The 288,358-nt window shown below is 46.1% G+C and overlaps 2 protein-coding genes across 6 annotated transcripts; one reads left to right on the top strand and one right to left on the bottom strand.

Moving 5' to 3' along the window:
* The first annotated feature begins 1,572 nt into the window (after positions 1-1,572).
* LOC144792894 (uncharacterized) lies at positions 1,573-21,019 on the top strand. 2 transcript variants are annotated; one of them, XM_078668099.1, is made up of 2 exons: positions 1,573-1,619; positions 18,573-21,019. In XM_078668099.1, the coding sequence occupies exon 2, from the start codon at positions 18,588-18,590 to the stop codon at positions 19,788-19,790; it is 1,203 nt and encodes a 400-aa protein (XP_078524225.1). In that variant the 5' UTR covers positions 1,573-1,619; positions 18,573-18,587; the 3' UTR covers positions 19,791-21,019. The 2 variants fall into 2 exon arrangements, with proteins under 2 accessions (XP_078524225.1, XP_078524224.1); XM_078668098.1 differs by lacking the exon at positions 1,573-1,619 and adding an exon at positions 1,644-1,925.
* A 57,771-nt stretch (positions 21,020-78,790) lies between these two features.
* Positions 78,791-188,640, bottom strand: LOC144791843 (uncharacterized). 4 transcript variants are annotated; one of them, XM_078666626.1, is made up of 5 exons: positions 187,438-188,640; positions 186,506-186,540; positions 136,187-136,279; positions 108,765-110,025; positions 78,791-83,088 (listed from the first exon to the last, which is right to left on the bottom strand). In XM_078666626.1, the coding sequence occupies exons 1-5, from the start codon at positions 187,475-187,477 to the stop codon at positions 82,862-82,864; spliced, it is 1,656 nt and encodes a 551-aa protein (XP_078522752.1). In that variant the 5' UTR covers positions 187,478-188,640; the 3' UTR covers positions 78,791-82,861. The 4 variants fall into 4 exon arrangements, with proteins under 4 accessions (XP_078522752.1, XP_078522751.1, XP_078522755.1 ...); XM_078666625.1 differs by lacking the exons at positions 186,506-186,540; positions 187,438-188,640 and adding an exon at positions 185,773-186,245; XM_078666629.1 differs by lacking the exons at positions 186,506-186,540; positions 187,438-188,640 and adding an exon at positions 183,729-183,870.
* Positions 188,641-288,358: the final 99,718 nt, after the last annotated feature.

Raw genomic sequence — 288,358 nt, 5'->3', positions numbered from 1 at the left:
GGTAATGGAAGGCTGAAGTTGTTGAAATGGGAGGCGGCGAGTCCCGGTTCGGCAGAGGCAGATGTAGGACACAACCTGCTGTCCTCCTACATAAAGCAGATTACTAGATCCAAAGACATGTTGCCTACTTTATACTGATCTCAATACTCTTCAGCACCCTCTTTTAACTCTTTCCTGAATAAAGTTCCTTGCATCTCATTCACTTCACCACCTCCAAACACACAACACACCCACGTACCTGTAAGCAATGCATTTCTGTCTTATCAATATTTTGACAACTATGTAACTTTATGGAGTGTTTTAAAACTTATGTTGTGATGTTTGGAACCGAGTTACTCATGCTAGTGTCTTAGTAATGCACTGATATTTAGCTGTGTGCAACATGTTATTGTTTATCTTGCGGTCTGCGAGTTCCATCCAACGTTTCTTTGAATAGCTGAAGCTGGAAATCACAGCAGGACGACTTTTAGGACATGGGCTTTTGCGCTTGGAGAATAAACTACCTCTTACACGTCTCATCTATGGTGTATTGTCTCCTTACAACACCTGTCACACGTCTGCACAGAATCACATTGTAACTGGAATACATGGTGTGGTAATCCTCTCGTCTTTACACATGGCCATTGCTCTGTACACTCTGCAGAGAGGCCAAGGGCTGGATGGCCATGCATTCTGAACATCTTTTGACCCACTGATAGGCACAGTAAGAAACTCTCACGTTCCTTAGCCTCAACTCCCAAGCTCTCAACTGAGGAGCGTTATACAGGCCTGGATGCGACTCTGTTCAAAGTATGCAAAATACCAGAGTAATATGCTACACTGAAATAAAAAACCAAAAAAAAACGCATTTTAGAAAAAGCTAATAGTCTTAGAGAATGCAAGATTAAGTAAAACATGTGAAACGCCAACAAGAACTAAATCGCAACAATTATTAACCTAACATTTTAAACATTCGTTGTTCAAAAAAAATCGATTCCCGTTTGTTATAATGCGAGTTGTATTTGTTTTGTTTCTAATGGAATGTTTACTGCTTGTTTTCAAGTTGTGCTTTACCTGCACGCGCCTTGCATTCTAGGTTATGTTCCATATTCCTTTCTGGAGTGTTATACTTACAATGCATAGGCAGCTGGGCTCTGGCCACCGTTCTGGCCGGTCACCGCCTCCGCTGCTGGGGACATGTACGAAGATTAAAGTTCCTTTAATACTTACCTCGTCTCCTCGTCATCACCACAGCGTTTTTCTCTCACAAAAGGTGAGGTTCAAGTACCACAACACTCGGAGCTCGGCTCGAGCCGTTAAACCGCCGCCTTAGAACCTTGCTGAGCACAACGTTCTAAGACATACCAATGTGCAGGAACAAAACAAGGGGAAAGGGGATGCAGGAAACAGGTATAAACAATACAAAAAGTAAAATTAATAAATGTGACAGCCCCCCCTACTCTCCTATGTCGGGATTTTCCTCTTCCCTCTGGTCTATTGTACGTTGGTCTCCCAGCCCCGCTCCCCCTGTTATCTCGGTGGAGTGTTCCGCCCCTTTTACGCGCACGCGCAGAGGGGGAGCAAAGAGCTCAGAGGCTGAAGCTCGGGCCCGCGGAGTCAGGAAAGGAGGAAGAGGCAGGGTAGGCGGGGAGGGAGCGGGGCCGAGAGGTGTCACGGGGCTGAGGGAGGAGACTCTGACTAGGCGCGGGGCGGAGCCCGAGGGAGGACCAGGGAGCGCAGACATGTCCCAGTCATGTTAGGGAAGTGAAACTTAGGGAGGGGAACTCCAGCATAAAGAGGAGGGAAACTCTCTGGGGCTCCAGACAGCTGCAGAGGGTCACAGAAGCAGGACAGCAGCCGCAGGGCAGAGGGAGTCCAGAGACAGGACACAGGAGGCTATCCTTAGGAGGCAGAGAGGGTGCACTGAGGCAGGAGGCCAGCAACAGGTAAGGAATAGCATGGGTCTGCAGGGGGAGGGTCTCACACCCAGGGATGCGAGTGTGCCGAAGTTCCTAACTTTTATATTTATTTTATGCGTTTTTATATAGATAGGTGTCAGAACGCTTCACAATAGGAACAGTAATGATACATAAGGAGAAAATTACAAGTGAACAAATTACAAAAGCAAACGTTACGTTACATGAGGCATTAGTGACAATTGTGCATGTATCAAGAGCAAACAAAATACATTAGGTAGCAAACGATACGTTACATGCCTTAGCAAGAGCTGGGAAGTTCGTCAATATCATTTTAACTGCACTGCATAAACGCCTAGCATTAAGAACCTGATCATGTTTTTATATATTTTAATATAACACGCATTGCTCGGTTTGTACATTACGGTTTTTATTAACTGTATAATAAAGATAAGAGATAAGATACGTTACATGATGGGGGAAAAAAGTGACGTGTGTGCATGTTACAAAGGTGTACAAAGTACAAGTAGACGTATAAAACTGCAATAAATGGCAGATACTCAAAACACAGGAACAAACGTTACGTTACCTGAGGCAATGGTGGCAATTGTGCATGTATCAGAGGCAAACAAAATATAAGAGGTAGCAAACGATGCGGTGCCCTGTGAACCCAGCAGCCTTCCTGCTTATTGCCCTCGATGTCCAGCATCATAGAACTTCTCTATGCTTAGTTTCATTTTTGCATAACGCCTTTTAGCTGTCTCCCGCCTACATTTGCCTCTGTATCACTCTTAGTCAAGAAGGAAAATTAATTACATAGATTTTTTTTTGTACCTCTCTGTCCTCCTGGTTCGGAATTATGTCATCTATGGTTGGCCTTTATCTATTGCTTCTCCCTATGTACCACTCCTGCTTAGTTTAACGTGTCTGCAAAAGCCAATGCAGTCTATAAATGATATATCCGGTATGCCTAGGGGACTTTCTGCTCGTGCACAACCTGTGATCATATTGTTTTGTATTGTAATTGCATTTATATAGCGCTTACTACCCCCAACGAGGCGTCAAAGTGCATTTTCGGAGAGTAGCACGCTACTCTGGGACCAATAAAGGATTAGTGTTGAATTAGTATAGTGAAATATGAAATTAATTTAAAGTGGTGGATATCACCATCTTTTCACGAGCACCATCCTCTGTAACCAGCATGGTCTTTACATACCTGACCTATTGAGCCAGGATACTTTCTCCATGACGCATAGTTTGCTCAGAGCGCAACTTATTTTCGTGGCATCTCGTTTGTCCGCCATCCTTTTGGGTAACCAATGAGTTTTTTTGAAGGAACGGATGGTGCCGAGTCAGCTTAAGACCCCCAGCCAGTCCAAAAAGTAGCAGGTGTATTACATTATTTGCCATAATGACCCAGGGCTCCTGGAAACCAACGTTGTGTGTTGCCAGGTTCATTTTCAACCGCAAAGCAATAAAGAAACAAGTATTCATTAAATATACAAGGATTATTTAATTTAATTCACAAACAAATATAAAGAAATCTACATTTTAATAGGAAGGTTGAAGCTTTTCTAAATTTAATTGAGGCCACTCATCATTCTCATGATCTGTTTCATGCACTTGTACTCCAATGAAACAATCTGAAAATGCTGTCTTAATTTGTAGCCTATAATTTCAAATTCCTTCACATTTATAGAATGTTTTAAAATGTTCAATTGTATATTTTGCTTCATTAATTATATACACCCTGTTAATCTATTAGTTTTATTTAATTTTGAGAAGCAGTCACGGACCTCCTAAGAAGGTTTTGCAGATTCCCAGGGGCCCTTGGACCACAGGTTAAGAACCACTGGTGTAGTGGATTTGCACTACACATTTCTTAAAGTGAATCATTCAGTGCAAAAGTGGTCTGGGGTACTTAGCCCCTTTAAGATGCTGCTATTAGTTTGAAATAAAGCATTGATACGTCCAAAGTAAGTTTGCCTAAAACACACACCATCTTCGGTTGGGCCACCAAGGGCAGTGAGGACCACATTTCTGTGGTGCATATATGCCCACAAAGAAGTTATCAGTTTGTTTTATCTACTCAGACGCACCCTCTCCTAAATATTGCTGTTCACCCCCCTCATTATACGGCTCTCTGGTAATAGGGTGTGGTTAAATCATTAGAGGATTATGACAACACTTTGCATTTTCGAATTGTGACCACAGAGACATCTGCTGTGCTTGGTGTGGGGCATGCCTGATCTTGGTTCCTTGTTTTATAATGTAATACTTCCCAGTGTATGTGGTCTGTACAGTGGCTGTAGGTCAGATCTCTCAAATTTTCTAAATCCATGCATGCGTAACTCACCCAGGACAGGTTTTTGCTTTGCATTTTGGGATTCATAGTTCTGATTTTAAACTGGGAGAAACGGGGCTACACAGACCCAAAATACAAATCAAAACAACTGGTATGGCCAACTTACTCAAGAATGAAACTAGGACACTTGCTACCAAAGGTTCTAAATGCCAAGGCACCCTAACCACTGTTGTAGAATTTTGCATCAGATTTCTTTAGGTTTGAGGTCGGTTAGGAAATCTTAAAGCTTCTCTGTGCCTCTTTTTTTGGGTGAGGGTGAAAAGACATCCTGGATATCCGAGTACAGTCCCCTTTTCAGAGAGCTGACTGGGTGTCCCAAAGCTTTTCTTTGTTTACAATCTATGTCCCGGTTTTTAGAACAAAGGTCAAGTCACCCTGCAAAAGCAGACTTGAAAGGTGTGCTCATGTTTCCAAAGGCGCCTCTAACCTCTGAAATAATTTGTGTTTCTTACAGGAAGCGCATGAGGAGGTTGGCCGTTTGCCCCCCAACAGAGGGGAGACCGAGCACACGCACACACCCACCTACCGACCTAATGGAGGTAGTCCTTTTTAGGTCTCGGCTAGCATAGGCTGCGCACATGCGCAGTCTCGCTAGCGAGATTTTATGTTTCTTAGTAGCGAGGGTAAACCTCTCTTCTTCATCGGCTGGCTTCCTAAACTGCAACCAGCCATTGGAGAAGAGGTTTTAGTGACATTATTTTTTCCAGCTAAGCCCTGTCTTTTTCGGATTGAGGGACATGTTTTTTAACGTTCTTTCTCATTCTTCTCCATTGGTTGGAATGTAAAAACAACAGTCAAAAACACGCCCGTTGTTTACTTTCCAGCCAATGAGAAGAGGGGAGAAAGAAAAACATGCCCCCCAGTCTGTAAAGGACGGCGCTTAGTGAGAAAGGGCGAGCGTGTGGAGCGTTTTTTTTTTTGTCCTCATGAAAATACGCACAAGCGAGCTCTTTATGCTTTGTACAGCAGCGCCATGCGAGGGAGACTCCCGAGGCCGTGCGTGTGCCCGCCTATGCAGCGTGTTATTCCCCACCTGAAAATACAATGGATCCTCTGGTATTCTTCTCCCTCTCGGGTGGGGGGGAGCAGTAGGCCTCGGCCGTATAGCTGGGCTCACGGGGGGGAGGCTGGGACACGTGCCCCTCGCTCCGCCCGCTCTGTCTGAGCTCTCCCGGGCAGCGTTGGCTCTCGGAATGCCGCAAGTGGTCCTCGGAGTCCAGGGCCCCCACAGCCCCTTCCTGCGCGCTGCGGGTTTGGGGAGAGAAGCCTCGCTGCCTCCGCGCCGGACCGGTCTCTCCAACAAGACATTTCTGTGACAACGTGACACGTGACAACGGGTTCATGACACGCTGGTCATTTGCCCCACTGCTGCAGCTAGGAAACAGTGGGAGGTGAGCGGCACGCTATTCGCCAACTGCACATCCCTCCCACAGCAGTGGGGCATGCGGACTACGCTCCTGGTTGGACTGGGTACTTGCTTGCTTAGACGATACGTGTGAATATCACGCGACCTCGCTGCCCCCCACCAATTCGCCAACTGCACATCCCTCCCACTGCCGTGGGGCATGCGGACTGCGCTCCTGGTTGGACGGGGTACTTGCTTGCTTGGACGATACGTGTGAATATCATGCGACCTCGCTGCCCCCCACCAAGCGACCACCTAGGCTGCAGTAATTGTCGAGGAGTGACCTACTGACGCTCGCTTGCCCCCCTCCTCCTCCTGAAAACAGTCCCACGTGCCTGAGTCCCTGCCGATGCAAGCGGCACTGGAAACCCCGCAGGCAGTGAAAGGAGCACAATGACTGACTTTCGGCCATCCCCCAATGCTAATAACCCCATCGAGCAGCTGCGGGGTCTGTGACTCGCCGCCCCCCCACACTCCACAACACACCCGGTGACTCTGGCTCCGCTATATCGGGGGTCGCCTGCAAATTCACCATTGCGCTGAGGGGGCTCGCCTGCTCGCAGCTAATAGCTGGGTCGTCAGGGCAATGCAACTACTACCTCTCTTCTCCCCCCCCCCCCCCCACACACAACGCGTCGGGTGTCCCACAGGCCCGGCTCCGATAAAAAATACCCTGACTCTAGGCGCTGATGCCGGAGTCGGATGCAGTCTCCCCCATACCCACGGGGCGTGGAGGGGGGGCTCCCATGCGCCTTCAATCACGCCTGACGCTACTGGGTGCCTTGTAGCCACGACCCACTACCTCGCTGGTAAGGTGATCGTGCTGGGGAAAATATTAACCCCACATCTGAGGCCGCACTTACAGCGGACGCCTTGCAGGCCTGCCCAGCTGCCGCCTCCTAGGCCAAACACCCCTTTCACCCACAAAACCCCCATCCCACTCCCTGGCCCCCGACACACTGGTGCCGGCGTTTCGGACCTTGATGGAGCCAGGGCATCTGTACGTGGGACATGGTCCGGCCCAGGCCTGGCACCGCGTGGTGGGGCTCGGGGTTGGGGTGATGGACTAACCTTGTGCTCCTTAGGTAGGCCTCTGCCGCGGACACGTCAGCAATGGCGTCGGGATAGTGGGCAAAGATGCATGGGTGGATGAGTGCACTGGTATGAACATTGATTGGTGGATGAGTGGGTATGGGTGGATGGATGAGAGGGTATGGATGGATGGATCCAAGTGGGTATGGGTGGGTGGATGGATGAGTGAATGGATTGGTGGCTGGCATTCTATTAAGTGCTTAGAGGGACGGGTGCTGGAGGCCTGAGCGAAGGTGGGTCGGGGCCCGGTGGATCCAAACGGGTGTGTGCCGAGTCCGTTTACATTCAGGATGCAGGAGGCCTTGCACACACTCTGTGATCGAGCTGCTCTTCATGTCAGAAGTGAGGGGCCCTTCGCGTCCTCCTTCCAGGGGAGGCGGATTGGCCGCCAAGGCCGCACATACATACTGCGCACTTATGTTATTTATGGTCAGTAAAACTACACGTATAACCTAAAATTGGCTGTCTCTCTGACGGTACACATTTACATTTATTTTAACCAATAAACCGTAGACAACTGTGTGTACGTAGACACGTAAGCACACATGCAAACACAGGGAGCACACAGAGACGCAACACACACAAACTGGGGAGCACATGCATACAAAGACACACACTGACGCCACACGTGCACACTTGAAAAAAATACAGACACATCCAGAAAGAAACGCAAAGAATGCATACTCAGAAATCTACCGACTGAATACACAGAAGGTACACGTACAAACACTGGCACCCACAGACATGCACGGAGAGTCACAGAAAACGACCTTTCAGACATTGTACTAAGAGCAGCCTTGGTTTTACAAGTCACAAGTAACTATGATAACAGGAGGGCTGAGAAACGAGTGTGTGTGGCTCTGTGTGTGTGTGTGTGTGTGTGTGTGTGTGTGGCTCTGTGTGTGTGTGTGGCTCTGTGTGTGTGTGTGTGTGGCTCTCTGTGTGTGTGTGTGACTGTGTGTGTGTGTGTGGCTCTGTGTGTGTGTGTGTGCAAATGCAATATTTCTCGCATTTGCGAGAGATTAAACTATTGGCATTGTAAATGGCAATGCCATTTATTGATCTGTTTCCAAAATCCATACATAAGTAAAAAGTAGGACATTTACAATGCCAATAGCTCTAACTTTTGCGAAGGCGAGACCGTTGCATTGTAAATGCTTGTTGTATGTTTAGCCTGTCTTGGGTTTTTCTTCTCAATATCTGGTTACCCTGGGGCTGATAAGGCGCAAGCAAACCAAATGGGGCATGCAGGGCTGAGGCTGGTCTGGTAGCCGCCACCCATTGAAACCAAAGTTCATTATCTACCTCTCCCCGTGACTTATCTGGGTTTAGACTCCTCCTTGTAGCATACCCATTCCAGGCCCCCAAAATCAGTTTGAGGTTTCCTAATAATGTTGATATACTACTGATCTGTCAGGATGCCTTTCACAATACACAGTAGCCTTACCAAAAATGCTGATCTCCATGTATCTGTTAGTTTTGATTTGTGGCACTCCACCAGATCCCATTATTCCTGCTTGCAGGCTCTTTTGCCTGTGGTCTTTTAATGCAGTAATGTGTACACACCAATAGGCTCTCCTTTCTAAATCCTTACCCTAGTAGTTCCCTCAAAGGCATGGCTACCCTCATGTAAGGCAACTTGTTTCTATGCTATCCATGTTCTTTAAGTGCCTTTTTGTCACTGTCTCCTGTGTTAATACTACTCTGTCTTTCTTGATGTCCCATTGTGCTGTGTCCCATTTACTACTCCCTTTATCCTCATCCCCTTTACCTGCTTCCCTTTCTAATCATTCTCCTGCATTCCCATCTTCTCCTTTTATCATCAGTGTCTTCAATTTGCCTTCATTTTCTCCCTTATCTCTGACCACACCATGTCCCACTGCCACAGATTTTACACTGCACCACTCCCTTGCCCTGGGGATGTCTCTCCCATACATTCCACCAATCCGCCATGCCTTTTCTGTAATGCACAGTTTATTCCCATGCTCTTGCTCTGCTCTCCACCTCCTCGAGCACATACGTCCTCCACTCCACCAACATCTGCCACTGCCTTTGCTGCATTAACTTGCAAAACACAAACGCTTTGTCTCAGGTTAGCGTTACCCATTATCCTACATAAGCCACTATCTTTCCCTTTCTTGTAGAGCTTGTGCACTCTCTTCCAACCATGCTGGTATTTCCCTGCCCTCCTCCTCCTCATAGTCTAAATCAGCCTGCCCACCCCACCTCAACACCTCTGCCACCCTATCACTACTCGTCCTGAGCTGTGCCCCATATCCTCCTTCTCCGTCATACTCGTCTCCGCACACTCTGGCAGACGGGCCACCATCCAGGCACCTTGTCACCCCTACCTTATTTTCCCTGCAGGCTAGCCTTTACCTCTATATTAGCAGCTGCACGGGGCTTTAAGTGGGATGAAAAAACTGGGAGGGAGGGAGTCCTCAAAATGGTGTGGTCCATGTAATTAAGGGCGTGGCTTACAAAATCTGTGCTTAGCATTGTGTGCTGCCAGACTGGTATTTTGCTGTTTCTGCCATTGTATCCATATATATAATGCAAAAAGTAACATTATACCTACAACAAGCCAGGGCTATTGTTTTTGTCAATGGTTGTTAGTTGCAATAAGCAACAACAATGGTTTCGTTGTATATATTATTGAAAATGCTTCAGTTCTGAAATGATGAGACTGTGAACAAACTATAACTAGTCTCTTTCCCAGCGCCTAGAGACCCTTAAGGGTGATTGTGCGCTTTACAAATGTGGACTTTTTTTTTTACTTTCTTTGAAGTTACATCAATGGCAGTGAAGAGTGGTACTGCTGCAGAGATTTATTTTTCATTCTGAGGGCGAGGGCTAAAATGGAGAGTCTGATAGGGACCCTTCTCAGCACCTGCTTTTAAGAACTGTCCATGCTGAGCACCGGCAGGACCCGGCCCACTTAAAGACCTGCACCTGCCGCCCTCTTTTCTCCCTATGTGTTACCTGGAGACTTCTTATCCTTGACCCATACCTAAGTCTGCTTTCTTTTTCCCACCCCAATCTCTGCCCTACTCCAAATGTACGCACCTTACAGCCACATTGGTGCCCTTGGGCAAAGGTCCGAATGCCTAACTAGCCCTAACTGTCTCCGTGTGGGCTTCTCCAACCCTCCCGAATACCCAGGGAGCGAGGTCATTTATTCCATCCCCTCTCCCTGGAGGCACATTGACGCTGAATGCTATCCACAAGCCCTGACCTTGGGTTTAAAGCTTTTATTTTGTGTACATATTTTTATTTTTTAATCGAACTCGCCCCGCAGGCGTTGGAGCGCTTCATATAAGCACTAGTTACATTAAACAAGGTCACATTTTTTGGATGGGGGAAGGTAGAGTGATGTTTCCCAAAATCACAGGCTCCCTGCTTAGAAAGTCGGTGGCTCCGACCCCAGCGCCACACCCCCTCCCAGTAGCAGATATGGGGTGGCCTAGGGTCTAGGGATTTATTTTGTGCCGCGAGGATTTATGTTTTAATCCCGGCGTCATCATTAATACATCGTGTAATCTGTCTGTTACGAATGGTGATTGAATGTGATATAAAATATATCAATGCTGTCTAGTGCTGCTCCCTGCTCGTTCCTCGTCATATCCTGGTCTCGGAAATACTTTACATACAATTAGAATAGACGAGGTCTCCGAGGAACAAGGCGGTGGATATATGGTGTCAGGCTCGCCTAGAGGCGAGCTGACGCAGGGGGGATGCCAGCCGGTCCCATGAGACCACTGACGCATGCCCACATGCAGCGTTGCTTCAGACAAGCCGGGGGCGCAGGGTGGCATGCCCGGGCTTGTGTCTCCGACGCCCCTCCCTCCTCAATGGGCAAGAGCACAATTAAACAAGCCTTTGCCGATTTCACTGACGCGCTTTGCTTAGCTCACAGGTCCATATTTCCCCTTTCCTAAAAGTGCAGACTTGACAACACTCAGCTGGGAAGGCTGCTCAGCAGGTTAATGCACATACTGCAAAGACGTGTCTGTAACGCTGGGATGCAGTTTGAGGAAGAGGAGCCGTTGAGAGAGAAATAATACTAGCTATCAAGCATCTAGAGACAATTCCGGATGCTGTGTTCGCCACATATGCATTAAGAAGCAGGTGAATTATCTTTATTTCCTGTGTTTAGGCATGTCGTTTATGTTGACGGTGCATCCTCTATTCTGCCAAGATAATTTTTACCGGATGATCTGTGTTTTCTTGATTTAAAAACTTTTTATTAAAATATAAAACGTTTTCTACAGGAGTTATCAGCTATGCCTTCAGGTAACACATGAGTGCATTCTGGAAGTTGTAGTCTTCCTTCAGGTGAATTCAATTAATTGGACCAGCACGCCTGAAAAAATAATCTGTAAAAGGAAAATCCCAGTACTGGAAAGGGGTGTCATTGTGAAATGAAGTCCTCTGTGCACCCTTATTTCTGGCAAATAGTTTTCCTATGTGATTGTTTTAGAGATGTGTATTGCATTAATAGTTTCCTCGTGGTGTACAATTGGTTTCCTACAAGTGTTATTGATTTCCCATGTGCTTGATTTCCTGTTCTGTTTCCTCGGTGTATGATGATTGGTTTGCTTGGTGTCTGGTTGACTGATCAGTTTCCCTTGGGTGGCTTTGATTGGGTTTCCAGGTGTGTGTATTGGATCGATTGTTTTCCTTGGTATGCCATTGGTTCTCTAGGATTACTGTTCATTGAGACCTTCATCAGATTAATTGATTTTCCCGGTATTTTAGTGATCAATTTGGTTTTCCCACATCTTCCATCAGATTGGTTGCTTGCATGGTGCTTATTGAACCAGCGGGCCAATGCAGACATTGCTGGGATATAGTACAGAGGTAGAGAGGGATTGTCGCGAGAAAGATGACAACAAGTGAAGGGGGGATGAGGGAGAGATAAGGGAACCCAGCGGTAAGTCATTGGCTGGAGCCTGGTGATTGATTGGTTTGGATGGCAATCAGTTGGTCAAAATCTCTGGTCATTTGACCCAGAATCCATCTGAAATCTACTAATTATGGCCGGAGGAACTGCTTGCCAAATGCAGACCCCTAGTGTCAGAACAGCTCCTCTGGTCCAGTCCAAGTCCTGTTTTGGCCTGTGTAGTGGAGCAGACCCAATCATTTGTTCCTACTAAGATTATGTATGATTGATTGGCTTCTCAAATGGTTGATGAATTTGTGTCTCTGGTTTGTTATTGATCCATTCCTTTTAAGGCATATGATTAGTTTCACAGGTGCCTAATGATTTTTTTTCTAGGTGTACAATATTTGAATTGGTTTCTAGGAATGTGATTGATTGGGGAAACGTCCTTTACAACGCAACTTTTACCACGCAGTGCTTTTACATCGCAACTTTTACAACGCAAACCATTACAACGCATTGCGCTGGGGGGCGCTCTAGGATAGGGAATAGATTTAATTTACTATCCAACACCTTCCCTACTATCCACGGGGACTGGATTGGAATAGTAAATTAAACTATTCACTATCCAGCACCCCAAAGCGCTATGCGTTGTAATGGCATGCGCTGTAATGTCATACATCCGATTGATTGCTTTGGTTTCAAGGTATTTGATTGATTGCTTACTTTTCCAGGTGTAGGGTGGATTTTCCGGGTTTTGTTGAAGGATTGGTTAATTTTTCTAGGCGTTTGACTGATTCCTTTGTTTCCCAGGCACATGACAGATTTGTCAATGCTTTCGCTTCATTGGCTGATTTCCCCAGTTATGTGATTGATTTGTGGGCAGTAATTTCTTTTCTAAGCCCAAGTTTAGTAATTTGTTTTCAAGGTGTTTTACCGGTTGATTCCTCAGGTTTGAGATCAGTGATGGGGGCTTCCATGGCTACAACAGTTTTTTGGCTTGCTGAGGTTTCTGATTATTTGGTATTCCAGGTGTGTGATTAATTGGATGGTTTTAGAAGTATGTGAACAGTGATTGAATTTCTACTTGCGCGACCAATAATTGATTTCACCGTTTGTAAACAATTCATTGTACCCGGGAAACACATATCTAGTGGTTCCCATATGTGTGACTGAGTAGTTTATGTTTCTATGTGAGAAAAATGTTTGTTTTTCTAAGCATGTAATAAATAGTCTGGTTTTCCCATGTATGTGGCTGTTTTGTTAGTGTTCGATTAATGTTTTGCTTTCCATATGTATGACAATCGTTTTTGAGGTGAGTGACGAATTGTTTTTTCAGGGGTACAATAGCTTGTGTGATTCACCTGGTATCTGGTCCTTTTATGGGTTCCAGCATGTTTGATTGATTGGTTTCCTGTGTTTTTCTAGGCAATTGTTGTAGAACCAATTGCTTAGTTTTTCATACGTGGGGTTGATTGATTATTTGGAGAGGAAAAATTAAGTATGAAAAATACCCAGCTAAACCGGTTGCTAAACCTAGTCAGTGCAGCCACATTCCTGCCTGAGAATACAGTATAAAAGTGGGACCCAAACTTCCCCACGCTGTCCAGATCGAACTGTTTCACTACAAAGAAGAGTTACTGTGTTCCAGGACTAATATCGTTACTAGCCATATCACAAAGGCGAGGGGATATCTCCTGCTTTCTGTAAATTTCACTAGAGGAAGCTGTGGGTCTGCCAGTGACCCTGGGAGCTGCCTGCTTAGAGGCGATTTCTTTGCACTTCAGGGATTACACCAGTTCCATAAACCAAAGGAGGAAGGTCCTTCCACTGTGACTTCTGGAGCAGTCCTCGTGGAGCTGCTTCCGGGCAAGCCAGCTGACATTGAAGTGAAGGAGCTGGGGTTTGCTAGAACGGGCACGTTGCCATACACAAAAGTCTTTCTTGTACCTGAATGAAGTCAGACTGTACAAGAATTAGGCTCGCATGTAGGCTGAGGCAATCTGCTGAGCGTGCTGGCCAACTGAACAGGTGACACATGAAAATTGAGATTGTTTTATTTGTACTTTATTAAATATTTTATAAGTATTAAAAAAAAAATTCTGAATATTCAGTACGCTTCCATATATATAATTCATAGTGACAGAGTTATCACTACATGCTCTGAAATGCAATCTTTAAAGGGAATTCCATTATTTTATGTTTTTTGAGCATTTTACAGAGATAATGGTGTTTAAAAAGCACACTAACAATATGCTGATACAGTTTTCTGCTCCGGAAATAGTTATGCATCTTAGTTCAGTTAACTAACAAAGTAATATTTCCCTAGCCTTAAATGCTGGTCCAATAAGGCCAGTGGCCATGAATGAGGTTATGGGAAATTTGACGGCTTTTCTTGGACCTGTATGTAATAATCCACTGTGCCTTGGTCTGCTTGGACCATAGCTTGCTTCCATTCATAGGGAACCTCTCCCGATTGGAAGGAGCGGGAGATACGTTCTGATATGAAAGGTACAATACATTTTGCTCCTTGTAATAATATTTTGGGACGGGCTGGGTCCCTATGGGAACCTGATTTGATTCTGTTAGCTAGTTTCCTTATTACATCTGGCTCTGGCATTATACATTTCTCTAGGGTTGCAACTTTGACTACTGTGCATGTAGTGTCTTTGGAGCTAGTGGCCTGGCGTGCTTCTCCAGGGAAAGTATCATAAATCTTTGTCACTTTCTCTGCAAAGAAGTCTGCAATTCTATTGCAGGATTCCTCCGATGTGGAGGGGGGGATCTGTTAGTCTATCTGCTGACTGTAGGGATTTTAATATGGCAAAATCTCTTTTGAGGAGTTTTTGGCCATTTCAATTTTCCTAGTGTAGAACTCACAACGAGTTTTCTTTATCAGAGCGTAGTATGTGTTTTGTTGTTGTTTATATTCTCCTTTAATGTTTGTAGTTCTTATTCCACCTGCGTTCCAACTGTTTGCACCTTTGTTATTGAACCATGGAGCTGAAATGCTCCCCTTCTTGTATTTTTGGTAGTCCAGTAGGCCTCACCGATGGGACCAATGTAAGGTAACATTTTTTACCACTTCTGTCCGGGGCTACACGCGCCAACCAACATGAGCGGGGATCGTTGTCTCCCAGGGTGGGTGTCCAAGTCGGCAGGTACCCATCGGTGAGGCCTACTGGACACAATCATTCATGTCTCTAATGGTGGTCAACTCTATTACCCAGCTTATTGCTTTTTAACCCTGCAGCTTGATAGCTAAATAAAGTTTGCTATCAGCTAGCCCCGCAGGCAGTTTTAAACTCACTATCACTTACATTTGAACACTGCATATTCTTTATGATTCTTTTATACACCACGCTCACATAGGGTTTTAGTGCAACCCAGTTGCCCAAACTGAAAACATCCCTGAGCTCCTCCCTCGCAGAGAGGCAGTTGTAACCTCCGTTAAGACTAGGTCCTGACGGGAGGAGGCACCCCTATGATGAAGCATGACACCTATGGTGTGTGAGGGGAACCATCCTAAAAAGGGATATCACCCGCGTTGCGTTAGACATTTCAGTCCACTTTCCTCTCAGTCATACAACTTGGACCCATGGGCTCGTTGTGTGATGTTAATAATCAATCAATCAAGGCATTTGTAGAGCGCACTACTCACCTGTGAGGGTATCAAGGGGCTAAGGGCTGGGGCAGCTATTGGTCGGACAACCAGGTCTTGAGACGTCTCCTGAAGGTCAGCAGATCCTGGGTCTGCCGTAGATGGGAGGGGAGGGTCTTCCATGTCTTTGCGGCGAGGTGGGAGAAGGATCTGCCACCGGTGGTCGTTCAGCGAATGCGTAGGACGGTGGCGAGGGCGAGGTTGGCGGAGCGGAGCTGGCGGTTCGGGGTGTAGAAGGACAGTTGTTCGTTGAGGTGTGCTGGTCCAGCGTTGTGGAGTGCTTTGTGAGCATGGTGAGGAGTTTGAAGGTGATCCTCTTGTCGATCGGGAGCCAGTGCAGATCTCTTAGGTGGGTGGTAAGGTGGCTGTGGCGGGGGGAGTCTGAGGATGAGGCATTCAGAGGCATTCTGTATGCGTTGGAGTCTTTTCTGGAGTGTGGTAGTGGTTCCTGTGTAGAGGGCGTTGCCGTAGTTCAGCCTGCTGCTGACGAGTGCTTGGGTGACTGTTCTCCTGGTTTCTGTGGGGATCCATCTGTAGACTTTGCGGAGCATTCAGAGGGTGTTGAAGCAGGAGGAGGAGATGGCGTTGACTTGCTGGGTCATAATGAGCATTGAGTCTAGGATGGTACGTAGTTAGTGGGTGTCGGGGCAGCACCCAGCAAGGTAGGCCACCAGGAGTCGTCCCATGCGGAGGGGTTGGATCCGAGGAGGAGGACCTCCGTCTTGTTTGAGTTCAGTTTTAGTCGACCGGTCTTCATCCAGTCTGCGACGGCCTTCATTCCCACGTGGAGGTAAACAGCCATCACAATGCGGTCAAAACACCGCGGTGCTATTGCGACGCATCTTTTACAACGCAAGTCGTTACCACGACTTGCGCTGGAGGGCGCTCTAGACTAAGGAATAGTAGATTTACTATTCCAACACCTTCCCTACTGTACGTAGGCTGGAGTTGGAATAGTAAATCTTACTATTCCTAAGTCCAGCACCCTACAGCGCAAATCGTGGTAACGACTTGCGTTGTAAAAGATGCGTTGTGATGTACCGCGATCATTTTGATCGCGTTGTAACATCATACAACCCTCGTGGAGGTTGGATTTGGCGACGGGCGGGTCATTGGTGAGGGAGAGGATCAGCTGTGTGTCGTCGGCGTATGAGATGATGTTGAGGTGGTGCGCTCTGACGAGGTTTGCGAGCGGTGCCATGTAGATGTTGAAAAGGGTCGGGCTGAGGGAGGAACCTTTGGGTACGCCGCAGGTGATCATGGTGGCTTCGGATCGGAAGGGGGGGAAGCGTACTCTCTGGGTTCTGCCGGTGAGGAAGGAGGTGATCTAGTTCAGAGTTTTTCCACTGATCCCTGCGTCGTGGAGGCGTGTGCGCAGGGTGTGATGGCAGATGGTATCGAAGGCAGCCAAGAGGTCTAGAAGGATGAGTGCCGCGGTTTCGCCCTTGTCCAGTATTTTCCTGATCTCGTCAGTGGCGGCTATGAGGGCAGTCTCGGTGCTGTAGTTGCTGCGGAAGCCGGATTGGAAGGAGCCCAGGACGTTGTTCTCCTCCAGGAAGAGGGTCAGTTGTCTGTTGGCGGTCTTCTCGATGACTTTGGCCGGAAATGGGAGCAGGGAGATGTGTCGGAAGTTCTTGAGGTCCTTTGGGTCCGCCTTGGGTTTCATAAGGAGGGCGTTGATCTCGGCGTGTTTCCAGCTCTCTGGGAAGGTGGCGGTCTCGAAGGAGCTGTTGATGATCTTTCGGAGTTGGGGTGCGATGATGGAGCTTGCCTTGTTGAAGATGTGGTGGGACAGGAGTCGGTAGGTGAGCCAGTGTGGATGGTGTTCATGATTTTGATGGTGTCTTCGTCGTTGACGTTGTTCCAGGAGGAGCATAAGGTTGGGGAGTTTCGTGGGAGTAGAGTCGGGGTGTCGTCTGTCGTCTGCTCCTGAGTGTCGAAGCTGTTGTGGATGTCTGTGACCTTGCGGTGGAAGAAGGTAGCCAGAGAGTCGCAGTGTTCTTGTGACGATGGGACGTCATTGGAGCTGGAGCTGGGGGTGGCGAGTTCGTTCACGATGTTGAAGAGCTCTTTGCTGTTGTGTGCGTTGTTGTCGATGCATTCCTTGAAGGAGTTTCTTTTGGCGGATCGGGTGAGTTGGTGGTGTTTGCGTCTGGCGTTCGTGAGGGCTGCGTGGTTGTCCAGTGTCTGGTCCTTGCGCCATTGCTTCTCAAGTGTTCTGCAGGTGTGTTTGGAGTTCTGGAAGTCGGCGTTTAACCAGGTGGCTCTCAAGTCGGTGCACCTGTTAGAGGGTTTCTTGATCGGGGCGAGGGTGTTGGCGCAGTCCTTGATCCATTGTCTGAAGTTGTGGGCTGCTGCGTCAGTCTCTGTGGGTTCAGGCAGAGGGGCTCTGGGGAGAGTGGCGATGAGCTGGTCTTCGTGACTTTCTTCCAGTTGCAGTGTGGGATGCGTTGCGGTTGGTTGTGTGCGGTGGGTTACTCTAAGGTGAAGTGGATGCAGTGGTGGTCCGTCCAGTGGAGTTCGGTGGTGTGGCTGAAGGTGACGTGGTTGCTGGCAGAAAAGGTGGGCTCGAGCGTGTGTCCAGCGGAGTGGGTGGGTGTCGTGACGAGTTGTTTGAGTCCGAGGTTGGCAATCAGTGGGGTGGAGTTATTGTCGTTCTCGTGGTGGAAATTCAGGTCTCCGAGGAGGATGTAGTCTGTGGAGGCGATGGCATGTGTGCTGATGAGGTCGGCGATGGATTCGCTGAACTGTGGTCGGGGTCCCGGGGGTCTGTAGACGAGGGTTCCTCTGAGGGCCATGCCAGGATGTCTCTTCGGTGCTTGTTGAGATTCAGATGGTGTTCCTGTGAATGATGGCGATTCCTCCTCCACGCAGGTCCCTAAACCTCCTCTAGGCCCTCTTTGTGTGTGTACTGGGTAGTATAGCCTAAGTATTTTTCTTGGGTTTCTGCTTTTAGGTGCTAAGCAAGTATCTCTTGTACATTTCTTTAACATGCAGGGCACCCTTTATATTGAATCAATAAGGCGTGAACGTGAGAGCTTCCGTTTGTATCTGTAAATTATATACTTAAATTTCAAACCTGTATCTGGGGAAAAACATGTTATCCATTCTAGAAAGATGGATTGAAGTGCTTTGGCTGGGGATGTCGGTGTGAGTCTTTAATGTTCCATGGGTGCATCCATTTTCAAAAGCTGTACCCTCATGCCTTTTAATGGCTATTTTTGTATTCATTTTACTTCTTATCAACATTTACTGTTCTGTCTTTTTTTTAGGATTGAACTTCAAGAATGGGCAGACCAAGAAAAGATGCCACAACTGGGGGACACTCCATCCCTGTGGGGGGTGCAAGTACCCCAGCATCCAAACCAGCAACTTCCAGATCAGCCCCGTCGTCGACCAGGGCTAAGACAACGACCACACCTCGTAGTGCCCCCTCTGCCAGGGCTGAAACTGTCTGTGCTAAGGAGACAGTCAGATCAATGAGTGACCAAGGTTCCAGGAAGACTACCCCACATTCATATGCAGCAACCACCAACTTCATCCACAGTGACGTGAACAACAATCAGGGGGCAGGCATTAGATTATCGGCAAGCGATGGAGGGAAAAGTAGAGCCAGAGTAGCAAATGCCTCCAAGTCTACACCGCCCTGCACTTCTGCCAGCAGTGGCCACTCTGATACAAAGATACATTCGACCCGAACAACGTCTGTGAAGTTGCCAGCAAAACAGGGTGGACCAGGAGAACCACTCTTTACTTGGCACAAGAGCTTAGAGATGGCAATTAACGACATCGAGAAGGAAACACGAGGTCAGCGGGACAACCCTAAATGGCATGAATGGCGCGAAAACCGCATCACAGCCTCTGTGGCGCACAAGATCGCCAACAGCAAGTTTGTAAATGGCAAGAGTTCCGAGGTCCCACAGTCTTACCTCAAGGGAGTGGTGAATCCGAGCTCTGACATACAAACCCCAGCAATGTCATGGGGGATTAGAAACGAAAAGAGAGCAGTCCAGGAGTATGAGCACCTGAAGTCTAGGAACCACAGTGGGGGCGTCAAAGTGGAAGACTGTGGCCTCTTCGTCCATCCAGAGAAGAACTGGTTGGCTGCCAGCCCGGATGGCATTGTCAAGGACCATTCAACTGGAAAACCCGTTGGCCTCCTGGAGGTTAAGTGCCCATACAAACACAAAGACCACACAATAAGGGATGCCTGCAAAGATGACAAATTCTGCTTGACCCCAAATGGTGATTCTTATGCCCTCAAGAAGGACCACCCCTACTACACACAGGTGCAGACTCAGATGGCAACCACTGGCTTAAAGAAGACAGACTTTGTGGTGTACACCAAGAAGGAGACAGCCATTGCCCCAGTAGAGTTTGATGCCAAGTTCTGGGAGGCAACTGAACCAAAGCTGGAAAAGTTCTACAATGAGGCTGTGGTGCCACACATGGAGAAGAGAAATGCCTTGGCATGGGCAACAGAGGAGTAATAAACTGGAAGACGCATAGGACTCGGCCGTTGTCAGGTTATGAAGTCCATAAGCCCACCCAGCTCATTTGTTGTGTGGTGTAACAGTGCAGAAGGTCCTGAAGTCTGCATCGATTGTATGTTATAGTGGACCTTCTGTTCAGAAAATGTTACTTCTTATTTTAGACTGCATTTCTTTTTGAAAGTATGTTAGAAAGCTTGAGCTTGTTTGTGTGTTTATACTCCTACTACATTTGTTTCCTGCACTCCAAAAACAGGTGTTAAAATTAGAAGATAACTGAAGATTAAAAACAGACTATATGCATTCCTTTCAGAACAAATGGGATGCCGACCATCATTTATTACTCAAAGGTAGAAATATAAACCACAAAAATATTTACTATTGTGTTCTGAGTTTTCTGGTGGTTGAGTTATACTTAAAAAAAAAAAGCACCAATGTATAGGGGTCATGCTGGGTGAAGTAGATTGGCCTAGATCACCAGGGAAGTGCTGTCAGATGTAGCGAGGCTCTGGTGGTCAAGGACATATATTTTTTATTTTTATTTTACAAACAATATAGGCCGAAATGGGGCCATAACGGTAAATGTTACATCAGGGTGAGAAGGACCTATATAAAAATGTTCTTATCAGTATAGCTGCCGTTTCTGCAGAAGGCGGAATTAGAATCAAGTTTACAGAATCACCGATATCTTTGGAAAGGCTTTAAGGGGCGAGAGCCTATGCAGAGTTCTCCTTATGGATCACGAATATGAAGCTTCCTTTATTATGATCAACTCACCTTGAAGACAGGGCCTAAATGTCATTTTACGGCCTCGGTACGAGTGCGCTGGAATTTCCAATGAGGAAACAGAATTAACCCCCTCGTAATGAGGCCCTTTCAGACTGATCCACCAAGCCTGATAGCTCCTCTCCTGAATCTAATATGGCAGGCCTGAATCCAGGGCAACCTGTAAACCCCCTGTCCAAGTGAGTTTGTTCCATCTGAGGGTAGACAACATGAGGTAATGTTCGCTGCTCTGTAGAATTGACTTAACCGAATGGTCTGTCAAATGAACATGGTCTCGACCTGCATTCCGTCCATCAGCAGATCACAAGATTCCTCTTCACCGCTTGCTGGATTTAATGTCATTAATTTCAGACGCAACTAAAGCGTAGTGGTCTTTGTTAGAAGCTGTTAACATTTGGAATATTATTATACTGTGTTGACATTAAACATCTTGCTTGATGCAACGGAGTTGTATTTTTTTGCTTGTATGAGCCGAATGTCCATAATGAAAAACCAAACGTGATGCATTATCTTTTTTTACCATACCAGCAGTTGTAATCTGAAGACCCCATAAGCTTCCAGAGGAGATCACTATTGCCAAGCACAGGTTTCCTGGAAAGCAATAACCACCACCATCCGTGATAACTGTAGACATTCCACAATTTCTATCACAGTATTCGTGTTGATACTGTCAGTGATACAGGGATGTACGTTGTTACAACGCATGCTTTTAGCACGCATGCTGTAACAACGCAGTTTTTATAACGCATTCTTTTACAACGCATAACAGAAAGGGGTGTTGGATAGTGAATATTTTAATTTACTATTCCAACACCAGTCCCCGTTGACACTAGGGAAGGTGTTGGATAGTAAATTAAAAGTATTCCCTATCCTTGAGCGCCCCCCAGAGTCATGCGTTGTAATAGAATGCGATTTAAAAACCATGTTGTAATAGCACTGCGTGCTAAAAGTTGCGTCGTAAACTACGTTCCCCGTGATACAGTGCTCCTGAAGGTAGTCTGGGCTCTCAACTCCCTTGACCAGAGGCCACCATGGAGCAACATGTGAATAGAGTGCGGTACATACACAGGCGAAAGAGCGCCTGGTTGTTAACAGGAGGGTTGCACCTTTGAGTATTGATAGTATTTACACTCCAAACGAATATGATTCAATTTGAGCATGGAGGCGTTGAGTGCAAGAGTGAGACACAAAAGAAAGGAGGCATCTAAAGAAGTATTATCAGAGGCACAGATAGAGAATATCTAAAGTTGTGAAAGAATTTGTCCAACTAAGTTAGTTGTGCTATGAGGCCCTGAAAGGTGATTTGTTCATATCATGGTGACCAACATGCCAAGGCCCCGCTTTACAAAAATTTAATGCAATGCAGATTAGCAATCAAATGTATTACACTGCATTAAGCAAAGGGGGAAAACAGCCCAGAGAAATAGCTACGAAGGTTGGGCTGCTGCTATTGGCACCTCTGTGCTTGCACATAAACAGGCTAAAGTGAACAATGCACAGCATTGCAACATGGAGGGGGGGGGGCAAGTCTGTACTGTCTGGTATAAAATGTGTACTCCAATCATACCCCTCTACAAATTCCTGTGCTCAGAAAAAGGCAGAAAGTTTGCTGTGCATGGCAGTACGCATGCAGTTTGTCTGTTTCTGGGAGATACCCCCACCCCCTTGTTTGCGCCTGCTTTCGTGGGGTTAGTTTTTGACACCAGGCCCATTCTGGCCTTTTTAGTAGATTGGGCTTTGTATCAAAACCTATTGGTGATGGCACTGATCGGCTCAATTGTGCTGGCACAATTATCTGCCTGTGGGTGCTGGCCAGGGAGAGTGGCTCACAAAGATTAAAGGGGTTCTTAAAAAAAAAATCCTGGTGTTACTGAATGAGTGAGAGCAGCAAAAGCGTTTAAGTGGGGAGCATGTGCTTGAGTGAAGGAAGGCGATAGATGACGCCTCGTTGCCTCAAAGTGCGCAAAGTAGATATTCCGTTGTGGAAAGGGCACCTTTCTGTCAAAAAAACACCTTTTGCACTGGAAAATTAATCACTGCTGCCGATTTACTTTGCCTTACCGCCAGTGCAAAGACTTAGGAAATATGGGCCTTAGGGGCAGTTTCACAATGCTACTTGTGCATGCAAGTTCAACTTGAGGGCAAAATGACTTTTGCAATTCACGTCATTTTCACACTTGTGAAAGTGTCACAGGTTTACTTGTGAGTACATATCCTCCTACGGTCCTTAAAGGGGAATTCATTGGTGTTAATGCCCTGTCAGTCGGTGAACACCTAAAAACGTACACTTTACACAGACATCAAAACTCCTTTCCAAGAGGAGTTTGTGACTACTGTGCTTTTTGTAAGAGCATGTGGATTTCTACTCGCTCTTTTTTTCAGTTGAAAAAATATGCATTTTTAGGTCTCGCCTACGACGAACGCGCTGAAAGCGCGTTCTCGCAAGCGAGAACTATAGTCGTCGTCTCAGCAGTTTGAGACCGACGAAGGGAGACAAGACCTGGCCGCGCGCAGCGTTTCCCCATAGGATAACAATGTGCGCGCGGCCAGGTCTTCTCTCCACGGCATGCCAATGCAGACCGGATCGCGTCGCGCGCCTCTCTGGAATGCAGGGGAGTCTGGAGAGAGGCGCGCAGCGCTGATAAAAGCTTCCATGAGCGGCCCCCTCCTTCCTGTTGCGTTACCCGCACGCCGCATCTGTTTTCAATTATTGTGGCCACATACGGGCGGGATAATGGAAAAAAGATCGCTCGCTGTGGCGAGCGCACAAATAAAAATCTGCATGTTCTTTTATTGCTACATTAAAACAGAGATCTCATTTTTCGTCTAGAAAATATCCCATTAGATACTACTCATCTTCCAAGTCCTTCTTTCGATCTGCGCCTATTTAGTTTCTTTTTTTTGGTTTATTGTTTTTCTGTTTCTGCCTGTCTCCTCGGTCTCCATAGCTCCATAGCTCCTGTCTCTCACACCTTTATTCTACCCAGGAACTACATATGTACCCTAACTCCACTCTGGCCTCCCAGCTCGTTTTCCTCCCATGTTCTGCCCATTTTCTCTCTATTTTTTCTTTCACTGAATCTCTCATAGTTTCCCGCTTTTCTGTTGCAACTGCTTTGTGCCTGACCTCGCTCTGTTGCTTTCTCTTTTGACCGTTTTCCTATTTGTCACTCATGCTTTTACTATGCTCATTTTATCCACTTAACTTTTAACATCTTACGGTTTTCCGGTGGCTTTTGCGCTTCATTTTTCTTCAATGTCGAACTGTACATATTTATGTATTTTAATGTATACAGTGCAAACGTAGCTAGAAAGCAACGCTGCACCATACAAGAGGGAATAGGCTAATTCTGTATCATGCACATAAAGGATTTCAGTAGGGACAAATACATGCCGATCAATGGGACGTTTCTTTAAATGAGGCGAATGGGCCTCAGAAGCGCCTCACTGCTGATGTTGGGTGAGTTGCTCCTAGGACAGGTGGTTGCTGTTTTCCAGGCGCTAGATAATCAGCAGCATCCGGTCTCCAACCTCTAGGTCTAGGAATAGATCATGGGCTCAGCGAGGGAACAGCGTCCGAAGTGTGTTTAGACTAGCATTTGCAATACAATAGGTCTCACATTTGCGAGAGTTTAAGCTATTAGGATTGTAAATGGCAATGCCTTTTATTTACGTTTTAAAACTCAAAACATAAATAAAAGGCATTGTCATTTACAATGCCAATAGCTCAAACTCATGTGAATGCGAGACCTATTGCATTGCAAATGCTTGTTATTTTAGCTATAAGAAAGGAAATTTTGAAAGCTACTCTGGGATTATGCCGGGAGAGTTGAATCTGGTGTTGATCACTAGACCTAACCCGGAACTGTCCTTAGAATTTCAAAAAGTTGTAAATCTTTAGGCATGCTAGGTAGGAAACGCACACATGCAGGTTGTTAGATCTGGGGGTCTCTAGTTGGCAGAGGTAGGTACCACTGTCCAAATAGGGACCCTTGCTTCTAGTCAGGGTAAGAAGGATACACTCTTTGGATAACCCCTGCTCACCCCCTTGGTAGCTTGGCACGAGCAGTCGGGCTTATCAAAGGCAATGTGTAAAGTATTTGTACCAACACTCACAGTAACACAGTGAAAACACCACAAACTGACTCCACAACAGTTGAGATAAAATAAAGGTATTTAATCTAAACTACACAAGACCAAATCGACAAAAGTCCAACATAAACCATTCAAGAATATGGTTTCAAAAGAGTTCTTACGGTTGCGTTAAAATAATCCACAGTTGCGTCACGTTTTAGCCAACAGTACCTTTTAGATGCGACAAAAGTTCCAAGTGAAAGCTGCAGTGTTGAAAAGCAAGCGATGCGTCACTCCTGTGACCCAGGGGAGGCGATGCGACAACCACGCTGGACGTAGCGGGTGTGTTGCGGTGACTCTGGTCTGTATGGGGAGGGATGCGATACCTTGCGGGGATTCCGGTGCGCAGGTTTCGGTGGAAGCGTCTCGCAAAAGGTACGATGCGACGATCTTCGGGGCGGCGACGATCTCCGGTGTGGCGACGATGCGCGGCTCAGCGTCTTCTTCTCTCACAGCCCCTGGATGCAATGGCTCTGCGACGACTCTCGCAGCGACGTGATGCGGTCCACAAGCAAGCAGTGCGACGATCTCACCCAGCGATGACGGGCTCTGCGACGATACTCACAGCGATGGTAATCTTCCTGCACCAGAGTGGTGCGTTCCGCAAGCGAAGGATGCGACGACTCTGGCAGCAGCAACAGGCGCTGCGACAATCTCAGCCTTCGCGGCGGCGTAAATTTCCTCGCACTGTCGGGGATGTGCTCCGCAAGCGAGCAATGCGTGAGACTTTGCAGAAAGTCTTTAGTATCTTGATTTCCAGCCTTCCCAACAACAGGTATAACTTCCAGAGGCACCACACATGGGCCAAGCACTCTAGGAAGGACAGAACTCTCTCAGTAGAGTTCAGGGAAGCTGAGAGTGAAGTCCTTTTGTTCCTGGGACTTCTTAACAGGGAGCCAGCTCTTCTCAGGCCCTTGGAGATTCCTTCAAGAAAGGGGACACAACACAAAGCAAAGTCCTTCACCTCTCCTTGGCAGCAAAGCTACTGCAGGTCAGTCCACAAGCACACAGCAGGACAGTCTTCCTTCTTCAGTCTTCCAGCTTTCTCCTTGGGAGAGGTTCCTTCTTGATTCCAGGATGATCTAATTTTCTGTAGTCAGGGGTCCTGTACTTATACCCCTAAAAGTCTTTGTTCCCTTTGTGCAGGAGGGCTCTGAGCCCGGTCTGAACCAGTTCTGGGTGTTCCTTGAGCACTTTGTTTTCCTGGCCTCTCCTTTCCTTTCAGAGGGGGCAGGGTCGTCAGCCGCCCAGCAGGAGGTGGAGCCAGCATTGTGGAAGGCAGGCACAGCCCTATTCAGGCCCAGGTGCTATCCCCTCCCACCACTCAAGATGCAGATGCAACCATTCAGCCTAGGGCTGACTCATCCAGCCTCCTGGGGGCTCCCCAGCCCCTGTCACTCTCAAACCAGACAGTCAATTCACAAACAGGCCAAGGCACACAGAAAGGTCAGACAAGAGAACAGTCACTTTCTAAAAGTGTTGTTCTCAAACACAGGATTTAAAAACCACCTTTCCTAAAAGATGTGTTATTAAATTCTGAGTTCATGATACAAGGCTTGTATGTCCTATCTTGCTCCTATGGGAAGATATGCCCTTAGCCACTGTAGCCAGCATTTCCCATGATAGCCTATGGGCAAGATAGCCTTACAATAGTGAAAAACAAAAATGGCTGTAATTCACTACCAGAGCATGTCACCTGCACTAGTACATGCTCTACCTTTCACATACACTGCACCCTGCCCACGGGGGTACCTTTGGCCTTCCATTGGGGTGACCAATGTGTACAGAAAGGGAAGGGTTAGGCCTGGTCAGTGGGGACACTGACCAGGAGGACACAGCAGTTCACAGACTGCACACAGGCACTGCTGTGGCAGGCCTGAGGCACCATTTTAGGGCTACTCATGTGGGTGGCACAATCAGTGCTGCATGCCCAATAGTAGCATTTGTATCACCAGCCCTGGCACACTAAGTGCACTTTACTAGAGACTTCTTGGTGATACAAATATGCCAATCATGGATAACCAATTACAATAACAATTTATACAGAGATCATATGCACTTTAGTACTGATCAGCAGTAGTAAAGAGCCTACGGTTCTATTGCCAACAACCACAGGTCAGGAAAAATAAGGAAGGAGCAACAAGTTTGGGGATAACCCTGCAAAAAGGGGCCATTTCCAACACAACCCCCTTCCAGCCTAAAGCCAGGGTAGACCAAACGATACCTCAATGGGATTTCCTGCTTAAGGCGATAGAACACAGAAACTGGCCCAAACAGCAGGGCACTACTCCTGTTCTACGCCTTCCTGAACCCAGTTGGATCACTCTATCCATACTCTCAGGGTCCATCACGCTAATCCATGTGGAACCCTTCTCCTCACCTGTGGGCACCACCCGTGCAGCACCTCACAGGTGTGTCCCAACAGACAGACAGCAAGCCACAGTGGCCACTAACAGTGGTCAGGTATGAGAACCAGTTTTTATGCCTCTCAGGGCTTTCAAACCCCTGTGGCGTCAGAGGGTGGGGGCAGTAGCCCCAGGTGCTTGGCACCCTTTGTCCACTCTCCCTCCTGTCAGGTCAGGCATCCAGGCACTGACCCACCAGTCCCGGACCTGTATCCGGCAGCCGGACAGGAGGCTGGGGTGGGCTTCCCCAAACCCGGTCCTCCTCCTCCTCCTCTGGGTTCTGTACCCTCCCACCTGGAGCGGTACCCCCTTCTAGAGTAGCCAGGGCACCTGTGGCAAGTGTCCTGCACCATTCACCCACCAGTTCAGGGGTTCTATCCTGCAACTGGTATTCCAGGTCAGGGGGGACACCCCGGACCTGGGCGTTCAACCTAGGCTCCAAAGCCTCCAGGTCGGACAACACCTGAACCTGGCTTTCCCTGCGGTGGAACACTTGCCCGGCGCACCAGGACTTCACTCACAGATGTGCCCACACTGGTAGATAGTACCCACCTGGCCAACACAACGCTGTGGCCCACTCCACCCCCAGGGTGAGACTCCTGCCTTCCTTCCAGGGGCAACCCTGTCCACCAGGACAACCAGCCATAGGGGCCACTGACAGCTGTTAATGATGCGAGCCAGGCCGCCTGCCTGTCAGGCCTCTCTAACGTCTGTGGCGTCAGAGAGTGGGGGGCAGTAGCCCCAGGTGCCTGGCTCCTTTCCTCCACTCTCCCTCTTGCCAAGTCAGGTAGGGCATCCTGACACTGGCCCGCCATCCCAGGGCCTGTACCCTCAGACTGACCAGAGGTCACAGGCGAGGCTCTCCTCGTTCTGGGGTCCTGCCCTCTCCTCCCAGGAGAGTCACCCACAGAACACAAATCTCCCACCAGTTCAGGACCTCTCTCCAGCAACTGGGCTCCCAACCTAGGGCCTAAACCCTCAGGTTGCACCGGGGTTGGAGGCGAGGACTCCCTCTCTCTGCACCCCCTTCCAGAGCGCTGCACACTCCCTACTGGAGGGGTACCCCTGGAAGCCAAATTGGTCAAGACACTAGTTACAGATGTCCATCCTTCCAGGTCAAAACGATTCATAAAGGGGGTGGTGATGGACAGAGTATCTGAATTAAGCAGAACACTCCTACCCAGTCAAAAGATCAGGGCTTGATCCACCACCGTTTTTTAGCTCACTGCACCATCCCAGCTCAGAACCTGGCTACATGCAAATTAGTCTGACCCTGGCCCAGTGCATCATGGGAACAGGGCAGACCAAACTACCAAGCCAATTCTTTACTGGAAAGGAAACAAGCTTCCGGGGACCGGTTTCTGGCATTACAGCCGTCTTCGGCCCGGCTTGCTTGAATCCTGATGGTGCAGTGAGCAAGGGACTCACATCTGAGTATACCCTTCCACACTTGTGGTGGCCAAAACGATTCATAAAGGGGGTGGTGATGGACAGAGTATCTGAATTAAGCAGAACACTCCTACCCAGTCAAAAGATCAGGGCTTGATCCATCACCGTTTTTTAGCTCACTGCACCATCCCAGCTCAGAACCTGGCTACATGCAAATTAGTCTGACCCTGGCCCAGTGCATCATGGGAACAGGGCAGACCAAACTACCAAGCCAATTCTTTACTGGAAAGGAAACAAGCTTCCGGCTTGCTTGAATCCTGATGGTGCAGTGAGCGGTGATGGATCAAGCCCTGATCTTTTGACTGGGTAGGAGTGTTCTGCTTAATTCAGATGCTCTGTCCATCACCAACCCCTTTTCTGAATCGTTTTGGCCACTATAGGAGTGGAAGGGTATGCTCAGACATGAGTCCCTTGCTCACTGCACCATCAGGATTCAAGCAAGCCGGGCCGAAGACGGCTGTAATGCCAGAAACCGGTCCCCGGAAGCTTGTTTCCTTTCCAGTAAAGAATTGGCTTGGTAGTTTGGTCTGCCCTGTTCCCATGATGCACTGGGCCAGGGACAGACTAATTTGCATGTAGCCAGGTACTGAACTGGGATGGTGCAGTGAGCTAAAAAAACGGTGATGGATCAATCCCTGATCTTTTGACTGGGTAGGAGTGTTCTGCTTAATTCAGATGCTCTGTCCATCACCACCCCCTTTTCTGAATCGTTTTGGCCACTATAGGAGTGGAAGGGTATGCTCAGACATGAGTCCCTTGCTCACTGCACCATCAGGATTCAAGCAAGCCGGGCCGAAGACGGCTGTAATGCCAGAAACCGGTCCCCGGAAGCTTGTTTCCTTTCCAGTAAAGAATTGGCTTGGTAGTTTGGTCTGCCCTGTTCCCATGATGCACTGGGCCAGGGACAGACTAATTTGCATGTAGCCAGGTTCTGAACTGGGATGGTGCAGTGAGCTAAAAAACGTGATGGATCAAGCCCTGATCTTTTGACTGGGTAGGAGTGTTCTGCTTAATTCAGATGCTCTGTCCATCACCACCCCCTTTTCTGAATCGTTTTGGCCACTATAGGAGTGGAAGGGTATGCTCAGACATGAGTCCCTTGCTCACTGCACCATCAGGATTCAAGCAAGCCGGGCCGAAGACGGCTGTAATGCCAGAAACCGGTCCCCGGAAGCTTGTTTCCTTTCCAGTAAAGAATTGGCTTGGTAGTTTGGTCTGCCCTGTTCCCATGATGCACTGGGCCAGGGACAGACTAATTTGCATGTAGCCAGGTTTGAACTGGGATGGTGCAGTGAGCTAAAAAACGGTGATGGATCAAGCCCTGATCTTTTGACTGGGTAGGAGTGTTCTGCTTAATTCAGATGCTCTGTCCATCACCACCCCCTTTTCTGAATCGTTTTGGCCACTATAGGAGTGGAAGGGTATGCTCAGACATGAGTCCCTTGCTCACTGCACCATCAGGATTCAAGCAAGCCGGGCCGAAGACGGCTGTAATGCCAGAAACCGGTCCCCGGAAGCTTGTTTCCTTTCCAGTAAAGAATTGGCTTGGTAGTTTGGTCTGCCCTGTTCCCATGATGCACTGGGCCAGGGACAGACTAATTTGCATGTAGCCAGGTTCTGAACTGGGATGGTGCAGTGAGCTAAAAAACGTGATGGATCAAGCCCTGATCTTTTGACTGGGTAGGAGTGTTCTGCTTAATTCAGATGCTCTGTCCATCACCACCCCCTTTTCTGAATCGTTTTGGCCACTATAGGAGTGAAAGGGTATGCTCAGACATGAGTCCCTTGCTCACTGCACCATCAGGATTCAAGCAAGCCGGGCCGAAGACGGCTGTAATGCCAGAAACCGGTCCCCGGAAGCTTGTTTCCTTTCCAGTAAAGAATTGGCTTGGTAGTTTGGTCTGCCCTGTTCCCATGATGCACTGGGCCAGGGACAGACTAATTTGCATGTAGCCAGGTTTGAACTGGGATGGTGCAGTGAGCTAAAAAACGGTGATGGATCAAGCCCTGATCTTTTGACTGGGTAGGAGAGTTCTGCTTAATTCAGATGCTCTGTCCATCACCACCCCCTTTTCTGAATCGTTTTGGCCACTATAGGAGTGGAAGGGTATGCTCAGACATGAGTCCCTTGCTCACTGCACCATCAGGATTCAAGCAAGCCGGGCCGAAGACGGCTGTAATGCCAGAAACCGGTCCCCGGAAGCTTGTTTCCTTTCCAGTAAAGAATTGGCTTGGTAGTTTGGTCTGCCCTGTTCCCATGATGCACTGGGCCAGGGACAGACTAATTTGCATGTAGCCAGGTTCTGAGCTGGGATGGTGCAGTGAGCTAAAAAACGGTGATGGATCAAGCCCTGATCTTTTGACTGGGTAGGAGTGTTCTGCTTAATTCAGATGCTCTGTCCATCACCACCCCCTTTTCTGAATCATCCTTCCAGGTCCGGCAGATCCTGAACCTGGTCTCCCTACCCAGGGACCAATACCTGCGGTTGTGCACTTGCTTGACACGGCAGGACTTCTGGGGACTCACACAGTACCCCCCTGAGGGTGACAAATGACTCTTGTGTCCTGTGACAGTCTGCCTAGCGCAGATCTCCCGACCCCTTTCCACCTGACAGGGTGGTAAGATCCCCAGGACAGAAGTGGTGTCACCATGCTCACTCCAGGGAGACTCAGCCCTTCTGGCTGGCCCCTGACCCACTGGTTCTCCCACTGGGGACTCCTCCCCCCTCTCACCCCTCAGTCTGGACTTCTGCACCCTTCCAACTGGAATGGCACTGCCATACTCCCGAACTGATGGAGGCCTGGTTACAGGCACTCCCCGTTCACCAGACACTAGGAGATCCTCCTCAAATGGCCTACTAGCACCTTCTAGGCCCCCAACCTGGTGTTCCCTTGAGGAACCCTCCAGGCCCTGAGACTGGGTTTCGGGCACCGTGAGACACACTGTCCCACAATCACTCCTTCTCCACTGAGACCGGAAATGAGCCCCTACACCCCTCCCACTACACTGGGACCTAACTGGGCTACACTGAACCTCTTCCACCTCACAGAAGATATCTGTGCCACTCCTTTTGGGATCACTCCCTAATGCCTCTTCAGACTCTCTGGAATCCACCAAGAGGTCTGCCTCCCATACAAGCTCTCTGGGATCAGAGAACTCGCACTCCACCGGGAGTTGGAACAGCTCTGGAAAACAGGGACTTAAAATATGCTCTCTGTTGTATAACTTGGCCAGATGCTCCCATCCTCGTCGCCAAAATGTTGTATAACGAAAGAAGACTCCAAATCCGGTAAGATTGCAGGTAAGCAGTTTAATACAGCAGACAGAAAAGTAACAGGACCGTAACCTCATCTGGCCAGGTAGTAACTGCCACAGAATGGAATGGCAGACAGTGACACAGAGAGAACTATGCAAGCAGTCTAGAAGGTTGGAGCCAGAGCATGCAGGGAGAGGACAGATAGGGAAAAGCTATGTACAACACTCTCCAACAAATGAATCACACAGCCCCTCACAGTTGTTAACCAAGCTACCCTTTGCCTCACCCTCCAGTGCCTCACACAAGTAACCCACACCACTCTCCTGAGATTGGCAAGACAGTGTACTACTGTCTGTCTCACACAACCCACACTCTCACACACCGAGGTTTCTACCAGGGGGGGAACCCCTCTCCCTGCACCTCATCTAGAGTCAGTAGAGTGTCCCTCCCACCTCTCGGAATATGGTCCTCCGTGCCAGTCCCCCAATCTACTTCAGGGACACTGCACTCCACTGGAACTACATCATAAACCTGAACCCCCTGGTGTATGTCAACCCCCTCCCTCAAGTCAGGTGCCCCATCTCTGGGTGTTTGTACCTTTCTCTCAGCACTGGAAACTATAATCTTGCTGCCACCATCTGAACTGTACTCCACCTCCAAATCAGCAAAGCTCACCTCTTGAGCTACCCACGTTTCTTCTTCAGCTGAGACACTCATGGCCTCAAGCCTCTCGAGCTCCAAATCAAGCTCCCTCATTCTCAACTCATGGGCCAAGGTCAATTTCAATTCTTCCAGGGCACGGGCATTTTTGCTCTCCTCTGCTGCCCTCTCTACTTCCAATTGCTTCATCTTCATTCCCATGACTTCCAAGTCATAGTCTCTTACTCTCTGATTCTCTTCTAACTCTTCTGGGGTAGGACCTCGGCTGGAGTGGTGACTGCCAGCCCTTGAGTCTGGATTGCCCACCAGCAATTCATGGGGTTGAAACCCATTCCTCCCACTTGCATCATTTCCTTCTTGGGCCTCCCACCAGGCCTTCAAGATTCTCTGCAACTCATCCTTCCTGTAGTTGCTCTGTATGGGGCACTTAAACTTGTGGCAGAATTGCTGAAGCTCTGCAACTTTGTAGGAATACAAATCCTCAATGACAAACTCCAAGCTCAAACAACATTGTAAAAGATTAGAGAGGAAACGGAGACAAACCTATGCAGTCTCTAGCAAATCCGAATATAGGGAGGCAATAAAAATCTATAAAAATGAAATTAAACTCGCCCAAGCCGCCTTCTACAAAGAAAAAATCAAGGCAGCTTCAAACTCCCCCAAGGAGATTTTCCATATTGCTAAAACCCTCTCAAATCTATCTCAGAAGCAACCAACCTCTGACGACGCTCTATCCCGGTGTAACGACCTGGTGGAGTTCTTCCACCAGAAAGTGCAAAACATATACTCTACACTTACCACTATCCTGGCCGAACCCACTAACTGTTCAGGACCGGGAATCCAAGCCACACTGGAACTACCCCCCCCCCCTTCCTGGACCTCGCAACCTTAGATTCCATCATGCACCGGGTAAAGTCGGGCTCTGCCTTCGACCCAGCGCCCCCACATGCCCTGCTACCAGTCAAAGGAAACATCCTACCAACAGTTCTCGACTTGTTGAACGCCTCCATCTCCGCTGGGTGGTCCCCCCGGCATGGAAGTGTGCCATGGTAAAGGCCCTTTTAAAAAATCCAAATCTTGATCAAAACAACCTGAGTAACTATCGCCTGATCTCTCTACTCCCTTGGCTGAGTAAGATCCTGGAAAAACACATCAACTCAGTGTTGGTAGGGTTTCTAGAAACCAACAACCTACTCCATCCTTCCCAGACAGGGTTCTGTCCCCAACACGGGACCGAAACTGCCCTCCTTGCCGTAACGAAGGAGGCAAGAAAGATATTGGATCAAGGAGGCTCTGCTGCAATCATTCTGCTCGATCTCAGTGCCGCTTTCGACACTGTAAACCACAACACCCTGATCCGGAGACTTAGGGATCTGGGTGTATCTGGCAATGCCATCGCCTGGTTACAATCTTTCCTAGGCTAACGATCCTTCCAAGTCTTTGAAGGCGATGTTGGCTCTAAAGGATACCCCTCAGTTGTCGTGTGCCCCAGGGCTCTTCCCTAAGCCCCACACTACTTAATATTTACATGAGGCCCTTAGCAGAGATTGTCCTTCCATTTGGCATAAAAATCATCACCTACGCTGATGACACTGAGCTTGGGGTTGCATTAAACCACCCTGAAAAAACGCCTAGTTATCTTGGAGGTGGCCAAATGGATGGAACTCTCTTGCCTAAAACTCAATGGGAACAAAACCGAGCTTATGCTTCTCGGAAACTCCCCCTCTCTCAGCTCGAAGCAACTTTTGCTGACATGCCTTGGCCCCACCCCAGTACCCAAAGACCAGATCAAAAGCCTTGGCATATGGCTGGACCGCTCCCTCAGCTTTAACCACCAAGCTACGAAACTCTCTGCCACCTGCTACGGACTACGGAGGATGCTACGTAAGACCCCCCCCCTTCCAAGCAAAGAAAATCATGGTGCAGGCTCTTATCCTCTCCCGTTTGGATTATGGGAATGCCCTGTATCTAGGTGCCCCGCAAACCACCATAGGCAAACTTCAAATCATCCCAAACTGTGCAGCCCGTACGCTCCTCCAGATCCCCCACCAACAGCTCCTCCAGATCCCCCACCGACAGTCCCCAGCCCCAGGGCTAAGGAGCCTTCACTGGCTTCCAGTCAAGGAGAGAATCCAATTTAAGGCCATGTGCATTGCGCACAAGGCTTTTTGGAAGACCGTCTCTCTAATCAGCCAGCCCTTGATAATCCCCTACCAGCCAACAGGCTCCTCTGTTCAGCATCCTCTTCCCTTGCCCGAATGCCCAGAATAAAGAGAGCCAGATGGGGTGGTTGTTGTTTTTCCTACAACTCTGCCAAGCTTTGGAATACTCTCCCCCTCCGCTTGCGAACGTAGCCCAATCTCCTACCCTTCCGCAAACTTCTAAAAACATCACTTTTTAACTAATACCTAGAAACGCTGATCCCTCCTGTCTGCGTCCGTCTACAGCGCTGGGATGCCTCAGGGTAGCTATTGCGCTATATAAATGCTTTTTCATTTCAAGACGTCATTGTCTTTTATGAGAAGGTGGACTTTCTTGTGAGTTCGCTGAGGGGGGAGTCCTTGCCTCTGGACCGTGTCTTTGGTGGTTAGGGTATCTCTGACTTTGCTGTTTGGGCTGTCATGCCCCTCGAGGGAACTGAACCCTCCTGACATTGGTGGTAACAACGATCGTTTGTCTGAATTGAGGTGTAAAGAAATGCCTTATCACATGAAACCTAAAGCTCTTAAGGTGCCTGATTGATTTTTTTTAATGCGCTCCATCTCCTCTTCTAGACATTGTCAAAAGACTACAGGAAAAGAAAATGCAAGGTTCAGAATATTCAACGGGGCAACTGGTTGTAGAGTGGTGAGAAGTAGCCGCATGCCCTCCTGAGTAAATCTATGTCAATAGTCCAACACTGCTAGTTTAGCAGAATAACGGGTAGACGTTATGACCAGATTTGATATAAGAATACCTTCCTGCAAAACCTTGCAGAAATCTTGCTTGCCATCCTTAGGCAAATTATCTGTGACAGCTTTAGGTTCTCATATAATGGCCAATCATAGCTTCACCAAAAGGTCTGTTCTACTAGACAATACTATTAGAGCTGCGGCTACTGTGTCACACATTTCTTGCCAGTGACATCTATCCTCTGATTCTCCCTGTCAAGTTGAGTAGATTACTCGGAAGTGGATGCATGTCATTTACGAACAGCCAAGGCTATTACTGAACTGCCAATAGAATTGATGTAAGAAAAGATGTATCCTGCTCTGGAGGACCACATTTTTAAGCTTGCGTGGGGTGGCTTCTTTGGTCGTCGCCTTTGAGGGGAATTGCTCCTCTGCAGTCTCCAATAAGCATGGAACTAGGTGGTAACAGAGGTCTAGAGGATGCCATAGGCTGAAGAGTCTTCTTGATTACTGAAAGTATAGTATGCGGGGTTTGCATCAGCATGTTGAGGTTGCAATCCTCCATACTGGCACATCCTGGAAAGAGGCAGATGTTCAGTGGCCTCACCTGTGTCCTCCTATCTTCTCTGGAAGATGGAATTATTTTCAGAAGGTTGTTCTGGCCAAAGGAGGCAGAGGCGGGGTCAGTATGTGGCAGTCTTTTCATCAGAATTAGACATGCAGGCATAGTGGAATATCAAGAAAATGTAGGTATTTTCCTATTAGTGACATGGACATCTTTCTGGACAATAGTACAGGTTTTAACGTAGGTAGAGTGTGCAGTTGAAGTGGTTTTTAACATAACCTAAACTGGGTCATCTGAAGGAGCAGAAAACACTTGAAGCAAAGCACGCTTAACCACTTCCATGCTAATGACAAGGCTAGCTCGTCATACAGTACACTGGAGCTGTGCTTATGACAAGCTGACCTTGTCATGAACAATGGGACTTCAAGATGTTCAGCACCCAGCGGGAATTGCCTTAGCATCCAAGGTGTTAAGAGAGAATTTCTTCCTCAGCATCATGAGATCTTGAAATGCATAGCAATAGGTCAATGTAGAGTAACTTGTGAATTTGTGCTACGCTGAGTGATGTGGCATCGAGTTTAAAGACTTTGAGTGTCTCTGTGTCAAGAATTTCCTGCATATGTTGATATTTTGATATCTAGGTGGAACTGTTCTTTGACCATACCTTTTGCCAACGTGATGCATGTTACTGAATGCAAGTGCTGATGTCAGGAGTTTAGGGACTGTCCATGTCTGCTTTACACTTCCTTTCTTCTCTGATCTCTGTGTACAGAAGTCCGTTGGGACAGAGGGTGGAGTTGCAGTGGAAAATGTATCTTACCTGCCTGGCGGCCCTGTTGCTTTGCTTTCTGGCAAACAATGTCCTGAGGTCATCCAGCTTTCCCGTCAGTCGGATAACCTCTCTTTCTCGGATGGACCTCTTTGAACTTATTTACATAGAATCAAACTTTTTTGGAGCGATAAGCTGCAAGACAGACAACCCACACTTAGTGAGGGTCTAAAGCGGCTGTTTTTCTCCATGAGAAGTGAGGTCTTGGTGACAAAACCTGCAGTAAAGTCAAAGAAGAAAACGTTCAGAAAGAAGAGTCTCTGAAAAAGAAGTTTAAAATACCCACTAGTGTTTCGAGATTCCCAGTGCTATATAAAACTTTTCAGATAAAATTAATAAAATAAAATTCCACTCTCATGAGTGGGGAAAAAGAAACAGACTCAAAGAGACCTGTCATTGAAAGGCATCCTGGGATATGGAATTTTTCAGGAATCTTAACCCCTTCGATGCTGGCCCGTTTCCGCCGCTGTGCGGTAAACAAACGAACAGGGCGGGGCCGTGACGAACCCCAGTCGTCATCCGCACACGAGCACCCCCGCGGAGCGTGACGGCTGGGGTTCGTCACCAGCATGCAAGGGGTTAAAGGAGCGGTGTGCATATATAACTCTTCTAATAATAATGCTTATGAGGTTGCATTTCACTCTTTTATGCATGTTTCCTCTTTGTTGTTGTTACGCAGCAAGTTAAGGTTTGGATCATTTACAGGAGGCTAATCCTGTACGTATGGCCTCATATTATAGAAGTAGTTTGGATTTTGTGATGTCCTCAGTTGTTCCTAAGTAAAAATGTTTCACCCTTCTTGCAACTACCATGTGGAAGGATCTTTAGGACAGTTAGGTTTTGAAACAATGTTGGTAAAATAATGGTGTGCTTAATGTATAAATCTAGAACCACATTTGGACAGAATGTCATTCAAATCCTTATGAGCACCCTACCCTTATAAAAGAGTGTGGGACCACCCAACACGTTTCTCACTAACTCGGTGGGCAAGGAAAGATGCAGCCCTTGAAAGATGCTGTGGAAAATCCTTAAATAGTGGCTTAAAGGGAAGATTCGTCAATTTTGTAAGGATGATCCCAGAGAAAAGAGGGTCTTAGCAGAGTGAAATCTTTTTTACCGCCTTCTAAGAAATTCTTAGTTATTGGAGCTACAATAAAAATGACAGATAAGGACTGCTGTAAGAACAGTCATTTGTACCTTGATGGAATTCAAGTGCACATTGGATGAGTCCAGATGAAGGGGAGACAATAATCTTGGAATGTGGTGAATGTAATGTTCTTTTGTGAATACCAGATGCAGAACCATTTCCATTTGAACGCATGTGACTGGAGGATGGACACTCCACAGCGCAGATGCCCCTACTGAATGAATTCAGAAAGTGAGGTGGCCAAGATCAAAGACAGTAGTCTGGGATGGTAAACTTTACTCAGGACTATTGGGCAGAAACCCTGCTAGCACAGCAATATTATTTATGGAATCTCTGATTTGTAGCGTGAGATGAAGGAACTGCCCCTATGACTGCTGTTCTGGAGCTATCCGTATCAACATGGGTATGATACGATGGGGAGTAGGAAGGGAGATTGCACCCCTGACCAGTTAGTCAAAAAGGCTTTGCTCTTTGTTCCAAGTTTATGGCACTTGGATGCTAAGTCTGGGCATCTGTAGTTGTCTGTGGATGCAAAAACATCAATTTGTAGATATCTCCATTCATGAAAGCCTGTGCAGAATATTTTAGTTGAGAATTCACTTGTTCTCCTGAATATCTGTTCAGTGCACCATCATCAAATGGTCTACACTCGAAAGGCAGAGTGCATTAACTCTGAGTTTCATACTAACAGCCAGTAACATAGTTGCTGTGTAATCCATTTGGGTCAAGATGGAGCCCCCCATGACTAATGCATTACAGGACTTCATGGACAGATGCATCCCTCTGAGCTCCAACACTCTGTTGAGGAACAATGCTGTTTTGGGGGAGATATTTGCCAGTCTCTTAAAGCTGGTCAAAGTGAGCGCCACAACTTGCCAGCAAAACATCTGTCTCGATGGTCTGCCAGAGCAGCACCTGGTAAAGTGATTTTTCATGAGATTATTCTGTTGGTAGCACCACAGAAATAACTGCAGCATTGCTGGGGGGAAAAAAAGTCAATCTACCTCTCTGCAAACAGACTCCAGTGGTCTTCCAGAAAATACTGCAGTGGTCTTATCATAAAAGTGTTGGGAACAATGAACATGCTAGATGTCATAAAGCTCAATTTTGATTAAATCTGGTGCACTGTTGAAAGTTGCATGGCCTGAGCTGTTTTAGGCTTAATTTAAGCGCCGTGATATCACCCGGATGAATGTTACACTATATAAATAAATAAATAAAATAAATAATTTCGAGTATGGGGTTAAATTCCGATGCCTGTGCCAACCCATGCTTGCACAGGGGAAGGAATTACGAGTTGTGTGATAATATCATAATAACTAAGTCTCCCTGTTGTCCCTTTTTCCTGATTTTTACAGATAAATACAGACCGAAAACATTTATTTTCTTGTCTGTATTTATTTTTAAATGTGGCTAAAAATGTAAATTGGGTTGCTTTTTGAGTAATTCTAAATACTGTCTGCCATGACTGCTAGGACAATAGCTGTGTAGATTGGTAGGTAAGGGGCTAAAAAGAAAGGAATTTTAGTAAAGAGGCTTTAACAGCAGTAGGTATGCACAAGGTTGATACTGAAATATGCATTTTTTTTTATAAGTGCATTGATTTATCTTCTGTGGGGGTTACAACAGTGAAACCTAGTAGGCATTCAAGCATGAGTGCATATTTACTGGTTAAATAAATGTGGAAATATACAAATGTCAGCTTCATTATTCCACAAAACCTCAAATAAATATGGATAAATAGAGAAACAATTAGCAAACTTAGCAAAAATTAAATATGGATGAATACAGATGAAAATGTAAAATAAATGTATATATACCATAAAACCGGGAGCTATAATCATAACCTAGTAGTGTTACCCTGATAAATTTTCACGGGTCAAATCTGCTGCAATCTATTGGGGGGGGGGGGGAATTGCCCAGTATTGACCAGCACCTGCGGATTTTGGTGTAGTAAGTGTCAACATCTGTATGTTATTCTCCGAAAACCTGTAATCAAGCGATATTTATCACACACAATAAATTCCGACTTTGCGGAGTCTGATTTTTTTTCTGGTACAGTAATTATCACACTGTTAACCGGCCACTCGTAATGAGAGCCTAAGAGTTTTTTCTTTTGAAGAAAATATGTTTTCAATCTGGGTGTCCAGAAAGATTTTTAGAGAGGATAGGTTGCACTGGAACCAGGGTAGATTTCAGATAGTTGATATGGAAACCCAGATCATGCTGAGAAGTTGTGTGAAAATCATGATCTTTTCAAAATTAGAATGCTTTTATTATTCATATATCAATGTATGGCTAGAAAAATACTCTCTTTTCAAACAGGCGTTGCTGCCATCACGATGCATTTGAAGAAGGTGTCAGCCAAGTACAGCCAAAGGGAAGACTTTTCAATGACTGTTTCTAAAGTTTTTGTAATAAATCACAAGAATGATCCTTTTAGGCACAGGGGTGCCCAAGTGCCGCAGGCAATATAGCTGCTAAAACTGTTCCTTAGGTGCACAACACCGTCCTACAAAATCCTGATCTTACAGTATATAATCATTGTGATTTATAACTATGACTGGGTATTTGTTCTGGAGAATTGGAACCTATCCCTCAAGTTCACTGCCCACTGTTGATCCTGGTGCTGAGGGACCGAGCTGGGTTGCGGCCCGCCAAGCTGGGACTAGGTCCAGTGTCAGAGCAGTTTGAAGCTCCTCCACACTCTCACTCTGACAGAGTAGTGACAGTGAATCACTGAAGATACCTGCATCACAACTATGGAATCACCTTGATGTGTGGAGCTGCAGTGCTGCACCTGTTGTAGGGAGTGGCGTGTCTGGTGGTCCTAGGTGTCCTGCTTCATTTATTATTTATTTATTTATTTTTGAGTTTTATAGAGCTCTAACTTTACCCGTTAGGGTATCAGAGCGCTTTACAGAAATCAAGCAGTAGTATGTAAAAGACGGGTGGGGGGTGGGGGGGGCTGGATATAAAGGGATAAAAGGGACAAAATACAATTTACATTTAACGAGAAACAAAGGTCCCCAGGTCCTTGTAGGGATGCCCGGAGGTGCCGGGAGGATAGTGTCTGTGTACTCCAGGGGATGCATTAGAAAGGAAATAGAGCAAGGTCTTTGTGTGAAATAGAGGCAAAATTTAGACGAGGAGGTGACTGTGCGCCGTCCTTGCAGACCTTGCTTTGAACTGCCTGGGCTCAGTGCCAGTGCTGACATAAGCCAAGCAGAGGTGGTGCTACCATCGAAGACTTGCCGTGCCCCGGTTGCCTGCAGATCAGTGGGGCACCTGGGGGTGGATTAAGCACAGCAGCATCTTTCCCTGAGTTTTTTCAGGTGTGTGGTGCTGGCAACAAAGGGACACAGGAGGGGTCAGTTAAGATTATTGGGACCAGGTCTCTTGGGGCTAGTTAGGTCAGGGCAAAAAAGGTTCTAGCACTTTCCCACAGAGATTTAGGCATTAAGATGTTGGATGACCATCTCCGCAAACTCAATGAAAAGTTTTACAAAGTCCTTGACCAAAAGGGAAACCCACTGATCAAAAAACTTGCTGACAGTTCTGCAAACTCTTTTGACCGCTATCAACAGGGTTTGTTCACAGCGCTGATTCATGACAATGTAGCCATGTGTGACAGATCAACAAGAAAACAAAATTGTGACTTGAAAATAATTCAAAGTGACAATGGAGTAATGACTCTCAAGCCTCCCAAAAACACCACTGTCAGATCGAATCTGAAAGCCAGAGAAGAGCCGACCTGGTTCTGGCACCTTCTTCCAGTTACCTTTAGTATGGTGCAGCATGTTGGATGGGAGGTTAAAAAAAGTGTCTGTATTGTTGGATGGGATTTTTTTCCTGGCTGTGTGTTAAAGATTAATAATTGTCTGATAGAGGGATATTTTTTTCATTAGGAAGATCAACAGGTTTATTTTGAATTCTGTTGTTGGGAGGCAACCATGCAGTCAGATGGGAGGTTAATTTCTTTTGAAAGGTCAGAGTGGCTTAGGTGGAGTTTGCATAGTGTGGCAAAGGTGAACAAACCTCCTTGTGATCTAAAAAGGCAGGGCTGATGGGTGTTGGCCTCCAGCATGTAACTGGAGTGACAGTACCAAGAGAGTAAAAAATGTTGCCGGGAAAGGGGTTGGGTGCGGGGGGGGGGGGGTGTTAGACTCTGAGGCTGCCACATTGTTTGCAATGGCTTGTCAATCATAGACGCCAATTCACCAAAATGCAAGGGGTAGCGGAAGTGACTTCACATTCACTTTCACTCACACATACACATGCTTACTCATAAACATGCATTCACACACATTCACGCTCTCTTACATAAACACTCGAAACTGCAAGCACGCACACAACATACATATATTTAAAAGCATTAATAGAGGAGGGCCAGGGCCCCCCGCACTGCGGGGGCTGCAGGGGCCTGTGTTACGCCCCTGGTAGAGTAGAGAGATGCTGGGGCAACAGATGGTACCCAGCTTGTCTGTAATGACGCTGAAAGGAGGAAGAGGAAAGGAGGTGAAAAGTGAAAGTAAAAAGCAGGTTCCTAGGGTAGCATCCTTCGGAGGGTCCACCCCTGGGCTATCTCAGGCGAGTGGCACAGTCCGGGCCCTTTGTGGCACTAAACTGGCCAGTTTAATGTCAGGGGTGAGGCTTCAGTGAGAGTTAGGGATACAGAGGGCAGTTGGGCACAGTTCCAGAGCGCTGTGGGGTTGTTAGTTAGTGTGGGGTTGTTAGGTAGTTCAGGCTGTGAGTGCTTTGGCTTGGGTGGGATAAGGTAAAACATTTCAGGTTTTGCTGGGAAAAGTTGTCAGTACTTTTATCGAAGTTAATGTTGGATGACGAGGCAGCAGTGAGGTCAGCCTTGAGATTGTTGCACGTGGCAGACTGGGCTGATTTAATTCAGACAGGGTGTAGTATATGGTGATCACGATCAGACGTTTTCAGGCGGTTAGATTGAAGTAAGTTTATTCAGTAAAAGTAGATACAGCAGAGAACCACAGCCAACCAATGCCTGCCTGAATGAGAAGCCAGCTAAGGACTGGCTCTCACCTAGCAACCAAAGGCGAACATTCTAAATGACATGGAATGACCACATCATAGTGTTCCAATGTGATGATGTAGTCAAAGGAACCAAAACAGGACACTACATAAAGGTAGAAGACATATCATAAAAACATTAAACAGCAGCACACTACATAGAGGGTTTGCCACAGGCTTGTATTGGCGAGCGAGTGGGGTGGTGGCCACAGTCCTGGCTGGCTCACCACCCACAAGCCTAAAGTGAAAATAAAATGGTGGGCATGCCTAATAGTGCTAGCATTGTGACGGCACAAATGCGAAGCATGCAGAACGACGCCATGCCATTACCAGCTTTGGCAGTGAGAGAAGAAAGGGAAAACAGCAAGTTTTTGCCTTGGGGAAGGTTGAGCCAGGCAATTAGTGGACAGCGATCTAAAGAACAGGCTGGGAGATGGTTCTTAGTTCCTGCGACAGGTAGGCCAAGATTTGAAGACTGCGGGGATAAAAGTAGGAAACAGGACCACAGATCCCTCAGGTTGTGACCAACCAGGTGCAAGGTGATATCAGCTGCCACTGGTCAGGTGAGGGGTGACCTGTCTGCACTGGGCCGAAAAGAGGGTGAGGTTTGGTACAACCATCCTGACATTGAGGGATGAGAAGGAGAGCAAGCATAGCACCAAACCACAAAAGTTTGAATGATGAATTTTCGTTGGAGGTCATAAATGGTGGGATTCCTAGTGTGATCATGAAAGGTGGTGGTACGGAGCGACATAAAGAGGTGTTGAGTCGGATTATGAGGACGGCGAGGAAGAGTTGGAAGAAGAGGAGATTCCTCATTGGCATGAAGCGAATAAACAGGGGAAGGATAGAAGGTTGGCAGTGGCGGTAACTTATGTGTCAGAAAACAGCCATCCATGGAGAAATTGAATATCTATTTATTTGTTCTATTTTAGTGTTTTATAGAGCGCGAACTTGACCCGTTAGGGTATCAGAGCGCTTTACAGAGTCACAAAGTAAACAATAGGAAGGATAACACAAGAATACTGTAAATTAGGGGGGAAAGGGGTGCTGGGTACAAGAGGGAAAACACTATACAAGGATAGTCAATATTACAATTGTTAAGGACGGACTCCGGTTTCTTGGTGGGGCGAGGTCGCAGGATGGAGGCAGAAGTCTATGGGGTGGTTTTGGAACGGGAGGTGCAAAAGAGGTGGAGACGGCCAAGAGCAGACACAGAAGCATACAGGACAAGACCTCCAGTCATCCAACAGATGCAGGTGAGAAAGGGTGGTGGCATTATTGGGAGGTCGAGGAAAACAATAAAGCTGAAAAAGGGGTTGTTGACAGATTTAGTGGACAAAGGGTTGATACTGAGGGTGAGCTGGGGAATAATAGATTGGGGTAAGGTAAAAATGCTGAACGAAAGAAAAGTGGAGACGCTGGTAAGTCAGATAATGCAAAAAGTGCTAAGGAGGGTGAGGATCAGAAAAAAGGAGAATGAAAAAGCAGGTCTGAGGAGCGGAAAAAATTGCTTTACATGGGGTGTCCATGTGCCTGGGTGCCTATCTCTCTACAGCCACAAAAGAAAAAATATGGAAAGTCGAATTTAAAACACAAGGAGGTGAAAGTAAAATAAGGGTCTGAAGTGGAAGTTTGGGAATTTGCGAGAAGACCTATGGTTCCTACCACAATTGATACATTATATCAGCTTTCCTGTTTTATGCGAATGCCTACTGTAAAAAATTCCCAGACAGATCGGTGTCGATTTTGAAATACATAGACATGATCAGAAAAGCAAATGTGGATTTTGGTGGGTTTGCATGGCTACACTATGACGAAGAATTTTGGGCCAAATTTGGGGGGGGGGGGGAGGACTAGATAAACCCTAGAGGTAGGTGAACAGTGAGCTTTTGCTTCAATGAATGTACCCAACATGCTCACTTTGTATACGACAAGCACGTTGATGGTACAGTATCAGCCGCTTCTGGATTTAACCCAGGAGCATGTTCGACTTTTCACAGTCCTAAAGATCATAGGTACAAGCACAACTGTCCAAAATGTGGAGGGAAGCATCCAGTACTGAAATGTTTCAGGGAACAGATAAATCTTTTGCAGAGTCGTCCAAGGAGGGAACAAAGACGGCAGCTATAACCCGGTCACAAGTGTTTTTACGCCAGTTACAGTTGACAGCTTGATTTCCTGGCTATCTTTTTATACAATCACAAAATAACCAAAAGAGGGAGTTTAGAGGTTATCAGATAGAATCTACCTCCAAAAATAAGTCTAAGCAAACAATATGATTCTACCTGATTATTAGTTTTTATATTTAATGTATAGTGATCTTTAGTAAAGGTGAGTCTTGCCTGTCCTGGTGTTGACCAAGGAAAGCACTATGTGTTTTTAAAATACCCCTCACACACTAAGAATCCCATAGTGTCATGCTTCATCATAGGGGTCTTCCCGTCCCTCTACGGGGCTGGGTGTGCTTCGACCTACAAAATACGTGGGAGCACTTTTTTCGTGAAGTAAAGGCTATGTGTAGTGTTAGAGGTTGTGAGTGGTAGGGAGTGTGGAAAATATGTGAAAAATAGAGGTACTCAAGAAGGGTTTCGGATGTGTTACCAAGGGCCTATGCAAAGGAGGTTTGCGAATAATCTGAAGTCCACAAGAGAAAAGCCACAAGTGAGAGAAAAACTGTGCAAGGATGTAGAAGAAAGAAGGATGTCAAGCCTGTTTGATTACTGGCCCTTGAAGGACCACATGATATCTGCTTTAGAAGTGTTTCCCAAAAAATGGTAGGAGAATTCCAGATATACCATTTATCATGGCCAGAGGGTTGGTCTATTTATGACTTAGTTCTAAAGAGGATACTGCAGTGCAGTTTGCTTCAGTAGATGTAGCAATAAAGCTGGTATGGAAATGTGGTACAGGTACCGGGATGGCTCAGTGTGATATAAAGTCTGCCTTCCAGTTCCAGTCTTGGCATTTCATCATTGGGCATACAATTTGATTGATTAATTTATTTGAATAAAGCGTTGCCCGTAGGTTGTGCTATATCTTGTAAGCTGTTTGAGATCTTCATTACTTTGCTGCAGTGATGCCTCCTGTTTAGGTCTGGTCATGAAATGGTAAATAATTATTTGGATGATTTTTGTTGTTCCTTGGGACAAGATGTACTGGGGAGTGTGGTAGAGCACTGTGAGGATTTCAGCGGGTAGCCAAAGACTTGGGGGTGCCAACGGCATGGGAAAAGAGAGCAGGCCAGAGTACAATTTTGTTTTTTTGAATATCAAACTGGACTGAGTGAACAAAAAATTCAGAGTACCACAAAGTAACATAGGAGAACTGGTGCACCCTTTGGAAGAAGCTATTGCAGTGTCAAAGCTGCAGATGAGGAAGGTGCAGAGCGGAGGAAGTTTGCAAGTAAAGTTGTGAGAACAGGCAGGGCTTTTTGTCAAAGATTAAGTTTTGCAATGTCTGTTGCAAAATTGCTTCACCCCAGGATAAGGATAAGCTGCAGTGCGGGCTGAACATGAGGTCTGGTCTGCTTTCTTCATGGATTCAACAGAGTAACTATGTGGTCTCTGGATGTGTAGTTAACATGGATGATTGAGATTTTCTCTGATGTGGTTGTTTCGGATGCTTTTGGCTTGTTCCAGGAAGGGAGATGGTGCTCTGAAAGAAATGGAGCGAGGAGGGGAAGAGCGTTGCCTTTTTTGTTTGGAGTCTTTTTGTTAATGGTTGCCTTGTGGGGTAAAGATTTAGCCAATAAGACAGTGACTGACTTTTCATGTGTAAAACGAAACTGTGGTGGCCTTGGTGAATGGCCAGAAAGCAAGACAAGAAATTTCTGAAATGGTTATAGAGCTTCATGCTCGGTGTTTGATGTTCAACATTGTGTTTAGAGCCAAACACGTGGCAAGTGTGGACAATAACATGGCAGACACCTCGTCTCATTCACTGTGGCAGAGATTCCATGGTTAGGCACCTGGAGCGGATTTGCAGAAGACCAAGGTACCGAAGAAGGTTTGACAATTTGGAGCTTGTAGCGAATTCAGTCGCAGACAGTAGCAAGGCGGATGGGAAGAGTTTTTGATGGTAGCGTGAGTAGAAGAGGAAAGGATGAGAGGCGGTTAGACAGTAGGATGTGGTGCACTTTATTATGAACAACACTGACAGAGGTATTTCAGCAACAAAGATTGCAGGAAAACGGTCAGAGATTAATTCCTATGGTAAGTTTTTCTGGTGCTATGAACCTACGGCGGTGGAAATGGGGAGGAGACTGTTGCAAGGGTGGGCGGAGGAGAAAGCACATACATACAGCCAACGAGAACTAGTGACGATGAGGAGTTTGATGAAAGGTGTACAGATTGTATGTTCATCTTTCGAAGCATTACTATTTAAATTGCACACGTTATGGTTGTTCTTTGGAGCTTTTAGAGTTTTGAGCTGGTGAGCAGGGGCATAGACCGACATTTAGGGTGGAAGATGCGGAATTGAAGGATGGTAAGCTATGTTCACATTTGCGTAAGTCAAAAACTGATCAGAAAGGGAAAGGAGCTAGAGTAAACTTGAATGGTAGATTAGGGCTTGATTATGTGCCCAGTTGGGGCTTGGCAACAGTTTAGAGCAGTAGGCAGGGCAAGATCTGGTTGGTCATTTTTTCATCTGGACGGGAAGAGGTTGTTGGCATCACAGGTGTTAGATGTTATGAGAAAATTGGTGGCTGGTGTGGGTGGGAAGCAAAAGATTTTGGTACACATTCTTTTAGGACTGGTGTGGAGTCCGAGGCCAACAGGCTGGAGTTTTCACTGAGGGTGGTCATGCGGCTGGGAAGGTGGTTGTCTGAATATTGTTTGCTTTCCTTTAGACACATTGAGGATATGTACTGATTTAGGCATAACATGGTCTCCTTTCGCTTCCTGGCTAATTATCAGGGCCCAGTGTGGCAATATTTTTCATCTAGATTATCGGTCATTCTTTCATTAGTTGGGAAGCGAAGCAAGCTAATGTTGACCTTTTGGGAATAATTTGAGTTTCCAATCAGATTAATTTAAAATTGAATGGTGCGGTAGATGGTGCGTGTAGTGGGACACTTGTTACCATGGCTATCTAATCTGGTGAGTGTGAGACCTTGATTGGATGCGTTAGTTATACACTTAGGAGAGAAGAATTTGTTGCAAATGTCTGGTTTGAGGTTGCTAAAAGCGATGCAAAAGGACTTGTACATGATTGGACAGTGTGGTCAGGGACACATATCTTTTGGACAGCACTAATAGCGAGAAATGTTTGGGGAGGGGCAGTTAAATATAATGCAGTGGAAACGATGGAGTGGAAGAACGAGATGGTGAATGAACAAGCATAATTTGGCTGGTATGGAAGGGCTTGGATTTAGGGCTAACCGTGGGAGTAGTCTCTTTGTTTTGCAGGACATGACAAAGAAAAGTGGGGAAAAAAGATCTTTGATAACGGGACAGAGATAAAAAAAATTTAAAAAAATGGACTAAGACATGGATGCGAGTTGGAAGGAAGTTACACCAAGGCATGAAGAAGTGTGAGGTGAATGAGAAGTGGGTGGCCATATTCAAAAAGGGGTGCACAGGTTCAAATCGGTGGGGGTGGGTGACGCAGGAGTCAGGTTTAGAGGAAATACAATAAGGGGGAAGGTTGGAGAATACTGTGGCTAAAGAGAAGGTAAAATAATCGGGGACACGGAGGCTGATCTCTACTCAAGGAGCAAATCAGTGGAAGGTAGTGCTAAGGAAGCTGACAAGAAGGGGAAGGCAGGAGGCGATGACCAAGACAATAGTGTAGAGAGGAAAGGGCGTGATGACAAGAAGAAGTTACTTTATATGGAACAGACGAAACCACTGTGGGATCAGTTGTCAAGTGCAACTAAGAAAAATATATGAAAATGGGAATATTTGGGTGCGTACAAGTTGCTTTCTGGAGAAATACAGGCTGAAGGCTCTAAAGAAGAGGAGCAGGAGCTAGGAAGATAACAGAGGGTACCCCTAATATTGTGACTTGGACATCAGCTTTTTTAATATACGCCAGTGTCTATTATGAGAAGCAGATACACAAAATTTGAGTATATCGAAAAAAAACGAACCTATGGGGAACTAGGATTCGACGAAAGTTTGTTGTAATCACCTTACTTGAAAAAAATACTCTTTTTCTAGAGACCCCTCACCCACCAGGGTTTCCCCTAGGTGGCATGCTTCATCATTGGGGTTCCTCTCAACCCTCTACGTATTGAGGCGTGCTGTAACTTACAAACTATGTAGGAGCACTTAGTTATGGACTATGTGAGGTGCAGTGATGTGGAGTGGAAGAACACAGACGCAATACTAGGGGAATCAAACTCATTAAGGTCAGGTTTCTCCCTGGTATTAACTCCTGATTTTAACGATACCAGCTAGGGGCGGGAATACAATATCTCAGTAGTTAGGTATTTTTAAGATTTATTTTCCTTCCACTCCACATCATTGCACCTCACATAGTCCATAACTAAGTACTCCTTGGTAGTTCGTAAGTTGCAGCATGCCTCAATCCGTAGAGGATTAAAGGCTTCTAAGATGGTCTAGTTCCTGGCGAGCCTTGAACACAGCTCGTAACAACCCAGGAAGGCAGAGCTCATTTTATTAGGCCTCTTACGTTATACATAATCTCACTACTCAATTTTTTTTGTCGAGTGGTGAGAGCAGAGAGCATCTTCAAATGCTACCATGAAACCCAGTGTTCGACCTGGCATCATTGGCGTTAGGGCCGGTTCTAGGATTTGCGTGGCCCTGGGCTAAAATGGAATGTGCGAGGCCCCTCTAATGTAGATAAGTGGCCCCTTGCAAGGAGACCATTCACAGACACTGTGGGAGGCCCATTGTCCAGCAATTTGGCGCCCCCCCCCCCCCCCCACAGTTTTACTTTTCAGCCCACAAGCATTTCTCACACCTTCAGTTGAAAGGTGTGAGAATTGCTTGTGGGCTAAAAGTTAAAACTGTGGGGGCGCAAAAAATGCTGGATAATGGGCCTCCCACGTGTCTGTGAATGGGTCTCCTTGCAATTGAAGGGAGCTTCTCCCTCCACTATGCCTCCAGACACCATCCATGAGAGTCCCGGGGAGAGGGGCCCCTCCGAAGGACCTTAATTGCAAGGCGACACCTCACCAGTGCGTGACCGCATGCTGGTGGGCTGAGTGCAAGGCCCTGGGCAGCTGCCCATGCTGCCCATGCCTAGCGCCGGCCCTGATTGGCGTAGGTCTCCCTTCCCCTCTACTCTTGCTGTCTTGTGTGTTGGCTGAATGTAGACATTTTGGGCGCCGTGCCACTGCTAATCAGTGCCACAGCCCGAATGCTCCCTGTATATAAAATGACTGTGTGAATAAGGATAACCCTAATACCTACCTTTGTGTAGCCTGTTCGGTAAGGATTACTTTCTATCACCCTATCTGGCCCTAGGAACCTCGAGTTTGATATGCTTATGCTCAGGACAGCTCCCGCGGGGAGATTATTTATTGCATGCCACATTGGTGGGGGGACTGCAGCGCCACTGGAAGATGGGGCTGCAGGAGCCGCCGACTTCGCCGGGTTGTCAGTATGTTACCATGGCGGCGGGCACCTTTAAGGCTGTTACGTGCCTCTATCGACGCCTCTCGAATGTACAGCTTCCTCCCCTAGATACCCTGAAAGGCAAGTGGGAGGCGGACATCGGCAGACCCATTCGAGACAACGTGGCCTCAACTGCTGCGACACGCCTGGAGGGGTACGCGCAATGCCCGGTTCCAGTTGGTGCAGTTTTTTACGCTGCATAGGGCATACTTGACCCCGGCCAAGGTCTCGCAGTATTTTGGTGTTTCACACTCAATGTGCCCGCTGTGCGCCACGTACGGAGCTGATTTTATGCACATGTTCTGGTCCTGTACTGGGTTGGGATCCTACTGGGGGGAGGTGGTGACGTCCCTGAATCAAGCGACGGGGCGGACATTAGAGGTGGAGATGGCGACTTGCCTACTGCTCTGGTTCCCGCACACTCCTGCAACTAAGATCACTAGTAAGTTCTGCGACCTGGGGCTGATCTTGGCAAAAAGGGAACTCACCATGCACTGGAAGTCCAAATCAGGGCCTAGCTATCGGATGTGGCGGACAAGCCTTTTGACCTGGGCGGGCAGTGAAGGGACGCTCCGCCTGCAGCTCGCTAGGCGCTCCGCTAATGAAAAAGCGCTGGACGCGGCTAGAGCATGGGAAGCATTGGTGGTCGAGCTCCACGCCCCATCTGCAGAGTCTGAGGAGGAGGAAGGGGAGGAACACATAGAGCCTAATCAGGGGGACCAAGCGCCTGCGCCAGATGGCTAGAGGATGTATGTTGCACTGCAGTGCTGTACGGGTGAGTGGATGGAGCATTCCGGCACGGATCAGGGCTGCTGCTGTTAGTAGATAGCACCGTGAATTGGTGGTCTTCTTTGTTCTCACAGGGCACTCCGATTTGTTTCTTCACCTGTATATTCTGTGTAAAGCGGGGCGAGCGACTGGATAGTCGACTGCCCTTACAGTGATCAACCAATGTGGGGCACACTGGCAGGGGGTGGAGGGTGGGGGGAGGGATTGTTAGGTAGTAGGGAGGAAAGACCATTCCTTTGATCCTAGTTTCCATCCTTTGACAGCATGAGCCATCTGCGTAATGGCGGTCCTGGGACAGCTACCTCAATTGATTTAACTATGCAGAAAACTAATAAAACGTTGTTAAAAAAAAAATGCTTATGCTCAGGACATTGAGGGCCACCTTTTAATAGGGACCGTTTAGATATCACATGTTTTGAAATGCCTTTCCTGAAAACGCAGTAGTTTCTTGCCTAAGGCTTTATTGCCGGCTGTTGCGAGTGTGCGTATTGGTCGTCTGGTTTTGGAGCAGCAGGGCCAGATGGGTCAGACCTGGCTGGAGAGAGAGATCGGTATTTAGAGCGTGTGGAGGGGTGACCCTTTGATCTGAGTAGGGCAGTGCCTGGCAAGGTGAATGATGGCTCCACCTTCCACTGGGTGTCTGATAGCAGGCCCCCTCATTCCGAAAGGGCAGGATGTCGCTTCGTAAACCAAGTGCTCCCCGACCCCACCGAACTGGACTGACTGGAGTCAGTGATTTGCGACCTTAGAGAACAAATACTTTTTGGGTATAAAATGCTGCGCTGGAACTGTGGCCAAGGATGTTCCTTCTGGATGTCAAGACGAAACTCTGTCCGAGTGAACAGAGGAAAGGACTTTGAAACTTTCACCATGCTTGCCGAAGAAACTACCCGAGGGACTAAATTGAGAGCACCTCCTGCAGAAGTCTCAGGGTCACTAGACTTCAGCTGTCGAAATTCCTGTGCGAGGAACTCCACTTGCAGGTGAGGCCTCCGTCGAGTAATCCAGAGCCTCTAGTCCTACTGTGAGGACTTTGGACTGAGAACCTTTGAATTTTTTTGCTAAACATGTGCGGGCCGCTGCAACTAAGAAAGTTGTGCCGCTGAGAGCATGCCTAACTCTGAAACTTTGAATCCTTTTGCTAAACCTGTGTGGGACGCTGCAGCTAAGAGTTGCTGCCGCTGAGCGCCCGCCTAACTCAGAATCTCTGAACCTTTTGCTAAACCTGTGTGGGCTGCTGCAGCCAGGAGAGTGCTGCCGCCACTGAGAGCCCGCTGGAATCTGCACCTTCGAGTCCTTCGCTGAACCTGGGTGGACGGCTGCAACTAAGAGAGAGCTGTAGCCGCTGAGCGTCCAGCATTGTGCCAGCCGGGATGAGACCATACTCTGCCCCGTGGGCTGCCGCAGCCAAGACAGAGCTGTAGCCGCTGAGTGCCCGCAACCTTGGCTACTTTGCCTCGTGGGCCCCACAGCCAAGAGAGCTGTAGCCGCCGAGTGCCCACACCCTTTGCTACTTTACATCATCGTGATTTGCCCCGGGGCCGCCGCAGCCAGAAGAGAGCTGTAGCCGCTGAGTGCCCGCACCCTTTGCTACTTTGCATCATAGCGATTTGCCCCATGGGCCGCCGCAGCCAAGAGAGAGCTGTAGCTGCTGAGTGCCCACACCTTTGCTACTGTGCATCGTGATTTGCCCTGTTGGCCGCCGCAGTCAAGAGCGAGCTGTAGCCGCTGAGTGCCCGCACCCTTGCTATTTTACATCATCGTGACTTGTCCCGTGGGCCGCCGCAGCCAAGAGAGCTGTAGCCATTGAGCGCCCGCACCCTTTGCTACTTTGCCTCATCGTGATTTGTCCAGTGGGCCGCCGCAGTTAAGAGAGAGCTGTGGCGCTGAGCACCCGCATATGTGGCAACTTTGCATCCTTGGGATTTGTCCAGTGGGCCGCCGCAGCTGAAGGAGAGCTGCTGCCGCGGTGAGCACGCACTTTGTCACCCTTGTTGAGGATTGTCACTACCGTTCTGTGGGCCGCCGCAGATAAGAGAGCTACTGCCGCTGTGAGCCCACCACGGAGCTGCACGATGAGTCATTGCCACCACCAACCCGGCCGCCGCAGCCGCGTGCTGCTGCCACTAGGCGCCCACATGTCTCAGTGTGCCCGAGTCATTGTGGGTGCACGCGGCGGACCTCAGTCTCTAAGACTTGTGGTCGCTGGAAGTCCGCCTGTCACCGTCTCCGCTTCTTCGAGAAGCTGCGTGATGTGTCCCCTCTCCACAACAGGTATCTGGTGTGCCCCAGGTCGCGTAGGCCCCGGCCCTGAACTTAGTCAGTGTCACGCTTTAGTGAATACGCTATTGTCTTTTTGAGTCTCTATGGGTTGACGTGAATTGTAGTTGTTGAAACGCTTTGAGAGTTTTGAGTTAAACTGTTAGATAAAGATATAATTTTTCCATATCTACCAGAGTTGTGTCCTTTTGTGGCGTCATTACTGCCTTATTGTTCGTGGTCATAAACACTTCACACACTGCCTCTGAGATAGGCCTAACTGCTCGTGCTACGTTACCACAGGGTTGAGCAGGGGTTGTCAAAGGGGGTGGCCCACTTGCCCTGACTTAGGAAGAAGGGTCCCTAGTTGATAGTGGCGCCAGCCATGTCCAACTAGGGACCCCCATTTCTTTACCCACCTATTGAAACATGGCCATGTTATATTCAGGAAGCAATGACAGACGTTTTCAACCTTTAAGCTAGGCAAGTTATCACAATGATGCATTTTAGGAGCAAGACCTGTAAACTCCTGGTCAGGGAAACTGCTCTCACCTCCCGCAGTCCATCTTTGCGCTGCTGCCCCCCCCCCCCCTCTCTGCTTGCAGGTAGGTGTTCAAGGCCCTCCTACACCCGCATGCTCCTGGCTACGCATCATCCCTGGTGGTCCAGTGGGAGAGCCCTGCTGTTCTGCTGAGCACCTCTGCCAACCTTCCTGGTTGGCTTCCCTGCTTTTGTCTGTACGTGCCCTGTCTGTCTGTCTTTTGCCAATTGGCTGTTGTGCAGTGTATCCCTCTTTGTCTCTTGTGCGTTCCTCTCACTCTGTGCCTCGTTGTCTTTTTTTGTGCCTCTTTTGCCTTTTTTTAAATAATTTTTCTGCCTCTTTTGCCCTTTTTTTCTGCTCCCTCTTTTGCCCCTATCCCGCCGCTGCTGTCCCCACGGCCCCTACCCCCCACCTGTTCCCGAAGGCACACCAAAGGCAAGCCAGTCTGTGACCCGCCCATCGCCAGGGACCCTGGTCCTCTGACCACCCACCGCTATGACTCAGCTGCCCTCCATGCACTCAACCCCGGAAGAAGCAATAACTGCAAGTGGTCAACGCAGAACACCACCCATGGCAGGTTCTCCTTCCGACATTGCAACCGCACCTTCACCCACCTCCGGAAGCCCACTGCTACCTCCAACCCACTGTACACCAGCGAGCCCAAACACCTGAGCTACATCCTTCCTCAGAATTCGCTCCCTACATAGACAAGCAGTAGAGATCTGGGACCTCCTAGACACTCTCTCGCCCGACGTCACCTTCCTTACAGAGACCTGGACCAATGTCAGCTCTGCACCCAACATTGCAACCGCCACCCTGACGGATACAAGATCCAGAGAAAGGACCGCCTCATCCCCCCTAGAGGGGGACTCGCCATTTCCAGACCAACCCCAAAATGACTATGCGGCACCCCTGCCTACAGAAATCCCAGACTGCGCACCATGTTCACCACCACCATCACAGACCTCATAGCCCCCCACGCCTTCGCCTCCATGGACTACGTACTGCTTGTTGATCTGAATTTCCACCACAACAACCTCAGCGACCCAAACAACCTCAGCGACTTCCTGGTCAACCTCACCAACATCGGACTGAAACAGCTCGTCACCACCCCCGCCCACAAGACAGGACACATCCTTGACCCCATCTTCACAGAAGAAAACAACATCTGCTTCAGCCACACCACACAACCCCTCTGGATGGACCACCACTGCGTCCACTTCTTTTCGAAACCTACCGCACACAAGCCTACACCACGCCCATCCGTGCAGGAACTGGAGTAAAGTCACCGAAGAGCACCTCAACTCTGCCCTCATCCGCGCCCCTCCACCCACCACAACCGATGCCAACTCGGCAGCATTCGAACTCCACAGATGGATCACCGAATACGCAAACACGCTCACCCCCCCTCCGGAACACCAACAGACAACACCCCACAAAAGCCACTTGGTTCACCACCGACCTCCGAGAATCTAGACGCACGTGCCAACGGCTGAAAAAAGCATGCAGGAACAGCAAAACCTCAGAAGCATGCACCGCCTACAAGAACGACATGACAGAACACTATCAACGCATGAGATCCATGAAGATAAACTTCATCCAGGACAGAATCCTCTCCAACTCCCGCATCTCTAATGAACTCTTCAGCATCATACAGCAACAAACTCGGCGCCTACTTCCATCACAAGATCAAGACTCTCTACTACAACTTCAATGAACAGAACCAAGGCACCGACACTACTCCCACCACCAGCAATGCCACCCAGCCTACCATCACTATCTGGACCCCTTTCACCACAGAAAACACCACTACGACCATGAGGAGCATACACTCAGGAGCCCTGCCGCACATCTTCCACAGAGCCGCCGCCATAGCACCCGAACTATGACGTATTATCAACTTCACCTTCGAAACCGGCACATTTCCTGACGACTGGAAATGCGCAGAATTCAAGCCCCTCCTCAAGAAGCCCTCCGCTGACCCAACGGACCTCAAGAACTACAGACCCATCTCTCTCCTCCCTTTCGCAGCCAAAGTCACCAAGAAGATAGTCAACATCCAGCTCACGAACTTCATAGAATCCAATTCGAACCTAGACACCTCCCAAGCTGGATTCTGCAGCAACCACAGCTCTGAGACCTCCCTTCTAGCTGCCACAGACGACATCCGCACTGTCCTCGACCAGGGCCACGCGTCAGCCCTCATCCTACTAGACCTCTCAGCAACCTTCAGCACAGTCTCCCACTGTATCCTCACTGACGCAGACATACAGGTGACTGCCCTGGACTGGATCCGCTTCTTCCTCACCAGCCGACCCCAAAGAATCAGACTTCCCCCTTTCCTTTCCCAACCTACAGAGTCAGCTGCCGTGTACCCCAAGGATCCTCGTTCAGACCCACGCTCTTCAATATCTACATGGCTCTCCTCGCTACCATTGCCAGAAAGCACGGACTCAGCATAGTATCCTACACCGACAACACCGATCTCATCCTATCACCAAGGAACCTGACATCACCAGACACAGCTTCCACGAAGGAATGAAAGATGTCACATCCTGGATGAGCAGCAGGCTGCCTGAAGCTCAACTCGGAGAAAACGGAAGTCCTTGTCGTTGGATACACACCCTCCGAATGGGACAACACCTGGAGGCCTACCGCCCTCGACAACCCTCCCACACCTACAACCACACTCGCAACCTCGGCATCATACTCAACTCCTCCCTCACCATGAATCGTTAGATCAATGCTGTTTCTTCCACATGCGTCAATACTCTCCACATCCTCTACAAGTCCTTTAAATGGATACCCCCCGAATCCAGAAAGGTCGTCGCCCAAGCACTCATAACCAGCAGATAGGACTACGGGAACACCTGCTACGCCGGCATCAACAAATCTCTACTCCTCAAACTCCAGACCATCCAGAACAAGACAGTCAGACTTGTCCTCGGCATCCCATGACAAGACCACATCACCCAGCATCTCCATTGGCTCCGCGTCGACAAAAGAGTGACCTTCAAATTGCTCACTCATGCCTACAAATCTCTCCACAACACTGAACCCCAATACATCAACGAATGAATCGCCTTCTACACACCCAAGAGAAACCTCCGCTCCGCCCACCTCACCCTAGCCGAAATCCCACACATCTGCAGAGCCAGAATGGGAGGAAGATCCTTCTCCTACTTCGTGACCAAAACCTGGAACAAACTCCCCCGCAGCATCAGAGGGATCCCCACTCTGCAAGCATTCAGGAAGAGCCTCAAAACCTGGCTCTTGGTTGAGAATGAGCTGCACAAACCGATCCCCCATCACCCCACGTCTGCCTTAAGACCCTCATGGGTGAATAGTGTGCTTCACAAATCCCTGATTGATTGATAGGTTGCATTTTCACCTCACAGAAACAATTACAGACCCTGATGGATGATATACTATGGTACACAGAATCTCAGAAAGCAGCACCCTGATTAACATGTATTCCCCTAACAGTGACCTCCCTAATATTCACAAACATGTAATAATTGCTCTGAGCAGGGACTTTTTAGCTACATTGTGGATATGTGTAAGCAACTTTAATGCCTCGTTGGATTCTTGCCTAGACAGGTCCACATTAATCATACTGCTTCTGAATGCTCCATGACAATTAAGGAGTGAAGACCGGTCAGCTTTGTTGCTGTGCCTGTAGATGAAGGAGAGTGACTCCTTCATTCAGAGGGAGATTACTTTGGAAGTCCTTCATGCCCACAGGCCTTCTGGAGAACTTAGATGAAGAACAGATGACGCAGAAGACTTGAAGAACAGTGAGACTAGGAGCAGCAGGAGTCTTCCTTGATGCAATCTCGGTTCCAGTCGAAGTCCAAGAGTCCAGACGGTCGAAGAGTATCTTGGTTTCAAAGGGGAGTCTTGTTTCAAGATGAATCTAAGGACCCACCCACAGGTTTCCCTTATGTTTCCTAGGGAAAAGTTTGGGACGACTCCAGGGTCCCTCCCAGAGGAGGGACTGGACAGAGGGGAGAATACTCCCTTGTCCTTTGTCCAGTTTCGCGCCAGAACGGGAACCAAGAGTTCCTGAAATGGCTTAAACCGGAGTATGCAAGGAGGGCACCAAATGTGCCCTTCAAAGCAGTTTTGTGTTGCTGGCAAGCGCCCCCACCACTAAGTCCTGTCTGGGAGGAGGTCACATCTTCCTGTGACAGGAAACTTATTGTTCTACCTTTTCCTGCCCAAGCTCAGCTCAGCAGCAGGAGGAGGAGGAGAACAGAATTGTGTCTGTGGTCAGCAGCACCACTAGCTTGCTGGCGGACCCTGAGAGGCTGGTACCGGAAGTACGGAGGGCCTTAAGGTATGGGATCATACTTCCAGCACCGAAATAGGTGTTGGGGTATGATTCCAGCATGTTTGTTAACAAACATGACCAAACTCGGTGCACCCATTATATAGTTAGACACCTCATAATGACTGATGTCCACTATATACCTTAAAATGACTGACCACACTTACAAAGCCTGGAGCATCAACTCCGGGGTTTGTAGGGGTGTCCTGCTCATGCAGGGGCACCCTCACACTTGTAAATGTAAATGTAAATGTAAATGTTTTGGACTTGTAAAGCGCACAGCTGCCCGTGAGCGTCCCGGCGCTTGCTTAGGGAACCCGTCCTGGTATTCCCCTGTGAGAAACCCCGGCAGGCTGTCCACAAGGTGAAAGCCAGGCATCCCGCCGCGAGGGGCCGTAGTGGAGATTAAGCAAGCTATTGCCCAGAGTCGCAGAGTGTGACCCCGTGAGTTGAGTAGGCACGAGAATTGTCGAGTCCGTGGAATTTTGAGCCCGAGACCCGCCGAGGCGGGGAATCGAACCCTAGTCCACGGTCGATCTCAGCTTCCGGGTCTGCCGCCTCTAACCACTGAGCCACGCTTCTCCACGCTTGTAACCCTGCCCTCAGGACTGAAGAGCCTGCCATATGGGTAACTTATAGGTTTTAAGTGCAGTGACCTCAGATATAAGGAAACATATCTGTTGTGAGAGGTGCAAGCACCAGCTCACAGAGGCTGCAATGGCAGGGCTGTAGTCACAGTTTAGGTGGACTCCCATGGGAGGCACAATATATGCTGATGCCCATGTTGACCCCTGGTGTACCTATGTCCTGGGTACTTCAGTGCCATATACTAGGGACTTTAACTAGGGACGTATAAGTGTACACCAGTAGCCAATGGTGGAGGTACCAAAGTACTTACCAGAGCCAATTTAGAGGAGAGAGCACAGACGCTGGGGTCCTGATTAGCAGGAACTCAGCAGACTAAATCAAAACATTGACACCTGGCAAAAAGTGGGGGTAACCGCAAAAGCACAACCTACTTTCCTAAATGCTAAGTCCAGAATGGGTCTGTAGCCTCTGTTGGGACCTTTTTTCCTTACCAGGAAATAGAGAATAGACTCCCACTGAGAAAGAGGAACCACCTCTATGGACTCTTTGGGTTTTGGAGTGTGGTGCATACCCATTCTCTACAATATTTAGCACCCATTTGTTACTAGTGATGTTTTGCCACTCTTTAAATGTTTGCTGATACTCACGAGTTTGAGCCCCGCGTCGAGATCTAGACATTGTTCTTTAGCGACTATTGCGTTGAGGAGTGGTTTCTCTAGGGGGCCTAGATCTTGTTGGCGACCTAGGAGAGCTGGCCTCTGCCAGGCGGGCAGAGGAGTCTTGGTTCGTGGAGCTGATTAAGGAGATGGTCTCCTTGGGGAAACTGTGACCGTGAATATGTTCTTGAGTACTGAGAGTCAGGGCTTTGAGGAACAGGCCAGTTGAATACACTCTCCAGTTACAGTGGAGAGAGGTTAATAGGAGCCTCTGACTGATGCAGGGATCTTTGTCCCCATGCAGAGGAGTAAGAGGAGGCACCTGAAGAGGTAGCAGACGCTCGTCCCGAAACCTTTGTTTAGGTGACGGATGATGCTGCGCAGCCTTATACGCTGCAGAATGCTACCTTGGCGTCGACCGATGAGGTGATGTTGAAGGCTATGAAAGAGGCCCTGACATTGAAAGGCCTCTTCTTGCAGTCTGTGGAGCCTGTATGAGTGGTGTCTGTCTCAACATCAATTAGCGCCTTGTCGCCATGGACGGAGATGCTCTGTGCCTCAAAGCCGGCGGAAATATCTCCCTCAACATTGAGCAGCGCGGGGTTGTTGCCGATGGAGATGTCTCTCTCAACGCTGGATGGCGACTGGTTGTCATTTGACAGAGATGTGTGGCTGAACATCAGTTGGCGTCCTGCTGCCGACAACGAAGAAGTCTGCCTTGATGTCAACCGGCACCTGGTTGCCGCCGATTGGGGCTGTGTCGGCGAAGTGTGCTTCGACGTCAAGCGTTGGAAAGAACCAGTCGACACAGTCTTTGTCACAAGATGCTTCAACATCAAACCGGAGTGATTGGCAGTGTGTGTACTTGCCTCGATGACGTGTGTTGTCAACAGAGACTTGTCTTTAGTTGAGGACGATTGGACTCTTGATGACGTGGACTTGGACTGCTTCTTTGCAGTCGATGTAGGTCTTATCTGAGTCGAGTCGCTGTCTGTCGTCATTTTGTCATCGGTTGCACTGTAGATAACGAGTGCCTCGAAATCGGGGGCACTCTCGACATCGATCCAGAAGGAGAACAAATTGGTATTTTTCTACCTCTAGAAGCTGATCTTGTTCTCCTTTTTTTATGCCCGCTTGGTGTTCTGCCTCTGGAATGAGCCTTTTGCAGAGAGGGAGCCTTGGAAGCAGCTGAAGGATGTCCTCCTGAAGAATTCTTCCTCTCTTGAAGACCATTAAGTCGGATTCTCTCTCCATCGTTAAGAGTTCTTTTGGAAAGTTTACAGTGGTCTCAAGACTCCGGCTGATGAGTATCAGGAAGGCATAGTATACAGACTGAATGCGTGTCAGTCTGTGCCTTCTTTTTGCCGCAGGCAAGGCAATTGGCAAAAAAAGGGCATTTCAGACAGGAAAAAACAAAAATTCCTGTCAGAAAAGTATTGTTCCTCACTCTATGTGTAATAAAAACATCGAGTGAAGTATAAAAAGATTAATTCCTGGCAAAAAGTCAAAAACTTAGTGAGCTCAGTGCTCCAGAATCCTCACTGAAGGAGCTGGAAAAAAGAACTGACCTGGCACATAGGCAGAAATATTCTAATGCTTACGACCATTGAGGAGAATCCCCTGGAAGAGAATCTACAGCACTACATGTCACAAACAGATGCTTACAGGGGAAGTAATCCGTTTGATGGCATGGGTGGCTGTAAATACACATGCTAGCATAGACTGTAAAGCAGTGCCTGTTGAGAGGTGGATAACCTGTGGGTGTTGCAGTTGTTTGTAAAGGGGTACGTAGCACTTCCTATCCTACATTTGCTTGTTGGCGTGCTAGTACACCCACACAGTAATGTTTAGTGAAAGTGTGTGGGGTTGACCATGTAGCTGCTTTACAAATCTTAGCTACTGGCATATTGCACAGGAAAGCCATAGATGCTCCTATTTTATGGGTAGAGTGTGCTCTAGGAGATGTGGGCAAAGTTCTCTTAGCTTTGACGTAAGATGTCTGAATGCATTTAATTATTCATCTAGAAGTACCTGATTTTGATATGGGTTTTCTTATGTGAGGGGGTGAAAAAGTCACAAGGAGTCGCTTGGTTTTATGAAACCCTTTAGTTCTGTCAATATAGTAAGTAAATTAAAGCTATTTTAACATCTAGTGTACCAGTACCTCTCAAGACACATCAACCCACACACTTGTCTTCTGCTCGCCTGTTATGTTATAGCCTTTGCTCTAACAAACCAGACATTGTGTTGATCTCTCCATCAGCTGGGGATGTACTATGTCATGTAAGGCTTTCAATTATGATTTTTGCTGGATTTGTTTTTGCTTTCTGAATACCTGTAAAGCGCTTTGATACCCGCAAGGGTCATGTTTGGGATATATAAAACTTTCAAATTAAATAGTGTATGAAGGGCTCTTTCTGCAACTGAAAGAATATGGGTAATTCAACCGACTGATTTAGGTGAAAAGAAGAAACTACCTTTGGAAGGAATTTTGGGTTAGTTTGAAGGACTAACCTATCTCTATGTTTTTGGATGTAAGGTTCTTCCAAGGTTAGTGCCTGGAGCTCACTGACACATCTAAGAGAAGTGATACTACTAAAAAGGCTACCTTCCAAGATAGGAATTGGAGGGCAGTTATGCAAGGGTTCAAATGGTGGGCCCATACGTCTGGTGAGTACAATGTTGACATGCCAAGCAGGTGCAGGGGGAACCCTGGGTGGAATTACTCTTAAGGCCTTCCATTAATGCCTTAATGACAGGTATTGTGAACAGTGATAAATATTTTGCAGGTAGGAAGCTACTGCAGCTAAATATACGCGTATTGAAGAGTACACTAGTCCAGAAGTTTGCAAATGTAGTAGATAGCAGACAATGTTTTGCCCATTTGCATCAAACAGGTCGATGTGTTTACCATGGCAGTAGAAAACAAATCTTTTCGTCTTTGCAGCGCAAACACGCCCTCGTTGTGAGCTTACGGGCCACTTTGAGAATGGTCTTACATTCTGGTGGGAGATTTAGGTAACCCGATTTTATGACCTCATGAGGCAAATCGTTAGGCTGAGTTCCTTTGTATTTGGTTGCCTGACTTCTCCATGATTCAGAGTGAGAAGATCTGGGTTGAAGGGAATCTTCTCGTAAGGCACTACTGAAAGCTCAAGTAGTGTGGTGAACCATGGTTGTTGAGCCCAAGTGGGTGCTACCAGAATGAGGGTGAGAGACGTTTGCCTGAGCTTCTGAACCACAAACAGAAGGAGGAGGAGTGGTGGAAAAGCGTAGGCCAATATCCCTGACCAGTTCATCCATAGCGCATTGCCCTTGGATAGTGGGTGTGGGAGACTAGAGGTGAAGTTTGGGCATAGTCTGTTGTTGCAAAGATGTCTTTCTGTGGAAACCTCCACCTGTAGGAGAACGGGAGGACTCTGGGGTGGAATACCCACTTGTGGACTTGATGCCGCATCCCACTGAGGAGGTTGGCTAAGTCGTTATCCATCCCTGGGAAATGTTCCGCCACCAGGTGAATGTTGTGACGTATTGCCCAACGACAAATCATCTGGGATAGGTGTGGGAACTGCATAGTGTGCCCCCCCCTCACAACATTTGGTAAACAGAACGTGGCTCTTGTTTTGTCCGTTCAGACCAAGACAACTTTGCCTTTGAGGTGGAATAGAAATGCTTTCAATGCTAGGTGAACTGCTTGAAGCTCTAGGTAGTTGATGTGGAGTCTCTCGTGTTGGTGTCCCACAGACCCTGAACTGTGAGAACCTGTAGGTGTGCACCCCATCTTGTAAGGGATGCGTCTGCTGAGAGAATGATTTGGGGAACAGGGTTGAGGAGCAGCCGCCCTTTTGATGTTCTGTGTATTCCACCACTGCAGAGAGTGATGTGTGCGGCTATCTATCAGCACTAGTTCTTGTAATTGACCCTGCGACTGAGACAATTGACTCGCCAGACATGTCTGCAGCGGATGTATATGTAGTCTCGCATGTGGCAATATTGTAATGCAAGATACCATCATGCCTAGAAGTCGTTGAACTATTCGGACTGTTATGTGTAGATTGGGGTGAAAATGAAGTAAAAGTGCAGTGATGTTGTGAATCCTGACTGCATTTGGGTAGGCTAATACTGTGTGTTTATAACTGCCCCCAAGATAAGGCTTAATATGTGAAGGCTGAAGGTGTTATTTTTGTACATTGAATGTAAACCCTAACTGATAAAATTGGAGAGTGGTCTGAGTGTGTTTTATGACTTTGAAGAGACAATTGTCCAGATATGGGAAGACACGAATACTCTGTCAGAGAAGATGTGCTGCAACTACTGCTAGACATTTGGTGAACACCCAGGGTGCAGTAGTGACTCCGCATGGAAGCACTACAAATTGATAATGTGTTCCTGCTATGACAACCAATGTATTTTAGGAGAGCTGGATGATTGGGATGTGAAAGTAAGCGACCTTTAAGTTTAGTGCAGACAAAAAGTTGCCCTGTTGTAATCGAGGAATCACAACCTGAAGAGTTACCATGTGGAAGTGCTCCGAGAGAATGTAGTGATTTAACGGTCAAGGTCTAATATGGGTAGAAGTGAACGGTCTTTTTTGGGAATGGGGAAGTATAGAGTATACTCCTGAACCTTATGCTAGCGGAACAGGCTCTATGGCTTATTTTGGCAACAGAGCCTGTACTTTTAGTTTGAGCAAGGTTTGTTGCCGTTTGGAAAGTATGTGCCTGAGAGGTGGGATATTTGGAGGATTTTTCATGAGCTCCAGACAATAACCATCTTGAATAGTATATAATACCCACTGGTCTGTTATGGTTTTCCAGTCGAGGAAGAAAAGTTGTAGTAATCCCCCGACAGGTGTTAAATGGTAGGGGAGAATGAAAAACGAGTCACCATTTGGAAGTGGAGTTGTGGTGCGAGGGGAGGCACTTCTTCCACACCCTTTGGAATGATTCCCTCTATATTGGCCTTTGTAATATAACCCTTGATGGGTAGGTGTGATGCTGTTGTCTATAGGAAGAGATAGAGGCATGTGATGGTGTTGTTTTATTACCGTTAGTATGTGGGGCACCAAAAGAAACCACAAGGAGTGGAAGTCTGAAGTGCCCCCATTGATTTGGCAACTTCTGTGTCCTTCTTAATTTTTCCCAATGTTTGTTCCGCTTGGGGACCGAACAGATGATGTTAATCGAAAGGGACATTAAGGAGTGTCTGCTGTACCTCTGGCTTAAAGCCAGATATGTGCAGCCAAGTGTGTCTACACAGCAGTATACTTGTATTTATGCCCCTGGCAGCTGTGTCTGCTGAGTCAAGGGCACATCTGATCGAGTTGTTTGAAATGAAATTACCATCCTCGACAATTAGTTAGGTGGCCTCTTTTTTTGTTGTCCTCGGGGAGATGTTGGAGGAGTTCCTCTATCTCGTCACAATGGGCCATGTCGTAGCTTGCCAACAACCCCAGAGTGGCTGCCTGTGCTGCCACCCTTTTAGACTCCCAGGTTTAGACTCTTTGTTGGGTGGAGGGGCATCTGCTGATGTCGGAGAGTTACCCTCTTGCGGGCATTAGATACCACCAGCGAGTCTGGGGGAAGTTGGCCATTGATGTGAGGTGGATCGGAGCGTGTAACTTTGTACTTTTTATCTACTCTTGGTGTAATACGTGACTGTACTGGATCTTTAAATATTTCATCTGAGTGATGGAGCAATCTCATTAGCACGGGCAGATATTGGCATGCCCTAGTAGTAGAGGAGTGTGTTTCAATGAGTAATTCATTCTCTATGGGATTCTTTGTGCAAGAGGACCTGGTGATATGCAGCTGCCTTAGCTCTACGTTCCAGGAAGGATGTTGCATCATCTGGGGATGATGGCTTATCTGGGTAAAGGTCTGGGTCCTTATCCCCGGAAGGGTGGGTTGGGGGTGTCAATGTCGTAGCTGTCCCATGGATCTGTTGGCTGCTGATCATGGTCATCTCCTCCCCCATTATCCCCGGTATCAGACTGCAGGGAAGCCTGTAGAGTAATGCCTCCTGTATCACTAAGAGTGATGTGATAAAGGAGGTGGTGGTGAGGGAGGTGGAGGAGAAGCGGGCAAAGGTGGTTGTAAAGGACTGGTTGCAATGTCCATTTTCTGTTTCTTAGGAGGTACAGGTAGATTGATAGCCTCCTCAAAAGAAAATTGATGTTTCGATGAAGCAGGCGCTGATTGTACTGTATTTGCCAAAATACGACTAGTAGAAGGGCAAATATATATCTTCTGCTTCGGATCAAGCGTCTTTCATAGTATCGAGGGTTGATTCTGGTGCTGAAATGGATGGTTTCTGCACCGAGTTGGTCAGACCCGAAGCAGTGGAGGACTGGGTACTCGGAGCAGAGGTGTGGGATGGACTGCTCAGCACTGAGATTAGTTGGCTTGATGCAGAAAGTTTCGGCTTGGCTTTCGGTGTTGGACACGGGGGCGGGCATCCATAACAGATATTCGGTGCCTACCATGGCCCATGAGCTGTAATTTGGGTCAAAAAAGAATGTCTTAGTGAGTGAATTGGACAAGGACATTGGTACTTGTTGCATGCTTTCCCGCAGGCATGTACTGCATCTATAGGGCAAACTACATTTCAGGTTGAATGCGGAGTCCGATATGGAAAGGACCTCTTCCTCTGCTGTCGAAGCCTTGTGCAATTCCTCTTCCATCTGTTCGACATCGTGTTGGCCAAAGATATCAGGTGTCTCTTCCAGATCTGGGCGCTGCAGCTCTTTCTGACGTGCCCAATGGTCTGCGTTCTAAAAGATCGACAGGCCTCAGAGGTTTCCTTGGTATGGTCAGGAGACAGACACAGGTTGCAAACCTGATGGAGGTCTGTATGCAGGTATATTGCATGGCAGTTGGGACAGAATCAAAATGGAGCTCGGTCCATCGGAAGTGCATCTTTGGTTGAAGCCTAGAAAACAAGAAACAATGCCTGATAGAAGGAGGCCGAAGGTCGCTACTGGAGAACGTCGAATTGATGATCGAAGGATTGCTTCTGTTTTAGAAAGGCAATGGCGTAACACAAATAAAAACAATACTGATGGATATAGAGGTAAACTATGAACCGAAGTGAACCTGAAAGAAGTCTCGAACCAGAGCATCCAAACCTGATGGCGGGAAGAAAATAAACAATGGAGTCGATGCCCATGCACAATAGCACAGAGAAGAGGAGTCACTTAACCTCAGGCCTGAAGAGACTTCATCAAAGAAAAACAACCTGCACACATACGGACCCAACAATAGATGGCAGGAGTATGCAGAGCATGTGTATCTACAGCCACACATGCCATAGAACATATATTTTTCTAAACAAATACCTCAAAAATAGATGGATTTCTGGAATCTATTCATCACAAGCCAGAAATAAGAACTGAGCCTCTGAGGCAAACTGCTGGTAAAGGGCATGCTGGGTAGTGAAAGATGCTGTAGCTCTTAAAGCTACAGTGTACATTGTGTGCAGCTGATGTACTTTCAACCAGACAGGCAACTTTTTCTTCATTTTAGTTTCAACACAAACGTTATTACATTTTTGTAAAAATAGAGAAACAGATGGAATGCTTGACAAACCACGGCAGTTCAACACAGTGCATCAAATTGAAGTAGTGTTGTTAGGTGTCTTACAACATAGCATCATATCCAACAACACTGCGTTAATTCAGCGGAGTCGTGGATTCATCAAGGTGCAATCAAAAATACAAATGAAAACTAGTTTAATCTAATAAACATCCCCCACCCCCATAAACTAGATATCATCCCTGACAACAGGAATGTGTCCATACTGTCAGCCTAATTGTGGTGATGCGGTGAGATATCATATAATCAACAGATACCAGCCATAGGTCTGGTGCCGGTCACAGCATTAGGTGAGGAGCCCAGTGCAGTCCTAGTGGTACAATGCTCGTGGGTGCTCTGCACGTATTGCTGTAATCTTGGTGCAAGGTAGGTGATAGAGGACTTCTGCTGAGGTGTGCATGGTATGAAATCTAGTTCACTATCGGATCCAAGGCTTTGAAGGATTCCAACAGTGCATCCTATTCTAATGTTATGGGCTTTTTTCGTAAACTGCGCTACTACTCTACGCGCAGTGCCACACTCTCTGCCAGTCTCCATTTCTCTACTTCTGCCCGCCACTGGGAAACCAAGGGTGCTGTGGGGTATTTCTAGCTTCTTGTTATTAGGTGTTAGTAAGAGGCAGTCCCAAAACATGTGGAGTAGTCTGGCATCAGGGTCATGACACTGTGGACAGGTAGACAGGCAGTAGGGAACATGGTGTGTGGTCGATGTGGCGTGCTGCAAGCCCAATGTAATATGAAATTAAAATTAACTTAAATCGGGAATTGCGTGAGACGTTCTTGGGATATTCTAGAAGGAGAGCCCATTTCCCATCTGAGAGGCTACAGGACAGATCCCCCTCCCATTGAGTCCATAATGTGGACAGATCCACCAGCAGGTGTGTGTAAAGGCCCTGATGAATCCAGCGAACCAAGTGTCTTATATGTCACATTGTGTGTAGTGCCTGAACTAGTTCATAAGTGGGGGTGGTGGGGGTTCAGAGCTGCCGGGGACCCACTGAAGTTGCACACAACAGGTGATGCTAGCATGGGTCAGGAAAAGTGTGCTCGGTAGGCCTATGGTGTGAGTAAAATCGGTATGGTTCAGAAGGATAAGTTACTTACCTGTAATCCTAGTTCTCTGCCAGGGGTATACTCATCAAAGTCATAAGCAGTGAATTATCCCCACTCATGTGCGGGACCCTGGAGCCCATACCAATTTATATATACATATACCAATAAATGTAACTATGCAGCCCTATAAAGTCTAGACTAAAAAAGGGACAAACAGCCAGAAAATCACTCAGCAATACTTGTATAGTAACCTCAAACACTTAAGAAAACCTGTAATAGAGACCATACACCCAAATGGCTTCATACAAGAATTTCTTTATTTTCCAGAACAAGGAAAAACACAAGTATTTGAAGGCAGTTTGGCCCATAGGCTGCATAGGAATTACTGCCCTGAGACAGAAAAGATAACTGGCACCTCGCCTTTAAGGCTTACAAGAATCTAGGTACTTTGCCTTTAAGATCCCCAGAGAGCCCTATGCTCCCAGCATGCATCACAGGTGACAGTTAGGTCAGTTCTTTTTGTAAAGTCATATAAAAAAAACCACTTCAAAACCGTACTAAACCTTGCTAGACCGGGGAGGAGGGCGGGGTGCTTATGACTTTGATGACTATACCCCTGGAAGAGAACTAGGATTACAGGTAAGTAAATTATCCTTCTCTTCCAGGGGATACTCATCAATAGTCATAAGCAGTGAAAAGAATAGCAAGCCCATACCCCACACTTCGGACTAGCAATGTAGCACTAGTGAAAAAAGCAATCTTAAAGTACCAGGTACCAACCATCAACCAAACAGATTCCTCAGAGATGCTTGACCTACTCGAGCATCTGCTTGAGTATCTGAATCTAAGCAGTAGTGGCGAGAAAAGGTATGAACAGACCACCACGTGGCTGCTTTGCAAATTTCGGCTATGGGAACATTTCTGAGGAGAGCCATGGTCGAGGCTTTTCCTCTGGTTGAATGTGCAATAAGCCTACCTTGAAGAACTTTATTAGCTAACTGGTAGGCCAAGGAAATACAGGAAACAATCCACCTTGTGATGGACCTCTTAGAGGCTGCTAACCCAGTATTAATGGGACCATAATTGACAAATAACCGGTCCGATTTTCTGATATCTTTAGTTTTATCTAAATAAAACTTCAACACTCTCTTAAGGACTTAAGAATGTAAGGCCCTTTCAGGAGGCGTAGAAGGATTGGGAAAGAAAGTGGGCAAAGTAATCCCCTGATTGATATGGGACTCTGACACCACCTTTGGCAGAAAAGTAGGATGAGTCCTAAGAACCATCCTATTTCCATGAAAAACTGTGTAGGGTTCCTTACAGCACAGAGCTTGCAATTCACTTAGTCTACGAACAGAAGTAATTGCGAGCAAGAAGGTCACCTTCCAAGATAAGTGCTGCAAAGAAGACTTGTGTATTCGTTCAAAAGGTTTCCTAGCAGCTTAGTTAGTACCACATTGAGCTCCCACGACGGAGAAGGCGCTCAAACTGGTGGATACACCTTTTTTAACCCTTCCAAAAAATCCTTTCCCACTGGCATCTTAAAGAAAGAACCCTGTGTAGGAGATTTTCTGTACGCTGTAATGGCTGCTAAGTGAACCTTGATGGAGGAAAATTGCAGCCCCGACTTATCCAGATACTACAAATATGGCAGAATGACCTGTTCCTGCCCCGTTTCTGGGTCATGTCTGTTGTTCAAACATCAGATGTAGAATCGCTTCCATTTGAAAGCATAGGAAGCTCTAGTGGAAAGTCTTTTAGCTTCCTTGAGGATGGTTATACAGTCATCTGGTAAGTCTAAGTGTCCATACTGCAAGACTTCAGGAGCCATGCTGTCAGCCGCAGTGAAGGAAGGCTGGGATGGAACACTCTCCCTTGGCTCTTGGACAGCAGGTCGTGTCGGCAAGGCAACCTCTGGGGTGGAACTTCTGAGAGCTGTAGAAGGTCTGGATACCACCACTGGCGCCGCCACTCCGGAGCTATCAGTATCATCCTGGATGAGGTCTTGTAAAATTTGGTTATCACCACTGGAACGAGAGGCAAAGGGGGAAAGGCATAGAGCAAGTTCTGGGTCCAGTTTATTAGCAGAGCATTCCCGCTTGAACCTGGTTGGGGTAACCTGGATGCGTAGACAGGGCATTTGGCGTTTGCTGAGTCTGCGAACAAGTCTATGTCCGGAAAACCCCAACATCGAAAAATGCCTTGAGCAACGTCGTCGTTGGGCACCCAGTCGTGAACGTCTACGAACTACCTGATGAGGAAGTCCGCCTGAACATTCAGGACCCCCGGCACATGGACTGCTTTGATGGTCAAGATGTCTTGCCAGTAACCACTTCCAAATTGCTTGCGCCTCCTGGGACAGAATTCTGGACCTGGTGCCTCCCTGCTTGTTCAGGTAAAACATTGTTGTGGTGTTATCTGTCTGTACTAAGAGGGAGTTGGATCTCGGAGACAGAAAGAAGGATTTGAGAGCTAGCTGGACTGCCCTCAGTTCCAGGAAATTGATATGATAGCCCTTCTCTGTGTCCGACCACCGACCTACTTGGAGGTGATCCATATGGGCACTCCAGCCCTGCAATGAGGCGTCTGTTACAATAGTTTGTGTTGGAGTCTCTTGGTGAAAGGGAACACCCTGCAGTAGATTTGATCTCTTTGTCCACCACCTGATGGAGTCTTTGGCCGACTGGGGAAGAGCTATCCGGTCCTCCCACTTTCCTGACGCCTGTGCCCACTGGTCCTCCATAGCCTGCTGAAGAGGACGCATGTTCAATCGAGCATTGGGGACAATGAAGATGCAGGAGGCCATGGACCGCAGGAGAGATGACACTTGCCTGACCGTAGGGAAGAGAGTCTGAAGAAGCTCCTGCGACTTCTTCCTGATAGATGTGAACCTCTCCTCCGAAAGACGTACGCTTCCTTCCATGGTGTCCAGAGACGATCCTAGGTAGTGAATGTTCTGAGTGGGGTTGAGAATCGATTTCTTGAAATGGACTCGTAGGCCCAGTTCGTTCAGAATGTGAAGACTGTAAGATAGGTTCGACTGAAGGAGAGATGGAGTGGAACTCTTCAGAAGCCAGTCGTCGCGATATGGGTAAATGGAAATTCCTTGTTTGCGCAGAAAAGCCGCCACCACTGCCATGCACTTTGAGAACGTTCTCGGGGCTGATTTGAGTCCAAAAGGCAGGACTCGAAACTGATAATGACGTCAAGCTATTTGGAAACGAAGACATTTTCGATGCTTCCTGGACACTGGAATGTGGAAATAAGCGTCTTGCAAATCTATGGAGCACATCCAGTCTCCCTGATGTAAATTGGGGAAGATCTGGTGTAGAGCCAGCATCCGAAACTTTTCTTTTCGTATGTATCCGTTTAAGATGCGAAGATCCAGAATAGGCCTGCACTCCACAGAAGGACCCTTTTTCTCGACCAGGAAATAACAAGAGTATATCCCCTGATCTTTTTGATGACCTGGGACACGCTCTATGGCTTCTTTTGACAGAAGACTGCATACCTACTTTTGAAGGATGGGGTGACACAAACCGAGTTTCCTCGGAGGGATTGAAGGAGGTGGAGATTTGAAACGTAGTAGATATCCATTTGACAATATTTAGCACCCATCTGTCGCTTGTTACATTGCGCCACTCCTCCAGAAAACCAGCAATACTTCCTCCTACCAGAGTGGACGACACATTTAATTCCTCATTCTCTTGCTGGCTGTTTTGTGTTAGACGCCTGTTTGTTGTTGTTGCCTCTTCCTCTCCCTGGTCTTCTTTGTTGAAAATGAGACCTTTGCTGTTGCTGCTGCCCTTGCGATGCCCATTGGCTCGATTGACCTTTTTGTTGAAACTGGCGTTTTTCATTGGAGCGAAAACGCTTACGAAAGTCTTTCTCTCAAGACCTACCGCTTTGACTGTGTCCAAATCCGCTTTAATCTTTGCCATGTCTTCGTCAGCATGCGGACCGAAGAGAGAAGATGCATTAAACGGTAAATTAGCAATCTTTCGCTGCACTTCCAGTTTAAGGCCAGTCAAACGAAGCCAAGCACAACGCCTCGAACAGCTGAGGCGCTAATAAGTTTGTTAGTGACAAGAACTCCCTTTTGTAAGATTTCTCTGAAATCTTGCTGGTCTTCTTTAGGAAGCTTTTGTACAAAACGATCCAGAGAATCCCATAAGGATCTGTCATACCTTCCTAATAGCGCAGAGGCACTAGAAACCTTCATGAAAGAGGCTGATGTGCTGTACATTTTTCTGCCCATAGAATCCATCATTTTGCTGTCTCTATCTGGAGGAGCTGAGGATGAAGACATCAAATGACTGAGTTTTCCTAGCCGCCGCCACTATGATAGAGTCCGGAGGTGGATCTGAGCGGAGAAATAATGGATCCTGGTCAGGGGCCTTATACTTCTTCGCTATTCGTGAGGGCACAGAACTCACTGTTGCAGGAGTCAGTAAAGTTTGAGTGGCAAGGTCAAGAATGCCAGGTACCAGTGGAAGCAATGGTCTGGCTGAGGAACTCTGATGTAGTGGTTCAAATATTACTGAGGTAGACACAGTAGGCCCTGACATAGTAATATTTAATTTACTAGCTCCTCTACATAACACCTCATTGAAGGTAGAGAGATCGTCCACAGGAGAAACTCGTGATGGAGGTGTTGAGGTACAAGTAGGAGAATAGTCTCTCAAAGAAGACTTGTTAGACGTGGTAGACAAAGTGCGAGGTCTTCGTGGACTTCTCCTCGGTGAAGAGCGAAAGGATCTAGATCTGTGCCTTGAATGCCTATGACGGGATCTTGGAGAGCGTGATCTTGTCGGAGTTCTTCTTTTTGAAGAAACCACAGTGGGCGACCTGGATCTGCGTGGAGATTGTCGAGGAGGTGGAATTGGAGACCTCGACAGGTGGGAAGGAGAGTAAGTACGAGCCAGGACTGCTGATAGACCTAGCTCTCTTCCTCCTAGGTTGTTCACCAACTTCTGGAGATTTCCCCGGTGATACCTGTACAATATGCAGACCAGGTGAAGATCTTGAAGGAGAGTGAGATGCGCCAGCAACCTCCTCCGAAGCCCCAGCAAGTTCTTTGTCTCTCGACGTCGATGGCCTTGAAGTCGACAACTGCTTGTCCCTGTAGGCCTCAAGGGCTGTACAGACTTCGACGTCTTCAGAGGGGACCTCGACCTGGAATGACGTCGTGGAGACTTCGATCTCGAATGATGTCGACGTCGTGGTGACTGACGTCGAACGACGTTGACGTCGTGATGGTGATCGACGTCGAATGGTGTCGAACCGGTCTTCAGGTCTCTTAGATGTCGCAAGCTTCTCGATCTGCGGTGAGGCGACGGAGAGTGTCTCGACGTCGATGGGGGGTCTAGACGACGATACAATACATGTTTCGACGTCGATAGCCCCACATCTTGGCCATACCTCGGTTCCAAAGCAGGACACTTTGACGTCGGGGCCCTTCTCGACGACGGAGACTCACGCCGTCTCGACGTCGGAGACTTGTCAGGCCTTTTCTTCGACGGTGGTTGTGACGCAGACAGTGAGCAGTCTGGAACCCGGTGAACAGTCTGGAACCTGCCTTTTTCTCGACGTTGTAGATGCAGATTGTAGACGGCTTCGATGTTTCCAATGAGAGGAGGGCTCCTGATCCACAGGGCCACTTTCTGGATGTGACTTTCCACTCTCCTTCACCGCCTGAAGCAGAATACTCCCTCTGTCGCGAAGTGTTCTTGAAGAAAATCTTCTGCAGTGATAACAGTCATCTACCTTATGAGAAGAAGGCAGACTGGCGATACACACAGAGTGTGGATCTGACACAGCCATCTTTTTTCCACAAGATGGACATTTTCTGAAAAGAGCTGGCATTTTGACAGAAAAAGATGACAAGTTTCTGTCAGAAAAAGAAGGAAAAGCTTCTTCCAGCACAAGAGTAGTGCTAAACAGCAAGAAAAATAACAATTTCTGACCTGTCACCTGTGGTGCACGCTGGGAGCATAGGGCTTCTTAAAGGCAAAGTACCTAGATTCTTGTAAGCCTTAAAGGCGAGGTGCCAGTATCTTTTCTGTCTCAGGACAGTAATTCCTATGCAGCCTATGGGCCAAACTTCCTTCAAATACTTGTGTTTTTCCTTGTTCTGGAAAATAAAGAAATTCTTGTATAAAGCCATTTGGGTGTATGGTCTCTATTACAAGTTTTCGTAAGTGTTTGCTGTTACTATACAAGTATTGCTGAGTGATTTTCTGGCTGTTTGTCCCTTTTTTAGTCTAGACTTTATAGGGCTGCATAGTTACATTTATTGGTATATGTATATATATTGGTATGGGCTCCGGGGTCCCGCACATGGGCGGGGATAATTCACTGCTTATGACTTTGATGAGTATCCCCTGGAAGAGGAGGCCTTCCACAAAAAGGTTGCCAATAGTAGTAACCCCACCTTCATCCAACCATAATCTAGTCAGGGTCCCAGATACAGTGGGGAGGTCGAGGAGGGATATGTTTGAGGCATAGGGTACCCAAGGAGTGAGCTTGCGGAGCACCATCTTCCAATATGCAAAGGCAATCCGCAGCAGCAGAGGGTCATCAGTCAGTGAGAGGGAGTCCGGGCAGAATATACTATGGAGTTGTCCCCGCTTTAGCATGGCATTGGTATAGCGGATCTCTGATAGATTACGGCCGGCCCGTCAGTATGAAAGCCACTGCAGTTGCCCCGCTATACTGTATGATTTAAAGTCTGAGGCATCCCCCCCACCCCCCGCTCTGTCAGCAGATCGTTGAGGTTTGATTAAACTAACCCTGCAGTGGCCTTTGCCCCATATTACATGTTAACAGGGGCATTAAGCAGTTTGAAAGTGCAGGCTGGAATTACAGCCAGTATGATTAAAAAAATGGTAAAGCAGGTGCTGTAACATCACAATTTTAGCAAAGGCTAGTCGCCCCGCTACCGAGAGTGGTAGAGTATTTAAGAAACTGATTTGGGACTTAAGAACCATGATGGTTTTTTGAAGATTGCCCTTCAGAGCATCTGCCATGTCGCAATATACCTGTATTCCGAGGTAGAAGAATAAATGGGGCATTAGTTCTAAATTCATGTCACTGAAGGGGAAGGACAGCCTATTGTAGGCAGCGTTAAATGAGAACACGTAGGACTTGTCGGTGTTGATACATAGACCCGAGAGCGCAAATGTATCAAAACACTCCTGCAGATTCTGTCAAATCCATAGGCAGATTCTTCACATAAAGAATCATGTCATCGCGGTACAATGTTATGGCACGGGTCGACAGCCCTATTGTGATTCCCCAAATATGAGCGTCCTGCTATAATCATTGAGCTTAGGGTTCTAAGGCTAACGCAAAGAGGAGTGGCGATAGCAGGCGATAGAAGGCAACCTTGTTTGGTACCACAGTGGATCAAGTAAGCATTAGAGAGGTGTTAACTGGTTCGCGCCCATGAGGTGGGAGCCGTGTATAGTAGTCTAACCCATTGACTATAGGTGGATGTAGATTAAAACTTCGAAGTGCAGCGAGCATGAAGTCCCATCTGATAGTTTCAAAGGCTTATTTGAGGTCCAGGTAAAAGGACATTCGGCCCATGGAAGGCGCCCTTTGACGGTGTCCTTGACGTGATGTAAATGCCATATGTTGAGTGAGGTATTGTGGTTGGGGACAAAGCTGCATTGATCTACGTGGAGGAGTTTCAGGAGCTTAGGAAGCAGTCTGCGGACCAACACCTTACTAAGAAACTTATACTCTGTATTGAGTAATGAAAGGGGCCTGTAAGGCCTCAAAGACACAGGATTCAGGAGCACAGATAGCATAAATGTGCTGACCTAAGAACGAGACGTGGAACATAGAAATGTGTTGCTTGCTAATGTTTTACTTATCACAAATGCAATAGATGTTAACTGAGGTGTGGTTGGGAGGGATCCATGGTTGTTGGATTGAGACTGATCGCAGTATGTACCACCTGTTAAAATTATTAAATATGATTAACAAATGTAGCATTAAAATATAGGCACTGTAGCCAGGAGATGGCGACTATGTAGCAATATGATAACTGTAATAACTGCATAACGATAACTGCACATGTATGCTTATGTATCGGAACAGGTGCTAATCGTACAAATATGTCCACTTGAAAAACCCAATAAAGTTTGCTTATAAAAATAAAAAAATTAAAGAGGCCTGTAAGAGGACATATCAGTTGGAGGCTTGTTAGGTTTTAATAAAAAGGTGAGCAGGGCTTGCGCTGTTGTTGGGGGTAATTGGACTTCGGATATAGAGTGCTTATAGAGGTGTTCCAGTTGCGGCACCAAGCGTGTGGCAACAATTCTACATGTAGGCCATCAGTGCCAGGGGTTTTGTTTCCGGCTAATTCACTAATAGCCTTTTAATCTCACTAGCTGTAATGGGAGTGGCTAAGAGGTCTTGGTCCGCGTCAGTTACCAGAGGGAGAGTCCGTTGTCCCAGGAAGGACTGTATGGTCTCGGGAAGAATGGTGTATTGATTTCCAATTGTGTGGTGACCGAAGTGGTCTGTGGTGTAGTTATCGTGAGAATGGGAGAAGGCCAAGGTGTTGGTCGATAAGTCTAGCAGGTAATGCCCCTGATTTATCAGCTTCAGTGTGGGTCCGTATATATGCTCTAAGATCAATTATACATAAGCGTTCAAGTAGTTCAGCATACTTGACCCTGGCCTCCTGCAGGTTGGGAGCATGAACTGCATCATTGGCTGCAGCTTTTTCCAGGGGACCTAGGCTTTCTTCTACTCAAGTAAGGTCTCGGAGGGCAGTTCTGCGGGCACCCACAACCGCTCTCATTAACATTACCCGTATTACCACTTTAACCCCTTCCCCGCTCATGACGAGCTCAGCTCGTCAAGAGTTACGACGCTCGCACGCTCGTGACGACCTGAGCTCGTCATGTAACTCTGCTTTTTTTTAAGACACCGCGCACAGCGGGAAAACCGCTAGCGGCGATGCGGTTAAGCGCTTCTCATTCTATTTGCGGGGATGAGGTGTTGTCAGTGTGCTCAGCAAAATAATTATCATGGTGGCTAGAGCATCCCTAAATACCCCATCTTCCAACAAAAGCGGTTGTAACCGCCATGTGGGGACAGGGGTCGGAACCGTACCCCTAGGAAATGTAATTTCCAATGGGTTATGATCCTATAACGTTTTCCCCAAATACATTGCGTGGGTAATGGCGGTTTGGAGCGAAGCTGTGCATAGGATCCTGTCTATGCACGTGTGCAACAACTGTGGAGGCGAATGAAAGGAATTCTCGTGCATGCCTACATTGTGATTGCACAAAATATCGAATATAGACCATCCCTCTACCCATTGTTTTAGAGCTTTAGCGTGCATTACTGAACTGGCATTTGATACATGAGGTGTGACCTATCTAAGTCAATATCAAGGACAGCACTCAAATCCCCTTTTAGGCATCTTTCTCTTCATTTAGCTCTGTAGTTACAGTAGGTCTTTGCCTAGTCTTATTATGGGGTACATTTCTACACTAAATGCTGCAATGTGGTTTGGTTATTAATTTATTTTGCTATAGTTTTCTGCAGATTAAAAATTCAGTTAAAGCTGGCCTGTCAGACTTATGGCGATGTCACCAGACCATTTATCACCAAAGTGGCTCCCTCCAACGTCAGAGAGTCACAAATTATATATATATATATATATTTATATTACACACACACATATATATATATACACACACACATATTCATATATTCTCATGGATAGTCACAAACGTATAATAATCATGCCCACGTGCGGTGACCCTGAAACACACACGTATACAATATATATATATATATATATATGTATGTTTCCGGGTCTCAGCACGTAGGCGTTGCTATTATACTTTCAGGACTATCCGTGAGAATCCTAAATGCAGAACCAGTGTGGTACCACCCAGTTGCCAGAGCAGCGTGCCCGCACATTAGTGCCCGGACCGATGGCAGAAGAAAACAATCTGTGGTGGAGCCAGTTTGCTGGTGCACTGTGGAGTCACAACAATTCTTTTGACTCAGACTTCTTTGGAAAAATCAAGTTACCAACTCCTGCACTCAAAAATAGAAGGGCGGGAATATGCGAAACATGTGTATCACAAGTTGGGTTGCTTTTATTGCAAAAAAATGCAGCTCATTTCACAGGTCCTAGTGAAATAACGTGTTTCTCTTCATAAAAGCCCAAAACCACTCAGCACTGCTTTACGTTGTACATTCTTTAATCAACATTCACTTCATAAACGTTTAACAAAACCTGTGCTTTTTAATTGAGGGGTTGTATAATGGCGAATACAATACACTAATTTGTAATGTCTGCTTTGTATCCACAGCTTTGCCCCCCCACATCCCTTTTTGATAAGCACCATAAAGAAAATAACATTTTGAGGCTTAATTGGTTCTGAAAGTACTGCAAAAGGCACATACAGCTTGAGAAAACAGATTTTATTTAATTATCTGAACATTTATCAATAGCAAACGTATTCAAGAAATTTTTAGAAGTGCACAGAACCACTCAGTCCCTCCATTTGGGAGGCGGCATACCATCAGGCTTTCAAAATTATAGCAAAAGTTATGCTTGGTCGTTACATAGATATGGTGCCTAAAGTGCTATTATAACCCTTTTCTTCAAAGCACTTTCATGTACATCAGAAAAAACCCAAAACACTTTAAAGTTTTAAAAAGCTTTATTTACTCTAAATGAAAACAATGTTTTTAAAAATACTTACAGCTTCTCTACATTATATGTACATAAACTCCCAGCACCCCTTGAAATCTCAATCCACTTGCACTGCAGAATCCTTGTCCATCAAGAGTGTCAATGCAGACATGTGAGTGTAGAGACATTTAGATCTGACAGCCGAGCTCACTGATTTCTTTTAACAAAACAACCTGCTAAAGTAATACCCCTGCAGTCAACTGTCCACTTAATATAAGCATGCATTATGTCCAGAGAGTAGTGGTCCGTGAGCTATTTCAAAAGTGGATGAGCAAGGGGTATGTGTTATAATGGGATGGGGTGTAAATTATTGTGTCAATTTTGCCCAGCAGGAAGAAATGTGCAGTATGCAAGCTACATATGGGGACAGAGGTGTATGCGTTCTATAACAAGGGGAGACTCATAACACATGATCGGGACCAGGAATGGTACGAAAAGGAAGGCTTTAGTAGGATGGGTCTCAGAACGGGACATGTGTTTATATGAACATGAGAGTAGTCTGAGAAGGGCTGTCTGTTACAGTCAGAGGAGGACAAGGTAAGATCTGGATATTGAGAAAGGATCGGTGTATCCTACATAATGAAGGAAGAGAGCGGTACCGTCATTCATGAGAAGCATGTACAATATGCAGAATAGGTCTCAATGCACAGATGTAGAAACTCACTACACAAAATGCCTGTAGGTATGTTAAAGCAGATTGTGGGAAAAGTGAACACATTCTCACATCTCTGAACGATTCAGGCTTCTTTAACTATGACTCACATTCATGCTCCCAAGGAGCAGAGGGTAGTACCCGAGAGTTACATATATTAACACACACATGAAAGATGAGACGTGTCTCAACATTGTCTCATAATATTGCATACATAAAATGAGAGCCTCTCATTTAAAAAAAAAAAGAAAAGAAAAGTTGTGTTCCTACACAAACATACAACTACCATTTTGACTTGCGCATATCACTCACTCTGCAATTTACATCACACAATATTCTCTGATCTACAACAGCCAAGTAGTCCTTACCCAGAACACTTCTAGGATCTCTGCAACACATATTCCTAATCATGAATTCAAACAGCCACCAGATCTATATATTGCTACCAATGTTCACCAGAAAAATATAATATATAAATTAGATACACTGATGGTCCGCTCAATAGACCATGCACCCCCAAAACCTCAGAGCAAAAAGAAGCACTCGCACATCATCCACTCATCAAGCAAACCTGCATGTTCCCATCCTTTTTTAACAAATGGTCCTGCAACATTTAGCTCATAGCTGCCTTCAAAACCAGAAGAAAAAAAATGAAACCCCAAAAAATAATTTAACCAACCAAGATTAGGTTCTAGATGTTTTAGCAATTACAAAACAAAAAGATGCAGATTTGCTAAGCTGGACTGTTTTCTGTGAAAATGACTATGGTGCAGTAACCCTTTTATAAAAAAGCAGGCATTTATAAATGCAGGCGGACACAAACTGAAGAGGCTGTTGATATTCAAAACCAAGCTCAAGATTTCTGCTGGTCTGTGTGAGATATGAACTAAGAGGATTGTTCATTAAATTGGGAAACATGTTATCGCGTAGCAGGCAATCAACCACTAGGCCCCTTTTGAAACAACAAGATGATATTAAGCGGATCCCTCCGGAACAATCAACCTTAATGTAACTCCTAGAAACGTCAACTGTCCCAGTAAAAAAAGGATCCGAAGATGTATCCTAGAGGGCGATAACCAATAGCCTATGTACCATAAGCGTTGCATTTCTGGTTAGTGGTGCACTGCAAGACCATTATCCTGAATTTAAAATGCAGAACTTTTGATTCCAGTATGCAGTGAAAAAGAAAGGCTGTTCATGATAAATGATAGAAAACGCAACAGTTCTTTTCCACAGGTTTTTATCCCAACAAAATAGAGCTAAGGGAGAAATGAGTGGAAATTTTTAATGACAATCCCCAAAGCATATTTATTAGACATACTTTCTCCCTTTATGTTTACTTGCCAGTCCTTTGAAGTCTAGAATTACTGACCGACCCTTGTGCATAAATGACAGTCGTTTTATGAAACCAAGTGTAGAAGGCACAGTATTTCAGTAGCAAATGTAATAGACTTTCATAACCCAATTACTCTCATTTCCTGGAACTGAACACAACAGCGTCCTACAAATATTGTCAAAGCACTAACTCTCGAAGGCACTAAGCATCGTATCAAAAGATTTGTGCAAGAAATCTTACACCAGTCGTAAAATGGCCTAATACCAATGGCAGATTGTGCACTACTTTAAATCTAGTAGTTACTTACCAAACAGCTGGCCACCAGTTGAGATAGTCAATATTCTCAATTTACTCAAACTAAAGACAACTCTAAAGGCTTTGTCAATTCAGCTATGCAAAAGGACATATTTTTGATGAATCAGTGCGTGGTCATGAGAGTTTTACCTGAAGAAAAAAAATTCTAGCAAGAGTTAGTGAGCAAAAGCATGTGGGATGTTTACTCCATGAATTTCTTATCTTTTGGTGAGGGCTACCCCAAAATCCTAAGAAAAGCTCCAGGTGAAAGAAAAGTACTCTGCTTTCTTAATGAAACATAACCACAAGAGTCCAATTTTCTTTTTTATAAAAGCCTTTCACTCCAAGAGGCTTTTATAAACAACTAAATCTTAAACCACTCCTATCTAATAACAATAAAAAGTCTTCATGAGACTTCACGATATATAGATGTGTACACACTATTTGGACTACGCAAAAACGCGTAGTGATCTTCTACAGCAAATATTTACTGATATTATTTACAGTTCAATGCTCAAAAGGGAAAAATACACAGTGACCGCTTAACTATAAAACCAACAATATTGTGCCGACTAATAAATTAAACATACATATTTCACAGTCAGCATTGAGAAGTCATACTTTTATGGCTACATAACCTTGAGTGCGCAATATGTACATACATTTTTCAGTCTGCTCCGATTTTTTCCTTTGCACATTCAACAGATTGCTTGAGAATTTTACATTAAGTCATCAGAGAAGAGCAGCTTGTGCATTCAAAGGGCAAAACGTGTATTTTGGGGATAATAAGGAATACCATACTCCAGCACATCATAAAGCATTCATGTAAGATTGTACCAAGATTGGAACAATACAGTAGTCATAAATATTGATTATGGAATAAAATTGAGGGCATATATGTAGAGGCAAAAGACAAATGTCAGATAAGGGAGAATTGGAGCTTGTAGTTACAGGTAAAGAATTAACTTGAGTACTGTTGTTAGAACAGACAAGTGAAGTCATTTATGGGTTCTTGGTAGAAGCTCCCTCTCTACCAGTCCCCTTTCTAGTCAGTTTCAGACCCCTATTTAAAAGGAAGAGGTGTCGGCCAATGCCTTACTCAAACTTTTCTGCAGCGGATTATGAATTTGGAGATAATGAACAGCAAGTGTATAGTACACACTATATGATGTGCTGGTGGTGAAGGCTGAGGCTGCTAAGAGTAACAGAGAACATTGCGTAAAAAGGATTCTACCATTGCAAGTGGATTACGGCATGCACCGCAACCAAGAAGGTTAACTGGATACACACTTTCACGCAACACCCAGACACAAATGGGCTATGCCATGGTACGCTCTAAAGTCAATGAAGTGGAACCAGCCAACTCCTTTGTTACTTCTTATAGGAAACCAGATATTGTGAAAACCCCTCGTTCAGGCTTTGTGTCAACCGGTGACACACAAGTGCACAAATCTAAACTTCTTTCAATGGCTTCTTTCCCTTCAGATACCAAGAGATATCATTCACTGAAGCGCTTGTGTTGTCCCCTGCGAGCACGGCTAGAGCGGCGAATCTCCTGCCGTGAATCCCTGCACCTCTGGCAGACAAAGACCTCGGGAACATTGGATCTGCGAATCTTGGCACAGGAGAGATGGATCCATGTGGCACACTCATTGCACTCAATCATCGGCCTTCCTGCAAAGGGTTTCATGCAGAAACAAGTGATAAGGTCCCACGAGTCGTCTTCTGTGGAGAAAGCAGAAAATGAGTGAGGCCTTGGGGAACGTGCAGCTCTCATACAAACAAGCTAATTACTGTCACAAACGTTCTTTTGTATGGATATGCAGGTTTCTTAAGTTAACTAGAACATTTTAGTAGAAATGACATCTCACTGGCACCTGATAGTACTCTGTGGCTATGGGCGTGGATTCATGAGACTCACTTTTCTGCACTTCAAAGGCGAATGACAGAATATGGTGAGTCAATGAAAACATGACTGCTATGAAAAAAATTAATTAGCACAAATAGGCAAAGAAATAGGTTGACTAGCATGGAAATCTGAAACAACTTTAGGCAGCAAAGAAGGATTCACTACACTACTGGAATGAAAAACCATGTCTGTGTATGGTTCTTGTAACTCAGAACTCGGATATCACCAATTCTAAAAGCACAAGTAAAATTGCTACTAGGAAAATAGTCTTCAAGGACGGATGCTGAAACATGGATTTATGAATAGTTTTAAATGTAAGAGACATTAATTTTGTCAAAAACACATTGAGCTAAAGGTTAGAAGGCCTCGGCACAGATGGACAAACCTTATGTCCTTGAAGAAATCTTTAATCATTTGAACATTAAAAAAGAAGACTGATCATGTCAGCTGTGATAAAAGCATGATCTACCTAGATGAAAGAAATGTACATAGCTGACTTCTTTGCAGGCGATTCAGTTGATTTTTTCCCCCAACAGCATTTGCAGAATTTCCTAAATCTGAGGACCTATGGTGCTTGGTTGCATGTTAGACGATTGATACACATATTGTGTCCTACATATTGTCTACAAAAATATCATCTGACTAAGTGTAGATTTTCAATGCTCAACTCCAATAGGGCAATATTTTAAATGATACTTAGTCCACAATATTCTGATAAAATACCAAGCCACATTGATTAAGAGTCTTTTACATTCTTTTAAAATGAGCATACACTAACCTGGAAGACGTCCCATTTTGGGTCTCCAGGGCCATGCCACGCTCAATGTTTGGAAGATGGGATAGATTTTCCCCTGCATCCCATATGGGAGGAGTACTTTGCATGGGAATTCCAGTGTGGGCTCTTCGATTATGCAGTTAAACAGTGCACCACAATTGCTTCTGCCATTTTGAAGCTACTGTTATCATCCTTCCTTAAGCAGACATTTATTTGATCAGAGGCAACAGAATTAACGGACTCGTTACTAAAGACCAAATAACTTTTCCTAACCACTTTATTAAAAGAGCATTGTCCAATGACCCTGGTTCTTGGAATCTGGATGCAAACATTGGGTATTTTGTGCATTTGTATTAAGAGGTATTTGTGGAAAACTCGATTTTTAGAAGCCTATCGTCCAGAACTCCATTTTTATTATTATTGGGAGAATATTTCAAAAGCTATTTATTATAATGTAAAAATCAAGTCTGAAAGCAAATAGCCATTTGAAAGATAAAAAGACAAAAAGCACTTGCGAGAAAATTAATGAAAATCAGTTTTGCTCCATAAACAGGATTGTACATTACATTTGTGGCTAGACAAGCTTGTATTTAGAAAGGCCTGTGAGCAATTGACAAAGGATTGTAGAGTAAGCAGAATTTAGTTTATGTTGATAAGTTTACATCACCCAAAACCCATTTATGGTTCTCTAGGAACTGTCTTGACCAGAGAATGCACTCGAACATGCTCAACTCCCAAAGGGTGTACAGCCTTTACGGTTTAGAATTCGGATTATACAGGGCACTTTCTCTGTGTGGCCACAATGAGGAGACCCTTTAGCCTACCCAGAACTGGCCCTCACAATCGCTGCGGTCATCGCCAACAGTAGGACAGGTCGGGCTGCTCATGCTGACAACTGTTGGTTGTGCATGTTGGTGTGGACCGACAGAAGAGAGCAGGTCTGTACCACGTCTCTGTCCCTGCAGCAGCTGTAGGCCATCACCTCGGTTGTGCCCTTGGGTGGACTATGGTCCGGCGCCTGGAATTTTATTGGAGAAGTTTTGCTTTGCTACTTTGCCACCCACCAGTAACTTACATTCCTGCAGATAGTACCTTGCAGGCCTAAACGGCGGCAGCTAGTGTTCCCTCCCTTGGAGATTTTCCCGTACGGCTGTGGCTGGTCTTACCCTCTGGTAGAAGTTGGCACTGGACAACAGACCTGCACAATAAAACTGAACACCAGTAGACACATCAATTTCCTTGCAGCTCTCGTATTAGACTCCTATGCAGGTCTTGGTAAACTGGGTTGAGCTGCCCTAATGGGGTGTCACTGCACACTCAAAGGGATCCACTCTGCTACTGCAGACAGACAGCACTCAAAAGCGGCTTCCCCCTTGGTGGTCTTCAATTCCCAATATCCAGCCTAGCCTCGCCGATATGCCAAACAAGCTGCACATCACCGTGGAAGCTACAGAGAAGTGCAGGTCTTGTCTCGAAAGCAAAATAGATGCCTTGGTACTATGTTGGCCTGCTGTCAGATGATCACAAGAAACTCATTGCGGAACCTTCAGAGTCAAATATCGGAATTCCAGAAGCAACGCCTTGATCTGACAGACACAGTGCGTTTTTAAGAAGGTGGAGCAGAAGATACAGAGGGCTGAGCTTAGTGAATCAACATCCAATTTGTTGACCCTCCTGAAGAGTTAGAGGGTGAAGACACTGTGGTCTATTTGGAATCATGATTTAAAAGCTTTGTACGTGCTCTCAAGAGGTCTTTGTTCTTCTCCATCGAGCAATCACACTGAGCCTCTGCCCGGAGACGCCCTTCTGGCTCTGGGCCCAAACCCATCAGTGCCAAGCTGCTGCATTTGAAAGATCGAGATGAAATCCTGCGTGCTGACAACAAACTACTCATCTCCTTGTATTCCCATACTACAGGCAATAGAACATCAGTGTGCTTTCTTTGGGTGAGTAAAACACAAACAAACTGAGATGACGCAGAGTATTTTTTGCTGTTGCCCGCAAATTCCGAGTGATATCTCAGCACAAATCCTTTTTCTTCCTTGATCCTGCTGAAGCCTGGGACTGGGCAGAACCCCTAGGAAGAAATGCCCAGGTAAACTTCCCCAGAAAATGGAGCCAGCAACCTAAAAGGTGGGTGTGTCTGCTTCTGCATTGTCCTTTCCTGGCGGGTGTATTGCTATGATGTTTATGTTCCTTTGAATTGCCCACATCCAAAGTTGCTGAGCTAGAGTCGAGAGTGCTAAAGACTGTGTTCCTCCTTGCTAGTTTATCTAAAACATGGTGGTTGTGTTGTATGTTTGTATTAACACTGTCTTTCTGTAGAGCTCTTTCTGAAAGGCCTTTAAGGTTAGGAACACTGATTTTAACTGGAAGATATTGATGTGCTTTACAGCATCCTGCTGTGTTCACAGGCCCCTTACATTGAGGTTGTTTATGTGCGCTCCCCATCCTATGTGGGACGCATCTGTCGCTATGATCACTGTTGGAGTTGGTTGTGTGAAAAGTCTGCCTTGTGCTAGGTTCGTCTTGTTCCACCATGCTATTTCCTGATGAACTGTCTGCGTGACAACCACTAGATCTTCCCAACTTCCTTTTGCTTGTGACCATTACGTTTTAAGCCATTCCTGGAATGGCCTTATGTGTAAGCGAATGTTGGGAATCAAATGAATGCATGAAACCCTCATTCCTAGCAGCTTCACCACTGTTCTCACTGTCAGAGCCCCCTCTGGTATAGATGTGTCTCCTTTAGCAGGGCTAATATTCTCTTCTTGATCGGGAACACCTTCCCCAATATTGTATCTAATTCTGCTCCTAAGAAAAAAAATTCTTATTCTAGCTCTGGGGAAGATTTGTCCCAGTGTACTGAAAATGCAAGTTGAACTAGTGTCTGTATCACTTGTTGTGTGCAGATACTGTATGAGCTTGCTCTTACTAGCCAGTCGTCTACGTACGGGTATACATGGATTCCTTGCCTTCTTCGATGAGTGGTTACTGCAGCTAGGCACTTTATGAACACTCTTGGTGCAGATTTTAGTCCGAATGCAAGCACTGAATTGGTAGTGTGTTTTGTTGACCACAAATCTTAATAGTTCCTTGTGTCTTTTGTTCATGGGAATGGGCAAGCAGGCATCTTTTAGGTCTATGGTTGCCATGTAGTCTCCTTTTTGCAACGGAGGGATCACCTCTTGCAGAGTTGTCATTTTGAACCTTTGAGTTTTTATGAATTTGTTGAGAAATCTTAGGTCCAATATTGGACGCAGTGTTCCTAATTCCAGGGTGCCTGTTCTATTGCATCTTTGGCTTGTAGTTCTTGGAGTAACAGATAATTCTCTCTTTGAATAGATCTTCTTGTTTGGAGGTTGTTTGCTTAGTTCTATGCTGTAACCGTACTGTATTATGTTTAAGAGCCATTTGTCTGAAGTGATCTCTCTCCACTTTTGGAGGAAGTACTTTAATCTGCTTCCTATTGGTGCAGTATGCTGAGGGAACTGTTTGTTTATAGGATGTTGTTTTTATATTGATTGTCTTTTTGGAGAGCACAGTCCCTGATGTTCTTGGAGTGTGTGCATGCCTTAAAATGAAGTCACTTTGTTATAGTTGGAGCTCCCCCTCTTTACGGAAGGCCTCTTCCCCAGGGGCGTCCTCGAAAGGATGGTCTTCTTTGCTGGTATTGCCAATTTTGTTGTTGCCCTTGTTGTCCCTGGCTTACTCCTTGGTAAGTTTGTTGATATGTTTGATGCGAGGTTGTAGGTTGATGGTGACCTCTTCCCGCTGGTCTCCTTGAAGGTGTGCCTCTACGCATGCCTCTGAATTGTAGGGCAACTATGGATGTTACTGTTTCATTGTCCTTTTTCAATTTGTACAGCTTGTTATCCACTATGCTTCCAAACAATTGTTCTCCATTGAACTGTGAGTTCAGTATACTGTTCTGCACTTCTGGTTTGAAACCTGAGATTTGTAACCATGCATGCCTTCTTTCAGTGATGCCGATCATCACTTATCTGCTAGATGTTTCTGCAGCACCTGGGGCTGATTTTAAGCATGTGTAAGCTATGTTCTTTCCTTCTTCCACTATTTATTTATTTATTTTATTTTCAAGGTCTTATATAGCGCGAGCATGACCCTTGCGGGTATCAGAGTGCTTTACAAGAGTCGAGTGTAGGGAACAAAAGGAACATATTAAAACATAGGTAAGAATTGAACTATGTGGCTTGCTCTTTTTTGGAATTGATCTGGTAGGTGCTTTAGTAGCTCTCCTACCTCCTCCCAGTTTTGGTATGCATGCCTGTTGTGTAATATATTCAAATTTGCTGTGCACCATTGATTTGCTGCACTTCTCGTGACCTTTCGCCCCATAAGGTCCATCCTCTTGCTTTCTTTGTCTGGTTGTGGACCCATGGTGGTTGGAACATTAGCCCTTTTCCTAGCAGTGGATGTTATAATGGAGTCCAATGCCACTGACCCCTTGATGTAAATCGGGTCTTTTGAGGAATGTTTGTATTTTGGCTCCCTTCTTGGAGTGACTGCCTTACATGAGGCAGGCTCTTTAAAGGCTTCTTTACCTTGATCTAATACACCTGGCAGAATAGGGAGGAATTGGCTCCTTGATTGCGAAGGCATCAAAGTCTCTAGTAGAAAACATGATTGGGGGTTTTCTTCCTCCAGTTGTACTCCATAAGATCTGCTGCCTTTTTGATGACTTGGTTATACATACAAGTGTCATCTGGTGGCGAAGGCCTCGAAGGATATGTATCCACCGCCTCTTCTGGGGAGTCGGAGTAGAGATCTTGCCATTGTAGGTCTTGAACCTCTGAGGTTGCTGAGCCCACACAAGTTTGTTCCTCATCTTCTTCTTCTGAGAAGAACTCTTCTTCTTGCTCCTCAAGTGGTTTGGGTGTCGTTGGAGGATGTAATGCCTCAACGCTCTTTTCCACATCCGTGGAAGTTTTCGGTGGCATCTTGAATTGCTTCAAGCTTTCGTCAAACAATTTTTTCTGTTGGAAAATACTTGCCATTCTGCCTCTAGCCTCTTTTCTTGTTCTCCATCTTGGACGCGTGATTTTCGGCGTCGAGACCTTCTACCTTCCTTTTCGTGCTTGATGATGCAAACACAGCAGTCGAAGGTTATTTTGAATTCTCTTGCTTTGACGCCGAAGCGTCTTTTTCTCAAACGTCTTTCGATATCTTTGATTTTTTTAGGGTAAGTCCTTGTCTAAGGATCCGACCAAGTGTTTGTCTTTGGACGCATCTCCGGATGTTGAGTGCTTTGACACAGAGGCTTCCTTTCTAGGCCCTTGAGTCAGTTTTTCGTGACTCGTCTAACTTTTTTGAGGTCGACCGTTCTCTTACCTCCTTTAAAGCCTTCTTTTCGACAACTACAACTGGTACGTCTCTGTCCTTGTCGACTTCTGGCCCTTCTGCGATATTGTCCTCTAGCGATGGTGGTACGCCTTGCCCCTGCATGTTGTCTCTTTTCTGTCTGTCTCGTACCCTCAAAGTCTTTGGAGTGAAAGTCGAGCACACATTGCAATCGTCACTTCGGTGATCCAGGGGCAAGCAACGGTTGCAGACTGGATGCTGGTCCTTTTCTGCATACTTGTGATGACAATTCTTGCAGACTTTGAAAGGTGTCTTGTCCATTACCGCTCACAGGGATCCCCCTGTATGCGCATTTTCAGTTTGTCGTCGAAGGCTGTTTTCACCTTTCGGCGCACTCCGGTCCCACGATTCGAAGTCCGGTATGTCGAATCCTTGTCTTTTAGAAGTTTTTTATTTTCGACTATTCTTTTCTCCAACTATCAGGAGCTCCTTCCGTATCGATCCAGACCCAACGGCGAAAATAAAGATTCTAAAGATGGCGACCAAAGGTGGGAGCTTCCAGAGGAAGCATGCCAACTTCGTGAGAGGACACCAAATGGTAGTATATCAACGCCCACCCAAAAAAAGGACAAATACAACAATTCTGACCCAATCATTAGAGGGAGGAATAATGCACAGAATGTGAATCCAGAAAAGATTCATACTGCAAAACCCAGTATTCCTTTTCAACTCCACACTGTATTATTCATCAAAGAGGGTAGATATGCAACTATATTGGGCAGCATCCACGGTCCCATCTCTGAATAATCCCCTTTCGTAGATCAGCCATCAGGCCAGCTAATGCATTGGCCAAAACACCTTGGATATTGGTAGGAGATTTAAACTGTGTGTTGGAAGTATCCCATGATAGATCATATCCCCCCTATCCGTCATGCACCCACATCACTATGTGACATTTTGAGCCACACAATGTGAGAGAATCAATGATTACCTTAACTTTAATCAAAACACCACATCTTCCCCTTCGGTCAACAGGGAAGCATTTAAACTGTGCAGTGCTACTCTTAATTTGCACAAGAAACACACATCCCTTGATGTTGAACAACTTTGGCGCATTAACTACGCATGCCATATGGTTGAGGGCGACATAGCGATCACCCTACTGGTGGGGCTCATTACACAAGAACAGACCCACGCTCCTTCATTTGTACATTGACAGATACCTTTGTATATAACCATACTGAAATTTATGGGGAATTCCATAACTGATGAAACTTTAAATTCTGTCCAGCACCAAAGTTTACTTAGCAATGTGGAGGAGTTTCTAAACAACATATTGCTTACCCAGATTCGGCAAACCTGCAGAAGGAACTAAATGCCTCCATATCTGCTCAAGAAATAAGCCGGCCATATGAGCCTTGGCGACATGTAAAATGCCCACACCTAATGGACTCCCTGGAGAGTTCTATCAGGCCTATTCGGACTTACTGAGCCCAAAATTGTTGCACCTGTATGGGACTGCTGTTGCAGAGTGCGGAATTCCTCCTTATCTACAAGAGGCCTCACTTGTATCGATATCTAAATTAGGTACGGACTCATCCCCACTTTCATCCTATAGACGGTTAGAGATCCTCAATGTTGAGGAAAGATTCTGAATAAAATTATCACTAACCACATAATGCTTGTTCTCCCTGATCTCACTCACCCGGATCAGAACTGTTTCATTCTAGGAAGGAATACTTCCCTAAACATCCTTAGTCTCTACACAGTAATGGAATTTGTGCCTAAACTGGATCCATGTCTGCTTGGTCCTCAAATTGGAAAAAGCATTTGACACATTAGACTGGAACTACCTCTTTGTGGTGTTTATTAAGTTCGGATAGGACAGGCACAACATTTGGTTAATTAATCTGCTTTAAACGAACCCAGTTATAAGAGTCAGTACTGGTAGACACATTTCTACCCCATTTGCAATTCTCTGGAGAACATAGCAGGAGGGTGCCCACGATCCCCATTGCTCTTTGTGATTGCCTTGGAACCCATGACAGCTAACATGCATAAGGAAAGAGCCAGTCGGGGTATCACTTTAGCAAACCAAACTCACTCAGTATCATTATGTCAAGCTATATCATTATATGCAGATGATCTGCTCCTATATACTGAAGATATTTCGCTGTTCACGAGAATATTGCATGCGTCCTCCAGACTTTTGGCAGAGCACCAGGACTGGGAATAAGTCCTGCTTCTTTTCTTTCAGTCCTACCACCCCAGAGGTACCATTTGATACAGGTGGAAGCCCCTTAAATGGGAAGGGAGATCTATCAGACACCTGGGTATTAGAATTTACCACTCTGATCATGGCATATTAAAGGGCAATCTTACAAGGGCGGTCCCAGTATTAAAAAAGAAATCAAATTATATTTTGGAAATCCCTACAGTGGACAGTCATAGGTTGCATCACTTAATACAAAATGATAATGCACCCTAATGTTTTATATTATTGTGCAAACATACCATTAAGTCTCCCCCAAAATATTTTCATAACCACGACCGGAGGCGGCTGGTATGGGGCGAGGGACGTCAGAGGAGAGTGAATAAGAAAAAAAAAAAAACACAGCTGCGTCTCTCCTCTGCTGTCTCTCGTCCATCGCCTTTCCCCCCAGAAACTGGAAGCACACTGGCTCACCTAAGCCAATGGCAATACAGCTGTCACCAGCATGACAGCAGCGTTGTGATTGGTCGGAGCGGTCTGGTCCCGCGCTCAGACAGGGACTGTGAGCCTGTGTATGCTCGCCACCCAGGCTGTTGAGAACATGCTAAGTTCACTGCCTTAGCGGAGGAGCCGCCACTGACCAGAACCCTTTGCTTGGGTACCTAATTTGGCAGAGTAATCACCGCAGGGAGCTGTTCCTAAACTGCAGTGTACATCGGTCAGGGGTGACTTAAAAGCTACTTCGCAGCACAGCGACGGAGGGTGTGTCGCTGGCTTTCTGGTTGTTGCCTAGACACCACTGGTACAGCAGGCCCCTTACGTCCTGTCAGCCTGTTGCAATTCCTGCTTCCTTCTCCTAAAATTAAGACCTCTTCACCACGATTACTGTGGGTGGCACAATGCTGTTTTTGTAGAAACCTTAGTCTTACCAAAACGGTAATCTCTTACGCACCTGCCATTCCCTTATTTGGTCTGCTGAGGCACGAAAGTATTCTATCTCACGCAGACTTTTATTCCCCCAGTGCTGATGCCTGTTGCCCTCACTGCAGATCTCCTTAAGCGGACTTGTTACATGTGCTATGAATCTGCCCACCCCTCTCAGAGGAATCTGGTCATCTGTTATTGCTGAACTCTCTCAACTTGCAGGAAATCTCAATCTGCAATGCTTGGAGGTCTACAAACTATATCTATTAAAACGTACCCCAAAAAAACAAAAACTGAGTGCTTGCTTACTTAACCTCACCTCACCCCACAACATCAGAGAGGAAGGCAAACGCACCCCAGCAGTGCTAATATGGCGTCAACCAATTATGAAATTTGCTGAGGATAAAAATAAAGACATGACAAGGTAGGAAATCATAGGTCTAGAGAAACGCGCAGTGCTCAATAATTGGTAAGACATACTACATAGTTTTGAAAACAACACAAAAGAGGATGCCTCACCACCATGATTATGTTCCTAATCTATCCTTTGCCCCTACATGCCTCCATAACAAAGGTCACTCATTACCTTCACATTAGTTGTGCATGGAACACAATTAATTGTAGTGTGTCTCCTGCAGCAAAGATGAACCCATTGAGGACTTATTCTATAGCCTTATAGCTCGCCGTAGAGGGCTATACCGGCTATTAAAGACCATCTCCAGCGTTAAAGGCCCCGAGCCGAAGGCGAGGGCCTTTAACAAGGGAGAGGGACTTTAATAGCCGGTATAGCCCAGCTACGAAGGGCTATTAGAACATTCTGCCACTAGAGGACAGAATGTTCTAACAAAAAACAGAACAAAGCCTTATGGGAGCGCGAGGGGATTGGAATCCCTTCAGGCTCCCTGAAGCCTTTGTTTACAGCCAGAGCTGTGAACAAAGACACATTGGAATGTTGGAGCTCCAGGCTTATACCAGCCATTATCAGCCCGGAGCACTCCATTGTTTTCAATAGAGCTCCCAACATTCCAATGTTCTAATTTATTTTAAATCTGTCACTTAATCACAGATCACACTCCCTGCTCTCAAACACATGCTATGTACTACTTACATCACTTGTCTGCACTAAGGATCATCTTCCGTTTTCTCATAACTCCGTTTCTAGTTTTCCAAATATTTAAGTGATCTGTTCTCTAAACTTACATTGTTCGTATTCACTCCTTAACTGAAGAATAGTTTGGCCCATTTCTTTTTAAAGCACGTGCAACTGCCATTTGCCAAATCTGGACTTGGTCACATCTATGGTCTTGTCAAACATAGCAGCTTCCTCTATTGTCTTCGGGGAAGAAAATTAAGGTATGAGGTCATGTCTGCCCACATTTTTTGGTCACAGCGCCAGCAAATTAGCAGTTCTAATAGAAGCTGCAGCCACAGCAGAGACTCTCTTGCTAAAGTTGTCCATCTTCCAACACACGGTATCTGGTGGAGCTATAGATGGGAAAGATGGGCTTCGCGAGCCACTGTGCGGTTTGCATTACCACAGTATCAGCGTTTGGGTGACAAGTTAGGTTTAAAGGTGTGTTTTCACAAGGGGCTCGGTACTTTTTATAAAGCTGATGTACCAAGGCTGAGACAGAGTTTGGCGTTTAAAGAATTTTGACATTTTTTTTGCAAGTTGTGGTTGATTATGACTTTACCTGACTTTCTGGGGGCCTCCTTAACGTTGTACAGAAAATAGTCTGATTGCATGATTTATACTAGCAAATGAAACCCCTTTGAAGCTCTTTCCACCAATGCATAAAAATGGGTGACATTTTCTGGTGAAGAGTCTGAATGAGGTGGTATGGCTGAACCCAATACATATGCTATATATGTGTCCCCATTCATCTGCAGGTTGCACATCCACCCCCGGCCCCCCCACCCCGCCAGGGAGATCCACCACCTCTTCTACGAAATTGTCATCGGATTAGTCTGTCACCACATCAGGGCAGAGGTGGCAGAGGCACAAGATCCTGTCGAAACTGTGGCTGTGGGGCATAAGGCAGAAGTGGCTTTGTGCCACGTGTAAACGGCATCGGACACATGGTGCACTCCTGGTCACGCACTGGACCTTACGTACACCATTTACACTTTGTGTACTCATCAGATTGCTGGTCGCAAACTGGAATCTAACATTTGAGACGTTGGCTAAGGAATATGCTACTTACCAGTATGCATCTGTTCTTGGCATGTAGGGCTGCTGACATTCATATCTGTGCATAGATCGCCGCCTAGTGTTGGGTCCGGATGATTGCACTTTGTTGTCCTGGAAGAGTCTTCGAAGTATCACGAGGTAGGTGACTCCTCCCCTGGACTACAGTGCGCATGGGCATCCTCTCCATCCTCAGATTGTTTTTCGCCATTGTGGCAGAGGTGGAGATAGGAAAGTAAGAGATGTCCATGCTAGAGATAATGCTGCAGCTGCGACAGGCGCCGGGGAGGAGGGCGGGCGATATGAATGTCAGCAGCCCTACATGCTAAGAACAGATGCATACTGGTAAGTAGCATATTCCGTTCGAGGCATGTGGGTTGCTGAATTCATATCTGTGCATAGACTGAATAGCAGTATCTCCTCTAGCGGTGGCCACCTGTGCCAGCTGCAGCAGTTTGGAAAAGAGTTTTGAGGACAGCCTGGCCTACAGCAGCTTGCTGTTTTGCTTGCACGTCTACACAGTAGTGTTTAGTGAAAGTGTGTATGGTGGACCATGTGGCTGCCTTACAGATGTCTTCGAGGGGAATATTTCCTAGGAAAGCCATGGATGCCCCCATTTTCCGTGTAGAGTGTGCTCTAGGGGGGGACTGTTAAAGTGCGTTTAGCTTTTAGATAACATATTTGAATGCATTTAACTATCCATCTGGCTATTCCTGACTTTGAAATAGGATTTCCCTTGTGTTGTGGTGCAAAAGCAACAAACAGTTGTTTTGTTTTCCTAAAGGATTTAGTTCTGTCCACATAGTATAGTAGAGCTCTCCGAACGTCTAGCGTGTGCAGGGCTCTTTCAGCTACTGATTGTGGATTCTGAAAGAATACTGGCAGTTCAATTGCTTGATTAATATGGAAGTTGGATACGACTTTAGGCATGAATTTAGGGTTTGTTCGGGGAACTACCCTGTTAGCATGTACCTGCATGAAGGGTTCTTGAATTGTCAGTGCTTGCAATTCGCTCACTCTTCTGAGTGAGGTGATGGTAACTAAGAATGCGACTTTCCACGTTAGGAATTGCAATTCGCATGAGTGTAAAGGTTCGAAAGGAGGTCCCATGAGTCTGGTAAGCACTATATTTAGATTCCAGACTGGGGAAGGAGGGTGTCTTGGAGGGATCACTCTTTTCAAGCCCTCCATAAATGCTTTCATTGCTGCTACCCTGAAGAGTGAAAGGTGTTGCCTGTTCTGAAGGTATGCTGCTATAGCAGCGAGGTGTAGTCGTATGGAAGAGTATGCGAAGTTACATCTTTGTAAATGCAGCAGGTAGCATATAATGTTTTGTATGGAAGCGTCTAATGGGTTGATTTGGTTATTGTTGCAGTAAATAACAATTCTCTGCCAACACGTGTTTTGTCGCTCAGACTTATCGCTCCAGGCCTTCATCGGGGCTTATTTGCTCTGAATAAAGGGTGGAATCTCATTCAAGTATGTCAAACCAGTATGCACTCCAATGCCCAATCCAAACTACGTAAATATTATGTTCGAGGCATGTGGGCTGTTGAATTCATATCTGTGCATAGATCGCCGCCTAGTGTTTGGTCCGGATGATTGCACTTTGTTGTCCTGGAAGAGTCTTCGAAGTATCACGAGGTAGGTGACTCCTCCCCTGGACTACAGTGCGCATGGGCATCCTTTCCATGCTCAGATTGTTTTTTTCCGCCATTGGGTTCGGATGCAAACTCCTATACTGCAACTTGGAATCGAAACAAAACTTTTCTAAAGGCCAAAAGGCCTTCGACTTCGTCGGTATTGTTCTCGTTCAGTACCTCTCTACTCCATACAACCTTCCATCTCGAATCGGTCGTCAACGCGGGCCGTTGGGCCTTTGACGCCACGTGAGCCGACAGTCGATGGAAAGAAGCCCTTTCAAAAGGTGCCCATAATGCAACTCAAAGTTCCTCCATACTGATAAACACTCAGTATGCAACAAGTGCCTTTTCCCAGACCATAGGGAAGAAACCTGCCCGGCCTGCGCCCAGTTCCGATCGAAAAAAACAATACGGATCCGAAGGGCCGCTAGGCAAGAGATGCAGCGACAGGCACCGGAACCCGACAACATCTTCGATGATGATCAGGACCTACCGGACGCTCAAAACTCGGACCTAGAGATTGTCACGGTCGAGGATTACTTCGACTCTGACGACGAACTCCCGTCGGGCAAAATCGTGAGTACACTGCTCCGACACCAATTGACCCCTCGCCAAAGGCTCCGGTCGAGGCACCGCCAACAGGCTTTAGCCAAGATCATAAAAGACTTTCGACAGCCCCGCCTTCTGGCTCGGCTACGAAAACGAAACCGAAACCTTCAGAAACCCCAGGGCCCAGTACCATCGCCCGAAGAAGGTTCCAGAGCCAAAAAAGGTTACCGACCCAAAGGGCGTCGATCCAAAAAAGGCCGCACAGCCTAAGACCGTCGAGCCAAAAAAGACTGTCGACCCCGCAAAGGCCGCTCAGCCAAAAGCCGTCGACCCCCCCAAATAAATAAATACATAAATAAATAAATAAATAAATAAATAAATAAATCGGTCGACCCGAACAAGGGCACGCAACAGAGGGGCGTCGAACCGAAGCCTGCGGTTCCAAAAACCGTCGACCCGGCATCTGGTGCCGTACCGAAGCCATCGAAGCCGGACAAACCTGTCGACCCAAAAGTAACAGCTCCGAAGACACCGGTCGATCCAAAAAAGACCATCGATCCGGTTAAAGACACTCACCCAAAGAAGCCTACGGAGCACAAACAACGTGTCGACCCGAAAGTTCCCGTCGACCCGAAACCACGAGTCGAGCCCAAATCAGGGCCCGAGCCGAAAAAACCCAGCAAAACACCAAAGGTCGTCGACAAACCTGCCTTCGTCGACCCTAAAAGGTCCAAGCCTAAGCCCAGTACTGTAGAGGAAGAACTATTCCACCCAGATCCATCCGAGGACCAAGCAAAAATTTACATTAACCCAGACACTGGTAAAGTTACCATCTTGCATAGGAAAAAAAGGCCTTTGGACTTTGCACCGGATTCACCTATCCCACTCAAGAAAAAGGACTTTGGCACTTCTCCCACGAGACCCTCACTCCCTTTTCAACCTATTATGCCCTCCACACCACTTGCACCTACCTCACCTTCTAATCAAGATGACGATGAGGGAAACACAGGGTATGAACCACAGCCTCTATATGACTTTCCTCAAGATCCAGATCAAGAGGAACCTTGGGAGGAGCCAACAGACCCTTATGATACACATCCTATCCCTGATGTGCCCACTTATCCTACTAAACCATCGCCCACTGATGACACAGTAGTATTTAACCAACTCCCATACAGGGCAGCGCAATTCCACAACGTGGACATGCACAGTGACCCTGTAGAAGAGGACTTCTCTTTGACACTTTCACTACTGCAGAGAAAAGTGTCAAAACACTTCCAATGCTGAAGGGAGTTCTAAAACATGCACCGGACATTCAAGGACACAGCCAGGGCACGGGTAATCCATCCCAGAATAGAAAAAAAGTATAGACCAGCTCCTACAGACCCCACCTATATCAAGGGCCGGCTGCCACTAGACTCCCTAGTGGTTGCTAACGCGCGAAAAAGAGTCAACTCTCAGACTACAGGGGAAGCACCTCCCCCTGATAAGGAGTCCAAAATCCTAGAGGCATCGGGCAAAAGGGTAGCGGCACAATTATCCAATTCTTGGAGAATTGCTAACACACGGGCACTACTGGCTCTTTACGATAGAGCACATTACGATCAGCTCGAAAGCCTTAGGCAACATTTGCCCGAGCCGTTTAAAGCACAAGCAAATGATCTCATTCAGGAGGGAAAGTTCATCTCCAACGCCTCCATTAAATGTGCACTGGACACTGCAGACACCGCAGCTAGATCCATTAATACTAGTGTCCTCCTCCGCAGACATGCATGGCTGAGGGTTTCCGGCTTTAAGATTGAGGTGCAGTCCACCATTCTAATGCAACCAGTTAAAAAGTCTGGGTTATTTGGTCCTGCGGTAGACACCATCTTGGACAAAATGAAAAAGGACACAGAAACCGCAAAATCCATGGGTGCACTGCAATTTCTGCAACATAGGGGCTCCTTCCGGCGCTCCTCATACAGAGCAAATACACGAGGAAATGCCTTACAAACATCTACCTCCTACAAAGGTAACACACAAGGTTCCTTCACAAAGAACACCAACAGAGGTGGTTACAGAGGTAACAATCCTAAGGGAAGGGGGCGGGGAGGCAATAACACCAGAGCCTCCGCCTCCACAAAACAGTGACTTCATTACACTGCCTCCGGAACACTTAACACCAGTCGGAGGCAGACTACAACAGTTCCTACCTGTCTGGCACGCTATCACCACAGACAGGTGGGTGAGAGAAATTGTCCAGTCTGGTTATTGCCTAGAACTGACTTCTACGCCACCAAACATACCACCCAGACATCGTCCTATGTCCATAGAACACATCACCCTACTTCAACAAGGAGGTGAAAAGCATGCTGGAAAAGGGGGCCATAGAGCCAGTCCCTTTCCACCAGCAAGGGACAGGAGTATACTCCCTATACTTCCTTATTCCCAAGAAGGACGGTTTCCTCAGACCAATACTGGACCACAGACCCCTAAATCAATACATACTGTCGGAGCACTTCCATATGATCACACTACAACAAGTGCTCCCGTTGCTACAACAAGTGCTCCCGTTGCTACAAGGAGACTTCCTAGCAACACTGGACCTCAAGGATGCGTACTTCCACATACCCATCCATCCAGCCCACAGAAAATACCTCAGGTTCACGATAGAAGGGCAACACTACCAATTCAAGGTTTTGCCCTTCGGGGTTACCACGGCTCCAAGAGTCTTTACAAAATGCTTAGCGACAGTAGCAGCTCATCTCAGGAGGCAACACGTCCATGTGTACCCTTATCTGGACGATTGGCTAATACAAGCAAAATCGTACCAAGAGTGTGCAACACACACGTCCCAAACTATCCAGTTGCTACACAGCCTAGGCTTTTCAGTCAACTACACAAAATCGCATCTGCAACCTTCCCACATACAGCAATACTTAGGAGCCACTATAAACACCTCAGTGGCAAAGGCGTACCCCAACACAGCGAGGATAGCCAGCATGCAGATACTCATTCGCAGATTCCTGCCACAGCACTTCCTGCCAGCCCAAGTTTTCATGCAGTTCATAGGCATGATGGCCTCCTGCATATTCATTGTCCCCCATGCCAGACTTCAAATGCGCCCGTTACAGGAATGCCTAGCACGGCAATGGAACCAGGCTCGTGGACACCTAAAAGACCTAGTGTTGGTGGACAGTCGCACACACAAATCTCTGCAGTGGTGGAACCCACAAAATCTTTCACAGGGGCGACTGTTCCAAGAGCCGATTCCACAACTAGTACTAACAGCGGACGCATCCCTGACAGGCTGGGGAGCCCATCTCCTTCAGTACACAGTACAAGGGCTCTGGACAAAAACAAAGAAGGCTGCATATCAATCAACTAGAGTTGCTAGCCATCTTCCTAGCCCTAAAAGCCTTTCAAAAATATGTGTACAACAAGACGGTGTTGATCCGGACGGACAACATGACCGCAATGTACTATATCCAGAAACCGGGAGGAACCCACTCTCCACAGCTGTCCCATCTGGCGCAGAGCATATGGAAGTGGGCAATTCAGAAAAACATCTTTCTCCTAGCAGAACACCTTCCAGGGAAGGACAATCAGATTGCCGACCTGCTCAGCAGGCACAGCCAACAAAGACACGAATGGGAGATTCACCCCCAAGTTCTCCAACCATTCTTCGAGGAATGGGGTCACCCAGAGGTAGACCTCTTTGCCACAAAAGAAAACTCCAAATGCCAGTACTTTGCCGCCAGATTCCCACATCCGTTGTCACTGGGCAATGCGATATGGATGAACTGGTCAGGCAGATTTGCGTACTCTTTTCCCCCAGCACCATTGATCCCGCTGGTGGCACGCAAACTGCGGCAACACTCACGCTAATCCTAGTTGCTCCCACATGGGCGAGACAACCGTGGTACACAACGTTCCTAGAACTTTCAGTAGTTCCTCATCAAAGACTGTGACTTGCACCCCATCTTCTAACTCAGAACCATGGAGAAATAAGACACCCAGATCCCAATCAGTTGAACCTAGCGATCTGGCTCCTGAGGTCCTAGAGTTCGGATACCTTAACTTGCCCCCAGACTGCATGAACATCATTAGGGAGGCAAGGAAACCAACCACACGAGCGTGCTATGCAGCCAAATGGAAAAGATGCAATCAAGTTTGAAAGAGTAACTACCCTTCAGACTTGTGGGATGATTCTCAGTGGACTCATTGTGCCATGTGCACTCAAGGACTATTGTTAGAATAGGATTTTAGGTCTGGAAGACCAAGACCCACCCATCCTCTCTATTTCATTTTAGGTTCCGGAGGTTCACTGTATTACTTTTACCCACCCAGATCAAGGACCTTAGGAGCCTGTCCAACAGTTTAAAGGTTGATATAGTGATTGGACAAATCAAATTCTGTAATGTGTATAGGCATCTACGGAGGAGGACCATGTTGGCTTTGCCACTCTACCAACTGTAGATGCTTGGAGAGTACTCCAAAATTAAACTGATGCCCTAATGGCCTGAATCTCTCTACCCATTATGTATGTGTATTGTTTGTCTGCAGTGGATCCCAAACCATAAAAACGTATTTTGTCACAAAGTGATAGTTTTCTCAGTAACAGAGCTTGCTCTTGGTAGTCTGTGTAAAATGGAGGTTTGTTTTCCTTTTAACCCTGATGAAGTCTTGGGGCGATACGGCTGAGTGATGGCAAAGTGCAGAGAAACAATAAAGATTGGAAGCGTGACTACGGAACTTCAGATTTGTGGAATAATTCTCAGTAGACTCTTTGTGCCATGTGTGCTCAAAGACTGTTGTTGTTGTGCTAAAACATTTAAGTGGATTAAGGGTGTGCGGTGATCACCCTTTCTTCGAGCACCAGGACTGTATTATAAAGTAAGTAATGTTTAATTGATTCAGGAATGTAGTCTAGTTAATATTTGTGAATGTATTTAATATTTGTGAATGTATTGTACAAATACAGTAAATGAAATGCTGCACTAGAGAATGAACATTTGTACAAAGTCTGAGTCAAATGTATATTTGGTGAAAAGAGAAGGGTAAACGTGTAAATTACCAATCATGTGAAACTTGGTGGCAAGGAGAGCTATGAACATTTTCTTAATGGAGAAGGAAAAGAAAGGACATCATAAGTTAGAATTAGTCCTAACTATCCACATTGGTTGAAATAGACAGATGGAAATGTGACATGCTGCAAATTCAAGCAGTTTCAGGGAAATAGTAAAGCACATAGTGGGAAAACCATTTTAGCAGTAAAGGAATATGTAAAACTTGAGAAGATCTGGCGTCTCCGGGATATTGACGGGTCTACACTGGAGGACAGCTGGAGGATTGCAGAGGGGATAAATGACGAATCTGCTAGTCTGAACACTGCGAAGACACCGGTCTTTTCTTCCGGTGGTCAGGGTTGAAAGATGTGGCCTTATTTATTTTAGAAGTCTGTTCTTCTAAATCAAATCTGTTTAGTCTTAGTTTACTCTTTAAAATACAGCGCATCCTCTTTGTTTTGTGTTTCCCAGATGGCCTTAGTGTCTTCTTTGCAAATTCATTCATTGCGTTACTCATGCATGATTTAATTGTGTCTACAGTCATATGATGAGTATGCTATGAATTTCAGATGACACTTGGTCGGAGAGATATTGTTGACCTGTGCAATGTTGCACAAATCAAGTCTCTCTTCAAAGTTCTCATGCATCTGAGTCCAAAAATAGGTGGGGAACATACATCTCAATACCCAATTTGGAAATCCGGTGTCAAGAGTCCAAGAAATACTGTTGTGGTTGGAGGTCTCTGCTAAAGTGAAGTTATGCACACTAGTTATGCTCACTAGTCAACCATTCACCGATGGCTCTCACCACCAACGCCATCTCCAATCCTCCCCTTGACCTGACCTTATCTACCCTCCAACAAGTCAGAGGATCTCCTACAAGTCAAAAAAGATGTCCACGATATCAAAGACCTTCTCCTCTCACAGCCCAGTCTACCTCCCACCATCCCACTACCCTACAAACGACGCACCCTCCCTACATACCCTCGCCTCAAACGATCCCCGAGATGGCCGACTATCCCCGTTCGCAATAACTCCCACCGCCCCCGCCGTGTCCTCAACTCACTGTCTGACCGCGACCTATGCTCTCTCCTACGCTCTTATGGCACAGGTCCGGTAAAACACATATCCAACACACACATCCCCATACCCACAACTCTCTCAAATCCTCTGAGGCTCCCAACCCATAGCAACAGAGGTTCCATCCCTAGCAACCTCAGAAAAGTCCCCCTCTCTCTAGAAGGCTCGACCACCCGTCTCACTCCCAAACTCAAATGCATCCTACTCAACTGCAGATCAGCCCAGAGGCACTCCTCCGACATCGCTGATCTCGTCTCAGCAATGGAACTGGACCTAGCCATTCTGACTGAAACGTGGCTTACTGAAGCCTCTACCCCGATAATGGACATATTAGTCCCCCCCAATTATCACATCATTAGACTGGACAGGCCTGTCAAGACGGGCGGGGGAATTGCATGCATTTTTAGGAGCAACCTCTCCGTTACTAAAGCCGCCTCCCCCTCCCTTACCTCCTGTGAACTCCTCTGCCTCGATATCACCAGCGAGGGCAAACAAGTTTCTGCTCTACATCTCATCTATCACCCGCCTGGTGACAACCTCATATTCACCCAACAACTCATGGACACGATCACTTCCAATGCCGGTCGGCAGATCACCCAAGTCTACCTGGGTGACTTTAACCTCCACTGGAATGATCAGAAAGACACAGAGGTGAATAGTCTCAAAACTTTCCTTAATGCGCTTGACCTCACCCAAATATGCGATAGACCAACACACGACAAAGGCTCGATACTCGATCATATCATCGCCAAAGAGGACTCTACCCAACTGGAGGCGATCCAACCCTGCGACTGGTCAGATCACCACATTATCACCTTCTTTATTAACAAAAAAGTTAAACCTAACCCGGTCCAACCCACCAAATCCAAAATCTGGAAAAGGGACATGAAGAATCTTAACCCCACTACCCTGCCTCCCCACATCGGCAGTCTCCTCCTTCCCCCTTCAGGTGTCTCGGATGCTCAATCACTGACCGACCACTACCTTGACTCTATGAAATTAATAGTCAATGAAGTCGCTCCATTGCAACTGAAGAGAGTCTCCAACAAAATTTCTAACCCCTGGTATGATGGCAGACTCAATGACGACAAGCGCACTATGCGAATGGCAGAGCGTACCTGGAGATCTGACCCCTCATCAATGCATCTAAAAACGCTTAAAAAGAAGAGAAATGCCTACTTTAGGAAAATAAAGCGCACAAAGTCGGACTTCTTTAGCCGTCAGCTGGACCAAGCTAGAAACAGGCCAAGAAAACTGTTCGAACTAATCAAGACTCAAACAAAGACACAACACTTACAATCAAACAACGCAACAAGTGACACCCCACACTGTGAAGCCTTCTCTGCTTTCTTTAAGCAAAAGACCGACAACATAAGAAATGACCTTGTCATGGATTTAAGCCGATTCCCCAATCACACCAGAATGTCTAACATGTCTAACATTCAACCCAAAAACAAGGCATCATGGCTGCACTTCGACATCTACTCGGAAGAAGCTATACACAAACTACTCTGCACCTTGAAGCCCTCTAATCACCTCACAGACCCCCTACCTGCTAATGCAGTAAAAGACTTCATCCCCTTGCTCCTCCCTCTTTGGACCAAAATCATCAACTGCTCCCTTCAACAAGGTCTCATCCCAGACTCCCTCAAGGTGGGGCAAGTCACACCTATACTCAAGAAACTCACAGCTGACCCGTCTGACCTGAACAATTACCGGCCTATCACCAATATCCCCACCCTGGCCAAACTGCTGGAGAAATGTGTCCAACTCCAACTAACAAAACACATTGACCAATTTGACCTCCTCAACCCTCACCAATCAGGCTTCCGAGCGAAACATAGCACGGAAACAGCTATGACACACATAATCGATGACGCCCTCCAAATCCTTGACCGCAATGAGTCCTGCCTCCTCATCCTTCTTGACCTATCGTCAGCTTTTGACACGGTCAAGCATGAGAACTTATTGGAGCTGCTAAGCACTAGAATGGGTCTTTCGGGAACTGTTCTCAAATGGTTTTCTTCCTTCCTTCATAACCGGTCGCAGAAGTTCAAGATCGACAATGTGCTATCTAAACCGGTGCCTGCAGATCTAGGTGTTCCACAAGGATCTTCCCTCTCCCCCACACTGTTCAACCTCGTCATGGAACCGCTCGCCACCTTGCTCCAAGCATCCAATGTTCAATTCCATATGTACGCCGATGACACACAACTTTACCTAAAGATACAATCCCCGGAAGATATCAAACTACTGAATTCCACACTTAGCAACACTCAATCCTGGTTGGCCGATAATCACCTCAAACTAAATGCGCTGAAAACTGAGTTCCTACTCATCTCACCCCCGGCGAAGACTTCCACCACCCAAACGTGGCTCAATAACCTAACAGCACTCAATGTCCAACCTACCATCGTGGACTCAGCGAAATCCCTAGGCATCACAGTCGACGCCAAGCTCAACATGCAACAGCACGTTAGCAAAGCCACAAAAGGGGCTAATTTCCAAATCAACACACTGAGGAAACTCAAACCCTTCCTCCCTGCCAAAGACTTCCAAACTGCTGTACAAGCTTTAGTCATCCCTCGCATAGACTACGGAATTGTGGCCCTCAGCGGACTACCGCTATCCACAACAGCACCCCTAAGAGCCTCCCTGAACGCTGCCGCGAGACTCATTACTGGCTCAAGAAAACATTCGCATATTTCCCCAGACTTAAAATCTCTAAAATGGCTGCCTTTTGAAGCCAGAATACAGCTAAAAATTGCAGTAATGACACACTCGGCCGTGCACCACAAGGCACCCAACTACCTCGCGCAAAAGTGGTCTATATCAGGAGGGTCGAGATCCAATCGTAGTACAAAAAATCTACTCCTGAAACCTAGTAGATTCCGGAAAGAAAAAACATACAAGCGCTCCTTCTCAGGAATGGCACCCAGGATCTGGAATGCGCTCCCTCCGGAAACCAGGCTTATCTCCTCCACTGCACTCTTCAAGAAAGAGGTGAAAACAATCCTTCTGGCCAAGATCTCCTGAACTTTACAGATACTGGATCTGAGACTGCATCGCTCTGTATCACTGATCACCTTACTCTCTGGCACTATACTCCTACCTTATGGGGTCACTACTACGCTACTCTCTTACTACCGACCAATATATGTTACTCTTTGGTGTATTTATATTACTTGTTTACCTGATTGTATCTTGATATGTTTCTGTACATTTTGTTATCCTACTATGTTAGTAATTACTATGCTGCTCCCATTATCTTGTTCATTCCTGTGGTCCCTACCCCTGTCTCTGTGAAGCGCTCTGATATCTGTAAGGATCTTGTTCGCGCTATATAAAACTTTGAATAAATAAATAAATAAATGTGTGCAAGCCTTAATTTTGTGGGATATTATAAGTAAGGCTCCCGGTTTTCATTTTGTATGGATTTTTACTGATTAATTCAAGCAGAAAACAATGGGTTTTCTGTCTGCATTTATTTTTAAAAGTGGATAAATACAGAAAATTGTGCTTCTTTTAAGTGACTCTCCATGCTTTCTTTCATGAATTATAAGCCAGCAGCTGAGCTGATCGACAGCCAGCATGGGAAATTAAAAAACAGGATGGGATTTCTTTAAATAATGGAATATGTTAACATACATTTATGGTATATTGCTATTATTTTCTAGTTAATGTATTATGTAATGTTTGGCAGCTTAAATAGCTAAAACACGACAAACAGCAAAGTATGAGTGCATGTCTATCAGTAAAGTAGATATGGGAATGCGAGGTTTTACAACTTCATTTATACGCAAAACAAATATGAATAAATACAGATAAAATGGCCACAAAAAAATATACAGATAAATACGGAAATGGCCAAGAAATAAATACCATAAAACCGGGAGCCCTAATTATAAGTGGGCGCCAGAGTTCTCCAGTCACCCTTTACTATGTTTCATTAAACTTGTCCCAAAGGTCACACATAAGAGTAGGCAGGCTAGCACTCAATTTAGCCTCCATGGAAGTCAAACAACTGTGGTAATATGTATATGGTTGTATCCCTATCCACGGACCATAGAGTGCCCAAGCTAAATTAATCAAAAAGAGATAAGAGGGGAAAACCAGTACATTCAAGAGAAAGGGATAGAAGGCCTAACTGTTCAGCGGTACAGAATCAAGAAACTGTAATGAAGCACATTTTTCCAGCCCACACCATTAAAAATTTTAAAAAACGTAAAGAGAGCGCATATGAGCAGGGAAAGGTTGTTCACATACATATATGCACAGTACCAGCTTCACAAAACTAAGAGTTTTTAACTATAGATGCAATTCCAAGTCTCTTCAATAGGTGGCACAGTACATACAAGTTGAAAATGAAATCAAGGATGTAAAAGCAGCTGGGGTGCTTGTTTTAGGGCTCGTCTAGCTATCGCGTAAGTGATGCTATTCGAGATATTAGGTAAGGGTCTTCTGAAAGTGCTCCAAAAGACTGCAGGCGGATCGGGTACAGTGCATGTGCGACGGGCGCGCGCACCATGTCAGCCTGCATGATCACTTTCACGGCCGCTTTGATGTTCTCAGTGAGCCACGCGGCCACTGAGAACATCAAAGCGGCTCTCTATACAGAAAAGACTCCTGGCACTAAACTCACCTCGCACCAAACACCGCTCCCAAAGCCTTTGTGTGATGTACATTAATTCCGCCCCTCATTTAGCAGAATTCCTAGGAACGAGGCCTGCTTCCGTGTGAGACCCTGGCTGACATGCTTCAGGTTCTAAACAGTAACCACTCTGTACGCTGGGTGGGGGCAGGTGGGATGGTTGGTCGGAAGCGTTCGCAGTATCGACATTACTCTAGCAGCCTGCCGCATTCCCCAGACAGTCTATTGAACGTCACAGCAGGACAGACAGCTTCTGCCTCGAATTTCTCTGAAACATTGCGTAGTTGTGTTTATTATTTCGCTGCAAGCTCGCCGTCTTGGCTGTACAGCCTGCGCCAGCTGAGGATTCGTTCATGAGCCTTTTGTGACGGTGCCCGGGCCAGTGCTTGTTTGTCGAAGAGCTCGGAGATGCTCCCCCCCCACCCCTCGTGCACCACACGACTCTAACCTTCTTCTAACTCTCTTCTACCCCTTTAATACCACACTACTATTCTAGTTCTATACTCTTATACCACCCTTCTACCAAACCCTCTACTACACCCTTCTACCCATCTACACCTCTTCTACCTGCCCCTCTACAGCTTTTCTACGCCAAATTAACCATTTTTTACACCCTGACCCCTCCACTACCTTTCTACCCTGCTACCCCTCTTCAGTCCACTATACCCCTCTTCTAACACTTTTCTACACATATACTAACCCTCACCACCTCTTCTACCACTATAACACTCTTCTACACCTATATCCCTCTTCTATCATTATTCTACCCCAATACTACTCTTGAACTACTCTACCACTCTTCTACAGCTCAAATCTTCTACCACCTTTCCACACCTCTACCACCCCCTAACACTATTACACCTCTACTACCCCTCTTCTACACCTCTACTCCCCTTCTACCCCTGCACCTAATCTCTCCGTACCTAACAAAACCAAACATTTATGCACATTTAATCAATTGACATCATCAATACCAATGCCTTTTATTTATGTTTTAAAAACAAAATCAAAAATAAAATAAATTTCATCTGCAATGCCAATAGCTCAAACTTAGTAATTGTGGGACCTATTGCATTGCAAACGCTTGTTTGTACTTACTGTTTAGCCGTCGTGAGCTGGACTCCCTTCTCTGGGACCGGATTTCTGGAAAGCTCCACTCAACATCCTTCTCATTCTCCATTTCTCTTCTAGTCTTTTCCTGTGGCGTCTCCTCAGGTTCCTCTATCCTCCACTTCTCATCAAAAGAGTCAAGGTTCACCATCATTTCTGCCACATTCTTCGGCGAATCCCAAGGATCCACCATGTCTTTGATATTTGTGGAGTCTACTATTGTTGTTTTAGAGTCTTTGGATTTCGAGACCTCCTTGGGTTCCTCAGATTCTTGTGTGTCATTAGAAACCTCGGATTCAATTATTTCTTTGGGGTCCTTCAATTCTGTCATAGTCGGCTCAGGATCTTTGGATTGCACCATCCCCTGGGATTCTTCGGGCTTTAATGCCACGGCCTCCGGGTCTTTGCATTCTACAATAATTTCCACAAGTTTGTTGGATTCTACTAACTTCAGAGAGTCATTGGAGTTTTCTGAAAAGGTTTTTGGCAATTTGGAATCTACAACAATTCTCTCAGGACATTTGTAAGGAACAATTTCCTCGGTCGCTTTGGATTCTGTTGCAGTTATGTCTCGGATTTTGGGTTCGGCTATACTTTTTTCAGGATCTTTGGACTGAAATATTTGCTGAAGATCTTTGGATTTTACTGTCAATGTGTCAAATGTCCACTCCGCTGCTTCAGGAATTCGCACCCTTTCCTCCTCTCCATAACAGTGTGCTGTCACATCCTGCTCTTTAATAAAATCCTGTAGGAGACACTTGGGCTTGAAGACTTCAATGGGGCTAGCTGGCGTTTTAAACCCACCATCTTTTGTTTCCAGTGCTCTTGGTGCAGATATACCCTCGATACTTGACAGGTCAGAAGCTTGAGGCTCAAGCCATTCAGGCATTTTTAAAGGAGAACCCCCCTTCTGCAGCTTGATATCCCCTCCATTTTTATGGAAAGAAATCTTTTTCAGTTTCTTATCAGTCTCATCGTCCATGTCAGAAAACTTCCTTTTACAAGATTTCTCCAGCTTCACCTCTTCAGGACCAATAGCCAACAGTGATGCTGGGAAAGTTGGGCATTCAAGGAGCAAGTTTTCCGTACCGCCTCGAGTCGCACCCATCTTCTGCTTGACAATTTTGTTCTTTTTTCCTGGGTTGAGGGGATGCGAGTCAGAGGAGTGGGAGGATGCCCAACTGTCACTGTCCAAAGTGCTACCTGTGCTGTTACGGGGGCTGCGACTGGTTCGAGTCCATGGCTCATGCTGAAAGAGATAAAAGGTGTTTTAGCATCTCAAAGACACCATGGTATAAGAGTTGCAGCAAAAACAATGTTTTTCAACATTTCACATGGGATGACAGAAGATGGATGATTAGAGAGTAGTCGAAAGTGTGCAAGCCCACATTTCTTGGGCCCTTAAAATATGCAGCAAGAGGCCCAGGCAACATGCATCAACTAACAATAATCACCTAACAATGGTATGTGTTCAGCTCATTCAACAACCTTTATATGCAGACATGTGGCAATTTCCAGCATTACAACTGGGTGAATCCACATCACAAAAATGCATTAACTGAAAAATCTCTAGTAAGAGGCTCATATCAATTCTAATGGATAACCAAGCAGAAGAATGGACCTCAGACTGTTACTTTATAAAATAGAAATTGTGATGCAAACAGCAATTGTCCAGAAGATCTAGAATCCACAACCACTTCATATAATAAGAACATGGTTCAGGTATCCCATGCGTGGCGCCCTTGTTACTCCGATTCAAATGTGAAGGATATCCCGTCCACCCTATTACAAGTACACTAGAAAATAATGCAAATGGGACTAGCAGAATACTCGTCACATTTGTGACTGAGTAACCGGTTTGCCAAACTCCAAATCAGAAGGGATACAATCCAACAGCAATAGGAGTGTACTGGAAGCGACTATTCTTCAGGGGCCATATAAAGGGGCCAAGGAAGATGAGTGTGAATGGTATGATAGTGAGTAGGGATGGTGTGAAAATTTGGCAGTTACAGGCATTCGGCAGATTGGCTGAAAGAGGAACCCTGTAACAAATGTTTTGTGGCCTGCAGAGAATTAGATTCACAAGCTGTACCCTTTTTCAGCCTTTTAATGTTAGGCCAGGAACATTAACGTTTTTTTTCTTTACATTTGTTTCATCTTTGAGTGTGAATAGAATGACTCGTGATCACGTCCACAAAAGCCACAATGCCGCAGGACACGTGCCCTAGATTTTATTATTTTTCCTCCTCGCTTGCATGGTATTCAGTGTATGTGCGCCAATTAGAAATTTACATAAAACCATTCAAGAAGTATTTTTTTCGAAGACCATCCAACTACTGTCCTACACAAGGGGAGGTCCCATTTTACTCTACTCTACAACAGTTCACTCTATGTCACTTTACTCTGCACCACTGCACTCTACAACAATCCACTCTAATTTGCACCACTGCACTCTACAATACTCTACTCGGCAGCACTGCACTCTCTAACTCTACTCTGTGCCACTCTATTCTATACCACTGCTCTCTACTCTGCACCATTCTACCCCACTGCACTCTACACCACTCCAGTCTAGGCCACTCCTGTTTTCAATACTGCCACCCACACCACTACTCTGTACTACTCCACTCCACTCTACCCTGCCCCAATCCTCTCTACTCCTCTTTATGCCACTTCACTCTACTCTTGAAACAATCTACTCTACACCACTGCACTTTACCCCAATTCAATGTACACCACTTTACTCAAAACCAATGCACCCTGTGCCACTATACCTACTCCAACTAATTTGCACCACTGCGCTTTTCGCAACTATACTCTACAACAATCTACACTATGCCACTGTACGCTACTTCACTTTACACCATTGCACTCTACATCTATGCCATTCTTTTCTAATCTGCACCACTGTACTCTACCGAACTGCTCTCTGTCCATCTCTATGCCACTGCACTCTGCATGACAGCACTCTACGCCACTGCACCATTCTACTCTGTGCCAATGCACTCTACAGCACTCTACATCACTTCACTCTGCAACACTGCGCTCTCTGCCGCTGAAGTCTACATAACTATATTCTGCATTACTCCACTCTATAACACTATACTCTATGCTAAATCCACCCTAATCTACTGTGAACCACTACACTATACAACACTCTACACCACTGCACTCTACGCCACTTCACTCTACTCTGAAAAAATCTACTCATGCCACTGTAGTCTATTCCACTCTGCGATAGCATGAATTTGGGACCCCTGGTCATAAATTAACTATAGAGGGGGTCCCAAATTCATGCTAATTTATGACCAGGGAAAAGAGAGGATTGGTCTATTGAATTTTAATGTTGAAATGATCATAACCATTGTCGATGAATATATATGGAAAACAGTAAAAATAGAAGAAAAACAGTCTTTTGATATACTACAAAAAAGGAAAAAATGAATAAAATACTAAAAATTAGATAACAAAATTTGTGTACCTGTGTTAATCTGAAGGCTTACTGACTAACCATATGAGCTATGCCTTATAAGAAAGCATGATTAGGCCACAGTGGAACTTTATTATGTCTATTCCACTCTGCACCACTGCACTCTACGCCACTCTATTATAAAATGCTGCACTGGTATGCCACTGCACTTGACAACAATGCTTTCTAGACCACTTCACTCAACCTCAATGCACTTTATGCCACTGCACTCTATGGCAATCTACTCTGCTCCACTGCACTGTATGCCACTATACTCTACGCCACTGCACTCTGCACCACTCTACACCAAAGCACTATCTACCACTCATTCTACACAATGCCATTCTATTCTGCGCCACTCTACTGCACTCTAATCTACTGTGCACCACTGCACTCTATGACACTACACTTTACGCCTCTACTCTGCACCACTCTACTCTATGCCAGTGCACCTTACCCCACTCTACTATGCACTACTAGACTCTTCCCCACTACACTCTACACCACTAAAGTCTAGGCCCACTCCACACCACTCTACTCTACCCTGAACCACTGCACTCTTAAACAATCTACTCTACACCACTGCAATCGACGGTGATACACTCTATTCTACCCCACTCTCCTCTATGCCATTGCGCTCTATCCTGCACCAGTATACTCTACACGACTCCACTCTACTCTGAAACAACATACTCTATGCCACTGCAATCCACCCCACTGCAGTACAGGCTATACCATTGTTCTCTAAACCACTGCACTCTACGTAAATGTACTCTACACCACTTTACTCAAAGCCAATGCACCCTACTCGAACTACTGTGCACCACAGCAGTTTATGCTACTCCACTCTACAACAGTCTTCTCTATGCTACTGCACTCTACATCAATGCATACATCACTCTGTGTCACTGCACTCCGCGTCATTCTATTTTACTCTGCATCATTTCTACAAGTACATCACTCTATGTCACTACTCCCTGTACCACTCTATGACCCTGGACTCTGAGACTCTACTCTCCATGATTGCACTCTACAACCCTGCCCAATGACACTCTACTCTTCTGCACTCTACACCACTTCATTCTAAGCCACTCTACTCTGCCTAGCTCTACTCTATGTCACTGCACTCTATGCCAATGCACTCTACACCACTTTACTCAAAACCACTGCATTCTAAGCCACTGCACTCTACGCCAATCCACTCTGCACCACTGTACTTTAAGCCACTTCACTCCAGGCCACTCTACTACACTCTATGACACTCCACTTCACGATACTCTACTCTATGATACTCTACTCCTGTAAAGTCTGCTCAACTGACATTCTACTCCACCATATACCACTCCACAGTGCTCTATAGCACTCTACGCCATTCTATGACACTACTCTACGACGCTCTATGCAATTCCCTCTAAGCAACTCCGTGACACTTTACTTCACTCTATTCTATGGCACACTACTCTGGTCTACGGCACTCTACAACTCTACTCCACGCAACACCCTCTACGTCACTTCACTGTACACCGCTCAACACTGTACTCCCTTCACAACAGTCAACAGCACTGTATGATACTCAATGACGCTCCACTACTCTCCATGCCAATCAACTCTACTGTGCGTCACTCCAAACCATTCCACTCAACTCCACTAACATTTAGCAATGCTAAATAGCAGCAACTCTAGTGTACAACAGTGCTAAAACATTTTGTCAAAGAAATAGCTCTTACTTAGGCGCGATATAGTGGCTTTGATCCTGCCTATTTTGAGGATCAATCAATCATTCATACTGTATTTGTAAAGCATGACATCACCACCATGAGGGTATCCAGGCACTGGGCTGCGGTTTTCAGTTGAAGTCTAGTAAAGTGGAGACAACTTTTGCAAGCCAGCAACCACGTTATTGTTTGCAAAAGCTCTTCCTTTCACACACTTTAACTTGCCACTACAACCGTTCTGGAATTGCAATGGTTCCAAGTGGGACTTCTCACATTTACAGTAAACACTAATGCGCGGAGCAGTTTGATCATTTGTACAAAGAAGTCTTGACGTTTCAGTTGAGCTATCCTCTTCCCCACACAATTGTCTAAATATGGGTAAACATGAATCTTTCCTTGGCATAAATACTTTGTGAACACTTTCAGCTCAATTTTATGCTTCACTAGTAATGTTTGACACCCATCATAAACAGGAAATATTTGCAGTGAATCTTTAAGATCCAAACCTCCCAGGTTGTGTCCCTGCTCTAGTAGTGGTACAACTTCTTGGAGCTTCTCATTCTGCGACGAATTCTGGTCATGTGTTTGTTGCGAAGACGCAACCCCAGAATCAGTCTGCCTTCCTGGGGGATGAGGAAGTACAGGAGATTACACTTTCGTCCTCTCTCTACAGCTGGCACCGATGAGATTGCTCCATTTTGTAGTAAACAGCAACATCGTTTAACAGTAGTAAAAGATGAATTGTGTTTGTTTTGTTCCGTTTTTTAGGGTGATGATGCAGTATGGTGTGAAGTTTTACGCAATGAGTGTATTCGTGTTGGACTGTTGAAAGTACCTACTGATCGGATGTTATTTGGGTCTTTTAAACAATTGCAGAGTGTTCTTAAGTCTTTTACAGGGTGTGTACATTGATTCATTTCCAGTTCATGGGTAGAGTACATATATATGTAGATGTATTGCAACGAGAAATTGAGATGAGCAGATGGTATATCGCAGCTCCCAAGGGGCTGTAGGGAGGAAAATGTCCCAGCTTATTACATTAGAAAGATTTTGCTTGGTTGAATTAATATACATATAAAGAAATTGAAATTATACTACACTGACAATATTAGTAGCTGTTAATGTGTTTTATTGAACATAAGTAGCTCTCAGTACAGAAAAGGTTGGAGACCCCTGGTCCAGACAGATACAACCCACAAACACATGTGTTTTTTTTTATTGACACACAATAACAATAGCCTGTCTCTTCTTGATGTATTTTTTAGCTTATCTATAGTGGGTAACCCACATTACTTTGCTGTGTGTGGGTATTAACTTCCAGGCTCCCACTGAAGTCTCTGAATCCCTCTGTTCCCTCAATTCTTGTAACATTCCAGCCCACGAGATCAAATCTTCTTTTGTCCTTCCATCTATTTAAACTTTCGGCATTCGCCTGTGCTCTGCTCGTCCCACTCTGCTACGTCTTTGATATGTGCAGGTTTGAATCGGGAATTACTAGATATTTCTTGCATTTCAGGGCATCTAGCTTTTTTAAAGCATCATGAGCAGGGTCTTTGTTAAGGAGTGGGGTGGAAGCACCTCTTCCTTGAAGTTCTCAACATTGTGTTTCCTCAAAATGTACCACTTGTGCAATGATAAGGTTGTTTGATGGTTGTTATGTATGTTGAGATGGGAGTGAAAAGACTGCCTTCAGCTGAAGCTTGGTCAATATCGTTGCTGTTCATGATAGGAGTTTGTTGTAGCACTCGCATTGATTTCGCCGGCTCTGTATCTTTAGTTTCCAGCAGTTCATCGACTTTAGGGCTTCAGTTTATTGGATATTTGTCCAACTGCTGATCTTTTGCAGATCAATAGAGTACTTATAAAATGCATAATCTTTCTTTACTGCCACAACTGAGTCTTAATCTGCATGGTCTAGGTATAAATCTTCTGACTCTGAATGAGAGTACGTCAGCCAAATTTTGGTAGGCTGCGATAACTTATATTTTGTTTTGGTTTAAAAAAATCTGAGAACTCTTTGTTTTGGTTGTGTAGCTCAAAATTGCTTTAGCTTCACAAACCAACCTAATGCATTTGTGAGGAAAGAACAAGTTACTTACCTTCAATTTTCGCTCTCTCATGTATTTTTTTTGTACAGAGGCAACAAACACATTTATATGCATTAGTAGTCCGCTCAAAATTATATCTCGTAGGTCCTTCTCATAGGTGTAGTTTATTAGGTCTCAGGCTATAACGCGCTTGAAAAGCGCGTTCTCGCCAGAGAACTATAGTCGGCGTCTCAGCAGTCTGAGAACGCCGAAGGGAGACAAGACCTGGCCGCGCGCAGCCAGGTCTTGTCCCCACGGCATTGCAGGGCAGACAGGATCGCGTCGCGCGCCTCTCTGGAATGCAGGGGGAGTCTGCAGAGAGGCGCGCGGCGCTGATAAACAGCCATGTTTTTTTTTGTTTTTCCGTCCTGTGTGTGAGCTTGGAATGGGGCTACATTCAAATTACAAAGCATGCTGGCAAGACTCGTATCAAAAATGTAGAGCCATAAAGCTGTTCTGGAGGATAAATAAGACCTGGCTCCTCAAACAATTTTATAAGTAAGATAAAGCGATTAATTGTAAGTTATACGGACGGCAGATTGCCCGGAAAGCTTAGCCTTCTAACTGCGACCTGCCAATCACCCGTAGAAGAAAATGACTTAGGAGGGCGACTGTAGGAATCGGACTATAGAAATAAATCAATTTAATGAAATATCGAGGACGCATGGTGACAATCACGTGCAGTAATAACCACGATAAAAGCCGTTGCCAAGTGCAGTTCGTTACACATTATGTGAACATTGTGACGGTGACGAGCAGAGTCAGCATAACGGTCCCGGCCTGCAGGTTACACACAGATCTTTGAAACCTGTTTGTTGATTGGCATCTCATCTTGATTAAAACTTGTTACCTGTGGAATAAACGTGCTCTTTCTCGTCCCCCCCACACATGCCATCATACACATCTTCTACTTCATGAACCCCTGCTAACTGCCTAAGTGCTAAAGGGATTCCAAAGTGGGATCAAGTCACCCCGTCGCTGACGCTACTGACCTCTTGACTCCTTTTACAGCGCTTACCTCACTTCAAGATGTGCTGCAGCCTCCTCCACTTAGCATTACATGGTGCTATATATGCTCTGGTCAGAGAGGTACACAATCGAGAATGTTCCCCATAGCGCTGCTTTGTTTCCCAGCCTCTCTGCAAGCTAACCACGGCTCGCGCCGCTGGTGCATGGACCCGCTTTGCGCTGCATTAGCAACTGCTTCCTTCCCACCAACACAATCTGAGCATTAATACTTTGCCCCCAGCTCCCTCACTCCTCGAGTTTGCACCAACCTCTGTTGGGTTAACTCACAGTTTTAAGCAACGCAGCTTTGAATGTAACATAACCACTGTTACACTGATGCGTATAGCGTAAAACAGATACCACATTCACAGGGTCTAGTCCTGATCGAATCCTGCCTGATAGGTCACCTGTATGAGGCAAGGACAGACGGGGGGGGGGGCGGGGATTCAACAGTTAGAATACTGCCACCCGGTGCGCGAGCCCTTACATAGTGGCGGGACAAATTAAAATAGAAGTGCTCGGACCACCGCCTAGAGTGTAGCCACGGCAAGCGATTTCACAGCCTTAGTTGGCAGTTCTATAGCACATGTACTGCCATTAATATGGTGTCGGGTACATTTGATAGTCGGGGGCGGGGCGGCGCAATCATACCTCCCGCCTTAACAATGTGTTTAAGACCGCACACACATGCAAGCACCTACACAATAACACATTTCTATATTGCCATGCAAGTACACAAGCAAACACAACACAAACACAAGCCCACAGATGCATACACACATATATAGGCACTCACGCAGGCGACAACTGCAAATGGTTACATTCGGCTACATAAAAACGCACACAATGCCACACAGAAACACGTAAAAGTTTGTTTAGATATGCCACGTGGATCCATGCACACACGAGGCATACACGGTCTCAAGCCAACACACACATCCAAACGCGCAGACATGGATCCGTGCACAATGTGTCACACACACACATGCACGGGCAAACATGACCACCTGTTCACACATTCATCACTGCTCTTGTGCTGCATGGAATATTACAGTTGGTGTTGCAATATTTAGCAATGCCAATAGCTCAAACTTAATTAACCCGAGACCTATTGCATTGCAAATGCTTGTTCTCTATTGGAGCTCTTCATCCAAAATACAAAAGCGTGGCCAACGTGTTTTAAATTACAAAGCTTTCCTCAGGGCTGCAATCATAAAAACTCTCATATGACAAATCACACAAACATAAAATTCAGTTTAAGAACTAGATCTTTCAGCACATTACCATTATATCATATCCATTTGTTGCCAAACAGAATACAATTAATATAACATAAAAACATCACATTTTATAAAATATTTTAAATCACAAATGTTGGCTTAGAGACAAAAAACAAAATATATATTTTTTCGGTTGTACAAATTGTATTCGGTTTGGCAACAAATGGCTATATGTTGGCAATGTGCCGAAAGATCTGGTTCTTAGACCGAACTTAGTGTTGTGATTTTATGTTTGTGTTTTATGTTCTTGTGATTGGTCATATGATTCTTTCTTGTGGTTGCAGCTCTGAGGAAACCTTTGTATGGTGAAACGCGTTGGCTGATCTTTTGCATTATGGATGAAGAACCCAAAAAAAGAATTAACTACACCTATGACAAGTACCTATAAGTTCTAATTTTGAGCTGCGAATCGCGTGGGAATGCCTAATTCATTAAGAAAGAGAGAAGCTCAAACTGACACTAGCTCCGCTAGTTACATATCTGTGAGTATGCCTACTCTGGGATTAGTAACGATTTTGAGCTGCTATCAGTTATACATGTGACTCGCAATATTAAAGAATGCACACATAAACAACGTGCACTCTCTAGCAACAACATTGTGTTTTGTTAGTATCACAACTTGGGAGGTCAAGAGTGAAAACTGATACCCATTAAAGAACTATGGGTTTATGTCGACACCAGGTAGCTACCTAGTGCCAAATTGCTATCAGAGACACGTAGGGTGTGCACACTCTACTACAAACAGTGATGCGCGCTCTGGACATCCTTACCTTACTGTACTCCCTCTATGAACAATGCAGATCATGTGACAATAATTAATACGATGTATCTATGACCTACATCTGTTTATGTTTAATAGAGCGGTGCTCTACTTACCTGAGCCGCAGCCAGGTGAGGCGCAGCACCTACCTCCTACCAAGAAGGTGAGTGGACGACAGCCTTGATGTTGGGCTTAGTACACCTTTTGTGGATACTGGAGGTATAAGAAACATTTGTTCATACCCATTATCGATTGAGATGCTTTTTATCAAATACCAATGTGTCTTTGTGTATGTGTTGTTATGTTTGTCTGACACACTAACCTATTCCATTTGGATGTCACGTTTTTAGGTATTTGGAGGACTGCTACAGATCCTAGTCGTCCAGGTGACAGTTATGGATTTTACACACACTGGTGATTCTTAGTTTATTCACTACTATGCAGTAGCGAAGTTTCGGTCCTGAAGAAAGCAGTGGACACCAGGTCCTCATACTGCTGAAACATGTCGACCCTTTCTAACTATATAGTAGCTATTTGTTGAAAACTACTATGTTTCCGCACTGGCTTTTAGTCTTGGAAGTATGAGGGGTATCTAATAAATTGTTCTCCCTCTATACTCTCCAATTTTATATTACTCACTACCACCCCCCCTTTTTTCACACGCACTGCTTTTCAGGTATCATTGTGAGGTTACCCTTATAGACCCTTAGTTACACAGGGCATCCGTTTATTTTTATTGTTGGATGCAGTAATATCCTCCTTGGTTTAAGGAGTCCCCAAGTGATGACAAGGGCGGCACCGAACGATATCTGATGGGTACTTTCACACCCGAGAAGCATCACTTATTATTTTGGATTATGCTTTAGTTAAGATCAGGTTGGTGGTCAGACCTTCACAATTACTAACTCATCTAGACCCATAGTTACTTTGTGTTTTCAGAATTCAAACATCAGAACTAGCACTGGATATTCCACCAGGGACATTGGTTCTTGCGTCAACAAGAAGGAACCGACGCAGGTTGTGCCACCACGGTGGATGTGTGAGCCAGTATACAGCCTGTGGCGGGGTGGGGGGAAGAGGGGGGGGGGGGGAGATGTCAGTCTGCACAGTTGACGGGTCCATTTGCAATCCAAGCCGACTGAAGGCCCCCTGCGGATTCTTGGAGGCCCGAAGATGTGCAAGAGGTAGCCAGAAGAGTGCCAAATACCAGCAGCGTGGCTTTCTTAAAGACTTTCATTTGTTGCAGCATCGCAGACGACCTGAGGAATTCAGGACGCACTAGGACCAACTGGAGAACAGACTCACTGACTTGCATCTTGACACCCTTGCGCCTTTCTTAGACTGGGTGGTGAGATGGGGGCGAGTCCAACTTCCCCTTATTGCGTTTATGTTTGGACTTCGATCTCATTGAGGAGCGCAAAGTTGACCTCTCGCTGGAATGGCCTTCAGAGCGTATTCATGACTTCAACTTGGAGTGATCCAGACTTAGGAGAGCCCAGCAACTTCTTGTTTTTTAAGTCCTTCAGCTTTGCCTTCCAGTCCCAGATCTCCTCTGGGTGCATAAGGGTGCACTTGCCATATGACAGAATCATGCCCCAAGCTCCAGAGACGCACCTTGCAAGGGTTCTTCACTGACATCTATTCGGACAGTCTCGCCATGGTTTGAAGCCTGTAGTTTTAGGAGGAGGCATCTTTCCCTAGGAAACTGGATGTTGTTTAGAAGAGGTAAGAAGACTGATGAAATTGGAAGCATTGCTCCTGATCCAAAAGGCACAGAAAGAAAAGAACTGGCATCAGAGTGCAGGGGTGGCATGTATATGCTCTGCTCTGTCATTTCTGGGGGGAGGAAAAAGCAAACACTGAGCCAGCATACATAGGGCTGCACAGTGCCACATAGATCAGGATCAGTGCTAAAACAATTACGGATCCAGCCTTGCACTTGGGTAATATTACAAAGGTGAGAAATCTGTGGTTATAATTACCAATCAGAAAAATGTGTAAAATAGGAGAAATGCCAATGAAGCCTTATTTAAAAAAATAAATACCAAAAAAACACACCTGAAAGGAATCTATGCAAACTGCGGTGTAATTGCAAATGTCTTATTGCACTGGGGTTCTGATTAGTGTTCACATTAGACTTCAGTTAAATGAAGTCTTCTCAGCACTTCACTGGTGCTACAGGGAGTATACTTGCAATTATTTGTATATGCTAGGCGTGAGACTCTTTTGTGCATTGTAGGAGTGACGCAGTGTGCTACAGCCTAGCAACAGTAATGCAGCACACCACTCTGAATCTTACAGACCCAATCTTACTTCCACTAATTCTGTGTGCTGTTGGTGTCCCTTAGAACTACATCCAACAGACAAAATCACCAAACGCAGTACATGGAGGGGACAAGGAACCACCACACTGCACAGCACTCACAGGACAATGACACACTACTTAATCCAGGAAGTTAACTGGACGACACCTCATCCTCTGGGCAATACACCACCTTCACACTATACTAATCACATTGCTTAACACCCGCATACTAAGGACATTAACCCACTGCACTGCATCCTTGGCACACAACCCAACACACATCATCGTAGGGACACAAATCTACAGACTGCACCTCATTAATACACTGCATTGCACCCTAGGCACTACCCTAACACAGAGCCTTACAAGGACACTAATCTACAAACAGCACCCCATGCACATAATGACAATGCTGCCTTGCATCCTGGGGATGTTTAGGCACATCAGTGAACCGATCCCTAAAGACACTAACCCACCATATCACACTGCAAGCACCCATCTCGACACCAACACTGCATTGTATCCTAGGCATGTTGGGACATCAAAACACCAAGCCATTCCATTCTAGGGACACTAACCCATCGTACTGCAGCTAAAGGGGCAATAACACACAGCACAGTGCTCCAGAAAAATCAACCCAACACATTACACTGCATTATGATTGCACTGGCTGGGGACACTCAATGATCACCAACCACCACTTGTCATACCAAAAGGATGAAAAGACTGTACTGTAAAAGCCTGGTTTCAGACCGCCATGGCTAGTAAGCAAAGGCACAGAGACCAGGATCATTTGTACTACACACCCTACAACCACCAACCACCACACTAGACTCTAGCCCACTGCAATGCAATCTACAGCATTTACATACCACAGTGCACTGTGTCATAGGACACTTCATGGCTGCATCCTATGGCCATCAACAGTGCACACTTTGCCCAATTTACTTATATCGATCTTTGCAAACCGCTACAACTAATGATTCATTGGTGGTCGCAGAGCACTTCGGGCTAAGGTACATACAGAGAACAGGCAGTGGAATAGGGTTTTACAAAACCCAGTGATAAAGAACGAAGCAGCTCATCTGGGAAGGATGGGGTTGTAGCAAGGGCAAGCAATACCAAAAACATTGCAAAGGAATATGTCCTAAAGTTGACAAAACGTTCAAAAGAACAGAATCCTGCAAACAAAAGACGAACACATGCCGGTTTTAGGCATCTGACCAGTCACGGCTACAAGGACCAAATGACAGGTAGACTTCATAAGGATTGGATTCTCCAAAAGCCCGCAGAATGGGTGAGGCTTGATTTTATTTTGTTTTTGTGTGGCCGTCATCCTTAAATCTTAGATGGAGTGGAAGTGAGATCTTCAGGGAGCAGCCCAGAACATTGAGAGTCTGACCACCAGCTTTTAAATTAGGTTGGTGCCGTGACCAGGGGATAGTTGCTGCTGGACCCTAGACCTCTGGTCGGTATGTAATGAAGGAACAGTTTTGGGAGGTCATTTGGTGAACGCCCTTGAAGTGCCTTATGTAGAAGCAGATATTTTTGACGGTCACTCTTTTTTTTAGAGGGAGCAAATGAAAATGATGGGGATTCAGTGCTTAGTGGTCATAACCTTTCAGACCAAACAGGGAAGCTACATAGCTTGGAGCGGAAGTTGGGGGTTGGATGGAGAAAGTTAGAAAAAAAGAAAAGTTACTTACCTGTAACTTTGGTTCCCCAGTATTGGTACTTTCATAGATTCCCATGCTTTGTATCATTCCCCCGTTGTCGGAATGGGAGCCTCGGTAATAGAAAAATACCATAGCAGTAGGTACAAAAGTGAAAGACAGGCCTAGGCCTCATCTCATTTTGTAGCCTATCCGCCTCTTTTTGTAAAAGAGACCAAAAAAATTGCAACAACCAATCAGAGTAGCCTCACCCCATAGAACCCTCCTGAGAGAGCCTCAGAGCCTCATATTTTCGTAGCCGTTGTGTAAGAGTAATTAAATTTGCTGAAGGCTGAGCTTTCCCAGGGGAGGCGGGTGGGCGCATGGGAATCTATGAAAGTACCAATACTGGGGAAGGAATATGCTACTTACCAGTATGCATCTGTTCTTGGCATGTAGGGCTGCTGATATTCATATCTGTGCATAGAGCGCCGCCTAGTGTTGGGTCCGGATGATTGCACATTGTTGTCCTGGAAGAGTCTTCGAAGCATCACGAGATAGGTGGCTCCTCCCTCGGACTACAGTGCGCATGGGCATCCTCTCCATTCTCAGATTGTTTTTCGCCATTGTGGCAGAGATGGAGTATAGTACAGAAAAAGATGTCCATGCAAAGAGTGAATGCTGCAGCTGCGACAGGCACTGTGGAGGTGGGTGGGCGATATGAATTTCAGCAGCCCTACATGCCAAGAACAGATGGATACTGGTAAGTAGCATATTCCGTTCGAGGCATGTGGGCTGCTGAATTCATATCTGTGCATAGAATGTATAGCAGTATCTCCCTTAGCGGTGGCTACCTGTGTTAGCTGCAAAAGAGTTTTGAGAACAGCCTGTCCTACAGCAGCTTGCCGTTTTGAATGTACATCTACACAATAGTGTTTGGTAAATGTATGTGTGGTTGACCATGTGGCTGCCTACAAATTTTGTGTAAAGGAATATTATCCAGGAAAGCCATGGATGGCCCTAGCTTGCGTGTGGAATGCGCTCTAGGGGGAACTGTTAAGGTGCATTTAGCCTTTAAATAACATATTTGGATGCACTTAACGATCCATCTGGCTATACCTGATTTAGAAATAGGGTTGCCTTTGTGTTGCGGTGAGAAAGCAACAAACAACTGTTTTGTCTTGCGAAATGCCTTAGTTCTGTGTATGTAGTATAGCAGAGCTCTTTTGACATCTAGAGTGTGCAAGGCCCTTTCAGCTACTGTCTGTGGATTTTGAAAGAACACTGGCAGTTCTATGGTTTGATTTATATGGAAATGGGATACCACCTTTGGCATGAATTTAGGGTTTGTTCTGAGAACTACTCTATCTGAATGTACTTGAATGAATGGCTCTTGAATAGTTAGGGCTTGCAGCTCGCTAACTCTTTGAAGCGAAGTAATAGCAATAAGGAAAGTCACCTTCCAAGTAAGAAATTGTAATTCGCATGAGTGTAGTGGTTCAAAAGGTGGTCCCATAAGTCTGGTTAAAACCACGTTTAGATTCCAGACTGGTGAAGGTGGGTGTCTTGGAGGAATTACGCGTTTAAGTCCTTCCATAAACGCTTTAATTGCTGGCACCCTAAATAGTGAAAAGTGTTTTGAAGATATGCTGCTAACGCAGCTAGATGCATCCTGATGGAGGAATAGGCTAAATTGCAACGTTGTAGGTGCAAGAGATAGCAAATGATGTTTTGCGTGGAAGCATCAAGTGGGTTAATGTTATTGTTGGTACAGTAAATGACGAAACGTTTCCACTTTGCTGCATAACATGCTCTGGTAGTGGGTTTTCTTGCCTCTTTGATAATATTCATGCAGTCTGGGGGCAAGTTTAGGTATCCAAATTCTAGGACTTCAGGAGCCAGATCGCCAGGTTCAGCTGTTGCGGGTCTGGGTGTTGGATTTCTCCATGGCTCTGAGTTAGAAGATTGGGTGTGAGTCGCAGTCTTTGATGAGGTACTACTGACAGTTCTAGGAACGTCGTGGACCATGGTTGCCTTGCCCATGTGGGAGCAACTAGGATCAGTGTTAGCGAATGTTGGTGGGAGCAACTAGGATCAGTGTTAGCGAATGTTGGTGCATTTTGCGTGCCACCAGCGGTATTAATGGAGCTGGGGGAAAAGCGTACGCAAATTTGCCTGACCAGTTCATCCAGATCGCATTGCCCTGCGACTGCAGATGTGGGAATCTGGCGGCAAAGTACTGGCATTTTGCGTTTTCGCTTGTGGCAAACAGATCTATCTCAGAGTGTCCCCACCTCCGGAAGAATGATTGGAGCACTGTGGGGTGAATTTCCCATTCGTGCATCTGTTGGCTGTGTCTGCTGAGCAGGTCGGCTACTTGATTGTCCTTGCCTGGGAGGTGCTCCGCCATGAGAAACCTGTTCCTCTGAATGGCCCATTTTCACATTGCTTGAGCTAGGTGCGACAGCTGTGGTGAGTGTGTTCCTCCTTGTTTTTGAATGTAATACATAGCTGTCATGTTGTCCGTCCGGATCAACACGGCTTTGTTGCACTAGTGTGTTTTGAAAGCTTTTAGGGCTAGAAAGATCGCCATCAACTCTAGGAGGTTGATGTGCAGTTTTTTCTGCTGTGCAGTCCAGAGTCCCTGTACTGTGTAGTGTAGAACATGGGCTCCCCATCCTATTAGGGATGCGTCCGCGATTAACACTATTTGTGGGACAGGCTCTTGGAACAGTCGTCCCTTGCAAAGGTTTTGTGGATTCCACCAATGCAGAGAGTTGTATGCTCGACTGGTCACCAACACTAGGTCTTTTAATTGCCCGTGACCCTAGTTCCACTGCCTTGCTAGGCACTCTTGGAGCAGACGCATATGTAGCCTGGCATGAGGGACTATGAATATGCACGAGGCAATCATGCCTATTTGTTGCATAAACACTCGAGCTGGTAACGAGTGTTGGGGTTTGAACGTTTGGATTAACGCTTGCATTCCCTTTATCCGTGCTGCGTTGGGATATGCTTTTGCTGCCAGTGTATCTATTGTTGCTCCCAGGTATTGTTGGACGTGGGAGGGCTGCAGATGTGATTTTGAGTAGTTTAGTGAAAATCATAAACTGTGCAGGAGATGGATGGTCTTTGACATGTGGTTGGCACATTGCTGGGCTGATGGCGCGTTTATTAGCCAATCGTCCAGATAAGGGTACACATGGATGTGTTGCCTCCTGAGATGTGCTGCCACTGTAGCTAGACATTTGGTGAACACTCGTGGAGCTGTTGTGACACCAAATGGTAGGACTTTGAACTGGTAGTGCTGTCCTTGAATGGTGAACCTTAGGTACTTTCTGTGAGCAGGGTGTATTGGTATATGAAAGTATGCGTCTTTGAGGTCTAGAGTTGCTAGGAAGTCTCCCTGACGAAGCAATGGTAAGACTTGCTGGAGAGTGAGCATATGAAAATGCTCCGACAAAATGTACAGGTTGTGGGGCCTGAGGTCCAATATTGGTCTGAGAGACCCGTCCTTCTTTGGAATCAGGAAGTATAGGGAGTATACTCCTGTTCCCTGATGTTGTAGTGGGACTGGTTCTATGGCCCCCTTTTGCAGCATACTGATGACTTCTTGTTGCAGTAGCGTTATATGTTCCTGTGACATTGGACGGTGCACGGGTGATTTGTTGGGTGGTGTTGAGGCGAGTTCGAGGCAATAGCCATGTTGGATAATTTGCCTGACCCACTTGTCTATTTTGATATTTAACCAGAGTGGCAGAAATTGTTGTAGTCTGCCCCCGACCGGTGTTATATGGTCTGGAGGTAGTGCCAAGAAGTCACTGTTTGTTGTTAGTGGAGGATCTATTTGCATTGCCTTCACGACCCCTTCCTTTGGTGTTATTTCCTCTGTATCCACCCCTGTTTGTGTTTTTGTTGTATGTGGATTGCGTGTTACTCTTGTAGGTGGAGGATTGCTGTGATGTATTACTTCGCGCTCCTCCTCTATAATTGGAGCGACGAAAGGAGGACTGGAGAGCTCCCATGGACTTCGCTGTTTCCGCATCTTTTTTCATTTTGTCCAGAATTGAGTCAACTGCTGGACCAAATAAAAAGTCTGGGTTGATGGGCTGATTAAGAATTGTGGATTGGACTTCATTCTTAAAGCCTGATATGCGAAGCCATGCGTGGCGCCTTAACAGCACGCTTGTATTGATGGATCTGGCAGCAGTGTCTGCCGCGTCTAGGGCACATTTAATTGAGGCATTGGTGAGAAGCTTCCCCTCCTGTATAAGTTCATCTGCCTGCTGTTTGTGAGGATCAGGTAAGTGTTGGAGAATGTCTTCCAAACTGTCGTAGTGCGCCCTATCATATCTGGCGAGCAAGGCCTGTGTATTGGCTATTCTCCATGAATTTGCTGCTTCAGCTGCCACTCTTTTGCCTGATGCCTCAAAGATCTTTGACTCCTTGTCTGGAGGAGCAGCCTCTCCAGTAGTCTGGGAATTTGCGCGCTTACGTGCGTTAGATACCACTAGGGAGTCTAGGGGCAGCTGCCCCCTGATGTATGTAGGGTCTATAGGTGCAGCCCTATATTTCTTTTCAATTCTAGGGTTTATGACCAGTGCCCTAGCAGTGTCCTTAAAAATGTAATTTGCGTGTTTTAAGACGCCCTTCAACATGGGGAGAATTTTTACATGTCTTTCAGATGTTAATGTATCAAAGAGAAAGTCTTCTTCAATAGCATCAGAGTGCATATCTACATTATGGTAGGTTGCTGCTCTATCTAGTAAAGAATTAAAGGCCACTGTATCTTCTGAGGGTGATGGCTTGGTTGGGTATACTGCAGGGTCTGTAATGGACAGAGACCCTTCAGTATCTTGTTCACCTCCCCCACCCCAAGGCTGTAAATGTAGGTCTCCTATTGGGTTTTGTGGATACCCAAACCCCACATCTGCATCCTGATCTTCATCTGGGTTGTAGTCAGAGCGTGCAGGTGATGTTGGGGCATATGGAGTGGTAGGCATAGCTGGAGTGATAGGTTTAAAAAGTATAGGAGAGGTAGCACAGTCTCTTTTCTTTTTGAGGGGAATTTTAGAAAAGTCTTCAGTTGGCAGAGGTCTTTTCTTTTTTGTGTAGACAGTCACTTTACCAGTTTTAGGGTCAATGTACAGCTTTGACTGGTCTTCTGTGGATGGGTCTGGAGGAATAATCTCTTCTTCCACAGTTTTTGGCCTCGGTGCCGTAGCCTTTGGTTTGACTTTTTGCGGGTCGATAGCTTTATTGAGTTCGACCGCTTTTGGTGGTTGGCTCGTTTTTTGATGTTTTTCGACAGGTTTTGTCCGTTGAACTGCCTTCACCACCTTTTTCGGACCGAGCGGTTTGGTCGGTTCAACAGTCTCTTTAGGTGTTTTCGGAGTTTGTGGTTTTGGCTCGATGCCCTTTTTCGGCTCGATGGGCTTCGGCTCGACCGACTTCTTATTGTCCACCTTTGGTTTCACTTTCGGTTCGACGTTACTTTTGAGCGTAGGCCTTTTGCTTTCATCGACCGTTTTTTCCCCCTTGTCGAAAGTTGAGGCTGCTTTGCTCGATTCAACGTGCTTTGTCTTAGGGGTCGAGTCGACTTGCTTCTTTGGTGTCGATTCGACGTGTTTTGGCCGCGAGGTTGACTCGACGGCTTTCGACTTCGACTCAATAGCTTTTGTCTTCGATGTCGACTCGACGGTCTTTGGCTTTGAAGGGTGTATTGGGACTGTGGCCTTCGTCTCGACGCCCTTTGGCCTAATCACATTCGGTTCGACGACGGTCGGTCCGAAGGCGGTATTGTCGACGAGTTTCGGTTTTGATGGAACCGGTGTCGTATAACGTGTCTCAGAAGGCTCTTTTGGTATGTTCTTAGCCGGGCGGTATGGCGGGGCTGTAGAACGAGGATGTTGATCTTGGCTAAGGCCTGCTGGCGATGCCTCGACCCGAGTCTCTGATATCGGTGTAGTGTCTATATGGGGCGGTGTACTCCCGGTTCGCCCCTCGTCGTCATCGGAGTCGTCTTCAACCGATACGATGTCTTGATCGTATTCCTCGAGATCAACGATTTGTTCCTCCTCTTCGGGGTAATATTCGGAGTCGTGCTCAGAGTATTGCTGTTCGTCTTGATTAGAGTCTTCGGCGCTAGCTAGGTCTGCCTCATCGTCGAAGATGTTGTCGGGTTCTGGCGCCGACCTCTGCATTTCTTGCCTCGCCGCCCGTCCATTCCGGATAGTCTTTTTCGACCGGAACTGGGCACAGGCTAGGCAACTATCTTCGTTGTGATCTGGAGATACGCATTTGTTGCACACAGGATGCTTATCTGTGTGCGGGAACTTGGCGTTGCACTGCGGGCAGTATTTGAATGGACTTCGTTCCATCGACGGTCGGTCCACGTATTGTCGAATAGGCCTCACGGCCCGATTCGACGTCCGGGGTGCAACAGAAGTTCAAAAGTGTATCGGTACAGAGCGCTGAACAATACCGACGGATCCGAAGGCCTTTTGGCATTTAGAGAAGTTTTGTTGATTCCGAACTTGGAGTGTAGGAAAGTACATCCGAACCCAATGGCGGAAAAAAACAATCTGAGGATGAAGAGGATGCCCATGCGCACTGTAGTCCGAGGGAGGAGCCACCTATCTCGTGATACTTTGAAGACTCTTCCAGGACAACAATGTGCAATCATCCGGACCCAACACTAGGCGGCGATCTATGCACAGATATGAATTCAACAGCCCACATGCCTCGAACCCAAAGTTACAGGTAAGTAACTTGTTTTCTTGCCCCAGTATTGGACTTTCATAGACTCCCATGCTTTGTATCAGAGTAGCTAGCAGTAATCCGCAAATGCACATTTTGTTACATGCATATCAACATAACACAGTATAAGTATTATCATAATTGGCCAAAAAACTTCGTAACAATAAATAAGTAATATTATGAAATACAAAATGTGCAATAAAGGAAGGAGGGGTAGAAGGGAAAGCTCACCGCTCACTGGAATAAATTCCTCAGGACTGCTTGTTCGACTGCTGTATCACTCTTTGTGGAAGAATCCAAACAGTAATGTTTCGTGAATGAATGGGCACTGCTCCATGTAGCTGCCCTACAAATGTCCTTGATAGAGACACCAGAGAACAGAGCCGTAGATGACACTGATCTCGTAGATGAGCTTTGATCCATCCCCTCAGCGGCTTTCCCGCTACTTGATGACAGAAATGAATTGTGCTGGCAATCCAACGTGATATCCCCTGCTTTGACAGGGGCAAACCTTTCCTTGGAGCGCTAAAAGCGACAAAAAGTTGCGAAGTCTTCCTGAATTCTTTCGTACGTTGAAGATAAAACTTCAGGCATCTTTGGACATCCAAAGTGTGGAGAGATCTCTCCGCCAGAGATGAAGGTCGAGGAAAGAAAGTCTTTAGTACTATAGGCTCATTTAGGTGGAAATCCGAAGGGACCTTTGGGATAAATTTCAGATTTGTCCGTAATATCAAAGATTCTTTTTTGAACTGTAAGAAAGGCTCAACAATTGTGAGAGCTTGAAGTTCTCCAACTCTCCTGGCTGAAGTTATCGCCAGAAGAAAAGCAACCTTCCAGGACACAAACTTCATGTCTGCTCTATGTATTGGTTCAAAAGGAACCCTCATGAGATGGGCAAGGACCAGGTGGAGTTGCCAAATTGGAGGAGGAGGTCTCACCGGAGGGAAAGCCCTGAATAAACCCTTTAGAAATGGCTTGATCACCCTCGCGGACCAAAGAGAAGGGCCAGAGGTTGTTCGTCTGAACCTCGAGATCGCTGCCAGATGCACTTTAATGGAAGAGTGTTGAAGACCTGATTTGGCCAAAGACAATATGTACGGTAAGATTTTATGAGGAGCCGAAGTAAAAGGATGAAGATTCTCCATTTGACACCATGTACAAAAACGCTTCAATTTTGAGCGATAGGTCCTGTTTGTACTAGGAGCCCGAGCTTGAGCTAAAATGTCCTTGCAATCTTGAGGGATATCTAATGCATTGAATTCCCGGTGCTCAGGAGCCAAGCTGTCAATTGCAGAGAGCTCGGGTCCGGATGCATTACTTGGCCCTGGGACATCGTCAGCAGGGTAGGAATTGGACGCAGGAGAATTTGTTGATCCTGAGATAGAAGGAGGAGCTATGTGAACCAAAATTGGCGGGGCCAAGCTGGGGCTATTAAAATCATGATGCAGGGTTCAGTCTTGAATTTCCTCAGTATCCTTGGTATCAAAGGAATCGGTGGAAAGGCGTAAAGAAATGCGCCTGACCAGGCTATCGAAAGGGCATTCCCCAGCGACCCTTGATGGTGATACCTGCTTGTGCAGAATTGGCATTTCTTGTTCTGTGGAGTCGCGAACAGGTCTATAAGAGGAGTGCCCCAGCGAGAGAATATTCTGTCGAGTCCCCTCTGATCCAATTCCCATTCATGGGAGACTGACCTTAGGCGGCTCAATGACTCCGCCTCCACATTGAGAGAACCTGTTAGATGTTCTGCTGAGAGAGATCTGGTCATGAATAACCCATTCCCAGATCTCCTGTGCCTCTCCTGAAAGGAGTTTCGATTTTGTTCCGCCATGCTTGTTCACATAATGCATGGTCGTCGTGTTTTCTGTCCGCACCAGGACTGTAGAATTTCGAATTTTTGTAAGGAAAGCTTGTAGAGCTAAACGAATCGCTCTCCGTTCTAGTAGGTTGATGCGAGAGGTGCGAAGCTCTGGAAACCAGCGATCGCTCACTTGAAGATCCTGTAATATAGCTCCCCAGCCTTCTAGAGAATCGTCTGTGGTCAGGACTAACGGAGAGGGAGGAACCGTGAAGGAGAGACCTTCCTCGATATTGCTTGTTACAGTCCACCACCTGATCGCCTTCTTCATGACACGAGTAATCTTTATCCTGTCTTCGAAAGACCCATCTGCTTGACGCCATTGCAAGTCGAGTTGTTCCTACAGGGGACGCATGTGAAGCCTGCAGTGTGGAATCAATGCAATGCAAGATGACATCGATCCTAGAAGGGATTTGTACTGACGGACTGAAAGAGTTAATTTCCTTCAAAAACGGTTGGCAGAAAGAATCAGTCTGTTCTGTCTCTCCTCTGAAGGGAAAGCTTTGCAAAGAGTTGTATCCAGAATAGCACCCAGAAATCTTGCCGACCTGGACGGAAGAAGGACAGACTTGCTTCTGTTTAGGCCTAGACCCAGATGACTGAAGAGTTGAATACAATCCTCGACTGCTTTTGAGGCTGCTTGAGAGGTTGGAGCTTTTATTAGCCAGTCGTCCAAGTAGGGAAACACCTGCAGAGACTGCCTTCTGAGAAAAGCTGCCACTGGTGCAAATACCTTTGTAAATATCCACGGTGCAGATCTTAGTCCGAAAGGTAGGACTTTGAACTGAAAGTGGCTCTTGGCTACTGTAAAGCAAAGAGACCTCCTGTGGGCTGGATGAATGGGAACATGAAAATATGCGTCCTCTAGATCTAGAGTTGAAATATAATCGCCAGGATTTAGGAGACGCAATATATCCTGGAGAGAAACCATCCAAAAAGAGAGTTTTATGAGATAGGTGTTGAGCTCCCTCAGGTCTAGAATTGGGCGCCACTTTTCTTCCGTCTTGCGAACCAGGAAAAACCTGGAATAGAATCCTTTCCCTCGTTGGGTCTGAGGAACCGATTCTATCGCCCCTTTGGTGAGCAGCTGTTGAACTTCGAGACGTAGAAGATTTAGATGTTTCGATTCCGTGGCGTAGAAGATTTAGATGTTTCGATTCCGTGGCGTGAGGAGCTCTGGATGGTGGAAATTCTTGAAACTCTAGTGTGTGGCCGAATTGTACGATGTTGAGGAGCCACCGATCCGATGTAATAATTTTCCAGTTGTGGAGGTATTCGGATATCCTGCCCCCCACTGATGTTACTAGAGGGGAGGAACAGTAGACAGAGCCATGAAGCCGCTATTGACGTTTAGGCGTATCTCTCCCCTGACGTCCCTGTCGTCCTCTTGATGGTTGGCGAGAGAAAAACGCCGATTGACCTTGGCGCTGTGAGTATTGGGGCTTGTATGACCGAGAGGACTGCGCGTAAGCAGAGTAGCGCTGTTGGTTGCCCCCCTCTGTACGATGAAAAACCTCTCCCTTTCGCACCCCTGAAAGGAACCTTGCGGTAATGCAATGTCCCCAAGGACCTTGCCGTGTCCGTCTCCTTCTTGATGTCTTGAAGGACATCATCTATATGCTTTCCAAAAAGCATTTCTCCGTCATAAGGTAAGTCCAAGATCCTATTTTGGACTTCCTGGCGAAACCAGGTTGCCCGAAGCCAGCCCTGATGCCTTAAAACTGCTGATCCCGCAAGAGCTCGGAAAGCGGTGGTTGCTATATCCATAGCACAATCTATCACCTCCGAAGATGAACGTTCTCCTTCGTCCAGAATCTTCTTGGCCTCTTCCTTTGCACTATCCGGAAGTTGGTCAACAACCGGGGATAAATCGCACCACATTTGGCGATCATATCTACCCAGGATTGCAAGAGCATTAGCAGCTCGGACTAGAAGGCTGGCCATTGAGGAGAACCTTTTTCCCACATTGTCCAAGCGTCTCCCCTCTTTGTCTGCGGGTGTCGTAAGAGGTGCTGATGGATTTTTGGACTTTCTTTGCGCTGCATGGAAAATAACAGGGTCCGGCTTTGGTTGACCAGTCAGGCAAGCGGGACTGTTTTCTGGAGCCTTATATTTTTTTCTCCAGCCGGGGAAGAACAGGAATGACCGTAGATGGATTCTGCATCACTTTAGTACCTTCCGACCACACATGTTCAACTATCGGTATTGAACAGATGGATTTTCAGTAAGGCTCCTTGAAGTCGTAAAAGAAACTGTCTGTACTGTCGTAATAGGAAGACCAAACCTCTTGGACGCCCTTTCCATAAGGTTATGGAAACCTCCAATGTCTGCTGGAGGAGAGGTAGCAGGATCCGGCAATGGTGAGGATGGATCTTGAATAACATACTCGTCCCAATCTCTATCCGGGTCTGGGTTTTGATCTACCTGATGATCGTCATCAGATGAGTCATCATCATCCTGAATAGCAATAACCTCCCGATGGCTTGCTTTTGGATCTGGCTCCGAAGCTCGAGAAACCTGAGGTGTCACTGTAACTGGAGGAGTAGCAGGAATGGAAGGAGGAGGAGGCTGCGCTTGATGGTCCGAAGCTTGAGACTGGAACCTTCTTTTGTAATCCTGGAGCATCATCTGCAAGCATGTTATGAGAGAGGAAGGCATTGCCACCATGTCTTGTTGTTGTTGAGGCCTCTCTTGCTGAACAAAATGGCATTCCTCCGTATAGTAGTCATCAGAGTCTGAATCTTGATACTTCACTTGAAGTTGTGATGGGCTGTAAGCATCCCCATAAGGCCCATCCTCATCATCCGATTCCTCCTCCAAAAGCAAAGTTGGAGGCAAGGGTGTTACTCTGCGAGGAGATGTCATCTCTGGAGTAATCTGCTGTCTTTTAATAGAAATGTGAACCCTTTGAATCGTCGACTACGTCGTCGTCGACGGGAACGTCGACGGAGAGATGGACCTCGTCGACGGTGGACTGATCGTCGACGAGCTCGTCATCATAATCATCACCGCTGTCATCGTCGACGTCGTTCTCGTCGACGCTATCCTTGATGTCATCATCGTCGACGTTGAAGATGTAAGCACCATCGTCAACGAGAAGGGAACAGGTACCTTAAACGTCAACGAAGATATCACTGCAGCCGCCGTCGACGAAGCTGCCGTCGACGGAGCTGTAACAGAACCCAAGTGAATTTTGGATGTCGTCGTCGACGTACCAGATATTTTCGTCGTCGACGGACGAGATTTCTTATCCGATTTTCCTTCCTAAGGGACAGTAGCAGGTTTTTTGAATACCTTCTCCTTTTCAGATGGTGGAGAAGTAATAGAAGGGGTTTTCTGTACCTTCTTTGATGACTGTGTCTCCTCAGTCCGTCCCAGCATCTCCTTTACACCTCGGTGAGGAGATTGTTTGGGACTGGGCCTCTCAGACCTATCAGAGGTCACTTGCAGGGCCTTAACAGGGGGCTCAGAAGATGTTGAAGGGGAGGACCTACCCCTTTTCTTGGATCTCCTGGAGGACGCAGCTGAGGAAGAATCCTCACTGTCGGATGATAGAACCTCCTTACGAGACTTAATTTTCTGCAACCAGGTTAACAAGCGGCCTTCCCTGTCTCTCAAGGTCTTCGTAGAGAAAGTCCTGCAGATATTACAATCTGTGGCCTTGTGATCCGGGTACAAGCAGTATATAGAGTCCTTATGCTTGTCCTCAATGTATAGCCTCTTATTTGAACAGGTAGCACAAGCTCTGAATAAAGCCTTCTTCTCCTTATCAGACATATTAGAGTTGAAAAAGAAGAAAATTCCAAATCTGAAGAGAAATCTGAGCAGAGCTCAGTGGAGACTCCCTTAGCACAACGTGCGGTAGAAAATCTGAGGCTCTCTCAGGATGGTTCTATGGGGTGAGGCTACTCTGATTGGTTGTTGCAATTTTTTTGGGTCTCTTTTACAAAAAGAGGCAGATTGGCTACAAAATGAGATGAGGCCTAGGCCTGTCTTTCACTTTTGTACCTACTGCTATGGTATTTTTCTATTACCGAGGCTCCCATTCGGACGACGGGCAAATGATACAAAGCATGGGAATCTATGAAAGCCCAATACTGGGGCAACTAAAACTAACTTTACAGCTACTCACAGCATGCCTGATCATGATTTGCCTACCTTTTGTACCAATCATTACCAAAACGTCCTCCTGAACCAATACTGAAAATAGGTTTCTGCAGTGCCATTGCAAGTTTAACATTCAGAATCATTTATGGCTCACTTCCGATAACAAATATTCTGCATTTTGACATATTGTTAAAATGAATTCAGAGGTATATTTTGTCAAACAAGAGAAATCCGGCCTCCTGCACTTTGCAGATAAGGAGGTCTAGAAGAGGGTTGTAAACTGGTAGAATTACAATGCTGTAAGAGTCTTTATCATAGATTCAGAAAGTCGTATGTCTCAAAACAACAAAAGCGCTCATGTCTAGTTGTGACAGAGTGAAAGAGTACCTATGTGGGCAATAGGCACTTACCTCGTTGGGGTAGGGTATATAACCAGCATATGCCAATACAAATGTACAGAACTGGTTGAAGTCTTCCACTGTTCTTTGCCTTCTCTTTGGTGGCTGCAGAAAAAATAAATTAAATATTAAAATGGAGTTCTGAATGTCACAAAACTCTCTACAGGCACAGTACCACAAACAAGTTCAACACCTTGAATGAATGAATGAAAGAGCATTTATAAAGCGCGCAGCTACACAGAAAGAGTGTCCTGGACCAGTTGTACCTGAATACTCTGCAGGTACATAGTCAAAATCAACTATACCAAGCAACACAATAGAACAAAGGCACCTTTGAATATGCCCTCAATATCAAGTTAATATTCTTGAGTCCAAATCTACGCTGTACATGGTCTCAGTGCAAACGATTATATTTAGTTTTTTGTCATTGGCAGGGTTGTTTTGTGGCATTATTGTATTATGTCCTAAGTCCTGCTCGTACATATATTAGAAAATATATCCATACAAGCTGTGCAGTGGATATAGGACAACTCTGAGGGTTTTCAGTAATTTCAGCCTGTCACTATTAATGAGACTTCCATGTTGGAGGTCCACAGGCTATAGCTATTGGATTTACCAGAGGTTGCAAGCAACACCTTTATGCCTTTCTCTTTTACAGAAAGTCACATAAACTGGAACTGTACCACAATAACCATTCAGCCACTATTACAATCCTTATATATTTGATTTTACAGTGTACAGCTGTCCTTTGTCTCTAGGGTTTTGACATAAGGGACCATCTAATGCTCTAATTTGACATCTTGGCCAATATGAGATCTCAAACGCTGTTCACTTACATGGATGATCATGATGGGCTCTAGCACAATTAGACTGCCAGTTACAGGATGTTCATGACATCATTAGGTCTACCGTTTTGGCTGCCGCAACAGACTATTGTTTTTCTCCCAACAAAAAATACAACATATACATCTATAGCGGGTTTTTTGATATATGGAAATCATCGAATGGCTGTTAATGGTCATTCACATTTTGCCTCCAAGAATACTATCTGGGGAAATAAGTCTGCCCACTTTTACTCATTAGTTCCCTTCACTTTGTGTGACCGCACAAACTAAAGCCTGTGCACATTGTTTTCATTTTCGCAAAAACTGTTCTCTTCAGTGACAAATCTGGTTCAAGGTAGGTTTTATTTATTTTTTACATTACCTTTAAATACTGGCTATTTCGTTTGTGTGCCCGACTAGATTCTGGTTTATTTTACATCTTCTTTTTAAAGTTGCTGTTCTAAAATTGTAGTTGTTTCCAATTTTGAGGGCTCCTTCACAAATGATAATGTTAAAATGCATTGTACAACGGTTTCAAAATGTTTTACTTTTTATTGCAAGGATATGACGGCTACAATTAGGTCTCTGCATATTTTTTTATTTTTATTTTGTGGAAGTAAACAGAATGAAAGACAAACACTAGGAAAGCTAATTGGTCTGATTAAGGTGCCAATCTTTTCGCTTTCTAAATGCTTGCTTCGACATGCGTTTTGTAAAACTTTGTTAGGGAAGCTGTGTGACCACCACCCCAAACAAATTAACTAAAAGCAAAAATATTCTTTGATAAAAAAAATTTTTTTAAAACACACTATCATACCAGTTCCTTGCACTTCAGGGAACTACTTTAAATGGGAAGATGTTCCTTGTGACAGAGCAGTCATCTGCCACTCATAGTAAAGTTAGCCAATGGCTAAAGTGAACCATAATCCCAAATCGTATGCTGTAGTGAGCAGATTATATGTATGTGCTATGGTAATCCTTGTTCTTTCATCTGATCAACCCAAGAAATGTACAGCGTTGAGGCTTTTCATTGATATATATCTTTGTACCTCCAGTGTCCTCGTATTATAGTTTGGTCCTACCAAAGACAATTAAAGTATTTTATAGGAGAACTTTGAAAAAAGGATCATAATCTAACACCAACTCACTTTGTCTCGCCTTGATTGAATCAGGAGTGCTGTGCCACAAAATTGTGATTCGCGTTCAGACTATGTACTGTTATATGCGAAGTCTTTGCAACCATATGACCTTTTTCATTATTCTGTTCATTATTTTCTATTCGTTTTCCTTTTGTTGTAACATTTTTAGCCTCAAAAAAAGCCTCAGGCCTGCGAGTCGCAGGGAGCAAAACACTTATTGGCTATCCATATCAAGAACACACGTCTATGTCTTTGTAAAGAAATAGAAGAAAAATAAACATTCTTTACAATGTTGGCATGCTGAGAACATCTTTGATGTAGTATTGAATTTGATGAGTGTCATTTTGAAAGGGAGTGCTTACATGTCTCTTAAGTTAACGGTGTTTAAAATACAAGGACATGAACGTGCCCTTCGAACTAGGTCAAGTCCCTGGATTCTCTGGTGCAAAATACTCAAATAGATGCTCTTAAAAGAGACAACCCTACGAAGGCAGCAACGGCGTTCAGGCTGTTCTTTCTAATGATGGAAACTTACTATTGACCCCTGCATGAGGGAATTGTGCAGAGTCAGCCAAGGGTAAGAATGGTGACCCGAGGACAGAGCAGGAGACAAAGGGTGAAGCTGAGTGGATGGATTAGCCCGACATTCCAGTGCACAGAGGGCCGCCAGCACATGGAATGAATCGGCAGGACACATGAGAGCAAAGGGCTGTAAAACAGGTCAATCCAAGCACAGATTTCAGACCAGGACTGAACAAACACATATATGCAGGCCGAAGATCAGGAAAAGAAACCAGCAAATGGAAAATATACAGAAAGATTCTCGCTTACATATTTTACTGATCTTTAGACATAAGTATTGACAGAAAATAATATGTTTCCCTTCTTTTTAGTGGAACCATAAGGTAATTAGATTGTTTACATCCTTACCTACGCTGTCAAGCGAAACCGACAATCTCACATGCTGTGCATTTCCTTCAGCATGTTCAGTTTAAATGGGATAACATGCCACAAGGAAGTTTAAATGTCTTGAGATGTGCAGGTGTTAGAACTACAACGCTTATAGGTGAATGCATTATGGTATCGTATAGATCTACCAGGCACACTCAAACCCTACAGATATCCAAATGGGCAAATGTTATTAGAATAAAGCGTTGACATAAACAAGTCACTACTCACATCAGAAATTACGAATAAAAGCAACAAAGGTGAGAAAAATTAATATTCTGCACCCAGGAATGGAGGTAAGGCAAGAAGGAAAATGGGAAACAGAGCAGGACCTGCCGATGAAGGAGGGCAAAATAGCAGTCTAAAATACGAGAGAGGTAAAGTACTTGGATCAGCAGTCAGAAATTGTGCCTTACCAAGAAGGTGCTCACTGAAGAGTCGGGGCAGCTAACTTTCTGGAAAAACTCCCTTCACATAGAACTATTGTTGGGTACAGATATTCTTAGCTCAGATCAGAAAACAGATTAAGTTAAAATGAACACACAAAAAGAAAGGACAAGCCACAGCACCTACGAGAAACCAACAGAGCAGTAAATTATCCAAGAGGAAAAACATACTTTGTAGTCTCCCTTTTGAACAGTAATGTGTACAATTGGACCATTCATTGCTCAATTGAGAAGGAGGAGATAAGACAGTCTGTGTCTCACTTTATCAAGGGATAATCTGTCCCAAAAAATCAAGTTCCACAACCCGTGGGATCAAGCTGCTTAGTTGTATGTACTACTCCGAAGACAGTTGCCATGCCCTTCCCTAGAGATGGCAACTATAAATGATGCAGTCTGAGAAGAACCTGGGATTAAAAAGTAAAAAAAAACTCAGTATATACCTGAGCTATTGATTGAATGAAGCTACACAATCAACCCCAGCTATCTAAATGATCTACATTTCACACACATTAGATAGGAGTATGAAGAGTGCAGAAGATGCCAGACCAAAGTTTATGTGTATAACCCTCAATTATAGGAAACTCTAGTTTTGCACAAATTAAACACCATGCCAGTAACTATTACACAAACCCCCAGTGTCATTCTAGATTTTAAACTCAATCTCAGCGATTTAACCTACTCAACTTTTTTTAGGTTTCCAACTAGACCGCTTTAGCCATCTGTTGAAGACATATTTTTTCCAACACATTACAACGGAATGACAATGGGTTATTCAGTTGCTCATGACTGGATGGCTTTGTTTTTCTATCTCAGGTCTCTACTCTTGATTCAATGATTCCTGCCTATTCTTGCATTTGCCCCATCCAAGAGCATTTCAGTCTCGCTGTGTTCAGATTGAATGCGTTTTATCTTTCCATGGGTGCCTTAAGGGTAGTCTTTTCTTTCCAACACAGTTGTGCTTCCATTGAGCATTTCAAGCGCCCGCCACCACGGCTGCTCTCTATTTCCTAAACTCTGCCTGCCTTTTTGCCTTTCTCTTCCATTAGTCCCTCATTCCTCTTTTTATGAACCTCACATACACTCTATTTTGTACCACGGCGAAGCGGTTGTGTCTTGGTGACTATGCTGCGCCCTTTTATACATTTTTTTACTTGTTTATTATAGATTAGCTGCATAGTAAAATAGACATTACAGCCAGCGTGTTTTGCTCTTCAACAAAGAGCTTCCACTGGAATGTAAATTGCACACAAAAAAATACATTACAATCACATCTGCATTGACCCAACACAATTTAAAATAGGGACACTAAAGACATGTCTCAATTACCAAACAAACGGTGAAACCGTAAGTTGGTTCAGTACGTGAAATACCACATGCGAATATACACAGCTTTTTCTGATTATCAACAACAAAAATCAGAGTGCAAATAGTGTATTAAAGTACAGTATAAATATCAAATATATAAAAAAGGGAAAAATTGCTAACAAACATAAGCAATCGTATTCCCCTTTCACTTTTTGAAGGGGTACAAACATTGGATTCCGTTTATTATTTAACCAAGACGCCCTCCCATCTTAGTTTGCAAACATGTAAAATCGTGTCCTGTGGCAGAGGGTGGCTTGCACACTTATGTAAGTAGGCACCCTGCACCAATCCAGACAACCCGTATGGTGATTTTAGAGGTCTTAGACAACCTTAGAAAGCTATCTAAATGGTAGCTGTGGTGGCAGCCTTCAGGCGTAGTCCAGATGAGTGTAAAGCAGCTTGTTTTACCAGAACATGATCCTAGTGGAATAGATTGCGAGAAAAAGAACCACACAGTGTATTTATAAAAATATGTATTTATTATAAGACACTCACTAACATACAGATATCTCCTAGCCGGAGATATAACAATACACAATAGAAACAGGTCAGTAGCACAGAATACAGTGATCCCCAGGGGATGACCAAACCATATACTAAAATAGTGGTATGCGAACCACGCCTCAAGTTAAGACTATACCCAAAGGACGTACGTAGAAGTGCCGAGGACCCAAGGAACCATCCAAGGTGATTATCTAGGAACCCCATGAAGGCCGTGTGCAGCGTGGGAACACGACTATGTTCTCAGTACAAATTTTGAGTACTTTATCTTCACCTTGTTTGCGGACACCTTTTAATAACTGATGGTGTCTTTTTATTTATTTAAAGTATTGTAAATTGTGTCATTATATGTATTAATTGCATATATTTTTATATTTGAATTGTCATATAGTCTGATTATTCTCAGTTACCTATATGATTTTTATTATGTATATTAAAAACATGTTTGCTTTTTACAAATGATTATATCCCTTTTTTGCCTGTTCTTTTTGCATTTGGGTCTAGTTACTTGTTTGTCTACTGTTAAGATTGCCTAGGATTTTTTGCATATATTTTGTCTACCCTGCCCTAGGAGTCTGTTGGAATCACTACCCAGGGGGTCCTTGTTTTTTCATATTTTTTTTTCTCCGTACAAATCAACATGTAAGTCACGGTTGCAATTTTAAAGAAGAAGGACCCTTTCCAGTGGACCCTGATGAAACAATGTGGCAGACAAGAGGTTGGAGAAACCCCGCCTGTGGATACCGTTGGAAACAGGTTACCTGCACCTGGAAAGCCGGGTGCATATGTGTGAAGAGGTACAATTTTGAAAAGAGGGGACCCCTACCAAACCAATATGCTTGCTATACGCAGGGACAATAACTAGGTAAGTAAAGAAACTAATAGCAAGCTTCTATATAATCACATGAAGTAATTCTAGGTACAGATTAATAGTAACCACAATACAAAACATACAGTATAGACACCTAATATTTAGAAAATATATGCATTTATTTATTTAACTTTCTTTTTAGTTCATTTAGTTAATTTTCCTTTTCAAAAATTATTTATGCACAAAAAACTTAATACAACGAAATTGTAATTGTAAACAGAACTATAAAGCGCACTGTAACCCAAGCAGGCATCCTGGCGCTAAAAGAGGGGGGTAATAAAATGACACCGGAAGCTAAACGGACAAACATTAACTTGTGGGAAAGAGACAGGTTTTTATTTGTTTGCGGAAAGGTAAGAGGTCATTCATCTGGCAGCTCTAGGGGCAGCTTATTCCAGAGTCTGGCAGCCGCGAAACTGAAAGCCTGAACTTCCAACCCGACTCATCTGGACGGAGGAATTTTCACCAGAAAAGCTGAAGAGGAGCGAAGACAGCGGGAGGGAACATACCAGTCAAATTTACTCTGTAATAGTAAAAGGGCCCAGTCCATGAAGCGCCTTAAGCACAACACAGAGTGATTTAAAATTAATTCTCTGCACTATAGGGAGCCAGTGCAACCCCACAAGGACCTGAGAAGAAGAGGAGTGACGTGGACGTGACACGGCCAACTTAGCTGCCATATTCTGGATTCTCTGTAGCCTGCCAGTCAGAAACTTAGGGGAGTCCAACAGCAGGGAGTTACAGTAGTCTAATCTACTCAAAATCACGCTCCTGACTATCAGTGGGCGTGTATGGGTAGGAAGAATCTTCCTCATAGCCCTAATAAGGGAAAAACACATCCCCAAGGTCTTATTGACATGTGTCTCCAGTGTCAGCTTTTCGTTAAATAGGACCCCCAGGTTACGAACAGACTTAGACGGCAACGGAGGGGGGTCCACGTAACCAGGCCGGAGACCAGCCGGGGGATGCAGTGGCACCCTCTCGTTCTGAATGCAGAGAATTTCAGTTTTGTCTGCATTGAATTGCAGAGAGTTGACTCTCAGCCACGGAGCCACGTTCCGCATACAACTGTGGAAGTTCTCTAGGGAGGTTGATTGGTCCCCTTCCAGTGAGAGAATCAGCTGGGTATCATCTGCGTAGTTGACTACCCCTAATCCAAAAGATCTGATCATGTCCACCAAAAGACACATATAAACATTGAAAAGAATAGGGCAGATCCCTGCAGCACACCATGATGGGCTTTGATAAACTCAGACTGAAAAGGGTAAAGGGCCACCGCCTGACATCTGTCAGATAGATAGGCGTGGAACCATTTTAGTGCCTGCCCAGCTACCCCAATGCCCTCCAGTCGTTTCAGGAGGACCGAGTGATTGACCGTGTCGAACGCGGCAGACAGATCTAATAGGATCAGGATGGGATGTTGACCCTTGTCTGCACGCATACGAAGGTCGTCTAACACGGTCAGCAGAGCAGTCTCAGTTCCATGCTCTGGGCGTAAGACAAACTGGACCTCATCCAGCAGGTCATTGCCCTCAAGAAACTGGGAGAGGGCTCTGCTCACAACCCGTTCCACAATCTTCACTGGGTAGGGCAGGAGTGAGATTGGCCTATAGTTTTTAAGGCAGGCTGGATCCAACCATGGCTTTTTCAATAAGGGGGAGATGATTGCTTGCTTCCAACAGGAGGGGACTACCCCACTGTTCAGGGATTGATTACACAACTGTCTGAGAGGGGGAAAGAGCTCAGCACCCAGCACTTTCCAGACCCTGTGTGTTAGAGGGTCTAAAGGAGAACCAGAGGACACACTACGAGCAATTTGTTCAAACACCTCAGTGGAGATTGGATCAAAATGGTCCAGACAGGGCGGCTGAGCTTGGGTCTCCATTTTCACTCGCCAACCCTCCGGCCTGGCCGATAAAGGGCCAGTACTCATATCAGTCAGACTGCTTTCTTCCAATCCCTTGATAATAGTGTTAATTTTATTATCAAAAAAGACGGCCAAGCTGTCACACAGTTCCTGCGTGGGGGGAGTCTTATTGTTAGTACAGGACGGGTTTGCTATGTCTTTCAAGACTTTAAAAATACTTTGAGCTGTTAGAAGCCTTCAGGATAACAGCAGCAAAGTACTCGGCTTTGATGGGAGATAATACTCTTCTTATAGTCACTAATCTTTCCAGAAGTCTTTATCTACATTAGAGTACCCTCCCCTCCATCTACGTTCTGCCTGTCTGCAAACAAGTTTTAAATCCTTCAGAGCAGTATTATACCAGGGGGCAGAAGATTTACCGTCTTTTCTCATCATTTTTAGAGGGGCAACCAAATCAAGGTGGACCGTAATGCGCGAGCAGAAGGCAGCATAGTTATCCTCCACATGCTTCCCTGATTCAACCAGGCTCTCCGTATGAAAGATCGGGGCAGTACTATCTTTCCCCAGTAGACCTTTCCAGTCCCTGCTGAGGAAGCGACATGTCTTCTTCCTGCCATGAGCATTCTGTTTGATACCCGTTACAACAAATTTGATCAAATAGTGATCAGACCAGCCTACGGGGAGGACCACCACTTCTTTCACCAAATCTTCCTTGGCGAATATCAAATCCAGAGTATGCCCCCCTGTAGTGTAGGCTCAGCCACCTACTGACTGAGGGACAAATCTAGACATGACTGTAAAATGTTGTTATAGCCTAGTTCCATACTTCCATTAGGCCAGAGATTAAAGTCCCCAAGTATCAGGAGCCTGGCATGTGGGACAGTCAGGGTGGGGGTTCAGGGGGGGGGGAACAACAAAGAACAACAGCAACAAAAACAACAACAAAAAAGTGGGTATTATCGCAGAGGAAAAGCAACCTGGAATACATGGATTAATAAAACAGAGAAAATATATGAGTTGTATATGGCTGTTAGCCCAATATGTATAAGGAATCAGTGGAGCATCTGTATAATTACTGATGAGTTACCTAAAAAACCAGGATGAATACTCGAATAATGACATGGAATGTCTGCGGATTAAATGATAGATCAAAAAGGCAGAAGGTGGCTGCCCTGATTAAAAGTCTTAGATTGGATTTTCTAATGCTACAAGAGACACATATACAGGCGTCTGAAATTCAACTACTCGACCAGCTAGGTCTTACTGTGATAGCGTACTCCAGACAGGGGGCTAGGAACAGGGGGGTGGCTGTAATGGCGAGACAAAGAGATATCACTACTAGGAAAAAATGGGAGGACGCTTGGGGAAGATGGGCTCTAATAGAATGTTTGATAGGAGAACGATGGGTAACCCTTGGCTCTATCTATGGGACTACAGGAGATGATTCGGAAATCTTTGAACAGATCGATATTGAGTTGGCGACCTGGGCCCCATATGCAGTAATAGGAGGGGATTTTAATATCAACGGTGTAGGTGGATTGGGTCTGGGGTTAGGACCTCCAGTTAAATATAAAGGAAGGAAGAAAAGAGTGTTCCAAGCAGTCTGTTCGTTAGCCAAGAATAATGGACTATTGGATGTTTGGGATACTCTTAACCCAGGAGAAGATGGGTATACGTACTATTCAGCACCACATAGAGTAAGTGCAAGATTAGATTACTTTCTAATCAGCAGTCAAGGCATTGATGGTGCAGGCATTGAGAGATTACCAAGATTACTAGCGGATCATAATCCCTTAATTGTCACCTTAAAGGGATTGGCAGTGGCAAGGCGGGTCTCAGAGTGGTCATTTGAAAAAGCTCTGTTGGAGGACGAGGCATATATTCAACATATGAAGAGCTGGATAATTGAATTTATGACAATAAATAGAGATACAGCAGCTGTAGGGATAGTATGGGACTGTTTTAAGGCAGGGGTGAGGGGGGAGACTATTAGTTTTGGGGCTAGGAGAAGGAAACAGGAGAAAGAGAGAAGCGATGCCTTAAAGAGGGAATTACTATTAGCGGAGGAAGAAGTAAGCAATAGACCAGAACAGAGTAGTATTGGAGGTGTATTAGATCCTGTCTGTATGAAGCTCGTGAAACTGCGAATGGAAGCAGAAGAATATATAGCAGTGAAGGCAGCAAAACAATACGCGGTCAATAGAGAGAAGTGCTATGAGATGAGTGAAAGAGTCGGTAAAATGCTAGCAATCAGAGCAAGGCAAAAAGTTTCATCCGGAGAGATAAAAGCAATAAAAGATAGTTCAGGAGGAGTTGTAACAAGTGTGCAACAAATTAGAGAAGTTTTCAGGAATTTTTATACGAATTTATATCACGAAAATGATGTAAAAGATCCTGAAGACATAATGGAGTATCTGAATCATTATGAAGGGGTTGAGCTGGATGAAACAGAGAAACAGAGGATAGACAACCCATTAGATCAAGAGGAAATAAGAGGCGCTCTGAAGAATTTACCATCTGGGAAGGCTGCCGGGCCAGATAAGATCCCGCTTGAGTTCTATAAGGTGTTCTGGGAGGAGATAGGGGAAGATATGGTACGCACTATGAAACAAGCACAGACGGGATTGTCAATACCAAACTCCTGGTCCGGGGCAGAAATAGTTGTTATTTTAAAGAAAGGAAAGATACCTATAGATCCGGGATCGTATAGACCAATTACGCTCATGAACACCGACACAAAGGTCTACTCAAAAGCACTGGCAATAAGATTCGCCAGTGTAATAACACCATTAGTTACTGTTAGTCAACACGGATTTATACCTGGACGAGGGACCACGCATCATATACGTAAATTAATAACCCTAATAGATCAAATGGAGGTTATTGGGGAGCCATTTTCGGTCTTACTATTAGATGCTGAGAAAGCATTCGACCGGGTATCATGGGTATATTTGTGGAGTGTTTTGGAAAGAATGGGGTTTGGAAATGGTTTTCTCACAGCGATAAAGACCTTGTATAGGGATCCAGTAGCTAAGATTAGAATAAATTCGGGAACAACGGAACAAGTGAAAATAAATAGGGGTACTAGGCAGGGATGCCCGTGCTCCCCGCTACTTTTTGCAGTATACTTAGATCCATTAATACGCAGATTAGAAGCAAATGTGAGTATACCTCCAGTCGCCACACCTAGGGGGGATTGCAAGATACTTGCTTATGCCGATGACGTGGCTGTCGTAACACCAATACCCACAGAGGCTATTAGATATGTGGAGCTGGAGGCCAAAAAATTCGGGAAAGTTTCAGGATATTCCTTGAATACTGGAAAAACACAAATTATAAAAAATAACAAAGCTATATGTCAGGATCCACGGGTGGTACAGACAGGAACTTATCTGGGTATAACTATAACTGCTGAATTAGGAAAGTTAGTAGAGCTAAATATAGATCCCATTATACGAAAAGTGGGGAAAGAGCTAGATAGACTCAACAATCTACACCTCACATTGGTTGGCAGAGTAAACATCATAAAAATGCTAATATTGCCGAAATTTTTATATTTATTCAGGACAATCCCGTTATGGTTCGATAATCTTTGGTTTAAAAAAATTGAACAAATGATTAATAGATTTATCTGGTCTAAAGGTAAAACTAGGAGAGCAGCAAGATTTATGGCACTACCACGGGAGAGAGGAGGATGGGCACTACCGGATTTGAAATTTTACTATTGGGCTGCAGCCTTACAATATATGGCCGGATTAATAGGTGGAGCAGAAGTGGAAGGAGAAGATGATCTGGGTTCACTAGCGATATATGGTATACTGATGGGAGAAGAAGTTAAAAATATATTTTTGAAACATTTTGACACAGCTTATTTTAAAAGAACACGATTCAAGACTATTTTGGGTGCACATAATATTTGGAAGGTGTTTATTAAGAAATTTGGACTGGGGAAAATTAATAGATACACGAGGATAAAAGATAATACAGTATTTCCTGAAGATATATTTTCTGACTTAGTATATACAGAATGGTACCGGAAAGGGATAACAAAAGTTGGGGATCTGATGTCCCCACAGGGGATGAAACAATTTGTAAAATTACAGGCGAAATATGATTTGCCTTCAAGACACTTCTTCAAATATCTACAACTAAGAAGTTTTCTGCAAAATAAAAGGGGGGGATTGAGAGGATTTGAGAAAAATTGCATACTAGAGGCATTACATAATGGAGTAGATTGTACAATCAAAAGGTTTTATGCAGAGCTAATTGAATCTAAAACAGATGATATGGTTAAGTGGGGGGAAAGTTGGTCGGCGAAGTTAGACATAGAGCAGGAGTGCTTTAAGATATCAGTAGAATTAGGAAAGAATATTTTGTGTTCTGCGTCTTTGCAGGCTCAGCACTATAAAACCATCTATCGGCTATACTATACTCCAGCGAAACTTGCACAATGGGGGGCGACTACTGGTATAAATTGCCCTAGATGCAGAAGTTTAGAGGCAGATACTATTCACATTTTTGCAACATGCCCATGTCTATCGACAACATTGAACGAGATAGAAATGTTTCTTCAAAGGGCATTGAAATTATCTATCAATTTAACACCTGCGATCATATTACTGGGTGTAGACTCGGACAATGAATATGAAGAGGGTAACTACTTTATCTTTGTTGCCATGGCCGTTTTTAGATTATGTATCGCCTCAGCCTGGCTAGAACAATCTGCACCAGTATTCCAGCAATGGTTAGCCAAGGTTTTAAGTATATATAATCTGGAAAAAGCAATATATTCTAGAAGAGGAAAGAATGCGAGGAAACTAGGTTTGAAAATATGGGAGCCAATAATGAAATGGAAGGAAGAAGTGTAATGTATATATAATGTATAAAAGGGTGTAAGGATCTTTGGGGTATCAGGGAGGGGTATTGGCATCAATAAGAAATGAAGTGATGTATAATTTGTCTATATGTAAATATGTAAATACTAGAACTTTAAAGGATATGTTGTTTCTGTGTTAAATATGGTTTGTGCAAATACTAAGGCATGAGCGACGAGTCTCAGGTGGAATATAAGTTATAATGTGTCATATGTTATGCATACTTTAAGATTATATATTGTTTCTATACTTCCAGGGTGGAAGCACTATTGATTTACTATAGTAAATTGTTCCTCACCCCCTCTCGGCTTAGAGGGGGGAAAAATAATTGTAAAAAGCTGTCAATAAAAAGACTTAAAAAAAAAAAAAAGGAGCCTGGCATGTGAGAAAGCCATATTGCTAAACACATCAATCAGTTTTTGTTGTTGAAGTAAGCTGACCACCCCTGGTGGCCTATAGCAAATAATGCCCAGCAGCACCTGGTGCCCAGCATCAGTTAAAGCGAAACCCAATAGTTCAATCCCATCTACCGGATCAATATCGATAGGTAAGATGTGGAATGTGAAGAAGGTGCAGTGCCAGGACCAGCAAGGTCCAGGTGACTCACCACAAGCAGGGGAGTCCGGGCAGGTCCGAGCAATCAGGGGAGCCCAATGAATTCAGAGGTGACCCTCAACAGTTCCCCAGGCCGGTGGCAGAGGAGTCTCAAGAGGACCTCGAACAGTTCATCAAAGAAGCAGGCCCACGGTGCAAGTGATGCGGGGGGACAATGATCTTGGTCACTGAAGGTGCTTGAGGTGGAGGTTACTTGGAGCCCAAAGACCTTGATGTAAGGAAGCCAACAAGTCTTTGCAACAGGAAGCTGGCGTGATGCACAGGGGTTCGGTTCTAGCAGCTCAGACGATGGATACTGGCCTGAAACTTGGTGAGAGGACAGGGCTGGCCTCGAGAACCACCACCTGTGTTGCTGAGCCTTTCGTAGTCTGTGGGAGCCCAGGATCAGCAAAACGGTCATCATAGTTGCGGTGCCTGCAGATGCAGGGAAGTGACTCCTTCACTTCAAGGGAGATTCTTTCAGGTGTCTTGGATGCCCATAGGCCTTGGAAGGTTTCCTGTATGGAGTACAGGCAAGGATGTTGCAGCAGACTAGCAGGGCGAAGAGATCAGGCACAGCAGAAGTCTTCCGGTTGCAGCCTTGGTGCTCAGAGTGAAGTCCAGAGTGCCTCGACGGTGGAAGTGGTGTCTGAAATGAATCGTGTCCCATGACGAATCTAGGAACCTACCCTCAAGTAAGCCCTTAAGTACCCTAAGGAAAGGGTTGGGACGATTCAGGGTTCCCTTCCAGGGAAAGGGTTAGACAGTGGGGAGGACACTCCCATGTCCTTTGTCCAGTTTCATGCCAGAGGGGAGCCAATGGCTCTCTGAGCTGGTTTTAACTGGACTATGCAAGGAGGGCACCAAATGTACCCGTCAGGCAGACTGAGTGGAGCTGTCAAGCGCTCCCATCCGATCACAATACACTAAACCCTGTCTGGGAGGTGGTTACACCTCCCTGTGACAGGTTACCCATTGTTCTGCCTTCTCCTACTCGACATTGGCTCAGCAGCAGGAGAGCAGAATTGTATTTCTGGTCGGCAACAGTCATGTTGTGCTGTCCGGGTCTATAAGACTGGTACCGGGAGTACTCAAAGGACTAACGGAGGGGCTCTACGGTTCTTTGAATCATACCTCCCAGAGGGCTAAAGGAGGGCCTCTACAGTGCTTGTAATCATACCCCCACACTGTTTACGGTGTGGGGGTATGATTCCAACATGTTTTATATGATTCCAACATGTTTGATACCAAACATGACAGGGGTAGTTACAGCCAGTTTTGAGAGGGTCAGCGGGTAATGATGCAGTGCCCCTCTATATGTTATATGGCTGTGCCAATCAGGGAGAATGGTCTCCGGAGGCTGTGGGGGTGTCCTGCTCATGCAGGGGCACCCTCACACTTAGAACCGAGCAACCTTCCTTCAGGATTGAAAAGACCTGCTGTAGGGGTGACATAGGTTTTAACCCTAGATATAGGGAACCTATGTCATTCATGAGCTGTTAGCACCATCTTACACAGGCTGCAATGGGAGGCCTGTAGTAACAGTTTGAAGGGTCTCCCATGGGTGGCATAATACATGCTTCAGCCCATGGGGGGGGGGGGGGGGGGGCTGGGGTACCTATGGCATGGATACCATATACTAGGGACGTATAAGGGTACCCCAGTATCCAATCTGGGATGTACCCAAGTACTTACCATAACAATTTTGGGGCGAAAGCAGAGTGACTGGTGTCCTGATTAGCAGGATCCCAGTCAGACTAGTCAGAAGCAGCATGCAATAGGCAAAACATTGGGGTAACCATGAAAGCAGATCCTACTTTCCTACATAAAACCTTCTAAATCAGCCTTACTCACATCTCAACTTATAAGAGTGCAACAGCATTGTGTCTCATTATGCAAGTATAAAAACACATTTCATCAACCTACACACTTCACTAGCTTGTTATCCGGGGACATGAGGCATACATTAATAAATCAATGATTTAATATGTACAGTGTATTAATAAGCGACATAACAGAACACATTCTGGCATGGGACTCTTAATTATCAGTATAGCTGTAGTAGTTGACAGTAGGTAACAACGTTTGGGTTTATATTACATATATAAAGCTTGCTCATCTTCAAATCAGGGCGACAGAGCTGGCAAATTTCATTTGAGTGGCATTAGTACAACCAGATATCTTTTTTCCTGCAGTGGCCATCCACTACTTTGCTTTCCGTGTTTGGGGGTGGAGGGGAAATCAAAGCGTATAAAAGCAGAGTCTTGCTCTGGAAGCTTGTCCTTTTTTAAGAGGCAATGTGCTGCCACCGTAGTTACAGCAAAGTCAAAATAGTTTCCTCTGTTAGCTCCAAAAGATCAGGTACTAGAGCAAGTAATAGTCTAGGTGCTAGGAAGTAATGGTCTAAGTGCTGTGCAAGGTCTCCATAATCAGAGTGTTTTGTAAAAGGCACTTCAAGAGGAATTCTTAACTTTGCAGAGCCTCCTGTTACTACATCTTGTTCAGGTGTCTGGACCCAATCAGCCAACCTCAAATGGGACCCTGAACTAGACTTCTCCCATCTGTGGTTCTACAGAGGGCGGTACTCCGGAGGCTGAGGTACTTTCTGGAAAAAAAATTGCCTCTTTTTGATCTGAGACATTGATGTTGGTCTTGAGAACATTACCTTAGGGTCACAGGTGTTGAAAGAAGAGGCTTGGACACAATTACTTGCTGCTGAGGTTTTAAAAAACAGCGGGCAGTTTTGGAAAATTATAAATCAACCGCTATTCTCGGATGACGAGAACTCGCCTCTTGAGTCCAGCATCCCAGATGAGGGCTGGATAACGCACTTTGGGAAAATATACTCCACCCCAGATTCTGAGGATCACACGATTATTGTTGCTCCCAGAACTGAGGGTTCCCTCGTGATCTTTGAGACCATAGAAGTGGAAAGAGCAATTGAACAGACCCTAAAAAATAAGGCACCAGGCCCTGACGGGGTTCCTGCAGATATATTCAAATGCGCACCAAAATTTTGGGCCAAGATCTTGTGTAATGTTTTTAATGCTCTGAACCAAAATAATATACCGGTGTCATGGAAGAAATCCATCATCATCATCCCAGTTTTTAAAAAGGGAGATAGGCCTGTAACAGGTGGGGTCCTGCCTATCTCCCAAATAGATTCATCAGTTAAAATCATGGGTCGGGTTATTCTGCATAAATTAAAGGACTGGCTAGACGATAGAGGGGTAATGTCGAATGTACAATATGGCTTTAGATCCAAAAGGAGCACGTTACACCAATGCCTTAATTTACAATTATTAAAATCGATAAATACACTAAGGCCAAGGAGGGGTCGATGTATCTGGGATTCATGGACCTCTCCTCGGCTTTTGATCTTGTAAATCGGACAAGGTTATGTCAAACCCTGCTTAATATGGGATTTGATCAGGCCTTGGTCAACCTTCTGGCGGACTTACACTCTGGTCTATTGGCCTCGGTTCGGGTCACTGCTGAGGGGCGCTGCTCTAGTCATTTTAACTCCGAGAGGGGGGTCAGGCAAGCATGCATCCTGGCCACTCTTCTTTTTACAGTATATATTAACGCCTTGGAGCCGGCGTTAAAGAAGGCAACTCTTGACACACCGCGTATAGGGGAACTTGGTATTCCAGTTCTACTCTACGCGGATGACGCCCGCCGTCCTTCTTTCACGGACGTGGGTTGGATTACAACGGCTGCTAGATGCCTTTGGGAAATTTACGAGGTCTTTGGATCTTAAAATTAATGCGAAAAAGTCACAAGTGATGATCATGGGGAGGAATTCCAGGAAGAAACTAGCTAAAACTTTTTTTGCTGTGAGGAAGAACTCTCTAGAGTGTCAATTTTTCCTTACCTGGGGATTACCTTTGACGGGAGAGGGAGTTGGGGCCTGCAACTCAAAAATAGAAATATTGCCTTCGCAAGAACAACCTCTGCACTTCAGGGCTTCACAAAAAAACTGGGGGCAAGGCCTATAGAAGCAATAATGAAGATTTATAAAGCTAAGTGCATCGCAGTTGCCACATATGGTAGATCAATATGGGGCTACAGTTCCCCAGATTGTCTACAGGTGACTGAAAATAAATTTATGAGATCTGTCTTAACAGTGCCACAGTCCACTCCCTCATATACCATCCATTCCGAGCTGGGGGCAGGATTTATTTCTGACATGATAAAATTGGCTCTATTAATATGCTGGATGAAGACCTGAGTGAACCAGGAAATCTCGTTGAACCACATCATCATGAAAGATTGTCTCCTACTAGAAAATGTTAGTAAGATCCGGTGGATGACATACATTAAAAACAGTTTCTATAAACTAGGGAGACCGGAGCTCTTCTCCGCACCAGAGTCAATACACCTAAGGATATTACACAAATTAAGGGTATTATGTGGCATATGTTGGCACTGAAGAGAGAGGACCTAGAACTTAAAAACCCACTGTAAGGGCTAACCTCATTGTAGCTAACCCACCAGGACCCAAACTTTACCTTTACATGGTGAATCGTCCATATCACAGGTTCCTTTTAACCCGTTTTCGTTTTAACCTGATCCATCTGAATTTAGGCTACTTCCCAAATTGGAGTACCCCGGAAAACGCTATGCCTTGTAGCTGCGACAACTTTTCCACTTATTACACAATGCATTTTTTGATGTTCTGTGGTCATTACATGGAATTAAGGATGACATTTCTGGTTCCTATACTTAAAGAGGCAGGATTCATGCAAGTTAAGCCCGCTCTGTTGTAGCTACAATTATTAAATAGCCATCGTATCATTTTTCATGTTGCTAGTTTTTTAGTGGGTGCTGCTCGGATCAGGAAAAGGATTAATTGTACTTATATGAACTTGGATCTTGTAAATTGAATTGATGCTAGTTTACCCTGTAAAATTGACAGTGAGGGTAACAAAACTGGTTGTTGGGATTTTAGCTGATTTTATGTGATCTTATGAGATTTTATGAAATGTTATGAAATCCTTTTGAAACCTTTTAAATGGCCATATACTTCTTATCTTAATTTTTGTAAATAACACATATTTTGTACTGTACCGTTGTCTTTTTATTATATTGATTTATCGAAATAAAGTATTCTGACTGACTGACTGGGTCACAGGTGAAAGCAAATTCAGCAGCCTTAACATTGCTTGTACCAGCCCTTCTGGTGATATCCTCAAAGATAAAGGTCTAGCAGGGGCTGGTGTCACACCTAGGAGATAGTAAAAGGTTTTTCTTGGTGATGGCTCTTCTTCTGCCATAGAAGATGCAGAAGACAAAGACATTATTGGTGTTGACCGGAGGGAAGTAATGCAAAGCACAGACGTTGAATTTCTCAGCATCTATACTATTCTCGTCAGCGAAGCAGGTCTTGATGTCAGAGAGAAAAAGTGATGTAAAAAGTACTCCCACTTCCTGGCCTCAAAGTGCTTGCTGATACGGAGTAGTGTGCCTTGGCACTGACATAAATAACAATCCTACTCGGTGTCGAACATGTCGGCACCATATCTTGCCCTGTCAATCTCCTGGTTGTCGAAGCAAGCAGTGGAAATACCGATGCCTTCAATTTACTTCCTTTCTGGTTATTTCTCCATGGAACTCCTTCCGAAGTCCTTCAGGGCTGGGGTAAAACCCTACTGAGGGCCATTTTTGCTTTTTCTTTCTTCTCCACTTTCATGTCTCTAGGCTTGTTACACTGTCCAAATGCTAATGATCTTTCAGTGTCTTTTGGACACCTTTGCATAAAATTCATATTCATTAATGGTATGTGGACTCTGAAGGGTGATTGATGGGGATTTTAAGCCACTTTATTCCAGCCCCATGAAGGGCACTTCTTAAAAGGTGCAAGCATTGCGCTGTCACTGGAAAAGCTAAAGAAAGGTGTATAATGCTTCTAAGAGATGGCAATAAGTAAAATAAAATGAATCCAAAGTTCTGATAGAAAAATAAAGATGTGAAAAGTGGCTAAAAAGCGACAAAATTGTTTATTTAGAGCTCAAAGAAATCCATGTCTGAGACTGGAAGTATTCCGGAGCAACAGTAGCAGACATCCCCCGGGTTTAAGGGTATCCATGTGATTGCCAGTTTACATATAAGAATATATTTATCCATCTCCTTCAGAGAAACATGAAAGGCTGAATTTGGTAGTTCCCTCAATGATGAGGAAATAGCAAAAATGCTAGCAAATCCCAAGCAATGCCTCTAGAAATGCCAACCAACAATTAATCCAGTTATTATACTCAAAAGGGTCTATCTCTCTCCCCAGGAGATCTCTAGAGTTCTTCCAGTTGTCCCAGACACCTGTGCCAGGGTCATGCTCCGACAGCAGGGTTGCGCATATGCTAAGGGACTGCCCCCAGATCCGCTCCTTTTGGGAAGTAGTGTTGCTTCCAGACAATTGGACTACCTAACAGATACGTCTTGATGGATCAACACTCTCACTAATGGGACCATACTGCCTCAAAGAGGTTTTACCCACAACTGCCGTACTGTTGCCTTACATTCAACAACACTGGCCCAACTAAGTGGGACACCGCCAGACCTAGCACCCAGTGGTTATGTACACTTTCCTAAACTGACATTTCCTCAATTTTGATGTCTGGGGAGAACTCATTAGTCTTATCTAGGTTGCTTTGTAATTATCTTGTATTGTTCGTACTCTGAAAACTCAATAAAAAGTGTTTTGAAAAAAATAGCTACCTTCAATGAAAAACGTTGGAGGTCAGACTTGTATACAGCGCAAAGAGGTGCTCCTTAGTTTGGACAAAACAATATCAAACTTCTGTTGAGGGAATAGCTTCCTACATAGGAAGGCAGTGGATTGGTGAGCAACAGAGCCTTTAACACACCACAATAATGAAAAAATAACGTGGATTAACATTTGTGAGCAGCCTGGGGGAAGTCAAATGTCCATTTAGCGAAAAAAGTGAAGGGCAACATTTTTCAAGTAAAGAAGATATGGTCTTTCGCAAAGTTCTCAAACCCACTGCTTTATCCATATAGCATATGAAGAACCACTTCCACTTGAAGGAGTTGGAAGTTTATGTGGCAGTAAACTTTGCTTCAGTGATCTGCTAGATGCACTTAGCCATATTGCAAGTACTGGGTGTCAAGTTCTACAACAGATGATGAGAAGGCTATAAAGGAAGAAACTGCCCGACATTTGATAGACAACTGACCTGCACAGACACCCTGTGTGGCAGATCGGATGGGGAGTGGGTTTGGATACTTCCACTAGAATGGTTTGGTTGGAGCTAAAAAAAACATTTTTTGGCATGCACCCTCTGAGATTGGAAGTCGCATTCAGAACTTAGTAAACTGGATGAAAACTGCAAACAAATCATCTTGGCCAGAATACAGGGAAAAATCCCCTTTGGAATCCGGTTCCGAATACCTGGGATGTTTTAGTGGCTATTAAGGTAATATTTTGCAAGACCAAGTCTGAAAGAACACTAGAATTCAGAACTAACCCAAGTTCATTTGCTTTCTAGTTCTGAGGGCCTGGTTGGAGGGTTATCCTTACTGCTGCATCTTAATTAGCACCCAACTGTCGGGCATATGGGCCACCAGTGATGGCCGCATCTAAGAGTACACTGAAATAAGGGCCGAAGGTTTATCCTACTTTCAGACTTTACAAACCGTCCTGGGCTATGGGAGCTTTATCACACTGGCAGGAGGCACCTGGCATCAATCCATAGCTTGACTGTCATGGAGCCAGATTTCAGCATTACACTTTCGGATGATGGTTGCCAGGCGGTCACTTCAGAGTTTTGGCAGCCAAGAGACAACACACAGAATTTGTGACCAGCTACATTTAGAGGTTGTTGTGGCTGGTCAGCACTTCAATCTAGTTTGCACCCTACCTATCATTGCTCCACATAATTGGTGGTGTTTTCCACCAGTTCTACTTGGGTTCTATCTTTGCTCTAGGATCATTACTTACTTTTTGCTCCTGCAGTTTTGGTTGTTTTGGATCTCCAGGCTTCATGGGTGTTGTAATAGATTGCAGCTCTTCCTGAATGTTTATCACATTCACAACTCACTGAGTGATTAACACCATTGTCTTTAGAACAAACCCCTGCAACATCTAGAGCACACTAGCTTGTGACAAGAAGCACTGAGAAGAAACTGCTACATCCAATGTCCATTTTTCTTCTCCCATGTCCATTTGACCATTGCTATTTCTCTCAGAGTGGTCAGAAAATTAGGCAGTACATACTGTGAAGAAAATACAATGCTGCATCCAAGATTGTCCCTATATACTGGACGACTTGCACTGGCTGCAGAGTAGACTTTTACATAATGAAGTTAAGGCCTAGCTCTTGAAGAAGTTACATGTTCTTTTCAAGTCCAATATCACTAGGAGTTTGGTGGATGTCTTGCATAGCAAATCTTCGAGGCAGTGGTAGATGAAAATAACTTTACGTCAAGGAAAGTTAGTACTACTGCACACATTTCACAATGGCCCAGGTGCCAGCTTTAGTCCAAATAGAGCTGCGTATTTGTAATGATCTTTTACAAGCTTGAACCTCAAAAGACAGTGTCCTATGCAGATTGGGATGTAAAAGGGGCATCATGTAGATCACATCTACCCTCAAATAACAGAGAAGATTTAACAAAGAAATTAAATTCAAGCTCGAGACATTTGCGTGCTTTTTTTTATACAGTACTGCTCTTGGAGAAAAGTCATCGCACCTCCTGTACCAGACAGTACAGGAATAGAGGGCTTGACAAACAGAGCTGAATGTTTAGCAGAAAGCAGCATCAACTATTATCTGTTACCATTTGTAATGCCAGAAGATGCTTGCCTGAAGAGTTTTAAATTGAAAGGATTGGCAACACTCCAAGATCTTAAGTTACTTAACTGTGCAATTTAAGTGGGAGCCACAAGTTATGAGGCGATAGGGACTACCACTGAAAAATCAGTATCTAGATATCGGTGGGAAAAAAGTGTAGGAAGCTTTACTACATGTATTCAATCAAAGACATTAAAGAAGAAAACTAACTGAACATAGACTTTCTGAACTCAAGCTAATTAAGCCACAAGATTGAAGAGGTGCTCTAACTCTTGTGTAGATGCAGGAAATAGAATCCACATTTGGCTGAACTGCTTCAAAGAGCCATAGTGGACAAATTACAATTAAAAGCTGACACAACTGTGACGAATTCATTAGAAACCCGATCACTATTCTGCCGACAAAACCAAATGGCAGTCTACGGAAAAAAAGGGTTGTGATAAATTAATACAAGTTGCAAAGCGAGCAATGGCCTTGACAGAGCTTAGCGTCGATGTGACAAAAAAAACATATGAAGTTGTGCAAATACCCTTCTCTTGCATCTTGAGTAATTCCGAAACATAAACCGGTCACACAGACACTACTGACCAAACAAAAGTTAGACACTACCTAAACTTAAACAGGTCTCTTCAGACTCCCCATAATAGAATGACCCACACATTAAGCTAAGGACCATGATAAACTCCTATAACTTTTTGTGCTTTCATACTAAGACCTGCATTAAAAACACTATTTAACAGGTGTCCTAATCCTCACTTCCCTCTGTCATGCTTTCCTCAACTGTCCACTTCACTACTGATCAGCTAGAACGCATAGTAAGAGCCCCTTTATCCTTACAACTTCCTTAAAACTCACAGCCAATCAGGACTTAAGAAGCTGCCTTTAAGAAGAACCTTTTCTTTTTACTTTCTACAGGATATATGGTACTCCACAAACATTATCCAAGCTGGCAAACAATTCTGTGGTCCGAGGTGGAAAGTATGAAACATTAGAAGCAAATGGCAGATATGTGGTTTGCAACTTGACCAGCTCTGTCTTTCTAGAAAGAAGGCAGTAAAGGTCTACCTTCTATATTCATCGTAAAATGGTGGTAAGCCCAATTCTCATCATATTTGGGCGCGACAAAATTAACGCGCGCACACACACACACGCTCAACTAAAAACGATTTTAATTTAATATTTTTTGTAAGGTATCAGATTTGAAAATTATGAGTATTACCAACTCCACGCTGGATAATAGAATGGTTAAGAGTGGTAAAGTCAACGTATATGCTTGAACAAGAATGTTCCAAAACTGAGAAAGCAATATGTTGGCACCCATACGAGATGATTGATTGAGAAAAAGCCCAATAGTGTAGAAAGCTTAGCCGTAGGTGTTGTAAATGTATTACTTATTTCTCCCAACTCTATGATCTTCATTTCCTATGCTCTTTGCCTGTATTCTAGAATTTAGGTGGCTCTGACTCATATGGAATCCGACTCGAGTCAGTTTGTGCCTGGCCAGCAAGCGTTTGGTAGACTGCTGTTTGTGCTCTATTAAATTACAGCTTCTAACATAAATAAGTTGTTCCATACTTATTTACAACAATTTGGTGACGATACCTGCTGGTCAGAAGGTGTAAGGAGGTCAAGCTGTGCCCAGAGAGTAGAGGAGGATCTTTTAAGGAGGTTCCGTTGTGACAAGCAGCAGCTGCCATCGCGAGGAAACCCACTACGTGCAAGAGAACATCGGATGTCAAAGAAGGTGAAGAAATAATTTTTCTTCAATGCGGAGGGAATTGCCTGGCATTTGTGTTACATTGCCGTGCATACAACGGACTGTGAGTAGCCCGCGTCGTTTGAATTCAGCCTCGCACTCTGTGCGCGCTCATCCCTGCGTTTTGTGTTCTTGCGCGAGAGTCTCTGATTCAACGATGTGTATCCAGGGAGACTGCGCGTCATAGTTACATGACGTGTTGCGCTTCAAGCCTCGTTTTAAAACAAAACAAGCCTCTGTTTGGATCGAGGCCATTTTAAGTAGTTGGAAAAGTCAGTTTTTGACTGCATTTCCTTAAAGCTTCGTTCTTTTAAATCGAAATTAAAACAATTACGAAGCAAATCCCGAGACTCCGATTCAGAAATATATTAAAAGGTATGTTATTTTAGAAATATAAAGGAACATTAAAGTCTACTGCTTAAAAGGAAAAAGAAGAAAGTTACTGAAGGAGATTCTGTTTAGAGTCATTTATTATATATTTTATTTTCAAAAGAACTGATATATTCACAATTTAAGTTTGTGTGCACACATTTTGGCTCAACAGGTGAATGTTCCTGTAAATGTCATTTTACCACCTACATTTTTAACCGATGTTGGAAATCCACAAATCCCATGGGAGGATTGGTTTATTATATTTGACAATTATCTGGAAGCGTTAGACGGGCAAGAATTTTCTACAAAGCGGAAAAAGGCTATTCTTCTCAGCTCACTTGGCAAAGAAGGTCAGAGAGTTTTTCGGTTCTTGCCTATAGCTCTACAAGCGAATGGGCAAGCTATGCCAGATGAGTATAAAGAAGCCATTGCTAGGCTTGAGGTAAGATTTTCAAAGGAAGAGAATCTTGTAATGAACCGCTACAAGTTTTATACGCAACATCAAAGAGAAGCTGAATCTGTAGATGACTTTGTAGCACGTCTAAGAGAGTTATCTATTAAATGTAAATTTGGAGCCATGAACGATGAGCTCATAAGGGATCAGCTTATGGTTCAGTGTGCTAATAAAAAAATACAAGAGAGACTATGGGCGGCCAAGAATCCTTCATTGAAAGCAGCTATCGACTTGGCGAAAGTCATTGAGGAATCAGAGAACTGTATGAGGGTTATTGACTCCCATAAGAAAAGCACATCACAACAAGATGTCTCTGAAGTTTCTGTTAAAAAGAGTAATCCGGAGTGTGAGCATTGTGAGGAAGAATCCATTGCTGTTAAAAATAAAACTAAATATTTCCAGAGAAGGAACATTCCCAGCAATAAACAATGCTCAAGGTGTGGTAGTTATAGTCACTCCTCTGAAGCAAGATTCTGTTTTGCTGCGAACAAAGAGTGCCTCAAGTGTGGCCGTGTTGGACATTTCTCTAAAATGTGCAGAGCTAAAATCAAACAAAGAGTGGCTGTTGTGGAAGACTATATACGTGAAAATGGTAGTGAAAGAGACAAACTTCTTGTTGTCAATGATGTTGTCATTGTCAGTGAAGAGAGACGTCAGAACAGACCCAAGGCGCTTTTCCTTATTGATAAACACGAAGTGTACTTGATGGTAGACACCGGATCTCGTTATACAATCAAACCACAAGATTTGTTTACAAGCATATGGAAGAACAAAGATCTTGTTCAAAGTGACATTAATCCTACTGGTTTCCAAGGAGAAAAAATTCACATTATTGGTTATTTTGACTGATATTGTTTTTGAGAAAAGGTCTACCTTTGGTCGAGTTTATGTTTCTGTGGATGGCCCACCCATTTTGGGATGGGTACATCAATATGATCTTTATATCATTATTAATCCCAGAGCGAAAAACCAAGTTATGGTAATTGAGGATGAGAGTGTTGACAGTATTCTGGAGGAGTTTAAATCTGTTTTCAATAATGAATTGGGTGAACTTAAAGGGTATTCCCACTTCATTGAACTGAAGAAAAATAGTATTCCCGTTCAACACAAATTAAGGAGGGTACCTTTGTCCTTTAGGGATGAGGTAAAAATACTGATTGATGAAATGCTGCAGAGTGGTGTGATTGAGCCGGTAGAAGCCTCTGCGTGGGTTTCTCCGGTAGTGATTTGTAAAAAATCGGATGGCAAACTGAGGTTGTGTGTTGACCTCAGGTCTTTGAATAAGTGTGTGGTTGCAGACACTTTCCCCTTGCCCAACATTGGTGAAATGGTATCTACTCTTCAGGGGGCTAAGCTCTTTTCTAAGCTTGACCTGAAGAGTGCATATCACCAGGTAAGACTACATGAGTCTTCCAAGGAACTCACTGCTTTTGTGACTACTGAGGGTATTTTCCAATTCACATGGCTTCCTTTTGGTTTAATATCAGCAGCCAGTGTGTTTCAAAGGATGGTTAGTGAGATTTTCAGAGGAATACATAACGTTATCTTCTTTCAAGACGATATTCTGCTTTTTGGTGACACTGTAGCTGGTCACAATCGTGTACTCAAGGATGTTTTGCACAGGGTTAGGGACACTGGTCTCACATTACGAAAGGAAAAGTGTTCTTTTCTTGTGCAGAATATAGATTACTTGGGTCATGAAATATCAGCCGATGGTGTCAAACGTAAAAGAGATCTTTTGGAAGCTATACATTTGGCTCCTAGTCCTGCACACAAAGATCAGTTGCGCTCTTTCATGGGTTTGATTGAATACTATTCGCGATTTGTAGAGAAATTTTCAGAAAAAACCATACCCATGAGAGAGTTACTGAAAAAAGGGTGTAAATTCAATTGGTGTGTTGAGCATGAGAATTGTTTTAACAACGTAAAAAAGGACATTTGTAATGCAAATATTCTCGCACCTTTTGATACTAAGAAAATTTCGACACTGTTGGTTGATGCTAGTGCCTCTGGCATCGGTGCTGTGCTTCTTCAGAAGCACAAGGAGGGTGATCGTCCCATTGCCTTTGCCTCACGCACCTTGTCAGCTTCTGAAAGAAACTATTCGGTCATCGAAAAAGAGGCCTTAGCAGCGGCATGGGGTACGCAATATTTCCGTACTTATCTTTGGGGTGCTCTATTCAATTTAAAGACTGATCACAAACCACTTGTCCGTATTTTCTCACCTGGTGATGCCACTTGTGGTTCTCCTTGGCTTGCTAGATTAGCTGCGAAATTGCAGGAGTATCATTTTGAGATATCGCATTTACAAGGATGGAGAAATTTCCAGGCAGACTGTTTGTCAAGGCTTTCTGTTGACACTCAGGAAACTAATAATACAGATTTTTGTTTAGAGAATTTTGACGGCAACATTGCTTGGATTGATGACATTCTTCATTTGGGTGAAGGGTCTTTTTCAAAGGATGATTGGATGAATGCCATGTCAAAGGACAGTGTCTTAAGAGAGGTTGTTGAGTTATTAAGAGTTGGTCCCAGGCGTGAAAGTTGTGTTAGCGTTAGTGTGAGACCATTTTTAAAGGTCATTGATGAACTTTCTTTATATAAAGACAATGTTTTGATGCGTGGAGAGAAATTTATTCCGCCCTCTACTCTGAGATCTAGGTTAGTAGCCTTGGCACATGAGGGCCATTTGGGACAGACGTTAACGCATCAAAGATTAAGGGTCAACTTCTGGTGGCCTGGTTTGGACTCTCAAGTTTCTTCTTGGGTTGAGGCATGTACATATTGTAAGGAGAGCGAGAAAAGGTTGAAAGTTGCTGTTGGATCAAATGTGGGGAAACTGCTTCATCCTGACTTACCTTGGCATACTTTATGTTTTGATTTCATTGGCCCCATGGAGGAGTTACCTTTGTCTCAGCGATTTGCCATAGTCTCTATTGATGTTTTTAGCAAATGGCTTTCAGTTGAATTTTTAAGAGACATTACAACAGAAACAACTATTAGACATTTAAAGTCCTTGTTCCAACAAGAAGGTTCTCCTAGTGTTATTGTCACTGACAATGGGACACAGTTGGTTTCTCATTCCATGTGTTTTTTTTAAAATAACTTTGGCATTAAACACCATAGAACCTCTCTCTATAACCCGCAGGGAAATGGCTTGTGTGAGCGCTTGAACAGACTTGTGAAAGGCACTATTCAAATGGCCATCACTCAAGGTGTTCCAGTTAATGATTTAGTAAAAGAAATGGTTTATGCATATCGTACTTCCACTCATGGTTCAAAAAACAAATCTCCTTTTGAAATCATGCATGGCAGAGTTCCCAGTACTAAACTAACACCCTCTTGGCTGAAAAGTTTGTTTGTTTGATGATGTGCATTGTGATAGTATTACCAGTCCACAGTCTTATTCTTCAAAAATTGAAGAGGGTGACTTAGTGAAGGTGAGACCAGGTAGATTCACTAAAGGTTTGTCAAAATTTAGAGGTCCTTTCACTGTAAACAATGTTTTTCCTCATTATCTTACTCTAACGAATGGTGAAAAATGGAATTTGAGGAGAGTAGCTTTGTATAAAAAAATAAATAAATAAATAGAGAGACTGTGTCTTTTGGGAATAAGGTTATCAATGGTGAGAATAGTGGTTATATGTTTGCTTCAACTGAAGATTCTACTGTTTCTCATTCATTTCCAGTACAAAGGCAGTGTAATGGTGGTGGTGATGCTACTGACTCGCAATGTAGTAGTTCTTCTAACACTACTTCCAATCCTTCAATTTCTGGTTCCGTGACCAATCCCGGGGATGTCAGACATTCAAGGTACCGTAGACCACCTTTGTACTTGAATGATTATTGTTGTGATTAACTTGCTGATTTCTGCTTAATAACTTTGTTTTTTTTATTAATCTTGTGTTTTCTTTTCTGTATTGATGAGGAAAGATGTGTTGTAAATGTATTACTTATTTCTCCCAACTCTATGATCTTCATTTCCTATGCTCTTTGCCTGTATTCTAGAATTTAGGTGGCTCTGACTGATATGGAATCCGACTCGAGTCAGTTTGTGCCTGGCCAGCAAGCGTTTGGTAGACTGCTGTTTGTGCTCTATTAAATTACAGCTTCTAACATAAATAAGTTGTTCCATACTTATTTACAACAATTACAGCTGAGCAGGCTGTTGGGAAAAACGTGTGTGACTGTCCATCAGAGATATCCGAAAGAATAAATTCAGATACAGTCTGGTATGACCCTGGTATTCAAGATTTCACAGTAAACATCTTAAGGTGATAAGGACCGTAGGAAACAAAAAATAAGAAAACAATGCTGAGCCAAACTCAAGTGCCTTTCGTCCTCAATGTATTAAATCTGTGGTTCCTGTTGTATATTATTCCTACCTTTGTTTCCATGCTTTTCCTTTGCTTTGTCTTATGTCACATATTCCAGAATGTAGGTGGCTCTGACTCTTCCTGAGGTTCTAGGTTGAGACAGTTTGTGCCTGGCCAGCTTGTGTTGAAGATGCCTGCTGTTTCTTTACTGCAATAAACCTGCACTTATACACAGGAAGTCTCAGAGTAATCTACAACAATTTTGGCGACGTTTACAGCTGGTCAGTGATACTCCCGGTGACTTCCGGCGATTCCAAGACGTTTTCGTTATCAGGATATCGTTCTGGTGTGAGCCTGTGTTGCAGCTTAGGATCTTCTAAAGAACCCATTGTGTGCGATTTTCGCCTTCTTTTGTGTTCCTGCGAGTACTTTGAACTCTGCCAAAAGAAGTCATTTTCCGGCGAAATTGTGAGTACTTTTGCCTCAGCGCGAGCGTATCGCGAGAGCATCAGCAACGACTGTTGTTGCTAGGCTTCTACACAAGCTCCTACGTCATCCTCTCCACTTTGGAAATCACCGCAATGATGGATGCTTAATCACACTAGCGTTGCATGCGTTCCAAGCCTCATTTGCATGCGCTCCAAGCCTCATTTTCGTTTTCCTTTTGTGGCGGCCATTTTAGCTCTCAGTTCTACTATTTCAAGCTTGTTCCAAGCCTCGTTTTCGACAAAATTGCAGTGGCGGCCATTTTGAGTGTGATAACACGCCAGACGATTTACAGCCTCTCTCCCTGTGGCAGTTTTTGTGACAAAAGTTCGTTTCATTACACTTCAAGAAGACAACATCTTCCATGATTTAATCTCCTATTTAAAACAGTCTTGAGGTATGTTCATCTCTTAACATCCATCCTTTTGTGGATGCCTTTTTCATTTTCGTTTTTCCATCTGTTTTCTTGTCCCTTTGTTTTCAATTGACATTTCTAAACATGGCACAACAAATTGTGGTTACATTACCACCGCAATTCCTGCCCGAACCTGGCATTCCAGAGATACCTTGGGATGATTGGTATATAATGTTCGACAATTATCTCGAGGCATTAGATGGACAAGAGTTTTCCGCAGAGGAAAAAGGCTATTCTTTTGAGCACTCTTGGCAAAGAAGGACAGAGAGTTTTCAGATTTTTACCGATAGTCTTGAGAGCTAATGGTCAGGAAATACCCGATGAATTTAAAGAGGCTGTTGCAAGGCTTGAGGTCAGATTCTCAAAGGAGGAGAATCTAGTTATGAACCGTTATAAATTTTATACTCAGCGTCAAAAGGACTCAGAGTCCATAGATGACTTTGTGGCTCGACTCAGAGAATTGTCTATTAAATGTAAGTTCGGTGCTATGAACGACGAACTTATAAGAGATCAACTAATTGTTCAATGCTCAAATAAAAAGATTCAGGAGAGACTATGGGCGGCGAAGAAGCCTTCATTAAAGGATGCCATTGATTTAGCGAAGGTCATTGAAGAGTCTAGCAAATGCATGAAGGTTCTAGATTCTCATAAATCGTGCCCTCAACAAGAAGTCTCTGTTGTCTCTGATAGGAAAAGTTCGGCAGAGCGTGAGCATTGCGGTGACGATAATATTGCTGTGGTTAAAAATAAACCCAGATTCCCAGTAAAAAAAAAAAAGTTTCACTACGAATACATTTTGCAATAGATGTGGAAGCAATAGTCATTCCTCTGACGCAAGATTTTGCTTCGCTGCCAACAAGGAGTGCCTGAAGTGCGGTAGAATTGGACATTTCTCTAAAATGTGTAAGGCTAAGTTTAAACAAAGAGTGGCTACTGTGGATGACTACGAATCGGACACTGTAACCGAAGCTGAAAGACTTTTGGTGGTCGATGAGGTCGGTGTGGTTGGTGAGGATCCAAGACAGAACAGGCTGTTTTCAAGATTGACTCTCATGAAGTGTCATTGATGGTGGACACAGGGTCGCGTCATACTATCATACCTAAATCTATCTTTGACACTTTCTGGGAAGGGTTAAGCTTGAAAGAGAGTGACATTTCTCCTAAGGGTTTTAACGGTCAAAAGATCGAAATTCTTGGAGTCTGAAATTGTCTTTGAGAAGAGATCTACATTTGGTAAGGTGTAAGTCTCTATTGATGGTCCTCCCATCCTTGGTTGGGTACATCAATACGATCTTTACATTGTTATCAACCCTAGAGCAAAAATTATGGTTGTGGAAGATGATTCTATTGAAAGTATCCTAAACGAATTTAGCTCTGTGTTTAAAGATGAGCTTGGTGAACTGAGAGGTTACTCCCACCTCATTAGACTTAAAAAGAATAGCTTACCTGTGCAGCATCCTGTGAGAAGGGTTCCCATTTCAATTCGTGATGATGTGAAACTCCTAATTGAGGAAATGCTTCAATCTGGAGTGATAGAACCAACGGAGGCATCAGCATGGGTTTCTCCTGTGGTCATTTCTAAAAAAGCTGATGGAAAATTAAGGTTCTGTGTTGACCTCAGGGCATTGAATAAGTGTGTTGTCGCCGACACATTTCCCTTACCTAATATCTCTGAGATGGTGTCCACTCTTCAGGGAGCGAAATATTTTTCTAAGCTTGACCTGAAGAGTGCTTACCATCAGGTAAGGCTTCACGAGTCCTCAAAGCACCTCACTGCCTGTATCACTCCGGAGGGAATCTTTCAATTCACTCGCCTTCCCTTTGGTTTGATATCGGCAGCGAGTGTGTTTCAACGGTTAGTTAGTGAAATCTTTAAGGGGTTAAAAAATGTAGTGTTCTTTCAGGATGACATTTTGATTTTTGGAGATTCGGTGGCCGATCACAATCATGTCCTTAAGAATGTTTTACATAGGATTTGGGACACTGGTCTTACCTTGCGTAGGGAGAAGTGCTCCTTCCTTCCTTGTTCAAGACATTGAATACTTGGGCCATGAAATTTCGGCTAACGGGGTTAAACCAAAGAGAGATCTCCTTGAAGCAATACGTTCTGCCCCTTGTCCTGGTGATAAGGACCAATTACATTCATTCATGGGATTGATTGAATATTATTCGAAATTTGTGGAGAAATTTTCAAAAAAGACCTTATCTTTGAGAGCTTTGTTAAAAAAAGGTTGTAAATTTATTTGGGGGCCCGAACTTGAAATGTGTTTTAACAACATCAAAGAAGCTATTTGTAGCGCAAAGGTCCTTGCACCTTTCGATACTAACAAAGTCTCCACTTTGTTGGTTGATGCGAGTGCAAGTGGGCTCGGCGCTGTTCTTTTACAAACACATAGGCATGGCGAGAGACCTATTGCATTTGCATCGCGCACTCTCTCAATGTGAACAGAATTATTCTGTCATTGAGAAGGAGGCCTTGGCGGCTGCTTGGGGTGCTCACCATTTTCGTCCTTATTTGTGGGGTACGCGGTTTAACCTAAAGACTGATCATAAACCCCTTATCCGAATTCTTTCCCCTGGTGGTGCAGCCTGTAGTTCTCCAAGGTTGGCGAGGCTAGCTTCCAAGCTTCAAGAATATCATATTGACATATCTCATTCCAGGTTGGAAGAATTTTCAGGCAGATTGCTTGTCTAGACTTGCTGTCCCGTCTAATGTTGAGTCTAATGCTTGTTTTAGCCTTGAGGGTGTTGTAGATTACTCGGAGACTTCCTGTGTATAAGAGCAGGTTTATTGCAGTAAAGAAACACCAGGCATCTTCAACACAAGCTGGCCAGGCACAAACTGTCTCAACCTAGAACCTCAGGAAGAGTCAGAGCCACCTACATTCTGGAATATGTGACATAATACAAAGCAAAGGAAAAGCATGGAAACAAAGGTAGGAATAATATACAACACATCTTCTCTCGTTGAAAACAAAACAAAATAAGAACCAAGAAATGGAAAACAAAACAAAGAAATAAAACATAAAACAGAAATAAGCTAAAACAATATGTTAAGGCGATGAAAGGAACACACCTCATCTCATTGAACATTAAACTAATCACAACAGTAATCATTTAGATACAAGGGTGGTCTACGACATCTTTGAGACCTGGAAATGGTCAGAGAGGAACCAGGACAAGGAAAAGGAACAGATTGATTAGAGACTCCACCGCTGAGCTGAGAGTCAGGAGCATCACTCCCACCATCACTTCTCCCTAAAATTTGCACAAAATTAGGTGTGGTAGGAACATGGGGAGAAATAAACATGTAACCAGAACAATCATTCCCATAAGCACGCTGATTCTGGACGGAAACAGAACGAGGGGGCAGAGAACCAGAAACAGAACAAGCCTTCTGATAAAGAGCCACCCTCCTCAAGTTCCACTTCTCCCCATTGGAAAGAACAACATAATGGGGATAAACCATCCTTACAGTAAAGGGACCACGAAATTTCGACAAACCACCAGAAACTCTACCAGACTTCACTTTAACAAGGTCACCATTAGAAAGCTTGCTAGAGACAACCTTCGGCAAATGCCCAACCGAACCCCTAGTAGAGGGGCTAGAAGCAGGAACAGACTCAAGAGCATTCTTTGTCAGATCAGACTGAAGAACCATATCTTTAAGCCAAGAAGGAATTAGCTTAGTGCTTGGGACCCTACCCCTCATGAGCTCAAAGGGAGACTTGAGCTGAGTACCATGAAGAGTAGTACAGCAGGCATAGACCATTTCACGTACAAGAGCACAAACAGAAGAGCCATTGGAAAGAGCCATCTGAATAGTACCTTTCACCAATCTATTTAAGCGCTCACACAAACCATTCCCTTGAGGATTATAGAGAGAAGTTCTGTGATGGGAAACAACACAATCAGCCAAGAAGGTTCGCATATTATGTGAAACTAACTGCGTGCCATTATCAGTAATGATGACATTAGGAAAACCTTCCAAAAAAAATAAAGATTTTAAATGTTTGATGGTAGTATCAGCGGTGATATCCTTCAGAAATTCAACAGACAATCATTTGGAAAAACAATCTACAATAACAACAGCAAACCTCTGAGACACAGGTAATTCCCTACCTGTTCAGTTCAATACCTGTACCTTCCAACTACGCAATTGATTGGCAATTTGTAAAGTGCAGCAATTACCTCCAAGGGCTGTCCTGGCTACCAGAAAGGAACAGTCAAAAAATTGCAGACTGGGGCAAATTAGAGGCTGTACAGCCACGTTTTCAAAGTCTTTCTCAATTGGAACAGGTCAGCAATAGAACATAAGGAAAGAGGAAGACTGTTACACATAAAAGTAGCCTGTACACAAGGTTCTTCCCCCAGCCCAAGCGGATGTAAATTTCTGCTGAAACAAAAGATGGGCTACCGATGAACAGAGGTGGTGAGCTGGAATACAGCACCGAAACTTAGCTTGCATGTACACGGGCCATTACCATGGTAAAGGTAGCCGATGAGCGGCGAGGAAGTGATAGCGGCAGCCGGGCTGCACCACTTTGTATTCTAGACAGATGTTTAATAAAGGAGTCTGAGGTGTCTTACAAATAGAGAATTTCCATTATCCAGCCTGCTCAGATTAGTTACTGGAACTACCAAAGTTTACAGACCAGAGGGGTGGAGCGGGAGAATCTTGTGCACGGTTCTTAAAACAGCAAAACAAAAGGAGGCTAGCTTGGCGGAAGCAAAGAATTTTAAATTCGCTGTAGTATTCTTGCTTCATCTTAGAAATGTTATCCATTTTCATGCCATATATTCCATGAAGGACCTCTACCTCAAGTCCCTTAGGTTACTTACCTTCCATGACACTTTTTCATCCCTCGTCATTCCTGAACTATGTAACTTGGGTTATTCTCTTCATACTGTTTCCAGTGCTCCTTCAATTTTCCAAAATTGCCCACTCTACATTTTACCATCCCCCGTAGCAACACCTAGCACTCAGTTTTCCCACTCTACCCCGCCTTCTCAGTGCTAGTATTTCCCCATTCAGTTTGACCTATCAACTTCATGAAGACAAGCAAATGTTCTTTACACTAGCTACTCCCAATTACCCGATCTCTTTCCAACACTAGATGGCTCTAGCCTGTAACACTTAATTATGAAAATTCTTTCTCTCCCCATTTCTTTTGAGCATGATCTATTCTTGTAACACCTGAACATGGGCTTCCCAAAGCACTAACGACCTCCTGAAGAATTGACAACCTTTTAGTTCAAACACCAATCTGTTTACAACATCAACTAAATGCATTAGATAATTATTGCACAAGAACCAGATTAGCAAACAACACAAATATACCAAACGTGATACTACTAGGCAGAAACAGACTCCGTTTAACTTTCTATGACTAAGGCTTGAGTAGTTTAACAATTATAAATATCTTTGGGCGTTTTCCAGAATAGCTTAACCTTTACTAGCCATCATGGACAAGTAAAATTCAAAGCAAAGGATGCCATACTCCCTCTACTAAATTTTTATTGATTTTGTTATGAATTATCTATAACCACATTGCTCGGGGTATTTGCAGCTAAGGCAGTCTCCGTTTTACTGTATGGTTTGCCAGGACTTCTCTCAGAAAGTGTATATGATTTAAAAAGAATTGAGGAATGGGCCTGGCAACAGGTTTTATTGTTGCCATCCAACGTGGACATAAGAGTCTATCCAACTTGAACTGAGACTAATGTCTTTGCAAAATAAGATCAAAATAGGCAATCCGAAATTCTTAGCCTCTTAAAAAAAATGCTGATAGAACATAGCATCTGATCGTTGAAATTAATTGCTATGGAACTAACTGTCGGGAAATGGTAATAAAAAAGATTACATCACTGTCACAAAATCATGCAGTGATTTTGACTCAAGAAAATAACTGAAATTATCCCAGTTTGTGTGAACAAGAATCACTAAGTTTGGACATTATGAGATAATTTGTGGCAGATTGATCTATTACAGCTTCAAAAAAGACCCTGACTTAATACTCTATAGAAACTTCACCTGGAATAGCGGATTAGTTGTTGTATGGCCTAAATCGCAGACTGCAGAGTAACCTGTTACGGTTTGGTCTCTGGGTGTATAAGAATCATTATTACTTAAATCTTTTGGCAAGCAACTCCCTATGCCGGTGCAAAAAAAGCCGCCAATATGATTTAGCTCATTAATTGTTTTGTTTGCCCATTTGAACTAGTTGCATGAAAGACTCATCTTAAACCTGTCATTAAATATATCGAGATAAGATCAGTGCAAAGGTAATTTGAATATTTGTTAGAGTTGGGATGAAAGAGAATTAAACTGCTGCAGTATTAGTTCAAATTAACACTCTCGCTTGGTTTTTTGAAGGTTTTGCCCCCAATGTATGAACAAGTACAACTAGGAACATGTCTGATTAGTATTCATCTTTATTATTATTATTTTTTATTTAATTCGATCAAATAAAAATTGATCATTTACATAAAAGAAGGCCGTCATAATGCAATATCACATTACAGTTAAAAAAAATTCATCTCTTATTTCTAAAGTTTTCCCCAACTTGTAGTAAAACAATAAAAGTAAGCTCACAGTGGACGCTCACCCCTATATCAGCACAACTAAAATAGGTGGAATTCCATAATACCAGGATATAATTAAAGTCCTTCAGGACCAGACAATGTATTCACATTGGCCAATAGCAGATACAACCTGAATTACAAATGTTTGTTTTGCAATAAAATACACATTTGAAATATAAAAGTCTCCATGTGCAACTCAGCACTCAACTGAGGTTAGTTATTTGTTGAGCTTTACAATAAGGTTAGACTTGCACATCATGCTGAAAGGTTTATTAGTTGTATACGCGGGAAGGAAGAACAGTGGTAGGCTTATGAATTTTACTCTCCGGCTAAAGCTGCCGGCAATACTGATATCGTGGCCTGGCAGATAATCGCTCCAAAACAGAAACGCTGCCCTGAAAAGTGCAGGTAAAATGCAACTGGTAGGTAATCTTTAGAAATCACTTGGTGTGATGCATTTTGAATCTTGCAACTATAATTAGATGCAAGCAATGTGCTATCACAAACACAATTCAATGTATAATGTCCTTGTTATGGCTAACCGCCAAGAAAGTCTGGTGAACAGGGGGAACCTGGGCTAAGGAAGGAATTCTATATATCGTTTAGTGTGTACAATAGGCACTCTGCAAGGTGCAGACTTGGCATGGGAGAACATTTTTGAATTGGGTGTGAATCCAAACCAATGTTTAGCCAGAAATACTGACAACACCAAACTGGTGGCACAACTGGATAAAAGTCATGTCTATCATACGCAGCATTACTTAATAAGTTATCCACCAAATGCACCCAAAAAGACCTCACTGTTCCGATACACGTCACGAAAAATTTGAAGATTGCTATTTTCTTGATAGTACAATATTTTCAAATCTATGTGTTCACCCACGTGCTTCCAACGTTTTCAACACCCAAACGCTTTGAGGTGAGATTTCAGGTCCCTCAAGAAATAAATAAATGCTTTGGTGACCGGTCTTGCTGTGTATTCTTTTCAACTTTACAAGCTGAAAATTATTTTTATGTAGTAATAGCTGGGGTTCACGTTCCTGTTCTCATGTTCTCGGACGACACGCTGATAATCTCACGGACTCCGAGTGGGCTACAGAAGGCTGTTAACGCCTTCGGGGACTTTTGCCAACTGCTTGGACTTGAGATTAATACAACAAAAACCAAGTTCATGTCCCTTAATCAGCATAAATCTTTTAAAGGTAGAATTTTTCTGAACAACACACCCCTAGAGCAGGTGGAGGCTTTCACCTACCTAGGTATTCTACTCCAGAGTAACATGCATTGGAAACGTCACACGGAATGGCCACTTTAAAATTTCACCAGCTTGCAGGTGCCCTATTGTCTAAACACAAATCCTCTCTAACAAAGCCAATCACGCCAGCTTTGGAGATATACAACATGAAAGTGTTAAGTGCTACCCTGTATGGATCAGAGCTATGGGGTCTAACCAACCTGAGTCAATTAGCAAAAGTAGAGAATAAAACTTTACGAAGTTTAGTCAGTGTTCCCAAAGCACCCCGACCGTTCCGCCTGTGCTTGACTTAGGCAGGAAAAATGTTGTAGACATAGCGAGGTTACGCCCACTTTTGTACTGGAGGCAAATCTGGACCACCCCATAACTCACACACTATGTCCAGGCCCTGAAGGATGTGATCTCGGTAGATCGTTTCCACAAAATACACTGGCTCAAAGAGCTCAGGAAGCTTTTGATAAAGCTAGATCTAACCCCTTTATGGGATGAACCGGACACATCAAACCTTCCCCTCAAAAGATCAATTGAAAGACATATACTGGGAAACGGCTCTGACTTCATCCCATAGAGCTTGCATGAGCACTAACTTAACGGGCTGTTTTCTAAACTATAAATCACAGCCTTTTTGTGAAGCTTATTGGGATATTATCGAGAGCCCACTAGATCGTAAACTGTTTTTTCAGTTTAGGGTAGGATCACTTCCAGTTAAAGCTTTTACTTATAAATGGCGCATCCACCTGATGACAAATGTCATAAGTTTTTAGACATGGTTTAGACAACAGCCCACCTTTTCTTTGTATGCCCCCTTTATGTTGTTCCACGACGTAAATGGCTGAAACCCACTTGCTCAAACCTGGGCACCCGGCGGCACATAGAAGCCTTAAGGATATTAGAGTCAGACTGTACCTCTTGCATAGTTGTTGCTGTAGCCAAATTTTTAAGGTGGGTCTGGATTATCCATACACGTTCTTTACTGCCACCCGCTGCTTGTTAGTACGATAAATGATGCTATTAATGTTGTTCCTTTATTATGAATAATTTTTATTGGATCTTATATGTATTTTAACTTGATTTTTATCGACAGTAATCATTGGAATTTAATAACTTTTTATCTTGTGTATGGTTATGTACTATTTATTCTGTTTTGTGACATATGTAGTGTGCGTGCTTTTATGACATACTGTCGAATAAAGCTTTTGAAATTCAAGAGAGGAGTTTAACATATTCAGACAGAGCGTGAGGTTGTTTTCAAGGGCGCAAAAGAGGATATGTGCAATGTTCCGTTATTACAGACTTTCAACCCTTTGAGAATAAGAAAACTACAATAACTGGATGCAAGTGGAATGAATGGAGCTGTGTATCACATTATGTCAAAGCCCTGGTAGTAGTGAAAATGAAAATCCTGCACTCCACAGGCTTTAAAACTAAATGTGTTTGTGCAGTCCACTACTTTTGGGCTTGGGATCAACATTTAATTGACAAATGACCACACACCATTTTTTAACGTACTGACTGCCAAAGATGCAAGTACACTAGATATGACCCATGGTTTAAAGATCTCTTGAGCTCAAACAATATATCCCCAGCGCTCTTTCCAAAGTGTACGATCTCTAAACAAGAGATGAAGCTGGGCAAATACTTGGGGCTAAAAGGGTTGTTCTGCATAAATGGTAAATGGGAAACAGACTGCCCCGCAAAGCAGACCTTCAGGATAGGCTCCCAACTTTGCCCGATTGACTATGTATTTATTCACGATTGGAACTTCGACCTCAAAGGATTTGAGATAACTTCCTGCGAAGGTTGCGACCATAATATCCTGCAATGCGAACTAGTCAGGGGGCCACTCAGCTCCAGAGAAAGTTCTACCTCAACATGTTGAGTACCCTAAACAGCGGACAAGATTAACAGGAATATACTGAAAAGCTAGCCAGCATTCAACAGGAAGTAGGTTTGGAAGACGCTAGGACCAAGAAAGTGGCATGGTTTGGGGGAATGCTAAAAGAAATGGCGCAGTGCCTTAAAGTAGAACTAAAAAGTAAGAACCAGGGCCTAAATGCCAGGCAACCAACGGAAGGCAGACAACCAAGCTAGTTTAACGGAGAGTATGATCAAGAAAAGATTATTAAGAAGAGAAGAAAGAAGTCTAAGGGAAAAATATGATCCAGTAGGACACAAAAATCTAAGTAAAGTGAGGAAGGAATATAAAATGCTAGTTAAAATTTTGAAAAGGGCCTATAAAGAGAAATGCTGGGTAAATCTGTTGGAAATTGTTCAATCTAAAAACCTGCATATTTTCTGGAACCTGATAATGGTAGCATCAGGACAGGCTAACGGGGAAAAGCCCTGTGTAGTGGAGGAATCTGCATGGGAAGAGTACCTAGGGAAGTTATACGGAACAGAGGCTAAAGTGGCAGGTGGGCATAATTGTCCCTGGAGGGAGGCTGTGGTAGATTTAAAACCCCTTTTACTACAGAAAAAGGTGAATGATATCATAAGAAGCTTAAACTTAACCCGTGCCGCAGGACCAGATAATCTACCAGCAATTATCATAAAATCCCAGCAAGATTGGTGGGCAGAATTTCTTTCCTGTATGTTTTTGGCTATATTGGAGTCAGGTCAGATCCCTGAAAAGTGGAGAGGTGCAGTAATCAGACCTATCCACATGAAAGCCCCAAAAAACTAGACTGGTTAGTTTACTGGATGTTGGGGAAAAAGTATTTGCCAAAATAATTCTGAGCAGTCTGAAAGATTGGGTGGAACAGTGGTCGATCGTGCCAGCGGAACAAGGGGGCTTCAAGAAGGGGCACTCCACGATCGATCACTGTTTTGCACTCTGGGCAGTGGCGCGGAAGTCTATGGAAAAGCAGGGGGAAGCTATGCTGCTGCTTTGTTGACTTCCACATGGCATTTGATCTAGTAGATAGGAGATGCCTTTGGGAGACCATAAGGAAATAGGATATCCCAGAGGGACTCTTGGTAATCATTCAGGAGCTACACAAACATAACTGGGCGCAAGTCATCAAGGATACAGCAGGGACCTTGACACCGAAAATATTAATTAAGAATGGTCTAAGGCAGGGATGTGTACTAGCCCCCCTACTTTTCGCCATATACCTGGCTGATCTCACAGCCACTTTGGAGGTGAATAGAAGCGCCAGCCCTAAAATGAATGGGAAACATCTTTTCTGCCTGCTGTGTGCCGATGACTTGGTAATCTTTGATCAGACAGAGATGGGATTGCAAAGGAAGTTAACTGCTTTTAATGAATATTGTGTGGCTAAATTTCTAACTGTAGATATGGATACAATTAAAATCCTATGTGGGGGGGGGGGGGGGGGAAGAATTTTAAATGGTATCTGGGCCCTACCAAATTAGAAATTGTGAATTAATATAGATACCTCGTTATCTGGTTTGAAAAGTCCTTAAAATAAGACATCCATCTGGTGACCCAGAACGCCAAAGCCCATACATCAGGGTGTGGGTTAAGAAAATGTAACCGGATTTATGGGGATATGTCCCACAGACCATTATTGAAAGCTTATAAGGCAATGATACCCCCAGAAGCGCAGTATGGTGCCGAAGTCTTGTGTTTAAATGGGAAGACTAGTTGGGACATTGAGGAAGAGAAATGTTTAAAACCATTAACCCCTTCCATGCTCATGACGAGCTCAGCTCGTCATGCAGTACACTGCTTGTGTGCTTATGACGAGCTGAGCTCGTCATGAACAATGGGATTCAAAGATCCTCAGCACAGAGGAAGAATTGCTGTAGCATTGATGTGGTTAATGTCATTACTAGGCTCCTCTATGATTCAAGAGATGAGATTGGAACTAGAATTGACATTATGGAGTGTGCAGGTGCAAGTGGCCCTTTTATGATTCTCGAAAAGATTGGGATCTGAGGAAGTCACAAAAGTATCACAATGGTGCAAGGAGGAGGCCTTGCATAGGGACTTAAATTCGGCCACGGAGGTCAGAATGAAATTGTGCACAACGTGTAATAATCTAAAGGTGAAATTCGATAAGGCGACAGTCTTGGTAGAAGCTACGAACCGGGAGCTTAGAACAGCAGGAAAGGAAGTATCCAGGCTAAATGATATGTTGTACCCGAGGAAGAAAGTATAAGTTCATTATATGATGAATGGCTGGGAGAATGAAATGTGGTACCCATACTTCGATACACTAAATAACCCCGGCCTTAGAGCTGAAGTGCTCAGATGGAGAATAGGCGTTAACCATTGGGTATCACATCTAAATAGAAAAGCAGTAATGGTACAATCTGATGGTAAATGTTGCTGTGGATTAGGCACGAAGTGTGACAACTTACATATTTTATTGGACTGTCAAAAATGTGTGCCACAGCGGAAACTGTATCTATGACCCATTTTTTAAAAATATGACATAACTGAGCGCCTGTTAGCAATTAAAGTCCTTACTGACATGCCAAACCTTGACATGGCAAAATATATGAAGGCGATAAAAAGGTCCCTGGTGGAATTCAATATGGTTGGAGAAAAATTAGAATGTAGGTAAAGTGGGGCATGCTCTAAACAAATTGTGTTGCTGTAACATCAGATTTAAGATATATGCTTAGACAGTTTTTATCATTGAGAATATTATGAGGGCTTTTTTAGGAAATTGGTAAACCGTGGGAGGGAGGTACGAATCGCCTTTTTAAAGTGTTAGCAAAAATTGTTTTTTATGTTTTAAATTATTTATTATACTATGTTTTTATGCTGTTTATAGACCTACAGTCTAAATAAATGTATTTCTAAACGTGAAACGCAAATACCCTATCGAAACCGTGTGGATATAATTATGAACTGATGCTTTACAGGCCATTTCCAGTCAGAGATAGTCATGAAAGGAGAGATTAGTGACTACATGGACGATAAAGATTTACAGGTTGTGCGAGTAAGAAGAGAATGAGTAAGATATAATTGCTCTGGAAAAAGAATGAGGGAAATGGGTACGAAAAAAGACTATGTCTTGAAATTGGTACAAGTTTAGCTGTAGCAGTGATGGCAAGAATGGAAAAAAAACTAGGGCAATGCTTCAGATATGCTCTTCAGCGATTTTAAGTCCAGCAAAAGTCAAATGTATCCAAGTCAATGACTTCCAAAGATTAAACTGTGTTTAAAATAAGACTCTGGATTTGGGTCCTCAAAAGTATTCGGAAACTGCTGCTATCCTGTTTTTCCCCTCTTAGATGCACAACTGAATTGCTCTAAATTGCCACAAAAGGCACCATGCATCCTTTCAGTAGGCCTATGTTAAGCCCTTTCAAAGCCAGCACTGAAACAAACTGCATTACATTCTTCACTCCCATCCTCTATTGATTAGCATTCTTTGACTCACGCCCAACTGTACATGCTTTCAACTTCCTGATGTATTAAAGACTAAATGGGTGCACCACAATATTTTCCGGTTTTACTGCATGTTAGTTAGTAAACGTATCTCACTGATTCTTAGTTAGGTTTGTTCAAAATGTGTATAGAATTTAGATTCATTATCTAATGTGTCATTTAGTTCGATCCAAGCACACGTAGCATGATCATAATCGCACAAAACATGCCAACGCATGTTTCGTGATTACTAAAACACTGTTTCATCAGTGTAGTCACATTAGTAGTAATTCTGCAAAGGTTTATAATTAAACAAACCAGGGTCATTAAGACAGAATTATCATAAAGTGTCCTTCTTCATTGTCTCTTGATTGTATGTAAGAGACCAAGACAGGAATGTCACAAGAGCAGCATAGTAACTTTGTTAGATCACACCACCTTTTATGACCATAGCCCAATTAATTATGAACCATATGCCTCATTAAGAGTACTACTTATTGTGCGGTCAACTTTGTGGAAAGTTACTTCGCTGCTAGGAGAATGCCTGTTAAGTTGACAGGGAGTGTGAAACACCTGGAGACTCATCCTTCCAATACCCAGGCCGTAAATAGTAAAGTTCATGGGGTTGGGGGTCGAGAACTGTTCCCCTGCTGCATAGAAGATGCTGCATACTCAACGAAGAACAAAGATTCAGTTCCTCCACACTCAAATACTAGATTTTTCTTAAAGACTCCAAGTCGATGAGAATCACTTCCGCCCGGTCCTTCTTGTTTTCCCTAGCACTCTGAATATAATAAATCCACTGGATTACCAAGAGATGGTTCAATCTCAATGTCAGTGGGTAACCATACTATATTAAAAATTTCATTTTATTCTTGTTGTTCGCAGCATGCATTAATACTGTTTTTAGAATATCCTGCATGGTTATTTTAGATGTGCTCAGAAACAGGTTTACCCTGTTGTAATAAATGCTTTTAGTTAAAAGTGTCTATTCTTTTTAGTGAAATTTGTACGTGTGATATTGTAAACAGCAAAAAAGGTTTGTTTCCGATACCACAGTGCCCCAGATCCCGGTTTGGAGATGGTTAGTAACCCAAAAGCAACGATTGCACTTCAACACTGTATTAGGTGAGAATCTGTGGGGTGCAAATAACGTCTTTCACATTCAGCGCAGGTGCATTGAACCTAGTTATTGTGTGCCACAAGTCAGTGGGAAAGGAACCCTTGTAGAACTATGCCAGAGTTGTAGCTTACGTAACATAGCACCTTAATCTTATGGTTTGGAAAAAGAGATTTAGGTTTTAGCTGGTATCTAGGCCCCTTAAAATTGGAAGAAGTAAAAGAATATAGATACCTCGGGGTCTAGTTTGAAAATTCCTCAAAGTGGCAAACTCATTTGACAGCCCAGAAAGCAAAAGCTTTTATTTCAGTGTGTGGGCTGAAAAAATGTAACCATGAATAAGGTGACATGTCACATAGACCTGTGCTACAGACGTTTAATGCAATGATCCCTCCTCAAATCCTGTATGGATCAGAAGTACTTTGTCTTAGTGGCAAAGATAGTTGGGACTTTGAGGAGGGAAAATGCCTGAAAGCCCTACTTTCGCTTCCCAGTTCAGCAATGGTCCAGGCAATCAGATTAGAGTTAGGTACAACTTTGTGGAGCGTACAGGCCCAAGTAAATTTACTAAGGCTGTGGAGACTACAGGACTCAGGGGGCGGGGGGTGTACAGAAGGTCTCCCTCTGGTGTAGGAAGGAGATTGAATCAAGCAATTTAAAATGGGCCAAGGAGATAAGAAAGAAAATTATTAATTAAGGTTGCAGAGAACGTAAAGGTGAGATTTTGCAAACAGTCACTCCAGGCTGAGTTCACCAAGAATTATCTCAGGACACGAGGCCTTGAGCTGTCTAGAACAATCGATCAAGGTTATTTGAGCTTGAAACCATCGGTTCAATTTATGACTGTAGCCTGGCTACACGAGTCTTGGTACCCCTACTTGGACACCCTTCCGAATAAGTGGATTGAATGTGATGTGAAATTTTAAGAGTTAGGATAGGCATTAACCCCTGGCTGACAAATCAGAGGGAGAAGGTCAATAACCTCCACCCGGATGGGAACTGTAAATACCTGCTGGGCAATAAGGGTGATATGCTGCACATACTGTTAGACTGTATTGCACTTATACCTCAGTGTAAATTGCACCTGGCACCTGTTTTTGTAAAATATGAAAAAAGGTCTCGTGATCAGGCGGTTGACTTACTCACAGAAATGCCTAACCTCGAGACTACCATTGCAATCGGAAAGTATATGAAGTCTGTAAAGAGCTCCTAGCAAAATATTGTATAATATATTTTTAGAATTATACTTGGTTTTAGTGATTTTATGATGATTATTTATTATATACATTTTAACCTAATATGAACTAAAAAAAATCCGGTGCCATATGGGTAGAATATTAATGAGTAATTACGTTTTTGCATTTAGTATTGTGGCCCCTAGACTGAATACGGCCATCAAAAAGCACATTTAGGAATAAGAATTTATTGACAAATAGGTTTTTATTGTTTGTTATTGAATACGTATTTATCCCCGTTTTAATGTTTTATATTGTTGGGTATTGCAGTTTAAAGACTAAGGTCTAAATAAACATTGCTTTTGACTGACAAAAAACATAGCACCCATGAAAGATGTCAGATCCTTGTTATGAGAGCTCATCTGGTTTGGAAAGTATCCCAGGTGTCCAGCTCACTTACTTTTTGCAAGTCAAAATATAATCCAAATGCAAGTCTGTGTGATGATGCGAATTGATTATTAGCTTTGCTGTTGTCATTTCTCTAACAAATACAACATCCTCTGAATCGAAGCCCAAAAGGCCTTCAAAGTCAGCCAATTTAGTGGCATTAAGTTCTTCTATTGGACTGTATCTTTGAGTTTTGAGACTCAATTCTCAAGACTTATTTTTTTTTTTTAAAGGGACTGGCGTCAGTGCTAAATGGCAAGATGGTGTCAGTGTTGTAGTAGTCAATGCGCAACTGAGGTCGCTCGAACAATAGTCTATGTGGCTCTGAACGTCTCAGAAGAAGCCATTCTTTCTAAGCTTCCAGAGACAAGTCGGTGCAGTTGGCCCTGCCAAAGTAAACAATACCAGAGCTATGACTGGATCCCAATATGGAGCAAGTGTTAAAGGCATGGATCTTTTGGTAGAAAAAAGGTTAACCATAGAAACTATGAAAGATTAAAGAAGCGTTTTGGCATCATTGTCTCGAAAAACATCCAATACGGTTTTACAAAAGGTTTTATCAGAGATAGTCACCATGGAGTAGGGAATGATATCTTCGGTTTGAGTTTTTGGAATATTGGTATCATTTCTGGAATCCTCTAGTCACAAAACAGGGCTGGTGCTTTGCTTCAGAACTAAGTGCCTTTCTTTTTCTTTCTTTTTTTCCTTTCTTTTCTTCTTTTTCTTCTCTTTTCTTTCTTTTACCCCTATTTTTGCCCTATGAATTCTAGAGGATTTGTTGTTTTATGCCTCCTTTGTTATATTTTATGAATTGTTTCCTCATTTATGATATGTTTCATTTTTTCCTCTGCATTTGTGATTTATATAAACTTTTCTTAATAAACAATTTCAACACAAAAGGCAGCAGTGGACCTCTCATGGTACTTCCTGTGTTCCACATGTTCCTGTGATGTAAATAGATCTGCCCCTGGAACATTCCGTTTTTTGGTGCATCCTCATTTACACCGGAGGGAGATCTGGATTTAACTCCCAGCAGAGTTGTGCTAGGATTGGCTTATGTTCCCTTCCCCTATTTATTAGTGTGCACAACTGTATAAAAAAAAAAAAACACACAAAGGAGTTGTATGGAATCCCAGACGCCAAAATGAAGCGGGCTGATGCCCAGACAACGACATGAGCCACAGTGGTTTCTTTAGGCCCAGATGTCTTAAGTGATAACGATTCAGACACAATGTGTAATAACGAATAATAAACACAGGTCTACCACTATGGATACATTTAGCAAAACAATACAAATAAAAAAATGCTCTAAATATTTATATCGCCGATGCGCCGAAAAATAGAACGGAGATTTATACAGCATACACAAACACTTCTGCGACCTACGACATTACCTACAGCTCACTGCAATACCTTATTATAAAAAATATTTTGCATACAGTCCAATGCATTGCCGTCAACTCGCTTCTCTTACTGCATTACCCACGGTTATATTTTAGCCATTTAATCCTATTTTGCTAGACAAGTCTTGCTCTTTTTCTCCCCCAAGCCCCAATTTGCCCCAGTAATTACACTTTTTTTTGTCCAAACCTAGTTTCTGACGGTCCGCCCCACTGCACAACTATTTTCTTATTTTTTGCATTTTCTTTAATCTTTGCACAAGGCAGCAACACCTTTTACTCCCAGTCGTGCCTGTCCCTTCTTTCCCACAGCTTTCCTCAACAGTCCACTTGTCTTAGGCTGGTTTCTCCCAGCTGTCTTCCCTTCACACTGCCCTTTTTGTTGCCTCTTGCCCACGTTTTTTTCGGCTCGGCGTTCTCCTCGACTCGCATACTAGTCTCTCCCAGCCCTCTTTGCTCCACTATCTAGTTTCTTCCACCCCACTAATATCTCGTAGTACCTCCTTGGCCAACTCCCCTAGTTACTCGCCCTCTGGTGCCTGCCCTCTCCATGCCCTCCTTGGTTTCTCACAGCCCTCTTGTGCCACCCCCGGGCTGCCAGCCTTTCTGCTCTTGGCTCCACCCGGTTTTGTCACAATCCTCCCCAACGTGGTGCTGCCATCTGACTGCTGCTCATCCCCGTCCACCATGGTGCCCCATACACTGCTCCCTCTTACACCCCCGCTGTTCTAGAGCCCCCGCTCCTCTAGAGCGATGTGTGCCCCCCCCTGCCCAGCCACCCCCACCCCGGCGTGTGGAGTTATGCCCCCCTTCGCCCCCGTTCCTTTCAGTCGCAGTTCGTCGGTGTCTCCCGACCATGCCACCCCCCCTCCCTTCAAGGGGGTCCTCGGAGGCAGTTGGTAGGGGGGGGGGGCTCCCTGGAGGCAGTTGGTATGGGGGGGCTCTTCGGAGCTCCGCTCCTCCGGCCCGAGCCCTCACAGGAGGAAGTTAAGACGCCCCCGCACAAGAGCCGCGAACACGAGAGGAGGCAGGAGTCGGGGACACTCCCAGCCCCCCGGGACACCGGGGCCGCTGACAGCCCCTCGAGGGGGGGAGGCCCATCCCGCAGAGAGCGCCCCGCGGAGATCACCCCCCACCCCACCCCGGAGCACGCGGCCTCGCCGAGCGCGCAACGGACTCTCCACGCGACCCCTCGCTGACAGGGCGACAGCGGCGGCTCGAGGGCGGGGACACCGCGCTCCACACCAACGGCAAACAGGCCCCGGGAGAGGCGCGAGCGAGCAACCGGCGCCCCAGGGGGGACAGGCACACTGCCCCCTCCCCGAGCAGCCCGACTCACGGGGGGCAGTCCACATTGACCCCCCCGCAGCTCGACACGAGTCTCCCGCCCCACAGGGGGACAGTACACACTGACCCCCCCCGTGCTCGACACGAGTAGCCCCCCAGGAGCAGGGCGCACTCCTGCCCCTCACAGACATCACGACTCGAGCAGCCTGTGAAGCAGGGAGGCAGGACACACTTCCCCTCACCGACGTCACGACAGGGGGGTAGTACACACTGCCCCACACGGGGGGCACTGTACAGACTGAAACGAGCACTCCTTCTGTTGGAGGGGGGGCAAGCATCTCTCCACAGAAAATGACGGACATTCCTTCATGGAGAGTGAGAGCGGGCACTGTCCGGGGTGGGGGTCGCTCCTCCTCACCGAGAGTGCGAGGAGTCCACCCGGCCAAGCACAAACCCCTCACCCGGAGCCCGGCACCAGGGGGTCCTGACTGGAGCAGACACACACCGCCTCAGACACACACACACACACCGCCTCAGAGACACAGCTAACAGACCCGGCCCTCCCCGGGGAGTGGCACCCGGCCCGTGAAGGGCACCGGACTGCCCCTCCAGGAGAGCTCCCACCCTGGACCCCCGGTGCCCCTGACTGAGGCAGGTCCCCACCTCGAGGCAAACAACGGTTCAAAGAGAGCGAGAGCAGCCCCCCCCCCCCCCCCCCCGGGCACCCTCACCCGTCAGACTAGGCAAGGGCCTGGGGGGCAACTGCGTAGCACCAACCGCCCCAGTCTGGGGCAATACAAACACGGGGGGGGGGGGGGCGCAGCCCCCGCCAAGAAAATGACAACAATTGTACAGAAAGCACCAGAGCTGGCCCTCACGGGGGGGGGGGGGGGAAGAGGTCACAGAGCCCCTCACAGGACAGAGAGCCTCTGACTGAAACCACTCACTCTCAGGGCGGGGGACACGTGCCGCCCCCTCCAAGGAAACGTCAAACGGCCCCTCACAGGGACAACAGCTGGGCCTCTCCGAGGGAGCATGGCACCAAGAGACCCTCAACGGACGGACAGACTGACTGTCACTGGGAGCACACGCAGCTCCCTCCAAGAGAAGACCCTGACAGACAGCAGGAGGAGAGACAGCCCCTCGCTGAGAGGACAGTCTGAGGAGGGAGGGGGCAGAGTCAACTCCCCAGCAGGGAAAGACAAACAACCCTTCAGAGAGCAGGACCTGGCCCTCTCCAGGCAGAGCACAAAGCGCCTCAGAGGCAGCATGGCACCAACGGCCCCTCAGCAGACAGGGGTGTCCTTGACTGATAGAGCAGGGGAGGGGTGCAGCCCCCACCAAGAAACGAGAATGACCGTCACAGGGAGCAAGAGGGGGCCTCACTGCTTCGTATGCAGCAACAAACACATGGCACCCCGCTGGGGCACGGTGCATCCCTCCTCACACCCGTGCATCCCCCCTCACACCCGTGCATCCCCCCTCACCCCCCCCCCTCACACCCGTGCATCCCTCCTCACACCCGTGCATCCCTTCTCACACCCATTCATCCACAACCCTGCGCACATCCCCTGCAGCCACCCCCGGTCAAGTGCCCCGGTCTACATCAGACAGATGCCACCACCACCCATGGCCCCACCCTTGGACCCCCCCCCCCCCCCCCAACAAACTCTCTCTTACCTCAGGGCCGGGGGCAGCTCCAGGGCCGGAGACACCTGCAGGGGCAAAGAGAGACATTAGAGGGCGGGGAGTGAGAGGGACCGAAGCCCCTCAGGATAGAAGGAGTGTGGGACGAGAAGGGGTGTTGTGATTAGTAGAGGGGGGCACGCTTCGAGATGACGGGGGTGGGAAAGCTTGAAGAGAGAGGGGGACCCCGTTAGCAGTTAGTTTCTTCGGGGTGGGGCCGGGCTCGAACACCAGCCGGGGAGGATGGGTGCAGGGGCTGATGGGCACCGCTGGGGTCTGGTGAGGGAGCGCGCAGACGCGGGGGGGCACAGAGCTCCTCAGGAGCTCGGTCACCGGAGGCAAGGCGGGGGGTGGGGCAGAGTACAGACGGCCGGTGCTCCTCCGGGTGGGGGGCAGAGCTCGGAGCCCTGCTGGAGTTGCAGAGTTTGGATGAACCGAGCCCCCCCCCCGGTCAGCAGCAGACCCCGGAGCACACGCGGCGGGCTCGGTCGGTGGGGGTGGGGTTCTTGCAGAGTTCGGGTGCCCGGAGCTGCTCGGGATGAGCAGCCGAGCTCGGAGAACACGAGGCCGAGCTCGATCCGGGGGTGTGGGGGCGGCAGAGTTCGGGGAGACAGCACCCCTCGGGGTGAAGGGTGGAGGCTCGGGGCGGTCGGTGACAGCGGAGCTCGAAAGAGGAAACGGCGGAAGGGGGGGCAGAAATCCAAGATGAGGGCGGGGTGAGGCGGAGGGTGGCCGGGGAGAGGGCAGATCACGGGCAGGGGGTAAACCCGGGTGCAGGGGTGCCCACGGGTGCACCCGGGTGGAGCGGGTGCCAGCGCTCCGACCCGGACGTGGGGGAAGGAGGGGGAGCTCTGCCGAGTGGGGAAGGGAAGTGTCCGGGCGGGGAGGAGGAGTTGGGGGGCACTTGGGCAGCGCGGGGTACGCACCTGTGCAGACGTCCGCAGCCCCTCGCCTCGGGCCGCTCATCCCGGAGGGGGGTCCGGTATCCACCGCTGCTCCTGCGGGGGCCCCACCTCCTGCTCCGGGAGGGCCGATCCGCTGCTGCCGGGCAGGTGACTCTGCTCCTCGGCCGCCTCGGGGCGCCGGTGCTGGTGCGCACGAAGTGACCCGGGGGGATCCCGGAGCTGGATCCGGTCTGCTAAAGGCGCACGGCGGATGGCTCCGGGGAGGGAGCAGGTAACTCTGTCCTGCTCCTGGGCCGGGCCCCGGGGGGGTCCGATGCTGCTCCAGAAGTGAAGGTGTGGGGGGAGCAGCCACCGATCCTGCCGATGGCGCACGCTGATCGCCCTTCCGAGAAGGGGGGGCTTGCACCTCAACGAGGGGCGGTCCCTGCAAGCCGCCCGCCCCGGGGATGAAGCCGCCGCCGCTGCTCCTCCAGAAGTAATCCCGCAGCTCCGGGCAAGGGATCCAGTCGATCTTTCTACTCTAGAAGCAATGCTGGATGTGGGGGCCTGCCCTAGGAGGTTGTCACGCCTGCCCCAAGGAGTGAATCACTTGATCTTGCTGCTCCGGGAGACCTGCTTCCTGGGGGTGACTCTTCTGCGCCCCCGACGAATCCACCCACCTACCCCAACGAGAGGGGGCGTCCCGGTTGTTCCTGGGAGGTGGTCGGTGGGGCAGAGGACTCCTCTGTTGCTCCCAGGAGTGATCCTTCTGCCAGGGGGCGGGCCCTGTCCTTCGTCCCCGGGGCTGCTCCTCTTTCGCTCCTCCTCCTCCTTCCCTTGTTGTTAATTTCCCTTTTCATCAAACTCCAGATTGTGTTGCACAAATAAAAATTAAACGGGGGTGCATGGGGGGCGAAGGGGCTGGACCTCAGCAACTCTCACTGACATCACTGGCAGGGATGGGTCAGGCCGCGACCATCTCCTGCCCCTGGAGGAGGTCTGAGCCGCATCCCCCCCAATCACAGGCAAAGGAGGAAGGTTACACTCGCGCCCCTCCCACAGCAGCCCCAGCTGCAGGAAACACTGCATGCACCTGCACGGTAGGGGTTACCCAGCAAAGGAGGGCGTAGGATGCGATCGAAGGAGGAGGGGCGCAGAGCGTCTCTGCCTGGGAGTGTCTCTCCCAACAGCCAGCAAGAGCCCTGGGAATCGATGCATGGAGGTGCGGATACTGCAGGTAAATGTACAGATACCCTCAGTCCAGCTATCGAACTCTTTAACTGCACGCCATCGAACTCTTTAACTGTACGCCACCGAACTATTTAACTGCACGCCACCCTCTCAACCACGAAGCACGTCTCCAAAAAGGGCGTTGACAAACTTGCACCTGCAAGGGGGAACGGTGTATTGGAAGTGAGGGGGGGACGTTGCCTGGCCTCCTTTCATCGCAGACACGTGAAAGGACGTAACTTACCCATATAAGAGACCACGCGGTACTGCCATCTCCACATTAATAGAGTTAGTGTCTCCGCCTACTGATTTCGCTTTTTAGTTCTCTTGGATATATCTCATACTTACTCACCCGGTGTCAAAGAGCTGTGTGGCTCATAAGTTCTAAATTGTAAAGGACCGGGCTCAAGAGTTCCTCGAGTTAGACGCCTGCGATTGTGTGCGTGGGCCTTCACTAGATGCCCCACACATGGCTAACTCAACCAATAAAGTATTAAATGGGTATACAGCTCGCTCCCTGGTGTTCATAGTCCAGAAACCATCCTCTGATGTAAAAAATGATGACTCTCACTCCAGTGTATTTCTTTATTATCCTTGATTTTTTTTTATTACAGTATTCCAAATCTCTCTCTTGCACACCCCCCACGGCCGCCGCCATATGCCAGTACCACCGAAGTCCTGAAGTGCATCCTCCTCAATGTGCGCTCGCTGCACAGACATGCTATAGAGAGCTGGGACCTCCTCGACACCTTCTCGCCAGACTTCGCCTTCTTTACGGAATCCTGGACCAACGCCTCTCTCACCCCCCCCACATAGTCACCGCCATCCCCAACGGACACAAGATCCAGAGGAAGGACTGCCCCAACCGCTCAGGAGGCGGACTCTCTATCACACCCAAGAGCTCCCTCCGACTCTCCTCCTCCAGCACCAGCGACTCCCCTTCGACCAACGAACACCTCCACTTCCAGATCCAGACAAACCCCAGACCGACGCTATGCTGGACCCTCGCCGACAAACCGGACCTCAAACTTTGTTTACAGACGCCTACCCCATCACGCCCCACGCCATCGCCTCCATGGACTACATACTCATCGGAGACCTGAACTTCCACCTCAACAACCTCAGCGACCCCCAACTCCACTGCCCTCCCGGACAACCTCGCCAACATCGGACTGAAACAGCTTGTCACAACCCCTACCCACAAGGCAGGACACACCCTCGACCCCATCTTCGCAGGAGGGAACAACATCTGCTTCAGCCACACCACACAGCCTCTCTAGCCGTACCACCACTGCATACACTTCTCTTTCAACAATGCCACTGCTCACAAACTCACTCCACGCCCACCGCAAAGAAACTAGAGCAAGGTCACAGAGGAGAATCGACCGACGCCAACTCTGCAGCCAAAAAACGGCACCAGTGGATCACCACCTGCGCAGACAAGCTCGCCCCCCTCCGCAAACCAGAAATTCATCGACCCATGAAGGCTACCTGGTTCACCACGACCTCCAAGAATCCAGACGCACCTGCAGACTTCTCGAAAAACGATGGCGGAACAACAAAACCACGGAAGACCAGACCACCTACAAGAACGCCATGACAGAATACTGTTAGGGCCAGGTTCCTTTCTCCTAATTTTACTTTGGAACCCTTGGTCAATGGATCTTTGTTACTGGCTGAGAAGTGTAAAAGGGAGAAATAAGTTATTAAAGCAAACTACAAATTTTAAGAACCATGACTCTCAAGAATCACAGACTCCGAATTCTGTATTGGGGGATATATTACAAGCAAAAAATAGCTGGACATACAGACACCTCAAAACGAGGTTGTAGAAATACATTGGAACTAATAAAACCCAAACCTATGGGCAAGATTTAGACGCTGGATCATAAAAAGAATGATGAATTCCAAAAATAAAATGCAGGCAATGATTGCCCCTATGCCAAGATCAGTCTTCATCTGGGATTGAGGCGTGAAAAGCATTAGTCTCTCCCTACACTACTACTACTGTGACATCCCTACTTAGCATTCCCCAGGCAAGATCAGGAAAAGGTGTCAGCGCGGGAAGACCTCCTAAGAAGTGCACTCACGTTGTATGGGTCAAGTAGCCAAAGCTACAGAGCACGTTCTAAGATGCTCCTTCCCTCTCCTGCGATCTCATCACCTCCTCTCCTGACTCAACCCTGGGGCACTGTCCCTAATACAAAACACACAAATTTAGAACATGCCCACAGATCACCTCATCTCGCTGGGTACTTCTCATAGTCGATTTTCCATTTAGTTTCGATACTCCCAGCTCCTGGCTCGATGACCTTGATTTCCAGGCCTCCTTCAGTGAGAAAGAACACGTCCCCTAATTATCAATGCTCTCTGGATAAAAGTATCATCTCCTCTCCGAGCCTAACTCTAAAAACAAAAGGTGTTATTCTTAATAACAAAGACGACTTTCTCCACCCAGAAAGGTGAGAACAGAACAAATCCAACATGCACATGAAATTCACTAACAAGCCTAATATGAGAGCTTCCACGGAAAATCAATTTCAGGCCTACAGAAATCGGCCAACATAAGAGTAAGGCACATAGGCCCTTCATATACACACATAGGTGAACATTTCACTTAAGCCTTTGCAAACCATCATGTTACATAAGCACATTGAAAGCATTTTTTTATTGCCAGCAATCTATGAAATCCCACACGTTAAGCACAGTTAGCCACATCTAGGTGCAAACTTTAATATGGTACACGTTTAAATCAAATGCATTACAATATAATAAGCAGACTTCGTTAGACGATTGCAAGCAACTACTAAAGGTTACATTATTCAAAATACAAATGCCACGTTTCTTTACATGGCATGAAACATTTCTATCCTTGCACTTTCACATGTTATTACCAAGTACATTCTAATGACCAAATGTTAACACAACAAAGAAATATATGTGGATGCAGACCGTGATTATGATGCACCCCTACAAATGAAAGAGCACTTTCGTACTCCATCAGTCCCAACAACTCAGCAGATCCACCAAAAGGACCTTAATCCGTAACAAAATCCTTGCCAACTCCAGCAACTCAAAGGAACTCTTCAGCATTATCCAGCAATTCACCAAACCCCCCCAGCAAAGCCACGGACGTCACACCCTCCCAGGACCTCTGCAACAACCTCGGCTCCTACTTGCATCTGAAAATCAAGACCCTCTACAACAACTTCAGTGAACAGACTCCAGAAACCACTCCTTCCTCCAGCGATGACAGCCAGCCTACCATCGCCACCTGGACCCCGGTCATCACTGAAGATACCACCACGACAATGAAGAGCACTCACTGAAGAGACCCCACGGACCCCTGCCCGCCGCACTTCTTCTATAAAGCCGTCGCCACAATAGCACTTGAGGTACGACGGACTATCAATTCCACCTTAAAATCCGGCACATTTCCCGACGATTGGAAATGCGCAGAAGTAAAGCCCTTCTCAAGAAACCCTCTGAAGACGCAACAGACCTGAAAAAGCTACTGACTCATCTCTCTCCTTCCCTTGAGGCCAAAGTCACTAAGAAGATAGTCAACGCCCAGCTGACAAACTTCATAGAATAGAACGCTATCTTTGATCCGTCCCAATCCCGGATTCCGTAGCAACCACAGCACCAAGACCTCCCTCCGAGCCGCCACAGACGACAGTCGCAATCTCCTCCACCAAGGCCACACAGCGGCTCTCATCCTACTAGACCTGTCTGCAGCCTTCAACACCATCTCCTGCCGCATTCTCACAACCAGATTCCACAATGCGGGCATACAGGATACCAGCCTGGACTGGCTTCACTCCTTCCTTGCCGGTAGAAACCAAAGGATCAGACTCCCGCCCCTTCTCTCCGAACCCACAGAGATGAACAGCAGAGTACCCCAAGGATCATCACTCAGTCCCACGCTCTTCAACATCTACACGGCCCCCCTCGCCGCCATCGGCAGACAGCATGGATTCAGCATAGTATCCTATGCCGACGACACCCAGCTCATCCTCTCCCTCAAGAAGGAACCCAACGCCACCAAACTCAGCTTCCAGGAAGGAATGAAAGACGTTGCGTCCTGGATGAGCAGCAGCTGCCTAAAGCTCATCTCGGAGAAGACGGACGTCCTGGTCCTCGGACCCACCACCTCAGCTTGGGACAACACCTGGTGGCCCACTGCCCTCGGCAAACCCCATGGACCACGCCCGGAACCTCAGCATCATACTCCACTCCTCCCTCACCATTACCCACCAGATCAACGACGTCTCCTCCACTTGCTTCAACACCCTCCACATCCTTCACAAGACCTTCAAATGGATCCCCCCCAAATCCAGAAAGGCTGTAACCACGCATTCATAAGAAGCAGACTGGACAACGGTGGAATCAACAAATCCCTGCTACGCAACCTCCAGACCATCCAGAACACTGCGGCCAGACTCGTCCTCGGCATCCCACGACATGATCACATAACCCAATATTTGCGAGGCCTTCACTGGCTCCCCGTTGAGAAGAGAGTAACTTTCAAACTACTCGCCCACGCCTACAAATCCCTCCACAACACGGACCCAAATACCTCAATGAAAGAGTCTCCTTCCACATACCCAAGAGAAACATCTGCTCTGTCGACCTCTCCCTAGCAGAAACCCAGCGCATCTGTAGAACCAGAGCGGGAGGAAGAGCCTTCTTCTACGTCGCAGAAAAGGCCTGGAACGAGCTCCTGGTGAACATCAGACGCTCCCCCACTCTACACGCCTTCAGGAAGAGCCTCAAGACCGGGCTCTTCAGCAGACTGGGAGATGCACCCTCCCAAGTGCCTTGAGACCCTCACAGGTGAGTAGCGCGCTTCACAATTCCCTGATTGATTGAGTGATTGGTTTCCTGTGGAGCCCTGGTGGCCGCGGGTACCCCATGCTGTGGTCTGAGGAGGCAACTTTGCACAATGGGCAAAACTGATAAAATGCAGGCCAATCTGCAACTTTATCTGTGGAAAACTCCCAAACCTCACAATGACAGCATAGACCTGCTTAAGGCTGGTCAAGATGCTGCCAAGCTGAAGATGGGCAGCTAGCTGAAACTGATCCTGACTGCTATGGAGCATAGCCTCACATTAATTGATGGCAAGATTGATGCATTGTCCTTTCGTATGAATTGGATGTCAGAGCATCTATACATGCACACAGATTGCCTTGACATGGTGGAGAGACGTGTGTCAGAGGCTGAAGACGAACAGGTTACTGTAGCTGCGTCCCAGAAATAGGTGGAGATGGTGCTAACTTCATTGCAGGCCAAAGTGGAGGATTTAGAAGCCCGATCACACCATAATAACCTCTGCATCGTGGGACTGGTTGAATCTACTAATGTGGGCAACATGGAGAAGTCCCTGAAACAACTACTCATCGATCTCCTAGGACGTGAGATGTTCTCTGACATATTAGTTTTGAAGCGCTCTCACCTTTCCCTTGCGCGGCATTCGCGCCGGGCCCCAGGCCTCGCTCGAATCGCAAGGTTGTTGAACTACAGAGACCGGAATGTGGCGCTCTGCCAGTCCAGTGAACTTCAGGTGCTCTGCCACAAGGGCACTGAACTCTCTATTTTCCCTTACTTAAAACATCAGGATCAGGAGGTGCGGAGACAGTTTCTTCCAGCTAAGCGCAAATTGGAAGAAATGCACCTGGAATATGCTCTGCTGTACCCTGCACGCCTGCGGGTGACGGTGGATTGAAAAGCCATTATCTCCAATGACCCTAAACTGATACAGCAGTTCCCTAAGCATCATGCAGCTGCTTGGACTTGGGGACATTCGCCGCAATCTGATGAAGGATAGTCAGCAGTTTCTCAGGATTTGGAAGTGCAGGACTATCTCTCTACACCCTCTGATCCGGTTCTCATCAGTATTTGTTGGGTGACTGAGGCCAGAACTTAATATCCTTTGGTCCTGTGCGGGTGCTTAGTATTTGTGTTTTATTTAATTGCTGCACGAGGTAGGCAGAGATGATGGCGCTGGGGTACGTTTGCACATGTTCTACTATGATTTCACCGCTGTCCGTAGTGGTGTGTTTTTATTGCCTGGTTGAGAGACACACTCCTCAGTTGGCATTAAATGGGTTCTGACTGGCAGATTAGTATGATACGGGTGGGCTTATGGCAGTGGCTGGGGTTTCTAATGTTTAACATTTGTAGGTATTTCAGCACACAATATGAGTGGAAGTGGCCCTCTGCACCTTGGTACAGTGGGGAGACTCGCAGGGTAACATTGTATCCCCATTTGTGCTCCACAATATTTTGATTGGGGTTATGTTGGATTCGGGGTGGGCATTAGAAGGGGTGTGTATCACTGTGTTGTTTGCTGGGGATCACAATGTGGGTGGATCATGTGCAGGGCATCGATTTTACTGTGCTCTAGCGAGTGTCGACTCCAAAGTGTGGTTCATGCATAATTTGATTTCAGCAGTTTGTGAGGCATGGCGATGGCTGATGGCCCGATTAGTGACCGCGTGGAGGCTGGTAGTCCGGTGCTGTTAATATTCCTAACTTGGCATGTCAGTGGACTGAATGACTGCAGGAAAGTACGTAAGGTGTTGGCATACTTACAGCAATTCCATATAGATGTTGAAATAATGTTGATCTCTGATAGTGGGCTTGCCACACAGCAGCGTATGAGAGTAACCTGCTATGTGGCAGGCTTCACCGCGCCACCTAGGGGCATGCTTATTTGGGTTCGGCGGGACTCTATCATTAGGATTCAGAAAGTGTGCGTAGATCAGGGTGGCAGCTACGTTATGGTGTGCTGCCAGAAAGATAATTTGTCTGTTCTTCTGGTAGGGGTATGTGCTTCGAACTACGAAGACCCGCACTTCTATCATGCGCGGCACGCTCGTCTTGTACAATCTGGTCATCTACACCAGATCTAAGGAGGTGATTTTAATTCTGTCTTGTGCTCTGCTCATGATCGCTTCCGGGACACGCCTCATCGGTGACCCACTCCCTAAATGATATAGTGGAGCAATGTGGTTTCCTGGATGTTTGGCGGTACAGGTTCCCCACAAGTGAAAGTTACACTCATTACTCCATGGTGCTTGATACACACAGACACATTGACTACTGGTTCATGTCCCGTAGCCTGGTGTCTCTAGTTAGTCTGTGTGAACATCTACCGCCGACTTATTCCGATCACTCGCTGGTGCTCCTGTTTCTGGATTTGGATAGTCTGTGACCGCCTGTATCTTCCTGCTGTTTTCCACAGTATTTTCTTCTGGACGCTGTGTTCTGTTAGGAACTTGCACAGACAACTGACGAATATTTCACAGCTAACATGTGGACTGTAGAGGAGTTTGCTATGTTCTGGCTTACTCCGCTCCATTCGTGGTTGATTATCGCAGCTGGAGGCGGAACTAGCAGATCGAGAACGGCAACATAAAGAAACAGCTCTGCAAAGTTTCTTGGGCGTCATCAGGGTCCGACTGGATGAGTATCATGAGGTAGCACAGATTGAGCATGCTCATCTGGGAAAGTATGAGCCTGCAAAGGTGTATGGATTGGCCATGGGCAGGTGCTATATTGTTGTTACTTGTGGGTCCGCGGCGCGAGGATAGCATGGTTTTGGCGGCCCAAGACAAGCAGGGAACACTTCTTTGTGCTGCCGACCAGGAAATGGATTGGTTCCGGTAATAGTATGTGGATGTTTACGCCTCGCATCAGCCATGTGATGAGCAGGCCAAGGTGACTTTATTGCCCAAATCACATGAAGTGGCTCCACGACACATGGGAATGCCTTATGGCACTGCTCCACCCTGCTAAGATTGGGGCAGCGCTGAAAGACATGTTGGGTGGGAAGGGCTCGGGCACTGATGGGCTCCCGGTGGCCTTCTATAAGGCCTACCAAGACAGACTTGGTCACCTTGTACGAAGAATTGGTTCAGGAGAGGCGTATGCCATTACAATGCATGAGGTGCTATTAGTTACCCTGTTCAAGCCGGGTTAGCCTACCTACTGTTGTTCGTCCTATAGACCATTGTCACTACTGAATATGAACACAAAACTATTTGCGAAAATCTTGGCTAACCGCCTGGTGCCTCTACTTCCGGGCATTGTGGGCCCGGAGCAGGCAAGGATCTTAGCGAGGCATCCTTAATATATAATCTTAGGACCTTGTTTGGTGCAATCGCTCCTATTGATCAGAATGTTTAGCCTACTGCAGTTTTCTGGGACGCGGAAAAGGCGTTTGCTTAAGTTAAATGGGGGTTTATGCAGGCCATTAACTGCCCTCTTGGGCTGGTAGTTCAGCTACTGTGAAACTGTGCTGGTAGCACTATCACTTTAACTATGTATTGATCTGTGTATTCACAATTGTGCCCCTGACTACTTGACTTCTTATTGTCCATACTCGCAACACTTGGAATGTGTGTAACTTGCCAGTGTTTATTGTGCTGGAATCTGCTATATGGTTGCTGGAAATGAAAAATAAAGTAAAAAAAAAGTCATCACAGCAACCGCAACCAGTAGCCACTTACTCGCTGCTTAAGCTCACACTCAGTGACCATCCGCATATGCACTCACTGCATGCCAGAGCCTGTTTGACACAATGATCTTGGACTCAGTCGTGTAACCAGCAAAGTTCCCTGAAAAACCCTCAGTTCCTGAGAGTAGTCACACTCCGTTTTCCTGCTGCATCGAGTGCTTGTTGAGGTGTACTTGGACGTATCCTGTCCTTGTTGCCAGTGAACGATGCAAGATAAGACGGTTACTCAATAAGTAGACCAGAGAGCGAAGAGAAGCATCAGGTTTATCCCATCACCTTACCACAGCCTACCAACTGCCAATTCTGTTGCGTGCAGGTTGCTTACTGTACATTCTAGAAATTTGCGTTTGCAAGGTTCCCTATTCTGGTCTATTCTACAATGTTCTGGTATTTTCTGCAGTGCCAGCGACATGGGAGATGGACAGATACCACAATTAGGCTCTGGGTTGGCTTCGCGAAGGTGGGTGCTGGAAACGCTTCTCCAGAATGACCGAGCTTGGCTGGCGAACAATAGACTTTCTCATCCTCCGTCAACTTATCAGTTCAGTTGTGGAACGCCACCCTGGGGGTCATAAAGGCGATAATCCCATCTTAACACATGATGGAACTAGGTGCTCTCGGTTTTGTCCCATAGACATAATTCCAGGCTGCAAAGACTGGATTGACGAGATGACACTCCTTAAAAACCAGGCTGCTTGAGTCTCGAGGGTACTGTGAATCAATTGTTCAAGGCTGTTCAGGAAGAGGTAGGTGCAAGGAATGCGTAAGCTCATAACTCAAAATCCACAAAGTGACACCATTAACACAATTCACAACATTGCCTGTCCAATACTTTCTTTTAATAAGAAAAGAGGTATGCAAACACAGCACACTAAATAAGTCACACTGAATGTCTCTTGAGGCTAGCACCCTCACGCTGATCTGGGCCGTGTTCCCCCTGCCAATGTGTCTCCGGCAGATCTTTGGAGGTGACCTCACAGGTCCTGACCACACTAGCGATGCACGTCAAAGGCTGACTTTGGCCTAGAAAGTTTCAACTCTTGGAACCCTAGTCCGGTGAGCTAACGATGTCTCCCAAAGTCCCTAAAAACCTGCTCCATTCTTGCCCAACCATGGCCTTTAAAAGGGTTTGTTAATAGTGGCTTGTCCTCCAATGCTCCTGCAACTAGCAGCTCTAAATGCTTCCTCCTGCATTCAGCAGATGGTTTCAGTTGGCGACAGCTTCAAGGTGCAGAGGCTTTTTTCTCGAGGTTCCTATCAGTAAGTTGATGGAGTACTCGTAATGCTGGAGACTGGCTTCTGTCCTTGCTTCTGAGTCCCTCCTTTAGTTAAGAGGTTCCTTTGACACAGCATTGCCTCCAAAGGTCCTAGTGGCCCTCTCCAGGCATATCGGGGTCACAGGCGTGGTTATTGGCTCCAAAGAGGTCGGATGCACTTGGAGACAGCTCGCTGCTTTACAGGAGTCCAGATGGGGATTACTGACTTCTGCCAGAGATCGGACAGCTTTTTAGCATTACTGATCCCAACTGGACCAAGCGTCCCGCACTAGGCAGCTGGTCCCCCGCTTCCTCCAGGCTCTATCCTCCTCCTCACAGGGCACACTGTCTTGGCAGGCAGGAAGATGGCAGGTGCGCCAGGCACAGCACAAGTGTGCTTGGCTTCCTGGGTGATAGCCCCTCACCTAGCTGCAAGACTGCCAGACCATGATCCCTAGTCCTGGTTGCAGCAGGTCAAAGTCTTGGCAACCTTCTTTTCTTTTTCCTGATGAACAGTGCAGTTGAACAAAGGGTGGGACTCAGATTCCCACCTTTATAGTCCAAATCCAGAGGCATGTGTGGTTTAGTATCTGAGACTTTGGAATTTGAGTTGTGGATGTCAACTTCTTTGAAGTACTCTCTCTTCTACCCTGTCCTTTGTCAGAGGAACAGTATGCCACAGCAGGAATGACTCCAATCTGACTGACCCACAACACAGGCCAAGGAAGTAACTGGGAATCACACCTGGCTGTCAACCTCCACTGAAGGATGCCACTCTAAAGGTTCAAAGGCCTAAGCCTTCCTCTCTAGCATGGTTCCTTGAGTCACAGTGCCAACCATAGCAGTCTCGCCATCTCCCATGAGCCCAGGCCCTACTGGCGAGCAACTATTCCTGAAACCAAAGCGATCCTTTAGAAAAAATAAATATTTTTATTAATGTTTCAAGAAAACAACATACAGCAAAGTATGAGACAACAATCACATTGGTTACAAATGGTAAGTGTACATGCACAAGTCTTGAGATGCCATGCGCCTGGACCTAGTTTGGTGTAGTACCCAGTCAGGGGGATACTCCCGTAAAAGGAGGAGGATGCTCAGCCGTCGGAGTGTAATGCTTAAAAAGTTCCAGATCTTAGGACATGCAATCATTAAATGTATTAACATGAGAGAGCAACAACTCAAATAAAAACAAAGAAATTAAAGATATCTTTGATCTACACAGAGGATGCTTTGCTTCCATTCCTCCAGTATTTGTGTGTGTTCTCACCCCAACCATACGTAGTGTCAGCAATGCTCATCTTGTGTCTGGGGTTTGCAGTTCTCACATTCACTAGCCTCTCCAGGCTCTAGATTTCCAAAATAGAACCCACTGGCCTCCATATTATGTACCAGTCTCAGGAGCACACACACATCCCAGCATGCTCTGTCTGCACTGCACACAATTCACGCAGGCCAAGAGACAGGTCAGTACACAGCTACAAACTTTACACGAGTGGGCAGGTAGTCACCATTTCAGTGACACAGGTAAAAAGCCCTATTCACACCACTGGTTCCTATGAAATACAGCACATGTATGCTGTCATCACTGTGCTCTTGTCACTTAACTCCAGGTGAGGGCAATAGCTCAGCTCTACTCTGAGGGTAGTGCTTGGTGCACCCCCCCTGTTCTATCAGTACAGCTTCACTATGAGGCAATCCTGGGTAGTAGCACACGTGCATTATGCGTGTTCTTCCATGACCAAAGATCAGTACCAGAAATCCAGATATCCATACAACTGGGGCACTGAAGGCAGGACTGCACATCAATCACCATGCAGGGGGCTTTTCTGCCCCAACAGCCATCTACCACCTTGTAAGGTTTTGAGTTTCAAGAGTAGAACTTTTCAACAATTTGTGCTTACTTTGAGTGTTTGCTGTAGGATAGAACATTAACTTTTGCAAGCATTATTCATAACATGCACTAAATATATTGTTAAGTTTATAACTTGATTAAAAAAATTACTTTGTTAGGAAATGCTTGTTCGGTTGGTCTACTGCTTGCTTTTAAATTAAGTTCTACTGTATACTAACTAGAATATGAACACTCTGCCATGATTCTCTGCATACTCTTAGGGCCAAATTGAGATCATGGCAGATCTGGTTCCACCGTCGCTTTTGCGGATGTGCCTTTCCGTTGAGGCAACTGTGGCGGGGAAACCGCTAAACTTGAGTCGGCTGAATGGAAGGGAAAAAAAAGAAAACATACCTTTTTTCAGTTTCCCACTTTTGTTTCCGTCTTGAACATCATTGTCCAGGTCCTTCCTGTGCTACTGATACTTCGCCAAGACGCTCAGCAACCCCGCTTTTGTGGAATCTAAGGTAGGCTTCCGTGTCACTTGTCTCACTATGAATCATGTGTTAACATTTGCTTTCGCCGTGTGTATTTTTACATTGCTGTTGCATGCAATTTTTGAATGTGTCAAGCATAAGTGTTCATCTTACAACTTACCGTGTTAAAATGAACAAACCTGTATTGGCACACAAAATACTATTTTTGGTGATTGTGTATGTTGGTGTTGTGCTTGTGGTGCCTGTGGGTGTGCATTCAATAGTGTGAGTATTTTGTTAGTGTGTAATGCTATATGTAAACAAAGGGCATTACACATTACCCACATATAGATTATGATTCATTCACAACATACATGTGTAGTAACAACATACATGTGTAGTAAGATGATGATGAGTAGTACTTCACTGTCTCCACACATCATGGCCTCACTCCGTCAAGACTCTGCCACCAGGACACCGGAACTACTAAATTGGCTTGGCGCAAACCCGCTGGCCTGACAGCGACAGAGTGCCAGCATTGAAGACCACCACCACAGTGGGAAACAGTCTATTGCCGCAGCATCTAAATACGGCGGGCGGACCGCCGTCCGCTCATTGGAGTACTTGGAACTGCTGCGGGCCGACAATAGTCCTGCCAAGATATAAATCAAGCCCTAAGTCTTTGCATACGAAAAGGCTCAGCTAGGCAAGGCTGCAGTGGGGAGCTGTCAATACATCGGGTCTGGTTCAGTTAGGCACCCTTATACAATAGCCTTATTTAGTCAGTTATGCGCGCACACATCATGATCTGAATAGATGCACTTGTAGGAGCCCACGATTTGTATCAAGTTCATGGCATCCTTTCGGAGGGCAGTTTATATAAAGTATTAAATGTAGTTTGGCCCACATGGAAGATGCTGGGCGAGGTTCAGAAATATACTTTAAACTTGTTGTGGTAAATGCAGCATTTAGAGTTGTGGAAAGAATGAGAACAGATGCATTGACAGATTGCTACTATCTTAGGGGTGGTCAGTATCCTTAAGTCAAGACCCTCATAAGGTGCATAGCATGCAGATAGGTGAAGTCAAGAACACACAGAGGTGAACAAGACCTCACAAAAAGGATGTCTAGGGTCAAAGGAGAAAGTGTGCTGGGTGTATAGCATGTGGACACCAGTTGGGTCACTTTCCTGGCCACAGGCGATCAGCATCTTTGTCAGCAGTCTGTTCCAAAGGCGGTTTGCTCTTTGCATGTCCACACCTGCTGGATAAAGTTGTGAAACCTTTAATCTCGGTAAATGTGGAAAGATGGTGGGAAAACTCAACTCTCCTGATGAGCAGTTGTGGGCCACACAGCAGCAACAGGTCTACAACTTGAACATACTTTATTTTATTTTAATTTATTTCTCTTTTTTATAAAGCACAAACAACCGAGAAGGTGTCAGTGCTTTGTTTCTCTGAGCTCACCATGCAAAGAATCCACCATTAAACCAATGAAAGCATGTGAACAAAAACAGTGGTAGTATTTGAACACTAGTCTTCCAAAAATCCTGACAGAATAGTTTTCAAAGGATATAAGCCTGGATGGAGCAAGCTCTGCATCATGAAGGGAAATACGAAGAGTGACCTGGCAAAAACTTTTCTGACGTGAAAGATAGAAGAAATACAGAATTGAGAATTCATGGTTGAGGAGGCTTGGCAAGAGATGGGAAGGCTGAGAAACAGAGGAATGGAGGGGTGCAACAAAAATTCCTACAAGATTAACCTATTTAAAAAGAGCCATAAAAGGGAATGACAAAATAAATGGCTACCGGATGATGAGGACGAGACCTAGAGTCAAAATGAGACCAGACAGGAGGTGAGATAAAATTGACTGGTTAGGTTAAAGGAGGGAGATGAGATAAGAAAATGAGTGTTTGAAGGGACATGAATACAAAGGCTACTAAAGATGACATATGCTATAATAGAGAAGAGATGAATTGAGCACAGATGTTGGCAAAGACAAAAGATAGAGTTTAAATAATGGCAGGAAAAAGTTCATTTGATGAGTGAATAGGTGAAGCGAAGTGTTAGAAACTGGATTACTGGTTGACTGGGGTGTGAGCCCTGGTCAACGAGCAACCACAATCCTAGTCAGTGTAAGGCACAAGCAAACCCCAAATTAACCTATGCTCACCCGCCTGGTAGATTGCCACAGAACAACAGTTAAAACAGTAAAAACACCACACAAAAAGATCTCATGCCAGGTTAGAAAATAGAGAAATATCTACTTTTTAAAACGTGACCAAAACGACGAAAATCCAATCAGTAGAACCACAGTTGTGAATTTTTAAAGACTAAACTGTAAAATAGCACCTAGAAACAGTAAGAACCAACCGTGGCTATCGAGTCACCCTAGACCAGGTCAAAGTCAAAAGTTCAGGCCGACCGCGATGGAGTGCGGGCCAGATACAGTCCCAGATTTTTCCCGCTGAAGGTTTCCCTTCTCGTGTTTAATGCCAAGCGTCCCTTTCGCATGGAAGATTGCGAGGAGCAAGGAGAGCGTTGCTGATAGTTAGTGGTCGGTGTGGTGCGAGAAGCAGGCCAGGCATAGCGGATGAGTGGGCTGGTGCTTCACATTGGCAATCCACCTGGGCGATCGGTGCTTGCTGTGCAAAGAGACAAATTTGCGGTAGCTTGCGCTGATTTTCGGTGCAAGTGGTGCGGTTCAAGTGCCAATGGGCAGGTTTACGGTTGCAAAGAGCCCAAAAGCTTGCATTTAACAACCTGAGAGGAACCTCTTGAGGGCCAGGAACTCACTGAAGACTGGTGCAGGACCCTGTTATGTCCCTGAGGCTCAGATCAGGAGGCCAGCAGACTAGCCCTTTGATTCACTCTGGCATATTGGGTAGAAGATGGAGTTGCAGGGCAGTTCTTTTTCCCCAGGCAAGAGGGCAGCAGGTCATCACAGCAAGGCAGCAGCTCATTCAAAGTAGCTGTCCAGCAGAGTGACAGTCCTTTCAGCGAGCTGACAACCCGGCAGATAGCGTTTCTTCGCGCTACGCGTTACCATGAACTCTCCGTGACCAAGGGCACTGTTGCCCGAAATGCATTGGAGAAAGAGTTCATAAGTTAACCTCCACGAATGTACGCTGTCTTCTGATATGTTGCTAATATCAGTCTAAAATTGCTAAAAATCAACTGAAGAAAGTTATGAGAAATAAATAATACCTTCGATTGAACATTGAATCATATATTTTTTGATCACTTTTGGTGTGCCTCTTAAGGGGATGTACCTGCAGTTCTCTGCATACACAACCCAAGTGATATTTGTCGGTGTTTAGACGGACAACACCACCCTTCGAGAGCACCCTGAACCTCGGAACTGTTTTCTAAACACGCTAATTTACCCTGCTGTGCACCCCCAAACCTTTACTATTAGTCCTTTCAGCAACACAGTAGTCCTCCTTCCTGGCAGACTATCCACAGGTCCAGAATTGTACTGAAGTGGTGGTGTCTGGGGCCCTTCTTTTATACACGGGTGCCTTGGTTCTGGAAGGTGGGAGAAGCTTCTAGACAGTGGCTTCGAAGTGCAGAAAATTCCCTGCCTCCCAGTTGGCTGAAGTGACAATGTAGGGTCGTTAGGCCCTTTGTGTGGAGGCAAGACATAGCCTATTCAAGTGTAAGTGGGACTGTGCCCAGCTCCTTCCTCCCATCCTTCCAGTGATTGCCCATCCAGTCACACCTAAGCTCCCATTGTGTGTGGCTGTGTAGGAGAAATACTCAAAGCCCAAATACTACCAGTCATGTAACCAGAGACTGACTGCAGGCACCAAATGGCTAAATCCAGACAATGCCAACTTTCTAAAAGTGGCATTTTCAGAATTATAATTTAAAATCGAACTTCACCATATGTTAGGATTTTAAATTGGGATTCCTGAGACATCAAACATGACCCGGTTATCTCTTCTCATTTGAAAATTGCACTTCTAAAATGTAATAAGGCACCTCCAATGTTTCCCCTGCAGTGACTGTGTGGCAGGCGGACTTAGTGCAGTGGGGTCGGGCGGAGGGGGCGGCCCTCCGGATGGGTGGAGGAGAGAGGGCTGCGAAAACACCCTATATATATATATATATATATATATGGAATGGGAAGCCATACTGATTGAATTCGAATCACTCTATCTAATTCCAACACAGGCGGCTGGGTCCCAGTAATGTGCATATGCCCCTAGGTACTTTGGAGTTCATGACCCCTATTTGCTGACACAGGCGATTTCCTTCCGTCACATGTACCCTATAGTTTGAGAAATGCCCAAGAGTATCCACGGGTAGTGAAAGGCCGGGAACGGAAAGACCAGGAGAGGGAGAGGGGCGGGTTAGGGTAGGTTTGGTTAGAAGGGTTTATAGAAGTTTTTGTTTACTTATAAACAATGCATGGTATTGCACCAATATTTTAATTGTACCAAAAATGCTCCTTAATTGATAAGCTGGGTCATGTCTACGAAATACTGATTTGCTTTTGCTAAGGGATATACTGAATTGCAAATGAGCCAATGATATGATTGATGTGCCTGGCAGATTAGGGACGGGGAAAAATGAAAAAGACTGTCTAATACCTTCACAATTCTGTGTTTCATCATGTTAATTAATTAATTAATTAATTAATTATGTGCTTATATAGCGCTGGAATCACTCCCGAAGGGGTACCTCCGCGCTTCGACCGCTGCGAAACCCTTCCTGGCTTCCCTGAGAGATGGTCCCTTAATGGGTATCTCCAGGGTGAGACCAGGCATCCCCGGCGGTCTGGTGGGGCCGTTAGTGAAGATGAGGCAAGCTAGTGCTCAGAGTTGCCGAGTGTGATCGCTGATCAGAGTGGGCACCGAGGCGAGAGAATTATCGAGTCCGCTGACCCTGGTCCAGAAACCTGCCGCGTCGGGAATCGAACCCTGGTCCCGGGCCTTCCTCTGCTCTCGGGTCTGCCGCCTCTAACCAGTGAGCCACACTGTTAATCTTGCAGTCAATAATAAAGTGTGTATTTTGTTTTTTAAAAAGGCACCTCCAATGTTATCCTTTGGTAGAGATCAGCCTTGCAGTAGTGAAAAACAAATGTATGGGTTTTTCAGTTCAGACTTGCAGTAGTGAAAAACAAATGTATGGGTTTTTTCAGTACCAGATGTGAAGCTTGAAAGTACACACCCAACTTTTTAAATACACTGCACTCTGCCCTTGGGGCTGTCCAGGGTCTACCTTAGGGTTGACCTATTTGCATTAAAAAAGGAATGTTTGGGCCTGGCATAAAGGTTCATGTTGTTGGGTCCAAATGGAAGGTTAAAACTGCACACGCAGGCTCTGCAATGGCAGGCCTGAGACCTGTTTAATGTGATACTTAAGTGGTGGCACAATCAGTGCTGCAGGCCCAATAGTAGCATTTAATTTACAGTTCCAGGGCACATGTAGTGCCACTTTACTATGGACTTAAAATGAAATTAAATGTGCCAATTGGATTTAAGCTGATGGTACCATGTTTTAAAGAGAGAGCGCAAGCACTTTAGCACTGGTAAAGTGCACAGAGTACTAAAGCCAACAAAAGCAAATTTAGCAAAAATAGGTGGAGGGAGGGGACACATTTTGAGGATGACCCTGCAGAGAGGGCCATTTCCAACAAGAAGGCTATATGTAGCCAGGAAATCGTGGGGAATCGTGAAGATAATGGGGGATAAGGATAACCTTCTTGTCCAGATAGGTTTTGAGCAGGTAAATGTTTAGTCCACTGAGAGATGCAGAACGGTACTCCTCCAGTTTCACATCAGCTGGTAAGGAATTCCAGATGGATGGGGCTGTATTGGAGAACAATTGTTAGGCAGTCTTGCAGTAATTGAAATTCTTAGTTTCCAGTCTTAGCTTGCAAGTGTTTAAGTTCCTGTTGCCATCTAAGATTCTAAGGCTGAAAGGTATTCCATATGTTGATTTTTTTTATGCCCATGAACGGAATTTATGGCAGTTTAATTTTTTTTCTTCTATCTTCTGGAGGAATCTAGTGGAGATATTTTATTATAAGGGATATGCTATTGATGGGGGGTGGGGGAGGGGGGGTGGACCGACCTGCCATAAGACGTCTCCTTCGAAGCTCCTGCCTGGCTAATAGGGGCAGATTATAGGGTAATGAAATTCTGATATTGCCTCAAAAACACAGGCTGCTGAGAGACATGAGCACCAGGAAGTCAGAGAATCAGTCTGAAGTGCCCCAGAGAGTTATTGAGTATGATCTTGTAAGAAGATACATAGCCGAGAGGCTGCACCCAAAAGGCGTCCTACATACTGGGCAATATCCAGTAGCAGCGGAGATCGGATGTGCTAACACCCCAAATCGGCAAAGGATCTCGGGACTGAGCCCTGACAATTTCAGACCCTTAGCAGCCACACAATCTCTGAGGTGGATTCACCATAGCCTAGGGGTGGAAAAGCAGACTGCTGTGGCAGAAAGAACATCTGCTGCAGTTAAATTATTGATTACTGCAAGATTCGTCTTTCAGCCCAACACTCTTCAATGCTTTCATGATCCTCCTGTGCAGGGTCAAATGCAGCCACAACATCAACTACCTCTCTTATGCTGATAACATGTAACTCATGCTCTCCCTCTCGCATAAGACTCCCAACACATGGAACAAGTTTACCGACTGTGTGATCAAAGTCGCCAACCGGATTAAGTCCACTTGTCTCAATCTCAACACCAACAAGACTGAAGTTGTAATCTTTAGCAAGAACTCCTTGCATTGGGACTCCACCTGGTAGTCGCCTGAACTAGGACCAATACTCACCCCAAGCACCTTGGGTGGTAGTGTGCTATTACAGGTACAAGTGAGATAACATAACATTACGGAGGTGGTGGACCAACAGGGGCTTACCATACTTATGTCATTGAGCCCCATGGGGAAATGGGTACACTGCTTTGAAATGAGGCGAGGATCACAGAGGTGCACAGAGTGGGACTGCTGGGAAAGATAGTGGAAGAGGCATGGGAAACGTTACCTACCTACAAGAGGGAGTGGGATGGGAGGGGGGTCGCCTACTAAGGATAATTTCATTTTTTTCTGGGTTTAGCTTAAGGAGTGTTGATGACATCTTTTGGTGCAGGCTTGCTAAACAGGGTTTCAGAGTGTAGATGTCTTGAAGTGGTGTTATGTGTAGATATAATTGGTTGTCATTTGTAATTTGGTGAATTGCCATTCCTGACTCCTCTGTAAAGATTCTTAGTAGATCCATGAACAGGTAAACAACATGGGAACAAGCATTGATCACCAAAGGCCTTGCATGTATTTGAGACATTATCAGAGATGGCGTTGGTGACCCTAACAAACAGCTTATGGTTTGTTAAGAATGGAGAGAACCAACCAAAGACCTTACTTTTGACTGAGAAGAGCCACTTGTGAAGAATTGTATCAAGCATTAAGTTTAGAAGGATAAGGCAGCAGCAAATGCCATTTTCCAGCATATCGTGACTGTCATCCAAGATTTTAAGTGTTGGAGTTTCAGTGTTGCACCCTTTCCTAAATTTGGATGGCTATTGGGTTAATTTGGCTATTTGTACTGCAATACATTTTCCTATGATTGCTCAAATATGCAATAATTGGGTACGGACCTGAAATTGGACAGTTGAATAGGATCAACTTGAGTTTTCTTTAAGCGAGAAATGATTTGAGCCATCTTGAGGGAACTAGGAAAGAGTGCTCTGCTAAAAAGGTGAGATGTATTTCATTATATACATCTTAGTGTAGGTCTATATGTGTAATGTATACACTGTCTTGCTATGTTTGCATTAATTATGGGTTGTCTCCTTTGTTGTGTTAAAAAATGTAATTTATACGTATTTATATGTGTTTATGTTATGTGTTTATATGTATATTCATGTTATTGTTGTTGTAATTGTTAGAGCCCTGATGAAGTTCCCCTGGCATCAGGGAATGAAACGTGTTGGCTGTGTGCCAGTCTTTAAATAACAACCTTGAATAAAAAGAAGACTTTTGGACTATATTTGTCTCGTCTTGCTTGACTTCTATCGGAGTGCACGTTCCTTACTTATAAACGTCTCTGCTAAAAAGGTGTTTATAAGTCACAGCCAATTTGCTGTAAGGATGCAAATTGTTTTTGATGATAGCTGGGAAGATGTCTTCATAAAAGAGAGTGAAGTTATTGTCTCGGATAACCTTGCTCTTTGGCTATGGGAATAGAGTTGGACCAACGGTTCTTCTCGGGATGGAGAAGTGAGATTCCTTCCGTTGCACTATCTGTTGTTTATACAGTTCCTTATTTGAGTAATTTTGTTTGACAAAAAGCTGTAGAATTCAGTATATTTTCGTGGGATTCAGTAGGAATTTGTGGAAGAGGGCATTAAGAGTGGCATTTAACAATTTAGAATAGTTCATTTAGTTGATTTGTTGCGTTAATCTTTGTGATGGATACTTCTTCCTGCAGATTCCTCCTCCGTAGAACAATCCCAGGTGTCAGACTGGATCTAGAAACTTCACAGATCTCACTTCATCGGTAGGGGACGCTAGCTTCAAATAGATGCCAGAAGCGGCATCAGGGGACGTCATCGAAGCCATATAGCGCTCCTATTCAACCACGCCTGTTTCCTTTTTTTGCGCGCCTGGGATGCGAATCCAGAGCGGCACTCTCTCTAAGGAGTTTCCTCACAAAAATGCTTACAAAGTGCATTTTTACCCTTTTATCCAACTAAAAAACAGGGTTTAAAGGGGAAAATACCCATAATGGACTCCACACTGTTTGTCTTTAGCGCCTGGGATTCAACCACTAATCCCAGGCCTCTGTGTTCTTTCAAAGTATGCATCCCTAGGCCATAAAAGAGCAGGAAGCGAAACTCTTTCTGGCCAGGACTATGGATGACCATTGGTTCCACAAATGCTCAAGACATTGCTCTTGGTGGAAATACACCCCACACCTCGCAATCTTGAAATTTTAGACAGTAACTAAATATTTGCATCTAAAGCCGATAATCCCAGGAAGCCTAACATTGCAACAAACCTACCAACATCTTCTGACAATGCAACAACTGCCACCTGTAGCATATCACTCGTACAATTATCGAGACGCAAGAGGAAGCTGCTTAGGAAATGGAATAAAAAACTGGATAAGATAATGAGAGCCTCAAAACAGGAAGTCACAAATGAAAATGCATTTCACACCGTCAATAAAGAGACCTCAGCAGAGCAGATGGTTGCTGACAATCCAAGTTTCGGGAATCAGATCTTAAAGCTCTGTTAACTCCATGAAAACTTATCCGTGCACGAGCCATTACAAATCTGGGCACTGAAAGCTCAACTGAAACCAACCTGCCACCTTCAGCAGTACAAGAAGCACAATCCAACCCATATTTTATTAATCTCTCATCAAGAGATGTGGTAACTAGGAACTTTCTAGACAATGGCCCTTTACCATCTTGCAGCAAGCATGGTAATACCGGTAGCTCAAGCGATAAAGTAATAAAAGTATCGAACTCTATTCATTCAGACACATTGGGTTCACAACTCAAATCGGAGCTAAAAGATTCCTCAACAAATCCTGTGGGAATAACAAACCAACATAATATAGGCACTTCCTTCGTCACCAGGCAGGTCCACTGTGATGCAACACTGAACAGGGAAAACTTAAATGAACATAAAACTATCTCTATAGCTAACTCTAGCATGCAAAATAGTGGCAAAACCCTGGGCGTCCGTCTGGATCACTCTCTTACTATGAGAGACCAAGTAATGGCCACTTCAGGTACTTGCTTCCACCCGTTGAGTCTTCTCCATTGAGTGTTCCATCATCATCTTCTCTCTGTTCGCAGGACCATGATTCAAACCTTGGTAATCATTCGCCTCGACTATTGCAACGCCCTTCTTGCTGCCGCAAAAGAAGACAAGAATTGTATTAATGCTCACACTATCCTAAGTTCCATCGAATCAAACAATGGCAATCATAACTGGAAACGGGTCAAGTATAGCTCGGAAGGTGCTGTCAAATATAGCATCTGGAAAGCAACATTATTCGATCAGAATAGTACTTCAACTTGTACAATCAATGACTGGGAACGCCTTGTGCAAAGGCTATCTTCAGCTCTTGTCAGCAGTCATCGAGTGAAACTAGCAATAGGCTCTTCTAGATCCATCTCCTCAAAACTGTGGTTTACAGAAGATCTCCGGACCCAGAAAAGAACTCTCAGCAAGAAGTTAAGATCACTTAGATCATGGTCAAATTCCTCCTTCCTCACAGAAATTAACACCTTAGGCTGTGAGTATAAAAAGCAAATTTGGTAAGCAAAACAAAAGTTCGAAACAGCACTTCTGACTGAGCATTTTCTGGCCTGTCGAAATAAAAACCCAAAGAATTTTGGGATCATCATTAAGGCTCACTGTTTTCCGTTTTTATTGATTTTTACAGAGAAATACAGAAAGAAAAGATTCATTTTCTTGTCTTTATTTATTTTTGAATGTGGATAAAGACGTAAATTGGGTTGCTTTTTGAGTAATTTTAAATACTGTCTGCCGTGACTGCCAGGCCAATAGATGCGTGGATTGATAGCTAAGGGGGTTAACAGCAGTAGAATGCACAAGTTTTTTTTTATAATCATTTTTATTGAAAAACAAGCATTTACAATGCAATGGTTTCGCCTTTGTTAAAGTTAGAGCTATTGGCATTACTCTTGACTTTTTTATTTATGTTTTTTTTAACATAAATAAATGGCATTGTCATTTACAATGCCACTAGCTTTATCTCTCGCAAATGACACACACAGAGCCCCCCACACACACACCCACACAGAGCCCCCCACACACACAGCCACACAAATCCCTCCACACACACAGCCACACAAAGCTCCCCACACACACAGCCACACAAAGCTCCCCACACACACAGCCACACAAAGCTCCCCACACACACAGCCACACAAAGCTCCCCACACACAGCCACACAAAGCTCCCCACACACAGCCACACAAAGCTCCCCACACACACAGCCACACAGAGCCCTCCACACACACCCACATGGCACAAGCAGGCAACAGGGGCACATGGACGCACAAGCAGGCAACAGGGGCACACGGAGGCACAAGCAGGCAACAGGGGCACACGGAGCCACAAGCAGGCAACAGGGGCACACGGAGGCACAAGCAGGCAACAGGGGCACACGGAGGCACAAGCAGGCAACAGGGGCACAAGCAGGCAACAGGGGCACACGGAGGCACAAGCAGGCAACAGGGGCACACGGAGGCACAAGCAGGCAACAGGGGCACACGGAGGCACAAGCAGGCAACAGGGGCACGAAAACTGAGGCACAAGCAGGCAACAGGGGCACGAAAACTGAGGCACAAGCAGGCAACAGGGGCACGAAAACTGTGGCACAAGCAGGCGACAGGGGCACGAAAACTGAGGCACAAGCAGGCGACAGGGGCACGAAAACTGAGGCACAAGCAGGCAACAGGGGCACACGGAGGTACACGCAGGCAACAGGGGCACACGGAGGCACAAGCAGGCAACAGGGTCAGGAAAACAAGCACAAGCAGGCAAAAGGGTCACAAGCAGGAATTGTAATTTAGACGGGGCTGAGGAGAACGGTCAGTAGGGAAGTAGTGCGGCTGGTGCAGTGGTACCAAGCCGAAAGGTGAGAGGGGCTGTCTGCACCCCAGTTTGGACAGTTTCCACTACCTAACAGGGATTGGTGGGAGGGGGGCGTACTTCTTGCTTGCTTTAGGGCTGTTACTTCGGGGACGCAGTGCACGCTCCTGCCTGCTGCCGCCGGGACACGACAACAGGCAGGGAGAGGACAGGCTGGAAATTCTGGTGGAAATGCAAGAAGCTGTCACGTCGAGTTGCTCTCACCTTGTCCAATATCAAACAAGTCTCTGCCACAGCAAAGCCAGGTGGAATAAACACGGAGAAGGCGGTCTCAAAGTCGTAGACCCCCACTTGCGGAACCAACCAGAGCTATCCTCGCGAGATCAGCTTAACCACCTGGGGGGTGCAGTGAGCTCCTGCAGGGAGGGCTGTGAGGTGCAGTGAACTCCTGCAGGGAGGGCTGTGGGGTGCAGTGAGTTCCTGCAGGAAGGATTGTGAGGTGCAGTGAGCTCCTGCAGGAAGGATTGTGAGGTGCAGTGAGCTCCTGCAGGGAGGGCTGTGAAGTGGAAGGAGGGCTGTGAGGTGGAAGGAGGGCTGTGAGGTGGAAGGAGGGCTGTGAGGTGGAAGGAGGGCTGTGAGTTGGAAGGAGGGCTGTGAGTTGGAAGGAGGGCTGTAAGGTGGAAGGGGGGCTGTGAGTTGGAAGGAGGGCTGTGAGTTGGAAGGAGGGCTGTGAGGTGGAAGGAGGGCTGTGAGGTGGAAGGAGGGCTGTGAGTTGCAGGGAGGGCGGTGAGGTGCATTGAGCTCCTGCAGGGAGGGCGGTGAGGTGCATTGAGCTGTGAGGAAGCCTGACGACAGTGGCGGATCCCGCGCTCCTGCCTGTGCGCATATCACCCCCTCAGAAAACGGCGGTATGGAGTGGGTCAGGCGAGCCGTGGGGTGAAGTAACGGGCCCCGTGCCCCCTCCGCTCCTCCCTCGTCAGGCTCCTCTCCGGTCTCCCTCCAGGCATGGGAGACCGGCAACACCGGCAAAGGCTTCCCCCAGGGAGGGGGAAGCGGCAAACACCAAGGCTTCCCTTTCCCTCCCCCGGGCTGCGGGGGCGGGACTTCCAGCCGGCTGCGAAGGGATTGTCCGGCCGGCCAGGTACTTCCGGGTCGCCGCGGGCAGCGCGGCGGCCCTCGCTAGGCAGGCAGGGGGGCAGAAATCGCGAGGTGGGCACTCGCTAATTAAATAAATAACTGGGCAAATCCAAGTCGGCAAAATAAGCGGAGTGGGCTCCCGCGCCGATCCGCCGCCGGCCTCCAGCAGCAACGCGCTTCCAAGCGCTATAGAGGCACATAAAGCGCTCCAGCACTAGAAGTGTACGTAAACTTACAAAGTGAAAACACATTTATAAACAAAATGCTCACGGACAGCGGGAGGGGTGGGGGGAGGATCACAGCGCACGCACATTTATAAACAAAATGCTCCTTACCTGATCGCCTTGTGGGAACTCGAATCTTGCAGCCATCTCCAACAACAGACACTTTGAAAAGGAACAAAACAGGCCCACTCGAAAAAAATAAATAACACACACCCACCACCGCGATGACGAACAGAAGTGGGTGGAGAGGGAAAAAATCTCGGGAACGCCCCCAAATCTGGTCCAGCCTTGACGGACAGATCTCTGTTCCAATGGCTAGCCTCCATTTATGGAGCTAGCCAATGGAACAGAGGGCGGATTCAAGTGTCCCTTACTGAAAACTAAAGATTTCTCTGGGGGCGGAGCTAAAGCTCCGTGCCCCAGGCGAAACCTAAAAAAATGTCCACAACATACAAATTCATTGGTTACAGTTCATTAGTTACCAGGAAAAAACTTGACTTTACACACAGGTGACAGAGAAGAAAAAAGGGGGGCATATCCCGGCAGTCCATACGGTAGATACTGTTGTACACAGAGGAAAGCATATAGAGGCAGACCATCAAGGTGGAAACATATTGAACCATTTGCCCCACACTTTATGAAATAGGTCGGGGCAACCTCGGGCTTCGAATTGGGCCTCCTCCTGGATCCCGCACCAATCCACCCCTCCCCTCCAGCCCTTTACAAAGGGCGCCTTAGCTTGGGACCAGTGCGCCGCTATATTCCTCTTGGCGATTGCCACAGCTGTCCCCAGCAGGCACTTGTCCGCCCTAGAGCCATCCAGACCATCAAACACCCCCAGCAGCATGCGCCGCTGATCATGGGGAATCTCCCACCCCAGGGCTTGCGTAAGCCCTCGCTCCACCCCCTCCCAAAAGGACGCCAGCACTGGACCGCACCATACCATGTGATAAAAATCAGCTGGGGCATAAGTACAGCGTGTGCATTCCGGGGAGGCTCTCGGCCGGGAATAGACGTCCAGGGGGCCTCAGCCATCCCTCCCACCGAGCCCTGAGCCGATCAAGAGAAGCGGGACCATTGTTCACCAGGGACCGGTAGATACCAGACCCCCCCACCCCCACCCCCCCCCCCCAGATTCCCCATCATTACTTGAGCTTCCAGCAGGCTGAACTCTGGAAGGGAGACAGGTGGCGAGACATATGTATGAAGGGCATGTCGAAGTTGTAGGTATTTATAGTGTTGGAAGTGTGGAAGAGCGTGGCGCTGTTGTAAATCTGCAAAGGAGCGAATGTGGTCCCCCGCCCAGACGTCCCAGAGCACTGAAACTCCAATGAGGTCCCAGCGCCGGAATCCCTGCAGGGACGAAACCTCCTGCATCCAGGACCCGTGCCAAAGTGGCGTCTGTTGAGTCAGCTTCTGATCCCACCGCACGGGGCGGAGAGCCGTACGCCAGGCCAGGAACACCATCCTGATAACCGAGGGTAGGGCCTGCGGCACCGGGCTACCATACAGAAACGCCTGGATCCTCAGGAAGTCCGAGGTGCTGAGTTCTACACGGTAAACAGGGGGGAATACGACAGTCTGTCAAAGATAAACGTGATCTCGCCCCTCCCCAGAGGAATCGGGTGAGAACGCCGCCCAGCTCTCGGAACCAACTGCCTGGGAGATGAATGGTAGTGTTTTGCAATATATAAAGAAAACGGGAGAGAATCATCATTTTGAAGAGGGCACTCCTGCCCAGGGGGTTAAGGGGAAGGTTCTGCCACCTTTCAAGATCCGCCTTCATCTGGACGACCAAAGGCTTAACGTTTAACGCCCATTCAAGTTCTGGCAGGAGAATTAGCCAAACGCCAAGATATTGGACTGAGTGCCTTCTAAGGGGGATGTCCGACTGCCAGTCAAAGCAATCCCTGGAGGGCTGCAGGGGAACCAAAGTTGACTTTGCCGGGTTCAGACGGAGTCCGGAAACCCGCTCAAAGGCGGCTAAGACCGCCAGATATCTGGGGCCTGAGCTGTCGGGGTCCGCCAGGTAAAGGAGAACATCATCCGCATATAGGGCTATCTTGTCTACCTAGCTTGAGTCCCAGGCCCATCCCCGAATAAGCGGATCTTGGTGAATGAGGGCTGCCAGGGGCTCCATCACCAGTGCAAATAAGAGTGGTGAGAGCGGACACCCCTGACTTGTACTTCGTCGGATCGGGAATATCTCAGAGAGCTCCCCATTAATGAGCACTTGGGCTCTGGGATTGGTATATAAGACCCCAACCAGATGGCGGAACGTGCCAAATATGGGGTCAGGCGCTCCCGGTGGGCCAGAGCCAAGTGGAGTCGACGAATACAGTGACCAGTGCCTCTCGTAGGCAGGAACCCGCATTGGTCGGGTTGGACAAGATCCTGCAAAAGGGGACGAAGTCTCTGGGCCAAAACCGTGGCGAAGACCTTGATCTCCGTATTAATCAGTGAGATCGGACGATACTCCGCACAGCTCAGGGAGGGCGGCTGTGTCTTCGGAATAACCACGATCGTGACATCCGACTCGGGCGGGAAGGATCCCGTCTCCGCAACATGGCGGAAAAGAGCCACCATGTAGGGGGCCAGAATATCCCGAAAAGCCGCATAGTATTCCGGGGGTACCCATCAGGACCCGGCGTTTTACCGGGGTGTAAGAGCGAGACGGCGTCCTGGACTTCCTCCAGAATAAAGGGGCAGTCCAAGGCCTCCACAGTCTCTGGAGAGAGACATGGCAGGCGGGTTTCAGTCCCATCCAGCAAGTCGGCTATCGAGGCCTCCGGGGAGCGGGCGGTATAGAGGGTCGCGTAGTAAGCAGCAAAGTTTTGTTCGATGGCTTGGGACGTCACTTGGAGGGTCCCGGTGCTCGAACGGTTCTCTGGAATGATACGGTTGACTTTGGAGTAAGACACAAGGTTGTGGAGGAGCTTGCCATTCTTATCTCCCCATCCGTAAATACGGGCAACCGATGAACGCCAAAGCATCTTGGCAGATTCCAACGAGATCCGACGGATCTCCTTCCGTACCACCGCTAGTTGTCGGTAGGAATCCCTTGCATTATCAGTGGACTGAGCTGCTTCAAGCTGTGCCGCCCGAGATTCCAGCTGCACAAGCTGGGCCGTCTGCTCCGACTGCTTCGCGTGGACCAGTCCCCTGACCACCCCCCCCCCGGATAACTGCCTTGCCCGCCACCCACAGCGTCCCCGCCGAAGAAACGAAACCCTTGTTGGTGGCAAAAAAGGAACGCACCTCCTGACCGAGGGACTCCACCATCGCAGAATCCTGCAGGAACCAGGCGTTTAGCCGCCAAATCGCTCGGGGGCCCGACGGAGGGAATCCAAGACGGAGGGAGAGGGGATAGTGGTCTGAGATCCCCCTGGGCAATATTATGGCTCCAGAGACTAGCTAGCAGCCTGTGGCCGGCATCAGGAGAAGGTCGATTCGAGAGTGAGTATGGTGGGCTGCCGACGTATGGGTGTACTGCTCCCTACAGGGGTTCCAGACCCGCCAGACATCGCATAGGCCAAGGGCCGAGGACCAACTAGAGAGGAGTTTCGCCGAGGTGACCCGGGCCCCAGACGGAGGCCCCGTCGTATGGCGATCAGGCTGCAGGACGGCGTTAATGTGTCCCCCCCAACTACCACAAGGCCCTGCGGAAGGGAGGAAACCACTTGTGTGAGGTGGCGAAGTGTTGAAGGCAAGAGTCGGGGGCGGGAATGTAAAGACACAGGAGGCTTAGGGGACACCCCTCGATGGTTCCCGAGAAGGCCACGTATCGGTCCTGTGCGCCCGTCTCGGCTGTGACCAGGGTAAAGGGAAGGCCCTTCCTAAGTAAAATAGCCACCCCTCGGGAACCCCGTGTAAAACCAGAGTGCCAGACCTTGTCAAACCCATAGCGAGCTAGAAAGTTGCATCGTGTACCTAGGAGGTGCGTCTCTTGGAGAAAGAGGATGTGTGGGGGTGAGCAGCGCGGAGGACAGCCATGCACTTAATGTGGTCTAAAAGGCCATTGACGTTCCATGACAGGATGTGGAGAGGCTTAATGAGGGTGCAAGTCATCAACGAAATGGACTGTGGAGAGGCAGATAGCTACCTGGGATCCTTCCCACCCGGAGGGGAGCTCCCACCTGTGTCCGCGCCCTGGAACGGTGTCATGGAAGGTGATGGTCAGCTCTGCAAGCGTGGAAATCAAAGAAGGAGGGACCTGAACTGCCGAAGGGAGACCCCGATGGCGGCCCGTGGGCGGCCGAAAATAACAAACTGATGGCAGATGTGGTCTACGTGTCAGCTGGAAAGACAGGGTTATCAAGAAGAACTGCAACTAGCGGCCCGTAGGCGGCAGAACAAAATAAACAATCGAGGAACAACGGTCCCCCATCCCTCCCAACCCTACACTTCTGAAGTGGAAGCATCTGTCGCCCAAGACCCCAACTACAAACGACACCACAAACAGGTGATTCGCTATTCCAAAACGATTAGCAACCAATCAGTCAGGAGCATGGCTGAGTCAGACCTCCCTCCATATATACGGATGCATGCCCACAATGAAGAAACATGGAGCGAATAACTAAAAGTCTCAAGATGTTGCAAGTCCAGAATGGCAATGAAAAGGTAACCCTCGGCTGGGTCTTCCCACAGAACCATGGAAGAGCCCCCATCATGGGGCCAAAGAGAGGTGCATCATTGCAGGTCCTGAAGGGTGGAGCGAAGGCAAGCAACAGTGGACCCGGATCACACCCCCTCCTCTCCACCAGAGCCTCGAATCACGGGACTGCCCGACAGGTCTGAGTCCAACATGGCCCTCCGCCGGGTAACGTCAGTTTGTGGGGCGCTGCCCATGTCGATGAGGGAGGACACCAGGGTAGGGGAGGAGGCCCTCTGGTTCAAGGGTTGAGTCCGGGAGTGTCGGAATCGAGCCCCCAACGACTGAGAGCCCACCCCTCTCCAGTTGCCCCGTCGCCTGGACCCCGTGCAGCGCCGCTGCGCTTTGGGCACCTCCTGGCCAGGGCGGTCCGTTGCTGTCGGGACGGGGGGGGCGCCCCAGGTAGAAGGAGCCGCTCTTCCGTAAGCCAGGTCCATGCCGCCTGTGGCGTATCGAAGAAGAAGGTCTTCCCCTGAAAAAGCACCTTAAGGCGTGCCGGGAAGAGCAGCCCATAGCGAGGCCCCTGGCCCTGAGTTTTTGCTTGACCTAGTCGTATGACCGGCGTTGTGTCTGCACGTCCCAAGAGTAGTCCGGGAGGACCATGATCTTGGAATTTTAGTAGTGCACTGGACCTTGCACCCTGGCAGCCTTCAGAATCGCATCCCTGTCCCGAAAGTTGAACACTCGGAGGATAATGGGGCGGGCGGGAGCTCCTGGGGGGGTTTAGGAGCAAGGGAGCGATGCACTCGCTCCACCGCAAACCAGGGGGAGAGCTTCTCTCTGGGGATCCAGGACCGGATCCAGGTCTCGACAAAGGTGTCAGTGCGCCCCTTCTCCACTTCCTCCGGAAAGCCCAGGAGGCGCAGGTTGTTCCTCCGGGTCCTGTTTTCCGCGTCCTCGGCCCTGCGATGCAATTCCATGGTCTGGGTCTGCAGGTGGGCCACCTGGGATTTAAGGGTGCCCACATCATCCTCCACCATAGAAAGACGGGACTCCGCCTCCGCAATACGAGCCACGGCGTTGCGGAGGTCTTGCCGTACCAGTGCCACATCCTCCTGCACTTCTCCAATCTTAGTTTCCACCGAGGTCTGCGATGCACTGATCGCCTGCAGGATAGTGGAGAGGTCCCCTCCAGTCGCCCCGGATGCCGCTATGGCCCCGACCGCCGGATCGCGGTCAGGCTTGGCGAATTGGTCCATTGTCGTCTGAGTGGAGGGGCCAGTGTCCTGAGAGGCGCAGTTCTTGCCCATGTTTCCAAGAGGCAGGTGGAGCGCACACCTGGTGGGGGGCACATACCCAGCAGTGCCGACGCCGTCGCCCCGCTACCCGATATGGCAGCCGACCCCTCTGCCAAGCCTCACGACAGAGGGCGGCGTCCGGTCTTCAGGGCAGCACGTCGTACAGGACAATGTCAGCCTCCAAGGCGGCCCCCAGGGGATCAAGATTCCAAGACCCCCCACAAACTCCAACCCCAAGATCCCGGGCCTCCGGGCTGGATGAAGGGGCAGGCACACACGTGCGCTGCCCGACCCGGCAGCAGATCCGCCCCATGCTAGGCCGCAATATCTTCTCAGCCCTCAAGCAATGGGAGGGTGGGGGGGAACCCTTCAGTTCGCAGGCGAGGGTGGACCAGGGGACCCGACGGCCTCCTGAGTGAAGCACTGTCCCCCGGTATCAAAAGGAACACACGGGCAGCTCAGCTCACTGCCCAGCAGGGCCCAACATCTACCCCAATTGAAGAATAGCAGCCCCTCGTCGCCGGTGCGGGGCTTGCGGGCCTCTCATCTACCCCGCACCTCTGGCTGTCAAAGGGCGTGACACGCTCTGTGGGGCAGGAGGGGGGGCGTCACAACAGAGATATATGGGGCCCACCAGGCAGCAGCGCGAGGTCAAAGGCAGGGGGTCGGCCCACCCCCATGCAGCCGCACAGGCCTCCAGCGGTGTCGAGTCAAGGTCTCTCCTCACCGTGGCCCGATTCAGCCGCCAAAGGGCGCAGGGGGGGGAGACTGCCCGCACTGCTAATCCCCCCGTCTCCTCACCTCCTCTGCCGCTCGATGGCAGCCTTCGTGCGCTCGGACGTCTTCCAGGCACTCCCGCTGACACAGCTCCCGGAGCCCGACCACCCCTCAGTCCGTCGGGCGGCCAGGCCCGTATCCACTTCCAAAGGCCGCTGGTATGAGCAGGGGCGGCACGGCAGGGGGAGGCTCCGGTCCCGCGCGACAATCCTTCCCGGCCCCCGCGTTCACCGGGGGAGCTTCAGTCGCAGGTTACTGCCGCCGTCACCGCTGAAGGAAGCACAGGTCAGCAGGGCCGGAGGGGGGGACAGCCGGGGCAGCCAGCCAGGAAATCAGGCCTCCGGAGCGGACCGCGGGGGCCACCATTTTCTCGCTGGAAGGCCTCGGAGAGTAAAGGCCGGCACAGGCCGCCCAGGCACTGGACAGGCACCCAGGGGGGGTCAGGCCAAGCAGTCAGGATAGCGGAGGCACCTTGAAGAGTCTGGGGCGCCGATGGGCAAGAGCAGTGGGCCGATGACGGAGGGAGTCTGGAGCACTCTTAGAGTGCGACCGCCATCTTGACGCCTCAAGCCACGCCTCCCCTCAGAGAATGCACAAAGTTAATACTGAAATGTGCATATTCTTATATAAATGCACTGATTTATCTTCTGCAGGTGTTCACAGCAGTGAAACCTGGCAGACAATCCAGCATGAGTGCATATTTATCGGTTAAATAAATGTGGAAATATACTCATTCCAGCTTACTTTTTCCACAAAACCCCCCAAAAATATGGATAAATGCAGATGAAAATGACAAAAAAATAAATACCATCAAACTGGGAGCCCTAATCATCATCAACCGTCTCAGAAGGGGGCTAGAAACCGTTCATATAAATTTAAACAAAATATCACCCCTAAAAATTGGATCACATGTCAACTCTTTGTACAACGTTTCAACAAAATGATCCAGTCAACAACTGGGCTCCGGCAAGGAAAAACTTGTGCAAGGACAATTTATGGCAACAGAAAGAAGAGCAATGCTGCCAATATGCAATAACTTTTACGGCCGCAAGATTAGTAAACTTGATTCAGAGAAGGAGAGCCGACGGAGCCCCTGGCCCAAATGGCAACCCTGCATCAGTTTTGAAACCAGATAAGATTCTGAGTTTTGGTCTTCCTCCCTGGAAAATCTGTTCAAAACTTGTATGATTACCGAATCCATCCCTTCGTCTTGGTAAGGCTCGATTCTACACCCCATTCATGAAAAGGGTCCAGTGGTGCATCCTTGTAGCGATCGCCTCATAGCCCTCTTGGATGTTGAGACCAAATATTTTGCCTCACTTGTATTGAAGGACTTAGAACCATGGACAAGTTCAAACAGCCTGATACTGTATAATCAAGCTGGCTTTAGACCTTTCTCTGGCACGATTGACAATCTTGTGGCCTTAAGGATGCTTGTCCCAAAACAGATAAGAAAAAGTGAGCTACTTTACTGCTGTTTTATAGATTCCAGCAAGGCTTTTGACCATGTTAATCAACAGTTGCGCTGGTCCAAGCTTAAAACTTAGAAAATTCCTAAAGCATTGCTCTGCAGCATCCTTCTGTTTTTTTCTGACACGTGGGCCAGAGTAAAACTGCGAAATAATACAGTAAGTCTCTGACAAGATAAAAATTGAATTAGGCATCAAACAAGGATGCATATTAGCTCCGGCTCTTTTCAACTTGTTTACCTGCATTCAACTCAGTAATCAGCCACCCCCCAAAACTGACGAACCATCATATCACTTCTCTCATGTATGCAGACGACGTAGTCCTTCTAGGCCAAACTCCGAAGGGGCTACAAAGATTGACCAACGTTTTACAGAGTCATTGTTGCTCAAATGGCATGAAAATAAACTATGAAATAACGAATGCTGTGATTTTTGGCAAAAAAAAACTGCTGGGTATCTAAACAACTGCTGTCTGACCATATCGAGGAAATACAAATATTTGGGGTGCTGGCTGGATGACAAGGGAGGCCACTTAACACATCTAAATTCATTAAAACCCAAATCTTGCAATTCACCTTTCAAACCATATTCAAGAGCATAAAATAGCCTACTCTTGAACCATTGTTGAAAATAGTAAATGCTAAACTTATCCTGACTTTGGCATAACCCACAGAAGCCTTTCCAGAGAAGCTTGGTGTTTTTTTGAACAATGCCCAGAGTGCCGTCTTCAGGTCACTGTTCATGCTCCCGCATATACCTCACCGTCCAAGAACAGGATGGAATTCAAGATGAGCGACCAACTCATCATACAGAAGTACATGCACTCTGTATGACCTGCTAAAAAATGCTCTTTGAAAAATCTCATCTCGTTAGAATCCACCCTCGCAGATAGCCCAAGACCTTCAAATGCTTGGTCGAACGCCCTCGCCGATGCCTTGGAGCTAAAAGGCGCTGCAGTTTTGAGAAATTCAAATCTGTCTCACCAGCAGTTTAAAGCAGCCCTAAACAAAGAGTTACATTTGGAAGCCTTCCCAACTGACCATCAAACTGTTAGAAAGCATGCTGATTTGGTCATTGAGACCTTTGCTCAAAGAAGGGTCCAAAAATACATTACTGAACCATTCTCTGTGTAGTATAAAGTTAGGTTTTGTCAACTATGGATGGTCTATTTTTCATCATTAGATCTCCTGCCTCCCTGGGTGTGTCAATCTGGCATTAACACGTGCCATTTATGTGGCCCGTCCCAGGAATCATTATCATGCTTGCTCTGTAAATGTCCCTTATTAGTTGGTGAACACAGAGGACTTCTTCGCCATTGTCTGATTAAACAAGAGACGCAGACCATACCAGCGAACATTACATTTCTTTTAAATGAAGCTCATCCGTAAGTGATTGCCAGTCTTATAAAATTACTGGATAGAGCGAATATAACACTGTGGCGCTTCGGGTTCGCCCCTGCTCAATGGCGTCGGTGTAAGCGCGGCCACTTGCCCCTCAAATAGACTTACGGACACAGGCACTCTAGGTAACGCAGGCTTTATTAACTTGAATGTCTTTTTCCTGTGCAACGTCTTTCTGTAGTAGGGCAGGGGGCTTTCGGTCTCCTCCGTCTGTCTTTGCTGGCGCTTCTCCACAGCGGTCCGGCGGTCGTCCCGAGGTCTTCTGGGAGTTGTGGTCCGTGTCTCTTCCTCCACGTTGTCGGGAGGTCTCGCCGATCCCAATGGAAGAAGGGATAACACAGCTTTAGATGAGTGAACTGTTGAAAGGCACAGGGAAGGGAGTGAGGGAACACACGTGCACAAAAACAGCTATGATCCACAGTGCCGGGGAAGTGAAGGAGGGGTAGTGCAGATGAAGCGTCTCTGGTGCCTCTACGGAGGTTTAGCCCACTTGAATCCCGCCCAACCCGAAAGCCTTGATCGTACCTCTGGTAGCCACACTTCCCTTGAAGCGTGGCTGGGCGAAGCGCCTTCCGGTTGGCCTCCTGGCTTGTCGGGTTCGCCTCTTCCGGATCTTCCGACTCCGCCGTCCTTCTCTACGTCCCCTTCTCCGGCCGTCGCCTCAGTCCTCCGATGTTCTCTCTCCTCCTCCGGTCTCCACTCCGCTCGGCTTTCGTCTCCTCCCGTCTGCTCCCGCCTCTCCTCCTCGTTCTCCTCTGATCTCCGCTCTGCTCCGCACTCTTCCTCTTCGTCTCCTCGCCTTCCGTCACTCTCACCTCCGTCACCTCCGGGTGTAAAACACCCCTGTGTGCCTTCTGGGACTTCCTTTACCTGTGGTCCGGGGGCGTGCCAGTTGACGTAGTCCCGGTCCAGCTCCGCCCAATTAAAGAAACAGGGCTCACCACTCTCTTCGGGCTCCTTGTTGTCGAAGACGTCCGTGTTTCTCCAGGCCTCTGTGTGCTGGTTAGAAAGAGGTGAAACAGGTAAGCCAGGCGGATCCGGATCCTCCCCGTTACACCCCTCCCCCCTTGGATTCTCCCTATCGGGGAGAGGAAAACGGGAGAGATAGTCAGCACTAGCGTTGTCCTTCCCTTTTCTGTGTAGCACTTGGAAGGAAAAAGGCTGCAGAGAAAGAAACCACCGCATCACCCTAGGATTGTTAGAGGCGTTGCGGCTCATCCATTGCAGTGGTGCATGATCGGTATACAGCGTAAATGGGTGTCCCTCCTGGTAATACCGTAGTTTGTCTATTGCCCACTTGATGGCGAGGCACTCCTTTTCGATCGTGGGGTACCTCACCTCCCTGGGAAATAGCTTGCGACTGATAAACAGTATTGGGTGTTCTATCCCCTTTTCTGATATTTGGGACAAGACCGCCCTTATCCCGAAATCGGAGGCGTCCGTGTGGAGGACGAAGGACTTGGAGAAATCTGGGGAGGAGAGCACTGGACTAGTGGTGATTACTTCCTTGAGTGTTTTGAAGGCCCTCCACATCTCAGGGGTCGGTTTTTTTAGGTCGGTGTTATGTGTCTGTTTCTTAAGGGTGTCAGTCAGGGGGGCTGCTATGTCTGAAAAGGAGGGTAGGAATCTGCGATAATACCCAATTAACCCCAAGAAGGCCCGCATGTCCCTGATGCTGGTGGGAAAAGGGGTGTCTGCAATGGCCCGGACCTTCTCTATTTGGGGTTCAATGACCCCATGTCCCAACACATACCCCAGGTACTTCACTTTGTGAAAGCCGATCCGTGATTTCTTGGAGTTGATGTGTAAACCCGCGTTTGTTAACTGTAGCAGAATGTTTCCCAGGTGTCGCAGGTGGGTCTCCCAGTTGGGGCTGAAAACGATTATGTCGTCCAGGTAGGCCGAACTGTATTTCTGGTGTTCCTGAAGTACTTCGTTCATCAATCGTTGGAACGTCGCAGGGGCTCCGTGCAAGCCAAAGGGGAGAACCGTGAACTCGTAGAGGCCGTCTGGGGTGGAAAACGCGGTTTTCTTTCGATCTTCTTCACGTAGAGGCACCTGCCAGTACCCTTTTGTGAGGTCAAGGGTGCTGATATACTGGGCCTCTCCTAGTTTCTCGATCAATTCGTCTATTCTTGGGATGGGATATGCGTCAAATGACGAGACAGCGTTCAGGGCCCTGAAGTCCATACAGAACCTACTGCTCCCGTCTGGTTTAGGCACCATCACGACTGGCGAGGACCATTCGCTTCTGGATGGGCGTATCACTCCTAGTTTGAGCATTTCCGTCACCTCTCGGCTTATGGCTTCTCTTTTTGCGGCCGGGATTCTGTATGGTCGTTGTTTCACGATGGTACCGTTAGGTGTCTCGATTCGATGTTCTGCCAATTTCGTCGAGCCAGGCATATCAGAAAAGATGGAGGAGTAGCGATTTAGGACTCTCTGTAGTCCTTCCTGTTGTCCTTGGTATATTTCCTCGTTGATTACGAGACGGTCTATCGTGCTCTCGCTTTTGTTTTCCTTGGGGGTTATGGAATAGGCCGAGAGGGGAGGGGCTCCTAGCCACTTTTTTAGTAGATTGATGTGGAATATTTGTGTTTTCCTTCCGGTCATTCGTAGCCGGTAGGTGGTTTTGCCGATGGTTTCTATGACCTGGTAGGGGCCCTGCCACTCTGTGTAAAACCTCTTCGTGGTTGATGGTAATAACACCAGGGCCCAGTCGTTCACATCCAGTCTCCTCCACTTCTTCCCCTTGTCGTAGTGGGTTCTTTGTTTCGTCTGGCTCCTTTCCAGTTGTGAGTATGCCAATTCACGTATCTTCCCCAACTGGTTCTTGAGATTCTGGCTATATTCCAGTAGGGTTTTCATGTCTCGGGAGGGTTCTGCCTCCCAGTAGTCTTTCGTCATCTCCAGGAGACTCCATGGTTGTCTTCCATATAGCATTTCGAATGAGGAGCAGCCAAGACTGCTCTGGGTCTGGCCTCTAATGACGTACAGGGCCAGGGGTAGTAACATGTCCCAGTCTGTTCTATTGGTTGTGAGCATTTTCTTTAAAATGCTCTTCAGCGTACCGTTGTAGCGTTCCACGAGACCGTCGGTCTGTGGGTGATAGATCGAGGTCCGGATTTGGTGGAGGTCTAAGAGGAGGCACACTTCCTTCATCACGCGGGACATAAATGGTGTCCCTTGGTCAGTAAGGACTTCCTTGGGGAAGCCTACTCGGGAGAAGAGTTCCATGAACTTTTCAGCGATGTTCTTGGAGGTGGGGGTTTTCAAGGGGAAGGCTTCGGGTAACCTGGTGGCGTAATCCACAATAACCAGGGCATATTGGTTTCCCCTCCGAGTCTTCGGGAGGGGTCCGATGAGGTCCATTGCCACCCTCTCAAACGGGGTCCCAATGATTGGCAAGGGTTGCAATGGGACAGCCGGAGGTCTATGTACGTTCTTTCGTTGGCATACATCACAGGTCTGACAGTGTTTCTTGATGTCCTGATATACTCCCGGCCAATAAAAATTCCTCAGAATGTTCTGGGTGGTCTTTTCGCTACCCGTGTGGCCTGCCAGGAGGTGGGTGTGGGCATAGAACATCACCTGGTCCCTGAAACATACAGGAACAAGGAGTTGCGGGGGATCTTCTTGCTTCCCTTGTCTGTAAAGGAGCTCATCTTGGATCACAAAACGCGTGTACCTGGGGCTTGGGTTATCCTGGTCGGAATGGGCCTGTTCCCATGCGTTGAGTAAAGTGGAGTCGTTGGCTTGGGCGAACCTGAAACTACGGTCCCCCTCCCATGGGTCAGGGGCTGTGAGTACCGTTGCGGGGCCGGGACTCCCTTTGTTAAGGGTTTCGGAGAAGAGGTCTAGGAAGTGGGGATCATCGGTCCCTATAATCAGCTCTTCAGGGAGGTTATTCAGTATCCCCACCTTAACCACCATGGCTCGCCCCCCCTCCAGTTCCAACGGGATATATGCTACTGGATAGCTCTTTATATCGCCGTGAACACACTTGATATAAACGAGGGCTTCTGGCATTACCTGGGAGACACACACGAACCGTCCCTGTATCACCGACTGTTTGCACCCTGAGTCTAACAGAGCCTTGACCTTCCTCCCGTTCACCTGGACACTCAAGTGGTAAGCCCCTCCTAGTTCTGCCGAGTACATAACGGCCCGGGGTAGATACTCGACCTCCATAGGCTCTTCCTGGGTCCTCTTCAGGGGGCACAACCGGGCAATGTGGCCCCAGGCGCCACAGTCGAAGCATTGAGGGCCTCTGAACGGAGGCACCTCGGGGTTCGGGAGCTTAGGACCAGGAAGACCTGGGGTGGTCGTGGTTTGCGTTCAATCCTGATTGCAGTTCTGCTGCCTCTCTCGGGCTCTGTAGGGTGCAAGCGGGGTTGGGCCCGCGCGAACGTAGAGGCCATTTCCATCGCCTGACCCGTGGTCAAGTTGGAGTGCTGCCTTAACCACCTCTGTGTCCCGAAGGGCAGCGCCTCGAGGTATTGCTCAAGGTAGATTTTGTCCATTATCTCTGCCTTGGTGCTCTGAGCGGGTGTTAGCCATTTGTCTGCCGCAGATTTCAACCGGAAGAATAATGTCTTCGGGTTTTCTCCTGGGGTCCCTCTCTCCTTACGGAATCGGACGCGGTATGCTTCCGCGTCAAGTCCCAAGTGATCCAGGATGATGGTTTTTATTTGCCCATACGGAGTCTGTCCATCGCCGTTGGCAACCTGGTAGGCAGCCTGTGCTTCGCCTGTTAACAGGGGGGCGAGAAAGAAAGGCCATTTCTCCAAGGGCCAGCCACAGGCCAGAGCAACCCTCTCGAAATTGACAAGGAAGGCGTCTGGATCTTCTCCCGCCGTGTACTTCTGTAGTGAGATACCTGAGGGGGTGGATATAGGGTGCCTCACTTCACGGACTGTGTTGCCTGTCGGATCGATGGTAATTGGTTGTATTCCTTCTAACCGCTTTACCACCGTGTCTCGGAAGGTATTTCGGTCTGCCTGAGCTGTGGCTAACTGTTGTTCTACAGCCCAGCCCAACTGCTCCTGCCCCTTGACCAGTCTCTGGAGTAATTCTTCCATCTTTGGTTCCCAGATGGTTATCGATGTGCCCGCATTCTCCACCACTTGTGGCGCTTCGGGTTCGCCCCTGCTCAATGGGGTCGGTGTAAGCGCGGCCACTTGCCCCTCAAATAGACTTACGGACACAGGCACTCTAGGTAACGCAGGCTTTATTAACTTGAATGTCTTTTTCCTGTGTAACGTCTTTCTGTAGTAGGGCAGGGGGCTTTCGGTCTCCTCCGTCTGTCTTTGCTGGCGCTTCTCCACAGCGGTCCGGCGGTCGTCCCGAGGTCTTCTGGGAGTTGTGGTCCGTGTCTCTTCCTCCACGTTGTCGGGAGGTCTCGCCGATCCCAATGGAAGAAAGGATAACACAGCTTTAGATGAGTGAACTGTTGAAAGGCACAGGGAAGGGAGTGAGGGAACACACGTGCACAGAAACAGCTTTGATCCACAGTGCCGGGGAAGTGAAGGAGGGGTAGTGCAGATGAAGCATCTCTGGTGCCTCTACGGAGGTTTAGCCCACTTGAATCCTGCCCAACCCGAAAGCCTTGATCGTACCTCTGGTAGCCACACTTCCCTTGAAGCGTGGCTGGGCGAAGCGCCTTCCGGTTGGCCTCCTGGCTTGTCGGGTTCGCCTCTTCCGGATCTTCCGACTCCGCCGTCCTTCTCTACGTCCCCTTCTCCGGCCGTCGCCTCCGTCCTCCGATGTTCTCTCTCCTCCGGTCTCCACTCCGCTCGGCTTTCGTCTCCTCCCGTCTGCTCCCGCCTCTCCTCCTCGTTCTCCTCTGATCTCCGCTCTGCTCCGCACTCTTCCTCTTCGTCTCCTCGCCTTCCGTCGCTCTCAACTCCGTCACCTCTGGGTGTAAAACACCCCTGTGTGCCTTCTGGGGCTTCCTTTACCTGTGGTCCGGGGGTGTGCCAGTTGATGTAGTCCCGGTCCAGCTCCGCCCAATTAAAGAAACAGGGCTCACCACTCTCTTCGGGCTCCTTGTTGTCGAAGACGTCCGTGTTTCTCCAGGCCTCTGTGTGTTGGTTAGAAAGAGGTGAAACAGGTAAGCCAGGCGGATCCGGGTCCTCCCCGTTACACCCACTAAAGAACTCGGCCATAGTCCTAACCTCCTTAGACCTTCACCTTCAGTAAAAAAAGGCCCTTATACGAACAGTGCTTCCATGCGACTTTTAGCTGATCATCGCATCTATCTGACTCTAATGGGAGTTTACCAACTGGTCAGCATTTAAAGTGTCTATATAAATTATTGGACCGCACAGCGTACACAGTTCAAATTTGGTACATGGCACAAAAAAGCTGGGATGGAATGGAGTCATAATACGACTGACCCCGCTCTGGGAGACTCAAAAGCTGGGCAGACTCTGTACCAGCAAAGGATTTAAACAATAGGATTCCATCGGAATTTCAACAGTAGGAGATCTCTGGAAAAAAGGAGAGGTCGTTACCTTTGCCCACCTCCAAGATCAGTATGAGATGGCACCCAGGGAAATATTTAGATATATTTACACATGCCCTCAGGACAACCATCCCAGCGGGCACTATACTCCCCGAGGCCTCCCCACTAGAAGATAGACTCCTGAATGTACGTATGAGAAGGCCATTTCATTGACTTACAGTAAAATCATAAATAATCAGCCGGATCCCACAAAACTCCTTAATGATAAATGGCAGACTGAGTTGAGGGATCTAGATCAGACAGATTGGCAGGAGGCACTCATGTCCCCCCGAGAAGTGGCGATATCCTCAAAATTAAGATTGGTACAGTTGAAGATGCTTCACCATATCTACTACACAAGAATAACCTTGCATAAGATAGGGAAGGCTGATGACCCACTTTGTTTAAGACGATGCAGGGCACTCTGTACCTTCTACCATACTCTGTGGGAATGCCCTCCTGGGAAACAATAATGCAGGCAATTTCACAAGTTGGCGGAGTAATTGTCACACCAGAGTCCAAGATATGTCTTCTAAATATATGGGACCCAACAGATTTCAACCATACGGCTCAAGATTGGGCAACGTTAGGTATGATGTTGGCCAAACGCAACATAGCCAAACACTGGGAGGCACAAACCTCGCAGACATACCGAGAGTGGTGTGTATATATGGACGGAGCTATGGTGGCAGAAAGGGCGGTATTTATACACAGAGGGTGCCCTAAAAAATGAGAACGGATATGGGGCAAATGGAACACCTATAGAGGGAACATCTGTAACACACCTATGAATGAGCCAGAATCAGACTCCAGTTGAATCAAAGGGTGTGGAACTATGTTACCTAAATTAACATACTATCATGGAAGTAACTATGTACATTTAAAGGGAAATCAAGTGTAATGTGAAGCGTATTTTACAACAGTATACTACTCTGTAACCGTATGATTGAAAGTTTTAATCTGTAATCAATAAAAATATTTGTTTTTTAATTATTGGACTGCTTAAAAGGACACAACTGTTAAAGATTGTTTACCGCATAATTTTTTTCCCCAGGCTCTCTGAGTGGGTCAGCTGCAAATGTGATTGAGCTCTATGGTCTCGTGAGTGCCATTTAACATCGGCTGTGTAGATCACTCCTTTTGTCCTTATATGGTCACTGCCTGCAAAATTCTAGCCAATGTGGGAGCAAAGGGGGAGGCTGCTATGTTATGTTACGTTACAGAAATAAGGGTATACCCATTAGAGTCACTGGGACCTGGGTGTAAACTGGTACATAGAAGGGGGGGTCCCAGTGTACAATTTATTCAGAAATCGAAACTAAGACAAAATTAATCATACAAGAAAAATCCTTATATTTTGAAAGGTAGACTGTTATTTTTTTTTATAGACTTTATTTTTCACTTTCCAAAATGCTAATACAGAAAGAAAACAATTTGGCATCAAATCAACATATGAAAGCATATCATTAACAACATTAATGGCGTACAGGGCAAGAGGTAGCATCCAGTAGGGAAAGACACAATGGGAAAGGAGAAATCATTCGTACTCATATCATAGTGAGGAAGAACTCCGGGCCCTTTACTGAGAACCAAAGCGTACATTATCAGGGTCAACCTTCCCCCTCCCTGTCATGGTTGGGTCCACTGCCTGTATCCAAATCAAAATCACTCTCCTCGCTGTCAGTTACATTTTGCGTGGACAATTCCCCCTCTGCCAGCCCAGAGACACACATGGCCCGCCAGGCTAGTAAATCTTCTTGCAACTTCTCGTCCCTTCTGGTGAGTTTCATGTGGACCTCCTCAGCCAGGGACCACTCTCGCACGTCTTTAAGCCAGATGGGCACTTCTGGGGCCCTTTGCCCCATCCAAGTTATAGCTACCCTATGTCTAGCTAACACCAGCATTAATTGTAGCAGTTTATATTGAAGCTTCTTTTTCTTAGGTTTCTGTACCAGTGCCAACAAGCAATACAAGGGTTTGGGCGTCATCTGAAGACCAGTAACTGCCACAGCTCTACCCACCACCTTCAACCAGAACTGCCGGAGCAGTGGACAGTCCCATGCCAAAAGTAGGAAGCCCGCGTTCTCAGCGGCACATCTAGGGCAGCCATCCCCCCCTGTCACCAGAGATGCGTTTCAGGGACACCGGGGTCAAATAAGTGCGGTGTAGGAAGTTAAAATGTGTCAAATTAAACCTGGCGTTGCATGAGATTGAGCGTGTGAGAGAGCCTATGCGTGCCCACTGGGGCTCCTCTAGTTGGGTTGCAAGCTCCCTCTCCCAGGCCCTCCGAGACGGCGGTACCGGGGGGTATGAGCCCTGTTTCATCGCCTTATACAAGAGTGAAATCAATTCACGGCCGGCTCCGCAGGTGAGTATGACATCTAAAGTGTGCATCAGAGGTGGGATGTCCGGGTACGGCGCCAGGTGACCTTCACCACATCCTGAATTCCCCGGAACTGTAAGAATTGGCCCTGTCCAAGGCCACAGTTTTCCTCCGCCTGCTCATAAGTGATGAAGGTCACGTTGGGGAAAAGATCGGCAAGAACTTCACACCCACCCTCCCTCCAAATTTGAAATGACATGTGTTTTCCCATAACTATTAAGGGGGCTAGTATCCAGATGGGGAGCTCCCTATGAAAGGGTGCCCTTGTTAAGACCCTTTCCACAAACCGCTGCCATATACCAGTTGTGTGTCGTACGACATAGGGAAGAGACACGTCTGACCCCCTGCCCTGCATCAGTGCTTCTCTGAGCGCCCGAGTGTCTACCCTGCCAGAGAGTCGAAGCGCGGAGCTTCCAGACCACCCTCTTCATAGCTATGAACGATAGTAGGTACACTGTTATTTATCACAATGTTCCTACAGGTGCAATGCATCATATATACATAACATCATGGCTTCAAAAGGTGGCCCTTGATTCTCCTTGGAGTAGAGCCGGCTGGCCCAACTATCCTTCCTTTCCCCATGGAAACACTGCCCCACCACACCCCAGTCCTGATGAAGACCCCCCTCTAAGGTCTACGGATACCTAGCATTGCATATGGAGTCGAAACTTACCCCTGCACCAGCTTGCGCCCTACTCGAAGGATATCCATTTGGGCGTTTCAAGCATGGTCCTGTTTTGTACTAAAAAGACATATATTGTTTTCATCTGGCTTTAATGACGAAGCCAGTGTCTAGTGTTTCTTTGAAGATTAGATCTTGTGACTAGCACTGTACAACCACTTATCCTTTTTGAATCTGCACACAAACTTCTTCACATACCCTCCTGTCTCTCACACACTGTAGTGTAGTTCCTATATTCCTAATAGGCTCTGCGCATTGGAATAACATAAACAGCCGTTTAGACGTAGGACTGAGGTCATCTAGGTCTCTACTGACTATGTTAGACTTAATTAGTTTTGCCTGCTAGCTCAGAGGTCACTAGAAACTTTCTCGAATGTTCAGGAAAGAGTTAACCGTCCTGATTTAGACAAGAAGAGATTAGTTTCTGACAACCGCATAAACATGACAACTTTGCTCCCTCAGAATAAAGAGTGTATCTCTAGAGTCGTGTGAAAACAATAGACGGTTATTTCACTCGTGCATACTTAGTTTCACCAGAGTGCAGAGAAATAGAGAGACGGGCGTTTTCAATAAAAGGTGTAATTTATTGAGCAGTCTTCTTTCTCATGCAAGAGAAGTGAGTTGCCACAATTGCAATACTTATCATAAAGTAAAGTGCGTACAGTAAAAGGAGTATTATGAAATAATACTGTAAAAGCATTGATATGGTTTCTTAGCCATATGATACTTTAAAATGGATAAAATATATACATACATAAAAACATTGACTAACGTACTCAACTGGTGCTTCTAATATACGCCTATACCGGTGTACCTGACCTAAGCCTAATACGTGGGAAGGAGTAAGTAAGTTGCAGTTTAAGTTAAGTTGGTTTTTTGCCAAGAATCTGAATCAAGAATTCTCTTAAGGGTTTAGTCAGCTCCGTACCTTGGTAATAGAATGTAGGAGGTCTTGTATCTCTCTCTCAGGACTCGATCTCCCAGCAACCCGCAAGGGTGACTGGAAACACCGTCGCTGGATTTTCTCGGCTGGAGAAAAAGACAGCATCTCTCTCAGTGCGTCAAAAGGGAGGGGCGGCTTCCTTCGGCTTCTCGCATCAGCTGGGCGTCGGGCAAGTAGATAGCCGCTCTGCTCCAAACCACCGTGTGTTTGCTTAAGGCAACGTTGGTATATTTATACCTGGAAGGTGCCGGGTTTGACGTAAGGTTGGACATAAGACGTCACTAAGAACTAACAGTTCTTGCTGGACTCTAGAAGTTCTTGTGCAAATCAAAACAAGAGCTGGGGGATTTCCCGGGCTGCTGGAGGCTTGGTTTGTTTAAAGAACGCGTTGTACTTTCTAGGAGTCTAGGGGAGTAGCCGTGCCGTATTTGGGCTGCATGGGCTATTACTAAATATGGATATGATTCTTCTGCCTTTATAAGGATATTATTTATTATAACCATATAAGGGCATAAATCGGGAATATCGAATTAGGGTCCTAGATAGAAACACAACACCCACTCCACGCACTAATCTCCATCATTACTAAAAACGAAGCAATATTAAACATATAACGATGCATGTGTGTTTTCCAACCCACCCCAAAATACATAATTCGCATTTGAAATGGTGTATGGTAAATACATGAAAAATGAGTATTGGTACTGTACGTTTTTCAAGCAGTGTTATCATTCAGTTTAATGCATATATATATCAGCTGAATGAATTGCGAAAATTACACATGAAATGGCTCTGTATACAGAAAAGAAGGTCGAGACCATTTCATCACATATTTATACATTACTGTACATGTGCTAGAGGCTTAGGTAAAATATTGTCTCTAGTATCTTTAAGATAGAAGCTCTGTTCTCTAAGAATAGTTCTACTTTAAGCAGATTACCATGTGCCAGAAAAAAGGTAAATATTTTGGAAGTGGAAAAAAAATAATTTTGCTTTCGTGGGAAAAATAGTTCCAAATGTTTTCAGTAGTTTTGTTTATCAAAAACTGAAGGCCGAATTCAGAGTTCAGGGAACGCTGTGTGCTCGTTGTTTTAAAAGTTATTCTCGTTGACTGGAGAGAACATCATTTCAGACAGGCTTGCAAAAAATTGGTCTACGACATCAGGTGAAAGTTCGACCAAGTTCGAAAAAGTTTAAATTGTGCACATGTGAGAATGATTGCTATCATCGATGTCTGGATCAGCAATGATCACAGACGGTTGTACCTGTTTGGTGCTGCTTTCCTCTCGTACTTCACCGCCACCTACTCGTAATGGTGCAGTCTCAACGAATGCCGTCATCAGAATAGGTAGCCGCTGGGGACAACACGATGCATGAGTCGTTACAGGACCTAGCGAAGTATCGATATCCATTGGTACTGCTGATGGTAGTGTAAGACAGACGTCCAACACGCATTCTTCTCCGCATAGCAGACATCGAAGCACAGGTAAGATGCAATTCTGCCAGATGGGTCTGAATGAAAGAAACCATGTTGTATGCAGATCTCTTAGCTGTGCTAATCCGATGACTTTAGTGATTCGGTCTCGGTATCGTATTGCTAGGATCGTTTCTTCCATCGTAGCTGGAGCTTTGTCTGTGGCTTGGCTTGCCATATCGGAGCAGTAGGATCAAAAATAAAATTCCTGCTACGAGTCCCAAAAGAAGAGGCAGGCCGCCGAAAAGGGAATGGACAAAATTCGGAAAAATGCCCAGAACTGTTTCAAAGGGTGCTACAGTCCCGAAAAAATTGTCTTAAATACATGTGCGATGCCACTGGTATCGGACATGTTTAGGATTTGACCTAACATTTCTACGAAATGCACGGGGCAATTTGTTGATAATAGGGAATGTATCTCTGCCGCTGTCCTTGCAACTTGCAGATCATACGTCTTTTTGGACGAGGTTAAAGGCACAGTTGTCTGTAAAAGAACTGACTTCATTCTGCTTAAAGTATCAATTCGAATAGAAGAGATTTTCAAAGAAGGTCATATTTCCGCCTCCATGTCTGGATTGCTGTTTGAATACAATACTTGCATACAGCAAGTGACCATGGAAGTAACGCTCACGAGATAGGCTTTTCCTGGCACCATGCCACAACAGCTGTGGTCACTTATTAGAACGTAGCTGCCGTTGGAAAGCTGTCTAAAGAATGGCTCTATCTGTGTTGCAGGAGTACCATGCAGGCAGTGGTTGAAGTGGGAAAACAAAAGTAGGGGAACTGTGGGTGGAGAATCAGGGGGCGGGAATAACCGAAGATTGAATCAGTGGGCGGAGTCAGGGGTGTGGCTAGAAATAGCAAAACATACCAATGTTTTGTACGTTTAGCATTTCACTGACCAGTTACAGCTTATAACATTATTTAATTAAAAGAATGGATATGTTTATTTGAGGTTTAATTCAGGAAAAAGCAAACACGCATAGGGAATACAGATTTATGTAAAGCATGTGAAATATAAGCAGGAACAACATGTTACCTTAATGCTTTTACTCTCATTGTTCATAAATCCATGATTACTTTTTGTCTCAAACATTGAGGTCATGAATGCAGGGCTCCTCCTATACACATGTGTTAAGCAAGGCTCAGAAGAGAAAGGGACTCTTCAGGAGAATCTAGACTCCAGGAAACCCACAAAGGCTCCTTCATATTCATGTCAGCCAGCTAGCTGCTCAATCATAATATAGCAAAAAGAACAACTGGCGGACAGAATCCAGAACAATATCATACATTCACCCCAGTACAGAGATCTGGACCTAAATCCATTGTTTCTTTGCTCACCATGCCATTCCAGTTTGGACCCAGCCATATGCAAATCAGGCTTGATCCTGCACCCAATGAGAACAGTCCAGCCCGAACTGCCAGGCCAGGTCCTCCCTGGACTGGAAACAAGCATCCTAGGACCGGTTTCGGGCTTTCAGCCCTCATCAGCCAGGATAGCTTGATTCCAGTGGCATGGAGAGCACGGGACTATTGTCTGAGCATACCTGTCCCACTCGGGGTGACAAATGCAAAAAGAACAATTAATGGACAGAAGGCAGAACAATGTCATACATTCACCCCAGTTCAGAGATCTGGGCTTAAATCCATCGTTTTTTGCTCACCATGCCATTCCAGTTTGGACCGAGCCATATGCAAATCAGTCTGGATCCTGCGCCCAATGTGAACAGTCCAGCCCGAACTGCCAGGCCATATGTATTCAAGTGTCCTTTCATTCGGGAAGTGAACACAAAGCAGTACCCACGGAACTATGCACATAACATATTGCTCTTTGATATGCATGGTACATGTTCTTTGCAGCAGGCATATTACCACTCTGCACTACCTTAGATGAGTAAAACAGCCACTAGACCAAACATGCTCCCATCTCTCTCCAGCAGGTACATTGATCACCAAAGTTATCTTGGCACTTGTATTGTTGACCGAAACCTGCTGAATATACAAAGAACTTTGCAGTGTTTTTAAAACTCCTGCACTTGTATAAAACCGGTCCCCCCAAACTAAACTGGCCCCCTACCCTTCCAGTCGCCCTGGGAAACGCCTGCTCCTGCCCTTTCCCTGCTCCAGTCCAGTCAGTACTCCTGCTCATGCTCGATCAACACTCCTGCTTCGTCAATTCCCCTGCCCCCTCCCTTCTCCTGGCCCGTCACTTCTCCTGGCCCGTCACTTCTCCTGGCCCGTCACTTCTACTGGCCGTCACTTCTCCTGCCCTGTTCACCGCTCCTGCCCTGTTCACCGCTCCTGCCCTGTTCACCGCTCCTGCCCCGTTCACCGCTCCTGCCCTTTCACCGCTCCTGTCCTTTCACCGCTCCTGTCCTTTCACCGCTCCTGTCCTTTCACCGCTCCTGTCCTTTCACCGCTCTTGTCCTTTCACCGCTCACGCCCGGTTACTGCTCTAGCTCATGCCCCGTCACTTCTCCTGCCCCGTCACTTCTCCTGCCCCGTCACCTCTCCTGCCCCGTCACCTCTCCTGCCCCATCTCCTCTCCTGCCCCGTCACCTCTCCTGCCCCATCACCTCTCCTGCCCCGTCACCTCTCCTGCCCCATCATCGCTCCTGCCCCGTCACTGCTCCTGCCCCGTCACTGCTCCTGCCCCGTCACTGCCCCGTCACTGCTCCTGCCTCGTCACTGCCCCTGTCCTGTTCACTGCCCCTGTCCTGTTCACCGCTCCTGTCCTGTTCACCGCTCCTGCCCTGTTCACCGCTCCTGCCCTGTTCACCGCTCCTGCCCCGTTCACTGCTCCTGCCCCGTTCACTGCTCCTGCCCCGTTCACTGCTCCTGTCCCGTTCACTGCTCCTGTCCCGTTCACTGCTCCTGTCCTGTTCACCGCTCCTGCCCCATTCACCGCCCCTTTCCTTTCACCGCTCCTGTTCTTTCACCGTTCACGCCCGGTTACTGCTCTAGCTCATGCTACGTCACCTCCCCTGCCCCGTCACCTCCCCTGCCCCGTCACCTCTCCTGCCCCGTCACCTCTCCTGCCCCGTCACCTCTCCTGCCCTGTTGCCTCTCCTATCACGTCTCCTCTCCTGCCCCGTCTCCTCTCCTGCCCGGTCTTCTCTCCTGCCCCGTCGCTTCTCCTGCCCAGTCACTGCTCCTGCCCGTTCACTGCTCCTGCCCCGTTCACTGCTCCTGCCCCGTTCACTGCTCCTGCCCCGTTCACTGCTCCTGCCCCGTTCACTGCTCCTGCCCCGTTCACTGCTCCTGTCCTGTTCCCTGCTCCTGTCCTGTTCCCTGCTTCTGTCCTGTTCCCTGCTCCTGTCCTGTTCCCTGCTCCTGTCCTGTTCACTGCTCCTGCCCCGTCACTGCTTCTGTCCTTTCACCGCTGCTGTCCTTTCACCGTTCGCGCCCGGTTACTGCTCTAGCTCATGCCCCGTCACCTCTCCTGCCCCGTCACCTCTCCTGCCCCGTCACCTCCCCTGCCCCGTCACCTCCCCTGCCCCATCACCTCTCCTGCCCCGTCACCTCTCATGCCCCGTCACCTCTCATGCCCCGTCAATTCTCCTGCCCCGACACCTCTCCTGCCCTAGTACCTCTCCTTTCCTGTCGCCTCTTCTGTCCGGTCACTGTGGTCACTGCTCCTGCCCAGTTCACTTCACTCCGTGTACAACATTGACAAAGGTGTCAAGTTCCCCACAGTACTCTGCTTGGGGAAAGCTCCTCTCTAATCACCAACACTGATCTCAGGGGCACTTGATATGTTAAAGGCAGAGGGCGGGCGCATTGTCATTCTAAAGGGGCTAATCTGCCTCAATCGGAATGACAATGGACTGCCCTCCGTCTGTGCGAGCTCAGGGGGGGCGGGGGCTGCTGCAGGCTCTTGAGTACAACAGAGAAGTGCGAGCAGCCCCTGGAAGCGGAATGAAAAAAGTTATCATTTTAAAGTTGAACTATTCTTCCCATGACGCTTTTTTGAAAGCAAGAAGTAGGGGAACGGACTGAACAATTTTTTAGAAGTAGGGGCACGCCGTGCCCTTCCGTCCCCGCCCACTTCTATCACTGCATGCAGGTGACAAGAAAGGTTGTTTGATGAACCCTCGCAGGCTCCATGCAAGTTAATACCTTGACACAGAAGTGTACCGCTTAGTGATTTTTTACAATTATTACCACTAAGAAATACCTCCTTTTTTCCTTCACTATAACATTTGTGTGTATAAGGTAAATTCCATGTTGACTTGATGTATCCTTTACCCAACCTTTCATACAGGCCTGCTGGTATATATTTTTGCAAAAACAATGACAGGAGTAGTCACCAGGACATAAAACACTAGTGGTCTTGAAACAGAGAAGAATGAATGAGAAAAAAATACGTTTTTTTCTTTTATAAGAAACCCCTCACTCACCGACGTGGTCGGTGACATGCTTCATCATCGGGGCCCACCCAAGTAGCCGAGTGCCACTTAGGTGTGCTACGACGCCTGCAATTGCAGCAGAGCTGTTTTTTTTTGTGTGTAGTGAGGGGTGAAGAAATAAAAGAAATGGTGAGGTAATTTAAAAGTATACATCAAATACTCCTTCAAACAAATTTATTCTGGAGTCAGTGTAACCAAATTAAAAACTAGGGGGATACTATTCATGGTACTATTGGCCATGTGGTATCTAGAAGTGATTTACAGAGTATTTGATGTACACTTTTTAATTACCTCACCATTTCTTTTATTTCTTCACTCCTCACTACACACAAAAAAAACCCAGCTCCGCTGCAATTGCAGGCGTCGTCGCACACCTAAGTTGCACTCGGCTACTTGGGTGGGCCCCGATGATGAAGCATGTCACCGACCAGGTCGGTGAGTGAGGGGTTTCTTATAAAAGAAAAAAACTTCTTTTTTCTTTTTTTCTCATTCATTCTTATCTGTTTCAAGACCACTAGTGTTTTATGTCCTGGTGATTACTCCTGTCATTGTTTTTGCAAGTTAACTCTCTCTTTGGTATATAGGTATATATTTTTGGCAATACTTAAACTGGAAAGTTGTTATCGGAATAGTAATTATTCTGTGTATTATCCATTCAATGACAGGTCTCTCTGACATTGTCAATGGTAATCTCTCAAGTTTTTCAATGCCCAGAATTGTATAGTCTGCTCCTTTTTGTTCCAAACTGATTTGTTTATCAGTAAGGTTAAAGATAGAGAATAATGACGTTATGTTGATTAGACGCCCTGGCATGTAGCCTGAACGCAGATTTTGCAACGTCCAGCCAAGTTGTACAATAGAACGCAATTGGGACTGACCATGTTGTAACATTAGTAAGTCCTGCTCTAATATATCAATAGCAGATGATACAATGCTGTCCAGTGAATATATTCTGGAGGACAGAGTCGTTAACCCATTGTCCACTACAGAAAGTGATTTTTCCAAATTTATACGATCAATTTCTCGTATTTTTTCTGCAGCTTCAATTTGTGTTACTTTCCAAGCTTCGTTGTAAGCAGCGTATATACCGGCGTATATGAAACGTTTTTGACGCTGTTTGTGTGGTCCCAGTATGAAAGCACGCAAGTCAGCACCGTCTTTAAGTAAAGTCAAGTGTTGCTTAATTTCAGCCAGTGTGGATTTCTGTGGCATAGTTTCCCTACACTGTATGTTGTAACTATCCCTGGATGTTGTCTCTGGGAGTGTCTTGGGTCTGGCCTGTTCTGTTTAAACCCCTGTAATTTGTTCAGGAATCTATCTTGACAGTTATTTGTGTCTGTGGGCCAGATCAACCATTTCTTCCAATCAGGACTTGTTCTGTTTTGGTGTAAAATATGCGATACGTCTATCTCAACATCTGTAGTGCTATTATTATCAGGTATTGGCTTCGGAATAGACGGTTTATTTAAGTCCTTTATCTTGGCTAAACCAAGACAGGTCGTTTGCTTAATTGTGTCATTCAGGAATATTATCTGTTCTGGGATCATGCAGGCTCTAAATAATGCTTCTAGACCTTGTACCTGCCATTCTTTTGAACCCCAGATGTTTTTTGTTTCAATGTTATTTTTCCAAAATTCAAAACCAAATGTAGACATTTTGTCATAACATTTTTCAGAATAAATCAATTTAGTATTTGTCAACATTGTTTTCATTCCTGTCTTATTTAACATTTTAAAATAAAACGTTTCTGGATCAGTTGTGTTAAACCGTGAGAAGTATGGGAATTTCTCATAAAATGTTTTCGAGCTGCCTTTTGGCGGAGTTGCACAATGTTCCCATTGGTTATAATTAAAAACATTTCTAGGTTGAGCAGATTTATGCATATAGTGATGACCATAATGATTATAGCAGTACATTTCTTCATATTTTGCTGAACCCTGCAAATAATCTTCTTCAGTGAATTTTGCTGACATTACTAAATCTGACATCATATTATTAATATTTTCAAAGTCCCAATCATCAGAGAAAGTACTTGGTTTTACAAAGTCACGTAATGAAACCTTGAACTGGTGTGGATATTTCAGGAGCTCAATCGGGCCATAAATGTCATAATCAGTTTTGTCCCATGCTACCCCACCGGGTATTGGATTGGCTGTGATGTTCACTGATGACAGTTCTCTTTTCTCGATCTGTGAGGATTTGTGAGGCTTTAGGACCAAGTTGATGTTCTGACTTGCTGTGTCCATTGTACTATATTTTCCTCCAGTGAATTTTCCCAAACATAGAACCATGATGAGCCAAAGTAGGAGGAAAAGTACACCTAACACAATCCAAAATTCAATCCATGGTGAAATAAGATATGTTTCTTTTAGTTGGTGAAAAAGTTCAGTTACTTTGCCTTTGAAAGTTTTTGTTGCTGGCGTTTCTTCATGCTCGCTTGGATCTTCAGAAAAGTCATCGAAATTGATGAAGTAGCCAGATGCAGTTCTGTCAATTGTTGGAATTGCTTCCGGATTTTCTATTGTCTTTGAATCTTCTTTTTTAGTCACATTAGTATAGTCTGAAGCTACATCATTGTAGACAGGTGTTTCTTGACGAACTGTTGCAATTTGGGTTTCAAGAGGCACAAGTTCCATGGCTTTGTTGCATAGTCCTTTTTTATTCACTGCAGGTTTATCAAATGTGATTAGTCTCTCAGTTTGAACCTCTTGGATTGTAGCAAGATTTGGTCTTCTGCTACTTCTTGGGAGTCCACTGGGCCTACTACTTATTATTGGCCACATGATTGTGGTTTTACCAGGTCGATGGATACAACTCGGTTCTCCTTTTTACCAGCAAGGGGTGGTAGTACTACTGATCTTGTTCCGCTGACAGCTAAGACAGGTACTGCTTTTCTGTAAGAAGGCTCAAATTCCTTCTTCACCGCGATCTTTTCTCTGACCAGATCCCCAATCTTTGGAATCCAGACAGGTCTTGCTGGGACAGGTGGTTTTTCTTCAGTGGCTGTTGGCTTTAACTTTATATTACTCAGACTTCTTCTTGTTTCATTTAAGTCCTGTAAAACAGCCAAACGATCTTTGATATGAAAGGCTTTTTCTTCCACCACTGAAGTCTGACTATCTAAGTCCTGGATGTGCATTCTAGTACCGAACAATAGTTTGTATGGAGTGATACCTTTTAGAGAATTTCTTGGCAGATTGTTAAGACTACGTTGGACACTTGTTAAATGTTTGACCCACCCATCACCCGAACCTAATACCCTTGCCGTTATAGATTGCTTTATGTCCCGGTTTTTTCTTTCCACTACCGCATTACCCTCAGGATGGAAGGGGGAACAGTACCGCAATGCAATGTCCATGCTGGCCATGGCCTCTTTGTAAGCTCGAGAGCTAAACGCAGGACCCTGGTCAGACTGTAGCATGCAAATTGCGTAAGTGTCGATAAAGACTCGCAAATCTTTGTATAACAGTTCTGGCGTCAGGCGAGCGCTGGTGTCTGCATTTTTAAGTGAATTTTAGTCTTAATAATTATGGGAACGCATTTCTCCGGCAGGATTTTTGCGTATAGATAGCCTGATGCTTTCTAATAACGGAGTCCTGGCAGTAGTCTGGTCCGGTTCACAACTGCGATCTCTGTTGCAGTCTGGACAATCCTTTGCAAATTTATAATTTTGCAGGCTCATCCCCAGCCACCAGTATTCTGATTGTAATTCTTCTAGAGATTTCACGATCTCTTGGTGCCTTAGACCCAATCCCATGTGTGCGTCTTCAATCAAGAAGACTCTCCTGTACGTGTTTGGAATTACTCTATCCCCCACTCCAGGGATTTGAGCAAAAGGAACGGAGTTTGCATTAATTATGTATGTATTATTGAGTGGATACCCGAGAGGTAATGCTGCATAGTCGCCTTTTAAAAACGCTTTTACCGCCAGCATGGTTTCTCCGTCTATGTGTTTTTTAGAACGCTTTTTTGTGGCTACGGAAGCCGGTTGAACCACTTCCGCTGTGGCTCTGTTAGCCAATGAATTCCCTGCAACGTGAACGTCATCACGTCGATGACTCAGTGTATGTATCACGTGAGTCTTTCGTAGTTCTTTCTGCAAAAGAACTACTTGTTCCCAAAGCTTTTTATGCTTTATTGTGGCACCTGTGTCATCTTTGTAACCGTTTTTGATCCATGTCTGCATGTCATTATTGTAAGACCTGACGCAGTAATGCGAATCGCACACTATTAGTGTGGGGAATTCACGATCGGCAATTTCAAGGGCCATCTTTAAAGATCTTATTTCAGCTCGCTGAGCTGAGCAGTTTCTGAGTGATTCAGTTTTGGTGATTATTGGTCTGAATTTACCAAAGCGCCAGCGACCTTTAACAATCGCGCATGCTGCATTGGAGGATTTTCTATCCACATCGTAGTGTTGTGCAAATCTGTCCATGTAAATTACACAGCTGTATTGTTAGAGAGGCAGAATTTCGATTGGCAGAGGATATTCTTCTTCATATTCTAGATCTTCTAGGTTTTTCATTTTTGGGTCAAAATAGTGCTTCACGTCTTCTGCAGCAAGAGAATTTTCCCATTGTATCCAATTTTGATCTAGTACCACAGCATTCAGATTGCGTGGACTTGTTAATGCCTCAAGTGCTGATTCTGCTGTTAAAACAGATATCCCTTTGCCTTGGGTTAGGGCTCTTTCTTTTGCTACAGCAGTTTGAACGCTATTAGAATTTTTTCAGTAGAACTGAATTTCATTTCAGCTTGTGTGTACAAGTGAGATTTGTAAGCTATTGGTACCGTTTCTCCCTCATTAGAGGTCAGGTATGTGAATCCGCATCTTCCTGGATGACTCAGATTACAAGGTTGCGTACGTTTTCGCGAGTTTGCAATGTTGTTTTAGCTAACATGTCTGTTTGCAATGATCTTAAAATTTCTGTATGTTTCTGAGTCCAATTGATTGGTTTGAAATCAGGTTTTATTAATTCATAGAGAGGTTTAACCCTCTCTGCATAATTTAGAATGTATGTTCTTCCGAAATTCAGGAAACCTAGTATTGATTGTAAGTTCTTCAGCGTTTTTGGTGCTTGGAGTACAGCACATTTCTCTAAGAAATAGTCTGCTAGGCTTTTGCCTTCACTTGATAATTCATATCCTAAAAACAGGACAGTTAGGTGAGCAATTCGTGACTTTTTAAAGTTGAATTTGTACCTTCAGCTGCGAACCCAAGTATTATGGTGTTCACTCTTTTCAAGTGAGTCTCCAGGTCATCATCTGTTAGATAGATGTCTTCGACATATGATAATGCCTCATCATCATATATTTGTAGTAACTGTTACCCTTGCTGAGAATAATCCTGGGCTATTCTTGAATCCCTGTGGGAGTCGACAGAATTGTTTTTGCAACCCCATTATTGAGAAAGTGATCAAATACCTGCTTTCAGGTGCAATGTTTTGACAAAAGAATCCATTAGAGATATCTAATGTCGTTTTATATTTTTTGCGCACGATGTTATTCATTAGTGCCGCACTGTGTGAGTTTTGTACTGCAAATGTTTTGCAACAGGAGTTTAAGTGTCTGTAGTCCAAAACTAGACGATATGAATCGTCTGGCTTGGAGACAGCAAACAAAGGATTGTTCATTTGTAAGGTGCATATTTCAATCACCCCCTGGTATTCAAGTTGATCTAAGATCTCCCTGACTTGCTTTTTAACTTCTTGTTTAACTGGGTACTGCCTTTGTGCAGTAGGTTGATTTTTTAACTGGATTTTGTGGAGAGGAGAATCCTCATCCCATCCTACATGATTTTTATATAATGCAGGAGCTTGGGCCACTGCCCATTGTCTTGCAAATGTGTATTTTTTATGAATTGGAATATGATTTGAGAAGGCAGGCATAATCATTTCTTCGCCGTGTGGGCACTCTCTGAAAAACTCTGGTGGCCAGTCTTTCTTCAGCTAACAGGATGTCATAGCCTTTAGATAAGTGATCCCAAAAGTGACCCCTTATTTTCCTAGTTTTGTCCCCCTCTATACGCAATGTTATCTAATATAATTTATGGGGTTTGCTAACTCTGGAGTTTGCAGTTTCCACCTGAATGTATTCATTCGTGTCCACTGTCTCCAGAAGATTCATCAGGATCTTGCGAGCTATGGTCACTTCTGCTGCGCTGTCTAGCACTGTCTGGGCCCACTCTCCGTTTTTCAGTTGTGTCCTCAGTATCCTCGGCATGTTTTATTTTAATACTGGCTACCTTCTTTTTTGGATATTGTAACTTTTTACTTTGATGAGCAGGTTCCTTGTCTTTGGACTTGACGTGCTCTTCCTTGTGTTCTGACCGTCCTCTTCTTTCCGATTTCTGTGAGGAATTCTGAAAAGATCGAGAGGGACGTGTATCAATATCTTGATATCTGTCAGGTTTTCTTAATTTATCCCTATCTCTAAGGTTGTATCTTTTCTCAGAGTGCTCCCTTTGGGGAGACTTGTTTCCTCGTTCTGGAGATCTATCTCTCCGTTGAGGAGACCTTCCTCTGGACTGAAAACGTTTTTCTCTGGGAGTGGATTGTTTATTACCATCCCAACTCTTTTTTGGAGTATTCAGATTATTTTTAATAAAAGTTTTTTCAGGACTTTCAATTAGTTGTGGTTTTAGTGGTTTCCCACCCAAACTATCTCTTCCTAGTTCTTCATAGGATTTTTCTATGATTCTGGCAAGTTCAAAAGGTTGTTCTGCTATATCTGTTTCTTTCAGTTTCTGGCGGATCGCCTCAGATGCTGCTTCTCCTTTTATGTTGGCTAATAATATAGCCGAGACCTGCTTGAAGTCTTTCAGTAATTTCATACCTAGAGTTAAAGCAGGTTCTGGACCGTATTCATTTTGAATCTGTCTTAGTACGTCTGGTATAACCACCATAGACGGGACACCATGTGTTTTTGTGTAAATTGAAGCAAAGACTGTGCCCCAAGTGTCACAGTCCTCCACATGTGGTGCGATCCCCATTGGAAGGCAGATAGTCAGAATTCTGTGTTTCTCATGAGGTGTAGTATCAGGAAATACTGCCTCTATTTGAGGGATTTTTTGTGCTAACCAGAATGGAATTTGTTCCCGTTTTGCGGGTATTTTACCAATTGCTGATTGTATATTCTGTGGTGTGATTTTATTTGTGTTCCCCTGTTGAGCGGTTTGTTGTGGAATTCTTATTGCTGGTTGGACTGTTGAAGTCCTCATGACATATTGAACCAATTGTCTATGTATTTTAATTAGTTGTTTTAGCTGAGCTAAAAGTTCCCGGTCTGACATTTTTTCAATGTCTGGATGTGGTGTGTAGCTGGCTTGATGTTTTAGGGCGCCATTAAACCAGAGCAGGTGCTCTTGGTAAGTTAGTGGAATTTCAACGTCCTCGAAAGGAGCGTATTCCTCTGGAGATTCCTCTATTTTGTAATAGTGGAAGTCTTGTGTTACAGCGTTTACTGCTGGAAAATATATCCATGAATAGAATACCTCTGTCTGCCGATATTCATGGGCCTCTACCACGAATATGACTGTACCACCTCTCGATGATAGTCCATTTTCTATAAGTTTAAGAGTTATAGTTATTCTTACATTAACCGGAATGATTATAGCATTCGGGTCATTCTGTTGGAGAGTTGTGTCATCTAACAACAGTTGAGACGCTGTAGCATCTCTTTCTTCATCGCCGTCCGGCATTTTACTGACAGAAAGTTTTTTTGTTGCAGATCAAGTTTCAAGGAAGCAAAGATTAGGTGCACAATATTTTGGAACACTGTATCCTTCAACGTTGACTAAACAAAAAACTTTTAGATAGGAATCTCTTCCTACTAAGTTCCGGCGGATATTAACCTTTTACCCACTCCACTCCAAATTGGAGTATTTACGGGAAAAGGGGTCTGTGTGAAAAAGCACGACTGAGTTACTCTAATGTCTTGCATTAGATTATCGCCTTACCAAACGTTGGGCGCCATGTAGTGTAGTTCCTATATTCCCAATAGGCTCTGCGCATTGGAATAACATAAACAGCAGTTTAGACGTAGGACTGAGGTCATCTAGGTCTCTACTGACTATGTTAGACTTAATTAGTTTTGCCAGCTAGCTCAGAGGTCACTAGAAACTTTCTCGTATGTTCAGGAAAGAGTTAACCGTCATGATTTAGACAAGAAGGGATTAGTTTCTGACAACCGCCTAAACATGGCAACTTTGCTCCCTCAGAATAAAGAGTGTATCACTAGAGTCGTGTGAAAACAATAGACGGTTATTTCACTCAGTCAATCGTGCATACTTAGTTTCACCAGAGTGCAGAGAAATAGAGAGACGGGCGTTTTCAATAAAAGGTGTTATTTATGGAGCAGTCTTCTTTCTCATGCAAGAGAAGTGAGTTGCCACAATTGCAATACTTATCATAAAGTAAAGTGCGTACAGTAAAAGGAGTATTATGAAATAATACTGTAAAAGCATTGATATGGTTTCTTAGCCATATGATACTTTAAAATGGATAAAATATATACATACATAAAAACATTGACTAACGTACTCAACTAGTGCTTCTAAGATACGCCTACCCCGGTGTACCAGACCTAAGCCTAATACGTGGGAAGGAGTAAGTAAGTTGCAGTTTAAGTTAAGTTGGTTTTTTGCCAAGAATCTGAATCAAGAATTCTCTTAAGGGTTTAGTCAGCTCTGTACCTTGGTAATAGAATGTAGGAGGTCTTGTATCTCTCTCTCAGGACTCGATCTCCCAGCAACCCGCAAGGGTGACTGGAAACACCGGAGCTGGATTTTCTCGGCTGGAGAAAAAGACAGCGTCACTGTCATGATCCCCTCATCCGAGGTTCTTTAGGCTAATGCCTAAAAGTCAAGTTCTTGAAAAAACCCACCCCTTTCCCGTGCACCAGCACTCCGGTATGTATGTATTTAGGTAATATGTGCTTTTAGTGTTACATTTTAGGAATGTGCTTTTTTCATGATGTCAGACTTGTAATTGAAATGTCATGTCTAGGCCAGTAACTGAGATTGTAAATAACGTTCGTTTTAGGGTAAAAGATTCTTGGAAGTTTCATTTAAGTAAAGCATCTTGTAAGTCCGTTTTAGTGTTCTGCACGTTTAAGCCGCTTTAGAGCTTCTCACTCGCAGCGGCTTAAAACATGATGTGCGCACGTTATCTCCTGGGTGCGGTCGGCTATTTAAACCGCACCCAGGCTTCCAGAAGTTTGGAGAGAGGTCGCGTCAGGAGGCAGCTCGGCGAACTTACCCCATAGAAGAAGTCCAGCTCCTGGGAGACGTCTTGGACTCGTCCAGCTACACGGAAACCTGTAGAATTCATGAGAAAGAACAGAGTTAAGTACTTTTATATTTTTGACAACTCTGGCGCCCTACGCAAGAAAGCCTAATTCAATTTTGGAACATTCTCGTTTTTCTTCAGTTAAAGAAAAGACGATTTGGAACTAGAGAGAGCTTTGGAGAGAACTAAGTTTTCAAGACATTTTAAGAGAAAAAACAAGCAACTAAATGCAAGAGATTTTATGTTGTATTTTTAGGGAAAAACATTACAAGAATGTATTGTAATGGGGATGTTATTTTTAGTTCAATTCTGTAAATCAGCCAATAGACAAGGGGTCTCTGAATTGGTGATTGCTTGGGAAGTGCCTTGTTTTCCATTCGTGTTTTTACAACAGGTGTTTGGGATCACATGAGGCTTCTTAGAAACCAATTAAGATCATCTTATGAAAACATTTGCAAGTAAGTTCAGGTGTCAAGGGGGAATAAAATAATTCTTGTAAGAATTTTGGTTCAAAGACAATTTCTTGTTTTATAGATAAAAGCAAAGAACATAAATCCTAATCTAACCCAAGAACATCAGACCAAAACATCAGATGACTTCACGACTTCACAAGACAAAGAAATACTGGACTTAGGACAGAACAGCTCTGATCGCAGGTAGGAGTCATTTAGTGTTTAATCAGCTCTTATTTTTAGGAGGAGAAAAGCACTAGTTTTAAGAGTAGAGAAGTAAGGAGGACTTAAGGTGCAGGTTAACTAAATCATTCCCACTTGTTGTTTCGCAGGTCGACAGCAAGCCAAAAGCCACACATCAACGTCCAGTACCGGCCCTCCTCCCAAATTTCTAGTTTTAACCTTAGCTGTGAATTAGAGTCAGCCAAGTTTATAGTTAGTTACTTGGGAAGTTGGTCACTTGCGTCTCTGCGAAATCTACTACGTCATCCTCAAGATAAGGTAAGGGACGACGTAGTGAGAACTTGACAGTCTCTCTCAGTGCGTCAAAAGGGAGGGGCAGCTTCCTTCGGCTTCTCGCATCAGCTGGGCGTCGGGCAAGTAGATAGCCGCTCTGCTCCAAACCACCGTGTGTTTGCTTAAGGCAACGTTGGTATATTTATACCTGGAAGGTGCCGGGTTTGATGTAAGGTTGTGTTTGACTTGGGCCTTAGGGCAGGTTCACCCCTAATCTTTTTGCTTTTATTTGTGACCCAGTGTTAGTGATTTTTGGGTCTCTGCGCACTTTTTCCCTGTGTCCCAGAGTGAAAGTGCGTGCGTGTAGTATGCCTGGCCTGCTCTCCCATAGGAATGCATGGGGAATGTGTGTGTCCATGTTAGTTCCTGATGCGTGGGGAGTGCAGGCTCAAGTTTGGTATGTGTGAACTCGTGAGAGTGAATGCTGCGAGATGGCGTATGCGGCATGTATGTGTCTAGAAGGGAAGTGCTACTTCTGGACATTGATGTATGTGTGCAGTGAGGGTGCTAGAGCGTGATTGGCTGGAGCTGGCTGGCATGCCAGGCTCCAGGAAGTCTGGTTGGGTCTGCCCGGTGGTGAGTGTGAGATCAGCATGAGTGATGTGTGGGAGGAGTGCACCTGGGTCCTGGATGGGCTGGGTTTTTCCCCACACAATGCTGGCTCCGCCCCCCTGTGGTGTGTCTAACGACCCAAGCCTCCCCAGTGAATGAAAGGGGTGGTTGGGCCATCCAGGGTACTCCCAAGCCAGCTGCAACTGGTTTCCCCCCACCCTGCACCCTGAAGACAAAGGATTTCACAGTATAAGAAGGGGCTGTGTCCCCATACAATTGGGTTCTGCTTTGGATCCTGCCAGAGGGGGCTGTTGCTGCTGCTGGGGCCAGGAGGACCGCCACTTGGCTTGTCTCCCTGCCTGGAGACCCAGTGTGCTGGCTCTGGCCCTGCCTTGCCCCCCTGCCTGCCTAAAAGGACTTTTGCTTGTGGCCAGAGCGCCTGGAAGCGCTTTATTTTCCCCCTTAGCGCTGAGCGCGCTTCTCTGTGCCTTGGGAGCGCTTTATCGACATTGCCGGTGCCCACCCGGCATCAGAGCCGATTTGCCGATTTTTGCGCAGAGCGAGTGCCCACCTCACTTTATATTTAATATTGGACGCCGGTGCCCACCCGGCATTGCCCCGCTGTTATTTTATTATTTAAAGCCGGAGCCCACCCGGCATTGCCCCATGATCGCCGCAGCCCCGGAGCGTTGGAAACCGTTGCCGGGCCGCTGCCTATCGCGACCCGGAAGTCCCGCCTCCTGACCCCCAGGGCCGCGCTGCCATTGGCGGCCCCAGCGGAAGTCAGGCGGCGTGCAGCGGAGACGGGTCCAGGCGGGAGCACGAGAGGAGCAGCCGGCCCCGTCCTCGAGGCTCCCCGAGTGAAGGAGAGCCCAGCAGCGCGAGGAGAGCCAGCGGTGTTCCTGCCCCCCCCCCCTCCGCAGCACCAGTGAGGACCCGGTGAGTGCGGGGAGAGGGTCTGTTGATTTAGAGCGGCCCCGGTTGGCAGCGGGCCGCTCCGACGAGCGTGGGGCATTGCATGATTCCCGAGTCCCCCGTGAGGGACCCCAACGTGGCCACAGTATTGATTTAGGAGCCCCGAGGCTCCTGGGGGCAATTTGTTTATTTAGAGCCCGAGAGGCTCCCACGCCCACAGCAATTTACGAGCCCCGAGGCTCGAGGGGGCATTTTGTTGATTTAGAGCGCTGAAGCTCTTACTCCCAGCCCACATTTGTTTTGCGAGCCAGAGAGGCTCTTGGGACACGAGTGTGGTCAGTATCCCCGAGGCTCCCACACAGTGTCTCCTCCCCACCAGTGTTCTTGAGCCAACGTGGCTCCAACGTTTGCCTACCTGTGATTTACAACTGTCCAGCACTTAGTGGACAGTTGCTACGTTTAGGCTTTGTGTGCTGTGCTGCCTGCGCAGCTTCCCTGACATTGAGACTCAGGGCATTCCAGCCCTTGCGAGGCCAGTTGGCCTGAGGGACAGATCTAGTGGTGTGCCATGTGCACCCTGCGCATTGTGATTTACTTGTGAATTTGATTCCTGCGCAAATGTTCTACCTGCACCTCTGAATGTGTTTTAATGTTTCATGTGCAATTGTTTGTTATTACCTTTGCTAAAAGTGACCTGCTTAGGTGATTCTTTATGTTTTATTCCCCTTTGCTAAAAGTGACCTGCTTAGAGGAATGTTGATGTGTTATTGCCTTTGCTAAAAGTGACCTGCTTAGGTGATTATTTTAGGTTTCCTTCCCTTTGCTAAATGTGACTTGCTTAGGTGATGGTTTTCCTTCCATAGGTCCTGATGATAAGGTCCTAGTTCCCTGCGTGATTTCCCTACAGTGTTTAGGGTGGCGTAGGAGGCATTTACCCTTTACCAGTAGTTACTGGTTGTATGCTACATTTACTATTTCTGTGTTACAGTCATTAGATGTTGATGTGCTAAAGTGTTATACCTACAAGTATTATTTCTAAAAAGTGCATACCCCTGACAGTGGTCCAGGTGGCCCTGTCCTGTACATAATCCCTTGTAAATCTTGCCCGTGCCTGTTGGCACATTGTAAAGTGTGTGTGTTATCTAATGTGTTTTTATTATTATAATACAAAGGCTATTTTTTGATATAACCTTGTGTGGAGTTTCCTTTGTGGTGGGCCTAGGGTGTTGTCGCTGGGGTGCGTGTGCGAATACTTAACTCATACCGCCTCCAAGTTTAGCCTTGCTGCTCGCGCCACGTTACCTAGATGGTGAGCAGGGGTTGCCTTGGTGTGTGACTCCCTTGCCCTGACTTGGAAGTGGTGGTCTCTGACTGATGTTGGCGCAAGCCTTGGCCAGCCAGAGATCCCGTTTCTAACATTGGCGGCAAGCGGTGAGGATAAGGATTTGTGTTTGCGCTGTACCACAGTGGCGACAGGCCACACTACAAAGCTCTACAGTTTTAGATAACCGCATTTTGGGGATTATTGTTTTTTAGGGAAGTTCAGTTTTGCTTCTCCTGAAAGGTGTCATTTTGTATTTTGTCCAGTACCCTGTTCCCCGCCCTGCTCCCAGAGTTTGCTACCTGTGTCACTTGTGGTCAGGTTGAGAAAATCAGGGGTGGTAGAAACTGCCTTACCGGTCCGAGGGGAGGGTTGTGTGTGAATGAGTGTTGTGTTACACTAGACAGTGGAGTGCAAGTTCTCTGAGATAGGAATCTTGCTGAATCTTGCTGAATTGTGTTAATTGTATACTCCTGTTTAGCTCAGACCCCCAGGTTCCCTGTGTCAAACTTTTCTTGAGAATGTCCGCCAAAATGGAGCCTACTTTTGATTTCTGTGATCTGTTTAGATACAGTATGTTGGAGTTGGTCAGATTCTGTGAAGAGAGAGACATAGGGGTGGATGAGTCAGATACTCAGTCAGAACTTAGGAGCAGCCTGATCCTATAGCAAAAGGGTCAGTGGGATCTTGAGCGCAGTGAGAGAGATAGGGCCCGGGCCGCACGCCATGAGGGTGGTGAGTCTGTGGAGAGCCCTGAAGAATGTGAGTTGTATGATGATGACAGTGGATGGATATCAGCAGATAGTGAGGACCCCATAGGTAGGGAGTCCCTTGCTGAGCCCAGTGTCAGTACCAGCGCCCCATCCCTTGTCCTGTCCCCAGAGGAGTGGTTAGATAGGAGGGAAGAGCGGGAGCATCAGCTAGCGATGGAACAGCTCAGGTTGGAGCACACCAAGCTAGAGGCTGAAAGGGCCTTGTTCAGGGAGAAGGTAACCCTAGAGGGTAGGTTATCCCCTGAGTGCAGTTGTGGTTTTCTGGATTCCCCAGGGAGGGTTGAATCCAGTGGTGGCAGCTATTTTAGTGTTAGTGTAGACAGTCCCACTCCCAGTTTCCCGAGTGTGGTGCCTGTTTCCCCAGAAGAGGAGTTAAGGTTGAGATTCAGGAACCTTAGGAAACTGTCTCACCAGTCTTGGGAAGAGTTTGTGGATGAATGTCAAGATGCACTGTCTGATTGGCTAGAGGTTCACATGGGAACTGAGTTTACCAAGCTATTTGATCTGGTTCTAAGAGAGCAGGTGCTCAATAGTTGTTTGCCAGGGTTGCGCCAACACATGTTGGAATATGGGTTGACTGATCCAGACACCCTCGCAGAGGAAGCAGAGCGCTGGGACAGTGCGAGAGATTCTGTAGAGTCACTAGTGAGTGATTCCAACAATAGTGGGTCAGGTGTCCTCCAGCCCAGCGTGGTGGAGGAGGGTGAGAGTAGCCCAGCTAGGTCCCAGGTTAGTGAGGAGGGTGTAGGGGATGACTGCCTGTCTCAGTGGAGCGGGAGTGAGTGTGTGACCGAGAGTCCCCAGATGCCCGAAGCCCTGTCACAGAGCCTGGATGGTTTCTTTAGGGAACACCAGGATGGGAACCTAAGCTTGCCTGTTAGTTCACTTGAGGGAGATCTCCTAGTGTGTAGAGGACCTGGAGCATCTGTAAGCGGAGCTTCTATGGTTCTAGAGTCTGGCAGTACCGCTCCAGTCGGGAGGGTACAGGAGTCCAGCGAAAGGAGTGATTGGGGGATAGTATGTGAGTCCCCAGAAGTCCTGGAGTGCCAGGCATTGGTTCCACCAAAGGTTCTAGACCGGAGGTTGGAAGGCCAGGTTCAGGATCCGCCTGACCTGAAGGGTGGGACTACTGTAATCAGTGTCCTGACCAGTTCTTTTTCCAGAGGTACCGCCCCGGTTGGGAGGGAGCAGGACTCTGACCCCGGTGCAACCTGAGGGGATAAACCCTAGGTTGGGAGAATGTTGTTTAGAGGGGACCCCTCGCAGGAGGAGGAGGAACCCTAGAAGAAGAGGTAGGGGGAGGAGAGCCTTCCCTGAGACTCCTGGTCCACCTGAGGTTGTAGACCCTAGGCTGGAGAACCAGTGGCAGTCTAGCCCTGTCTTGCAGACAGGAAGAGTGGAGCATGGCTATTATGTGCCAGGGGTTACTACCCCACACTTTGTGAGTAGGCAGGGTCCAGTGGCACCTGGGTGGCCTAGGGCCTGGTCCTGGCCGAGGGCAGCTGGAGAGTATCAGTGGGGTACCCCAGTTAGTCCCTACAGTAGTTTTAGAAGGAACCCTAGGGGTTCACCGTGGCGTAAAACAGTAGGGTGTCCCTGCAGTTGCGGGCCCGAGTCCGTGTTTTATCGCCCCAAGCAGGGAAGCCCATCACGGTGGTGATTGGTCTGCCCTGCGTTTTGGCTGGAAGGGGGTTGTGTTGGACTTGAGCCTTAGGGCAGGTTCACCCCTAATCTTTTTGCTTTTATTTGTGACCCAGTGTTAGTGATTTTTGGGTCTCTGCGCACTTTTTCCCTGTGTCCCAGAGTGAAAGTGCGTGCGTGTAGTATGCCTGGCCTGCTCTCCCATAGGAATGCATGGGGAATGTGTGTGTCCATGTTAGTTCCTGATGCGTGGGGAGTGCAGGCTCGAGTTTGGTATGTGTGAACTCGTGAGAGTGAATGCTGCGAGATGGTGTATGCGGCGTGTATGTGTCTAGAAAGGAAGTGCTACTTCTGGACATTGATGTATGTGTGCAGTGAGGGTGCTGGAGCGTGATTGGCTGGAGCTGGCTGGCATGCCAGGCTCCAGGAAGTCTGGATGGGTCTGCCCGGTGGTGAGTGTGAGATCAGCATGAGTGATGTGTGGGAGGAGTGCACCTGGGTCCTGGATGGGCTGGGTTTTTCCCCACACAATGCTGGCTCCGCCCCCCTGTGGTGTGTCTAACGACCCAAGCCTCCCCAGTGAATGAAAGGGGTGGTTGGGCCATCAAGGGTACTCCCAAGCCAGCTGCAACTGGTTTCCCCCCACCCTGCACCCTGAAGACAAAGGATTTCACAGTATAAGAAGGGGCTGTGTCCCCATACAATTGGGTTCTGCTTCGGATCCTGCCAGAGGGGGCTGTTGCTGCTGCTGGGGCCAGGAGGACCGCCACTTGGCTTGTCTCCCTGCCTGGAGACCCAGTGTGCTGGCTCTGGCCCTGCCTTGCCCCCCTGCCTGCCTAAAAGGACTTTTGCTTGTGGCCAGAGCGCCTGGAAGCGCTTTATTTTCCCCCTTAGCGCTGAGCGCGCTTCTCTGTGCCTTGGGAGCGCTTTATCAACATTGCCGGTGCCCACCCGGCATCAGAGCCGATTTGCCGATTTTTGCGCAGAGCGAGTGCCCACCTCGCTTTATATTTAATATTGGACGCCGGTGCCCACCCGGCATTGCCCTGCTGTTATTTTATCATTTAAAGCCGGAGCCCACCCGGCATTGCCCCGTGATCACCGCCGCAGCCCCGGAGCGTTGGAAACCGTTGCCGGGCCGCTGCCTATCGTGACCCGGAAGTCCCGCCTCCTGACCCCCAGGGCCGCGCTGCCATTGGCGGCCCCAGCGGAAGTCAGGCGGCGTGCAGCGGAGACGGGTCCAGGCGGGAGCACGAGAGGAGCAGCCGGCCCCGTCCTCGAGGCTCCCCGAGTGAAGGAGAGCCCAGCAGCGCGAGGAGAGCCAGCGGTGTTCCTGCCCCCCCCTCCGCAGCACCAGTGAGGACCCGGTGAGTGCGGGGAGAGGGTCTGTTGATTTAGAGCGGCCCCGGTTGGCAGCGGGCCGCTCCGACGAGCGTGGGGCATTGCATGATTCCTGAGTCCCCCGTGAGGGACCCCAACGTGGCCACAGTATTGATTTAGGAGCCCCGAGGCTCCTCGGGGCAATTTGTTTATTTAGAGCCCGAGAGGCTCCCACGCCCACAGCAATTTACGAGCCCCGAGGCTCGAGGGGGCATTTTGTTGATTTAGAGCGCTGAAGCTCTTACTCCCAGCCCACATTTGTTTTGCGAGCCAGAGAGGCTCTTGGGACACGAGTGTGGTCAGTAGCCCCGAGGCTCCCACACAGTGTCTCCTCCCCACCAGTGTTCTTGAGCCCACGTGGCTCCAACGTTTGCCTACCTGTGATTTACAACTGTCCAGCACTTAGTGGACAGTTGCTACGTTTAGGCTTTGTGTGCTGTGCTGCCTGCGCAGCTTCCCTGACATTGAGACTCAGGGCATTCCAGCCCTTGCGAGGCCAGTTGGCCTGAGGGACAGATCTAGTGGTGTGCCATGTGCACCCTGCGCATTGTGATTTACTTGTGAATTTGGTTCCTGCGCAAATGTTCTACCTGCACCTCTGAATGTGTTTTAATGTTTCATGTGCAATTGTTTGTTATTACCTTTGCTAAAAGTGACCTGCTTAGGTGATTCTTTATGTTTTATTCCCCTTTGCTAAAAGTGACCTGCTTAGAGGAATATTGATGTGTTATTGCCTTTGCTAAAAGTGACCTGCTTAGGTGATTATTTTAGGTTTCCTTCCCTTTGCTAAATGTGACTTGCTTAGGTGATGGTTTTCCTTCCATAGGTCCTGATGATAAGGTCCTAGTTCCCTGCGTGATTTCCCTACAGTGTTTAGGGTGGCGTAGGAGGTATTTACCCTTTACCAGTAGTTACTGGTTGTATGCTACATTTACTATTTCTGTGTTACAGTCATTAGATGTTGATGTGCTAAAGTGTTATACCTACAAGTATTATTTCTAAAAAGTGCATACCCCTGACAGTGGTCCAGGTGGCCCTGTCCTGTACATAATCCCTTGTAAATCTTGCCCGTGCCTGTTGGCACATTGTAAAGTGTGTGTGTTATCTAATGTGTTTTTATTATTATAATACAAAGGCTATTTTTTGATATAACCTTGTGTGGAGTTTCCTTTGTGGTGGGCCTAGGGTGTTGTCGCTGGGGTGCGTGTGCGAATACTTAACTCATACCGCCTCCAAGTTTAGCCTTGCTGCTCGCGCCACGTTACCTAGAGGGTGAGCAGGGGTTGCCTTGGTGTGTGACTCCCTTGCCCTGACTTGGAAGTGGTGGTCTCTGACTGACGTTGGCGCAAGCCTTGGCCAGCCAGAGATCCCGTTTCTAACAGGTTTGACATAAGACGTCACTAAGAACTAACAGTTCTTGCTGGACTCTAGAAGTTCTTGTGCAAATCAAAACAAGAGCAGGGGGATTTCCCGGGCTGCTGGAGGCTTGGTTTGTTTAAAGAACGCGTTGTACTTTCTAGGAGTCTAGGGGAGTAACCTTGCCGTATTTGGACTGTATGGGCTATTACTAAATATGGATATGATTCTTATGCCTTTATAAGGATATTATTTATTATAACCATATAAGGGCATAAATCGGGAATATCGAATTAGGGTCCTAGATAGAAACACAACATCACTCTCCCTTTGGGGCACATATGTTTTTTGAATCCATGATGTTATGTATAGATGATGCATTGCACCTGTAGGAACATTGTGATTAAATAACAGTGTACCTTTGAAAATATAAGGATTTTTCTTGTATGATTAATTTTGTCTTAGTTTTGATTTCTGATATGCTATGTTATGTTAGTCACGTTTATATGGGTTTATTTGAGCTTATTACTGGATTGTGACGACCCTTGAGAAACCTAACCTATCCTGCTGACTTAGGAACTGTGGTATAATCTAATCTTCATTGTAGCCTTAGTGAACATCTAGTATTTTAATACCCTTAGTACCTGCCATTGTATAACTTCGCACTTTAATAATAACCCTTGCTTTAGACTTACTTATTTTACCTTGCAGATGCACCAATTGTAATAAAATGCCATTCGTTTTAATCTTAGAAGTTTTAAATTGTAAACAGTTGCACAGCTAAAAGTGCAAACAGATTAGCTTACACTAAGACATGCAAATCTTATGTGATGGTTGGAAGCTTTTTGTACGTACATACTCAGCAACGCCCAAGCTCGATCTTAACTCTTGGCAAAATCTCACTGTTAAAGCACTATGGCACTAGCTTGTCAAATTTTAAAGCTAGTGTGTTATGAGTTTTATCTGTTTTACATTAAACCATAATTGATTGTAATGCACAATGAGATACTGCTTATTTGCTTAAATTTACCTTTAACCTATTTATGCTCACACAATTCTCTGTTGGCACTTTAATGGACTTGATTGTCTAAAGTATTTTTTTTAAATGCTCCTGGTCCCTGTCTTCATCTTCAGGGGCAAAACGTAAAAACATAAGAAGAGCAAGAAACATTCCAAAGGTAGGTCGCCTTGTGCTCTCTATCTCCCACAGGACCTTTTTAGGTCTCGCCTAGCGCTGTGGCACGCATCCACTGCTCGCTGTGCTAGGCATATTGTAGTAGGGTATGTTTTAAAAGTGGAGTGGAAGCCCCGCCCATCTTTTTCATTGGCTGGTGTCATCGTTCATAGTAAATGCTGGCTCCCGATTTATAATGAGGCTTCTAAGTCCCTCCTTGTTACCGCCCTGTCTCCTTTTGGGACCGGCCATCAGAATTGGATCTTTTACTTGCGTCGTTACACTTTCGGTGAGCACTATTTTGGCAATGGCTGCCGCATGTTTATTTTTGCATGCGCCGTGTGGCCTTTGAAGCCGGCGAGGCGCGGGAGCTCTCCGTGTCTACAGCACCTGGTCTTCTGGTCAGTGCCTGCAGCTAAACTCGCTCCGCCGGGCTGCTTCCGCTGACAGTACCCCGCGCATGCAGCGCTGGGTTTTCATTTAACATATTAGTTTTCCTGTGGGGGCGCGCTGGAGCTTTTTCCGTGTCCTGCAGCACCCGGTCTTCCAGTCAGTGCCTGCAGCTAAACTCGCTCCGCCGGGCTGCTACCGCTGACTGGACCCGGCGCTTGCAGCGCTGGGTTTTCATTTAACATATTAGTTTTCCTGGGGGAGTTTTAGACCTCTTTTGCTTCCGTAAAGACAGTTGTACGAACTCACATTATAATAACATTGAAAAGAAAGCATTAAATGTTGTGGCAGGTCTACGTCGTGCACGCCGTTTACGTTTTTATGCTGCTCTGGCAAAAAATAATCCTCTCGATGCCTTGGTAATCTGGTGCCGTAAACAGCCCTTTAGGTAAAAAGGGATGTATGACGGTACAACGCGTACCGTTAGAAAGCGTCCCTTTACAACGCAGTTTTAACAACGCAAATCGTTACAACAACTTGCGTTGGGGGGGAGCTGATAGTGAATAGTTTAATTTACTATTCCAACACCAGTCCCCGTGGATAGTAGGGAAGGTGTTGGATAGTAAATTAAACTATCCCCTATCCTAGAGCGCCCTCCAGCGAAAGTCGTTGTAACGAGTTTCGTTGTTAAAGCTGCATCGTAACGGTACAGTGTTGTACCAGTTACGTTGTAAAGGATGTTTCCCGGTAAAAGGTGAAGTTGCCACAAAATCAAAGAAGTGAAGCAAAACCAGGGCGCTATTTGTTTAGGGGTGTAGGAAGTTTTCTTTTCTCTTACTCCTGTGAAGCTTCCTCAAAAAATTACGCAACCTTTCTGCGGCTGGTAAGTGATCAATTGCTAAAAATAAAAATCCTAAATAGCACGGTGTGCGGGGGAAAAAAAGTAACCGAAACACACATTTAGTGAATAGCGCTCAGTTGCCACTTCATCTGATTGGTTGAGGGCCATTACGTGTGGGTTGGATGTCTGTGTGGTACGTCACTTGTTTTTTCATATTATTAATTAAATGCAACTGCTGCCATTGGCACAGTCCTAAGCTAGCCGAGCAGATTGTGTCTCCGCATCATGGGTTTCCTTGGGTGCAAGAGAGAGAGCCTTGTGAACCGTCGGGTTTGCATCCTTCCCCAGCACGCGCACTCTTCTTTTACTATATTCTAAACATAACCTCTGAAACATGTCAAGCACTGATCAAATGCATAATGGTCGATCACGTGCCGACAGCAGCACTATCCAACAAGTCACCCCACATTCCAGCACGCTGTGGCACACGATGAGACAGCCCGAATTTCCAACTGCCTGGCTAACCTGGCACGGAGCAGCCCTTGCTACCACCCTCTGCTACAATGCATAGACCGCAATTATTGAACATTCGCTTTGTACCAGACCTACAATGGGAAAGTTTGGAAACTCATTGCCCGTACTGTCTAAATTTGCTGTTAATACCATACTAATGGCAATGGTGCCCTATAAAACAATAACAACAGCGTAACCAGGCCGACTGGCCGTAGCATGCATCAGGCGTTTCCTCTGGAATCTTGCCAATCTTCTCGGTCCCTATTCTGTGCCACAAGCAAGCCTGGCGCTTTTATTCCTATACAGGAGTAACGTTTTCGGGGCTATACTTTGCTGCTCCTTGTTTTTCTCCTTCTTCCTGATTGCACCCCCCATCCGCCATGCACTCCTAATGCACAGATGCCCCAGCTCTCCACTGGGGGAGGGATGGACTCCATGTGTGCCTCTCGTAGGCAAATCTTGTTTTCAGCTGGAGATGTCAGACCGGGTTCCTATTTCCATAAAACTGCTGAGACCCTCATGCGACCTTCGCCCCACCGACCGGTTCTCCCTCCACCCAAATCTGCCTCTTTGCAATTCACCTTTCAAACCTTTCAAATCACCCCCCGTCCCCACTCCAGCCACCTCAACTAGTCAGTCCAGTGCTATCCAGTACTGCCACGGTCCTTCAGATCCAGGCCGAGGATCTCTGTGGGGAGCGCCCCTCCCCAGTGTCCCTTCCACAGCAACCCCCGCCTCAACCCACGGATAGCCCTGCCCTGTGCAAGGTAACTCCTTCGGGCCGCCCTGGGTATGGTGCGTGCTGCCACCCCTAGAACTCTAGTCAACTATTAAACCTGGGGGTGTTGTGCCTCAAAATGCACCCCCTTTCAGCAGCCCTTCTTGCTAAGCAGGCACCCCTGCCTCCATGGGCCCCTCACCAGGGTTTGATTGGGATTAAAAATCGGCCGGGGCACGCTAAAAACAAGCACTTGCAATGCAATAGGTCTTGCATTTATGCAAGATTAAGCTATTGGCATTGCAAATGACAAACCTTTTATTTATGTTTTAAAAACGAAAACAAAAATAAAATTCATTGTTATTTGCTTTTTTTTTAACAATCTTTATTGCACATTTTTAATAACTTTTACAACTGACCACACCCCCCACCCACCTCCCCCCCACGAAACCAGGTACCAATTTATGAAATCAAACATAAGTAGATACACATTACACCTTAATCATTTTCTAAGAAAAGAAAAAAAAAACAATAAAGGGAAAGACCACATAGAACTGACAACTTATTCCCATGTCAAGTATCTCCAATTGTCCCCCCTAATCATTCTCTTGAATCCAGTCAAGCAGAGGACCCCATATCTTCATTCCTCTTCTGATCGTGTTATACCCTTTATTCCTATAGATGGCAACTTCCAGGCTACATGTCGCTAATAGTCTGGCTCTCCACTGTATAAATGATGGTGGTATCTGATCAAGCCAAGCTGATGCGACACACAGCCGGAACACCCCCATCGCAACAAAGATTAACCCTTGTATCTGTTTTGGCCTTTCAATGTTTGAAACACCTAACATGACTTCTGCTGTTGTAATGCTTACATCATAATGCGCTACCTCTGTTAGAAAGCCTGAGATTTCAGCGAGCAAATTAATTAGGGAGTGGCAGGAGGCAAACATGGGGATGATGTCTGCCGCTGGGAGAGCACAGCGTGGGCAAGTTGTACCTTTCCCAGTTCCCCATTTAGCTATTTTAGAAGGGGTATAATATAGCGAAAAATAGGTCTTATAATATTGTGCTTGAAGCCTAATCGACATAAAGCAAGAAAGTGACATTTCATATGAATATGCCAAGATTCGGGGAGACGGCCCAAGTTTAATCTGCCAGGCCTCTATATATTTATTCATGTCATCTGGTAGCAATGCATTCATAGCCCCATAAATCTCCCCAATTTTTAGTGGCACTTCTCTATGTAGGTTTTCTATAACTACACATGATTGAAATTTGATCCGGCCACCCCCTTTCTTCAATAAAAAATCTCTCACTTGAAGGAATTAAAAAAAATCCCTATTGGCAATGTTAAATTCTAGCTTTAATTCGTCAAAGGATTTAAATCCATTAGTCGAGAAAAACATCCAAGCTTAGTAATCCCTAGATCATTCCAGTTCTTTATACAGATATCGTGAAATATTTCCGGGAGATCTGAGTTCTGACTCAAGGGAGTATAATGGGAGTAGCGACCTAGTCCTAATAGCTTTTTAACATTCCCCCAGACTTTGCTAACGTTATTGATAGTCTTAAATTTGACTTTTTTTAAATAACCATCATTAACATGTCGCCACAGACATCCAGCGCCCCCTTCTCCCAGAATAAGTTCTTGTGGTGTTGGTATATTGCCACTTCCTGGGTTACCAATTATAAGACTGATGCTATATCTTAATACTGTGGCCCAGTAATATAGCTTGAAGTTGGGGAGAGCCCAACCTCCACGTTCTCTTGGGTTAGTGAGCCACCTCAGTGCCCTGCGTGGTCGATTATATCCCCAGACAAACCTAGAGAACAGTGAATCTATGTTTTTAAATACTTGTGGGGAAAATTCTAAGCAAATAGCTTGGAAGAAATATAGAAACTTTGGTAAATACAACATCTTAACTACATTCTTTCGACCACCAATAGTTAGGTGTAGGTTGTTCAATCTAATCAGTTCTTTCTTGGTGCGTTGTATAAGCGGATCTATATTGTTGCTGATAATAAGCTCAATATCCGCACAGATGCTAACCCCAGATATGTCGCCTTGTCGGTTACTCTAGGGTCGTTCATCATGACCTTACTATTCAGCACAATCTGCGTTTTACTCGCATTCAATTTGTACCCAGAAGCGTTACCAAAGAGTAGTGCTTCTGCTTCTATCGCAATCATAGCATTTATAGGGTCCCCTGTCACAATGGCGATGTCATCAGCGTATCCTAAACATTTAGTATCCATGTCACGCACTCGGATGGGAAAGATTAGTTCATTGTTTTCCATCCTACAAATAAATGTATCTGTATAAATAGCGAACAAGAGGGGCGAACAAGGACACCCTTGTCTTGTCCCTCTTGTAATAATGAAAGTTTCTGACAAAATCCCGTTGATCAAGACACTAGCCCTGGGGTTTACATACAGCCGTTGAATTGCAGTTATGAATTTCTCACCTATACCACAGTTTGCCATTGACTCCCACAGGAACTTCCAGGAGACCCTATCAAGCGCCTTCTCCGCGTCTAGCAGGATAAGCGCCATAGGGTCTCCTGTTGTTCCCGTGTAGTCAAAGAGAGAAATAACTCTTTGTACGTGGTCGATCGTAGACCTTCCTGGCACAAACCCATGTTGCCTCTCAGAGACTATTTTATGAATCATAGGTGCAAGTTGTGTTGCTAATAGCTTAGAATAGATTTTTTAATCCCCGTTTATCAGGGTGATTGGTCGATAAGAACCCATTTCCTGTGGATTTTTCTTTTTCTTGGGAAAGACTATTATTTTAGCTAATGACCATGACTTCGGTGGGGTCCCCCCTTGCTCGATGTATTGAAAAAGTTCTACGATGATCCCCCTAATTTGTGGCGCAAACTTTACATAAAACTCTGTGGGTATTCCATCCATACCCGTGGCCTTACCATTAGGCATAGAGTTCACGATAATAAAATTTCTTCCCGTTGTATGGGGCTATCTAGTAGATTCCGATCATCTATATCCAGCTGATCTATGGCCGATAGAACCAGATATGAATCAGCATTACTACACTCATTATCAGCTTCATGATATAAGTTCTGATAGAACTTCTGAAAAGCTGATCTAATATCTGAGGATTCTACCCTCAGGCCTATTGCAGGATCAATAATTTCTTTTATTGTAGTGACCGATGACTCTTCCCGGGTTCTGACAGTTAATTGGTGACCTACCCTTTCACTTAACTCATACATTTTCTCTTTCTGGGAATTTGCCCTGCTAATCGCTTTTTCAGTTAAAATTTCCGAGATGTAATTCTTCGCGATTGCTACCTTACTTACTACAGGATCTACTTCCCTGCCTTCATGTACCGCTTTAATCAGATCCTCCTCTGCATTACGTAAATTCTGTTCAAGAGCTGTCATTTTTAACCTCCTTTCTTTATTAAGCTGAAAAGAAAAACGCATAGTTTCGCCCCTAATACAGGCCTTCAGGGTATCCCACACTACATCCACTGTTGCAGAAACCATATTTTCAGATAGGAAGGCCGGAATCCATGTTGACAATATCCTTCGTTGTACAAAAGTGCCTTTTCAAACGTCCAGGTGTTTAATGAAGGTTTATCAACGTCACACGTAAGACTAAGCACTAGTGGATTGTGGTCTGAAAGGATTCTTGATAATTTATCTATTTGACACATTGATTTTAGTGCATTAGATATAAACATATAATCCAGCCTTACATGCCTTGAGTGCGGATGGGAGTAATAAGTATAACCGGGATCCCCTGGGTGTTTCGCTGTCCATCATCTACCAAGCCATGTAGCCTACACATATCTTTTAGCGCTAAAAAAGCTTTATGTTTCCTCCCACGAAATTTAAATTCTGGACCCATGGACCAATCGCTTGGTAGATGAATATTTAGATCCCCGCACACAACCAATGGAAGGGGCCAATGCACAAGTTCGTTAGAGATAGTAATCAGTACGTCTGGATCGTCACTAATATTACCATAAATGGTGCAGAGAGTTAGTTTATTCTTCCCATTATTATATCCGCACTCCGCTATAACATATCGTCGAAATCTGTCCGCAATCGATCTTGAAAACTGCACCCCGGCCCCTTTTGCTAAGATAGCCACCCCCTTGGTATGTGAACCCTGTGTAGTAGCGGAAATAAGCCGGTATCCAAGTGTTTGAAGTAAATGCTTTTGTGCCCCCTCGGTATGTGTCTCTTGCAGACAAATAATGTTGGCAGCTGAAAGCTTGAGTCCCTCCGCCACTTTATGTCTTTCCTTCATGTCATTGAGGCCACATATGTTCATTGAGAGTATTTTTATTTTAGCCATGCCATTTGTTTATTATTCCACTGTGGTTGTTTTATGTGTTGTATCTTAAAAAAACCTGCCAACTGATGATTTCTTTCCTTATGTTTCACAGCGTGTATCTCCACCCCCAATAAACACCCTTGGAACTGGTCTCCCCCACCCTCCCCCCCACCCCCCTCCTCCACTCCCCCTTTACCTCCCCTTGTGGCATCCTGGTTCCAGTCAGATCCAGGTGTGGGCGTCCGTTGACCAGTACGCCTCAGTGCACTCCCCCCCAGCCCTGCGTGAATATTATAGTTAGATAGGGAGAAAGTCTGTGAAAACAAGAGTTTTACTCCTAGTATTGATATAATCATGTATTACTTCATATTTGATTAACAATTGGTATTAATCTCCCCATATTATTCACAAAAAAACATTTTTAAAATGAAACTTATTGTCCGATCCACATCATAAGAAAATAATTAGTTCTTGATCATTTTCCAGTCTTATTTTTTGCGATCTCTGAAATTTCTTTAAGATACTTTTCAGCCTGTATTTCGCTGGTGAAGCTGCGGGTTGATCCCCATAAAATTATTTTCAGTCGGACAGGGTTCTGTAAAAATACTTTAGCGCCAATCTGCTCAAAAGGAGTAAATAGCTGCCTCAACCTCCACCTCCTTTCAACGGTTGCGTGGGCAAAATCTCGTCTTACAAAAAATATGGTGCCATTATATTCTTTCTTGCTTGTAGGACGAGCTAGGTCATAGAGTCCCGAAGTAAAAAATTTCCAAAAAACACCAACATTGCCCTTGGAAATTTAGATTGGTTCTTTGTTTTCTTAGACTGAGTAAGGGGGAAGCAATGGGCTCGTTGAACTTCTCTCTCTAGTTCCCAAGTTTGCAGTTCAGGGAGGGCTGATTTAAGAAGTCTGATTACATACCCCCTTGGGTCATTATCTTCGACGCCTTCTGGGAGCCCCAGGAAGCGCAGATTGTTTCGCCTTGATCTGTTCTCCTGGTCCTCGACCTTTATCAATAGATCCTGTATAATTCCTTCTTGGTTTTTTTCCTGCTTTTGAAGATAAGTAACATCATTCTCAAGATGGTCAGTTCGTGTTTCAACTGACACCATCCTTTCGGATATCGCTAGACAGGTGCTGCCCACCTTATTTACAGCACCTTGCAGCTTTTGGATGGCTAAATGATGCTTTTGAGTGTCCGTTTTAACATCTTTATGAAGTTTTCCTATTGAGCTTAATATATCTTTCAATGACTGCTCGGCCGCTTCTCCTATTTCATCATATTGAGAGATGTCCCCAGTTGAATCTTCCCCACTTTCTTGAGCCAGTATTGTTTCCTTTGATTTTTTAGGTTTTAAGTTTTTTCGAGGATTGATAGGTTCTGGGTTACTTCCTTGATCGGTGGTTTCTTCATAGGTAGATTTGTTTAATCTTTTATTCCTTATTTTTCTTTTCTCAAGTTTTTTCCTTGGTGTACTTCCTTGCCCAGGATCGCTTGTTTTCCTTGTACCAGCACAACCTGATATTTCCTTGGTTGATACATCTTGGTCTTGCACTTTGTTTACATCGCTTGCCTCACTAGAAGTTGAGATGCCAGTTTCGTATATATCTGCATCAGATTCATCTGAGTGTGAATCAGTTTCCAGCAAAGGCAATTTGTCTGTGGGGGGATTCGCCATTACATGAGCGTTGATCCCCTGAGCACATTTTTGGCTTGTTCCGCTTGTTCCGCTCTGTATCGTTGAATCCCGGACTATTAGCTCGTGACTTGACCCTCTAGGCCCCCGCTTTGGATAGTGGGCTAAAGATATTTAATATACTAGGCTGCGATGTAGTTCACTGCCCCGTCGAGGTTGCTACTGCGTTTGCTTTCAAATCTTTAATAGTTTGTAACCGTTTTGCTTTTTTTACCATTAGTTCCATCTCTTCAGTGTCTTCAGAGTCTTTCTCCTTCTCCTTATATCTCTCCTTGACTTTCTCTTTCCTTTTCTCTAGTTCTGTGCCATTAACTTTAACTGCATATTTATCACTCTTCTTCTCCTTTTTAGATTTTTCATAGTCTCCCTGTTGCTCGCTGCAACTCATGGTTTTGCATTTGTCCTTATCTTTATCTTAATCTTTATTTTTCTCTTTTTCTGGGCCCCTTTTGTTGCCTCTGTCCTTCTCCTTCTTCTTCTCCTTTTCGTTGTCTTTTTCTCTATCTTTCCCTTTGACTTGTCCTTGATCTTTATTTTTTACTTCCTTAGCTTTAGTTCCTCTAGTCTCTCGTCGTTGCTGCAGTGGCTGCAGTGGCTTTAATATATTAGCATTATCCGCTTCTTGTGTATCTTGTACCATCTTGTTAGGTTCAAATTCTTCAATACATTGGGTTCCCATGTCATCCAGGGTGTTTGATCGAGGCATAGGTAGGTCAGGCACTGAGCTTTGAACACATAACTCCTTCTGATCATGCTGGTCATGCTGGCCACTCTCCACCCTTTCTATGCCCATTTCATGCATTTTCCCTGTCTCTGCTCACCTTGTAATCTGCTTGTTAGTCTTGTTTTTCTCGTTCTGCTCGATTGATATTGTCTAAGCTGATTGAGCTGAGTGTAATGCGGCCGACTCCTGCCCTGAGTTTGCCAGTTTTGCCAGTTTCAATACGTTCAATACGTTCAGTACACTCAAAATGCTCAATATGATACGTCGATCTTCTGCTTTTATTTTGCAGTTCAATTGGCACAGAGGATTAAATCTGATGGTGCCACTTTCAGGATTTCGTTTTATTTGTGCCCGCTGCCTGTCATATTGTAGGCACTTGACAGATTCCTTAAGCCCTGTTGCGTTATTCATAGAGCATGATATGAAAATTTGTATTTCTCCCTCCGCCAGCCGCTTCCGTATAGAAATGTTTAAACATCGAAAATAGCGCTCTTGGGTTTTCCACCAAGGCCCCCCTCGCATTGTAGGATATTGGGCTTTTAAGAGTAAAGTCCGTTTTTTCCCCCTCGAAACGCCCACTGTAGCCTTCGAACAAGTGATTGGTGGCGGAACGGTGACGAGATCAAAGCCTTCCCTGCAGCCCAGACAGAAGCGGCAGAGCAAAGCCGAGAGCCATTGCATTTAACAGTTAGCATTCAATGTTTAATGTCTATTGCGAGTTTGTTGCTCGCTACTTGCTCGCTACTTGCTACTTGCTCCTTGTTTGTTAATGGGGGCGATATAACAAAACAAAGCGGCAAACTCAGCAGGCAAACTCAGTAGGGACCCCCTGATTTCCTCTCATATGCAGCGGTGCACTTTGAAACTAAGACTGAAGCCGATAAGCTGCATACAGCTGCGAATGTTCCACTGTTTACCCCCAGACAAAGATTCAAAGACTCAATGAGCCGACGGGTTGGGGTTTTAAAAAGCGAAAATGTTGGACCCCCTCCAAAACATATACATCCCCGACAAGCATACATTGCGCCCCCGCTCCTCACCTTCCACCAGACTGATCACCAGGCTGATCACAGTCGAAGATTAGTAGCTGACAGCTGAAAACAAGGAATGGAGTAAGGGCGGGGAGAAAGAGGCAGCCGTCGGAATCGTTGAGAATCCGCTGGGTTTTCTTCAGTGAAGTTTTTCTAAGACCCCCCGTGGAAGCATCGACCGGCAGTGTCTAATAGTGTCCAGTAGTGTCCCCAGGTGTCCCAGGTGTCCCCAGGTATCTGAGTGTGTCTGAGGATGTCCGCAGTATCTCAAGTGTCAAAAATCAAATCAAATCAAATATCAATCCGGAAATAAGAGTCTTTTCACGGGTCATTTCGCGATGCCATTAGAAAAAGTTTCAATTACGCTGCATTTGCATTGTTATTTGCAATGTCAATAGCTCAAACTCGTGTAAATGTGAGACCTATTGCATTGCAAATGCTTGTTTCCTCAGTGCCAGAGTTAGTTGACTTTACCCACGTGGTTCCCCCTCTGAGCGGCCCGCTTTTGTGACTCCACTGGATTCAGCCCCAGATCAGCCTGATTTTTCTGGATCCCTCCGGTCTGGGGCCTCACTATCTATGATTCTGAAGGCAGTCTTTCCTGAGTTCTAAGTGCCAAATTCAGAACTGGCAGCTTTTCTCAGCGGTATGTACTCAATCTTCACAAAGGCATCGATTCCACTCTGCACTGCTTCAAGACCTATAGCTCCATACAGATACCAAATGCTTTTGCATTTGGCTCTCATGCCTCTGGGCGATGTATCCAATTTCCTGTGCCGGTACAAGATTTCTTTGACCAGCCCTAAGATATATATATTTTTTTTAAAGAGTTTTATATAGCGCGAACTAGACCCGAACCGAATCAGGTATCAGAGCGCTTTACATAGCACCAGTTACGTTACATGAGGACGGACACACATTCATTTTAGGCACAGGGAGATTAAGTGATTTGCCCAGAATCACAGGAGGTTTTGGCGTCGTTAGCGAGACTCGAACCCAGATCCCCAGGTCCGAGGTCGAGCGCCCTAGCCGTTAGGCCAACTCCTCTCCCAATATATGACACAGCAGCCCCCAATGCCACACGGTGCAGATGCAGCCGCCTCCTCCACTTCCACCACCACCTTCAGCATTGCAGCCTGACACCTTTCGCCAAAACGCATCCCATCATGATGCCCAACTAGTTCTTGAGAAATATGTGTATAGGATTCGGACCCATGACATTTTTGGAACAAACTCTGATCTTATGAACCTGTACCCTTATGGGAATTCTGCCAGAGTTCTGGACACATCTCCAGAGTTTGCTATGGGTTTCCCCACTGATCTACTAATGCCTGAAGTTGTCTTGCTTCACAAAGTTATGCATTAGGCTGCGGAAGTTTTGGACATCAGTGCCGCAAGTCTTTACGAAGGTGATGTCACTCGTGACGGCCCATCTCAGTAGGTCGGGCATCCCAATATTCCTGTATCTGGATGACTGGCTGATCAAGCTTTTCAATCGACAAGCCCAAATCTCACCTGTGGCTCTCCTAACCACACCAGTTCATTGGGTCGGTACTGGATACCTCCGATCTGTGCGCCTTTCCTCCCCCACAAAGATCACAAACATCTAGGAAGTGGTCCAATCTTTTAGCAAGAGGCAAGAGTTCAAGTCCTCAGGGTCCTAAGATTCTTAGGTCTGCTGACCTGCAGTCACCTAGTCATGCGCGCATGTTGGCAAATGAAGGCCATGCAGTGATGCCTCGACAGACTGTGGTTACAGTACAGAAGAGACCAGTCAGACCCCATCATAATCTTCCTCAGCGTTGTGGCCGACGTGGTTTGGTGGGGGAACAAGATGAGCCTGAGCTGCAGGATGGCCTTCACTAACCCTCCGATTGGGACTATAATAGTGTGGGATGCCTCCATCATGCAGTGGAAAGCCCATCTGAATGATGTGAAGATCAGAGTCCTCTGGTCTCCGGAACAGGAGGATCTTCCACAGAAACCTATTGGAACTGCAGCCAGTTCAGATGGTGCTCAAGGCCTTTCTCCCCTCCATTCAAAGTCTGGCTGTCCGTATCTTGACAGACAAAATGACAGCGATGTGGTATGTCAAGAAGCAATTGGGAGTAGGGGGTCACCTCCTTTGCCTGAAAGTGTTGAGTCTGTGGTCTTGGGCACATCGTCAAGGGATCTGGCTCACCACCAACCACCTAGGCTTTCTCACTGGGGTCTCTGAATGTCAGGTCTGAGAGCCTGCATTACTCGTTTGCTCCCCTTGATCCCCCAGGTTCTGAGGAAGATTCACCAAGACCAGGACTATTTAATTCACTTCGCCCTGTATTTGTCAAGAAGGGTGCGGTATGCAGACCACATCCGCTTCTCCACGTGTGACCCGTTACGACTCCCTTTCAGGCCAGACCAACTCTCTCAGTCAGGGAGATTGGTTCTCCACCACCATCTCCGAGGCCTCTGCCGACATGCTAGGAGATTGAGTGGGGACATCTACGTTCCTTTCAGTTGGCACCAGAAGTGGTGGACGTAATCTTGTCAGCTCATCACCCCTCCGCCAAATGCTTACTTGGGCAGATAAAGCAATTTTGTTGCTTGGTGTGCAGACAGTAAGGTGAATCCTTGCAGGCCAAGCTGTCTCAGGTCCTACATTACACCTTTCTCATGCTCAGAAGTGTTGTGCGATAGGCACTCTCAAGGGGGTTCTAGCTGTGTTGTCTGCATTCCATGGTCTGCTGGATCAGCAGTCCCTTTTCAAGTCCACTATTGTCAAACATTTTCTTTAGTGGTTGACTAATCTGTATCCTCCAACCCCCTTTGTTGTGCCCCAATGGGACATTAATTTAGCCTTGACTTTTCCTATGGAGACTCAGTTTGAGCCCCTACATAGTTGTCCCTTAAGGGTGTGGACTTTCAAAACTGTGTTTTTGGTGGCTATCACCTCAGCCAGACGGGTGGGTTCAAGTTACAAGCTATCAGGTCCTGTCCTCCTGTTAACTTTTTTTTTCCCTGTCATATTGGTGTTCCATATTCGGCCTGCTTTCCTGCCAAAAGTGGTGACTCCCTTCCACCTGGGTCACCTACCCTCTTCCAGTAAGGAAGAGAAGTGGTTGTATTGATTGGATCCTAGTTGGGAGTGTCAGCAACTATCTGGACCACATCAAGGACATACGACTGGATGACCAGCTCTTCGTCAGTTACTGCAGTACCAAGGTGCACAAAGCGGTGCAAAAAAGGACCCTTTCGAGATGGATCATTCTTTGCATTACAATCTTATACACTTTGGCCAAGAAACATCCTCTAGAAGGAATTTGGGCCCATTCCATCAGGGCCAAGTCTACGACTTCAGCCCTTGCCAGGGGGTTTCACATCTCAGAGATCTGAAAAGCGTGGACGTGAGAGGCCCTACACACTTTCGCCAAGCATTACTGCCTTGATACCGAAGTTCGTATAGATGGGGACGTTGTGAAGGGAGTTCTGCAGGATTTTCTTGTCTAACCACCCATCAACTGGCCTTCAAGGGCAATTTATTGCTCTGTAATCTGTTCTACAGGTGAGGAATCTGCAGTAACAATATTTCTGGCAGATACTCTCTCTACCTGCAGATTCCTCACTGAGCGCTTGCATCCCCGCTTGATTGATGTGTTATAGGTAAAGTTGATATGATCCCACTTTACTTTTTTGACACTGTACTATTCTACCAATGTCAGTCCATCACTCACCTTGAGTGCTATATAGCTTTGATGACATTACTTGCTGCCACTTCCGGTGTCAACACAAAGCCAATGAACTGAAAAATTATGTACAAACAAATAAGTTACAGTAAGTACAACAATGAACTATGAACACAAAGGTCTGCAAAAATTGTTGTGATCTATGTATAAAGTAGTCACCATGTGCAAACGAGTGAAAACAACACCCCCAAAAAATAAGCCCACAAATGTAATATGCACAAAGACAGCAATGGACTGAGTGATGGCCTGTAAAATGTAACATTCAAATTGTCATTGATTCACAGTCTATGTCCATATGTAGTGATTCTGGAAAGAATTAAAGGGTTTCATGGCTGGCCATCAGAATTTCAAAAAACGTCTTCGCAGGATCGCATCAACTGTGTTTCAATCCTAAAACAATCATTCCAGGGTCATCATCAGGACAGGAAAAATGTGCGAACAAAAGAGTAGATCCTAGAAGGGTTAATGCATATAGGCTCTGATTAGATAGAATAATTACAGAGAAAACAGAAGAGAAAGAGTCTCCATGGCCTATACAAATTTCTGGGTACTCTATTGAAGAGATATCCCTGCAAAATAATATTGTAAGACAATATCAGGGCAAAGAGTGAAAGTGTAAAGTGCTGTAAAAGTAAATCAGAACATCCATTGCTCCTTACAGGTTAAAGGGCCATCCAGGGGCTAGAAAAACTGAATCTGGAAAAAAGAAAAGCACTCATAAATGCCATGAGACTGTAAGGAATCAGGACTGAAACAACTAATTAAGTGCGTGTATGTTAGAATGGGGGTCTCTAGTTGGCAATGGATTGCACCTTTGTCCAAGTAGAGACCCTTCTTCCTAGTCAAGGTAAGGGGGATACACTTCTAAAATAACCCCGACTCACCCCCTTGGTAGCTTGGCACGAGCAGACAAGCTTATCCCAGAGGCAGTGTGTAAAGCATTTGTGCACACATACAGTAATACAGTGAAAACACTACAAATGAATACCACACCAGTTTAGAAAAATAAGTAATCTTTATCTAAACCAAACAAGACCAAAACGACAAAAATCCAACATACAATAATAAAAATATGACTTTTAGAAGGTAAAACAGTTCTATCCATAGCAAACTATAGATGCAACACTTTGAACACAAAGTACTTTGGATGCGTCACAAATCATAAACAAAAACAGCCACAGTAAATGTGATGCTTCGGTTCCTTACTCTCAGGGAAGGTGATGCGTCGGTTTCTTACCCCAGGGGAGTTGATGCATCGGTTCCGAACTGCCACGCAGGGGAGGTGATGTGTTGGTTCCTTACTGTGGCCACAGCGTTGTTGTAAACGTGGAGCCCCGGTATGATGCGTGGTGTTTCGAGGATACGTCGGTTCTTCGTGTGGCAACAGCACCGCGTTGATCTCTCCAGCTGCGGTTCCACGATGTATCAGCTCTTGCAGTTGCACAGCAGGGCCTGCATCGGAATCAGTGTGGTGATCTCAGACTTCAGAGATCGGTGTACGAGATCCGGCGTGCTGCTATTTCTCCATGCGATGCATCGGTTTCTTCAGCGGCACGGCGCAATGTGTTGAAAACGGATGTGGATGCGTCACTCTTCTTTAGTTGTGTCTTTTTTTCACTTCACAGCAGCAGGAACAACCCCCAGAGGCCCAACACAGGAACAGGCACCTCTTGGCAGGTCAGATCTCCCAGCAAGGGAGTTCAGGGGAGCTGGTCGTGAAGTATTTGTGTCCCTGAGATTTCAGAACAGGAGGCAAGCTCTACTTCAAGCCCTTGGAGATCTTCTTCAAGCAGTATACATAGCAAAGTCTTTGTCCTCTCCTTGGCAGAAACAGCCACTGCAGGCCAACCCTAGACAGCACACAGCAAAGGGGCAGTACTTCTCATTCAGTTTTTCCAGCTCTTCTCCTTGGCAGAGGTTCCTCTTGAGTCCAGAAGTATTCTAAAGTTCTGGGGTCTGGGCCCCAGTATTTATACAGCATTTGTCTTTGTTCTCTGGTGGCAGAGAGGCTCTGTGGTCAGTCCAATTCGGTTCTGTCCTCTCTGGTCCAGCTTCCCGGCAAGAGGTGAAGACAGCAGTGTGTAAGGCAGACCAGGCCCATTCAGATGTGACGAAATCTCCTCTCCCTACTCTTTTTAAATGCAGCCCAGGTCTATCTAGCACAGCCCAGGAGTGGCAGGACACACCTCAACCCTCCCCAGTGGCTGTCTGAGAGAATGGACATCCCCAGCCCCTGTCACTCAAAAGCCAGATAGTCCATCCACAAGCCAGTAGAGGCACACAGGATGGCTAAGCAAGAAAATACACACTCTAAAAGTGGTATTTTCAAACACACAGTATAAAAATCATCTTTCCTAAAAGATGCATTTTTATATTCTGAGTTCAGGCATACTAAACTCCATCTTTTGATCTTGTCCCCATTGGAAGGTTTACTAGTAAGATGTAAATAAACTCCCATTCTATCCTTTGGGACAGATAGCCTTGCAATAGTGAAAAATGAAATACACTGTATTTCACTATCAGGACTTGTCATACGCATCAAGACATGTCCTACCTTTCACACACACTGCACCCTGCCCACAGGGCACATTGGGCCTACCTTAACGGTGACTCTTATGTAATACCAGGTAAGGTTAGGGCCTGGTAAGTGGTTGCACTTGCCAGGTCGACATGGCAGTAGAGACTGCGCGCAGACACTGCAGTGGCAGGTCTGAGACCCCTTTTGAATGGCTGCTTGTGTGAGTGGCACAACCAGTGCTGCAGCCCCACCATCAGCATTTGATTTACAGACCCTGGGCACACACAGTGCACTGTACTAAGGCCTTAGTAGTAAATCAAATAGGCAAATCATGGAAACACCAACTTATAATAACAATTTACACAGAGAGCATATGCAGTTTAGCACTGATTATCAGTGGTACCGTGCCCAGAGTCCTAAAACCAACAAAAACAGGAGGTTCAAAAGCAAAAAGTCTGGGGATAAACCCACTGGAAAAGTCAGGTCAAACAGTGTACTGACTTAAAAGAAATTACGAGGAAACTGGAGAGCCCGGGTAAAAAACAAAGGTACAGAGGCACTATGAATAGCAAATATTATTTAAATCAAAGTACTGTCAGATCCAAGTGGCAAATGAGTAACAAGCAGCTAAAAGAGAAAGGAGGGCAGAAAAACGATTAAAGGACTCTCCGGTAACTTGCTCATCTTGAGGGGGGAAACAAATTGCACGGAAGTACTTACGTACTATAGTAACAAGACCAACAACTGAATTATGTCTGGGGATAAGTCCTACTGCTTACTCACTGGAAGAATCTGTGCAGTGGGAGATGAAATAAAAATGGTAGCATGACAAGTCATTTGGTATAAAGAGACAACGGACATTGACTTGAAAGAAGGCAGATTCTCAGCACACTTGTAGTGTTCTTCTTTCAGATCACACCTACGGCAGGTCTTTTCCTCAGCCCTAAAGTATATTCTTCAGTCCTTCAGGGGGACACAAGCAAGTTTCCAGACACTTGTCCAGTCTTTCCATTGCGCTGTTATGTAAAATTTCTTCAAGTAAAAAAGTGAACTCTCATTTGGCTCTCAGACCCAGCTTAAATTCTGAAATTGTGGCCGTAGACCTAGATCAAATGGCAACTCAGTTTCAAAGTTGTTACCAAACGTTTGTAGGGAACCAATCATTACAAATTCCATCTTTGCTAATAGTGTTGTACAGTTCCACGGAAAGCAGTTACCAAAAAGGGCACGATCACCTTGCATAACTTGTGGATAGTAGTGTCGGAGATAGACTTGTATGCCTAACTGAAGTCTGTAAAAGGTTATTCTGCAAAGTTGGCAAAGTGTATTATTACTATGGAAAGCAGTTGTGTGTCCCATCTATTAGCACTGAGCAGCTAATGCTAACCCCTCTGTCTGTTCATGCACGCTAAAGCAAGTGTTACAGGTGTAGGTGCAAACTGCTCTCACAATGGGGTAATGCCCACCCTTAGTAGCAAAGAGAAAACTCTAGAGCCATTCTGCTCTGCAGGAGAACAATTCTTTGGGCTTCTAACTGATCTGAAATGAGTCCAAAAGTGAAAATGCTAGCATTTGCTACTTCAGCCCAGACATCAGCAACTGTTTGAACTTCATTTATAGTCAGTTATGTTACGTACATGGAAAACTGGGGGTAAAGGCATGGGTGGTCTTTGAGATAGCACAGGGAAATTTTTTCAATGAGGACATTTGTCAGAAGTGTGACGTATTGGAGATGCAACCTAGTCCGGTAACAAGTTCTTGACCTGGCTCTTCGATCAGTAGCGGCGTCCCCCCTTCCCCAGCGCCTTGAGACACTCACAGGTATGTAGTGCGCTTAACAAATTCCTTGATTGATTGATTGATTGATTAGTCTGTAGGCAGCCAGGTATTAGCTTTGTTTCCTAGTACCCTTCCTCTAAATCAGGATGGCATCACAATCACTGATTGCTACAAATATGTTGCTATTTTGGCCAACCTATGCCATGAGCATTGTCAACATGATGGACAGCAGCAGGCTAAATCTTTTGATTTGGGGAAACTTAATGTGGGATAGTAGGGTCTGCTTCCTATGGTCACCCCCCCCCCTCTTTTTGCTGTGATTTTCTGGTTTTTCGACTTTAGTGTGGCTGTGGGCCTGCTAATCAGACCCACAGCCCAGCTGTTCTCTCTCTAAATTGATACCATGTACTTTAGGTACATACCTGATTGGGTATTGGGTCACCTTTGTGAGCCCCTGTATAGTGTACCACAGGTACCCAGGGCATAGGTGCATCCAAGGCCTACCAGGGGCTGCAGCATGTATTATGCCACCCCTGGCTGGCCATCCAAACTGACACCACAGGCTGATCACTCAGCTTGGGTAAGGTGGTGTAATCACCCCTTACTTAGATATAGTATACCTATATCTACCTTATATATAGACACATAGTAACCTATAAGTCACTCCTATGGCAGGCCTTAACAATTCTGGAGGCAGAGTGCTTGGTTTTATGCGAGAGGGTGCCCTAGCATGAGCTGAGCCCCTCTGCAGCTTTCGGAACCATGTCCTTATAGCTGTTCTATGATATAGCCATACCATATACTCTTAAGTGCATTATAATCCTCGCGGTTAATGCTAACTTCGGTTTGGCTTTATCAAAACATGTCGTGTAAGGTGTCAAATACTTAGGAATACTACCCTCCCCCCCCCGCCAATTCTGGCGGCGGGGGTAGCATTCCACCCTTCTAGAGGGAGAAGACATGTTGGTTACTGCTTTACCCGGTTAAAGTTAAACAGAGCCTCAGCATCACAAAGTGGATGCTGCTGCCACATACACGAGTCTGACCTCCTGCTGCTGGACGAAACTCCGGTACAAAAGGGGGGTGGTGATGGACGGAGCATCTGAACCAATCAAACACTCACACCCAGTCAAAAGATCTGGGTTTGATCCATCACCGTTCTTTAGCCCACTCTGCCACCCCAGTTCAGACATGGCTATATGCAAATCAGTCTGACCCTGTGCCTCATGGGAACAGTCCAGCCCGAACTGCCAAGCCATGCCTTCCCTGGACCGGAAACAAGCTTCCGAGGACCGGTTTCTGGCATTTCAGCCGTCTTCAGCCAGGCTTGCTTGAATCCAATGGCAAAGTGAGCAAGGGACTCACGTCTGAGCATACCCTGCGCTGGCGTTAGGCAGCTTTTCTTGAGCCAGCACTAGGGGAACACAGGGCTGCACCTTACCTTTTACCCGGTTAAAGTTAAACAGAGCCTCAGCATCACAAAATGGATGCTGCTGCCACAGACACTAGTCTGACCTCCTGCTGCTGGACGAAACTCCGGCAGGGGAGGCCTGGACAATAGGTTTCCTGCCTTGGGAGGTGCTATCACCTCCCCAGATAGACTTTTAGTGTATTGGGGCAGGGAGGGCTGCAAAATGAGACACTGCCTGGGGCACACAAGATGCTCCATGCATAGCCCGGTTCAAACCAGTTGCTGGGGCACGCCAGCCCCGCTCTGGCGTGAAACTGGACAAAGAGAAAGGGGTGTAACCACCCCCTTCTCAGGGTTCACCCATAGGAGGGACCTAGCAGGTAATCCAGCCCTTAGATTAGTATAAAGATAGGAGCTGTGTCTAGAGACATTAGATTATCCTGGACTGAAACTCTGAAACAAACTCTTGGACCTTTGACTTTCTACATCAACTAGAAGAAAGAAGACATCTCCCTTGTGGTCAAGGAGTGACCACCCTGTTCAAACAGGCACCACCAGTAACTTGCCGGTTTGCTTTGTCGACGCTCCCGCCGGAACCCGAAGACTCAGCTACTCAGGACTGGACTTCCAGACTTCTTGGACTCCGACCCACATCCACAGCAAAGCTGAGACCCGCGGCGGACACGAGAGACGTGGGACCAGACTCCCTGGACATCCTGCAAATTGCTAACTGCATCGACTCCTGAGGTAACTCGCAGTTGTGCATTGGGGTACGAGGAGCCCCAGACCCGAGTGCCAATTGCACCGAAGCACAGCCCTCCACACTCCACAAGTGCCGCGTGGGGCCTGCTCCGGCATTTTAGCTCGACGCGTCTTCCCGGTTGCTAGCCCGTTGGCTAGTGAGCCCCCTGAAGGCGAACCTTTGAAATCATCTTGCTTTCCTGGTTGCTCCAGGCTTGCTCCAGCTTCCTTGCAAAGGAGAAGCCCCTCAGACCTTGCTGGTCTGACCTGAAGCCAATCTTCACTTCCTGCGTGGGTTGCGGTTCCCAAGGCTTGTTGGGTCCAATCCGGATACCGACACCGCAGTCAACTAGATCCTTCGTGGGACAGCTCTAATCCAGCTCCTGGTTGTCGTCAACGCCTCCTGGTCCTTGTGGCTGCAGAGACAAGCTTCGCCTCTTCACCTGTTTGCTTCGCGACATCACCTGGTTCCATCCTGGTTCCTTCCTGGTCACTGGCTAGTGACCCAGACTCTGTCCCCTCTGCTTTCAGGTTCTTCAGTTCTTCGATCCACCCTTGGATACACCCGGACACTCTTCCTTCGGCCTCCTGCAGCACTTCTTTTGCAGGTCTCCATTGAAAGCATTGACGAAACCCGACACGAAAAGACACCGATGCACCCGGCTTCCCTGGGTGAGGTAACTCGAGTACACCGGTGCTCCCGTGGGTATTGACTATCCAAGTGTCCTAGTTTAAAGGGGTTTCACCGTAGTCCACCCGGAAGTGTCCTTAATCGGTAACTTTGTGACTTCTTCGTTCTCCATTGTAAGTCAATGGTAACTTGCGTCTGTGTTCCCACACTGCACGCGTCTCCCGTGGGTCTCCTACTTCCAAACCTTTGGTTCTGTAGTGTAGCCCCAGTGATTCCCTAGGCCCTAGGCCTATTCACTATTCCTGAAGTGGTTCTTATACCACTTTCTTAGTATATGGTTCGTGAGGCCCATAGGGCAGAATTGTATTTGTGCAACTTATAGTATGCTTAATGAGTGACTTGTAACGTATCTCGAACTCTGACCTCATAAAGAGTGACGAGGGGTTGTGTTAGTAATAAATACATATATATTTGATATATACCTTGTGTGGTGTCCTTTCATTTGGTATTCAAGGATTATATATGGTAAAACAGCTGGCTTCACATGCTCTCTGAAGTTTTAGCTTAAGACTGCTGGTCCATGCTACCACTAGGATAGCTTGTCTATAAGGTTGACTTTACAACCACCATCAATAAGGGTAGTTTAGACTGGTACAAGGTGCTCACTAGAATAGTGGACATCATATGCCAGGCTAACTTCTCACATTGGTGTGCAGCTGATGGGATAAGAGCTTGCTGTTGTTTTACCATATCATCTTAAGATATCATTTGAAAGATCACATTAAGGTACCTAGAGGTACATATAAATCAAGTCTTATAATACTTAAGTTCTACTGAACTTAGTTGTTGTAGAGGAAAGGGCTTAGCACACCCGGACTACAACTCCTAGAGAGGTTCTAGTAGGTAACACTTAGTGTAGGTAGGTGCACACACCACACCTTTCTAGAGAATGTCCTTGAGAGGAGAGCCTAGTGTGTCTCTCCCCACAGAAGTGGACCCTCCCAGGGTCCCTTCTAACTATGACACATTTACTTTTAATGAGCTTAGAAGTTTGTGTTCACTCAGGAGACTGAGACAAGGACAGAGTCCAACCCTGAGACACCTGATAGATCTATTAGTGGAGTATGATGTAGAAAAGGCAGCAACCCCCAATCAGACAGGTGGTGGAAGGGGGGGGGCATCCCTCAACAGAGGATTCCCAGGATGACCATCCAGGGGTTTCTGATGATGAAGAGGATGATGATCAGGTCCAAGTTGGAGAACTGAACCAGGTCAACCTAGGACTACTTGGGGCTGGGCAGAAGAGAATCCAATCCAGGCCCCCAAGTAGGCCTAACACTGAGCACAGAAGGAGGAGGTCACTTTCCAGTGACTCCCACCACTCTGGTGACTCAGTAGGGTCAGATACCTCAGCAATGGGGAGAATGACTTCCCCTCAGAGAAGAGAGCATAAGGCTAGAATGAGGGAAGTCAAGCTTAGGCTCAAGAGGCAAGAAATTGCCCTTGCCACAGAGACCCAGGGTCTTGCTAGAGAGCAAAAGTTGAGTGGATTAGATTCCACTGGTGGCAGCAACATCCCTAGAGATAGGGAAAAGGTCAAATGACCATAGAAACCCAAGTAAGATTGTCCCTCCCTACCAGAGTGGGGATGACATCCACAAGTGGATAACTGCTTTGGAGATGGCTTGCAAAGTACAGCAGGTACCCCAAAGTCAGCGGGCAGCAATCTTATAGCTCTCCTCATCAGAAAAAGGAAGAGACAAGCTCCTAACAGTTAGTGATGAGGATGCCAACAACTACACTGTCCTGAAGAGTGCTCTGAAAGATGGGTTTGGCTTAACCACTGAACAGTATAGGTTGCTGTTCAGAGACACCTAGAAGACACAGACTCAGGACTGGACTGACTTTGTAGATTGTGCCACTAAGGCTCTGGAAGGCTGGTTACTGGGCAGTAAGGTCAAAGACTATATAGGATTGTATAATTTGATTATGAGAGAACACATTCTTAATAATTGTCAGAACCAGTTATTGCATCAACGCCTGATTGACTCTGATCTGACCTCTCCCCAAGAATTGGGAAAGAAGGCAGACAAGTGGGTCAGAACCAGGGTGAAGCAGAAGGTCCAGAACCAAGGTGGTGATTAGAAGAAGCAAGACCAAAAGGGTGGGGAGAAAGCAAAAGACCAGAAGTCTTCACAAGGTCCCCAAAAAGCTTCTAATGGTGGGGGTTCTCAATAATCTAAGAAAAAGGAAGGTCCAAAGAAACCCTGGTGCAAAAATTGTAAGGTTAATACTCACTGGACCAGTGATTGCACCAAAGAGGAGACAGCTCCAACCACTATTGCCCCTAAGGCACCTGCACCCCCTAGTACAGGTAATAGTGGTGGTTCTCAACCCAAGGCTATAGTGGGGTTAACCCTGGGTACTGAGATGGATTCTGGCCTAGTCAGAATACCAACTCAAGCTGTTCTTGTCTGTGATGTGGACATGGCTATGTCCTCTACTGTGAGCCCCAATAACTTGGGCAAGTACAGACAGACACCTTTAATCAATAACAAAGTGGCTCAGGCCTACAGGGACACATGTGCCAGTGTCACCAAGGTGACACCTAACTTTGTGGACCATGGTCAGATAATACTAGGCGACAATTACCTAATGACCAATGCAAGCAATGTCACTACCACCCATAGTATGGCAATTGTTAATTTCTCCTGGGGAGGGGTAACTGGCCTCAAAAGAGTTGTTGTTAGTTCAGACCTCCCTGTAGAATGTCTGCTTGGCAATGATCTGGAATCTTCAGTCTGGTCTGAAGTGGAGTGTAGGACTCATGCAGAGATGTTAGGTATATCAGCACATGTCCTTGCTGTGCCCAGGTCACAGGCTAAAAAGTGCACAACTGAACAGGCCCTGGGTCCTGGAACTATGGACCGGTTGCCTACCAAAAGAAAGAGCAGTAGGGTTAAGGCAGTGCCTTCCCCCCTGCCTCAGAATGAGGATCAGCCTTCTGGGGACGCTGATTGTGAGACCCAAGAAGGAACTGTCCTAGAAGAGCTTGAGCCTGATCAGGTTGAGTTTCTTGGGACAGGGGGACCTTCAAGGGCAGATCTGAGGCAGGCGCAGTTGGACTGCCCCTCTCTTGAATCCCTCAGACAGCAAGCTGCTGCTGAGGCTGCTGGGAATGCTACAGGTACCCATAGAGTGTATTGGGATGAAGGGCTCCTTTATTCAGAGGCTAGAGACCCCAAGCCTGGTGCTTCTAGGAGGTTGGTCATACCTTTGGCATTCAGGGGCTTGCTTCTTACCTTAGCCCATGATATTCCCTTTGCAGGACATCTTGGCCAGAACAAGACTTGGGACAGGCTTGTCCCTCACTTTCACTGGCCACACATGTCAGAAGATGCCAAGGAGTTTTGTCGCTCCTGTGTCACCTGCCAAGCCAGTGGCAAATCAGGTGGCACCACAAAGGCCCCCCTAATACCACTACCTGTGGTGGGGGCTCCCTTTGAAAGAGTTGGGATTTACATTGTTGGACCAATGGACCCCCAAACAGCATCTGGGCACAGGTTTATTCTGGTGGTAGTGGATCATGCCACCAGATACCCAGAAGCTATTCCCTTAAGGACCACAACAGCACTTGTTGTGACAAGAGCCCTCCTGGGAGTTTTCTCAAGAGTGGGTTTTCCGAAAGAGGGTGTCTCAGACAGAGGTGCAAACTTTATGTCTGGATATTTGACTGCTATGTGGAAGGAGTGTGTGGAGTGAACTATAAGTTCACCACACCTTATCATCCACAATGCAATAGTCTGGTGGAGAGATTCAACAAGACCTTAAAGGGCATGATCAAGGGTTTACCTGAAAAGCTTAGGCGAAGATGGAACATCCTTCTGCCCTGCCTTTTGTTTGCTTATAGAGAGGTCCCACAGAAGGAGGTTGGCTACAGCCCTTTTGAACTTCTGTTTGGGCATCCTGTAAGAGGACCCCTTTGTCTGGTGAAGGAAGGATGGGAGTTACCTCTCAAAAAGCTTAAACAAGACATTGTGGACTATGTACTTGGTCTCCGCTCCAGGATAGCCGAGTACATGAAAAAGGCATCCAAAAACCTTGAGGCTAGCCAGGAACTTCAAAAAGCCTGGCATGACCAAAAGGCTGTGCTGACTGTTTACCAGCCAGGACAGAAAGTGTGGGTGTTGGAGCCAGTGGCCCCAGCAGCACACCAAGACAAATGGCATGGACCCCACACTATTGTTGAGCAAAAGGGAGAGGTAACCTACTTGGTTGACCTTGGAACTCCCAGGAGCCCCCACAGGGTGCTTTATGTCAACAGATTGAAGGCATATGTTGACAGGGCAGACATGGGCTTGCTCATGGCTACAGATGAGGGACAGGAGGAGGATAGTGACCCTCTCCCAGACCTGCTTTCTCAGAACCCTGATGATGGTTCAGTTGATGGAGTGGCCTTGGCAGGCAGCCTCACTGACCAACAACAGCAGGACTGCAGACAAGTTCTACAGTCCTACAGACATATGTTTTCTCTGACTCCAAGTCAGACAAGCTGGTGCACCCATGAGGTGGACACTGGTGACAGTCTGCCTGTGAAGAGTAAAATCTACAGGCAACCTGACCATGTCAGGGACTGTATCAGGACAGAGGTCCAAAAGATGTTGGAGGTGGGAGTTATTGAGCCCTCAGAGAGCCCTTGGGCCAGTCCTGTAGTCCTAGTACCTAAACCTCACACCCAAGATGGTAAGAGAGAGATGAGGTTTTGTGTGGACTACAGAGGTCTCAATGCTGTCACTAGGACAGATGCCCACCCAATACCAAGGGCAGATGAGCTCATTGACAGATTGGCTTCTGCCAAGTTATTGAGCACATTTGACTTGACAGCTGGCTACTGGCAAATCAGACTAGCTGAGGATGCAAAAGCCAAAACAGCATTTTCAACCCCAGGAGGACATTATCAATTTGTGGTAATGCCCTTTGGTCTGAAGAATGCACCTGCCACATTCCAAAGGTTGGTGAACCAAGTCCTCTCAGGTCTGGATGACTACTGTGCAGCTTATCTTGATGATATTGCTGTCTTTAGCTCTACTTGGGAAGATCACCTGATCCACCTGAAGAATGTTTTGGAGGCCCTGCAGAAGGCAGGCCTAACTATCAAGGCTACCAAGTGCCAGATAGGGCAGAGTAAGGTTGTGTACCTGGGCCACCTTGTAGGTGGGGGTCAGGTTCAACCACTGGAGAGCAAGATCTAGACCATAAAGGACTGGACTCCTCCAACCACCCAGACACAGGTTAGAGCTTTCCTGGGCCTGTCTGGTTACTACAGGAAGTTTGTTAAGAACTATGGGTCCATTGTGACTCCTCTTAATGACCCCACCTCAAAGAAAATGCCAAAGAAAGTTCAGTGGACAGTAAGCTGTCAAAAGGCATTTGATGACCTGAAGCAGGCCATGTGCACTGCACCTATTCTACAAATTCCAGATTACTCCAAATAATTCATTGTCCAAACAGATGCTTCTGAGTTGGGTGTTGTAGCTGTTCTTTCACAATTGAATAAAGATGGTCAAGACCAGCCAATAGCTTTTATTAGCAGAAGGCTGACCCCTAGAGAGAAACGTTGGTCAGCTATTGAGAGGGAGGCCTTTGCTGTGGTTTGGGCCCTGAAGAAGCTGAGGCCATACTTGTTTGGTACTCACTTCAAGATTCAGACAGACCATAAGTCCCTCTTGTGGTAATCAGATGAAGGGTGAAAATCCCAAACTGCTTAGGTGGTCCATTTCCCTACAGGGGATGGACTTTACAGTGGAACATAGACCTGGGACTGACCATGCCAATGCAGATGGACTCTCCAGATATTTCCACTTAGAACATGAAGACTCAACTGGTCTAGGTTAGTTTAATGTCCCTGCATTTGGGGGGGGGGGTTGTGTAGGAGAGTAGTATAATATCAAACAAAGAAAACTGTGGCTGACTAAGGTTCGCACTCAAATTTCATAGTAGAAAGTATTTCGGTGATCGTGCAAAACACATCCGGGGCTAGCCGCACAGAAGCTCCGCTGCCGAAGCAGATACCAAAATGTATGAATGAAGGATGGTGCACCGAAAGAAACTGGTCCGTCACAGCAAGATAATTTAGAAAAAGTTCCTTTATTTTAAATGTTAGAAGGCCTCAGCCAACGCGTTTCGTCCCGAAAGGGACTTCGTCAGAGCTAGAGTAAACCGTAAATTGTAGTTGGTCACAAGGAGGTCGAATTGTCACTCCTACAGCAACGTCCTGATCATTCAAAGTTATGTATAAACAGGATTGAAATATGCCGCATCGCCTGCTGTTTCTTCGCACATTGCAGTGACAGTACTTTTCCCTTAATACGGGGCGAACTCTACTATAAGCAGTGAACAAGATTGCTATACGCCGCATCGCTTGCTGTCTCTTCGTATATTGCAGATTTATATTGTTTATACATACCTTTGAATGATCAGGACGTTGCTGTAGGAGTGACAATTCGACCTCCTTGTGACCTACTACGGTTTACTCTAGCCCTGACGAAGTCCTTTTCGGGACGAAACGCGTTGGCTGAGGCCTTCTAACATTTAAAATAAAGGAACTTTTTCTAAATTATCTTGCTGTGACGGACCAGTTTCTTTTGGTGCACCATCCTTCATTCATACACGTGTAGGAGAGTAGTGTCTGCTTCCTATGGTCACCCCCACTTTTTGCTGTGATTTTCTGGTTTTTCGACTTTAGTGTGGCTGTGGGCCTGCTAATCAGACCCACAGCCCAGCTGTTCTCTCTCTAAATTGATACCATGTACTTTAGGTACATACCTGATTGGGTATTGGGTCACCTTTGTGAGTCCATGTATAGTGTACCATAGGTACCCAGGGCATAGGTGCATCCAAGGCCTACCAGGGGCTGCAGCATGTATTATGCCACCCCTGTCTGGCCATCCAAACTGACACCACAGGCCGATCACTCAGCTTGCGTGAGGTGGTGTAATCACCCCTTACTTAGATATAGTATACCTATATCTACTTTATATATAGACACATAGTAACCTATAAGTCACTCCTATGGCAGGCCTTAACAATCCTGGAGGCAGAGTGCTTGGTTTTATGTGAGAGGGTGCCCTAGCATGAGCTGAGCCCCTCTGCAGCTTTCGGAACCATGTCCTTATAGCTGTTTTATGATATAGCCATACCATATACTCTTAAGTGCATTATAATCCTCGTGGTTAATGCTAACTTTGGTTTGGCTTTATCAAAACATGTTGTGTAAGGTGTCAAACACTTTGGAATACTACCCCCCCGCCAATTCTGGCGGCGGGGGTAGCATTCCACCCTTCTAGACGGAGAAGACCTGTTGGTTACTGCTTTACCCGGTTAAAGTTAAACAGAGCCTCAGCATCACAAAATGGATGCTGCTGCCACAGACACGAGTCTGACCTCCTGCTGCTGGACGAAACTCCGGCAGAGGAGGCCTGACAATAGGTTTCCTGCCTTGGGAGGTGCTAGCACCTCCCCAGACAGACTTTTAGTGTATTGGGGCGGGAGGGCTGCAAAATGAGACACTGCCTGGGGCACACAAGGTGCTTCATGCATTGCGCGGTTCAAACCAGTTGCTGGGGCACTCCAGCCCCGCTCTAGCGCGAAACTGGACAAAGAGAAAGGGGTGTAACCATCCCTTCTCAGGGTCCACCCATAGGAGGGACCTAGCAGGTAATCCACTTCTTAGATTAGTATAAAGATAGGAGCTGGTTCTAGAGACATTAGATTATCCTTGACTGAAACTATGAAACGAACTCTTGGACCTTCGACTTTCTACATCAACTAGAAGACGGAAGACATCTCCCTTGTGGTCAAGGAGTGACCACCTTGTTCAAACAGGCACCACCAGTAACTTGCCGGTTTGCTTTGTCAACGCTCCCGACGGAACCCGAAGACTCAGCTACTCAGGACTGGACTTCCAGACTTCTTGGACTCCGACCCACATCCACAGCAAAGCTGAGACCCGTGGCGGACACGAGAGACGTGGGACTAGACTCCCTGGACATCCTGCAAATTGCTAACTGCATCGACTCCTGAGGTAACTCGCAGTTGTGCATTGGAGTACGAGAAGCCCCAACCCGAGTGCCGATTGCACCGAAGCTCAGCCCTCCACACTCCACGAGTGCCGCTTGGGGCCTGCTCCTGCATTTCAGCTTGACGCGTCTTCCCGGTTGCTAGCCCATTGGCTAGTGAGCCCCCTGAAGGCGAACCTTTGAAATCATCTTGCTCTCCTGGTTGCTCCAGGCTTGCTCCAGCTTCCCTGCAAAGGAGAAGCCCCTCAGACCTTGCTGGTCTGACCTGAAGCCAATCTTCAC

Source organism: Lissotriton helveticus, chromosome 11 (assembly GCF_964261635.1).
Source record: "Lissotriton helveticus chromosome 11, aLisHel1.1, whole genome shotgun sequence".
Classification (NCBI taxonomy): Eukaryota; Metazoa; Chordata; class Amphibia; order Caudata; family Salamandridae; genus Lissotriton; species Lissotriton helveticus.
Note: the sequence above shows the minus strand (reverse complement) of the source record. Positions and strands in the feature narration are given on the sequence as shown.

Coding starts and splice junctions, on each gene's coding strand:
- LOC144792894 (XM_078668099.1), top strand. CDS start 18,588: ATGGGCAGACCAAGAAAAGATGCCACAACTGGGGGACACTCCATCCCT.
- LOC144791843 (XM_078666625.1), bottom strand. CDS start 185,862: ATGCTCCCTCGGAGAGGCCCAGCTGTTGTCCCTGTGAGGGGCCGTTTG. Junction 136,280..185,772: donor ACGTGTCCCCCGCCCTGAGA/GTGAGTGGTTTC, acceptor TTTTTTCTGCAG/CCACCAAAGAGAAGGCAAAG. Junction 83,089..108,764: donor CAGCTCACGACGGCTAAACA/GTAAGTACAAAC, acceptor CTTTCTCCACAG/AAGACGACTCGTGGGACCTT.